This window comes from Polypterus senegalus, chromosome 2 (genome assembly GCF_016835505.1).
Source record: "Polypterus senegalus isolate Bchr_013 chromosome 2, ASM1683550v1, whole genome shotgun sequence".
Classification (NCBI taxonomy): Eukaryota; Metazoa; Chordata; class Cladistia; order Polypteriformes; family Polypteridae; genus Polypterus; species Polypterus senegalus.
The window spans coordinates 127,719,847-128,008,204 of NC_053155.1; the positions used below are offsets into that span (position 1 = coordinate 127,719,847).

The 288,358-nt window shown below is 38.6% G+C and overlaps 3 protein-coding genes across 12 annotated transcripts; 2 read left to right on the forward strand and 1 right to left on the reverse strand.

Moving 5' to 3' along the window:
• Positions 1–13,348: 13,348 nt before the first annotated feature.
• LOC120524410 (Ig-like V-type domain-containing protein FAM187A) lies at positions 13,349–14,596 on the forward strand. The gene has a single exon (XM_039746265.1). It carries the CDS (start codon positions 13,349–13,351, stop codon positions 14,594–14,596), a length of 1,248 nt encoding a protein of 415 aa, XP_039602199.1.
• Positions 14,597–31,213: 16,617 nt separating this feature from the next.
• On the forward strand, positions 31,214–152,406 carry cxadr (CXADR Ig-like cell adhesion molecule). 3 transcript variants are annotated; one of them, XR_005632593.1, is made up of 9 exons: positions 31,214–31,382; positions 73,740–73,903; positions 77,569–77,773; positions 79,208–79,363; positions 79,739–79,855; positions 84,157–84,295; positions 84,559–84,754; positions 148,137–148,734; positions 152,357–152,406. XR_005632593.1 is itself a non-coding variant. In XM_039744559.1 (8 exons), exons 1-8 carry the CDS (start codon positions 31,331–31,333, stop codon positions 148,176–148,178), a joined length of 1,071 nt encoding a protein of 356 aa, XP_039600493.1. In that variant the 5' UTR covers positions 31,214–31,330; the 3' UTR covers positions 148,179–150,565. The 3 variants fall into 3 exon arrangements, 2 of the variants coding, with proteins under 2 accessions (XP_039600493.1, XP_039600492.1); XM_039744559.1 differs by lacking the exon at positions 152,357–152,406 and having other exon boundaries at positions 148,137–150,565; XM_039744558.1 differs by lacking the exons at positions 148,137–148,734; positions 152,357–152,406 and having other exon boundaries at positions 84,559–86,602.
• A 57,206-nt stretch (positions 152,407–209,612) lies between these two features.
• On the reverse strand, positions 209,613–253,638 carry btg3 (B-cell translocation gene 3). Of its 8 annotated transcripts, none has more exons than XM_039744564.1 (6): positions 253,517–253,638; positions 250,732–250,802; positions 247,851–248,054; positions 238,822–238,959; positions 237,001–237,211; positions 209,613–210,204 (listed from the first exon to the last, which is right to left on the reverse strand). In XM_039744564.1, exons 3-6 carry the CDS (start codon positions 248,021–248,023, stop codon positions 209,998–210,000), a joined length of 729 nt encoding a protein of 242 aa, XP_039600498.1. In that variant the 5' UTR covers positions 248,024–248,054; positions 250,732–250,802; positions 253,517–253,638; the 3' UTR covers positions 209,613–209,997. The 8 variants fall into 8 exon arrangements, with proteins under 8 accessions (XP_039600498.1, XP_039600499.1, XP_039600494.1 ...); XM_039744565.1 differs by having other exon boundaries at positions 247,851–248,057; XM_039744560.1 differs by having other exon boundaries at positions 253,448–253,638.
• Between the last annotated feature and the right edge of the window lie 34,720 nt (positions 253,639–288,358).

A 288,358-nucleotide genomic window follows, 5' to 3' on the forward strand; every position in this document is an offset into this window, starting at 1 on the left:
CCATGTGACTCTCAATCACTTCCGGGTCAGGTACAAGTCCTTTTCTTCACCCCGGAAGCACGTCATTCCTCTTGTCCACGTGTGCTTCCGGGGCGTAGGGAAAATACCCGTTATTCCTCCCTGCAGCATCCCCTAGTGGCCCCCATGGCATCCAGCAGGGCTGCGTATAAAAACTACAATGTCCATGATGCCCTGCTGGTCTTCTGGGGACCTCCATACTGCAAGGAGGGCTCCACCTGGCGGCTTGGAGGAATTGGCCGGGATAAACAGCCGGCCATCCATCACAGGAGGAACAGAAAACCTGGACCTGACCAATTGGAATGTTCCGAGTCTATGGTCATCATAGGCTCTTTATTTCTGTTATTGCGATCAGAGATGCAGGGACACTTGGAACTGCCAGAGAAAAGTTCAGGAATGCAGCAACAAAGTCAATATGTATGCATAGTAATGAGAAAATAATTAAGTTTCAATTCGTATATAATTTCACTAAAGTGACACTAACATTTATTTTGCATTTGAAGTGGCAATTATGATACATGAAGATTACTAAAAGGAGTTTTTGGAGGTTTTAAAGATTTTTCAGGATGGAAAAAGAGGAATATTGCCCTATAAGACATCATTCACATTGTTGTGCTTATCTGTGTTCTTCTGTGCAATATGTAATGCATGTAATTTGTCATATACCACTTAAACAATTCTATTTATGCCTCTCATTCAAATGAGAGCAGATAAACATAGTGTATTTTTTAAAAATGTGACATACAGTGAACCCTCGTTTATCACGGTTAATCCGTTCCAGACTCTATCTATCGTGATAAATGAATTTTCGCGAAGTAGGATTCTTTATTTATAAATCGAATATTTTTGCAGTTAGAGTATAGAAAACCTGTTTACAACCTTCTAAATAAGTTTTTTTAACATTATTAGAGCCCTCTAGACATAAAATAACACACTTTAGTCACCATTACACTCGTATTACCCAATATATTAGACAAAATAAAAGAAAATAAGACATATTAGACATTACAAATATCATATTACTAGGTGCACTCGTGACCGACTTTTATCCTCAATTTTTGTGCGCTCCATGTGTACATCAGGCATGTAAGTGTAGGGAATGAGAACATCAAAGTGCCCATTCATAACATCTCCCGAAAACCTAAGTTTTTTTTTTTATCCCCTCAAGTGCCTGTCCAAAGTCGTACAATGTCAGCCCGAATCTGTACCGCTAAAGACGGAGTTTCATGCACTAAATAGGCTATAGATGAGTATAAGCAAGCACCATCTCCCCTGATATTTACTACGCGGTGAGGCATTTGTACTCCATCAACATTAATTATTTCCAGAGACATAATTTTGTCTATTTTTCCAGCGCATCGCGCACAAAAGCAAGGGAACGATGACAGCACCAGAACTCTGCTCACATCGCGTCGCTTCGTATCTCAAGCCGCAAGTAGTAAGTCTGTAATAAGCAGAATACTGCTACGCTTTGCACTCATGGGACGGAAGGACAATCCCAAATGCTTTTATATAGTAGATTATTGTACTGTACATTTAATTGCACACAACCACTAACCTATGAAGGCACGGCCTCAGTAGGAGAGTCTTCAGAGGTGGTGCAGTATCTTCAGCAGGTGCGTTGTTGTCTTCAGTGAAGAAGTACTAGGAGTAGGCAGTGGGCGTCTGGGTGCGCAGCTGAAGAACATCTTGATAGGCAGTTGCTGGCGTTGTCTTTTCATATGTGTGAGGAGGCTTTTGTAGGGTATTTAATCATATCCAAGAGTTTCACCTTCTCCTGGATAGTAAGCATCTTCCTCCGGCGCTTAGTTTTATTATCAGAAGGCTTAGAAAAAGCAGCACGTTTAGGAGCCATCGTAGGGCTTAGATAAAAGTTATCAGAAAGCGCATGCGTAGTGACGTAAGCGTGTATGAGAAAAAAATCGCTATAGAGTGAAGCCGCGAAAGTCGAAGCGTGATATAGCGAGGGATCACTGTACTGCATATTTTCCACACAAAGAAACACTAAAAAGCCCTATTCCATATTTTGTGACTGGAAATAACCTTTGATTATTTTTCTTTTCCTGATGCAAGCTAATGCAGCATAATCCATAAGAACCTCAGTATGAGTTGTCCATGTGTTAGCTTTTAATTTGCTTTTTTAATGCATAATCTTCTATTTATTATAATACTGTATATCATTTGCTTTCTCTATATGTATATTATGTTTTCGACTCCCTTATGGGTATTCATTTTTTCAAATTGAAGGTGTCAATGAAAGGCACAAATGAAAGGATTTACATAAAGATCATAACAGGAAGGTTTCAAAGCAGTAACACTTATTTCAAACAATGCTTTATTGTACCTGAGGATGGGTGAAAGAAGAAAATAATATACACTATATGGACAAAACTATGGGAACACCTGACCATTATACCAACAGGGATTTTAATGACATTGTATTCAAATACATCAACTTTAATATGGAGTTGGTCCCCTCTTTGCCACTATAACAGCTTCCATTCTTCTTGGAATGTTTCTTTAGGAATTTGTGCCCATTCATTCTGTAGAGCATTTATGAGGTCAGGCACGAGAAGGCCTGAATCACAATCTCATTTTCAATTCATCTCAAAGATTTTTGAGTTTGACGTCAGGGCTCTGTGTGGGCCAGTCAAGTTTTCCCACACCAAACTTATCCAACCATGTCTTTATTGATCTTTCTTTGTGCACTGGGGCACAGTCATGGTGGAATAGAAAAGGGCCTTCTCCAAACTGTTTCCACAAATTTGGAAGCATAGCGTTTTCCAAAATGTCTTTGTGTGCTGAAGCATTAAGATTGCCCTTCACTGGAAGAAAAGTTCCTAGCCCAAACCCTGAAAAACAGCCCCACACTTTTTCCCTCCTCCATCAAACTTCACGTTTGGAACAATGCAGTCAGGCAGGTAACATTCTCCAGACAACTGCCAAACCCAGGCTTTCCCTTCTGACTGCCAAACAGAGAAGCATGATTTGTCACTCCATAGAACATGTTTCCACCACTCCATCTGATGCTTGGCATTGGACTTGGTGATGTGAGGCTCGCATGCAGCTGCTCAGCCACGGAAACCGATTCCATTAAGCTCCCGCCACACAGTTTTTGTGCTTACATTAATGCCAGTGGTAGTCTGGAACTCTTCAGCTATGGAATCAGCAGAGCGTTGGCGACTTTTACACACTATGCACCTTAGCAGTTGTTGACCCTGCTTTGTGACTTTACATGGTTTTTCACTTCGTGGCTGAGTTACCATTGTTCCTGAATGCTTCCACTTTCCAATAACACCATTTACAGTTGACTGTGGAATATCCAGCAGAGATGCAATTTCATAAACCGTCTTATTGCAAAGGTGACATCATATCACAGTACCACACTTGAAGTCACTTAGCTCTTCAGAATAACCCATTTTGTTTCACAGATGTTTGTAAATGGAGACTTCCAGGGCAAGGTGCTTGTTTTTATATACCTGTGGCAAAGGGTCTGATTGAAACACCTGAATTCAGTAATGAAGAGGTGTGTCCCACTACCTTTATCCATCCTTGTCTTCTTTTCATAGAACCAACCTTGTAAACCTTTTGCAAATTGACTTTAATGGAAACTAAGGGGTCAGATTTTTTTTAACCTGGGAGGGTTTCAATGGCCTACTATTAACAGGTTAAAGACTCACAAGAAGAGTCTGCCAAAGACAGTGTCCATCACCATGTGCGTTATACGTCCTTGTCAATGTGAATCTTTTTATTCATATAAAAGTAGGTAGGGTCAGTCATTATGATGCAAAAAGGTCCCAGTCCATCCTGTTGGAATTACAATGCTTTGATAATGAACACAATGTACCAGCTCAGTACAACAAATAAAAACACTGTAGCTGAGGAGCATTGTTTTCAAAATTCTGAAAGAATGAGGAACCTCTTTCCAAGTTACAGCTGGTCAGTTTGATGCCTGAAGAAATTGCTGCAGCATGCGCTAAAGAAGCTGCTCACCAAAGTCAGGTTCTTTAGTTATAGCATACTAGTCAGTCTACTGCAGAGGCACAACTAGTCACTTACCAAAGGAGGCTTTGTCGATTAAAAACTCACAAAATTTACATTTATTTTATTTTCTTTATGACCACCATTTGTAATGGCCATTTTAATAGTTTTTGTTAGCAACCGCTATCATTGCTGTGTTTAGCAATCTTCATAGTTTTTCAGTTACAATAAAGTTTATAAAAATTAGCTAAACAAAACATTATAGTTTTTTTTCTTATTGTGTTAACACAATAATTCAAAAAGAGCTTACATTCTTAAGGTCGCTCTCCCTCTTACATATTGTAATAGGTGGCAAAAGGATATTAAGTAAGGGTATCCAACTGTAAAGATTTCTGCTCCACTTTGGAGGGGAGGGCTGGGGGTAACTGACCACACTAGGTGAACCTAGAAAATGGCTGTTAAACCATCAGAGAGAAAATCTTTAAATCTGCATTCTTTTTGTAAAATAACTCATTTAACCCACAAAATGTCCTAATGCTATAAAATCCATTAGTATATTTTTTAAAATTAACAATTATTCCATTAATTCCCAAAAATGTTCTGAAACATACTTGAGTATTAGTAAGTAAAATGATTATTATTTTTGTCAATATTGGTATTGGCTCTTTATTTTTTTAATGACATGATCACACATAGGTGTGAATGCTTGGGTAAGAATTTGAGCTATGAGTGGAGGAACAATACTAATTACTGTATCACAATGCTATATAAAATGTAAATGCAAATATCCATAAGTATAGTTCACAGATGATGTTTCATTCCAATATTTACTAAATATTGTAAGTTTCCAGTTATAAGAAGAGAAGAACTTTCAGAAAAAGGAACACTAAACCTCATTTGTTGTGCCTTGAGCCCACAGGTACCTTAGCAGTTGAAACTCCTACTTTCATGCCTATGTTTAGCACACAGCACAATTTAAAGTTAGTTGATTCCATCTATACATTTTTCTAAACTCATTTTGTCAAGGAAAAGGAAGAAACAATTACAGGTTCAGAGATGCCTATCCCAGATGCAGTGGACACAAAATGGGAACTAATCCATGTATGTCCAACACAGGGCATACTAATATGTTAATTGTTAGTCACTCATACTGGGAAAATTTAACATCTTCAGCTATATTAAAACGTACATCTTTGAGATGTGGGAAGAAGAACAGAACAAAAAGAAATCTTATCTGCCACCAGATAGGTACCTGAACATGCTGAAATGGGCACAGAGATGTATCACTTTCAGCATCTTCTGTAACTGCAGGTACCATAATTTGGTCATTTTTGTCTTCACCATGTGATGCAGTCGTCTTGGTGGAGGCAGGCCACCTTTTCATGGGCCACCCTGTATATTAGTTTCAAAATATCTAAAATAACACATCATGCAGTGCTACTGCTAAGATATTTTGTTGTTGTTACATTGTAAGCCATATGACAGTTGAATTTAAACAATTCAATATGCATCATCTGTTGCTTCAATGTTACTGGAATAGACTCCACCGTCTGAACTGAATTAAGCAGGTTTGAAAACAGAAAGAATGTGCTTAATTACTGAGTACTTATCTCCATCTATACTGTTGTGACAGCTCTTGGATTCATAATAAATGAAACAGAAATAAATATTAATTCAGTTATTGTGCTACATCAATTTGAATTTCTCATACGGTGCTTTCTTACAGAAAATTAATGTACAGCAAGACAGAAATAGCAATAATTGTTTTACTAATTAGCATCTCTAATGGCTGTGTCTCTTAATCTATGTAATTACTTGCAACCTTTGAGAAAAAGACAGAAATTATTAGTGAAGCTCGATAATTGCTGTAAAACGTTGCAACTACATTTTACAAAGCTGTGGTAGGAAATTAAAATCTCTGCAGGATTTACCTTATTATGAAGGCTCAAACTGAACATTGGTCAAGAAGACCTGAAAGTCTTTAAAACATGTGGCCTCTAGGGAGCAGTACTGAGCCCCCAACCCCATACACAATCGCACAGACAAGACCCAGGTTCACAATTAATGTTTTTATTTAACAAAGTACATTTACTTTTCCATTTTCACAGCACAGACAAATCCCTTCTTTTGTTCTCCTTCCACTCTTTACTCCTCCACTCTTCCCAGACAGGTGCTGCTCTCCTCTGCTGCTGACTCTGATTCACTGGGACAAGTGGATGGCTGTTTCTTTTAACTCCCAACCCTAGGAAAAACTTCCCGTGCTCAATCTGTTGCCTCTGAGAGGCACATCCAGGTTAGACAGGACCACCATGGTTGCTCAGGAGTTAATTTCTGGCATTTCCCCCAGCCGGGTGGCAACCACAGAACCCAAAAGAGCAGGCGTATGTGACCACAGCTATTCCCAAACTGCCTTGCAGACATCCATACTGGGGCCCACCAGAAGGAATACTGCCACCTATTGTTTCCCACTATCCCATATTTCTGGACTACTGACCAGGAAAACCACTGCCATTCACCTCTGTTGGGTTGCTTCTCAAGCTAGCACATCCATCCACAGCTGTTAGGATGCCAGCTCTGGAACACATTCTACCACAGTGTCCTTCCATGTCTACCTCCTGGCACAGAAGGAGAAGAGTGCAGTTCCCTTCCTAATCATCCCTACCTTTGGCTTCTAGGTTAGGTAAGGAAGCAGGGTCCATCCTGGTCGGGACAGTGGCCAGTCCATCACACATATCACAGCCTTTTGGTTCTTCTAATGAAATGCACCAGTCAGCCATAACATTAAAACCACAGACAGGTGAAGTGAATAACATTAATTTTTTTCATTGCAATGCAAACTGCCAATGAGGAAAGATATATTAGGGAGAAAGTGAAGTTTCAGTTCTTGAAGGTGATGTGTTTCAAGCAGTGAAAATGGGCAAGCATAAAGATGTGAGTGACTTGACAAGATCCAAATTGTGATGGTTAGATAACTGGGTCAGAGTATCTCTTAAATGACAGGTCTTGTGGGGTGTTCTTGGAATGCAGTGGTTAGTACCTACCAATAGTGATGCAAGGAAGGACAACTGGTGAACCACCAAGAGGGATATGGGCACTCAAGACTCACTGATGCATGTGGGATACAAAAACTAGCCTGTTTGGTCTGATCTCACAGAAAAGCTACTATAGCACAAATTGCTATAAAACTCAATGTTGGCCATGAAAGAAAGGTGTCAGAACACACAGTGCATTGCAGCTTGCTGCGTAGTGAGCTGCATAGCCACAGACTAGTCAGAGTGCCCATGCTTAATAATGCCCACTGGTGAAAACACTTACAATAGGTATATGAGTATCAGAACTGGACCGTGGAGCATTGGAAGAATGAAACCTAGTCTGATGAATCATGATCTAAAAGAAAATGTATGGATGGCCAGGTGGGTGTATATCATTTATCTGGAGAAAAGATGGCAGGAGGATGCACTATGGGAAGAAGGAAAGCAGACGGAGGGAGTGTGTAGCTTTGGGCAATAGTCTGCTAGGAAACCCTGTCATTCATATGGATGTTACTTTTACACGTACAACATACCTAAACATTGTTAAGCACCATGTTACAGCCCTTCATGACAATGGTATTCCCTGATGGCAAGAGCCTTTTTCAGTAGGATAATGCACCCTACGAACTGCAAAAAATGTTCAGGAATGGGTTGAAATACATGACAAAGGGTTCAAAGTGTTCACTTGGCCCCAAAATTCCCCAGATCTCAATCTGATAGAGCATCTGTGGGATCTTGCTAGAAAAACAAGTATAATCCATGGGGGCTCCACCTTGCAACTAACAGGACTTGTTTTGTTTGATTCCATGGGATTCCTTTAAAGGTCTTGTGGAGTCCATGCCTTGATAGGCCACAGTTATTTTGGTGGCACAAGGGGGGCCTACACAATATTAGGTAGGTGGTTTTAATATTGTAGGTGTTGAGTATATATTGTACACCAGAAAATATTTTGTTGCTTGATATTCACAAAGCCATTCTCATATTTTTAAAGAGTTCTAAGTAACAGCAGCAAGGATATCAGCACTTACATTACAAAAAATGCCTATGCAAAAACTAAAAAAAGCCTTGAAACAGCAGTCTTTTTAGCAAAAAAATCTGCCAATGCTGTATGCAAAATTTACTTGACAAGATTTTAATTATATTAAATACATTTATTTATTAAAGTCAATAATTATTTCAATAAGGAAAACAAGACTTAATTGTTTAATATAAAAACATCCTTAGATTTTATTTTTTACAGTGTATATGTAATGCATATGAGGCTGTTGGTCCAGATGACATACCTGTGGAAGCATAGAGGTGTTTATAAGAGATGGCAGTGTAGTTTTTAGCCAGATTGTTTAATGTAATCTTGGAAAGTGAGACAATGCCTGAGAAGTGGGGAAGAAGTGTACTGGTATTGATTTTTATGAATAAGGGAGATGTGAAGAACTGTAGTAACTACAGAGGGATAAAATTGATGAGCCATGGCATGAAGTTATGCGAAAGAGTAGTGGAAGCTAGGTTAAGAAGGGAGGTGATGATTTGTGAGCAGCAGTACGGTTTCATGCAGGGAAATAGCACTACAGAGGAAGTTGATAGAGAAATATAGAGAAGGCCAGAAGAAGTTGCATTATGTCTTTGTGGACATAGAGAAAGCATATGACAAGATACCTAGAGAGGAGTTGTGGTACTGTATGAGGATGTTAGGAGTGGCAGAGAAGTATGTAAGAGTGGTACAGGATATGTATGAGGGGAGTGACAGTGGTGAGGTCTGCGGAAGGAGTGACAGATTTATTCAAGCAATGGGGTGGAATTACATCAGGGATCAAAAAACCTTTGAATGGAAAAAATGGAAGAAATCTCAGGAAAGACAATTCGAAGAGAAACCCCTTTCCAGGTAGGTTGGGCATGCAGTTGGTGTCAAAAAAAGGGGTCAATACAATACACAGAACAGAACACAAGTAATCCTCAATGCAATACAATAGTACTATTACAAGTACAGAGCAAAATGCAAGAGTAGATGATATCACATAATACGATTCATTGTAGTCTGTAGCAAGAGTATGGAGCATGTCAAGGAGATCCTGGAGAGGTGGAGATATGCTCTAGAGAGGAGAGGAATGAAGGTCAGTAGGAACAAGACAGAATACATGTGTGTGAATAAGAGAGAGTTCAGTGGAATGGTGAGAATGCAGGTGGGTGAGTTTCAATACTTGGGATCAACAATATAGAGTAACAGGGAGTGTAGAAGAGAGGTGAAAAAGAGAGTGCAGACAGGGTGGAGTGGCTGGAGAAGAGTGTCAGGAGTGATTTGTGATAGACTGGTACCAGAAAGAGTGAAAGGGAAGCTGTACAATCCAGTAGTGAGACCAGCTATGTTATATGGGCTGGAGAAGGAGGCACTGACAAAATGACAGGAGACAGAGGTGGCAGAGTTAAAGATGTTAAGATTTGCATTGGGTGTGACGAGAATGGACAGGATTAGAAATGAGGACATTAGAAGGTCATCTCACGTTTGGAGACATTCTGGGTATATTGGGAGAAGGGTCTCAAGATAGAGCTACCAGGCAGGAGGAAAAGAGGAAGGTCTAAAAGAGCTTTTATGAATGTTGTGAGAGGACTTGAAGGTGGTGAGTGTAACAGAGCAAGATGTAGAGGACAGGGAGATATGGAAAAAGATGATCCGCTGTAGCAACTCTTAACGGGAGCAGCCAAAGGTAAAAGAAGAAGAAGATGCAATGCATATAAGTGGCTTTATTATGAAAAATGTACTGTTACCTAAATAGATCAATCAGATAAATTATTTAGTTTATGTGTGTGCCTTCATCCAAAAAACTGATCTATCCCATCTATACTATCCTCTGCCATGTAATTGTTTAATAAAAATAAATTTTTGGAACTATTTCTAAATATATTGGAACAATTCTTATAAAACCAACTGGTTGCGTTTTATAAATACAATTCAGACTCATATTTTTATTTTCATTGTAGTTGCTTGAGGTCATATACTGACAGAACATTCAATATTTTCAGATTAAAAAGGAATGCAGTCATTAAATTGCGATCAGGAGCAAAAGCAGGAGTAGAAAATGAATAAATTGATGATTTCAGTAAACCATATTACTCCGCTATCATTAACAGATGTTAATGTTTTTGATATACTCTATAACAATATATTACAAGCATCCAACCATCCATTTCACAAATGCATTCTTTTCATTACAGAGTTGCTGTGACTTATGTCAGCAACATCTGGCACAAGATGGGAACCATCATGAAATCGGAAGCCAGACTATCAGACACACTCACACAGTATCTATCCAATTAATAGTTACCAATCAACTGTGGTATTAGCGCTTTATTGGCACCGACCCGACACAGACTGACACCAGAGGCACATATAAAACAAACAAAAGCTTTTATTTTCTTCACCTGTGGGACACATCTTCCCCGTGAACCCCACAGGCACAACACAGTCCCAACCCAAATAAAGCACCCAAATCATCACACTCTTCTCCTCCACGCCTCTCAGGGCAGCTTCATCCACCTCCTCCCAACTCTAGCACCCTGAGTAGTGGCTGCAGGCTCCTCTTATAGCCTACCTGGAAGTGCTGCAGGTGCTCGTTGACCTACTTCTGGCTGCACCTCCGGGTGTGGCTGCATTCCTGCCCAGATGTGCTCGTTAAGCCGTGCAGCTCTATGCAGCTCCCTCTGGCAGAGGCCACGGAGCCCAACCAAGATGAGTTCTGGTGTTCCATGAAAGTGGCCCCAACGCAATCTAGGGGGGCTGCCACCAAGTGTTCTGGGGGATGTAGCGTGCATCCCATGGCTGCTCCCCCAGATCCAGTGTGGAAGGGGCATCCTGGCCGGGCATAGGCCCCGCCCGTCCGCCACACAACCTAACCTGGAGTTTCCAAAGAAAACCCAAATGATCATGGTGTAAAAACATGCAAACTCCATATATTACACTAATGTAAACAATTTTTATTTATCAATTGCAAAACAAATGGCAGAGGATAGCTTCTGAATTAATCAAACTTAAAATCTGAAATTTCATGTCACAGAGCCAACAGCCCAGAAGCCAGCAGGAAGATAAACACCATATGGTTTTCTTTTTTACATGGCCATTCTAAAAATAATGAAAGTACAGAATTTAACGTAATTACAAATAATACCAAAATGAATATTTATATGTATAGGTCTAGAGGTCTTGACTAATTTGTTTGGGCCTCATGTTGCTGCGCCAACCATGCTGCCTCTCAACTCCATAATGTACAATACTTGTTACTATGAAAAAGCCATTGTTTAAACCTAACAGCTTATGTAAATTTCAGTTCATTTAAAACTAGCCTTTTAGTTGCTCCAAAACAAGTACAGTAGTCTGGGTTTTTTTCTCTTTATACAGTACAACTATAAGGAAGCACTTTCAGGGTTGATAGTCTCTAGCCATCACAGTCTGTCAAAGCATTGAAGTTTGCAACCCTTAACTCTGATTTTTCCAATGTTGAACTCATAAATCCCTGCCCATCCTCAGTTCTTAGGATATCAGCTTCCGCTGGTACCTTGGTATTAAATGATAAGAAACATTCCCCTTCAACGGTTTACCCCTTGTGGAAACCAATAGGAATGCAGAATTCCCTGTTGAATTTATAAATGGAAGCAAGCTAAAGCTGACCTCTACAAAAGACACCATAAGGTATGATAAAATATATTCTGAAAATGAAATGATGAATGGGTCCATTTTTTGTAACTTACCACACATGGATTAAATAGCCAATAGGATGTTTAATTTAATATATGTAACACAATTAAGGAAAAAAGGGATCCGCTTAAAACAAATCATCCACTACTGAATATGCCTAATCCAATTCAGAGCCATGGGGGTTGAAGTAAAAATCACTCACACTAGAAACAAGGAATTTACCCTGGACTGGGTACCAGCTCACCACAGTACACACTCATGCATATATCCATATTCAGTCTTACATGCCAAATGTATGGTACTGCTTTCCTTTTTATATGTATTTTTCAGTTGCATTCAGAAGTAAACCAGCTGCATAATAACATCAGAATAATTTGCTTCAATGGTCATTAAAAACTGGCAACATGGTAACATGGTATTGTTGTTTGGATTACATGCCTGGTTGCTGTCTATGTGTGTTTTACATGCTCTTCTCTTTTTGTGCGGGATTTTCTCTGATCCTCCATTTTTCTCCCACAACTTAAAGATGTGTAAATTGGGTTAATTGGTGATTCTAATTCATCTCTTTGAGAATGTGGATGAAAGTGTAAATGAGATATGCTATGAACTGGTGCCATGTCAAGAGTTGTTTTCTGGTTTGCACCGAACATTGTTAGGAAAGGCTCCAGCCCTCATATTCATGAATTGGATTAATTGAGTTTGAGAATATTATTTGATAGAAGTTTTAAAAATATACAGGAAAAAGGGAAAGCTTATTCCTGTGATAAAAACAATAGAAAAGAAGGTTAGAGAAACATTTTGGCTGTATATCTTATATCAGATGTGTATTTTCTCACTGTGTTAGAAACATACATATTGTTTCCATTGTTTTGCATTTGCAGTTCCACTGTCACATAATTGTTCTGAATGAAGACCCTTTTTTTCCTTTATTGGTAGCCCAAAGATCCATCATACATATATTTAATTTTCTATAGATAAAAAAGTAAATGGACACCCAATGTCCATTTTTCTACCCATCCATTCGATTTTTGGGTCATATGTTGGGTAATATTTATTTTGACTGGGCCACTGTATATTTATTAGTTAAGTAACAAGAGTATTTAGACTGTTATTAGTCCTTTGTAGACAAAATATTTACAGCTTCCAAATGGTGAAGTCATTTTCAGTAGCGAAACGCATTTAATTTCTCTTGTTTTAACATTTGAACTGCTTATTTTTATTAGAATTGAAAACCTGCACTCAGATGAGTATACTGTATATTCAAACTGTGTTATTACTTAGGATGCTTAAATTACATTCAATGACAGGAAGAGATCTTGCATATTTTACTACAGTTAGGTCAAGTTTAACTGTTTATGTCCTGAATACATCCTTCATTTTTCATACTGCTGTAAACAGAGCAGCTGCAACCTTGACAACAGGAGAGGGGGCTGAAAGGGTTAATAATAGTTCAAGAAGCATTCTATTCAAGCTTCATTTGTTTTCTCAGTAACTGCTCATGCACGCCTGATTTTCAATCATTCAGTATGTTGAGATGGATAGGAGAAGTGGGAAAGAAGAAACATCTTTTAATAGTAAAGAAATCTTGACAGCCTACCATTAGAGGATGAATAGTATTCTAATTGATCTCATAATGTACATGTTGCTTCTGTTACTTCTCCGGCTGTATGGCTCATCCAATGCCCTTGATATAAATGAAGAAAAAGAAGATGTATTCGCCAAGACACCTTGTCCTGCTTTCCTTGTTTTTGACAGTGCAGCGTACATTGTTGGCATGACCATAGAACTTCCTTGTAAATGCAAGCCTGAGGATGCCTTATCAGTGGTTTGGTACTACCAAAAAAACCTGGGGCAAAGAAATATTAAAGTTTTGACTGATTTAAATGGAACCAAGATTGTAGACAGTGCTGCAGTGACATTTGACTCCGATCTGCAGAATCGTTTTTTGATTCGACTTTTTAGTCTGTTGCTCTTCCGTACTCTAGAGTCAGACGCTGGCCACTATATCTGTGGAACGTCTAAGGGAGATTTCTTTTATGGTTATGATGTTGACATTCAAGAAGCAAAAGGCTTGGTATTGACAGAGAAAGATTTTGACCAACCTGCGAACACAAAACAACTTCAAAAGACAAGCAAGTACTCCATCTTTACAAGCTTTTGGAGCTGGAGTGTCTGTGACCGCTGTGATATTTCAGGGGAACAAACCAGAGTTGGAATCTGCTATATTGAAAGTGAATTTCTGTACAGTCGCTACAGGCGATCCACACCCAACGTTGCATCATGTGGCTCAGCTTCTGTGCCAAATCGCTTCAAGAGGAAGCTGAAGAAACAGATGGCTGTAGTTTCTGTTCGTAGCTGTCTCACTGCCTGTCCTCCAGAACCGAAGAAGTCATTCGCAGTGAAGATGTTTTATGAGTTTGTGGGCTTGTTTTCTAAAAACAAAGAGAAAACACCCTCAGTGCCGATACAGTATCACCTGCATCATGTTGGCTATCCTCTCATACTGGCTTGCCCAGGATCTAGGCCACAGCTGGCCGTTGCATGGGATAAAGACAAGGAAAGGCTGTACCGCTCTAAATACATGATTGGCCGCAACAAAAGCATGCGTATTTTTATTGATCAAGGTAACAACTTGAATATCCGTTTTGTACAGCTAGATGACAAAGGGATATATTATTGTTGGCTGCAGGGAAAGATGATTGCCGGATTCAAGCTCTCTGTATCTATACGCACCCGTATTCAACGTAAACTTTCAGATTCCGAATCTATATATGCCATGCGCATCCTTCTCATGAGTTACATTTTTCTTACGATTGTCTTTCTTGGCTGCCAGATCATAACATGTTGCTGTGAAGTGTTCAGCTGCAGGATGAGAAACTAATTGAGTGAGGGTGGCTTCAGATTCATTCATTCATTCAATTGTAAGATTAAAACAAAAGCAGTAAGGAACTTACTCTAGTCTAAGTTCATTCATCTTAATGTGGTCAGAGTAATATAAAAAAATAATAAATCTTTACAGTATCAACAGCCAAAAAGCAAAAACACACCCAATATATGGACTCTCTTGTTCAATGTCTTACCTTATTGTGACTGACAATCACCACTTACACAATTGCAATGAAAGCTGGGCCTTCCTTAATTCTTTTCATTAGGTTACAGGAAACAGCAGTATACCTGTACATTATTATTGGACTCTGGGTACAGTTTCTGCAGCCTTGCAGTTAGGCTTTGTGTTCAATGTAAAGGAATGGAAACCATTATTGTCTTTTAGCTCTGTAAAGTCCCATGTAATTGTGTTCATTATGAAAGGCAATACATTTACTAATCAATCTGATAGAATTAAACTCCTTAGCTTTTTGTTCAAAACTCTTAACAGCAATTGTTTTATTATTATTTCACTCAGTGACAAAACAGACTACACAAATGGAAGTCAAAATCATTACATTGTCCTATGTCTTTATTGCCATTTATTTCTCTTGTATTTTTGGGATGAAAAATAAAACTTCAAGGTTAAGAAATGACACAAGAGTTACTAATTGTAGTAAAAACAATATATTACAGAATAACATATTTATTAAGAATTGCAGTAATTGTTAAAAACTGGGCTATTTGATTGATTTTTAAATAAAGGATAATTTCTTGCTGAAAGCCACATTTGCTGGTAAATATCAGACCCTTCTCACAGATGTCCTGTGTGCCCTACTGGACTGACTTGGCTCACATTTGTTTTGTGATCAGAATGTGAAGATGTTACCAATCCACTCGTTCCTTCCTACCTTCCCCTGTTTCAAATGATACTCTTAGCATTGGCTCTTTTTTTGTAGACCTCACTCAGTGATCCCAAAAGGTACACTTCAGTTCAGTTTCACAGAACTTATTCCATAAAGCCATTTCCCTTGAACTGTGAAGTGTCATTGAAAATGGCTTAGTTTAATAAAAAATTCCTGTTTATTAATATAGCAGTACTTATCCATTCATCCATCCATTATTAAACCTGTTTAATCCTGATTTTGGGCCCTATCCCAGTAACATTGGACTCAAGGCTGGAACCAAACCTGAAATGCATGCCAGTCCATTGTATAGAACATGCATGCTCATGCACCCACATTGGGCTAATTTAGAGTCACCAATTACTCAAACCCATCCCCATGGAGAGAACATGCAAAAATTACCCAAAATAGGGTTTAAAACCTGAACTTTGGAGGCAGCAAGGAAGGATGAAGGATGAACTGTAACTGGAATTTCTTGAACATATTCTTATGTTACATAGTCATTCCCTGGAGATGGCAACCTAAAGTGGTTAGGTATTTTAGGCTGCACAAATAGAAATAGCATTTTCCAACAGAAACAGTTAAGGGATGGAGAAATTGTAGTCATTAGTGCTCCATAACTTAACTAAACTGGTGTCCGATTTTCATAGCTGTTTGCATTGTCTTCCTGTATGAATCTGCTGGTCATTAATCTTGACATAAAATCAAAATTGAAGTTAGCCCAATGGCAATTCAATGCAGTTTAGATCCTTGAACCTGACACCATTTCATAAGCATTGTATTATAGTAATGATTAATGGTGGTTGTTGTAATGGAGCCTGACCTGCATGACTTGAAGCTGTATGGTCTAAGGCATTACCTCTCAGCTCATTTAAATCTTTATATCTGCCTAACTGGTTTACAGCACGAATATATGTACTATAGTAATCTGTTCATTGAATTCAATGATGTTACCTCTCCTGATCCCTTGTAATATGTACCAGGTCTTGTAACCTCATCTAAAGACAACAAATGATTCAGTCCCTGTCAAACTGTGCCTTTCTGTGTGAATGATGAGACATTTTTCGTCTGCTTTTGCTTTATTGCACCAGTTGAGATTTGCTGGTTATTATGGTTCAGCCTTGCCGTTATCATATTCTTATGAAAAGTCAGAAAGGTGGTCCTCTGCTAGAAGATACACCTGATATGAAATCCTCCATATTTGTATACCAATACCAAGCCATGTTGATATCTCAAGCTGGGTTTCATGCAAGCAGGACAACTGCTTCTGGTCCACCTATTTTCATTTTGTCAAAAAATATTTAATTAACATTTTTCCATATTTTTACTTTTTATTGCATATTCTTTGATTATACAGTAAATATAACAGAAAAGAATTACCTAAAATAAATAGGCATTTGTTGTTTTGGTTAGCTTTATATTGTGATAAATTTCATTTGCAGTGAATCCAGCATAATCCTTCTATATAAAAGCGGTCAGGATTGTCCTTCCGTCCCGTGAGTGCTACGCAGGCACGGAGTTTTACACACGCCCCGTCCATTTTGCAATGCACGATGGGATTTGTAGTTTCGTTTTTCCAGGTAAAAGATGATTTTCTACTCCAGACTGTGCGAGTAACACGGAGTTTCACACACGCCCTGTCCATTTTACAATGCACGATGGGATTTGTAGTTTCGTTTTTCCAGGTAAAAGATGATTTTCTACTCCAGACTGTGCGATATCTTCTTCTTCTTTCTTACTATATAAAAGCGGTTCGGATTGTCCTTCCGTCCCGTGAGTGGAAAGCGTAGCGGTATTCCGCTTATCACAGACTTACTACTTGCAGCTTGCGGTAGGAAGCAACATGATGTGAGCAGAGTTATGGTGCTCCCATCGTTCCCTTGCTTTTGTGCGCAATGCACTGGAAAAATAGACAAAATTATGTCTCTGGAAATAATTAATGTTGATAGAGTATAAATGCCTCACCGTGTAGAAAATATCAGGGGGGTTCAAAAGAGCGACCTCAATATAGAAAAAAGTTTAAATTTCATCACAAAAATAACAGAAACTACAAGTATTAAAGTAATACCGCTCAAATGCAATATAACCAAATTAATGAGTTTGTATAAAATATCAAATTGATCTACATATTGAATTGCCTTAAGAAGTTGTCAACTTAAAAGTCGGTTCCCTTAAAAGGCGGGTCAGCCTAGTTCTTCACATAAAAGCCTGTCTGAATTAGAGAATCCGTTCATCCATCCAGAAAACAAATTTAATTAAAGAATTATAAAGAATTTGCACTGAGAAAAAGAAAATTATGCAAGTACTTAAATGTATATTTCTTATACTATATGTCTTATGTAATAGTTTACATTATATGAGAAAGAATGGACTTTTTCACTTTGCTTGGGGACTGTAATGGGTTTTCTTGATTTTTATACTGTATATTAAGGTTGTTTATGCAGATAGTAAGCTGATATGATGATAAAATATCTTGAATATTTACTTTACGATTCTGACCTTCTGGTAACTTTTCGCAGTTTATTTATATATTGTGTGTAGAAGTAATTAATTTATTCTTTAAATTTTAAAAGGTGAATTATTTGGAGTAACAGACTTCAGATTATTTTTTGAGTAGTTGCTCTTTCTGGCAAAACCTGAAGTACATTCCTTTACTTACTGTAGTTATAATACCACTCATATCAACAGTCGATGGCAGTAAATTCTTGTAGGATTGGGTTGGTTCTTAAGCAAATAAGTAAACAAGTATTGATAAATGAAAAGCTGAAGTAAAGTATTGTAAATTAGTTCTACACAAAGAATAAATGATAAGTAACTTTAACTTTAAACTTGTTTGAAAAACATGAATATACTGATTTCTCATCAAAAATATACAAATTCTGTACATTTAATATAAATGACACAGTATGTTTACCCTGTACACTAGATTCACCCAACAGGGTTATACCATCTTGTGCCAGTAGTATGTTTATGCATTAATACACTGTACTCCTTTCAATAGTGAATGAAACTAGAGTAATTTTATTTCCAGGAACAAAACATTGACTTATTTCAATTATAACACTCCAACTGGTATTTTCTTCAAACAGAAGAATCTCTAGGGAAGACATGAGCAACTATACTGCAGAAACCAATACAGCATTTTAATTTCTGTCAGACATCATGAGATCACCTAAAGCTTTAGGGCTTAACAAAACATATGCACATAGATGTTAGACATATGTTAGACATAAAACTGAAAGTCTGAAATAGTGAAACCTGTAAAATCAAGTGGTACAAAATGTCAAAGCCTAGGTTTGCAAAGTTGGAAATATTCACTTGACCTATTCTTGTTCAGGGAAACCATCAAGTTTTGCCCATGATTGGTGAGAGGGAGACTCTGGTCAAGGTATTTTTTGCTCTCATATTGAGGAAAATAATTATCAAAGTAAAAAAAATAAAGCATTTGATGGTTGTGTTGCATTTGGAGTATATCACCTGAATATGAAGAAACTTTTCAAGGTAATCTTTAAATACTTTTATTTAAAACAAGTATCAAACCAAAGGTAACCTTACAATTTTCCCAAAACTCTGATTAGAAATGCACTCAAACAACAAATTCACAAATGGTAACTCCACAGATATCTATAGTACTTATAGAGTAACATGCCCAATAGATTCTGTGAAAAGAATTAATAAGTAATGGTGACTATGTTCAGATGGACTTTGAAGTGAAAAAAACTGAAACTGAAGACAGTTGCATTTTCCAGGGACATTTATTTCACACTAGCTGAAATACCCATAGGAGGAAAATAAAGCGTTTTTTTTAATTGTTTGAGAAAAATATAATAAAAAAAAACACAACTTTAAAAATAAAAATAAATTAACAATGAAGACTCACTAATGTGCTTGTCTTGCGGTCTTGTATGTGTCTTATCATCCACTTGACGCTTGGAATCGGCCAACTCTGTTTATAATTTCAAAAGCAACATGCGCACGGTGTAATGGTGCGCAAACATAAAGAATATTGGCGGTCACCTCCAGTTCGCCCTCTGGTGGTCGTTCTGAGTGTCAACTGGATAATAACAGGCATACAAGACCACAAGATCACCCCCCCACCCTACCCAGAAGGGGGTGGATTAGGGTTGATTTTACCCTACAGTATTTTTAGTTGACCAATGAGAAACATGTACTAAGTTACATGAAAATCGCTCCAGCCTTTTGGAAGTGATGCTGGAACAAACATACATATATACATACACACACTGACTTTTTTAAGAGAATATTTTGATGGTGAACACCACTTGTAAATTAATTAAATGAAACACAATTTTCATTTTTTTTTAAATTAGATCCTAAACCGGTAATATTGGGGAAAATCAATGTTACAGCAGTGGGAAATAAAGTTGCCATCTGGGAGTTTTAAGTAAATGAACAAAGTCCATTGGATGAAGAGATATTGGATTAACCTCAGAAAATAAGTTGATGAAACCATGATGGGTTTTGCATCAAGCTTTTGGACGTTATCAATTTAAAAATATCCATGCAAAAATTAGAAAGAGTCTGGAAGTAGTATGGTTGAAAATGATTTGGCTGTTCGTTCAATTACTGCTTCAATGATAATAATAATAGAGTTACTTTGGATTTATATTGGAATTTTTAAGACACAAACTTGAGCCTCTAATACTAACTAGCAGTGTGACACTGAGCGCAAATAAACCACCCAGTGGGCATCAATGGAACTATAAAAGTGACAGCTCACAAAGCACATTTAACTGGGATTTTTGAAATTCACATATTAAACAAACAGAGTCTTACATAGCCTTTCACTACTTCTTTTGTTTTATTCATAGGATTTACTAAAATATTTTACCATGGAAATAATAAAATGAATGATCTTTAGCAAGGGGAAACTTACAGTATTGCATTCTTTCTTAATGACAAATGTAACTGTAGCTTGTTATTTGATTGGTATTTTTAACCCAGTTTTATCCTAATCAGTCAATCAACCAATCAATCAATCAGTCTTTATTTATATAGCATGTTCGGCTGTTAATCACATCAGTCTAAAGGACACAATATGGTCCTGGGGTGCTTATCAGGGTGACTACAGGCTTAAGGCAGGAATCAACAATGAAAGGGGTGGGGGTTTGTGTTAGTGGGTTTGGGGAGTGTAGGGTGGGGTTGGGGCTGGAGGCATGGGTGAGCGTATGGGCAGTTAATCAGTCCATCACACTCACACATAAGTCTACATTAACTCATACAAGGCCAATTTAACAGTTAAAAACTAGCCTAATATTTTAGGGGGTAACATTAGGTAAACTCAACTCGGAGAGTGACTGGGCCAGGAATTGAACATCTGTAATCTGCATTTATGATCGTACACATGTCAAAAACCTTGAAGTGCACTCTTATAAGTAAAAGTGTAAAAATGGTTCTTCAGGGCAATACCATAGCTTCTCATACTTCTAAGGAAGATTTTTATTTTCCAAAAATGTATGTTTACTACACAGTTACTTATTTTCTGTTTGTGATCCCATATCCTTGAGAAGGGATCTTATTTTTAAATGTGTGACAGTTGGCATTGGCTCTAGGCCTTGAGCATTCCTTATACATTATTTTTCGGTATTTGCCACATAAATACTGAAACTTGTTTCTGTTTTTCCTGGTCTGTAGGCACCTTTGCCTGTTTTAAACTAAGGAATTTTGCCTTTCACTACAAATATTCATAAAGTTACATTGTTTGGAATCTGAATAAAGTGGTTCCAAAAACACATATGAAAAATTTGAGAACAACATCATAAATTTCCCCTTGGGGTCTAATAAAGTGCGGTCGCAACCAGCTGGGGGCCAGACCCAGCCGGGACACCTTGAATGACCAGGAGGTGGCATGTACGTTCTGCTTTTTTTTTTTTGGTGAAAATAAACGTGTGGTTTGGATAAAGATGTTGTCTCAGTCTGGTGGTGTCCGTGCATGTCTCACAGTGCAAAGTAAGCCAAGTATAAAGCAAGTAGATTTAAGCTCAAAGCAACTGTTTTATGGGTAAGAAAATATGAGAAAATTCTTACTGGAATTCTATCCAGGTCTATATCAATTCCGACAAGTCCTTTGGCATCTAAAATATCTCTAGCCTTTTTTTTAATATTTCTGTAAACCAAATACATAAATAAAAACATCATTAACCCTTGTCAAATTATGAACACATTCTTATTGGAAAATGAAACTTTCACCAATCTGGGTAAAAATATTTTTTAGTCAATTTTTGGGTTTCCATTTTCCATAATAAATACAAAAAATAAAATAAAATGCCACGTTTGGTATGTCATATAGTCTTGTACTGTGCATTCATTTTTTGCAGATCCTTAGTAGTGTGAGAAAAACATGCTCTGACATAATGAACATAAAATTTAATAATTAATCTCTCATGAGGAAGCTTTTCAAAAGTTAGATAATATTATACATGCTACTGTTATCAAATGCTTCTGTTGCTTCCTCTTTAGTCAGCATATTAGTGAAATATGCCTTTTTTGTGATGCAGTTCTAACTATCCCTCAGTCTCTCTACCTATCTTATCATTCTGGATTACATTTTGGATTTTGCATGTAATACAGTTTTATCTGACTGAACATTTAGAGCCTGGAAACCACATAGTTACACTTGAACGTAAGAAAATTCAGTGTAAACTGAATCTACAATTATGTTATAGCTTTTACAGTATCATAAGACAAAGTGTTTAAGTAAATTCCTTATTGCATGTGTACACTGAAAGTAAGATTTTGATTGACTTAAACATTTTGGTTTGAGAACATTAAAGTTTTTATCTGATGTTTGAGGTCTATACAAAATGCCACTCCTAGCCACATTCCTCAGGCAAAATAAGTTATAATCTTAAAAATAATGCAATGGTAGCACACAGTGAGGTAATGGTTGAATCTGAACTTATGACCTAGTAACATCTGTTTTTTGTTCACCAGCCTACAATGTCTGCCTGACAATTTTCTGTTACTGCTTAAAAATGTCTGACCATTCTAATCTGTATTCTGCAATGTGGGGGATACAATATAAACATTAATGTAAACTAACCATGAACTATCAAATAATAATTAGATACACCGCAATATTAATGTAGATTTGACCATCATTACCTCAATCAGTTTGTGAGCCTTTTTTTCACAATGATTTAAGAGGAAGGACACTCTTCAAACAAGCCTCAACTACTAAATAATGTTTTCAGCATGTTTCACCTAGCACCTTAACCTCCTCTATCAAAAAACCCATGTGGCAGGAAAGTATAGTAGTCATAATCCTCAATCAAGAGATTTGCTTACAAATTCCATTCACTCATATTGTCTTTCTAAGTTATATAGGTGTCTGTCTAATCTAAACACTGGTTCATTAGGTGAATACAAACAAACATCACGGTGAATTCTTTAGGGAGGAATTCTCAACTCTCCAATTGACCTTCTGTTCATCTGACAACTTTCAACTGAACAGGAGAACATGACAAAGAGGGAAAATGACTACTTAGTTCAATCTAGCATATTGGTTTTTTTTCATTCTGAAGGTCTGTTCAGAGTAATTCTGCAATTTTAAATAGTGCTCCTTGTAATTAAGCATATGCATACAAGTGTATAACCTATGACGTTAGCTGAATGCTATGTGGAATAGAAAGAACAAGGCATTGGTTTATCTCCAAGGAATTGAAATACACTTTCCTAGGATATAATGAGCAGTAGAACCGTGTTTTGAAACTGAAATGTGCTCTTGCTAAGCAAGTAATTAAACATAAACATTGTTGCCAAATACAAAACCACAAACACCTCATTTTGTATTTTGTACACAAACTCTGGTAAGAGCAACTGAAAGTTTAACTTCAAGACAGCTGCAGGTCTGACAGGTTGCACAGTTCACAATCTACCTTGAATAGATCCACTTTTAAGTGTGTTTAACAAATAATTAGCTCCCAGTTACCTCTCTCTGACCAGTTCTAATCTGACGGGACCCTGATTCAGCAAGGTACTAAAGGTGTGAGACGGAAATGCTAGCCCATGTTGACCTTGCTGTGTTCCACAGATATTAACAAATTAGCTGGTGCTGGATCTCTACTCTGAATAGTTCATTTTGTCTGGACCCGAACATATGTGACTGTGTCATAGCGATCTACTGTATGGTGTAATAATAGACAACTTCCTAAAAGATTGTTTGGACAAAAAAAAAGATCTGTTCAGGTCTAAGAACACCTCTCAAACTGAACTGAATTAATAAATCTTAATTCCCTATCATGTTCCTGGTATCATTCCTGGATTTTCATAGCATGTGGCAAGGGCCATTACTGTGCTGAAAGCCCATTTACAAATGGGCACATTGGTCAACTGCAATGCTCAGCTATCCTGTCACCTTCAAATGTTGCTCTTCTTCTACCAAAGGGACCCAATATGACCCAGAAAACACACCATAAATCTTCACACAACAAACCACCAGCTTGAATGGTTGACACCTGGCAGGTCAAATCTACTAACCTGTGTGTTTTTAACCATATCCTTGTCATCCCATAACCATGAATCAGCATGTAACCAATATTTGCTCATCCAAGTAATGATTTTCCAGACCTTTAGTGTTTGTACTCCACAGGTCAGAACAACCACATATTACTTTTTTTTTACCAGCAGGAGTAAAAGTGTTCTAGAATAACATCTTCCATAGCCCATTTGTAGTAAGGTAAGACAAGTTATGCATTCTTACATTTTTCAGTCAGCAACATTGTTATACTTACCTTTTGTCTGATTCAGAAATTAGCCCAAGTGTTACCTTGTTCAAGTAATGTCAGCTTTCTTCATCAACAATTTGTTTTAGAGCACAGGACTTTATGGTGATTTTTTTTTTACTTTTATTTTATTTGAGCATTGGCCAATTTTTTTATATACATGTGACAATGCTGTATGTGAAAAACCTTAACGGGGTTCAAAGCTATAAAATAGTTCAGTTTTTACACAACTGATCCTTTGATCCTGACCTACATGATGTAAATTGTATTATGTGCATGTACATGCCTTCCCCAACTGTGCAGTCAATTATTTAGAAAGTAAAAATATAAATAATTGTTGGGAGTTATCATAAAGTGGAGTTTTGTGTTAAGAGTATTATTTAGCAATCCTATGTAACACAGGGCTGCAGAAGACATGCCAATTTTACTTTGGTGCACAGGTTGATCTATTGTTCCATAGTCATTTGTGGACTCTCATGACTGCAAGACACCTTGATGTTGCACACTGACTTTCTGTGTTGCAGAACTATTCGCTGTGTGTAAAGCAGTCCTGATGTATAGACACTCTGCAACCATGTCACTCAACAACGTTTACTAGAAGTGTGATAGCATGTCATTTTTAAGCAACATTTGTTAGGCTCGCCTTTATCTTCTTGCACCTGCCCTCTTATGGAGACCCACGGATATGCAGTTTTACTGGCAGTAATAGTTGGATTTGTAAATAGAAAGTGAAATGTTGATTAGAAAAGCCTGTTATGTTATATTGTGTGAATGATAGGTTAACATTTTTAGTGAATATCAAATAAAAAAATCATTTTCAAGAATCCCAGTGGTGTTCAAGGCTGAACATCATAAGTCAGAATTTTGAATTATGGTGAGAAGTGCATGTACATCAAATTTTAAGTCTGTGGTTTGTAAAACAAAGTTGTGTATAAACATCTAACAAACACAGGTTGTACTTTATATATATATATATAGTGATATGTCTTTGTAAAAGAAGTTTCAGATGATTCATTTGTTTAAAATAAGCTCTCTTATAAAAGTTCTGGTCATATATACAGTACATAGAAGATGTACAGAAAAATATTGGGTTGAATGATACATACAAATAAAAGCATATAATGTGTAGATCAGTCTTTTGGCATCAGCATCCGTAGTATACTTCCTCTTAAACTCATATTTAGTCAAAATATATAAATTTATTGATGTTGAGAGCTGCTGCCAACAGGATAAAACTGAATTGCTGTTTTCCATCAATAACTTTAAATATGGGAATAAACATGACAGGTTAATTGTTGGGGGATGGAAGATTACAAGAAAGTTTTCAATTGGAGTAATGAAACTGCTTATGATCCTATTTTATATGTTGAATGTGCTCTTAACTTATTGCTGCTATTTTGTACCTCAATAAATCAAATTTCTTGTTTAGTTAACACAAGCATTTTGTCGCTTAAAATAATAAAGTCAACAAGATGTAAAAAGATGCATGTTACTGACATTATTGTATATTAGACTGACAATTTTTAGAGCATTTTGTTGAATTTAAATAATATTTAGGTAATACTTTAACAAAGCAGAAATATCAGCAAGGGAACTTAATTCATGGTAAATGGCTGAATTTTTTGTTTTGCATGAAACATGATGTACATTAAAATTAGCCAGCTCAAATTATAATAAATGAATAACAATAATGCACCTGATAGATTATTGTTGAATATTCAAGTGCAAGTTTAGCATCAGCAACACAGTGGTGATGCTAACTTATTACTCCAGGAGACTGGGTGTAAATCCCAGGCATCTCACTATCTTTGTGGCATTTGCCCACTCTCTTAATATTCATTTATTAGTATTCCAGTTTTCATATCACACTGGAACAAAATGTTAATTTGTGACTCTAAATTGGCCCTGTGTGAGTAAGGATGAATTTGTCCTGAGGTGGCATGCTGCTCATGTTTTCTTTTTCCTGTTCTGCACCTGAATTGGGTTAAGCATGTCTTATAATGGACATATGTTTTGGTATATCTCTCTATTATAAAAAAAAATCTTGGAAGGAGACGAGACCTGATTTTCTCAGAGAGACACTTTCACATCCCTTGATATATTGTCAGACACATTTCTTGTAGAGAGAAAGAAACTATATTCACTCATGGGCAGTTATACATTGTCACAATATAATTCCAAACACGGAATTAAAATTCAGTGTGATATTGATGAAAAGGCAAAAGCGAAATGAGATTGAATATATGGACATAGGTGATATGACAGAAGTGCACTGCGTGAGATGCAGATCACGTGGCACGGCAGCAGCATCAAGTCAGCAGCTGATCGAGCAAAGAAGAGGTTAAAAAAAAACTATTTATTTTCCATTGTATCACCATTTAAGAGGGGGTTTTGGAGGAGTGACTGCATTCAGTGCCTTCAGCCCCCCTCTTTATAACGCGAGTGGCAGAGACGTGAAGTGGCTGGAATGTAGCAGAGGCCGAGTTGGGGGTTGGCAAGCAAAGCGAGCAGGGAGCTAAGCCCCCTAGTCTGCCCAGCAGAAGACATGCTTAACCCAATTACTTAACACTAGAATTACCAGAGCCTCTGAAAAACTCGTAATTCCGTCCCACCTTAAACTGCTTCTTAAATCCCTTCACACCTCTCCATGGCGTCCTTTGTCTTCTAAATGTGCTGATAAAGAAGCCGGCTATTCCATCCCCACCAATTTAGAGCGTGCGAACTTCTCTCAGCTCATGCCTTGATTGAGTATCTGGGAGTGAAGTGGAGTTTTAGAGCGGAAATAATAGATCGTTGTTTGGAACACACGCATTTCATGTCTGTTCCGTTTCTACAGTAACCTGTGTCAACACATTGTTAAAACAGAAACGTTTTTTATATTCTACTAGTAGATGACAAAATGTAGGCAGAAACTATATAATGTATGAAGCCTGAAGTCCAAATAGCAAAGAAACATTTTCACAAGAATAACACAATTGCACTTTTATTCAAACATATAACTGCAGAAACAAAAAGCCGCCTTAACATGCGACATTGACACCAGTTTACTATAACTGACTCCGTGGTCAGTTATGCCAATCTTGTTTTAGAGCACAGGACTTTATGGTGATTTTTTTTACTTTTATTTTATTTGAGCATTGGCCAATTTTTTTATATACATGTGACAATGCTGTATGTGAAAAACCTTAACGGGGTTCAAAGCTATAAAATAGTTCAGTTTTTACACAACTGATCCTTTGATCCTGACCTACATGATGTAAATTGTATTATGTGCATGTACATGCCTTCCCAACTGTGCAGTCAATTATTTAGAAAGTAAAAATATAAATAATTGTTGGGAGTTATCATAAAGTGGAGTTTTGTGTTAAGAGTATTATTTAGCAATCCTATGTAACACAGGGCTGCAGAAGACATGCCAATTTTACTTTGGTGCACAGGTTGATCTATTGTTCCATAGTCATTTGTGGACTCTCATGACTGCAAGACACCTTGATGTTGCACACTGACTTTCTGTGTTGCAGAACTATTCGCTGTGTGTAAAGCAGTCCTGATGTATAGACACTCTGCAACCATGTCACTCAACAACGCTTTACTAGAAGTGTGATAGCATGTCATTTTTAAGCAACATTTGTTAGGCTCGCCTTTATCTTCTTGCACCTGCCCTCTTATGGAGACCCACGGATATGCAGTTTTACTGGCAGTAATAGTTGGATTTGTAAATAGAAAGTGAAATGTTGATTAGAAAAGCCTGTTATGTTATATTGTGTGAATGATAGGTTAACATTTTTAGTGAATATCAAATAAAAAAATCATTTTCAAGAATCCCAGTGGTGTTCAAGGCTGAACATCATAAGTCAGAATTTTGAATTATGGTGAGAAGTGCATGTACATCAAATTTTAAGTCTGTGGTTTGTAAAACAAAGTTGTGTATAAACATCTAACAAACACAGGTTGTACTTTATATATATATATATAGTGATATGTCTTTGTAAAAGAAGTTTCAGATGATTCATTTGTTTAAAATAAGCTCTCTTATAAAAGTTCTGGTCATATATACAGTACATAGAAGATGTACAGAAAAATATTGGGTTGAATGATACATACAAATAAAAGCATATAATGTGTAGATCAGTCTTTTGGCATCAGCATCCGTAGTATACTTCCTCTTAAACTCATATTTAGTCAAAATATATAAATTTATTGATGTTGAGAGCTGCTGCCAACAGGATAAAACTGAATTGCTGTTTTCCATCAATAACTTTAAATATGGGAATAAACATGACAGGTTAATTGTTGGGGGATGGAAGATTACAAGAAAGTTTTCAATTGGAGTAATGAAACTGCTTATGATCCTATTTTATATGTTGAATGTGCTCTTAACTTATTGCTGCTATTTTGTACCTCAATAAATCAAATTTCTTGTTTAGTTAACACAAGCATTTTGTCGCTTAAAATAATAAAGTCAACAAGATGTAAAAAGATGCATGTTACTGACATTATTGTATATTAGACTGACAATTTTTAGAGCATTTTGTTGAATTTAAATAATATTTAGGTAATACTTTAACAAAGCAGAAATATCAGCAAGGGAACTTAATTCATGGTAAATGGCTGAATTTTTTGTTTTGCATGAAACATGATGTACATTAAAATTAGCCAGCTCAAATTATAATAAATGAATAACAATAATGCACCTGATAGATTATTGTTGAATATTCAAGTGCAAGTTTAGCATCAGCAACACAGTGGTGATGCTAACTTATTACTCCAGGAGACTGGGTGTAAATCCCAGGCATCTCACTATCTTTGTGGCATTTGCCCACTCTCTTAATATTCATTTATTAGTATTCCAGTTTTCATATCACACTGGAACAAAATGTTAATTTGTGACTCTAAATTGGCCCTGTGTGAGTAAGGATGAATTTGTCCTGAGGTGGCATGCTGCTCATGTTTTCTTTTTCCTGTTCTGCACCTGAATTGGGTTAAGCATGTCTTATAATGGACATATGTTTTGGTATATCTCTCTATTATAAAAAAAAATCTTGGAAGGAGACGAGACCTGATTTTTAATCACATACTGCCTTACAAGGGTGGTTCTCCAGTTTCCCCTGACTCTCCTACTTTGTTTAGCAACAACCGCTCCACCAGTACTTGTAACTCTGTTCATGCTTACTTATTTACTGAATCCTTTCTATTTTAACCATATGTGAACTTTTCCTTTACTTATCTGTACCAGATTCACAAAAAGTCATAAACCAAAAGCTTTAAATGGCTGCTATTCACAAGGGCAGTGAAGAAATATGACAATCAGCTAAAAGATAAAGCCATTCTGCAGTCATGAGCCTACAATTCACCTATCCATAATCTGAACTTTCTTTTCGAGGGTAACAGTGACCCATCACCTATCACAACAGCACCAAAAATGATGTCAGAAACAAACCAAAGTCAGTAAGCAGGTAGCATTCCTGCACTTTTACATCTCCATTTAGCTCAGCATGTCTTTCTGACATTAACGTGATTGCAATGAACAAATTGCACCCTCACTTTGTCCAGTGCTATGATCTAAATCCCAGTCTTCACAGCAATGGGATAAGAGTAGAAATTGTTGCACTTCCATGTTCTCCTGAGGTGTCCTGAGGTAATCTGCATTGTTTATAAAATAACAATTTTCAAGAATATAAGCATTGTACAGAATAGAGTTATGCAGTGACATTTTGGCAATCATTCTACAGTAGTTGTCTAGTCAGTCAGCCATTATCCAACCTTTGTCTATCTAAAATAAAAATATCACCATAGCCTCAACAGTTTTATGTAATTGTAACAACTGTGGCCATTACGTCCACCATTTAACAATCTAACCAACCAAAACACTAAGCTAAAGTATTTTTATTTGCTCCAGTATCTGTTCAAGTTTTACATAAGACTAACCCATGGTGTTTGACTCTTAAGTAACCATGTGGTATTTGGTTTTCTTTTCATTCAGTTAACTTACCAGAGGCACATACAGTATGCCATCTACTGCTGGCCTTCAAATGTACTTTTAAAAAGGTTTTGGGTATGTTTCATGCATCCATGGTGAAAAATTGATTTCAAGGAAAATTATGTAATTATTTTGATCATCATTTTAAACTGTCACCATGGCAGCTCATTGTGTGGATTTTGCATGTTCTTCCTGTTTCTACATAAACTTTCCACACATATTTCAAAGAAGTGTGTTTGTTAAGTTAATTGATTACTCTAAATGTCCCCAAAAAAGTTTTTTTGTCCACTTTTGATATCTGGATTGGTCCCACCAAAAGAAAATGAATCGAATTGAACAGGAGGCAGAAATTTCGAATTATGTTATTTTAATTACAGTGGTGTGGGCTGTGTCCTGCATTGCTACTAGGATAGGCTCAGCAACTATGAAATAAATTAATCCAGTTCAAAAATTAATTGGTTGGATGATTCGACACTATAATACTGGTCAATTCAGTGGTTTAAATTTGCTCCTATTTTTAAAATGGTGTACATTGTTCAAGAAGCCTGATTAATGTATTTTTAAAGTCCACACGTTGTTATAGAGGTACATTATTTAAGTTTTTTGGCCCATCTTTTTTAATTTCATTTTTTAATCTGTGGTTTATCATGCATTGTAATAAAACGCAATATTAATTAGTTAATCAGTGGTCTCCATTTCATTCGATGGTGTTTTGGAAATATATAATACTTTTAAAACATAGCACAGTTCAACAGGATTCATTGCAGGCAATCTGCAGGTTTTTTATTTTATTTGTAATCAGCCAAAAACATAAAATGATGGGTTTAATTTGTAGTGGTAGTACCAATAATAAATCGTTTGGCGATGGAAAAAAAATAAAAGTAACAAGAAAGATACACTGTACTAACCTTGCCAATGCACAGACAGTAGATGGCCCTATTTCCATGGTAGAAATAGACCTGTACCTTTCCGGAAATGACGTAAGGAATTCCAGCGGCTCATCCACCTGCTGGCTAAGACCGGCGTGTCTGCGAGACTGAGGCTAGTGTAACGAGAAGCGACGACTGAACGACTCTAAGTACAAAGGGCGCTGAAACCGGGAGAGTGTTTAAGGCGACAATATGGGATGTACACTTTTTTATTACCTGTTGATTGCAAGTTTTTCTATCAGAGGTAAGTTTGCCTGTGATGTCTTAAATTCGGGGATATGAAAACTTTGCTGGAGTTAAAGCGATGGAAACTTTTTTTTATGGCTGCCTTGTTCGAGGGCTGGGAATTTAAGGAGGGGTGGTGAACAGAAAAAAAAACACTCGCGATCCCTGGAAATGCGTGTTCTTTTGAAAGAACGATCCGTCCGTGATGGATTTGTTTCTATGGGGAGTGAGGAGGCTTTTTTTTGTCGTTCTCCATGTAGCTAACAAGATGTTGGGTCAGCGCTTTTGTGTTAGGGCTTTGACCACACGGTCTAATGGAAAAGGTTCAATCGGCAGCCCTATCCGCGTCTTTGGTGGCTGATGTGGATCTATTTTAGATCTGAAAGTGCGTAAAACTGTTTAAATATCTGATTTTTCCCGTGTGTCTGGGAATAGTTTTGTAGTGTTTATAGCAGTTTTATAGCGTGAGCCTGCCAAGCCACACTTTTGTAAGCGCTCTCCCCGGGGACCCCCTGCTGCGCGTACTTGGTTACCGCGCTCCGGTGTCTTTGGCTCAAATAGCAACAGGCATCGAACAAGGGAATTGGCAGCTCCTATTGTATGTATTCTTTTTCAGGGTCCATTAAAAATACCTGGTTATCTTGTGTTCGTTGTGTTTTATTCCTACGTGTTTTTGCTTTCTTCTGATTTCGCTTGTGTTTTAATTTGGCTTTTACAGATTTTTTCCCCCCCAACGTTCTAACGAACAATTAATTAGCAGGCACTTTGTGGTGTTATAAAATCATTCGCTCATCCGTTAGTGTCTAGGGGAGCATTCTGAGGCGTGTGGGTGTTTTTTGTTTTGGTCTTTGGGGTCAGATTTCACTCCATATAGTTTTCACGTAACAGAACAGTTTCACAATGATTTTGCTGGTGAAGTTTTTCAAACTGTGTTTAGTGCGATAAACACCTTTATAGGTTCCCGTCCCGAGAACAACCTTGATGTGTGGTCAGCAACATCCCTGTTGGCAGCCATCTGCTTCTAGTATTTTTTTTCACTGTGGGTAATTAAGCCTTTCACAATCATAATCAAGATGGGATTAATTGTACAAATTCGTACATACAGAGACGACCTCCCACATTTGTACTTAGGGTTTTACCATCTGGTTTTTATCTTTCTGTATTAGTGTAATGTGATGTGTGTTCCTGTCGTGTTTTTAATTCATTAACTAGGTGCCATTTTATCCTTATCTATGGAGCTCTTATCACCTTGGTGTCCCTGACCCCTCCCCACCCCCCTCCCCACAGCTTGGGCATTGTCCCAGGCTTGATCCCTTTCCAGACAGATGAAAATGATTTATGTTAATAAAGGCATTGTTACTCCCTGTTTGAAAGCCTTTGTTTTGGCTGTTCTCAATAATAGCGGCCCAACTGTAAGCATTTATGTTGATCTTAGCCTGTAGGGAGTGTGTGTACATGCCCTGTGATTGTGCAGAAGTGGGGCAGTGGGTAGTTCTCAGTGTAGTCAGGCATCCCTCACACACCCTAAAGATATGCATATTCTGTTAGATGAAATGGCATATCCAAAATGTGTTGGCCCCTTAATGAAGAAGAACCATCACACCCGATATAAGTGTCATAGGTGGAGTTTACATGCATTCAGAGTTTTTGGGGAACTGAGATGCGAGTTTCACCTTCTGAGTTCGGTGTGTTCTTGTGAGTCTTTGGCTGTAGTTTTAGAGACATATGTGCCGGTTATTGATTTGTTAAAGCCGTGAAAGACAGTTTTTATTGAAAATAAGAGCAAACTAAATGTACTAAAGGTGTATTGTGCCGATTCCAGTGCAATTTGACCACAAAAATGCCATTTCTGGCTGAACTAGGTATGTTTTTCTCATTTATTCATTGTGACTGGGTACATAGGAAAGTGCTTTGAGGATGTCATTATTGAAAAAACTATCATTATACACGCCAACCAGAAGCCATGGCTGAAGTATGTGCTCTGCTGAAAGCAAGCAATGCTACCTTCAAATCGGGAGATGAAGGGGCCCTTCAGATAAGCATGGGCTGAACTTTCTAAGTCCATCAAGAAAGCTAAACGTCAGTATGCACAAGAGATAAACAACAAATTCTGTGACTCGAAAGATCCCAGATGCATGTGGCAGGGCATCCGGGCCTTAACGGATTATAAAATCTTACCACAGGCCTACAGCACTAATACTTGCCTCCCTGACATGGTCAACAACTTTTGTACACACGTTTTGAGACTCAAAACAACACATAGGCATATAAGTCCATGCCCTCCCCTGAGGAACTGGTGCTCTGTCTGGACCTTGCCAATGTAAGGCGGATGCCTTCCAGAGTCAACCCATGGAAATCTCCAGGACCAGACAACATTCCTGGGTGTGTGCTTAGAGACTGTGCTGACAAACTGGCTGATGTCCTCACAGATATCTTTAACATCTCTTTGAGCCAGGCTTTGGTGCTTCAAAAAGACCACTATCATTCCAGTGCCATAGAAGTCAATGGTGATGTGTTTTAATGACTGCTGCCCCATAGCACTGACTCCCATCGTGATGAAGTTGACTTGAGTGGTTGGTCAAAAGATACCTCAATGTCATCTTTCTCAGGATCATAGGGGTCTCTTGTCTCCTCAATCCAGGACATCTTTCAGTCACGCTGTCTGCGTAGAGCCTACAGCATTGTGAAAGACGTCTCTCGGTCATCACATACACTGTTTGACCTCCTGCTGTCAGGTAGAAGCTATCACAGCACAGCCAGGTCCTATAACAGGTCCTTTCCCCAAGCTGTCAGACTTTTGTACTCCTACATGTCACCCAGTACCATATCCCTATAATATTCCCCCAACTCTGTACTGTCACCTTGCACTCTGCACTTGTATTGTTGCTCTGTTTTTGGTAATGTTATGGTATATGTCAAATGTATGTTGTTTTGCCTGCACACTGGGGACTATAAGGAAAGAAATTTCGTCCAGTTATATGCTATGTATGTGAATGAATTCCAATTAAAATTGAGTTGAAGTAGAAGTTATTCAACTGCCTGAGGTGAAAGGTCAGCGTTACGTCACAACTCTCAGAGTTCAGGTAGCTTTGTTTTCCCCAGATTGTTTAAATTGGAACTCTGACATCCAAGGGTGATCATGTAAAATTTCCTGTAAACTTGGAGTTCTGTCTGTAAACCTGGGGATTGAATTTAAAATGTTTTGAGAATGGAAGGATGCTTGTAAGATAAGTCACACAGGCATTTTATACTTAAGTAGTTAAATGTATTATTATTGAAGTTGCAATAGAATTATCTATGTAGCATGCTTAGGTGTTAGGAAAAATATTTTGAAATTATCTAATTTATCATGTATGCCCAATTGATCATCATGCATGAAATGTTGTAATTTTTAGAAGCAGCGGTGGCAAAAGATTTTCATTTTGCATTGTTTTACTATATACTGCATCTAGTGTGTGAGACGTTTTAATCCAGTTTTAGGAACACTAAGTTATATAACCTATCTCAGGAGAATCCAGTGCAAGGAACAGAACACTCCTACACACTTGCAAATGATCCTTATGTGTACAATTCTTTTACCGAATACATTGGGAGGAACATGCAGACTCTGCACCAAGGTTATTATAGTTAACGAAAACTAAAATCAAAACTGAAACTATTATTAAAAAAAATGATCGTAAACTGAAATAAAATAACAAAACCAAAATGAAAAACTAAATGAAACTAATGGTTTACTAAAATTATTTTTATAGTTTTTGTTTTTGCATGAATATTCTTGCCGTTAGCCTTTAACCCTTATAACTTTTAACTCTAAAAATAAAAGTCATCCACAACGAGCCCCCCGCACATATTCGTCCAGTGAATGGCGGCTGGTGACGGAGGGAGGCTGTTCGCACAGCATTTACGGAGACAGAGCAAGCTGAACATGGGCGCGTAAAGCATCTGAAATAGAAAGCAAGTTACTGTGCCGTCTTTCTTTGTGCTTGTTGTATATCATGATGTACTGTAATTCAAATGCTTGAAATCAGAATGTGCTGGTCAATAAAGACTTATGTCTTATTTGGACAGAAAAATCATGAGTGAGGAGTGTTTGTTTATTTCCCAGGTGGCTGCTTTTTGTTGACAATAATTCACCTGTCACTTTACAAAGGAGAAATCCTTTTTGAAAATAAAGCAACACTGATCAAGAGACTGACGGTCATCATACAAGATCAACATGTTGTTGCTGACCAATCACTTTTCCTTTAAAAAAGTAATTTAACAACGAAGCGATACAAACCTTGTAAAATTCCTGAGTTGGGAATGTCTGTACTGAACTACAGGTAGGTAGGCGAAGAGAGTCTGCCAACTGGTGAAAAACTAAACATACTAATGTGTTTTTGTATTTATTTTAGATGTATTAATCTATCTCTCTTAGTTTTATATTTTAGTTTATATTCACAACTCAAAATACCTGATACTGTGAAAATAATCCAGTAGCAGAATTGTTCTAAAATATCTGTCCCCCTTTTTTTCAGTTTTTCTCTCTCTCAAAATAGATAGATGAAATATCATATTCTTTTTGTTCTCATACATATTGCATACCAGGGATTTTCCTGCCTTACCCCCAAACCTACTTGGGTAGGCTCCAGGTTTCCTGCGATCCTACTCTGGATAAACAGGTTTTGTGTCTGTCCACACTCTTGTTACTTACTCTTGCTCTGCTCATTAAGGGTCTACTGTTCTTATGATGGGCTATTCAAGTCTCACAAATCCCCTAATCTTGACACGACATGCTTTTATTTTTTCTTTGAGCCCCCATGATTTTCATGATCATACAAATTGGCACATTCTGGGCAAAAAAAGGAAAAAGATAAAAAGTGCCAACAGTCAGCACACACATGTTCATGACAAATGACATAGAAGATATTTTAAAAATTATAAAGTTGTTCATATTCAGTATCTGGTTTTGATTATACTTGTTTTTATCAGACAAAAGTAAAATCAGATAGTGCAGTGTAATAAGCTTACATTAACATTAAACTCCTATCATATCCAAATTGTTAAGTCTACAGTTCTGTTTGATTGTGACACAAAGCTAAACTCCATAGGAGCTTCAGGCCATAATTACTGAAACTAGTAGATATAAAAATAAAATAGAAATGTCTTTGTGAAATAAAAATGAATTAAAACTATAAATACACGATGTAAAACTAAATTGAATTTCTAGATAAGGTCAGAAAAAATCTAGAAATAAAAACTAATATAAAAAGGCAAAACTATAATAACCTTGCTCTGCACTGACAATGGATAATTGTATTGATATCTCAGCTACATATACTTGGTTTTCCATTTTATTAATCTACTGCATGCTTAAGCACTTTGTGAAATGGTCCTCTTCACAGTTTTTATTGGATGCAGTGTCGCTTTACTTCACTGAGGCATTGCTATTTTATGCCATGATTAACATTTTTATGCTATGTAAATTAACTGGTCTAATTGGAGACTATTTTCATGTGTGAATGCCACTATTTATATATTGCACACTTATTAGCTGATTTAGAAAAAGGTTTGGTTAAGGCAGACGAGTAACCATTAAAGGGAAGACTGCGTGATGTTTGTGTCCCATTGGGGACAAATAGTTAATACTTTATTGTGAGAATAGAATTTCACCTGGCTAATTTATTATTTGCTTTTTTTTAACATCGGAGTAAATTTTTGCATAATTTTAGGTTACATTTTAAAATTATCATTGGCTTTTTCAGTTTTCAGTGACAATGATTCATTAAGCCTTTCAAATGTGGAGCTCTTTGTTTTCCTCCAACAGGCCATAATGAGAGTGTATTTTTTTTTTTGCCTCTCTGAGAACCGAGTTGTATCCTTCATGTAAGTATAGCTATTGTCTGCCAGTAATTCAAAAAGTACAGCATTTTGTGAAGTTGATTCTAAATAAAGAGTATAGGCCATTTTTAGAATATGACTGTTCCATGAAGCTATGAAAATAACAACTTTGTTTCAGTGTTAAGAAGTTGGTGTACTGTGGGAAAGCCACTGAAATTGAGAACAGAATCACATCGAATGTTTTAAATGTGCCAATTAAGTTTGATTTTTAAATACAGTATGAGCATTTGTCAGTCATAGCATCCATATATACACTTGTTTAAGTTACATTATCAGAAATGGCAGATCATTGTGGGAGACTTTAAGATAGTTTTCAGTTTTTGAAGAATTTAAAAATAATGAGAATTGATTTTTGCTGTAGTGTTTTTTTTTTTTTCTAAACTTTTATTAAATAGTGGAATTTTTATTTTTTTTTTAGTCTTTGAAATTTAATTATTGTGAATATGTCCATCCGTGGGCATAGCTATGTATGTTACTTTTCAAAATCTGAAATTTTGATGAAAGTGATCTAGAGGCTTTATTTCATAATTTCTTCTATGAGCATGCGTTGCATCGCGTTAAGTATAAACCCAGCCTAAGAGTGTGTTTCACTCGCCACTGTTATTTTTTTGATGTTACATTAGACATAACCAGTAGTGTGAGATTTGGACCTTCAAACATGGACAGCAGCGGTGTGGTGCATGTTTGTCAAATGTGCAGCCAGGAATTTCATAGCATTATGCACACTTTACAGTAAGTTTGGTTTTGCTTTGATAAAAATGTAGTCTCATCAGTAAATTTCCAACATTTTTGAAAAAGACATTGTACTCCTGCATATTGTTATTAGGTACAATAGAGATATGCCCAAATGAAACCGAATGAAATATGATTTTTTAGCACTTGCCAAGTCACTTTTCAGAAAATGGTAGAAAAAGTACTGATTATGGTGTTAGTAACATTTGCTGTTTCTTGATGGTAGGTGTTTTTTTCCAAGCCCATTTTATGATGGGACATTTTACACTTTGATGCCAATACAGCATCATGATCTATCAGACCATTATTAAATTTGCAGTACAATTTGAATTTTGTTTCTTAAGTATACAGTTTTTCATATATGGCTCATCACAAAGTGGAATTCCATTAACTTGTTGTATCTTCACCTGAACCCTTAGAGGGCTGTCAGCATAATAATTACATATGTGGTCTTGAATAAATGTGATGCTGTCCAAGCAAAGTTTATCCTTATGAGTGTAAGCCCAGTTAAATCTGAGTTTCAGCCACTGTCAATGCATTTGTGTTTACCTTAATAAATTAATTCATATTGACTACCTATCTGAGAGCCAGAACAGGCAAGATTGTGTTTTTCCTTCCTTTAAAGTTGTTCATTTTCCTAATTCTTTGGTGTGCTAGTTGTCCATTAAACACTACCCTTCCCCACTCTTCTGTCTGTGCATTTCACAATTTGTTACCCAACTAGTGTGCTGGTTTCTTCTTGAATGTTCCTCTTGATAATCAGGTGTAAATTGTAGTATTATTGTTGCACTATCAATGTAAATTCTGTCATGAGGTTAATATGGTAGATCAGGCAATAATATATTTTGCACAATTACTTTATCTTTACAGCTTAGTCATACCTTTTATATATAAGGCTTTTTAACACAAGCATGAAGGAAGATCCTATTTTTTATCAATGTGCAGTAAGCTGCTCAAATTATTTTTGCTTATTTAATAAAATCATTAATGAAAAAGTACTTTGGTTGCAAAACCTACTTTACATGTAAAATGTTACACATGGAGTAAAATTATGAAAAATTAAATGCGTGGTAAGTTCTTTGCTCATATTAATAACTAATATTATTGTCATAATATTATTGGTAGTAATAGAAAATCAGTTACATTACAAATAGTTTACATATTTAAGATGTATCATAAAGAAGTATTAAATTCAGATAATTAACAATACTTGTGTCTTCTGAACCTAGTTGGCAATCATACATAAGGTACCATAGAAATCTTCACATTTGCACTGAGTGGACTAGCTAGCAAAAAGATAATTAGATAAGTACCAAAGCTTTTAAATTTCAATAATGCTATTTAAGTTAAAAAGAAAATAGTAATACAAGCAACATGTTATATAAATCTGTTAAAAATCACCCTCTGTAGCATTCTGCATTACTGTGTGTTTTTTTGAGGTTGGTTTGTTATTAGGTTGGCGGTTTTGCATTTCTTGTGTACAAGTAAAAACACTTTTAAGAGCAAACTAGCAACAGATCAGAATTTAGCTTTTCATAGTAGCATACTTAATTAATGGAATGTTACCCTTACAGTCTGGACATGCATATCTTGCATTTCATTATAAGTACTGTATATCATATTTTTATCTTTATGTCTGAGAAATGTTATTGCGTGTTATATATTGCAATTTCTGAACAGGTTGTTTTAAAGTATAAGTTCAGTATTTTTCAATTCAAACATATTTGTTCACAAACATGATATATATGCATTTGCCACATTGAATTGTGTTCTAAACTTAAAAGCATGTTTTTTTTACAAATTAAAAAAAAAAAAAAATCTTGCCTACACTGGTGCTTTACATTGTATTCTATAGGACATGTCGGAAAAGTTTAAAAGAAATAACTAAATACATTCATTTTTTTCAAGCCAAGACAGTTGTTGAGTGTTGATCCTCATTACTATATTATAAGCTGATTTGAATAAAAATAAATGAATGCTTATGCAGTAACATTGTTACTAGGTGTTAAAATCACATTTTCCACAGAGAGCTGTAGAAGAGGAGGCTGTAATCCTTTTGAATTTCATACTTTACAAGAAAAGGTGGCACTTCGGGTGTTTTTTCATGGTGCATTGGATAGCGGTGTTGTCTCACTGGCCCAGAGGCTTACATTTTAATCTCTGCATAGACACTGTCTATGTAGTGTTTGCACATCATCAGTGTATCTGGTCGTGTTTACTCAAATTACTTAAGGGTTTTGCATAGATATGAAAAGTTGAAGGGGAGAAAAATTGAGTTATAGTTGACAATCAGCCTGATCTCCAGAATGAAGTTTGTCACTACAAGAATAAAAAGCATGGTATTGAATAAATAACAATGCTGCACAAGCAAGGTTTATTCTTATGAGTGTATACTGACTTGAGGGTTTTGCATAGGTATGACGAGTGGTGGGGGGTTGAGTTACAGGTGACAATCTGCGTGATCTTTAGAAAAAAACATTTTTAATTAGACTTGACAGTTCATCTTGAGGTACATTTACATGCAAACCTGCATTTCTCTCAGGGCCAGCTTAGAATCACCAGCTAACTTAAAGCAGCTTGACTTTAGGAACATGGAAGGAAAACTAACACTGACACACAGATAACATGCATTGCTCACGTTAACAAAAATCAGCCATTGAATCCAGGAACTGCATCTTCGAGGAGTCAGTGTTACCCACTGTGCTAACCACCCTACTGAACCTATTCAATCTAGTTGCAAGGTTGCTGGAGCTAATGCTAGGAACTCTGGGCAAGAACTAAAACTGTTTGGAATATTAGCTCATAAAAAAAACTCACTCACCCACATATGTGCATGGATTCAAAGTGTGTTGACTTGCAGTCTGCATGTAACACTTGTTTTTCTGGTGTGTCAGGAGGCAAGAGTACCTAGAGAGTCCTAATTTGTTAGTTTTGCTTGAAATAATACTCTTCCCAACCCAATTTTTTTTTTAATCTATAACTTATCTAGTGTTTTGTAGTAATGGCTGCAAAGTTTTTAATCTAATGTTTTTAATGAAAACAGAACAGTGTTCCTGACATAAATTACTTTTATGGGAACTAAGACTGAACAATTAATTTCAAATTTTCTATGAAAAAGATTTCTCTCATTACTTGTGTTACATAATTTATATGTCTGGTTTCCAGTTATGTGCTCATATCACCCCAATCACATGTACTGTATTTTGTCTTTTGATTAGTATTAATGAATGAAGTAATGCTGCTTCAGCTAGTCATAGACTTAGACATATTACTATCTATAGACATTTTATGTTTAATAGTAAGGTAGTTGTACATTGTGCTTGATGTGTTAGAGTATAATTGTTTTATTTAGCACAACTTGCACTGAACATTGCTTTTGTCAATTTGCTCAAAATGAATCAAAGGTTCACTCTATTTTTTAGGTCACTGTTTCTGCTTACTAAGACCAGCTGCTACTGTGGTGCAGCTGGTCTGTAATGTTGGAATATACTACCTGCTAGGGTTGTGGTTGTATTATTCATAATTAAAAACTTATGAAAAAAATATTTTGTTGATAGTGGATTGATACTATTATTGCGTTAGATGTGGTATTGGAAGTGGTAATTTACTGTCATCTCATCCTCAATTGTTTATTAGTGTGTGTAAAACTCCAAGGAGAATCCGGTCCTGTAAATGAATTGTGTAATGCAGCATAGTAGGGAAACGTGTGTTTGTGGGCCGGGGATACAAAGGGTCTGTGATGGGGGTGAAATATGTGATTTTAGCTTTGGTACTGTTTTGGTACTAGTGTTGACGTCCAAAAGCTGGTATAGATATCAAAAACAAAATTTTTGTACCTATCCAGCAATACTACCTGTCCCCAAATTTCTTACCCTATCAGAAAAATAAATCCATGCAACCCTGCAGCGATTTAATGTCATTGTAAGCTACCCATTAAACATGTATTGTGATAAGACAGATCACACTGTGCGCAACAAGCTGTTTTCAACTTTGGCAACTATTAAGAGGTTGGGAGCTTGTGCTATAGTGTGCTGCCGCACCCACCACATGATAAACTACCTGGGTTGGGTCCCGAGTGCAGCAGGTGACACCTTAGCACCATACTAGAACATTGTGAGGTTGTTTACGGTGGCCAGAGTGACAATCCTTTCACCAACCCCCAAGTTTTCCTTGTAAGTTGAAGGATCTGCTTGTGGGACTGGATGCAAATTAATGTCATACCCAAGACAAAGCAGTTGCGGATTAAGGGCCTTGCTTAAGGGCCCAACAGAGTAGAGTCACTTCTGGTGTTTACAGGATGTGAACCAGAAACCTTCAGATTCATATTTTGGTTGAAATCTGAAACTGAGTAACTGGAAAAAAGGAATCCAAAGTTAAAAAGACACATATCACATATTAACTCTATTAGTGGTTTTCCACAGTGGCTGTATTCGTGCATTCAGGCCAAAATGCATGAATTAATCACTGTAGATTTACAAATACACTGTATGAAAGTGCTATTGGGATAGGAAGTGGTGTTGAAACAATCATCTAACAAACACTGCCATTGAAATCAAACACAAACACAACCAGTTAAATTTAAATATGCAGAACTAGAAACTGCACAGATGGAGGTGAACATGAGTTTTGATCAGATTACAAGTCTCAGACCTTTAAGTTATCTTTTACTAGCAAAATACCCGCACTTCACAGCGGAGAAGTAGTGTGTTAAAGAAGTTATGAAAATGAAAAGGAAACATTTTAAAAATAACGTAACATGATTGTCAATGTAGTTGTTTTGTAACTGTTATGAGTGTTGCTGTCATCAGGAATTTGATTATCTTTATTTCTTTCAATCAGGTTCGTATTTGGAGGACGTGTTGTGTTCAAGTTACATTCCGTGTTTTTCAACCATTGTAAAGATAATTAATAGGTTTCATGCATCGAAGTGTTCACTGCGTCTCTATGAACTTGTGGATTTGCCTGCGAGTATTTAGCGACAGCGTGTCTATTAACTTGTGGATTTTTCTGCAAGTATTTGGCGGCAGCGTCACGAAGTTGTTTCCGTCTAGCTGCATCAGAAAATGTACCACAACGTCTGACACGCCTCCTTTTTACTGTTTTCCCACAGCTTGGATTGCTGCTGTCATAATCGGTTTGAGTTTCATGGTTTGTTTCAATTACGTTGGTATTTGCAGGACTTGTGTTGAAGTGACATTCGGCATCTGTCAAGCGTTGTAACATACAACCGGCTTCATCGATAACTTCGCATCCAGCTTTTGAGAGTTGAAACATTCATAAACATCAAAGTGTCCACTACTGAAGTCATCACCTGTGAATCTAAGATGTTTAAGAGGCATTGGCGGTTCTCCAAAGGTGTAAAATATTTGGCCATTTCGGTACACTTGAAAGCAACAACTGAACAATTCAGCGGCAGCCATCAACTCACATGCAGAAGCATAGGTGAAGGGCTTAAGCATTTCACTCTTGATAGTGCTCCTGTTTAGTATAATTATCTCCTGCACCGTCATCAATCCACACCTTGAACCTGTCCCAGAAATTCAATACAGTAATCCCTTGCTATATCGCACTTCGACTTTCACGGCTTCACTCTATCGCAGATTTTATATATAAGCATATCTAAATATATAACACAGATTTTTCGCTGCTTCGCGGGTTTCTGCGAACAATGGGTCTTTTTTCTTCTGGTACATGCTTCCTCAGTTGGTTTGGCCAGTTAATTTCATCCAAGAGACGCTATTGGTGAATGGCAGAGAAGCTAACAAATCACAGCACGTAGTTAAGTTCTTGTGTGCCTATTGGCTCAGCGACAGAGTGCCAAATTCGATTCCGCGGCGTTAACCAGGAAATCTCGTCTTCCTCATTCAGCATCAACGTGTTTTGCTGTGTAAAGAGTTAACCTTTGTGCTTTTTTGTGTTTATCTTTGTGTGTAGTCAAGCCCTTCTTTATGGCTCCAAACGATCTGCTCCTGCTACTGCTTCAGGGGCCGTGCCCAAGCGTCAAGGGAAGATGCTAACGATTGCCGAAAAGGTAAAAGTTTTGGATATGTTGAAGGAAGGGAAAAGCTACACCGCTGTAGGACGCCATTACGGCATCAGTGAGTCCATGATTCTTTTTATTTAAAAAGGAGGAAAAGAATATAAGATTTATGGCCGCAGTGTCCTTTTAACCAAGGCACAAAACGAGTTGTCAGTGGACATAATAAGGCAGTAGACTGGATGGAATCTGCTTTAGGGATTTGGTTTGAAGACTGCCGGAAGAAGAACAACGGCGGTGCTACACAGTCGCCTGAAGAGGCTCTTTTACAAGAGCAGTAACGCTCTCCTTTGTTGTGCAGTAAAACTAAACTCATCGTTATTGGACTAGTCTTCGTGTCATTGTTGGTGAGTAACCATAATTACAATATATAACAATATATAATATATAATAACAATGGTGAATTGTTAACATCACTATCCGTAACCAATCCACCTACTATAGATTGTTACGCTTTCTTGAGTTGGGATGTAGATAAATTGTCCTGAGTGTTTAAAATTATTCATAGGTCAACCATGCATGTGCCATGATTGCCATTGACTAATTCATTTTCAGTTTGCTTTTCTTAGTGGGGGTCGTGGTACCATACTAAGTTGGGATGACCAAGCATCACTATCCCTAGCAACTTCCTTCATGAATACCCAGATATTCGCAGATCTGCCACTGGAATTTTTTTTGCTTTTTCATCTGGCAGATGAGCCCAAGGGTGTCATTATTAAATGGCCAGACTAACTCAACTGGCTTATCTTGATCCAGAGACGCTTTACTATAAACTCCTTATAGTATTGCAGAGATGTAAGCATGGCACCTCTCTAAAGGAACTTCATTTTGTCTGCTTATACTCCATAAAATCATTATTTTAGTCATGCTCAAAGCTCCTGACAATAAGTGAATATGTGGGTGCAGGCTTTCTGTAAAATAAACTGCTTTGTTTTTATCTATCTCTGTTCTTCCCTCTACATCCTGGTACAATGCTTACAAAATCGCTGCCACTTCACTGATTTGTTAGCTTATTTTATAGCTGCGTTGGCACTCATGAGTAAATCTCCCAAGATATTTAAATTCCTCCATTTAGGATAGCTGCTTATTTCCTTTACCTGTAAGGAACAAGACACGCTTTTTCAGTAGAGTACTATAACCTCAAACTTTGCAGTGCTAATTATCATCCCAGCTGTATCACCCTTCCAGTTTACACCAGAGAGTAGTCTAATAAAGCCAAGAGATCAACAGAATTTTTCAAGAATGGAGATTCAACCCAAAATTTCCCAAGCAGAAAATCACAAACAGAAGAGTAAGAGACTACATCTCGGCAAAGTCCATTGCACTCACTGTACTGTTTTGCCTGAATGGCAAGTATGCAAACCCAGTACTTTCTGTGTAAATGTACAAAATGAATGGCACATAGCGGCAGCCCCAGAGACCTATATTCTCCTTCTAAAACTAGTATGGCCCCACCAAGTATGTGAAGGGGAAAAGGTCAACTGTTCTGTTCCAGAGAAAGGACAGAATCCACATTGCTCCTTACTAATTCTAGGTTCAACTATCGGATGGCATAACCCTCCCTGTATCCGACCAGAGCTTGTTTCCACTTTTTTTTTTTTTTTTAGCTTCTCCTTAGCCTTCAGAAAATAAATGATTGCATAACTGTAATGGTTCCAAATTATGTATTTGCAAATGCATGCCTCTTCTGACTCGAGAGTAATGGGACTGATCACAGAGGATGATAGCCTATTTGTATTGCCTATTTTCTAAATATAAAGGAATCAAGTTTTGTGCATGGGTAGTCTAAAATAATGAAACAATAGTTAAAGTAAACCAGACATTGAGTAAAATACAATATCTTTACAGTGCTTTTGACTGCTCAAGTTAAAACAGTTTTGAAACAGTTGCTAACCAGTTCTTGAAACAGAATTACATACATAACAAATCTAACAGTTAAAAGACCTGTAGTAAAATAATTTTCATTTATCTTTAAAGGCAGTCACAGAAACACTGTAACCAAAGCATTTAAAATGTGAATTTAAGCTTTCTAGAAAGGTAATACAGTGGAACCTCGGTTCACGAACATCTCGGTACACGTACAACTCGGGTTACGAGCAAAAAGTTCGCCAAACTTTTGCCTCGGTTCACGACCACACACTTGGTATAGGAACAAGCCAGTTTCCCTTTAGGTTTGTACATGTTCAGTCTCTCCCTGTGCATTTCCTGTGCAGCGAGCAAGAGAGAGAGAGTGCGCGACACACACACACACCAGCGCACACCACTGCGTAGGAGACAGAGGCGCACACACACAGGCACACGAGACAGAGACACGCACACACAGGCACTCCAGGCTTGGGAAAGAGACACACACACGAAAGAGAGAGTGAGCAAGCGGGGAAGGCTGAACGCATAAGGTATAAAAGGCTTGTTTTTGTTTTCAGTTCTGTTTACAGCGATCGGTTCATAGCATGCATTGTGGCAATGTTACTTTTCTTGGTGGTTTATTAAATTAGATTCCTTTTTTTCCCTGTGCTTAAAACTCATTAAAAAAAAGTGTTTTTAGCGAGCGGTTCCAAGCACTATAGCGCAACTATTGCAGTGTTAGTTTTCTCTGTTGTTCAAGGTTTTTTTTTTTTTAATACAACAGGTAGTGTACGCATTTCAGTATATAGTAGAGGTATCTAACTCAGATCCTGGAGGGCTACAGTGCCTGCAGGTTTTCTGCTGTTAATTGACTTTCCTTCACTTTAATTGCCTTGTTTTTTTAGGACCCTATCTTCTGAATTGCTTCTTTATTTCCTTAAAATGGCAGCCAGACAAAAGCAACAGTCCTCCAACAGAGGACCTGCCAAGTTGAGGCCTCAGGCTCTAACCAATTTCTCTCCATGCAGTTTCTTAACTAGGAGTTGATTGTTTGTTGTTAATTAAACCTAAAGTTTAATTCCCTGACTTTCTGGTTGTCTCTTTCTGCCACACCAGATATTTCCAAACCTGTTGATTTCCTTTTTAAAGAGCACTGTCGAAATCTTTTTCTGGTCTGAGCAGATCAGCGTTACTGAGACCTTCACCTTTCTTTATTTTCAGATATTGTATGATGGACACGGGTTAGCTGGTCAGGTGTTGGCTCATTTTGTAACTGATTACTGTTTGTTTGCTAAGTAAGGAAAAAAACAGTTAAAGGGTCTGAGTCTTAAATAGCAGATTGCATATAATTAAACTTAATTTTAATCTAACTGGGAACTAATTAAGAAAATGGTTAGAATAAAAACAAAAACCTGCAGCCGCTGTAGCTCACTAGGATCAAAGTTTGTTACATGTGTATACAGTGTACACATTTCAGTGTATTGTGTATTAGACAAAATCTTACTGTATGTGTGTCAGTTTACAGTGTATGTGTTTTGCTATGTAGTGTATTCATATCAGTACAGAGTATAATCCTTTCAGTATTTTGTGTATGTACTGTGAAGAATTAATTAAGTTGCAAATGTCATCTTACAGATAAAAATAATATGGTGAAGTATATGTCTGTCTAGGCACAAGCAGTTTTGGTATGCTAGGCAAAGGTGTAAATATGTTGCCCTTCCGTGAGAGCAGGTAAATAGAAGGGGGTCAGGGTCTCCTTCGGTGTTATGTGCATGCATAGGATTTGCTTATGTTGCCTAATGGGGGTTGATTGGCACTATGTACAGTGTCCATCCCCTGACTCTTCAGAGCCACGGTAGCGTCATTGGTTGTGGCTTCTTTTCTTGGACACAAGGAGTCCAACTCCTGTGTTTGTATCTCTCTCTATCTGGCAATTGGACTTGGAAGTGTTCAGCATCACCACTTCAACTTTAGTGAATTTCCGTCTTCTACTTCAGTGGTCATGCCACACATCATCCTGTCTCTATTCCCTTGTCACAACATCTCTGCTTATTCACTCATCCATCCATGCTATTGGCAAGTGGCACTTTTGTGCTGGCATAATTCAGCTGGCAGTCACACTTGTTTGTGCTGACTGGAAAAAAAGATGGGGTGCCTTGTAATAATAGCTCCCTTGCTACAGCATCTTTATTGAAAAATATCAACAAATAAAAAACACAGGTCAGCTTATTTTCTTTTTTCTATAACCTCACCAAGTTTCAATCCATTCGCCAAAGCGGTCTTGAGATTTTGAGGTATTTAGATTTTCTATTTTGTGGCATGTCTAACCCCTAATTGTTAATATTGAAGTATCCCTTTTTACAAATCTATCAAGATGTGGATTTTTTTGTTGTAAAGCTGAAACAACACCAAACTTGTAACTTCTTTGCTATTCGAACCCCACCATGTTTAACATCCTTAATCTATGCCATATTTTAAAATGTAATTTAATATTGTTCTTGGCCAATAAAATAATGTAATACATGACAAGGCGACTTAACATTAACAAAACTATTTGGCTCTCTTTTCATCATTGACTATTATTGGTGACATTAATAAGTTGTTAAAAGACCTACTGTCCAGCATTCTTCTGGTCACAATACTTGTGTTAAAACCTATAAATGTATTAAATACACTTGGTACTCCTTATTTTGGATTATAACACGACAGATGTTGTCAACCAAAAAGTGACTCGTGAGGAGCTATTGGGTTACAGCTACTACTAACCAACAACTGCGTTTTGAGTGTAGCTAGATCTCTACCTGAGAGAATGAAGAGGTCACTCAATTATTAATACATAAAACATGCCATGATAATGTAATATATAAACAAATGCAGTATGTTAAATCATTTCCTTTATACTTTCTTCTGCTATGCTGTAAAAGCAGCCAAAAAATAGACTTGGAAGTGTTAAAATATGCCTCCAAATCTCACACCTGCAGGCTAGTTGTAGGATTTCCTTAATGTAGAATTTCCTTAATGTTTCCTAAAAATGCCTTTTATAAACATCACACAGTTAGCACTGTTGAAAATTAAGTTTAGAACAGAATATATGTCACCGGAGAGAGACTTGTCATGAGAAAATTTGTGCTGATGCTAAAGTCAATGAAGAGAAATGGAATTTACTTTCTTTGGCTACTTTTTTAATATTGTAATTGAAAGTACAAGAGTAAGCTGACAGGAGAGTTTTTAGTTTTTTTTTTTTAACTGTTCTGTTCTGTCAATCAAGGCTTTTTGTTATGGCCTACAGGATTTCAGTGCAGGTACAAGCCTTTAACTTGATGTATCTAAGTCTGCACAGAAATTAGTTACTTTAAGGAAGAATTTCAAGCCTTGACTCCCAGTTGAATAATCTGCAGCTAAATGTATGTAAATGTCAGAGGACATGTTTATTGAAATATTTGTTGTGACAGTGCAATGAATGTTCATACCTGAGTGTTCCAAAATGAATGTTACTTCTGAACTCTTTATTTCTTTGTTACTTGTTCAGAAATATTTTCTGCTGCTATCCTTAACATTTGGTTAGCCATTTCGAGCTTATCTTAAAAAATGTTGACAATCTTAAGTATATTGAAATGTAGCTTTTTTTAACTTGGTGGTGCACATTTTCAACTTTGGATCACTTCTGCATTCACCTGGCAAAAAGACAGGTAGGAACAGTTGTGCAGTTATATGTTCCTTTGGACTGTAGGTGCAGTGAACAGGTGTTTTACTACCCAATGTTAAACTACCAGTGACGCTCGGTATTGTACCAGTGGCCATTATTTGATTGGTGTGTTCTCTTCAGTAAGGCAGGTAGTTAACACTAGAATCCCTGAAGCCTACGAAAAAAGTCATAATTCCAGGCCACCTTAAAATCTTTTGCGCCTCCTCATCAGCGTCTTTGTCTTAAAAATGTGTTGATCAGCGCTGGCAGCTGGCTCACTCAACCCCCCTACCGGGCAGCTGAAGTCAACTCAGACACTCAAGTCTTTGTCTGGCAGTGAGGTGCTTGAAATTGTATAGGTTGAATTATATATTGTTATTTGGAATATATACATTTCATGTGTCTTCTGTGTTTACAACAATCTGGGTAAATGTAGGATGACAGGAAACATGAGGCAAGAAATGTTGAACGCATAACTAAAACAGAAAATTTTTCATCTTACTGTAATAATGGCTAAATGCCAATGTAAAGTGAATAATGTTTTAAGACTGAAGTCCAAATATCAAGTAAACACTTTCTCAAAAGTTATAACAAAACAAGTATGCTTTTACTCAAGAATATACCCAAAGAAAAAGAAATAATTTAATTTGCATGGTGCTGTCAATGAGTAGAAACCCAAGTCCAAATTTCAATTTACACCAAACTGACATATTTGCTCAGCCAGTGCAGAGGTAAGAACTGCTGTCCCCTAATCAAGAGGTTGCGGGTTCGAGCCTGGATTCTTCCCATTTTGAGCTGCTATTATTATTACTATTATATAATAAAAACAAACATTTGATTTCAGTCTGTAACACTTGGTTTAAATCTTTACAACTTGTAAAAGTTAGCTTTTTTTTTTTCTTCAGTTTTATTCTTTCAGTCACATTCACACATCCCCCCTAAAATCTGACACTGTTAGTTTTCAAGTAAAGACGTGGTACAATGAACTTGCCTCTCTCTCTGTTTGAGTTGATAGTGTTTTTCTCCATTCTTCCACAAGAGCAACAATCGCCACAGTTGGTGCTGTGGTTGATGCCTGGTCAGAACTATTTGTTGTACCGGCAATCAAACATACAATGCCCTGTGACCACTACACTGTGTGCACAATTATTAGGCAAGTTGTATTTTTGAGGATTGATTTTAATATGGAACAAACACAGTGCTATCAGTCAATCCAAAATGTTAATAAACCTGAAACCTGAATGTTTCACAACGGAAATGTGAGTGTGAACATCATCAGGGGAATACATATGTGCGCACAATTATTAGGCAACTATTAGTGTGCAGATTTATTATGCAACTAAAGGAAAAATGAAAATTTCCCATCTCACTTGTTTATTTTCATCTGTTATAGTGAGAATAATAAACAAACACCTCAAAATTTACAAATAAACATCTCTGACATTTCAAAAAAATAAATCAATCAATCAAGGACCAATATAGCCACCCTTCTTTCCAATAACAGTCATAAGCCTTTCCATTCATGTAGTCTGTCAGTTTCTTGATCTGTTGACGATCAGCTTTTTGTGGAGCAGTGAGTGACTACAGCCTCCCAGACACTCTTCAGAGAGGTGTATTGTTTTTCTCCCCCGTAAATCTAGCGTTTAAGAAGTGCCCACAAGTTCTCGATAGGGTTTAGGTCAGATGAGGAAGGGGGGCCATGTCATTATTCCTTCATCTTTAAGGCCTTTACTGGCTGGCCACGCAGTGGAGAACTTCGATGCAAGTGATGGAGCATTGGCCTGCATAAAAATCATGGTCTTTTTCCTGTATCACTGTTTGAAGAAAGTATCTTTGAAAAACTGGCAGTAGGTTTGGGAGTTGATTTTGAGTTCATCTTCAATGCAAAAAAGGTCCAACTAGCTCATCTTTAAAAATACCAGCTCATACCAGTACCCCACCTCCACGTTGGAGTGGAGCTCTGTGCCCATTACTGATCCACAGGTCCATCCATCTGGTCCATCAAGAGTCACTCTCATCTCATCGGTCCATAAAACCTTTGAAAAAAATCTGTCTTCAGATATTTCTTGGCCCAGTTTTGACGTTTCAACTTATGTTTCTTGTTCAGTGGTGGTTGGGTTTCAGCCCTCCTTACCTTGGCCATGTCTTTGAGCACTGAACACCTTGTACTTCTGGGCACTCCAGGTAGGTTGCAGCTCTGGAATATGAAAGCACTGGAGGATAATGGGTTCCTGGTAGCTTCACGTTTGATTCTTCTCAAATCTTTGGCAGCTAATTTGCATCTTTTGTTCTCAACACGTTTCTTGCGACCCTGTTGACTATTTGCAACAAAATGTTTGATGGTTCTGTGATCACACACCAATATCTTAGCAATTCCAAAAGTGCTGCATCCCTCTGAAAGACTTTTTACAATTTTTGACTTTTCAGAGTCAGTTAAATCTCTTTTTTGGCCCGTTTTGCCCGAGAAAAACTAGCTGCCTAATAATTCTGCACACCTTGATATAGGGTGTTGATCTCCTTAGGCCACACCCTCCCTCATTACACAAATACACATCACCTGACTTGCTTAAATCCAATAAGCATTCAAGTTAATACAGCTTGGAGTTGGAATATACGCATGAAAATGATGATATGGTCAAAATACTCACTTGCCTAATAATTGTGCACACAGTGTATCAGACTATCATGTGGCATTTGTGCTTTGACAACAAGGGCACCTGTGCAGAATGCGTGAAAAATGACACATCCATCTCGGACATCTGGCAGCGTTTTGTTGAGAACTGTGTTTTGAGTTATAACCCAGGGCAACATATTACTGTTGATGAGCAACTTTTTCCAAATATGGTCCGTTGTCCTTTCTTAAAATACATCTCAAACAAGCCTGACAAATTTTGCATCAAATTTTGGATTGCACCAGATTTGGAGACACAGTGCATATGCAGTACCACTTCTTTTTTAGGAAAAGTTCCTGGTCGTCCCACAGGAAAAAGACTTTCTGGGACTAAGCTCAGAAAGCTTATGGAGCCGTTTCTGTACAAAGGCAAAATCGTAACAACAGACGGCTTCTTCACGTTGCTTTCACTGTCTTAATAGACTGCTGCACCACAACACAACTCTGCTTGGCACCATAATAAAGTGCAACTTCCACCTGCATCTAAAGTCGCTTCATTACGCGATTCTCCATGCTAGTATTTAGATCTGGCAATGCCATGCTGACGGTGTATACACCCGAAAAGAAAAAAATCTCAGTACCATGCACCATAATGTGGAGTTTGGGCAAGATTGAGAAAAAAAAACACCATGTTCAAATGACATAAAGCTTTCAAATAATATTTTCGTGCATGGACCTGTGTGTGCATGCGCAAGAGAAGCCGAGACATATTTGATGTCATTCAAGTGGTTACTGGAATACAAAATGAACACTTTTGCAAAGGTATAATGAAACAAATGTACTTTTATTCAATAGTAAAACTGAACTGAGGTGCAAAGAAATTTAAGGTGGCCCTGGATTCTGACTTTTTTCGTAGGCTTCAAGGATTCTAGTGTTAAACTTTTGGCTCAAACAAAAAGCCATAACTCAATGATTGGCAGCCTCGATGAACAAAGCTTTGTACTAGTATTGAATCAAAAAGGATAGGCTGAAACATCTCCAAGAAACCAAGAACAAAACGTCTAACCTTTCCTTTAAAACTAGAATTTCTAAAGCCTACAAAAAAGTCGTAATCCCTGGCCACCTTAAATTCCTTCGCACCTCTCCATTAGCGTCTTTGTTTTGCAAAGCAGCCTGCTATCCCATCCCCTCCACGGATGCAGCTGAAGTTCTTCCAACTCAAGTCTGTTTCTCTGGGTTTGAGGTGCCTGGAGTCTACGATGATCTGGGTAAGTGTAGGATGACAGGAAATGTGTGGCAAGAAATGTTGAACACACAACTAAAACAGAAATTGTTTCCATATTATATATTAAAAAATTTATAAAATGTTGATGTGAAATGTATCGTGTGAAGACTGAAGTCCAAATATCAAATAAACACTCTCAAAAGGTATAACAAAATAATTGAGCTTTTATTCAAGAATATAACTGAAGAAAAATAAATTATTCAATTTACATTTTGCTGCCGATACATAAAAACCAAAGCCCAAACACCAATTGCATGGCTGGTGTTGAGGTAAGAACAACTGCTTCTGAATCGAGAGGTTATGGGTTCAAACCTAGGTCTTTCCCACAACAAAACCATACATTTGCTTTGAGTCTGTAAGAGCTAGTTACGCTAATTTAGAGGTGCAAATGAATTTAAGGTGGCCTGGGATTATGACTTTTTTCATAAATTCCAGGGATTCTATGCAGAATACATGGGGATGGGGGGTGTGGGGGAATATGAAACATGCAAGGTAATAAGCAGTGACAGCTTATTTTATTTATTTTCCTTAATATTAAAAGGAGTTGAACTGTTCTAATAGTGCACTCTTTTTGCAAGTTTTTCTGAAATTATGTGAAATCTATTCACAAAAATGTTATCTTAGTGCTGGGCAATATGGTAAATTGACACTGAGATTATTTTAGCACAATGTGATGTTTGATATTCCTTATTATGTGCTCAAAACACTTTATAGTGTCTTTATAGTGCTGATATTCAAAGTCCAAAACCAGAAATATTTTCTCACAACAATATTAGAAAAGGAAACTGTTTTTTCTTTTTTAAATGATAACATTTTCATGGACAACATTGGCTGAAAGACACAACTCAAATAAAACATTTATTCCAAACATTTTTGATTTATCTCTCCTCTCTATATACAGTATTCAAATTTCTGTTTTATGTACTGTATCCATGTCTTTCACTCAGTGAATATTGCTGTCTCTCCGACTGTTTTACAAGAGTAAAGACAAAGCTCTTGATTTATTACTGTGTAGGTACTTTTAAACCGCTGGTGCTAGGTAAGAGTCTGTAAGGAGTGCTTGAAATTCTGAGGAATGTGGTGATATCTCCTTGGGGAAAAAAGTGAAACTTTCATTTTTCAGTCCATATGGACAGTGAAGTGACATCTCCATCTGTCATTATAAAACCACACATTTTTATTTCATTAATTAATATTTTATGATACTATGACTAACGTCTGCTCAAGGTAATATAGTTGTGTATAAGACTACCTCCAATAATCTTAACAGATTCAATTTTCACCATGACAACATATTGTAGTACTGCTCGGTCTGGACTCAAGGCTGTCAGAGGTGGTGGAGATACTTGGAGAAGCTGACCATAAAACATGCTCGCATAAGCTGCTATATCGGGATGCAACAGGGTTTGTGGGTTGTGGTGTGAGGGGATCACAGACACTGCACTCAGTGTACTTATATTGCATGTCCTCACTGCTAAAGTCCATTGACCAGAATATGTGACAGCCGCCGAGCCTGGGTGACCAGAGTCAGGCCAGGCCAGGCCAGTGACGTGTGTGCGCAGGCATTGGGACAAAGCAGTTTGGGATGCACAAACCTGCAGAAAACTTGTGTAGTGTGGAGGAGTAGCAAAGGAAAGCAGTAGAGAATTCAGCTGGTAAAAAACAACTGGCTCTTTGCAAAAAGCTTGTGATAGGTGGCCACGAAAAGTGATAAATCCATTGCTCACTCTCTCTCACATCCTGGGTCGTTACAGTATTTATAAATATTCATTTTGAATTAATAAGCAATACATTCAATGATGTTTATTGTAATGGGAAAGCTAAATGAATCTGCTACACAAAAACACTACCTTAAAATGAAAAGAAAATCGGGATGCAGCTTACACTATGCCTGATACATGACATGAACACTGAGTAATTCAGGCAAAAAAAAAACTGTGAAGAGTGCTGTTTTTATTCCCACTTATAATGGAATGATGCAGACCATGTTAAAATTGATGAAAGAGGATTTACCCTGCACAGATGATCAACATCTGGTGTCATGAATTACTAGTTAGTGTACTTATCAGACTGTCATTACTGGGAAACCAAACAATAAGCGGAAAACAGCACTAACCCTCCCCTTTCTAAACTCTTCCTTTTCTGATTTACCCCCCCTCACACTCAACACTATCTGGCGCTTTGGGAGGAGTCAAAGTAATCCTACTTGAAAAAAGCTGGATATTTTGTGGATTTTATTTAAAATCCAGAAGAACTGGAAAATCAAAAAGGCTAAACGTTGCAATTTTGCTTTTATTATCCTTTTCTTAAGTATTGAATCTAAAATTTCATATATTGTCCAACCCTATTGTATCCTAAGTCAGTCAAATGTAATGCAAAAATTAAAATTCAGCATTATCACCTGTTGAAAAGTTTTTACAGGTGGCGCAGACAGGACCTATGCTATATGGTCAGTGTTTAAATACTGGACACAAAGTTTGGTGTGGCATATTGCACCTCAACATAATAATTAGCAGTATTATGCATAGTTGACTGCAGATTTCTTAATCATTGTTGCAAAATTTTCTCATTGTTCTACTATACAGTAATCCCTCCTCGATCGCGGGGGTTGCGTTCCAGAACCCCCCGTGATAGGTGAAAATCCGTGAAGTAGAAATCATATGTTTGTATGGTTATTTTTATATATTTTAAGCCCTTATAAACTCTCCCACACTGTTTATAAATATTCCCCACACAGTTATACAGCATAAATCCTTTCTTTTAGATATTAGGTAAGATTCATTGAAATTATGTATGAAAACACACTGTCTATATACAGTAAAACCTAAATATTATTTTAAAGATATTGAGCGTGTCTGATATCACAATAAATATGTACAATGCAAGAAAAATTGTATACAGTAAATGTGTGTACAGTGACACTAAACGTACGTACATGTACCAAGTACTGTAAGTAGAAAATTAATTATGGTTACTCACCAACAATGACACGACGACTTGTCCGATAACGATGAGTTTAGTTTTACTGCACAACAAAGGAGAGCGTTACAGTTCTTCTAAAGGAGCCTCTTCAGGCGACTGTGTAGCACCGCCGTTGTTCTTCTTCTGGCAGTCTTCAATCCAAATCCCAAAAGCAGATTCCATCCAGACTACTGCCTTATTACATCCACTTACAACTCGTTTTGCCCCCTGGCTAAAAGGACACTGCGGCCGTAGATCTTATATTCTTTTCCTTCTTTTTAAATAAAAAGAATCGTAGCCTCATTGATGCCGTAATGGCGTCCTACAGTGGTGTAGCTTTGCCCTTCCTTCAGCATATCCAAAACTTTTACCTTTTCGGCAATCGTTAACATCTTCCGTTGACGCTTGGACACTGCCCCTGAAGCAGTAGCAAGAGCAGATCATTTTGGAGCCATAATGAAGGGTTTGACTATGCATAAAAGAGCACAAAAGTTAACTCTTTACACAGCGAAACATGTTGATGCTGAATCAGCGAGACAAGACTTCCTGGTTAATGCTGCAGAATCGAATTTGGTGCTCCATCGCTGAGCCAATCGGCACACAAGAACTTAACTACGTGCTGTGATTGGTTAGCTTCTCTGCCATTTGCCAATAGCGTCTCTTGGATGAAATCAACTGGGCAAACCAACTGAGGAAGCATGTACAGGAAGTAAAAAGACCCATTGTCCGCAGAACCCGCAAAGCAGTGAAAAATCTGTGTTATATATTTAGATATGCTTACATATAAAATCCGCGATAGAGTGAAGCTGTGAAAGTCGAAGCGCAATATAGCGAGGGATTACTGTTTAAAATTTACCTAAATTCAAAACCTCTTATCCTGGGCAAGGTCACGGGTATTCTGCAGCCTGTCCTAGCAAGCATAGGGCAAAAGACAGGAACATACCCAAGACAAGGTATCAGTCCATTGCAGGTTGAGGTACACATAAACACACTAGACTAGATAATAGGACCTCCCATATACTATGCACGAATATATAGGCAAACATTTACCATAACTAAGAAAATATTTCTATTAACTTAAAATAATCTAAATAACTAGCAAATGGCTCTTACATACATAGAAATTAGTGGCAGACTCTGTGGATGGTGTAAAAGATTAAATATTTTCGTTGATTGTGTTGTAGCACATGTCCCCTACTATGCTGCAATGAAAAAAGCAAATTCTGAAAATAGAGACTTATTTTACATTAGGTTTTAAAACTAATTTGTACAATTTGAAGGGCTCTCCATTCTAAATATTCTTCAAGACAATTCACTAGGTGATTTAACCTTTTTTAAACCTTCTGGTACTGCTTAAGCCTACAAAAACAGATGGAATGTAAAAGCTATTCCTCTGTGTAAGAGTGCTTTATCTCTGTGTATAAAAAAACATGTTTTTGCTTTTAAACTATTACCAAGGCTGCTTTTTGTAAACCAAATATTAAAAATTCTTGTTTTTCAAATATTTAGTTTCTCTATGATATCTTAAGTTGCCACCTGCTGTCACAGCTCCCGGGATTTCCAAATTCAGGTATTTCCTGTAGTTTACAAGGAAATGCTTACTATTTATATGACTTCCATGATTCAGAAAGTAAGTACCTCAGAGAAAAGGGCATGGGAAGTATTCTCTGGGGCACTTCCACTATGGCAAGCGGAACTAACATTTAGAAATACTATACAATGCATTCTAAGATATCTTATGTATATTTCCAGATGTATTAAAATAAATATCAAATAATTAAAATACATATAGTATATGCCAAGATATTTTAAATGGCATTCTAAGATGACTGAAATAGATTTCAAGATATCTTGAAATGATGCTCTGTTCAGTTTGAGATATTTTGAAATAATTCTCTAGTGGGTATGAGGCAATACGCTTGGCTCATGGTACAGTGCGTTTTGAGATTCAGTCTTCATGATATAGTATTCACACAATATATTTCCTTAAAAGAAACGTACTGTATGTACTGATTTAGTAGAAATTCATAAATCATAGCACCAAAAAATAAGCTCACACCAGTGCACAAATATGCAAAATTGTATTACTTTTTATAAGGTTTTGTTATTAAAATAAAATTTTTAATATTACTACAAAATATGTGCACTACAGTGAAAAGCTATTCAAATTAAAATTATCCATTTATTTTCCAAGTTAACATCAAACATTGCTCCAGTGATGGCTGTCTTGTAACTTGAATGCTTTGCTGAACAACATGTCCTGGCTGCATCTATGAAGAACGTATATTCCAACAGCTTCCTATGTGAAGTAGAGACCTTTCTGCTGTGACATCATCCCCTACAGTTGCTCACTGGGACAAACATAGTATGGAGAACTGTGTGATTTGACAAGAAAAGCAAGGTCTAGGAAGTCTGACTGTATGCTCTCGCTCTCTCTCTCTCTCTCTCTCTCTCTGCTTGAGGACTAGTGTTGAGAGCATGGCATGATCCACTTCTGTATAATTCCACCTTATTATGATCTACCCCTGTTTCTAATCAGTATAAGTGAAATGTATATCAATGTCTGAAGCACTTGTTATAATATCTGGACCTTCTAAGAGGTGCAATAACTAGCGTGACATAATATAATGAAAACGTTTCCAGCACTTTCAGTTTGTACTTCAACAGTCTCAATAGAGTTCTGTTTGAAAGCAAGTTTGTGCAAGCAATGATGCATCTATGAAAAAAGTTGCAATTTACTCTTCTTGTCTAAGAATGTGACTTGTCTAAATTAAGTGTATGAGCAAAACATGTAACCTGTGGTCTTAGCCCACATTCAGGTACAGTGGAACCTCGGTTCACGACCATAATTCGTTCCAGAACTTTGGTCGTAAACCGAGTTGGTCGTGAACCGAAGCAGTTTCCCCCATAGGATTGTATGTAAATACAATTAATCCGTTCCAGACAGTACAAACTGTATCTATACTAATAAAAGGCAAAGCCCTCACTCACTCACTCACTCACTCACTCACTCACTCACTCATCACTAATTCTCCAACTTCCCGTGTGGGTGGAAGGCTGAAATTTGGCAGGTTGATTCCTTACAGCTTCCTTACAAAAGTTGGACAGGTTTTATATCGAAATTCTACGCGTAATGGTCATAACTGGAAGCAGTTTTTCTCCATTTACTGTAATGGAGATGAGCTTCAACGCCGTGGGGGCGGAGTTTCGTGTGACATCATCACGCCTCCCACGTAATCACGCAGTACATAGAAAACCAGGAAGACCTCAAAAAAGCGCTCAAGAAAACATGCATTATATAATTGAGAAGGCAGCGAAACAATAAGAAGCGAGTTCTGCTACTTCGGAAACAAAGCACGATGCAAACCTACACTTTAAATTAAGTTCATAGACAGGCTGCCGCTGGCGTTTGTAATTTAGTGCCTGCCCATATAAGGCCATCCGTCAGCGGCAATCCAATAGCAAACTGCCACGGGTAAATATTCACGGGTGAAGGACTGTGCTTATGGAGAGGAAGATGAGATGGTCAGGGTGGTGTTTGACACAAACTCAGCGAAACTGCCAGAGAAAGTTTTAAGTGCCAGGACTAAGGTAACATTAAATAAAGCTATGGACATAGCACGAGATGGCACCAGCACAGCTGGGAACCTTCGATGCAAGTACACCGAGTGGCTCACGTGAACTGATGCAGTGCACAGATAAAAGCAACAGTTCCAAAGAGCTGAACAAAACCGAATTACACAATTGAAAAGGCAGCAAAAATATGAAGCGCCTGATAAGCATATTCATAAATGCAGCTACTGTGGAAACAAAGCACACGGTGGAAAAAGTCAATGTCCCGCTAAAGGAAGACAGCGTAAAAAAAAAACCCGTGCATGCAGTTTGTCACATCACAGATAAAAAGGAAGACGAGCTGTTTATTGATGCAGTAAGGAACTAATCGATGAATGAAACCTCTTATCTTTACAACGATTGACAAACACGGAATGTAACTTGAACACATCGTACAAATACGAGCCTGATTGAAAGAAATAATGATAATCAAATCCTTGATGACAGCAACATTCAATAACACTCACAAAACAATTACTGTATATTGACAATCATGTTACGTTATTTTTAAAATGTTCCCTTTTCTTTTCATAACTTCTACTTCTCCACTGCGATACGGGTATATATATAAATGTATATCTATAGCCCGATCTACAATACATACTTTAGCATAGACAAGCGGTGGCGCAATTGTAGAGTCTTCGCCTCTAACGCCGACATTCGAGGTTCGATTCCCGAGAGGGATGTACTGAGTATGTACGCTACCGATTCATTTTACCTTCCCATCTCCTTGGTTTGGGACGTATGAAAAATATTAGGTTAACGCAGAATCATGTTACGTTATTTTTAAAATTTTCCCTTTCTTAGCACAAGCACAGTTGAGAAGCTTCGATGCATGTACTCCATAACGCGTTAAAAAATAACGCATTTAATCACACTTTCAATTCCAAGCAAACGGGAACTTTTGTCAATGCATGATTTCCTGGTACATCCATTACACTGATGCACACATCACAGCTACAAAAATGTTAGAGTCGGAATAAAGCGCTCCTACGACTGATCATTTCGACTACCCGAGCGAAGCCTTGATAAAAGCATGGTTTTGTGCACACTGAAAAGCAAGCAAAATTAGATGCATTACAGAAAGCGGACTTTGTGGCTCTTACTGGGGATCATTGGACTTCCGTGACCGTTAGTAATTCTAAATACATCTAATTACAAAATGTTCAATGATCACACTGTTTTAGCCTAATGTACAAAATAATTTTGGCTAATGTTACTCAGAGTTTAAAGAGTAAGCTGGTCAAATTACCTTTTATGTTTCTGACTTATTTTTTAAGAAGAAAACTGCACTTTATGGTGAAATTTTGGTTATTATTATTTAAAGACAATACTATTCTGAAAATGTACTTAAAGTACTTAAACTACCACTTTATTTTTAAGTCTGCCCAATTTTAACCAGGGATGATATTTTTGTTTCTGTTTTGAATTCAAATGCAGTTTAAAGCTTTTTTCAGAAATTAAAACAGCTTCAGTTTACAATATTCATGTCCATGTCTATTATTTGATTCTGTAAGCCCACTAAAACCGTTTTAAATAAAAAAAAATTTGCGATTTGGGGCAAATTTACGTGTGCGATTACATACGATTAATCAAGATTAATTCTTACACAGCCTCTAATTAATTGGATTAATTTTTTAATCGAGTCCCACCTAATATATATATGTAGATATATATATGTAGATTTGTATATATATGTGTATATACAGTATATATGTAGATATGTATATGTTGTATATACAGTATGTATATATGTGTGTGTGTATATGTATATATATATATAACTGTATATATATATGTGTATATATGTATATATATGTTTATATATGTGTCTGTGTGTGTGTGTATATATATATATATATATATGCCAGCAACACTCATGACAATTACAAAACAATTACATTGTCAATCATGTTACGTTATTATTAAAATGTTTCCTTTTCTTTTTACTTCTCCGCTGCCAATCGCAGCTATTTTGCTATATATATATATATATAGATATATACATACAACATATATATATCAATGACAAAACAATTACATTAACAATCATCTTACGTTATTTTTAAAATGTTTGCTTTTCTTTTTCATAACTTCTTTAACACACTACTTCTCCGCTGCGAAGCGCGGGTATTCTGCTAGTGTAAATATATGTAAAGATTAAGCACAAATATAGTTAATTACACCATAGAATGCACAGTGTAATAGTAAACTAATGTAAAAACATTGAATAACACTGACACAAAACACCCAGGCTCCCTGCTCAGCTATAGGAGCTGGCTGCCAAGGCCCTCCCTCCCTCCCTCCCTCCCTCCCTCCCTCCCCCTCAGCTACAGGAGCAGGCTGGCTGACGCTCTCTCTGTAGCGCGCACGCACACACACCCTATCCTCCTAAACCCCCATCCCTTCCCTGTCAGCTGCCCCCTCTCTCTCTGCGCTTGCTCGCTCACGCTCTCTAATCTCTCTGTAGCACATGCTCGCGCAGCATTTTTTTTAAAATGAGTTTTAAGCACAGCAGAAAAAAAACGAACATTAAAACAAATCCGAAGTGCAGTGCATGCAAACACCAACTCGCAAGCAACCAAAAAAGAAAGATTGCAGGAGATCATGCTATTAAACTTAAAGCCTGATCGCTGTAAACACTGTTTTTTTAAAATGAGTTTTAAGCACAGCAGAAAAAAGGAACATTTGAAAAAAGATAAAAGTAACATTGCAACAAATCGCGTATGAACTGAAAAATTAACTTTTGAAAAATCCGTAATACAAAACCACCAAGAAAACTAACCTTGCATGAGTCGAGTTCTGGCATGAAGTGTTTTCCTTCAGGTGTTTTCTCTTGTGATTTCTTGGGTTTCTGGTGCTTTTAGCTGGTAGGAGTGAAAGCCTCATGCAGCCATTCCAAAAACAAACTCCTTGTGACCCAATCCTTCTTGTTTGCGCCCTACATTACTGGCAGTCTGGCTTTGTTTACATTGTGCTGCTTGAAAGCACGAGGGTTCTCAGATTGGTAAATGAGTAAACTGGTAAACATTTTTTCCATCTTTTGTAATTTCTTTCTTTACTTCGATTTCAATTTTCTTCAAAACTTTCTTCTGACCACTCTCCACTTGCTTAGAAGCCATAGTTAACTGCAAAAGCACACAAAATACTGTAGAGCACAAAGAGAGTGCACGTCTTATTGAAAACAATGAACAAGGAGCGGCTTTGCTTAAATGAAAAAGCATGGCCGCTCTCTTTCTCAGGCTGCCTGTGGGGGGAGGGGGATGGTTTCGCTTGCACTACAGCCTACAGATAGGCAGGCAAACACGCAGCAATCTCCTCCTCCCCTTCCCAGCAGGCACGTGCTCGCTCGCTCTTGCTCTCTCTCTCTCTCTCTCTCTCAACTGAGGACGCAAGGGAAACTGGCTTGTTCAGCAAACACGTGCAGCAATCTCCTCCTCCCCCTTCCCAGCAGGCACGTGCTCGCCGCTCTTTCTCTCTCTTTCAGCTCAGCTTGCAGGCAGGCAAGGGAACCTGGCTTGTTCGTATACCGAGTGTGTGGTTGTGAACCGAGGCAAAAGTTTGGCGATCTTTTTGGTCGTGAACCAAGTTGTACATGAACCGGGACGTTCGTGAACCGAGGTTCCACTGTACAGTGATATTGTAATTTTTCACTTTGAGGATAGCATAGTATTTATATAGAATATAGACTTGATAAGAGCTCTAAAAACAATATGGGAACCATTTCTGTGCAACTTAATTACCCTCCCAACCCCATAAGTTCAATTTTTGTTAGCTTAAATCTTCCTTAATACTGATCCTAGAAACATGCACTGGTGGTAGTTCCTTGGATTACTCATATGACCAAATCATCTTGCCAAGTTGCATTAAAATCTGTGACAATGTTCAAAAGTGTGATGATTTGAAATGGAATTATGCAGTTGGGTAATCTCATTCACTGCATAATGAGTCTAGGGTTAACATGGAGCTTTAAATACAATAAAAAGGTAAAAATTAATACGCACGTATAGTAGGTACAAGTGTGATACAATTTGCATTTAAAAAAAACTGGCACCATATCTAGTCAATCAGAGCAAGCCTAGCAAGTGATTCATGCTTACATTTCTTGTGTGTGACTGCACAGCAGTTTCAGGAAACTAAATTCATTTGTGAGACATACTATAAAACCCTCTAATCTTACGCTACGAACGTAATGCATGCAAGTGGGGTGTCCCCTCAATGCAATCTAGTGAAGGGCATTTCAGTTCACTTTACAGATTTGATTTATTTGAATTACCTGATTTAAGTGAATTGATTCATTTGATTTATCAACAATAAAAAAACTGTCTTTTTTGAGTTCCTCATTGAATGAATTGTGAATTTTTAATATCATTTATATCAAATTAAATATTGTCCATACTTGTAATTCATATTGTTTTATAACCTTTTTGAAATCATGAAGCATGATGAGATAATGGAAAATGCCTGAATAAAACAAGAGTGCCAAGTTCAAGAATCATAAGTGAACATGATCTATGTGATTCATTCTCGGGTAATTATTTAGTGATTCAGTTTGTGAAGCAAATGAATGAGAGTTGTGGAGGCATTCTCTGGTAATCCTTCAGTTTGAGCTCAAAAGAATTAGTGAATATATATACTTGGCACATTCAATGAATCATAAGAAGTGTATGCTAAAGGTTGAAAGCAAAATAATTGTTAAAAATTAGAATAGCATTTTTTAAGGTTCAGTTTTCTGTGATTAAGTTGTTGAATGTACAAATGGACATAAAATATTCCAATAATGAATTGTACAGAAGCAAAACATTGTAATATAAATGTTTTACTGTATTGTACTTGTATAATAAACCATTGAATGATCAATGACAAAGTTTTTGTTCGCCAATTATATTGTAACTACAAAGAAATCATAAATGAGATGAACAAGGGTAATGAATAAGACAGGGAATACTTTCATGTGCTCTTTAAACATTTGAATGAAAGAGGCTGATGGTATCACACATGCACTTTAGCACTCCTTTTAAGCTCCACTGAATCAATTTGCTTGCACTCACACATTGATTCCCATGAGTCAGTAAAAAGATGACATGTTACCCTTATAAAAGGGATAATAAAAGCCTTAAGACTCTTTCAGAAAAAATTAATCCTTCGCAAATTGCCCATCACTGTTGAGATGACTTTTCAGGTGTGAAGGATATAAGGAGGCACAATAACTTTGAAATGTGTAGTAAATATTCATCAAACATTCCAAAATGATAGTTATTAACAAATATTTACAAGATCTATGAGAGTAGACATGTTATGCATGATAAAGTTTAATATGTTTAGTGAAAGTTTGCTGTATGAAACAAAACCAAACTAAATGGAAATTGAAAAAAAGGTATGAATCCTCTCCTAATTCAAAACAAAGCAAGCAGACTAAGACTGTGAATACGCCTTTAAAATGCATGCAATGTCATTCTGAGATATATCAGAATATATAGTGAGATAGTTGAAATGCACAGGCAGTCGTTATAGTTTAAAAATGTATTTTAGATATCTCAAAATGTAGTGCAGGTGTCTCCATGTAAAGGAACATACTTTAAGGTATCTGGAAACACGTTTCAGATGCCTGAAAAAACGGGAACTGCATTTTAAGATATCTGAAATTCAATTTGAGGTATGTCCATACTTATGCACATATAAACATTATTTTGGAAGGGTTGTGTCGGAGTGTTTTTTCCCCCCCTCTTTCTTTAATATATAAATATCATAGTCTGACTTAGTGCTGATTTTGATTTTGTACTATTACTACCACTCCTTCAGCCTCCCACCTCTAGCCTGTGTCATGCTTATGTTGGCCTTGCATCCATGTAAAGTACTGCTCTGGTTTTGTCAGACAAATGTATTGTAAATCCAGTCAAAATAATTAAGGCTTCTAGCTGCATCCCTTTTTTAACAATGGCTAGGGAAGAACTCAAATTAAAGAAGGACTGTTGTGAACAGATGTGTCCATTTTGGAATTTGTACATACATTTTACTTCCCTGTTTATTCAATGGGAAACTACACAATTTATAAGAAGTAATACAACTGAAAATGAATTGTCAAAAGACACTTAACAGACTGCCATTATCATTTTGTCATAGGAACATAGTGGAAATTTAAAACAACTTGTATAAATAATATATATACAATATGCAATGTTTTTCTTACAAAACAACCTCTAACCTTGTCATTAATAGTATGGGTCTAGTGTAGTTCATACATGCATTCACTAGTATTTTGTATTTCATTTGCAGCTTCAGAATTAAGAATTAAGCAAAGTTAACATTAATTCTTAAATTCATCTGTCCATTGTGTGTTGGACTGAGTTAAAATGTTACACTGTATGCTATTACATTTGACCATTTAACAGACATGTTTAATATGTACAAATAAGTGGACTAGAATGCTGTTGACATAAAAATTAAATTGTTTACCTTTCTAATTTGAATTTTTGAAGAATCTGAATTTTAAAACGACTTGTGACCTTCTAGAGTGTGCTTAACCTTTGTAAATGCTCATGTAATACAGCTATTCATATAGACATTCTACATGAAAGGTCTGTGATCCTTGCAGCATATTTTGAAATAACTGGTTCTTGTTTAATTTGTGCTTTGTCTGTGTATATGCGTGTGTGTTTTTATGGTTGTGTGTATTTTTAAAAGGCTTTATGAATATACTTATTTTTCCTTTTAAAATAAAGGCTTTTGGCAGAAGGTACACAGTTACATACATTCTATTATAGGTTTTATATTTTGTACATTTTCTGTTAACATAGAGTGAACCTTCAGTTAGATTTTAGCTACATACTTGCAGACTAAATTGCAGCTAATCCTGGTATTTTAAGTTGTTCCTCTGCAGTGTTATCAGCAAGTTGGCTGCATATGTCATAAGAATAATATGACAGACGTTTTCCAGATGTTGGTACTAAGTTCACTATTACAGACTGGTTAATATTGTTTGAAGCCTTTAGATCAGCAAAAAAATGTAATAAAGTTATGTTTGTATTCGATATTTTATGTATATTTATAACTCAAAAACAAAGCAAGGGAAACAAGTGAAACATGAAACTCTGTGTGTGTGTGTGTGTGTGTATATATATGTATATATATATATGTGTGTGTATATATGTATATGTATATGTATATGTATATATGCCAAAGGTGCATCGACAAAGTATTGAGCAAAGGCTGTGAATACTTATGTACAAGTGATTTATGTCTTTTTTGGGTAGTCCTGAGAGGAGTGCGTTACAGTAATCTAGTCTGCTGAAAACAAAAGCGTGAATTAATTTCTCAGCATCTTTCAATGATATAAGAGGTCTAACTTTTGCTGTTTCTTAAGTGAAAAAATGCTGTCCTAGTGGTCTGATGAATATGCGATTTAAAAATTCAGATTACAGTCAACAATTACCCCTAAGTTTTTTACTTCCGTCTTAACTTTTATTCCTAATGCATCAAGTTTATTTCTGATAACCTCATTGAATCCATTATTGCCAATTACACAAATTTCAGTTTTCTCTTTATTTAGTTTGAGAAAATTACTATTCATCCATTCAGAAATACCAGTAAGACATTGTGTTAGTGAATCGAGAGAGTCGGAGTCATCAGGTGCTATTGATAAGTACAGCTGTGTGTCATCAGCATAGCTGTGGTAACTCACGTTGTAACCTGAGATAATCTGACCTAACGGAAGCATGTAGATTGAGAACAGCAGCGGACCCAGGATAGAGCCTTGTGGAACACCATATCGGATATCATGTGTCTTTGAGATGTGATTACCACATCTCACAAAGAATCTTCTACCTGCCAGGTAGGATTCAAACCAATTTAAGACACTGCCAGAGAGGCCCACCCATTGACTAAGGCGATTTCTAAGAATATTGTGATCAATGGTGTCAAATGCGGCGATCAGATCTAAGAGGATGAGAACAGATAAATGGCCTCTGTCTGCATTTACCCGCAAGTCATTTACTACTTTAACAAGTGTAGTTTCTGTGCTGTGATTTGTTCTGAAACCTGACTGAAATTTATCAAGAATAGCATGTTTATTGAGGTGGTCATTTAACTGCATAATGACTGCCTTCTCTAGAATTTTACTTAAGAAAGGCAGGTTAGAGATGGGTCTAAAATTTTCAAAAGCAGAGGGGTCAAGATTATTTTTCTTGAGCAAGGGTTTAACTACAGCAGTCTTAAGACAGTCTAGGAAGACCCCCGTATCTAATGACGAATTAACTATGTCAAGAATATTGTCAATTAGCACACCTGATACTTCTTTGAAAAACCTTGTTGGTATTGGGTCAAGGATGCAGGTGGAGGGTTTCAGTTGAGAGATTATACTATGTAATTCAGGTAAATCTATCCTGGTGAAAGCATTTAATTTGTTTATAATGGAGTACCGGGGCTTTGGAGGTTCTGCAGTGTTGGGGAGATATACTATGTTATCTCTAATATCATTAATTTTTTGATTGAAAAATACAGCAATGTTCTCACAGGTTTCACTGTGTTACCTGGGTTTAACAGACGATCAATTGTAGAAAAAATTCAATTGTACAATAAATTCTGAGACATCTAATCAAGTTCCACTAATATATGTGCATGCCTTCTATATGCTGAGGACAAGACCCCAAATCAAGCGGCTGCTTGGGTATTATCCAAAGCCAGCTGGTGGTTTACACAATTACACTTGACCATTGTCTGTCAGTTCCGCCTTTGAGCAGCTTTGAAACTCCCTTTACTTTCCCATTCATAACAGTTGCTCTATCAGGTCCTAGGTGAGCCAGATTAGAAGTTATTAAACCTGCACTGTCAAGGGACCCAGTTAGTGTATTAATTATAGTTTTTGCTTTGCCATCAGTCATGGTGTTGGTGGTGTTTCTCTATTTTTTTTTTAAGTAATAATTGGATGTGAATGACATTTCAGCTGGTACTTAAATTTTGGCAGTACAAAGCACCAGAAGGTGGGGTGCCAAGCCGGGGAGAGAGTTGCTTCTAAACTTGTGCGGGATGGTGACTGTGTAGCTGCTTGGTACCTGAAAAAAGTGCACTGCCACACAGCTTAGCCAGAATATAAATTGAAGGTTGCTACACAACTAACCCTAACCTCACAACCTGTTTAGCTGACTAGTATATGTAACCTACACAGCCAGCTGTTTTAAAAGTGAAATATCTATAGTTTCAAATTGTATTCAGAATTTACATTTTTCAGTACTGTAGATCTTATTTCTAATGCTAAAATATCAAGCAATTTTTATATAATTCATTCTGAGGTATGAAGTGCATTTTTTCCAAAAGGTAAGATTAGGGATGCATCAATACCATTTTTCTCAGACCAAGTATAGGGTACAATGCATAGAAAAAATTACACCATTTTTAAAATGGCTCAGATTTCACAGTAAAATATAAAAAATCATGTACAATTAATGTATGTAAACCAAACCAACATTGTTTCAAGTCATTCAACATGGGAAGTAAAAGTACAATACAGTGTTCACAGGAATTTGGCTAAACGTAACAAGAACCCTTCTCTTACTTGTATCCCATTGTTTTATGATAGCTAGCCTAGTGACATATAGGTATACAGGTCAAAGGTAATTAGGGAACATTTGATACTGAAAAACATTTTATGTACTGTAAGTAATGGAAGTGATTATTCCAGAATGCTACTTATTTTAAGAAATTTTGGCAACTAAGGATTTTTTTTAGATAGCCATCCTTGAGAAGTAATTCATAATAAATTCTTCATATTTTACATGTGTGTTTGTATGTATGTGTCTATATTCAAAGTAACATAGTTAGATGTCTTCTGATCTACATTGCTTTCCTTAAGTTTGAATACATTTTGAGTTTAATCTGTGACTGTGCAGGAGAGGGCAAAAACAAATCTAACATAATTAAGTAGTGGTCAGAAAACTTCATTTAATGGAGTAATGTTTAAATTTTGAATATTGCATCTGTAAGTAGTAATTAGATATAATGTATGATTATGAAAATGATTTGGGCAATTGACAAACTGGCAAAACGCTTTTGTGCTTAACATGTAAGTAAACATTTGCTAAAAGTGTCAGTTACCACATCTGTTTGAATATTAAAATCTCATTATCACTACATGATTATACTTTAGTGTCAAATTAAATAAAACACTGACAAATTAACAATGAATATGACCCTGGTGATCTGACAACAAATATAACAATTGTGCTGGAATCTGAGTGCCTCAAAGGATATGAGTACACCTAAAGTTTTAAAACAATGTTCAATTCATCACTCAGAATTATTCCAAGGCCGCCTCCTCAACCAGTACCTCTTAACTTGTGAAGGAATGTAAAACCATTTGGTGCACCTTCAGACAAAGCAATAGTTTGTTTTATCAAGCCAGGTCTCAGTAAGAAGACACATTGCAGATTTTGCACTTAATATCTTTTATAATGTCTATATTCTACAAATTGACTGTGGATGTTTTTAAAAAATAACATTTTCAATTCAGCATTTTTCTTGTGCTCAGTTTTGGTATATTGTGGCTACTTTTATTGTGATTATGTCATTCTTTACAGAATTTGCATTTTAGTAGAGTGTACATTAAATCCCATTTCTTCAGATGAATGTCCTTTTCAGTACTATAACAAGCTCAGTATTTGAATGTTGCCTAGCTACAGATTTTTTTTCTTTGTGCAGAGAGGTTTATAATATACTTGGGGGAGAACTGAGTGACACAAGATTGTTATCTGAAGAGAAATCTGTCTGACTAGGCCATTTTGTTTGTTGTAGTATTTTTGTTTACAGGGTCATCTGGTTACCTCATAGACAGCTTGTAAATTTTGTACTGTGTAACATATTTTATGTTGTGTCACTTTGTGCTTAGTGATTCTATCCATCTTATGTGTGACCTTAGACCTTTCACAGAAAAACCTTCATGATTTTGTGATAATACTGTTCCATGGTGCTAAAAAGTAAAGATGGAGTCGGCATGGGAGCACACTTTCACAAATATAAAATTGGAAGGAAAAATTGCATTAAATCTGTGTCTGCTCATAAACTGATAAAATGACTTCTGAAATTGAATGTAGCTCATGGTGTTGGAAATTGATAAAGCCGACAGTGCGATATTGTTCTCTGAACTGCTATCATTACATCATTGGGGCAAGGTGAACCTGTATTTCTTTCTGCAAAATTATGTAGCCATGCCCCTGCAAGTTCGTGGAAGGCAATGCATTTCCCTCCCAATTTAGAGTTGTCTAATTCTTGTATGAATAACGTGTGTTAGTTAACAGTATGTTTGCAAAAACAATACAGGACCATTGGCGTTCACACCAGTAGATTAGGGGACAGTTTCACAAAATGTAAGGTTGTTGAACAGTCATATATTATAAGAACAAATACTGTAACATAGCTGTGTGTGTATGTGTCAGCATGCAATGCACATGCATATAGTCAATGTATAAGTTCTTTGCACTATGTACACATGACGATAAACTTTATATCAGCCAGAAGGTGATAGTTTGATGCCCGTTTTAAAATTCAAATCTTGTTTAGGATATTGCCTGGACTATATGCAACTGAGCAGAAGTTTTTCAAAACTGATTTTTACGTGAGTGGGGCTGTTTTAGGAATCACGTTTTTGAATAACTTTATTATGTTGGTTTATATTTGTTGTGGTACTTGTATAAATTTAAGAATGTTACTCTTTTCTGTTGTTTTGATCTTAGTTGATTATTCATTGCTATTAAGCAATAATTCAACTCAACTGCAATACTAAAATAGCAGGTTTCAAATGGCAGCAGTGAGGTCTTTGTGAGAGATTGAAGTATTGCATTTGTACACCTAAACACAGATAAATTAAGGAGAGATGTTTGTAGGATCCTGCACTTTTATTATCCTTACAATCATTGTATGCATGTATTAGCCACCTAAAAATCTGTTCTAAAGTGAAGCTTTTATTATTATTATTTTTTTTTTAAACTTAAAAAAAAATATGTTGCCTGTTTTTGCTGCTTATAATGGAGTAAAAGGTACCAGAGTTCATAGGTCAATGGTAAGTTTTAGGGCTTTTTCAAATATGTCCTCTTTGAAGTAGTGAAAGTTTTGATGTAAGATAATATCCCTTCCATGTTTAAAAATACTAACTAAAAAATATTTTATCATGGATTCTTGCAACTATTTTTCTTGAGGCAAGAATACATTTCCTGTTTGTTTTGTCTGCAAACAGCCTTGGGTGAAGTTATGACAACACTAACAAGCCCCCAGTGCCAAACTGTAGTCATCATATAATCCTTCTTTTGCTTCTGCAATTGTATTTTTTCAGCAGGTATGTTTTTGCAATGGCTTGTAATAACAGAGAGATGCATGCCCACATCGTATGGTTTTTGTTCTACTAATGGGTACTTACTTTTTCCCCATTATGTTCAGTGTTGCAAGTTTAGCCTACATGAGCGAGATTCATACCAACTGGCAGCATATTGAAAGGAGCACACAAGAATTAAATCATACTTTCTATAAATAACAGTTATCAGAGGTGAACTTACAATAATTTTCAATAACAATATGTGAAATAAGCCAGGCCACCTGCACAGTGTGCTCATGGTGTGTTCAGAGCTTGAACGCACTGTTCACAGTGCCTCTTTTTAAGTTTATGACGTTTTAAGGACCATGATGAGCTCTTTCAGTGCACATGGCTGACCTGCTCCTGCGGAGACTCCTCTGCCTGGATATTCTTTCACAGGTCAAGTTTCTAAACAAAGTTATCAAAAAATATGAAAAATGCAAAGCTGTGAATGTTGTCTTATGTGATTTTGGCTGGTCCCAGTCTATTAATGACCACTTTGAAAAACCAGGAGGTTTACTTATATGTGTTATTATTATGTCTCGTGCTGTACATTATTTTTGTCCTCTCCCAATAATTATTGAGTTGCCTTCATATTAACTTGCATCCCCAGTGCATTACCCATTCATATTTGAGAAAAATAATGCAGACAAATACCCATTATTGACAAGGTTGTTTAAAATTTGAGTTCAGGCTACCGAGTACATAACTATATTGTATTGTGGTACTGCTCATCTCACCTAAGACCTGGCAATGAACAGCCTTAGTGCATAAGCGAGCAACAGCTGAAGAAGCCAGAAAGTCCTTTTAGAGTGCCACGTCAACAGCAGTCGCCCTAAAGTGGCTAATTTCACTCCTGCTTCTCTCATTACGCTATTCATTCTCAGTGAAGCACATGAGTGCATTATTAATCCGGTGGCAACAGGGAATATCATTGCAAAATAATGATGTATGCTTCTGTATAGACAGCAGTTCACATTTGGGCATCAACATTCAATGTCAATACCGTGCTTGGTGATGGCTTTCCAAAATAACATGTTTTGCTTTGTGTGTGTGTTTTTTTTTTTCCTTCCTAAAATGACATGGATATGCTGTTTTACAATATGTGTATAATCTCGACACAAATCAATATGAAAAATGGATGTACTCGGTAAGTTCACCCCTATTATAAAATGCAAGAGAGTTTTTTAAAAACTTATAAAATATGCTTCTCTTGAGAATGCAATTTTATGTGGCGAACTAATCCTTTTAAGCTACGCTTATCTAGCCTCGTGTTTAGCAGTGCACCTCCTTTCCTGGATGATTTTCACCCAACTCACACACTCCCCCAAACAACTATCGTAGCTGGCTATATCACACAATTAACAGTAATTTTGTTTTTTTTTCCTCAGTTTATGGACTGACAATGGAATCAACAGATACAATTTCTCTTGAGAAAGTCAGTGGTGAAACTGCTCTAATGGATTGCAAATTTAAAACTACATCAGACGACATAGGACAATTAGGCATAGAGTGGGTACTTCTGCCACCTGATGTTCAAAGTAAAGATACAATGGTAAGTCACCCTTCCATCCATCCAGCGACTTTCATAGTGCTTTCTTATGGACAAAACAATGCTGATACTCAACTCTCATTGCCATGTGGCCCTTTATATGATGTGTATTTTGGTTGACTTCAGCTATTCCTGTAGGAAGCTAAATTGTGGTGGTTTTTGGATATGATGTTAAACACAGTAAGCATTAATAATGTAACCTCCAAACTTACCCTATTGATAACAGGATAGCAATATGGCAAAATTATTTACTCTCTTAAAATTGCACAAATATTTCAGAACAACCTGTGGTGAGCTCTTTTGACAGTAATGGATTTGTTGACCTCCCGTAACAGAAGTGATGTATAAATAAAATTATTACTTTAAATTTTCTACAGTTTCTGTAGCTTGACATTTGCTGTATAAAAGTGAGCATGATCTTTTCCCTTACTTAATGTCGAACAAATTTTTTGTTTCCTTGACATTTAATTCCAGATCATTAAGGCTTCAATGTCTGATCAATTCTTTAACCTCATTTTGTTATGCCAGCTTTTACAGAATCTACATGTGAAATGCAGTCATTTTTGTGCATTGAACAAAAACAAATAGAGGAGCCAGGATTGGTTGGGGATGAGATTTGTAGAGTATTAATGCAGATAAGTAGTTTGACATTTTTTAGAAAGTCAAGACAGTATCTGTCCCAGGATGTGAGTAGAATAATACATGAGGAGTGCCATTTGGTCAAAAATCGCAGAGCAATTGGGTTGTATATGCTGGAGACAGTTTTGCCCAAATGCTTATTAAGTCCACCACCACGTTTTTCCTTTGGCACACTAAACTGTTGCTGTAATCCATTTTGATTTTCAACATGAAGATTGACTGAGTTTGCATAAACATTGATTTAAAACTAGTCTGGATATTTACAGCCCCCAACCCATTAAAGCACAATTCTGTAAAAAAAATTTTTTTTTTGTCACATGAGTGAAAAACTGAAATTGTGCTATAATGTGAACATAATCTTAGACAAACTTTAGTAAATAAAGAGGGTGTGGATATACAAGCTCACAAAAGTAACATTTTCTTATCTTTAACTTTGTAGGCTGCTGTAAAATGAAATTATGTCTCCCACGTGACCCCAAATATGCCAACATTTTATGTGTTCATTGTTCCTGACAGAGTCCTAAAGTTAGATTTTTACAGTAATAAGTCTTTTCGGTCTTCATTTCATTTCATGTCATTAAATTGTAAAAGTATTAAATTAAATTAAAACTAAACTGTTTACATTTTTACAAACTATAAATGTACTGAAATTCATAGAAATAAGGATAGGCATTTTGTCTATACTTGACAAAGACTTTGTTCAGTAGTTTCCTGACCAGGGACGAGTGACTGGTGTGCTGTAACGCAAAGGGAGGCTCTCCAGTAATTGGCTTAATCCATGTTATCCAACTATTTTTGAATAAGGTTCATGTGTTTTTGAAAGAGGTTCATAAATTGAAAGTCCACATTAAATAATTTTCACCTTCTCATTGTGTGATTCAGACATAGTGATAGATTACATTTTATTAAATAATTTTCACCTTCTCTTAGTGTGATTCAGACATAGTGATAGATTACATTTTTTATATTGAAAAATAAACATGCTTGCTGCACTAAACCAAATAATACAATTTATTTGTAACATAACTATAATAGAAGATTGACATACAAAGTGAGGATAGACAGAGGGCAGTAACAAAAAACGTTGAACATAAATTTGCTCTAACTTATTTTGATTTTCTATCCCTGAGAAAAAGGCACATAACTTATGAATTCTGATGTTTCAATAAATGTGGTGAAGATGGATAACTTTTTTAGCTAGTTATATAATTTCAGGTGTCTGCACCATGATGTTGACATTGATGTGCTCACGCCTAGTCTGCACCGGTGTGGCTTAAGCACTCAACACAGGGAATGAGATGCTGCTCTGAATTTTCCTTCTGAATTATGAAATTATTACAGTGATAGCAATAAACAAAATGCATTAGCTGGCTTTATTCCAAGAACTAAGTTAAACTCAATAGTTCTTGGAATCAAAGTAGGTGTACTTATGATTTGGATATTGTTGAATCCAGGGTTATGGTGATACTTTGTTCTTTCTTCTGGGTCGGCTTTCTCAAGCACAGGAAGGATTTTAAGTGCACTTTTCTTTGTTCTTTTTTACTTTGGTTGCACCTTTTAATTGTGAGTGATACTATAGTTTTCTCTCATTTGTCAGCATAGAATTCATGTCTGCTCGGGTAGTCTGTGATCAGTTGACTGTCATCTTCAGTAAGACAAATGGATGACTTCTGTCTCTTTTGCTCATGCATATTGCTTTACATTAACAAAATTTGGACTTGTGGCATCCTTATCTAACTTTGTCACAGACTGTCTTCCACTCTTACAGTCCAGCACCATGTTGTCCTTTGGAGTAAAAGGGATTGCTCCTGCCTTTGTTGGGACCACACCCTGAGGTGGCCAGGTAGAGGGCACTAAGCATATTGTAGAGTGCCCTGATGTAGTGCTTGTAATGAGATATAAAGTAAGGTGTGGACATTCTGCCATTGGTTTCTTGGGCACACATAAGTCTAACCTTTTGGTTGAGAATTGGTGCAATGTTTTGTTCGTCAAAGTCATCAGTCATTGAGTTATGGCTCTTTGTTCACTGACCAAATGTTTAAGTGGTGTGTTATGTAGACATCCCTCAATGTCATTTGTGCCTGTGATTGATCAGTTTTGTCAGATCACACCCAGAATCTACATTCCAAAGAGGCCCTGTAGGGAGAGCATTGACACTTTAACTGAAGTTAAGAGGATCTGGCAGCTGTCTCTTAAGCAAAAGACTAGAGTGCTAAAAGTAATTGGGTAATGCCAGTCTGTCCTACACAAGTATTAAAGAAAGTTATTGCATTCTAATGTAAAAGTAGCTTATTAAATTGTGATGCTTAGTTTTTAAGTGCGGTATAGAACAGAACTGTTTACTTGCTTACTTTGCTTGTATAGCTGCTTTGGTCATATCTTTTTGATAGCTACCGGAGCCAGTCAATGCTGCCAAACCCTACAGTCCACTTCAAGAAAATGCAGTAAACTTGATTCTGATATGTTGGCAAGTCTGTAGTTGGGTTGTGCAGTATACCGAAAACACCATATTTTATCATGGTACGAGACTAGCATTTCAGGATTTTTGATACTGGAAATAAATGTCAGTTTTTCTCTCAAAAAACAGTATATACTATATATTGACACTGTACTTTTTATTATTTAGTAAATATGTGAAAATGCTGTGAAATCATTTAGATTCCACATATTGCCTAACGGGACTTTGACATGCTATAATAATGTGTAATATGTTCTGATATTTGGTGTATTTAGACATCTGATACCTACCAGGTCCTCAAGATTCTGGATATTGCAGCTTTTTAGTGTGTTACAGTAGGTATTATGTTTAAGCATACATTGGAAATCACATTTTTGTAACTAAGGCCATAGATTTTACTTTATGTTTATCTATCACTTCCTTAAAGTTTAACCATTGTACTGTACTACATCAAGCCATGTAACTGGTTTTCATAACCTGTTTACATATTCTTACATATAAACATTCTTTACCTTTTAATGCATTGATTTAAATGTCTTTTTTTAATATAACATATTTTTCTATTTTGTAGCTGCTTATGTACTCTGCGGGCATGGTTTATGACCAGTACTATGGCCCAGTAATAGGTCGCATTCACTTGAGCTCCCAAGATCCAGCAAGTGGCGATGCTTCAGTAGAATTAACCAATTTGAAACCTACAGACTCTGGGACTTATCAATGCAGAGTAAAGAAGATTCCAGGAAATGGAAACAGAAAAATTACCTTGAATGTGATAGGTAACTAAAGCTGGATGACTAAATAATATTGATATCATGACTGCAAGAAGAAATGAAGAAATTGCATACATATTACTTTTAATTAAAATGAGTTTGTAGACTCAGATAGATGGGCAGTTGTTGAATTTAAATAATTTTTACCTTTCCATGAATTCAACTTTCATTTTGCAGAAGACAGTGGAGTGCCATTTGTAGAGTTTAATTATATGTGCAAGAAACTTTCAGATAAACAGAACAATTTTGAGAAATAGCAGGAAGTATATTAAGGGTTTTACAGTGTAGCATTTAAACACGCTAAAATGGGAGAGGATCTTAGTGGAAGTGTTAATGTCTTAAAACCATTGATGTGGAGAGTTTTCATTATCTTTTAAATGACCTTTCTGTTTCTGTATAACATGGGCATTCAGATCTTTGTTTATTTGTTCTTTTAATGTTATTTATTGTTCCTAAAACCTGAGGAACAACTTCCTTATTGGTAGTAATCGAGGGTGGTGACCTTCTTTCAGAATCTAATTTCATAGCTTTTCTTAAGGCCAACATGGCAAATAATGAAACCTAAAATTTCTCTACTGACTTCTGCTGGAGCTGGCCACTTTTATTAAAATGAGCACTTCTTGCATGAGACCTATATATTATTTAGCTTATTTGTCAAAGTAATTCTGTAGCAAAAATAAATTTGGCTGAAATCACCCCAGTTCTCGCCCTGGGAAGTAGACAGTTTAATATTCCTGTAAAATAGACTTTGTCATCCACACATGACCATGATGTGGTCATTTTTCGTTAAATACCTGCTGTGGACTTCATTTGTGAAATGGGCTAATATATAAAGTTTGACATAAGTGTTGCAGCCCAATTCCTTCCTTTGTGTTTTTAGAAAGAGGCAGTGGTCCTTCTTGGAAGCGAGTGAAATTTAGGTTAGCATTAAGCTCAACTTAACCCTGCTGCACTGTACACTCAATTTTATGAGGCATTTGGGTCCAAGATATTGGATCATGTCTTAATAAGTCTGTGCTATTCTGAGCCAATCCATTCTATGTAAAAAAAAAACAAGTACACATGGGAGAAATTCAAATACTTTTAAAATTTATTATCAAAAAAGCTTTCTCTCCAGTGATACAAGCAAAGGTTTCTGTTCAAACAGTGAGTCCCATTATGGTTTGCCTCTTTCCTTTCAAAAGGAGGATATGGACAATGTTTTTATAACTCACCAAATGCTACCTGACATGAAATTTTTAAGGCACAACATATAAGCAATTCAGTGTTTTTTAAGCTCTTCTGTGTGCTTAGATTTTTAACTATTAAAAATTGTGTTTAAAATGTTTTTTTTTCTTTTCATTGTACTTTAAATGATGCAATTAATTTTTTTCTGTCACTTTTGTTCTATTGAAATTCACCTTTATAATGTATTATTTGTTTACTTTTATAATCTATTAGTAAAGCCATCGACCCCAAGATGCTACATTGAGGGAACACCAGAGAACACTCGGGATATTACTCTTAAATGCTTATCAAGTGAAGGTACAACACCAATGTCATATTTGTGGTCAAAAATTACTGACACAAAAACTCTGCCTCAGAATGCTGTTTTGGGTAAGTTCTGACATTAGTAATCATTACACTGTACATGTTATCTATTAATTGTCATTCTTTATTAAGATATAAATAGATACAGTAGAATATGTAACAGATTTTTATTATAGAAATCAGATATTGTGTCGTATGTATAGTATGTATGTTTCATTTTCTTCAGCAATACCTGGTGCGAGCCAAGGCTACCAGAATTGGCACTAGCTTTCCTTTACCCTAAATTTGAATAAGCAAATTGATATAGTAGATAGATTGATATTAGTTTAAATTTTATTTTTAGTTTATGATTTGATGAAGTATTGAAATGTAGTAGTAATGCAGTAGTGTAAAATATTAAAATAATCAACTGTGCTATCTTTTTTTTTTCTTCATGCAAAGAAAATGGAGCTTTAATTGTGAAAAATTTAACAGATGGTAATTCTGGAACTTACCAGTGTGTGGTAACAAATAGAGCGGGCACAGACCAGTGTATTGTGAACTTATCTGTAGTTCCACGTAAGTATGCAAATACTCTTTTTACATCAAATGAATCTTTTTACTCCACTTGGTTATCTCTAGTTTTGTGTAATTCCTCCTGTGTTTTTTTTTTCTATTTTTATATACAAAAATGGTCAGATTTATTTATACCCCTTCATAGCTTTTATCTTAAGTAATGTCCTTGTGTCCAAGAAATTTGCTTTTAAATATTTAGATATGGGACAGCATGTTGGCAAAATAATTGTTGCTTGACTGGATTTAGATTCACTTAGATTTGGCACTTTTTTCTCATGGTACTTCGATATTCTGCCTATATAGAAGAAATTCAAGTTGTGTTGATTTGACAGCTCCAAATTTAACTGGGTATATACAACTTTGGGTGAGCATTCTCTACCAGGGCTTTACATTCTGTGCTTCTCTTCAAATTAACAGTTTCACCTGTACAGTGTGTGCAGTGCACTATCCCCATTTGCATCTTGGCAATCATTAATTTCCTTTAGTTTTTCTCTGTTAGACTGCCATCAGTATCAAAGCAAATTAGGCTATTAATGACTAGAGTCTTTTGAGGTAAGTAATCCGTATAAACTAGACCCTTGACATCATCAAATATCATACATATAATAGCAATGGCATTGGTTTGAAAGTTCAAGTCATTTTGACTTTGAGCAATTACCTTGTTTTCATTATATTCATTGTTTGGATTCTGGGTCATAGTGATGTATCCAAGTTTATCCCCAGTTATGAGACAGTAATTAAATTTCTCTCATTAACTTGAGAGAACCCTTTGCATGCAGAGATTGTTCATTTCAGGTATTTTGGCACACACTTAAACCCTGCTCATGTTCAATTGTTCATGAAGAATAATTTGATTTTACAAATAATGAATACCTACAGCATTTGTTATACTCTTTGATATATATATATATTTTTTGTTAATATTCACCACATTTTTCCTGTTTGATCTTTCTGTTACAACAGAATTATGTAGCCCAAATTTTCTCTGTAGCATATGCAGGGGACTTGTCCTTGTACATATTGATTAGATGAAATTCATTCTTTGTACATGTCTAGTTCTTAAGTGAAATTCAGAATTTAGCAAATCATTAATGGCACAACACTTGATTGTGTGTGTGTGGTTTTTTTTTGGTTTACTTGGTTTTGACACATATGCTTAATGTTTATATGTATGTAACTTATATACACTACTGAACAAAAAATAGGCCACCCAAGAAAAAAAATAGCTATATGGGCAGTAAATACTCATTTGTTGGTTGAAATACTGAAATAAACACAAAAACCAATGGAAAAAAACTAACAAACAAACAAGAATGTCTTGCTTTTGCCACCAAACTTTAGGCTTGAAATATATAAATACAAAAAATACTTCTTAATTCTTAAGACGCAGCTAAACTTTGTTTTTGATTTATGTGACAAAACTGGTGATTTGAGATTCATCAAATTTTTTGTTGTTTCATAATGGTCCAAGAGTGATACTTAATTTCATCTGCTTGTAAGCATTATTTAAAAAGACAATGGAAATCTGTCTTATACCATGTACATTTCTTAGTAAAGGCAAAGTTTGATAGGGGAGCCTTATGGATAGCGAAATTAGCTAATGCACCAGTATCCTTTTGCTACTTTATCTGACTAATTACAAGCTTACAGTGTGGTATCTGGCATAACCAGGAAAAGAATTAAGTTTTAAAAGCACAAATTAATTTAGCTTACAAGTTATCTTAAATGACTTTTTATATGATATCAAGCTGGAGAATATTGCATCAGTGTACGTGTGCAACATATTTGGCCAGGTTCTTATGCCGTTCATAGTTTTTTTCCTTGTTATGTATTGTGGTTAAGATGATAATATTAAAATGAGGTTTGGTGTTTCTTGTATGTATGATGTTAAATGTTTGCTGTCAATTATCTTCAAACTTCATAAATCTTTATTTTTTTTTTATTTCAAAATGTCAAAAAGTTAAGTCATTTATATTTTAAGTAGTGAGGTTTTAACATTGAAAATGCAACATCTGAAATGCAAGACAAATATCTACAACAAGCCGGCTGGTTTTAAACATCAGTAAGACTATTTTCTTAGTGTAAATTTTTTTTTATAAGAACTGAAATTTAATTGCTATAAAAGCTCAATTGATTTAAATGTTCATTTATTAAGTGGGTAAAAGCTCCTTTTTCCTGGTTTAAAATATATAACTGATTTGGTATTTGTGGCCTCTACAGCTTCACACTCAATAAACATTACTTGTAATTTTTGCAAGACACTAAAACAAACCCTTTTCCGGTAATTTAATGGTTGTTAATGAACTGGGCATTGTTGTTTACATAGCAGTTAATTTAAAGTTGTTATTGATTTACCTAGACAGAGTTCAAACAGATCAAGGGTCACTGCCTTCAGCGTCTAGCTGTAGTGTTTGGCTTTGAAACAAAGATTCTGTGCTTTTTCTAGAATTTTCTTTTTTTATAGAGTACATTACAACTGAATATCCCTTCCAGAAAAATCTTTCTACAAACAAGGAGAGAAAGTGGAAATGGATTGCTGCCATTTTAGTATACCCCTTTCCCAAAGACTGTAGAAAATGCATTAAACCCTTCCTGACTAAGCAGAGCACCCTCAGCCTTACATTTTATTTTGCATACTTGTGTCAACAACATGTACTTGGTTAATGGGATAGCATTACTTTTGGTGACCTGCAGACTAATTTCTGAGCTGTGGTTGACTTATCAAACATACAATACGTTAAAATGATATGAACAAGATCTTAAGAATCGTTAGCTGCTTCTTCCTTTCCTTGTACTGTTATACATATGCATCCGGAAAGTATTCACAGCCTTTTGTTATGTTACAGCCTTATTCCAAAATGGATTAAATTCATTTTTTTCCTCAGAATTCTACACACAACACCCCATAATGACAACGTGAAAAAAGGTTTACTTTAGGTTTTTGCAAATTTATTAAAAATAAAAAAACTGAGAAAGCACATGTACATAAGTATTCACAGCCTTTGCTCAATACTTTGTCAGTGCACCTTTGGCAGCAATTACAGCCTCAAGTCTTTTTGAATATGTTGCCACAAGCTTGGCACACCTATCCTTGGCCAGTTTTGCCCATTCCTCTTTGCAGCACCTCTCAAGCTCCATCAGGTTGGATGAGAAGCGTCAGTGCACAGCCATTTTAAGATCTCTCCAGAGATGTTCAATCGGATTCAAGTCTGGGCTCTGGCTGGGTCACTCAAGGACATTCATAGAGTTGTCCTGAAGCCACTCCTTTGATATCTTGGCTTGTGTGCTTAGGGTCGTTGTCCTGCTGAAAGATAATCCGTCGCCGCAGTCTGAGGTCAAGAGCACTCTGGAGCAGGTTTTCATCCAGGATCTCTGTACATTGCTGCAGTCATCTTTCCCTTTATCCTGACTAGTCTCCCAGTTCCTGCTGCTGAAAAACATCCTCACAGCATGATGCTGCCACCACCATGCTTCACTGTAGGGATGGTATTTGGCTGGGTGATGAGCGGTGCCTGGTTTCCTCCAAACGTGACGCCTGGCATTCACACCAAAGAGTTCAATCTTTGTCTCATCAGACCAGAGAATTTTATTTCTCATGGTCTGAGAGTCCTTCAGGTGCCTTTTGGCAAACTCCAGGTGGGCTGCCATGTGCCTTTTACTAAGGAGTGGCTTCCGTCTGGCCACTCAACGTTTTTCATGTTGTCATTAATGGGGGGGTGTTGGTAGAATTCTGAGGAAAAAAATTAATTTAATCCATTTTGGAATAAGGCTGTAAGATAACAAAATCTGGAAAAAGTGATGTGCTGTATATATGCGTTTCGTGTGTAATGAATTTAAGACACTCTATGTTCTAGTTTGGCTCTGCTTTGCAACCCCAACACAAACAAGATAATTTAACTTAAATATAGGTGTTATTATGCACTTTAATATCAAATCAGCATAAACATTTTTTACAACGCAAATCTATTTTCTTCTCCTTCTTTTATACCATTTCAGCCTGTAAAAGGTCAATTACTAGTTTAACAGAGCAGTTATATTATCAAAGTAGTGTATTATATAAACACACTGATGTTTTATAGGAAAAATGAATGTTATTTAATTAGGTGTTCTTTAGTTTATCCCTGCCAGTACTAGTCTTGTCTTGGTTTATTATGCATTAATTTGTACTTCACTTCGAGTTTGCTGATAAGTCATGATTAACCATATGTCTCTTGTTCACAGATGGCAAGGTTTTCAATATATCTAAAGTCTATACTATGCAGATTTAATAATGTCTTACGCAATGCTTGTTCTTTTCATTTCAGCAAAAAACACCTCTGGTGTAATAGCTGGTGCAATTATTGGGACTCTTCTGGCTTTACTTGCCCTTGCAATAATCCTCATTTGCTGGTACAGAACACGTAACAAAAAAAAATATGAGAAGGAAATTTCTCATGAAATCAAGTAAGCAATTTTTCCCTCCGTTTTTTCTAAAATAAAACATACTTAATATACTGTGTATGTATATAGATAGATATGTATGTATGTGTATATATAGACAGATATATAGATGTGTGTGTATGTATGTATGTATATAGATGGATAGATAGATATAATTTTTTTTTTTTTAAAGATAATGCTGTAATTGTAAGTGACCCTTATAGAAATCTTGGTTTAGTTATAGTGATTTATTCAAATTAACCAAGTTTTTTTTTTTCTGTTTATAGAGAAGATGTTCCACCTCCAAAGAGCCGTGCATCAACTGCCCGGAGCTTTGCTAGTGTTGGCAGTAATCGCTCATCCTTGGGTTCCATGTCACCATCCAACCTACATGAATATTCTCTCAAGCCTCACTATGACAAAATTCCTTCTGAAGAATATGAGCGCCCTCCAAGTCAAGCTCCAAATCTTCCATCGGCCAAGGTAGCAGGTCCCAACCTTAGCAGAATGGGTGCAGTTCCAGTGATGATTCCAGCACAAAGCAGGGATGGGTCCATAGTTTAGAACATTTTGAAAAATGGTATGACTGAGTTTGAAAAATTCAGTGTTGAAGAAAAAAAAAATGAAGTGTTATTAAGTGGGTTTGCACTTTTTCAGACTATTGTTATTCAATCAACATGTAATTTGCGCAAGTGTGATTTGAATTTTTTTTATTTAAAACAAAGCAATCGTTTAAACAAATACCTCCACTTAAGCCTGTGTGAGCTGATTAGAAAGGTGAAAAAGTATAAAGTGTAAAAATGTAATATTTAGTGAATGGAATATTTGCTGTGTAGTGTTGCCTGAACTGTTTTTTATTAAATTGCAAGTAGACAGCATGCTTTTTTTAGTAATTGTCATATTTACTTTTTGTTTGTTTTCTTTTTTTTAAATATGAAAAGAGTTGATCTCTTCTGAAGATGTATATCTTTTGTACCCTGAATTTTTGTAATTAGACCATTTTGATGTTTGACACAGCAACTTAATACCAGTTTTTTTTCTTGGGTGTGATCAAAGTTGAGTTTAAATTTTGACACTCTGAAATTACACTAGAAAGCTAAGCTTCTAGTACAGATTACTTTAAATTTATACATTTAAACTTTCTGAAGTGTAGTATTCAATTAGTAGAAATCTGGTACATATTGACTACCAGCAGTGACATTAGTCTGACTTATTTGCAAATTCATGTTATTGATTTGCATTCTATTTTATTCCGTGCTGTCATTTTGTGATGCAGTGCGTAAAGGAAATGTGTGCCTTCACACATTCTTGACACTTAACTGTTGAGAACTCTGATAAGTTTGTGAGGTGTGCCTATATTGTCTGCTTTCCAAGAAGGCCAGGAAGAAGAAATTAGATCTAAATTATCAATCTCAAAGCATTTGCCATTGCTGAAATTGCTGCTTTTTTTCCTTTGGGTGTTCTGCTACCTTGGGAACCTTTTTGCTTTCTCTTTTTTAATTTGATGTTAGAGCTTGACAGTGCATGAACTCCAATTTTGAAAAAATTTTAAAAGGTCTACAGCTAACACTTGCATTGTTGGTAAAAGTGAATCGGTTTAGGTATTTTAAATCGGACTTAGTATTTAAAACATGTATCCTTACATAAAGCTGTCAAACTCTGATCTTGCAGTGATTAACAGCTTTTCTTATTTTACTGAAAGATTAAAATACATTTTTATTTGTTTGCCTTTGCTGAGAATCTTTTAGTGACAGAGCAATCTGTCCATGATGATTTTCATGCAAGTGTAGATAAATAGGAGATGTACATTAGAATGGGTACATGACCAGTTAGCAATAATAATTTTATATTTATGTTCTCTCTCTTTTGAAACAGCACTGTACAGTACTGATATCAATAAGATTTTTTTAAATCTTCAGCAAAATGTGCATTTAGCACAATTTGTAGTTATATGAATAGATCATTGGTCAAAGCTTTGTTTTATGGGGCTTTGATTTATATGGCATTGATTATATTTGACTTTTTAATATACTATATATTTATAAGTATCATTACTGTGCAATTCTGTTCCTGTTCCCAGTTTTCTGAAATGTGCCGAAGTGGAATGCACAATTCTTTTTGATTGTGAATGACGTATAGTAGAGATTGAAATGCTAAATTTGTAAAATTCAGTTGGTTCAGTTACATAGTGTCATTTTATTGACCGTGATATAGATGTAGCATTTTCTGTGAACTGTTTTGATAATTGTAAGAACATTAGTGCCCGCGTACACCAGTAGTTTTGTTTGCCTTTTTCTTGTACCCTTAAATAAACATTTCCAGAAAACTTGATTTGTGTTTGCTTTTTTGATTTATTTTACCCCTTTTTGTCCCTCTGTTTTGTGTTTCTCTTCTATTTTTCAAAAACTAATTACCCTTTCAGAGTTAGTTTTCTACTAAAATTAAATCTTTATGCTGAACTCTAATTGCTTTTCAGCAGTGTCATTATTTGCCTAAATTGTTTACTTGTTTCTAACACTGGCTAAAATCATTTTTTCCCAGAATGTAGCTAGGGTTTATATATATTATTTTTATTAATAGTTTATTACATAGAGAATTCACAGAAATTCACTTCTTTTTGTTGCTTTTTTGTGGCTGCACCTGTCCTGCATTCCAAAATGGTGGGGAGATGGTTGTCAGTCAAACAGCGGGTGCGATGTGTTCACCTTTTCATAATTGCATAATTAGATCTGGACCACCCTGTATATATAACTGAATTTTTAAGCCTTAATTTAATATGACTTTACCCTCGGGAGACCCATCCCAACCGAAACCAGGGAATGATTGGCTGTTTACAATGTGGTTTGTTTGGAAACCATAACTCTCTTCCCACCCAATTGTTTATATCATATCTTTCTATTAAGACACATTTAATTCAGGAAAAGAGTGCATGATATTCAAGAATGATGTGCACATTTTAGGCTTCTACTAGAAGGCAGCAATGTAAGTAGAGACATCAGAACTGAGCAAGGTGTAAAGAAAACATTTTATACTTTTTTCCAAATGTGGCCATGTGCTTGTTAATACATTTGTACTAGTTTTGTTCCTTCACACACAAGTTTTATCTTGAGGTATTTTGGTTAAGGTACAATATCAATTTTGTTCTGTTATTTTTAAAGAAGAGGTGATTGTACTTGTTGTAGTTACACTTGTCATATTTTTTATGTATCATTGTTTTACCATTGTGAACAGAATATACGATATAATATATAAATAATGACAACATTTCAGTAGAGCGCTCCTATAGAATTCCATACCAAGATGATTTTGCAAGTGTCTCATGGAGGAGTAGGACAAAGGTCTGTTTGAATGACTGTCTGTACAGGAAATATATTCTAGAGTAAATTCTAAGCTAAAAAAAATAAAGTTGCAATTATTTTTGTCTGTTGAGCTATAATTGTACCGGATGTGAATATATAAATGAGGTATGAGTTGAGGGGCAGGTAGTGAAGACGGTTCTAATCAAAATGAGAGATATAGTAGGCTAGGTCAAATCAAAAATATCAATTTCAATAGTAGATGTTGTAGATAAGAGTAGTAAGATATTCAGTATCTAGATATTTGAGAGATTTTAACTTCTGATTTTTTTTTGTCCTTGAGTTGGTGTTGTTGAATCCTTGTTACAGTAGTAGTAGTAGTAGTAGTAGTATTGTGGGTATGATCAAGTAGTGAAGTGTGCCCTAAAGAGCTAAGAGAGGAACAGAGACATTGTAACCCCATTCCAATTGCCCTTCTCTTTGTTTATGTTGCCTATATAACCACACTTATCTGGTCACTTACAGTACTATAAAAACTTTAGGCCAGCTAAGAAAATATGTGCAATTTTTTTCTTGGCAGTGAGTGTTTGTTTTTGGGCAAACAGTATTTTAGAGTGGACAGTAATGACTAGTTGGTAAATAATTAATCTATCAATTTTTTTATGTCTAATTTGTCCAAATTATTCAAACAGGCATTTGGATGTGTACTGTATTTGAATATCTATTGAATAATTAGATATGAAGAATTTGAAAAAAGCAGGATATGTAAAACCACAACTGAAATAAGTCCCAAAAGACCATCATGATTATGTTATTGCCATAATCACATTTAAACTTTTCTTAATTTATATAAATGGTGACGAGCATGGCTGAAAACACGTACATAAAACCATTCATTAATTTTAAATTCTTAATCTTCCGAGTTTTAGGCATAGCAAAGGTGCCGTGCTATATGAATGAAATGCAGTAGTAGTAATATGTTTATCAGGGTTTTTTCATTTTTTCAAAAGCAACCAGTTAGACACTTTAATTAGTAGGCTGCCACATAATTCTGTGCGCATTAGTGATATATCAAAAATCCTGTGAAAATGATTCTATGGAACACACAAATGAATTGGAACATTTGCTAAGAAAATAAGTAAATAAAAAATAATTCTGAACTAGGATGCAAAGAGAACAAAAAGTGGGGGTTTTGCGGAGGCTCACATTTGCAATTCACTTCACAAGTGTCATTTAGGATAACTCTCATGTTGCACTTTCAGGGCCTCCCTCTTTGGCAACGTGAGGGAAGCTAGGTGCTCATCGGGCCATTCGCACCAACTTGAGAATGTGAATACATCCCAGAAACATTCTACGTTGTAGTTAGGACATGCCTATAGATAGTTTTTTAATGTTAAAACCAGGATTTTGTTGAGCTGTATTGTATGCACATTTACAGTAGAATTTATTTAAAAAAAAAAAGCCAACTTCCCAGCAGCAGCTCCCTTGGGGGCCGGTGAACAGCCATGTGTTGCAATGCCACAAATTCTGTTTTAAGTTTGGATCAACCGTATCCACTTCACTGGATTAAATACAATGTGTATCAAATTAGGAGCATTGTTTGTGGAATGGCTAGGTGCCTCTGAGAGATTTAGGAGCAAACCTGTGCTGATGCGCGCATATATCACAACATAAACAACATGTTTTGGAAAAACAATAGAAATGTAATGTTAACTTATCAATGTGTATTTATTCTAATGACATTTAATGTTTTAATGAGCAGATAAACACTTTCTCAGGTAACTAGTTTTAAAAAAAGTTTCTTGGATGGCCCAGGATTTTTTCACAGTACTGTCACAAGGATTTCAAGAAAGTAATAGATGTCAAAATCACTTGTAATATTTGTTGTTCGTATTAATGTTGCATATTTATTTTTTTGCTGTCTAATGTTGTGTATGGGAAGCTTAGTGTAATTCTGGTGTCATTTGTGCCTCTGAAATCTGCTGATAAGGTATGTATTTGTTATATCCTCCAAAATATCATTGTTTTAATTAAAACTTTGAGTGTTTAAAATGTATACTGTTAAAAGAATAAAATCTAAAATGCAAACCCACTTCAATTAGTTTAGGCAGATTGCAGCACTCTGACACTGGTCTTGAGAGATGGTCCCACAGAGCAACTGTTACAAGGACTAATAAGTGTTCGTTTTGAGAGTAAACTGTTGTCAGGAAATCTGGCCATTGTCTATTAGGCAAAGTAGATATGGTTTTATACCCTTGCGCTCAGCAAAGAATGTTATCAGAAATGAAAAAAATTGAATTAAATAAGGTTTCCTTCTACAGAAGGTTGAAAACTTCGTATCTGAAACAAAGCCAATTTTAAAACGAAAGAAGTTGGTGAAGGGCTGTGTCAGCATGTATTTGCAAGGGGAAAAAAAAGTAAAGGTTATTCCCACGTTGAAAAGAAAAGAAGTTGACAAACATAGCATGAGGTTATGTAACTGAAGTATTGTGTCTCTTACCTTTTCTTTTTAGTGGGAAAATTAAAAATGACAAGCCCTAATAAGGGCGAAACATGTGTCATGTACTATTTGTATGATTTGGAAGATACTGTATCACATACCTATGATCAGCTTCTCGCAACCGAGAGGACGTGGCAGATGTTTGCCAACTGGCCGACCAACCTCAAGCGTTACCTGGTTGGTGACCAAATAATAATCAGATTGAGATTCAGACTTAAAAAAGAATGTAATACTCCAGTCTTCTCCCTGCCAAATAAGAGAACCAACCACCGTGGGGCAGTATCAGAGGCTTTGTCTCGGGTCCTAAAGTCCAAATGCAAAAAGTGTGTGCCCATTATGAGCCCCAATAAGGGTGATCTACAGGGTGGGCCATTTATATGGATACACCTTAATAAAATGGGAATGGTTGGTGATATTAACTTCCTGTTTGTGGCACATTAGTATATGTGAGGGGGGAAACTTTTCAAGATGGGTGGTGACCATGGTGGCCATTTGGAAGTCGGCCATTTTGGATCCAACTTTGTTTTTTCAATAGGAAGAGGGTCATGTGACACATCAAACTTATTGGGAATTTCACAAGAAAAACAATGGTGTTTGGTTTTAACGTAACTTTATTCTTTCATGAGTTATTTACAAATTTCTGACCACTTATAAAATGTGTTCAATGTGCTACCCATTGTGTTGGATTGTCAATGCAACCCTCTTCTCCCACTCTTCACACACTGGGGGCCATTCAACTGGCCCACGACGACCAATCCACTTTCCAGGAAACTGTTCATCTAGGAATGCTTGGACCTGACACCCATAATGTGGTGGTGCACCATCTTGCTGGAAAAACTCGGGGAACGTGCCAGATTCAGTGCATAAAGAGGGAAACACATCGTCATGTAGCAATTTCGCATATCCAGTGGCCTTGAGGTTTCCATTGATGAAGAATGGCCCCACTATCTTTGTACCCCATATACCACACCATACCATCAATTTTTTTGTTCCAACAGTCTTGGAGGGATCTATCCAAATGTGGGTTAGTGTCAGACCAATAGCGGTGGTTTTGTTTGTTAACTTCACCATTCACATAAAAGTTTGCCTCATCACTGAACAAAATCTTCTGCGTAAACTGAGGGTCCTGTTCCAATTTTTGTTTTTCCCATTCTGCAAATTCAGTGCACCGATCTGGGTAATCCTCGTTGAGATGCTGCAGTAGCTGGAGTTTGTAAGGGTGCCATTTGTGAGTAGCTAATATCTGCCGAAGGGATGTTCGACTAATGCCACTCTCCAGTGACATGCGGCGAGTGCTACACTATGGGCTCTTGCTGAATGAAGCTAGGACAGCCACTGATGTTTTTTCATTAGTGACAGTTTTCATGCGTCCACATTTTGGCAAATCCAACACTGAACCAGTTTCACGAAACTTAGCAAGCAGTTTGCTAACTGTAGCATGGAGGATGGGTGGTCTCGTAGGGTGTCTTGCATTGAAATCTGCTGCAATGACCCGGTTACTGCGTTCACCAGACATCAACACAATTTCTATCCGCTCCTCACTGTAAACAAAGAGAAACTTGTAAATAACTCATGAAAGAATAAAGGTACATTAAAACCAAGCACACCATTGTTTTTCTTGTGAAATTCCCAATAAGTTTGATGTGTCACATGACCCTCTTCCTATTGAAAAAACAAAGTTGGATCCAAAATGGCCGACTTCCAAATGGCCAACATGGTCACCACCCATCTTGAAAAGTTTCCCCCCTCACATATACTAATGTGCCACAAACAGGAAGTTAATATCACCAACCATTCCCATTTTATTAAGGTGTATTCATATAAATGGCCCACCCTGTATATCTATATACAGTGATCCCTTGGTATATCGCCCTTCGACTTTCATGGCTTCACTCCATCGCAGATTTTATATGTAAGCATATCTAAATATATATCACGGATTTTTTGCTGGTTCGCGGATTTTTGCGGACAATGGGTCTTTTAATTTATGGTACATGCTTCCTCAGTTGGTTTGCCCAGTTGATTTCATACAAGGGACGCTATTGGCAGATGGCTGAGAAGCTACCCAATCAGAGCACGTATTATGTATTAAATAAAACTCCTCAATGATATACGATATGCTTCCTGCGCATACTTAAAAGCTCTAACAGCACCTATTGATTTTTCATTGTTTGCTTTTCTCTCTCTGTCACTCTGTCTCTCTCTCTCTCTGACATTCTCTGCTCCTGACGGGTTGGGGGTGAGCAGAGGGGCTGTTTGCACACTGGCCTAGAGGATACAGACGCTCCTTTAAAAAATGCTGAAAGACTACCTTCACATTGCTCCCTTTATTGCGGCTGCTTTGTCAGGCGGTGCTTCGCATACTTAAAAGCCCAAACAGCCCTTTTGATTTTGACTGTTTTTTCTCTCTCTGTCTGTCTCTCTCTCTCTCTCTCTCTGACATTCTCTGCTCCTGAGGTGCACTCCTTTAAACAGGAAGATATGTTTGCATTCTTTTAATTGTGAGACAGAACTGTCATCTCTGACTTGTCATGGAGCACAGTATAAACTTTTGAAAAGGAAACAAATGTTTGCAGTGTTTTAAAGTCACTGTCTCTACAACCTCCTGTGTTTCTCTGCAAATCTGTGACCCAAACGTGACAATATAAAACTAACAATATAAGTGTAATAATAATATATGTTACCAACACTTTAATGATCATTCACTCCGACTTTGCACTTATGTGGTGAATACAACCATTTGACTTTGGATGGAACTATGACAAATTCCAATCATTTCTATAATTTCTAAACTACTGGCACTGTTATGTGACCACAACCCAATTCATCTTATTTCCAACTACAACCCTGTTATTAGACGACATCTTGTTACCACTAATATAGTAAGAAAGTGAAGCCGCCAGGCTGAAATGGCTCTGAATGACTGTTTGCAAATGACAAAAAAGATAAACTAGAAGAAAAACACATTCAGAATAACATAAAGGATAGCTGGAATGGACTGGACATTATTACTGGACTCGAGCAATCCAGGGCTCAGGTGGTTAAATGGGATGTGGACAAAGCTAATTCCCTCCCACTGACACCTTCTTCCAATGTCCAGTCTCCCCATACCTACTCTAGTACATCAACAACTCCTGCTGTGTCAACTGGAATGGCCGGGGTCAAGTCCACCCCTGACTTTCAGTGTGGGTTGCCCATAATTGAAGACCAAGTAAGGAGAGAACTGAGGAAACTAAACACCGCAAAAGCTGTAGAACCAGATGGAGTCGGTCCTTGAGTCCTTAAGGCCTGTGCTGACCAACGTTGTAGTGTCCTGTGTAACTTGTTTAGTATTTCCCTAAAGTTTCAGAAAGTGTAGTTGCTTTAAAAAACATGCTGCATTGTTCCTGTTCCAAAGAAGTCAGGTGCCTCTTCACCTAATGACTACAGACCAGTGGCACTTATGTCTTACATCATGAAGACCTTTGGGAGACTGGTTCTGTACTATATAAGTTGTCTTTTATTAGACCACCTGGATCTACTGCAGTTTGCCTATCTGATATGGATGTGAGCAGCACTGGAGTACCACATGGAATAGTCCTGTCTCCTTTTCACTTCACTCTGAACATCTCCGACTATAAATATACAGTAGCGCCATGTCATGCCATTTGCAGGAATTCTTAGACGATTTTGTACTTCTGGGGTGTATTGATAAAATGGACGAGACAGAGTAAAGGAGTCAAGTAGAGAACTTTGTTTCTTGATACAAAGAGAGTTGTCTGCATCCTGGTTATTTACTTTTGCCGCACAAAGGACCATTATCTAGGGGTTCACATCAATGACATATTGGACTAGTCTCATGACACAGAGGAACTATATAAGTAAAGGCAGAGCAGGCTTTTTCCTTAGGTGACTGTGTTCATTTCATGTGATGGCCAGTGCAATTTTCTATGCTGTGGTATGCTGGGCTGGTAACATCACTTCAGAAGAGGCCCACCTAATCAACAAGCTAATTAAAAGGGCTGGATTAGTTACAGCACTTACTCTGGACCACCTGGAGGTAGTAGGAAAGGAGAAAATTAAAACAAAAACAAGTTCCATTATGAACAGTACTGCACATCCTCTCTCTGACACACTAATGTTAAGTACTTTCAGTCAACGAATCATTCAGCAGAAGTGAGAAACGCTTCTAGTGCTCCTTTAAACCAACAGTATGATGCCTCACAGTAGATGTGACAGCCGAAGTCAGAAGTTTACTTTCCTTTTAATTTTCTTATATTTTAGTCATTCTGGTGTGTGTTCAGACCATAATGTGGATATATACAGTGTGTGTGTGTTTATTTATATATTATATTTATATATATATATATATATATATATATATATATATATATATATATATATATATATATATATATATACTGCTCAAAAGAATTGAAGGAACGCTTTTTAATCAGAGTATAGCATAAAGTCAATGAAACTTATGGGATATTAATCTGGTCAGTTAAGTAGCAGAGGGGTTGTTAATCAGTTTCAGCTGCTGTGGTGTTAATGAAATTAACAACAGATGCACTAGAGGGGCAACAATGAGATGACCCCCAAAACAGGAATGGTTTAACAGGTGGAGGCCACTGACATTTTTCCCTCCTCATCTTTTCTGACTTGTTTCTTCACTAGTCTTGCATTTGGCTACAGTCAGTGTTACTACTGGTAGCATGAGGCGATACCTGGACCCTACAGAGGTTGCACAGGTAGTCCAACTTCTCCAGGATGGCACATCAATACGTGTCATTGCCAGAAGGTTTGCTGTGTCTCCCTGCACAGTCTCAAGGGCATGGAGGAGATTCTAGGAGACAAGCAGTTACTCTAGGAGAGCTGGAGAGGGCCATAGAAGGTCCATAACCCATCAGCAGGACCAGTATCTGCTCCTTTGGGAAAGGAGGAACAGGATGAGCACTGCCAGAGCCCTACAAAATGACCTCCAGCAGGCCACTGGTGTGAATGTCTCTGACCAAACAACCAGAAAGACTTGATGAGGGTGACCCAAGGGCCCCATGTCCTCTAATGGGCCCTGAGCTCACTGCCCAGCAGCATGCAGCTCGATTGGCATTCGCCATAGAATACCAGAATTGGCAGATGCACCACTGGTGCCCTGTGCTTTTACAGATGAGAGCAGGTTCACCCTGAGCATGTGACAGAAGTGAAAGGGTCTGGAGAAGCCATGGAGAACATTATGCTGCCTGTAACATCATTCAGCATGAGCAGTTTGGTGGTGGGTTAATGATTGTCTGGGGAGGCATATCCATGGAGGGTCACACAAACCGCTACAGGCTTGACAAAGGCACCTTGGCTGCCATTAGGTATCAGGATGAAATCCTTGGACCCATTGTCAGACCCTATGCTGGTACAGTGGCTCCTGGTGCACGACAATTCCTGGCCTCATGTGGTGAGAGTATGCAGGCAGTTCCTGGAGGATGAAGGAATTGATACCATTGACTGGCCACCACACTTTCCTGACCTAAATCCAATAGAACACCTCTGGGGCATTATGTTTTGGTCCATCCAATGCCACCAGGTTGCACCTCAGACTGTCCAGGAGCTCAGTGATGCCCTGGTCCAGATCTGGGAGGAGATCCCCCACAACACCATCTGTCATCTCATTAGAAGCATGCACCGATGTTGTCAGGCATGTATACAAGAACACAGGGGCCATACAAAATTTCCATCAAACGATGTGGCATCCTTTCGTTCCTAACACATTACCCAGTCTATATCAGTATAGATATCCAGGAGGATTTCTTTTTCCCCATTGAGATCTGATGTGTTTTCAAAGTGTTCCTTTAATTTTTTGAGCAGTTATATATATATATATATATATATATATATATATATATATATATATATATATATATATATATATATATATATATATATATATATACACACACACACACACTCATTTATCTACTTATTTATGGGTTTATTTATTTAAAAAACTTCTGTTAAAAAAGCCCCAACATTTTTATTTATTTATCTATGTATCTACAGGGTGGTCCAGATCTAATTATGCAATTTTCATTACGCTATAACTTATTAAGTTTATTACATAGAAAATCACCTGAAAAATTCTGGACCATCGAGAAGTGTGTGAACTGATGACACGAAGAATCGTCTTTGCGCTAAACTTGAATTGTCTTTGTGCCGAACTTGAATCGTCCCCGCATAAATCAAAGTCATCCAGACGATGTGGATCTGCATAATTAGATCTGGACCACCCTGTATAAATGTCAGTGTGAGTATTTGTGTGTGCTTCCACTTGCTAGAGTTGGGATGAGAAATTTAAAAGTGGCAAAATTAAGATAAAAATATTAAATAAGAGTGTAAAAATAAGAAAATTGGTCTTATTGGCCTATTCTGTTGTCTGGCATTATATGGGCCGACAAGAGCCGCATGTTAGCGACTTTTCTGCACCCACTCAAGCCATGTGAACAAGGTTTAAAGTTGTAATGCTAATGACTGATAACTTCATGTGGTGGGCAAAGGATAACCGAAAATAATGATAAATCATCTAGCATGTTGGGAAACCAAAGTCCCCATATAACTAGGCTAGTCTTTAAACTAAGCCAATGCGATAACAACCAGCCCTGTATTTTTCCAAGCAACATACTTTTTCATATGATATGAAATCTATTTAAAACATTTAATATGAAAGGCAGTGATGATTATGGGTCAGATATATTGTCAACAAGGTCAACGGCATAAAGAAATGCTTTCTGTTTTTGCCCTCCCCTTAATTTTTTGCTTTATTGCCATGTCTTTGTATTTTCTACACCTTAAAAAATGAATCCTTCTCAAAGGTCAAGATCTTTGAAATGCTGATTGTGGATTATTAGGCACATAGATAAATGCATATAGTGACAAGCATGCTCAAGTAAATTGCAGGAACTTAGTGGGTTTTTTGTTCAGGCTTAGAAAGTCAATTTGGAGAAGAGCACAGCAATTTAATCTGTTGGACACTTACTACAAGAGTTTTCTGCCATGGAATGACATATCTGCTGGCTTTGAAAAGCTTCTGGATTCTTTACCTCCAGAGCTAGAGTTGTCCAGATCAAGATATAACCAAATTAATCGCCACCTGCAGCAGGTAATACCTCCATATGGGTTGCTACAATCTTTAAGACAGATTTCACATAATTGCATAACACATGCTATGCAATTTCACTATAGATTGTATAATGCAAGTATTTTTATGCATGGTTTTGTGTTTTCTCTACACTTGTATATATAGTTTTACTTCATTATTTGTAGTTAAAACTACTGTCTCATAGGTCTAGGTTCCTGGATTTGAATTCTGAGACTGGGCACTATCCATACAACGTTTGCACTGTCTGTTTGTGTAGGTTTCACTATCCACATCCCAAAGCTTTTTGAGGAGGGAACAAACACAAATTTGTCAACTGTTACTTTATGGGAAACGTTCTATTTATTTTTTCACCACAGCAAAATGAATATAGACCACAGATTTTGATTGGTTTATTGAGTCATGGAACATATGTGCACTATAGCATGCTTTCTAACACAATCTATAATTCATGATTGTGTAAAACAAAATAACTAATACATTTTACTGCATTTATCACTGACAACGTATATTATTGTCTGTGTACCTTCATGGGAAACATTAAGTCTTTGATGAGCTTCAACTAGTGCACTGTAATTCCAGATGCTCCTATTTGCTGTGCAGTTGGCAGGTGCTCATCACTGATGTGTACCTGGATTTGTTGAATTTCATTACTGAGAATGTCTGTTCACATATGTATTTTGATCTAAAGAGAACAAGCATTCTCTAAGTTAGTCTTTTCAAGAGTGAGAAATTCTTTCTGTGAGAATTATAGAATTATTACCTCACAGGGGGTACTGACCACATCACATATAAAAGGAGAGGAGATGGCGGGCATTTCAGTTTGCATTGCACTGAAGTCTTTAAATCGCCTAGAAAATTCACCAAACAGTGCCCGGAACATGGCTGCATATCTGTTAGGCTGATCAGGAGATCGATTCAGTGTGGGAAGGTGTGTCAATGTGTTCCTCTCTACTTGTGGAAAGAGAAGATGTAGCATCCTCATGAAGGTCTTGACTAGGCTGTGCAGATCATGAGCAAAAAGACGTTTACCTTGCAATTTTGTATTAAGTTAATTCATATGTGCAGTCATATCAACAGCAAATGCTAAATCTGATAGCCACTCAGCGCTGCTTAGTTCAGGGATGGGTTTTCCTTTCATTTGGCAAAACTCCTGAATCTCTTAATTTCAGATCCCAGGCCTGTTTGAATACTTTGTCCAAGCTGAGCCACTTGACAGTTGTGTGGTAGCCCAGATCAGTGCGATCAGTCTCATGCTCCTCCAACATTGTAACAAACTGTCTGCCCTAGCCCTGATGAAATTTAAAGTATTTATTACAGCATCAACCACATGATTAGTTTTCAGCACTGATTTACATAGCACTTCTTGGGTAATAATACAATGTAAAAATATGAGAGTTTTGGTTGGGTTAATCTCAGCCACTTTTTCCAGTATCCTTTTCAAAAGTCCCAATATTTTTACCTGTCAAATTAGGAGAACCATCAGTTGTCACACCAACTAAATTTTTCCCGTGCAGTCCTAACTATTGCATGCATGATTCAGTGAATCAATCCTTACCGGTTGTTGTCCTTTTCACTGACTAGTTAGAAGCTAGTTTCTCTGTCATTTCAAAGTCTTTCGTTATATCATTCACAAAATCAGCAGCTGCACTGTGTCATGAACATCACAGCTCTCATCAAAGGCCAAGGAGAAGAAGTTAACATTTTCCTTTGTAAGTTTCAGTTGTAGTATCAGATTTTCCGCAATTTCCTCAATCCGTTTGCGATGAGAGGGACAGATTTTCAAACACATCCTACTTCTTTGGGGAGAAGATTGAAGTGTCTGTATTTTCCAGCGTTATTGGTCTCGAAGCCTCTGTGAAAAAATACTTAGAAGTCCAGAATTTGTTGAACGATCTGTTTTCTGCATTACCTTTTTATTTTTTACCACTTATTATTGTTGTGTCTTTGCACAAAATGCAGACGGGACACAGATTAACAACAGGTGTCGTCTTATTTAATTCAATATAACATGAGCAATCAGTGTATCACCCCTTTCTCTGGTACAATCTCCCACAGTTTCCCTCTGTTATATCCCGCCCTTTCTGATGGAATCTCCTGCAATTTCCCATACATATCAATTTTGATCTGCGTCTGCACGGTCACATCTAGCAAACAGACACACCCAGGCGAATACTTGCAGTCTGCACTTTCCATGAGCCAGAGGGAACAAGACTACAGGCTGTACAATGCTCAAGTCTGCTAGAGAGTGAGTTTTTGTGTGTGTTCGCACTCTGCAATGAGATGGCACCCCCTTCTGGGCTGGTTCCTGTTTTGTGCCCAGTGGAGTTGGGATAAGACACTGATTACATGTCACTCTGAACTGAATCTATGTGTTAGAAAATGGATGGATAGATTTCAGGTAGTCATAATCTGTACCACAAGCAACGTACATAAGCTATTTTAGACAGGATCCCAATCTAGAGTAGATTAGTGTCAGGCATGCTCTCTTACTAGTATGATCTTTATATTTACACAGGCAGATTTCTGAAATGATATGTACAAATAAATAAAAACTTAAATAATCTGACATGTTTACACCAAAACATGTATAAACTGAGAAAGGCAATAACATTTTTATTGCTTTTTAATTTGTTTTTGGCAAAATAGATTTGACTGCTTATATATACTGTATTTGTAGTGATGCCAGGAGTTACAAAGGAAATCCTGCTTCAAATATCCATAAATGAATATAGAAACATGTTAATGCAGTATACTGAGGACTGAAAATGTATGTGATTTGAGATCCTCATGTAAATATAAATGTCACTTCTGGTTCAGGGTGGAAAAGTGTTTAATTCAGTTCTACTCCCTCCCAGCTTCAGAGGCCTGATTTTTAGTCCCATCCTCATTACAGTGTCTGAGCAATTTTCAAATCCTCCTCGTGTCTGTGTGTGTTTCTCTTGATCGTTTAGTTTTCTTGCAGTGCTTATTTAACCAGTTAGTATTTGTGGATGTGTCACTGTGCTCTTTCATGGATAGGTGACCTATCCAGGTTTGGTTACATTCTTGCCTACTGTAGTGCAAGAATAGGCACCAGTCACCTTCTTGATATGTTTTCAGTTGTTTGGATGGACAGGGGGATAGAATTCTAATGTAAAGACCAGACTCTGTGTGTCTTTTTGCAGTTTGTTTCAGAGATAACCATGCAAACTCTATCAAATGCACCAATGAAATGTATGTTGAGTTGAATGGAATGTGCATTGTAATCATAATCTATGCTGAGAATAGTAGTACTAGTCAATTTATACATATTAGAAAGTATTACTTAGGGAGAGATTTATGAACTACGAGTTTTAGATTCAAACATATTTCTAAAAGCAACCACTTAAAAATAATCAACCATATTTTTACTGTAAAGTAATTGACTTTTTTAGGAAATCTTGTAACAGTGAAATAGTATCTGCATGTTTTGTTTTTCTCTAATACTATACCGCATTTTCAAATTTATGTACAGTAACTGTTTTTCTTAATGGAGCCAAATTCGAACATTAGAAAAATCTGGACAAGAACAGGTCATTCAGTCTAAATAAGCTTGCCAGTCCTAGTCAACTTTTAAATTTCCCTAAAGTCCTACTGTGTTGTGACAGTTGCTAACGTTTTGTTTTTGGGAGCCTCTTGAACCCAACACTATCAGTACCGTAACTGAGATGAGTGTGGTAGATGAGGACAAAACACACCAAGTAAGGGGATGGTGAAAAGTGAAAGTGCTTTTATTAAAACAAATCAAAATCCAAGTGTTTCAGAAAGTGCAGTGCTCAAAACTGTCAATAAGTAACATACAAAAAAGTTCATGTGGAGGTTAAAATCAATAAATAGAAAAATCAGTTAAAAACGAGGCTAAAACAATGCAATGCAGGAAACTCATTCCTTCTTTAAAACTGACGGCTGTCTGTCCTATCCTATTCAGACCTCGCAGCCCAAAGAGATGTCAACCAGCATTTGCAGACTCCCATCTCTTCTGTCCCCATGTCCCCACCGCCAATCCCATGGTGTTCGTAGGCAACCACCAATTCCTGCTTGGCCCAAACCATTGCAAATCCAGGCTCCACCCAGCACGGATGCTCTGTAATCTCACCGCTGTCGTCTCAAAGGCTTCTCCTGGCAAGAGGACGTCCAGAGCGTAATGGTCACTCCTGTTCCCAAAGACACTCAACTGGACCGACCCACAGCCCCCTCCTGAGCGATGGCCACTTGCCCCTCCTTGGGGACTCCCGTCCACCTGCTTCCACTTGGTTCACCAGCTTGTTTCATCTCTCTTTCTTCTGCCTGACTTTTCTCCCATCTTTTAACCTCTGCTCTTTTCTTGACTCTATTTCTTTTTTTCACCTGTCCTTTGATCTTGCACTCCTGTTTATAGGCTGTGGAGCTGTTGCAGGCGAGATCGCTTGGTTGCCACCCCGGGCTGATAAGACAATTCGGACTGCCTGCACATGCCAGCAAGGCAACACATGGAAGGCTGACGGCCTAGCACCAACCCAGAGATGGGATGTCTTCGGCAGACCACTCACACTTGCTTCCACTCCCCAGTGCGAGCACGTTCATTATTTATTTATTAAAATGACCACTCTTTTTGAGCTGTGCACCTGCTATACCATATGTGTACCACACTACTTGGCAACTTATTGCATATTTCTGGGGTTCTCTGTGTGAAGAAAAACCTCCTAATGTTTGTGCCAAATTTACCATTAACAAGTTTCAAACTGTTTCCCTGTGTTCTTAATGAACTCATTTTAAAGTAACCGTCTCGATCCACTGTACTAATTCCCTACATAATTTTGAACACTTGAGTCATGTCTCCTCTTAATTTTGTTTTATTTAAACTAAAAAGGCTCTGCTTTTTAAATCTTTTTTCATAATTCATAACCTCTAGCCCTGGAATCGGCTTAGTCGTTCTTCTCTGCACTTTTTCTATCACTTCTATGTCTTATTTGTACCCTGGAGACCAGAACTGTACACATTACTCCAGATTAGGTCTAACCAGTGTGTTATGTGAATAAAATGTACAATTCAATGGTTTACTTGCAAGGAGCTATGGCAAAATTATAATTCACTGAGACTGCATTTAAGTTCAGTAATTTAAATTTCATTTATTTTATAATGTTAATACAAACAAAATGAATAATCTGCGCAAATATTTGAGAAGGAGGATTGAAACCTAATGTAATTGGGAAGATCCTAGAATACTTGAATACAAGAAAACTTCATTGATCTTGTAAGATTACTTTTTTCTTTTTCATTTTTCAAAGATATCACACTGCTAGTTTCAATTTCTTAATAAACTGTCACATCCATCAAAGGATTCAGTTGCACACATATGTTTCCCCCTTGTCATCTTGTAGAAATTTCTTGAGGTGATGATTTTGCCTCAATGTAGATCCTTCTTGAAGAACCATCTCCAGACAAATGCTGCTCTTTATAGAGAAGTTTAATGCACATCAAATAAACTCACACCTTTGCGCTTTTCTTCAAATATCCAAATGATGTTTTGAGTTTGCTTTCACCAAAAACAAGATCATAATGAGCTGAGACCAATTCAGGAAGTATAGTGGTTTAAAAACAAGCATGTTGTTTCTTAAAGTACTGTAAATGACATATAGGCTGCATTCATTTCCTTGTGTGTGGCAATTGGGAATTAATATGTTGTGTAGCTGACAGAGCTCTCTTAGATAAAATGACAGGCAACAGATGTTGTGTTTACAGAGAGGCTAATGTTGAGCAACACCAGCGGAATGCACACCACTACAAAAACGAGCCTTTTTGGTGTCATTAGTAGACACATGTATGTATAAGAATGATAATTGTATAAACACAAGTACAAACAAAGTAATACAGTAGGCCAGTATTACAAAATATTTCTTGAATTGGTGTGTTTTATGCACGATATGTTTACCTTGCATGTTCAGCAGGGAACAGCAATGAAAAAAAGAGAAGCTACATATCCGGAACTCGTATTTAAAGCTCTCCTCATATAAGTTTCATGTTTGCTTATTAGCATTGCAGTAATTAATGCATTGCATGGTGCTATTTTGTTCACATAAGGAAAAGTACTTGAATTGAATAGCAGTACTGCTTGCTGCTTTATGTTGAAAATACTTGTCATCGGGCGGCACGGTGGCGCAGTGGAGTTTGCATGTTCTCCCCATGTCTGCTTCCTACGGCTTCCTCCCACAGTCCAAACATATGCAGGGTAAGTGCATTAAATTGTCCCTAGTGTGTGCTTGGTGTGTGGGTGTGTGTGCCCTGTGGGGGGCAGGCATCCTGCCGGGGTTTCTTCCTGCCTTGCGCCCTTTGTTGGCTGGGATTGGGTCCAGCAGACCCTCATGACCCTGTGCTAGGATATAGCAGGTTGGAAAATGACCGACTGACTAGAATGTTAGCACATTATGTTTCTGTCAGCAGTTATTTACTAACATTCTAGATTATACAATAATAATAATTAAAAAGCAGCTACAGAGTTAATAGGGTTATGCACCTTCAGTACTGCTAATCAAGTATACTTAATTTAGGATTTTTTTTTTTTGTTGTTACAGTTCTCTTCTTCTCTCATTCTGTAGATCATGTTTTGTCATATTGCCATTTATTGTTAATATTTGGTGGCACACTGCATTCTGAATGTAAAGAGAGAGGGTCAGGAATTAAATATTTTGTAGTCACATGTTTGCTTATACATCAGTAAGCACATTTTCCCAAATCCTTGTACTTTCAGACCCATTTGTCAAACATATATTGCCAAATACCAAGCTGAATAAGGCCACAGAATAATCCAGGTATTTTGTTAGATGGCGTAGAGTTTGCACATCTGTGTCCTTGATTTAAGGCTCTTCTCCTTGTTTTGCTATCTGAGAAATTCTTGGAATGTTCAGACTGACTGAGGTCATTTTTTTTTTTCATTAGTGCAAATAAATTGATGTCAGAATATTCATGAAGTATACCTTCTGTTACACTGCGTATATTTTGTCAGTGGATTTATGAGTGATTAATTTTGTGAAAAGGCCTCCATTGTAAAATCGATACAGTTTAGGTTCTGTTTTCTTTATATAGTTCAAATTTGGCCCATATATGACCACATTAGCAGCATATTTTTAGTTGTGACCAATGTCTTTAGTGGCTAACTCTCTCATTTTTGCTAAGATACCATTTTAATGTGAATTTTTTCCCTGTTTCTTTAAATATTAAATATTGACGTAGTAAAACTGATAAAACAGTATGTTAATACTTCCAAAAATCGATGTTTTTACTCTGTTGATTTCATTAGTTGTGCAAGTGTTTCTAAATCACAGGCAGTTTTAAACTTGTCACTCACAGATGAGACTTTTAATAAATATGTGACCCCTTATTTTAGGACCCGAACTGTAACTCGGTGACATACATGCAGGCAGGAGTAGATATTTTGTAGAATGTGCTTGCTACCTGTGACTGTAGTTATGTAACTTGTATGGTTTGTTTTTCTGAAAGCTGACTTAACAGGTGTTCCTCCAATGTTCGATTACTTTCAGGTCAGCAGGATAGAATAATAATGATGTTGTACACTTTTTCCAGATTGTCCCTGTGTAGGAAAATCCAGTCTTAAAAGAACAACTGAATGCACCCTGTGGTTAACTAGCTGCAGGGCTGTATTCACATGTTATTTACCTGAAGGGTATTGAATGGTTTTGATGACTGACATCAATTATGCTTTTGTGAAGCATCCAACAGCCTTCTAATATGTATGTATGCTTATGCAGTACTAGATATGTTTTAAAAATCCAGACAGCAATATGTTTATATATACGTATATATTGTATATATGGCATTCGTAGTCTGAATCACAATCTGATTGTATGGGTGGTTACCGCCACGGTGCCCTCTTCAGTTGCGAGAAGCAGATCATAGAATGTTGCATAGTTTACTGTCAAATCATTTATTTGACAGTAAACTATGCAAAATATATATATATATATATATATATATATATATATATAATTTTGCCCATTGTTTACATGATGTAATAGGTAATCAGAAGCCAAAATATTTTATTGTTTTATTGTTACCAGTTCACAGCACCTCAACCCTAGTTTGGCCCTTTATGTACTTTAAACTGAGATGCAAGGAAGTAAAAATCAGGCCTTTCAACCATTTTTCAGCAGTTTTGCCCTGACAAGGATCTTAACACTGTGCTGTCTTGTCACCCATGGCTCTTCTGCATTACTTGTGGCCACATCAGTTTATTTGAATTTAAATTGTTTATGCAAAGAGAACATCATAGAGAACAAACTAAGTTCCCATCCCGAGATGCTAGGTAAATTATAATATCACAAAATGTGAGCTACTTTTTCATAATCCTCAACCTGAATTTATAAGATGGGGTTGCAGGGTCTCATGAATTGCAGAGGTTGGTAAAATGGTGAAAACGTGCACCCTACTGTTCCTTCAGTTGACTGTGTTGTGTACCTAGAATTTTGTGAACATCCACTGATATGTAAGGTTCTATTTTGCAGTCTGTGATGAAATAAAGTAATTTACAGTATGTATTTGGTTAAACGGTCAGGTATTGCTGCATAACGTTGAAATTACAGTGTTTGACTTCCTTATCTGTAGCCTAGAGCAGACATTTTAGAATTTCAGAACTGGTATAAATAACAATTAAATTTTTGACCTTTCTTAACTGTGATATATGGAAGTTAGCAGTGGACCTGAACTATGTTTTGTTGGGGTCAGTGGTTTGCTTAGATCCAGTAATTGTTTGTTGCTAGAAAGAATAAAAAAAAAACAGGTTTAGGAGAAAAAAAGAAATCTAAAGCTTCTAAGCTTCTAGTCAATGATTGCTCTCGCAGCCTTGTTTAAAAATAAAAACGAAAAGTCTCTGCTTTATCCCTTAGCTGCCTGAGGAAGATAAGTGGTGGCATCAGTGCCTCTGGATATTAAAGTGGTACCAATTAGCGTGTTGCTTTTAGTGTCAGTGGGTGCAAATGCTCTGCACTCAGTGTTCACAGTAAATCCCCGCAGGGAATACGATTATGTGTTTTCTGTAAGGGGCGATGTTTTTCTGGGTGATTTCACTGGCAACAAAAGTAAATAAATGATTTGTTTGATTGTGGCATTTGCAGACACAGCTGCCATTTAGTACAAAGAGATGAAACAGCAACACAATAAGCTAAAATAAGGTTGTTGCATGCTATTCTGTGTTATTAAAAGATTTTGTAGCAGACAAGTGTGGCCATGCATATAATGCATCTTCCTTCTTTTTGTCAATTAATTCACACTTAGTTTAGCCTCACGGCAGAATTAGAGTTTAGAGTTTGCAAGAGCTTTAAATGAACACATTAATTGTGAGATGTTTTCTATGTCATTTGCTGTATACATTGAAAATTGTTTTGGTGTTTTAAACTTTTCAGAGCATGACAATGGTTTGGTGAACAATAGCCAGCTTTCATTATATTATGGTCTCATTGTAAGCACCTGATTTGTTTTTTACACATTTTTGTAACCAAAGATGATTATTTCATTGAATTCCATCCCTGGTGTCAAGTTGAGAGCATATTTCTTTTTAGCGCTGTCACCATTTTGTATCATATGATGCCACACCCAGCTACTGCACCACCTGCAGTTCAAGTTTCACATTTCTGCTTCTTTTCTGCTTGCACTAAAGTGTCACTTTCTAGGGAGTAAGCCACTAAGGGATTTGTGAGATTCTGAAACTTACCTTCGCAATCCAGAGCCGCCAGGCACATTTATGTCACAACAGAAGCTGCTTGTTAATATGTCCCAAATAACACACTCACGAAATAGGCCTTCTGCCTATCCAAAAACCTTATTTACTGCGATTCCAGTAGAAGGTTTCTGATAACCTAGAAAAACAGAGAGATGATTTGAAGATGGTTTTGGGGGCATTACGTTATTAAGATCAAGCCTGTTTTAGAATATTTCACATGCCTTGATCGTTCCCTTGCTGATCTTGATTTGTTTATTTTTTATAAGAAAACGAGAAAGAAGCTTAGCCAGTTCATTCTCACACTCTTCATCTTACTTCTTTCCTCATTATAGGAGAAAGTAGGGTGAAATGACACCTTTTACTGGCTAACTAAAGATGAAAGGACCTTAGCTGCCTCAAAAGCTTGCATTTGTAATCTATTTTGTTAGCAATACAATACAATACAATTTATTTTTTGCATAGCCTAAAATCACACAAGAGGTGCCGCAATGGGCTTTAACAGGCCCTGCCTCTTGACAGCCCCCCAGCCTTGACTCTCTAAGAAGACAAGGAAAAACTCCCAAAAAAAACCCTTGTAGGGAAAAAATGGAAGAAACCTTGGGAAAGGAAATTCAAAGAGAAAGAGAGCGTGCAGTGGGTGTCAAAAAGAAGGGGGTCAATACAATACAGTACAATACACAGAACAAATCCTCAATACAGTATAAAAATAAAAATTTTAGAAGTACGGAGTAGAATTTAACAGTAGATGATATCACATAGTATGATTTGGATTTGTTTAGAGAGAGACACCAATAAAAGGTGTCATTTCACCCTACTTTTCCTGTATCAGTCTATGGCTAACATGGTACAACACTCTACTTCTTTCCTCAATGGCTGACTGACCCTTTAATCTGCACCTTTATCTTTTCTTTCACACCTACTCTGATCTGCCATCCCATTCATCTTTTCCAGCTTTGTTACCCCATTCGCCACCTATATATAATTCCTTCAACATAGTTTAAATGTTTTATGGCATATCAAGTAAATGAATTGGGAAACCTGTACATTTTATATACTAATTTTCCCCATTTTAAGGTCATTGGTACCACCAACCAACTTCGACCAGATTGCCAATTCATCACAAGGCACACACATCCCCACATTTTCCTACAAAGGGCCTGTAAATTGATGCTAGATGACAATAATAATAATTCTTTCTATTTATATAGCTCTTTTCTCACTACTCAAAAGCGCTCAGCAATTGCTTAAGGGCCCAACAGAGCAGAGTCCCTATTGGCATTTACGGGATTCGAACCGGCAACCCTCTGATTGCCAGTACAGATCTCTAGCCTCAGAGCCACCACTCTGATCCCAACATTTATTTTTTGGGAATGTTCAAAAAAACTACAGTGGACCCTTGACTTACAAACTCAATTTGTTCGCGAAGGCTGGTTGTAATTCAAGTTGGTTGTAAGTCAATACTATTTTTCCCATAGAGAATAATGGAAATACCCATAATGCGTTCCGAACCTCCCACAGCAACACTTAACCTTTTCATAATAAAAAAGGGTTGTATAATATGCATAATTTACCAAAAACACCAATCATTTTCTATTGTACTAACCAAAAAGTTATAAAAAGTGCCTAGCCTACCAGAAACAACAATTTCATACTATACTCACCATTTAAGTTGACATCTTTGGCTTGCTGGAAGGTGGTTATTGTTTGGAAGGAACTTCCTTATACATATCTTTTCTTTGTAAAATTGTTGAGATGGTGGATTTCGACATGCTGTACATATTAGCGAGATCGGTCACACGAACGCCACTCTCATATTTCCACACAATTTCCTTCTTCGCTTCGATTGTGATCGCTTTCTTTATCTTCGTTACCTTCTCTTCCTTCTTTAGCTTCTTTTCTAGCTCTTTTGGGGCCATTTTGATAGCAATTATCAAAATAAATTATATAAATGACTGCACTGACCGAAATTCCGTCCACAAACACATGTACAGTAATCCCTCGCTATATCGCGCTTCGATCGCGGATTTTAAATGTAAGCACATCTAAATATATATCACGGATTTTTCGCTGGTTCGCCGCTTTCTGCGGACAATGGGTCTTTTAATTTAGGTTACATGCTTCCTCAGTTTGATTGCCCAGTTGATTTCATACAAGGGACGCTATTGGCGGATGGCTTAGAAGCTACCCAATCAGAGCATGTATTACATATTAACTAAAACTCCTCAATGCTATAAGATATGCTTCCCGCGTGGCGCTTGTTTTGTTTGCTTCTCTCTGTCTCTCTCACTCTCTCTGCCTGACGGAGGGGTTGTGAGCAGAGGGGCTGTTTGCACAGAGGCTGTTTGCCTAGAAGATACGGACGCTCCTCTACAAAATGCCGCTTTATCGGGTGCTTCTGCATACTTAAAAGCACGTATTGATTTTTTGATTGTTTGCTTTTCTTAGCGGAGCGCTCTCTCTGACATTATCTGCTCTTCACGGTGCTCCTTTGAAGATAAGATATGTTTGCATTCTTTTAATTGTGAGAAAGAACTGCCATCTCTGTCTTGTAATGAAGCACATTTTAAACGTTTGACTAAAGGGTGTTATTTCATGTCTAGAGGGCGCTAATAATGTTAACAGTGTGGGAGAGTTTATAAGGGCTTAAAATATATAAAAATAACCATACAAACATATGGTTTCTACTTCGCGGAAATTCATTTATCGTGGCAGAGTCTGGAACGGATTAACCGCGATAAACGAGGGTTGGCTGTATCTGGGTTCCGACTGACGCTTACGAACGCTCTCTGCTGTTTGTTTACAATCGTACAAGCGGATACACTTGACTGCATTCGGGTCGTAACTCAAGATGTTTGTCGTAATTTAAAACAAAAATTTTGGTCATAAAAACCAAGTTGTTCACACGTCAGGCCGGTCGTATATCAAGGGTTGACTGTACTTGGAAACAGGTAGAATATACAGACTCCATGTAGGCAGTGATCAGGTTAGAAACATGAGTAAGTAAAAAGTGTGTGTCATCCTGACAAGGAAGTTTTGTATGCAGATTTCAGGGTTTGCATTTTAACAAAGGTCGAGGTTTGTGTCAATGCTAGGAGTGCTCTTTTTTTTTTTCTTTAACACAACAAAATGCCCCAAAGCAGGCATTTTCTATAGAGATTCTGCCTCCATAAACGTGCCACTTGCTACTTAGATGTCTAGTAGGTGGGTGCCAATGACTATAAATATTCTAAAGTCTATTCTTCTCACAAGCCACATTCCCTTCCCTCACATGCAAAGATTAGCCTTTTTTTCTTGTTTGTTTCTAAAGCTGGGAGCATTCACTTTATGCATGTAATGGTTTAAAATGATCAATAAAAGAAAGATTTGTTTGCTACTTTTTTCACGTAAACTTCCACTTGTATTGCTTGCCTGAATTTCCTTTATTTGAACCAGATGAGATACATTTTCAAATCACTACCCTGCTCAAGGGTAAGATTTGCCTCACACCTCACATGGTAGCTTGCCATTCTGACCACTATATTGTATTTTTTGAGATTTTGTCACTCTTGTCATTTTTCGCACTAGAGCTCAATTTTCACACTTTATAATCAAGCAATCATATAATCAGTGAAATGCACTTCAAGACTTTGTGTTTTTGCTTAGCTTTTTAAAAAAATGATGGATTTAAAGTGACAACAGTTTATCAGGCAGTATGGCCTATTTGCTAAAGCATCGGACTATAAAGCGTAAGGATACCATTTCACTATGCCGCTTTGAGCAAGTCCCTTAAATTGCCTGTGCTTCATTTTTTGAAATGTGGAGATCACTCTGCTCCAACCTTGGAGAGTCTTGGAATGAATTTCACTGTAGAAAAATATTTTGTTAAGTGCGGTCGTTTAAAACGATTCATTTGTTCCTTTCTTGAAGTCGAGCCATACATTTCTCATCTTCTGAAAACATGAAATGTTAAGAGGTAACAAAGGTCACTTTTAGTGCAGCATGAACAAAGTGAAAGTAATATGATCCAGGATACGCCTTTGTTTAGTTTCTACAAAGGTTATATAGTGCGTTATGAAAGGCCGACTGCAAGCACCAAAGAAACTGAAGCAAAAGTCGTGAGCACAAGCAGGGATGTGGTCTTTGATTTACATAGCACAACGGCCCTTTGAGGCTGGTCTAGTGCAGCAAGGCCACACTTTTGTTTATTCCATCTTGCCTTTCATTGCCTTGGAAACTCTTCCTTTAAATAAGCATTAAAAGAAAAATCCCTGCCATGTCAAGGTTCTACTGTTTTACACAAGCATCTTTCTGCTTATAAATCTTCTTTACAATATTTATCCTGTTCCCATGTCTTATCACATCAGACCTTTTACTGTCCCATTCTGATAGCAGACGAGGTGACCTTTCAGAGATGTGATCTTCAGCTACTGTCCTTTGAGCAAAATGTGGCAAAAAACAAAGACTCTATTGTGTTTCTAATTTTCTATGCAGCCTTAGCCGCCTGACTATCTGCTTGTATGTTTCTTTGAGCGTGTGTTTGAATAAGTACCTATTTAAATACAATATTTATGTAATTATGCCTGTGCACTATTTATAAAGTACAATATATCAAATAAAAAAGCTTTTTAACAGTTTTATCATTTTACTGTATTTTAGCCCTCATTTCCTTCACTTATTATTCCTCAGTTCCCTTCTCTTGATTTTCCAGTTTCTTGCTTTCCATTTCTCTCCCATCCAGAAGTTTTTGTTCGTAATCTTTTTAAATTTAATGGTCAGTGGTGTGGTGCAGTGTTTCAGTATTTAGTACTGCTGGTTCACAGTTCCTGATTTTAAATGACTTCAGTTTTTCTCCATGTGGAGTTCCTCCCCTTGTCTTTGTGGGCTTTCGTCCCATATAATAAAAGATGGTGTTTAGTTGACAATTCTAAACTGGTTGGTGTGTGTGTGTGTTTGCAGTGAACCAGTGCCCTGTCCAGGTTTGCTTCCCACTCGTACTGCCAAGATAGGCCTGGGCCCTCCCATGACCGTAGTCTGGATTATGCGGCTTTAAGAATGTACCTATATTATTTTCAATGCTATAATAACACCTTACCTCCATAAATATGTATGTAGTGTATAATTTTAGAGAATTGCCAGTTTAGTAGAGTACATATCATATGAATATGTTGTGGGATTTTTACACTTTGTTTACTGAATGTCCAGTAGAAACCTGATCGCATTTGAACAATGGAGGGAAGTAAGCAGGTATTTATTCATAGGTATAGTGTTTCCAATTTATTCTATACTGGAATATTGCTGAACCGAAAATGATACCACCTTTTTATCTGATTTGAAAGAGCAGTCAACAAATAAAGTAGTCATTTAAAAATTCCTGTCAGTTTCTCCAATTTGTTAGCCCTGAGTAAATGATTTACTGTGAATGGGTAAGAGAAGAACTTTTTTTAAGGGTGTGTTAAGTACAGAAGCTAGCAGTGGGGACTTCTGAAATAGTGGAGCTAGTAAGAGGTTATCAAGTAATTTGTACCTGACTATCCTGCTTTTCAGGTTTGTCTGCATACATTCCTGATGATTACTTAACAATATATCCTCAGAAAGGGAAATAAAACATGTAAAAAGAGGAGGTGAGGTAGCTGTTAATGAGATACTAGTCCAACATAGAACATCAACTTACTTAAACAAGGGCAATTTAGGGATACTGGTTGAAATTTCTTCATATATTTACTTTCTGGGAGGCAACTGAAGCCGTAGAAATTAAATCTGCGTAAAAGAACACTAACTAAATGAGCAGACTCCATGCTGAAGGCAACACAAGCCCAGCATCTTATGTGGAACCCGGATGTGTTCTGGGAGTTAAACAACCAATTTTGACCTTGCTATTTTTTAATCTGTTATTTCCACTTACTAGGTAAATAGATGGGCCATTGGCATTGGGTGCACGTTGGAAACCAACTCTAAACAGGCCACAAGCCCATCGTGGAGCATATTAGCTTACCTGGGCCTATTTCCAGTTTCTAGTTAAGTTTGTACTAACATGTTCAGTTTATTGGAGGAATGTTGTATAAATGTTAAATAAATAGAGAGAATTGGAGTCCAGATCCCTAAAGACTGTTGACCAATAGGGGAGTTACAGCACAATTTTTGACACAAATGCCTTACAGAAGGATTAGAATGTGACATAAACACAAATATTCTTCTCCTTCTCTCTTTTCCCTCTCCTTGGAGCTTAGTCCATCCTCCACAACCTTGACCCTGACTCACCTGGATGAGGCAGAGTGGCTCCTCTTATTTGAGACCCCAGAGTACTTCCAGTGCCAGGATATGGCCCAGAAGAAGAACTTCTGGGTCACATGGAAACCTAACAAAGTAGGGATTGCGGTTCCCTGCAGTGTCCCCTGGCGGCATCCATCGAACCCAACAAGGCTGCCTCATGGGGCTACAGTTCCCAGCAAGCCTTGTGGGCTCCCATACTGGTAGCACTGCAAAGAAATACTGGCACCTGGAGCACGTAGCCCTGTCAGGTTGTCTCTCCCTGTCCTTCCACCACACTGTTTTCCTCTGTCCAACCCTGCCAAGACACCAGCATACCCACATTTGCACTGGAATCTTCTGCCAACCTCCTGACTAAGGCAAGGAACACACTGCCACTCTTTCTGTCCACTTGCCATGTGGGACTTCTGGCCAGGTAAAGCAACGGAGTCCATCCTGGTAGGGAATGCCATCCATTTACAAGATGCAAGGGTGACATGGTAAGAAACGTAGGTTGGATGCCACCAGACTACAGGATACCAGCTAATCTAATATATATGGCTTTGGGATGTTACCTGGGAAACTTTAATGCTGCTTGTATATACATATAAAATGCATTGGTGGGTGTTGGTTAGCATCTGTATACTTAAGTAAAAAAGCCATACTTCCTCAGAGGACAAATAAAGTGTTACCTATTTATCAATATTTTGAAAACATGTCTAATCAGTCCAACATCGGCCTAATAGTTGCTTCTGATGAACTGTAAAGAAACTGTATACCTGTGCTCTCTTTCCAGGATTTTAGTGCCCTCTGCTGGAAAAAGCAGTTTAATTATCTAGTATTCTGTAAATACAGTGCCACAGGTTTGCTGTGGTTACAAAATATAGTGGAGATCAGTAAGAAAGTTCAATGTGTTTATGTAATTAACTTCTAGATGGTCTTATACCATCCATCCATCCATTATCCAACCTGCTATATCCTAACTACTGTACAGGGTCACGGGGGTCTGCTGGAGCCAATCCCACCCAACACAGGGCGCAAGGCAGGAAGCATACCCCGGGCAGGGTGCCAGCCCACCGCAGTGGTCTTATACCATACAGTCTTAAAAGATGTTAGCATATGCTCTTTAGCTGTTTTATCAGACAGTCCTTTGTTGGAAGTTTATGTTTTTGTCTTGTAAGACAGTTGTAAAATATTTCTGATTCTTCAGTGATAGTTGGTCTGTAACTCCTGTGATGCAGTGGATTCAAAGGCGATACTGTAATCCTACCACATATCCTGCCACATTTAAAGAGTGATTTAGCAGTTTGGCATTCCACAGAACTGAGGTGGTGTTTAGATACATCTTCTTCTACTTTGGGCCTGGTCTTCTCCTGATGTTCTTGTGAATTTCCTCACTATTGTCTCAATGACTCCAATTTTGCTTCTGCTTTTGAGTGTAGCATATGAGAAAATGTCAGCCTGTTCTGACATCATTGCTTTTATTACCTACTGTTATCAAGGCAGATATCTGCCTGTGTGTCGTGACTAGCAGAAAACAAGTTTAAAAATAGCAGACAGACTTTAAAGTAAATTTTGAGTGCTTTAAAATTAGTCCAGGAGACAAGTAAATCAAACCTTAACTCAAAAGCATTTTAATGAGTTCACTCGTGCATTAGTAAATAATTGCAGATTCTGCTGTGGTGGTTGCCCTCAGACGTTTGTGGCGCTTCTTGCCTGAAGTGTGGTCCTTGCACATCCCAAATGTCTTGAAAGTTTTTACCTGGAAGGCTTGCTCTGTCACATCTGTGAAGCTTTTGTTTTCTAACCTTGTCATTGCTTTCATTTGCATTTTCTTACCATGACATTTTTATCCACATGCTTTTTTTTTACCTTGGTGTGTAGTCTTCACTGGCTGCAGAAGGACCTGTTCATAGGTCAGGTTTTTTCTGGTTTTTTTTTTCTCTGTTTCTGCTTCCTTAATGTGACTCTTCGGTCTGCTTGTGTCCTGTTAGATAATAATAATTCTTTGCATTTATATACAGTGGTCCTTCAAAGTTTGTGAACCATTTAGAATTTTCTATATTTCTGCATAAATATGACCTAAAACATCATGAGATTTTCACTCAAGTCCTAAAAGTAGATAAAGAGAAAATATTATACTTTACCATTTATTTGTTAAGGAAAATGATCAAATATTACAAATTTGTGAATGGCAAAAGTATGTGAACCTTTCCTTTCAGTGTCTGGTGTGACCCCCACTTTGCAGCAATAACTGCAACGTTTATTTCCGGTAACTTTTGATCATTCCTGCACACCGGTTTGGAGGAATTTTAGGCCATTCCTCCGTACAGAACAGTTTCAACTCTGGGATGTTGGTGGGTTTCTTCACATTAATTGCTCACTTTAGGTCCTTCCACAAATTTCGATTGGATTAAGGTCAGGACTTTGACTTGGCCATTCGAGAACATTAACTTTATTCTTCTTTAACCATTCTTTGGTAGAACGACTTGTGTGCTTAGGGTCATTGTCTTGCTGCATGACCCACCTTCTCTTGAGATTCAGCTCATGGACAGATGTCCTGACATTTTCCTTTAGAATTCTCTGACATAATTCAGAATGCATTGTTCCATCAATGAAGGCAAGCTGTCCTGGCCCAGATGCAGCAAAACAGGCTCAAACCATGATACTACCACCACCATGTTTCACAGATGGGATAAGGTTCTTATGCTGGAATGCAGTGTTTTCCTTTCTCCAAACATAACGCTTTTCATTTAAAACAAAAAGTTCTATTTTGGTCTCATCCGTCCACAAAACATTCTTCCAATAGCCTTCTGGTTTGTCCACATGATCTTTAGCAAAGTGCAGACGAGTAGCAATTTTTTTTTTTGGGGGAGCAGTGGCTTTCTCCTTGCAATCCTGCCATGCACACCATTGTTGTTCAGTGTTCTCCTTATGGTGGACTCATAAACTTGAACATTAGCCAATGTGAGAGAGGCCTTCAGTTGCTTGAAGTTTGAAGTTACCCTGGGGTCCTTTGTGACCTCGCCGACTATTACACGCTGTGCTCTTGGAGTGATCTTTGTTGGTCGACCACTCCTGGGGAGGGTAACAATGGTCTTGAATTTCCTCCATTTGTACACAATCTGTCTGACTGTGGATTGGTGGAGTCCAAACTCTTTAGAGATGGTTTTGTAACATTTTCCAGCCTGATGAGCATCAACAACTCTTTTTCTGAGGTCCTCAGAAATCTCCTTTGTTCGTGCCATGATTCACTACCACAAACGTGTTGTGAAGAGCAGACTTTGATAGATCTCTGTTCTTTAATTAACACAGGGTGTCCACTCACACCTGATTGTCATCCCATTGACTGAAAACACCTGACTCTAATTTCACCTTCAAACTAACTGCTAATCCTAGAGGTTCACATACTTTTGCCACTCACAATATGTAATATTCAATCATTTTCCTTAATAAATAAATGACCAAGTATAATATTTTTGTCTCATTTGTTTAACTGGCTTCTCTTTATCTACTTTTAGGAGTTGAGTGAAAATCTGATGATGTTTTAGGTCATATTTATGCAGAAATATAGAAAATTCTAAAGGTCTCACAAACTTTCAAGCACAACTGTAGCGCTTTTCTCACTACTCAAAGTGCTCAGCAATTGCAGGTTAAGGGCCTTTCTCAAGACCCCAACAGACAGAGTCCCTTTTGGCATTTAAACCGGCAACCTTCCGATTGCCAGTGCAGATCCCTAGCCTCAGGGCCACCATTCTCCGATTTCTCCATTCTCATTTTTTTTCTGGAAATGATTATAGAAACTTCTCTATTATTATTTTTTAAAAGTACTTTAGAGAAAATAGATCAATTTTGAAATAGGTTTGCAATATTGAGTATATTTATGTCTAGGTATCGTGTTTTTTTTCCAGTTAAGGTCTGGGAACTGACACTTTCAATGCCTTAGGAACCGTGCCAGCAATGTTCTGTTAATGGTGTCGAGAATTGGGAGTGCTGGAACAGAGAGTGAGCTTTCCAGTGTTGGGTATGGGTGTACAGGATAGGTAGTGGGCTCGGTTTAGATGTTCAAATGACGATTTCCTGCTCTATTATAATATTAAAATTACTAAAATTATCTCTTTATCCATATATACATGAAGCATTGGGTAGTCATCACGAAAACTTGATGTCAATGTGTACGTATGCCATCCTTTCTCAAATCTACTGTTTGATTGTCATGGCCAGGAGAGATGGCTCCTAAACCACTGGCACTGAGTGTGGGGCAGAAAACTCACCCTGAATGGGTTGTTATTCCTTTACAAAGAGCACTGACTCATTCTGTACCAATTAGTGTAGCCTACCTGTCTTTTAAGATGTGGAGTATCTGGACAAAACCCTTACAGGTAAAGGGAGGAAGGGCAAACTCCATGACTTTACTGACATGGCTACAGTTGTTTCTCACTTTGGAATTTTAGGGTGGCATATGCCTGACAGGTTACTGTGTCACAGACGAGGAAATGGGTTTATGCAAATCAATAACAGTGTGAAAAGATAGGTAAATGCTGTGATTATTCTTTCTCCACAGTGTACATTTCTGTTGGCTAAGTGCATTAGTCATTGAAGTTCAGGATATGGCCGCCATCATTAGCAGACTTTGACATAATGGAGTCAAACCAATTCAGGCTTATTGAGTATACTAGCAGACATTGCTTTTGTGAAAACCTATTGTGTTCAGGACTGAAAGATGAAGTACTTTTTAGTATGCTTCATGTCTATAACAGGGTAGATAAAGCAAACGTTGTATGTGCTGCCCTGTAACTGCCCCAGACTACCCAACAAAAGAAATTTGGTTTCTTTAGGCAACGACAGATAACAAAAATAGTTTTACTATAAGCATAAAGTGAAAACACTCAATAGGATCTCAAACAACATTTTGAACATTGTATACTCTTTTTTTGAAACTCACATGCTGGGTTGTTGGATACTTTCACACAAGGTCTTCCACGTGTCTTTGTTCTGTTTTTCCAGCAGTGCTGTTCTCAACAAATTCAACCGGATAAGTAATAGATGGCAAGATGTGAATTTTATCTTAGAAAAAAAAATTCACAAATGTTTGGTAATGTAGAATGTATTGTCTGCCTTTGACCATAGCCAAGTCTTTTTGTTAGACTGTCTTATGTGCTTTAGAATGATTTATTACATGGCAGGGAGCGTTATCTGTGTAGCCCACAATGAGCATTGACATTGTGAAACGTGGAGAAAATTATTTTAAGATATCAGAAAATGTATTTGAGATATCTCGAAATGCACAGGAAGGTATTTTAAGGTGTCACACACTGTATTTGAGATATCATAAAATGCATTGAAAGAGATGCATTTTAGATATCTTCAGTTCAATTTGAGATATCTAAAATGCATTTCCAGATATCTTAAAATGTATTTTGAGATATCTCTAAATGTTCATTTGGCTTGCCATATTTATCTACTGTGTTGAACAGAGCTCATGCTTATTTGTTATCTTTGATCAACCTTTACTGTCTACCCTGTAATGTAAATAAACAGAGTGGAACCATTGGGCAACAATTTGTTTATGGCCATAGCCGAAATAAGGCAAGGCACTAATTATCAGCAGGAAGGCAGTCCTGGGCTGGTTAGTGAGTGGTGAGTAACTCAGGACATTTCCTCCTCAATTATTCCTGTTGTCTGCAGTTCCTGTATGTGCTGTAAGTGTTAATGGCTGTAGGGTGGGACCAGCTACAAAACCAATCTATAGATTGAGTTGCAAACTAAGAAGGATTTAATGGCACCCTTTCACTTTGACAGTTTTTATTTTCAATGTACAGTTACTTAAGTAGCAATGTATCCTGTTTCAATTTTTTACAGTTTCTTCAATAGACACTTTTACTTCAATGGCACGGATTTATTGTCTTTGTTTATTGCCTTGCTTTTGTATTAAGTAAGGCCTTATATCCCATGTCAATGAACTGTGTACTAGCATGCATCAGTGAATGTTTATTTCACTTACTGTAGTTCACTGCAGTACTGGGCTCATTGACCAGGCCTAAATGGCATTTCCATCCCTTATTTGTTATCTCCCAGTACCAAACACCCCAAAACAATTGCACCACTTGTCTCTCCAACCTTTGTCTATGTTGATTCCTCAAAAAGTACTTATAGAAAAGTAGTCGCAGGATGTTTCTCAATGGCATATCACTTAGTAAACAATGGGTTACAAGCAGTTCATAACACCACTGAAGACTTTACACTGTACTGTCAGCATAGACGCTGTGCTACATGTCTTCATTTGTTAAGCTAATGGAGTGGTTTTCCGTGCTGTCATCTTCAGCCTGACATTTTCACTGTAGGTATTTGAGAGCCTTTATGTTTGATTTGCCCGCTGTATGACTACCAAAGAGGTCATTCACATCAGGGACACGTGCTATCCTGAGCACAAACCCTTTGTCTGTTTCTGAGTCTCCTCTTTAACATTCATACTGTAGTTTTTCAGAAGCATATGCGTTCCCAGGTTGTATGTGTGGTGTTTGGATGTTTCCTCTTTTTATGTCCATTTACTTGCAGGAACTCAGCTTACAGAAAGTACCTTGATTATAAATGGCTGATCTGTTGTAAATTGGGTGGCTCAGTAGTGCAGTTGGTAGCCCATCTTCTTCCCAGCTTTACAATTGTAGGCCTGGTAACTGTCTGGATGGAGCATGAATGTTATCCTTGTGTCCACACATTTTTGACATGCAATTTAGGGTAATTAATGTCTGTAATTCCCTCATGTATGTGCATAGTTTGGACTAGTATGCTATCTAGGCCTGACTTTTGCCTTTCAGGGCTATGATAGGTTTCCGTTATGTGGATTGAGCAAATTTAAACTTGTCAGAGTCAAGGTAGGATTCAGCCCTGAACAGAGCACCCACATCACATGACCCATGCATGCAAACTCCTACCCACTTGGAGATAATTTAAAATTACTAGTTATCTTAACCAGTAGGTATTTTTGGATGTGGGAGAGAAAATGGAGTACAATGAGAAAAACCTCATACATATGCAAGTGAAAACTCCACACAAACAGTGCATGTGTGGCTTTAGTACCACTGCCTCTCTGAGTTCAAATCTACTGCTACTGTGAGGCCGTTACTCATAGGTTCATACATTCCATATTGTCATTTGTACAGTGCAGAGCTCAGTGAAATATTTGAATGGGCTTATCAACATGCAACAGGTCGCCACTCTCCAGCACCATGATCAGTGAGTATTACTACTTTACCTCAAAAGCTACCTTCTCTATATGAAGTACCTGCCTTACCTTGAAGGTAAAACACAATGCAACACAAAATTAAAATGAGAATATTCACCCCTGTTAGATTGTATCCACTCTTATGGGAGTTATCTCATCTCATCTTCCCATCCACTTTTCCTGGTGTGGGTTGCAGTGTCAGCAGGCCAAGTAGGTCAGTCCAAATCTCCCTATCCCCAGCTATGGATAACAGTTCTTCCTGAGGAATTCCCAAGTATTCCCAAGCCAGCCAAAATATATAATTCCCCTAGCATGTCCTGGGTCTGCTGCAGGGTCTTCTAGGATGGGGTATTCTTATGACATGCCCATAACATCTGAACTGACTTTTCACAAACCAGAAGAGCAATGACTGTACTGTGAGGCTATCCTGAATCAATGAGCTTCTCACCCTACAGGTATGTTAGCCACCCTGCAAAGAAACCTCATTTCTCCCGCTAGCACTTGCAGTCTCGTTCTTTCATTGTTTCGTTCATTACCCATAGCTCATGACCGTAAGTAAGGACTTGGGTGTTGATTGACTGGTAAACCAAGGGCTTTGTCGTTAGACTTAACTCCCGCTTCACCACTACAGACCGGTATTGCACCTTCAAAACAGCTGGTCCTGCTTCAATCCACTTGTTGTTCTCACATTTACTCTTTTCTGTCACTCGTGAACAAGATCCAAAGATACTTGAATTCCTCCGCTAAAGGCAGTTCCACCCTCACCTGGAGAGAGCAATCCACTCTTTTGCAAGAGAGAACCAAGACCTCAGACTTGATGCTGATTCTCATCTCAGCCACTTCACTCAAGTGCGTGCCAAAGGTCACAGTCAGATGAGGCAAAGCGGACAACATCATCTGCATATAGCAGCAGTGCTACCCCCTAACCTCCCCAACTGGACACCTTTACATGCTCAGCTGCATATAAAAGCCACAAACAGGAACAGTGATGAGGCATAGCCTTGACCGAGTCCAACACCCATAGTGAATGAATGAACATAGTTCTAATTACATTCATATAGGGAATGAATGACTCTCAAGAGTGGCCATGTTACCTCATATTCTTGCAGCACCTCCCACAACAATCCCATGGGACACCATTGTATGCTTTTTCCAAATCTACAAAACACATGTATACTGGGTTATCATACTGCTATGCACCCTCCAGCAACTGTGACGAGGGAGAAGAGCTTGTCTATTCTTCTGTGACCAGGATGGAATCCACATTGTTTGTCCTGCATCATTGGCTACACTATCAGAGGAATAACTCCACTCCCTGCACCCTTACATATGCCTTACCTGGTGAGGCTGAGGTATGGGATCCCTCTGTAGTTGGAACAAAACCTCTGCTCCCCTTTTTTAAATATGGGGACCACCACACCAGTCTGCCATTCCAAGGGTCCTTTACCCACCTTCCATGCAACATTAAATATATGTATTTGCCACACTATCCCAACAATGTCTAGCACTTTCCACATCTCCAGTCGGACTTCATCCATCCCAGCAGCCTTACCACTACAGAGTTCTCGGACAACCATCATGACTTCGACGACAATGATTGGACCCCCTAACCGGACATGTCCAATTCAACCTCCTGGTAGGAAGGCATGTCCACCACATTGAGTAGTTTCTCAAAGTGTTCCTTCCACTGCTTGGCACCTCCTCACCTCCCAATCCCTGCTTAACATAGTGTGGGCACGGTCATGCCTTCCTCTCCTGAGGCATTTAACAGTTTGTTAGAACAAGCTAGATGCCATGTAATCTCCTAACCCCTCTCATGCTTGAGCCTTTGCTTCCACAACTACTTTCGCAGCAGTCCTTTTAGCCTGTCAGTACCTCTTAATTGAGTCAGGAGATCCCACAAAGACCTTTTCCCTGAAGGATACCTTCAATCTGACAGCTTTCCTTTCCTATGGTGTCCACCATCAGGTTTTAGCATTGGCACCATAAAATGCCCTGACTGCTTTAAGACCACAGCTTTTATCAGCCACTTTCACAACTGAGCCTAGACCTCACTCTGCACATGGTAAAAGTTCTTTCGGAGATTGGAGCTGAATTCATCACAAACAGAAGCCTCAGCCAGACATTGCTTGTTTAGGTTTCCCTATTCTTATCTAACCTATGTCCCTTACTTCAAATCCAGCTCATTAACAGGTGGTGATCAGTTTACATCTATGCCCCTCTCTTCACCCAAGTATCTGAAACATTTAGCCTCACGACAGATGACACAACCACAAAGTCTATCTTGAACCATCAGTCTAAAGTGCTGTGGTACCAGGTACACTTATGAGCATTCTTGCATATCAAACATAGTGTTTGTTGTGGATAGTCCATAGTTAGCACAGAAATGCAATAACAACTTACCATGCTGGTTCAGATCTGGCAGGCCGTTCCCCCCTAGTCACGCCCCTCCAGGTATCTGCATCATTCTAAACGTGAGTATTAAAGTCATCCAGGAGGACTACCAAGTTAGTGGACGGCACCCTTTCAAGTACCTCTCCTATCTCTTCTAAGAAGGCTGAATACTCCAAACAGCTGTTTGGAGCATATGCACAATCAACAAGCAGAGTTTTCCTCTCTGACTCATAACCGCATTGAAGCAACTTTCTTCTCCACTGGAGAGAGCTCCAGTTGCACAGCCTGCAGCTAGGGGCTTTTGAGTATCTCCATACCTGCCCGAGGGCTTTCACACAGGGGAACTACATTGTTAGAGAGACCACTCTGATCGATAATTATTTCCAGAACCCATGCTATGTATGGAGGTGATACCAACTACAGTATATCTAGCTGGTACTTTTACAACTCCTGCACCAGCTCACACTCCTTCCATGCCAGAGAAATAATATTCCAGGTTCCTAAAGTCAGTCTCCACTGCTAGTCCATATTGGTTTAAACGCATCACACCCTACCCTCAGCTTTCATTTTGCAGGTGGTGAGCCCACAAGACGTCTGCTGGAGTTAATTTCATTTAAGAAGTATATTTAATATTTTCTGAGTTTAAGTTTGAGTAGTTTTGTGCAAGATCAAATATTGGTACTGTAGCTGACTATGCTATCCATATTGGTTCCTGACATTGTCCAGGTTTACATAACCTTTACATGTTCTTCACATGCATGGGTTTTCTCTGGTGTTTGGCCACATCTCAAACATGTGTATCATATTGAATGGATGTGCTAAATCAACCCAGTATTAGTGACTGTGTCTCTGGAAGGTCTGACATGACCACCCATATCTAGTACATTGTGCTGCTAAAGTAGCCTCTTCTTCCCCACAACCGTCTAATGGAAAAATCAGATCTGATAAATCAATTAAAGGATGTTTTTGTGCAGAAAGTGTTAAACAAAATGTCAATATGAATTGTAAGTTAAAATATACCCAACAAACTTTAAATTCTATAGCAGCTTTTCTGCTGAAAGCCTGTGCCAGTATGTGTTATAGTAAATATCACAATCAGGTTAAGTAGCTTGCTACAGATATGCTAGGGAGTCACCATGGTAGTTAAGTCTGCAAGATGGGAATTCAAGTTTAGCCTCTTTATCTTTAGGCCCCACTGCAGTCAAATGAACATGGACACAGAATTCACTCCCTCTGCCCAAAGAAATCTCACTATGGCACATTGTTCAACAATGGTGCAATCCCGCAGCACACAGTCCATGTTCATTTTACCTTGGTTTCAACTGGTTACAACAGACTTTCTGTGTGAGTTCAAACTACCCATAAGCCATGGAGAAGTGTTGTATTGCATCAGCTTCTATCTGTTATGGTTACTGCAGAATTTTCAACTTGCCTTTACGTTTCAATACACCCTCGTACATAAATGTATTCATTGACTTTAAACTATTCAAAATGTTCTAAAGCCTGGAGTTTTCACTCACCCTAACATGGCAGGGCCCAAGAATAATTCACCAGAACCCATTAGGAAAGTCTCCCTGTGATGAGTATATCCAATCAGTGTGCTTCCTTGCAGTCAAAAGGACACCTGGAGTCTGAAACTCATTTCACTATATTCTTCATGGAAGAATGCTAGAAGCACCCTGTGGCTTATATTTTAAAGCAAACATTTAGTGAAAATCTATATATATTTTTACTTTATTCCTTGAGTTGAAAACAATACATCTCAAAAATGGAGGAATTGAACTTGATATGTAAAACCATTATTTTCTAAAACTGTTTATTGCAATATAAGATCACAAGAGGCTGGAACCTCTCTTGATTATCTCACTATACTGAAAATATTTCCGTATTTTAGAAAATGGTCATTAAAACATAGTTTGCAATATATCTGTCTTGGCATAATGTAGAATTGACCCTGTGTGTCTGATATGAAATTGCAATGAATAAATGACCTGAGAGTATCATTACCTGGCAAGGATTTCAGTTTATTTTCATACAAGAAGTTAAAAACCTCCTTCAGGTCTGTCCTATAAAAATAAATCTTTGAAATTCTATACTGCATTCCATGAAGTCTGGTAAATATTTCTCCTAATGTTAAAGATTCAGAACTGTTATTTATTCAGCTGCTTCTCACATCCTAGGAGACACAAATTGAAGGATGTGTGAGTCCAGTGCTTGGCTTTCAAATGCCACCTTATAATGTAAGGACTTTCCAGCAGGTTTATAGGCTCATTATTGTCATGTGTACATAATAAAGTGAATTCTGAATTGCATGTGCTAATCAACCTGCAAGATGTCGCCATTCCTTGGCATCAGGATTAGTAAACATAACAAACTTACCTCGAAACATTTGCTTTCCCTACTTAGAAAATCTCAGAACACATATGATGTGCTGTAAAATAAAAAAAAAGTCATTGATTTAAAAACCTTAATTTAATAAAGTAGGCATTTTTTTATCCAAATGCCACAAATGCTCATACTTTGTTTTTCTTTATATTTAGGAAGCCATATCCTTCTTTTATATCCCGATCCCTTCTGATGCAATCTCCCATACACAAATCACCAGTGTACTGAACTGCAATTCAATGTAATGTGAGTGCCTTGTCTGCAGTTCAGTACGCAAACTGAGTCTTTCTGTGAACTACTTCAGCAGTTTGTTCCTTGGCTCAGTAAGGAAACTAATTATTTTGGTGAAATAGTTCTGTGTACTGTACTGCAAGTCTCTTGTCTGCAGTTTGTGAAGGAACTTGCAATGGTTCTCCATAGCAGTAGGGGACATACTGGTTCATTCAATCAGTCAGTGCACTGAGACGGTCATTGTCACTCAGTCAGAGTGAACCGATCAATTGGTGTGATCTAACAAGTTGTAACGGCCGACCCCTTACCTGGCCGGCACCCATATTACCAGGCCCCATGGCCTGGATAAGTTACTGAGGTAAACCTAAATCTACCAAGCCGTACCTCTGACAAATAATATTTTCCCCGAATCGACAGTTAAACACAAGCAAACAATATCCAATCCAAGTAAATCAAGTGCAGTAATATGTTAGATGAAATAAAATGAAAAATACAATAATAAAAAACCCCCGGCATAATATATACAGTATATAGACCAGACCACCAAAGTGAAAGGCAATATATATACAATAATAAATCCTTTGTCCCTGCACACGAATAACAAACACACAATACAAATAATGACAATGAATAATTACTGATAAGATAATGAATGTGAAAATAAGTCCGCGTAAATAACTGTCCAAATTACTGATAGCTATCCCAAAATGTTTGTGTTTGATTCTCCTGAATGAAATACCGGAACAATCACACCGTGATTCCTCGGCGATGGTGGAAAATAATTAGGGGTTTCTGATGATGAATGAATTGTAGTAATCCGGCTGAGTGAGAAGCAAACTGGAAAAATGTTGCGATGTGAATGAGGGCAGAAACTGATGATCAGCTGCGGTTAGGTGAATCTCCTCTCTTCTCTTCTTCTTTCCCTCCTTCCCATTTAAATAATAATGAGCCGGATGTAATGGGAAAACCTTCGGCTCTGACGTTTCCAGGAGGTCGCTGCCTCCCCACAACAGCCTTCCCTGTTTCTTCTTACGAGGACGACATTTAAACAAACACATACTAGTTTAAACGGGGTGATGTAATGAGGCGCGACAGAGTGCAAACACAATAAACAACATTTATGTGGCCCCGCTACAAAGTTGGTCATTGTCTTCATGAACGTTTTGGTGAAAGTTTACGGATAGACTATTCCCAACGACACCAGCCATTTACGAGAAGTTAAAATTATAGCATCGGACTATTTAAATGTAACACGCACTGCACATGCCTCAAAAAGATTTGTTCTTTAATGTCATTGAACCAGTGCGTTTGTTCAGAGACCAAGAAAAGTACAAAAGAACTAGTTTGTTTGTTCATTGCACATCACTACTATTTAAGTCTTTATTATGTTATGCATTTCCAATTCAGATGTTGTTCAGTTGTTGTGTGTCACATTGGTGTTTTTATAGGCACATTCATTCTGTAGAGCACAACCAATGCAGTCTTTTTACAAGTACATGTAACTACAGGCCAATCCTAAAAGCAGAAATATGTGATTGTGTCACAAAACAAATCTGGCTACAGACAAATGTGGATTTAGAACATTGGTATGAGTTCAGAGAGCCAACAATTATTTATCCAAAAGTTACTTTTTATGGGAAAACATGACCAACACTGCACTGCCATGGCATGTTTCAAACCACCCTGTGATCAATAAAGAGTATTGCAATGTCTTAGTAATTACATAAAGGAAAGACATTTTATCTGGCAGAGTTAGCAACGTAATGTAAGGTAGAATTAAAATAGCTACTTACATTCTATCCTCCAACATATATAATGACACAGTAAATAAACTGCAAAATAATGAAGAAAGATAGCAGATATGTTACCTACACTGTAAATTAATATGGTAACAGAGGCGTTAGCAGTGCCTCTAACTCCTAGGGCAACCCGTTTGTGTGAAGTTTGTATATTCCCTTTGTGCATTTTGAGTTAATTGCAAATTTTCCCAGTATGAATAAGTGTGTACGTGTACATGAACATACCCCGCAATGAAGTGATATCTCATCAACATCTATCAAGAGTAGGCTATTGCTCCCAGTGCTTAAAGCAAGGGATGAACAAATTATTACCTGACTTGGAGAAACTTCCAAAAAAAGAGCAAATTATATTGTAGAAAATATTTCTATTACTAAAAAATATGTAAAAGTGTCATGCAAATGTTTCTGCTTTCATGACTGACTATGTTTACTTATTAAATGCCAGCTGAATTCATAATCAATAGGTAAGAAGAAAACCGAGATACCATGCTGGGCAAAGGAAGTGCAACTGTGTGGTTAGCACATTATCACCATGTTTCCATCAGTGTAGCTGTGTGTATGAATGAGCCCTGCGATGGACTGGTGGTACATCCAGGACTGGTTTCCATCTGTACTCATTGTTGCTGCTGGGGCCTAGATTAGTGATGGATGAATGGAAAACAGATATTGTTAAACACCTTGTCATACATTTGGGATTTGTTATCATGTTAATTACCTGTGCGCGTATTGTTAACTTCCCTATATATCCTCCAACAACATGGAAAGTAATCAGAGTTCTTCTTCTTCTTTCGGCTGCTCCCGTTAGGGGTTGCCACAGCGGATCATCTGTCCACATATGGATTTGGCAGAATTTTACACCGGATGCCCTTCCTGATGTAACCCTCCCCATTTATCCGGGCTTGGGACCAGCACAAAGAAACACACTGGTTAGTGCATCTCCTGTGGCTGGGTTAGAGTTGTTTGTAACTGATCGGCTGATTATGTCATTGCTGTTTCAGCCAGCTTGTGCCTGCTCATTTATTTTTTGACAAAAGTACACAGCAACAAGAAGAACAGTCTTAGCTGCAGTGCTTCAAAAATGATTTCCCTCAAAAGTGAATGTTACATAGTTCTGAAGCCCAGTAATAAATCTCCAGTTTACTGCAGTTTAGTGACACTGCTAACCGTATGTTTTTGGGAAGTTGTTCTCCTTTGAACTCTATTTATCAGGATAACTGTAGAACCACTGGAAAAAAAACCTATAATAAATGTTGTACATGCGATTATTAAAGCTGGCTCGATCATGATCAACAAGCCAGAAAATATGAAAGCTTCAAACCAAGTCAAGGCTGTGTTATCTTATCTTTTGAGCTCTTTACAAGAGGAGGAGCAGCACTGGCTGAGCTATTTAGAGCCACGACTCTCCTCCCCACCACTCCAGCCATGGTGGTGTCTCTGAGATGAAAGAGCAGTCATTTGTAAATGCACTGGCGTCCTCGGGGAGTCCCACGTCTGCAAGTTTTTATTCCAAGTACTGTAGTTTCACAATCAGTGCCTTATTCTTTAATTTTAAGTGATCTGCTTGTTTAGGGTTCTGTCCTTTTTTTATTCTCCTACTCTAAAAAATTCTGAAATACCACATTTAAAGCTATTGTCATGTCATTTGCTAACTCACCGTACCACCCCAAGGCTGTTTGTGAACAGTACAAAAATATATGAATTTGTTGGCCCGATAATTAAGCAAGGAGGTCAAATAAATGTAAGAATGATGCATTGATTGTGAAATTGGTTAAAATTAAAACCACTACACTTGGGTATCAGAAGAATATCATCACCTACCTACCTATTAAAGCATTCTCAGATGGGCAGGCTTTAGTAACTTTAGCATTTGCTTGATGTCTCACAATTTTCTCAATTCCACTCCCATCCCTCTCTGTTTATTTCTCCCTTCTTCCCCGTCTTTGTTTCTCTTAATTTCATTCATCTGGCCAATCTTCCTTCTTGGCACACGGCTGTCATTTGTCTTCTACCAACTTCAAGTCCATCCCATTTATACTAAGTCCAGAGAGTACTTACAAGTCATCCCGGACAATATCCAGGCTAAAGGATCACCATTAGGCCCAGTAGATGGCATTTGCTTCAGCTGCCCATGGACATTTTATGCTGTCTACAGCTATCTACAGTATTCTTTCCATTTGATAGCAGATTATCCATTTTTCTTTTTCAGTGCTCTACTGACAGTTAGAACGGTAGGCAATATTATAATATGTTGTGACGAGTGGCTGGGGGTCGTACCCAGCTGGGACGCCCAGGAGGACCGCCTCCTCCAGACCATCAGGAGGCGACTGGTGACTTTGGGGACCATGGGATCAGAGCTTAGAAGCTCAACCCTATAGGGGCCTGTGATCACCGCCAGGGGGCGCCCCAATGCCTGTGGAGCCTTGGCCCTCAGCACTTCCACCACACCCAGAAGTGCTGGGGGGAAGAAGACCAGGGACACCCAGAATGCTTCCAGGTGCACAGCCGGTACTTCCGCCACACTTGGGAGTGCTGGCAGAAGCTAATCAGGAGGACCTGGAGCACGTCCGGATGGGGATAAAAAGGGCTGCCTCCCTCCATTCGATGGCTTGAGTCGGGAGGAAGCAAGACGGAGCTCGGGATGAGAGGAGAGGAGTGGAGGCGGACCAGAGAAATGGAGGCATTGTGAGGCCTGGACTTTGGGGGAGTTTTGGGGTTGTGTGTGTTTCACTTGTGTGTAAATATTGTAAATAAAGCATATGTGGTGACTTGAAACGATGTCTACCTGTCTGTGTCTGGGCTGTACTCCATAATGTAAACACCTGTATTGCTTCAGACGGGGTATGTTGACCATCTAGGGGGGCCACACCTTTGTGTAGATTATCCCATGACATGTCTTACACAAGCAGTATATTGTAATTCTTTGAGGTTAGCTTCACAAGATTTTACTTTTTGTACTGTTGCACAGAATGCAAGCATGATAAAGGAATTAGCTCATAACATCTAACAAACAAAGCCGAAGTCATTAAGCCATGTACATTTCTTGAATGCTCCTGTTTTGTTCAAGTGCTTAAATGCATTATTCCATCAATTTGTTCTTCTGCCAAGCTCATATAAATATATTTACTATGTAAATATGTATATAAATATGCATATCAAGCTCCACGTCACTTATTTACTCACTGACTGACGAGAAATTCTTGGCTGTTTGCAGGCAACGTAAACAGAAACGGTTTCAGTAATAAATTAGTCTCATGGCTGTGAGCTTCAGAAAAATCCATCCTAACTAAAAGTGATTTTAATCATGACAAATTGGAGAAAACTGATGTTTTGCATTTATTCTATGCAGAAAATTGGGTGTTGCCAATTTTTGGAATACATGCACAGACCTTCATGTAGAGCTTTCCCAGTCAAGGGTAGACAGACCAGGTTGCAATGAGCAACACTCGTTTTATTAGTTTGTGCTATCGTGGGTTGTTTTTCACAACTGAATGCCATGCAGTTCAAAATTTAGACAGTTCATTGCCAGTGTATTCTGTAGGTCAGCAGGTGGCTGCGCAGCATGCAGTTTCTGCAATATTTGAAACTGCACTGATGTACTTTTCCAGGTGACTATATTGGATATTATCTTTGATCAAATGTGAAATGTGTCAGACCAGGCACTCCAACAGGTGTGTTAACACAGGGATTGAGTGTGAATTGTTCAGTCTTTCACAGTATAGCTACTCTGGTGCATTGTGCACCAATAACAAAGAGATTCATTGTGGCGGCACAGGTGCACAAATCTAAAGAACAAAGCCTGCTTAAGACTTCCAGTCCGTATTATGGCAGTTCAAGTCCTGCTTGTATCATGGAGTGTCCAGAAAAATAAACCCACACAGATGTAATGAGAATATGCAAAGTCCACACAGAAAGGGAGTCAAATCGTAATTCATATAAGCTAAGAAGATGTGAAATAGATTTTTATGGAGAATTTTATTTAGTATGCTTGTGACTTTTTATTAAGCAAGACTTTTATTATGTACAGTATGACTGGGAAATAATTTTATTAATTTCTTTTAGTTTAGCTTTTATTAAGTACTAGCAAAATACCTATAGAAGTAGTGTGTTAAAGAAGTAATGAAAAAGAAAAGGAAAGATTTTGAAAATAACGTAACATGATTGTCAATGTAATTGTTTTGTCACTGTTGTGAGTGATGAGTGTTGCTGTCATATATATATATATATATATATACATATATACATATACACATATACTTTTTATATACACACACACACATATATATATACATATATACACATACATCCACATATATATACATATATATATATACATATCTACATATACACACATACATATACACACACACACACACACACACACATATATATATATATATATATACTGTTTGGGGTGCGAGCAACTGTTGCTGGGGGTGCCAGAATCCATCAAGGAAGAAAAATGAAAAACATTACAAAATCTTCATTTATTTATCCATTTCTAAATAATTAAATGGGCAGGCTATTTCGTATCAGTGCAATACGCTGTTTGTTAAAACGGATGACTCCCGCTCTTACGTGCAAGTCTGCGTGAATATTATGAACTATCGTATCTGTTCAAGTTCTATTTAAATTTTAAATAGAAGGAATTTTGATTTAGTCGACAGAAATGTCTTTGGTAGGAATGTAAGTTAAATGTAGGCATCATTGCATACATTTTTCTTCACCATAGAAATGTAAAGAGTAAATTCGCCTTACATTCCAACCAAAGATATTTGTGTCGACTAAATAAAATTTGAAAAGATATATTTTTTCACATGTGATTGCACAATTCAGATCGAGTTGACGCACACTACAGTACATCGAGTCCGTGTGTTATTGTGGTTTCGCCTGCGTGCCTCAATAAGTCACCCTCCCCTTGCTCTTACTTTTTTACCATTCATCTAATGATTAAACTGAGTATGGCTTTACCAAAACAATTAATTGATTGTGAATAAAGTATCCATTATTCATAAAGCTTCAATTGGTGATCTGTCTTTCTGCGTTAACCGCATATTTTTTCATACGTCTCAAACCAAGGGGTGCGAGGGTAAAATGAATCGGGAAGCGCTGATATATATGTATGTGTGTGTATATATATGTATGTATATATATATTGAAATAGTTTTACTGTGAAATAATGTAAAGAGTATGCGACACGTGTTTTGCCTTAATTTTGGGGTCATCAGGCATACATACTCAGACGTCGGTGCTAGAGGAGAAGCCTCTTCCATTGCGCCACGGCGTGTGGTTTGTCTATTTGAGAGTATGTAGATCGGGGTATATATATATAGGGTTAGGCGTTAGGGTTAGGAGAAGCGGAGAAGTAGTGTGTTAAAGAAGTTATGAAAAAGAAAAGGGAACATTTTAAAAATAACGTAACATGATTTTCAATATACAGTAATTGTTTTGTGAGTGTTATGAGTTTTGCTGTCATCAAGGATTTGATTATCATTATTTCTTTCAATCGGGTTTGTATTTCTAGGATGTGTTGTGTTCAAGTTACATTCCGTGTTTGTCAATCGTTGTAAAGATAACAGGTTTCATTCATCGATTTGTTTGTTACTGCATCAATAAACAGCTCGTCTTCCTTTTTATCTGAGACGTGACACACTGCATGCACGGGTTTTTTTTACACTGTCTTCCTTTAGCGGGACATTGACTTTTTCCACCGTGTGCTTTGTTTCCGCAGTAGCTGCACTTATGAATACGCTTGTATGTATCAGACGCTTCATATTTTTTTGCTGCCTTCTCAATTGTGTAATTCGGTTTTTGTTCAGCACTCTTTGGAACTGTTGCTTTTTGTCTGTGCACTGCGTCATTTCACGTGAGCCGCTCGGTGTACATGCATCGAAGGTTCCCAGCTGTGCTGGTGCCATCTCGTGCGATGTCCACGGCTGTATTTAATGTTAGCTAAGACCCGGCACTTAAAAGTTTCTCTCGCAGTTTTGCTGAGTTTGTGCCAAACACCACCCTGACCGTCTCATCTTCGTCTGCATAAGCACAGTCCTTCACCCGTGAATATTTAGCGGCAGTGTTTCTATTGGATTGCCGCTGACGGATGGCCTTATATGGGCAGGCACTAAATTACGTGGACGGCCATCGAGCAGAAGTCTATTATAGTATATGGACGAAAAAATAGGTTCCAGTTATGACCATTATGCGTAGAATTTCAAAATGAAACCTGCCCAACTTTTGTAAGTAAGCTGTAAGGAATGAGCCTGCCAAATTTCAGCCTTCTACCTACATGGGAAGTTGGAGATTTAGTGATGAGTCAGTGAGTCAGTCAGTGAGTCAGTGAGGGCTTTGCCTTTTATTAGTATAGATCAGGGCTACTCAAATATAAATTTGAAAGGTCCACTTACTAAATTTCCATTCAGTCTGAGGTCCGGAAAAGTGACGGTCAAATTCCAAATAGAGAACTCCAAAAAAAGGCAATCCCCAAACTTTAGAACTATACACAAAAAATGACATGGTAGTCCTTTTAGTGTGAAAGGTGACACCTTCTTTGTGCCACCAGTTGTTTGAACTTGGACATAAAAGGTGTGAGGGCAAGGTGGAGGCACTGATGTAAATGTTCATTGGTGAGGGTGTGGCGGTATGTGTTTTTCACCATGTTCATAGTGGAAAAGGCACATTCACAGCAGTACGTTGAGGGAAACACTGTAAGAATTTGAAGGGCCATCTTCTGCAGGAGAGGAACACCTGCCGCAGTAACCATCTTTGTCCAGAAGGTGACAAGGTCACAGTGAGATTCCTGCAGTGCTAGGTTTTCTTGTAGCTCAATTAACTCTGTTTGCAGAGAAGCAGCACTGGCCCATTGGAAGACTTTTGTGGCTTCATTTGAGAATTCTGCAATATTTTTGACAAGAAATGGATTTTCGATGCACAGCAAGACTTGTTTTCCCAAAGGGAAATCTTCAAAGCGAGTTTGGAAATTTTTAATCAGCTTGTCCAGGAATTCAGCATAATTGTGATGGTGATGTTTTCCTGCAGTCTGATCCAAAAGTCTTGGGAAGTGAAGCAGGTCCTGCTGTAAGTCACATTTGAACACCTCCAGCTTCCTCTGGAAAGCACGGACAGCTAACATGAGGTCACACACTGTGCTGTTTTTGCCTTGGAGCTTCATATTAAGGTCATTAAGATGGGAAGTAATGTCCGTTAGAAAAGCAACAATTTCCATTTTCTCGTCATTCTTCATGAAATCCACAAACGGTTTGGCTTTTGCACTCTTCTGATCCAACAGAAATGTCTCCAGCTCTTTCCGCAGTGCCCAAAAACGCTTCAGTACCTTGCCTTTACTAAGCCACCTGACATTGTTGTGAAGGAGCAAATCATCAAATGTTGCATTCACCTCTATTAGAAATAAGCGCAATAAACGATGTTGCAAAGCAGAGGATGCTCTCAGATAATTGACTAGTTTCATGACTGTTTTAATGACTTCTGAGTACCTTTCTCCAAGGCTGGCACACAAAACCATCTGGTGAATTATGCAGTGGTATGCCATGAGGTCAGGGTGGTGAGTTCTCAAGCGTGACACTAATCCCTCTCTTTCCCAATCATACATGGTGCGCCATCAGTAGCAATGGAAACAACATGCTTCAGGTCTATCGCTCTGTCTCTAAGCATCTGTGTCACTGCTTCATAGATATCATCCCCCCTTGTGTGTCCATGGAGGTTTGTGAGACCCAAAACATCTTCATGAAATTCTCCCTTTTCTTCATCAAAAAATCTGACAAAGACCATGAGTTGTGCATTGTCCGTGATGTCTGTGGATTCATCCACAGCCAATGAAATGAATTTGGCTTTTTTTATAGCAGAACTAAGTTGTTCAAGCAAATCATCAGCGAGTATTTCAGTTCGTCTTGCAGCAGTGGAATCAGAACAGGGTATTTGGTTTATTTTCTGGATTATTTCATCCTTTTGAGTCCCTTCAAACAGAGCAGTCACCACTTCACTCATACACTCTTTGACTACTTCAGCATCAGAGAAGGGTTTCTTGTTTTTTCCCAGGACCCATGCTACTCTTAGTGAGGCTTCTGTTGCCCGCTCCTGTTGTGTGGCTGATCTAACTATTACACTGCTTGTAGCTTCATATGATGATTTCAGCTGGTTTATTTTTATGGTCCTTACCTCTGAGTTCTGAGGGTAATTTTGTTCGAAATGTGCATGCTTGGTTTCATAATGGCGTTTCACATTACCACTTTTGATTATTGCTACCGTCGTTGCAGATTAAACACATTGGTTTTCTGCTTCCCACGGGGAGCACGAACGCATATTTTTCTGTCCACTCACTCTTAAATTCACGGTTTTCAAAATCAACTTTTCTTTTCTTATCAATGTACTGTCTTGAGCCAGCCATCTTCACTTTCAGTCAGCGAAAAAAAATTCAGTTATCGAAATTTGCACTGCCCGCGAGTGATGAGACTGCCTGTTCACCGGCCTGATCCAGAGCACGTGACCGGTACATAAATCTGGCTGCCGTGAATGAGCGGCGAGCGAGTAGGAGGGATTACTGTATATGTTTTGTGGTCAGCAACAGATTTGTACCTCTCAGTTCTTTCCTTGTCTATCAGTTATTTCAATGCATTGTATTAACACAGGTACTTCATGATGCGTGTGTACAGGTTTAAATTGAAGCACGTTAGCTGGAGAGCTGGTGGTTCTTTTCTCATTCGCACCTCACTATTAACTGACAACTGGTTAAGAAAACACACACATATATATATTTACAGACACACACTGTATATCTCTTCAAACTAAAAACAGATTCTACAACTCAAAGGAAGACATTTTTAGTGTTGCATTACGTAGAACTTTTCAGAGAAGTCTGGCGTTGTTGGAACACACTGTGCTGTAAAACTAGCACAGGATCCTCTTTGTGTTAAGGGCACAGGAACCTACTTGGCCTATGTATTCTTAAAATTAATTACATAAAAAAAGTTTTGAGGCTACAGAAGACTTTACTTATATAAAGATACAATTGATATATTGGGATTCAATAATTGTTTTATAAAACTTTTAAACGGCAGCCTTCTTGTAATATGTGCTCGTTTATTGAACACAAGGATTTAAGTGCCATCTTTAGATTTAGATTTATTTCTGTACGCCTTTTTCAACATTGTAGATTTTGTATGTTCTTTTTCTTCATTTATAAATATGATCTTTGGTGCTCTACAGTAGTAAAAGCATATGAAAATATGTCTAATTGTATGTCCTAGATAGATTAAGAAGGAGCAAACACCAGCCACACTGAATCAGCATGAACCTCACTGTGAGCTCCACAAACCCCACACGTAGGTGTTGATGGCAGACAGCAAGCCTGCAGGGCTTTTTCAAATATTGTTTCTAATCCAGTTCTTTGAAATATGTTCAACAGCACATACTTCTTTAATCAAAGCTTTCTGCAACTGTGGGAGATCTTGTTTTATGTTTTATTTTTTTTAACTGAATCCACATTCGAATTTACAACTTTTGTCTCTTTAAATGTGATCCTGGCACATGGCATAAGAGCAAAGGAAATTTTTAGTTTTTTTTTGTGAAGAAGGTAAACTGTTGTTATAATCAGACCCGTGTTAATGCTCACAAGTGATGCCTAAAATTAAAGCCATGTAAGTACAAGCAAGAACTGAAAATAATGCAGATGCTTTCCTCTTGTTGCTGTTTGTAAAACAATTAAAATTACCTGTGCAAATCTACACTGATCAGCCCTAACATTAACACCACCTGCCTAATACTGTGTGTGTCCCCCTAATGCCACGAAAACAGCTCTGATCCATCAAGGCACAGACTCCACAAGACCTCTGAAGGTTTCCTGCAGTATCAGGTACCAAGACATTAGCAGCTGATCCTTTAAGTACTTAAAGTTATGAGGTGGGGCCTCCACGGATCGGATTTGTTTTTCCAGCACATCCCACGAATTGAAATCTGTGGAATTTGTTCACCAAGTCAACATCTTGAACTAATTTTCATGTTCTGCAAACCATTCCTGAAAAATGTTTGCAGTGTGGCATGGCACATTATCCTACTGAAAGAGTCGATTGCCATCATAGAATACCATTGCTATGAAGGGGTGTACATGTTCTGCAGTGATCTTTAGGTTGGGTGGTATGTAATAATAATAATAATAATAATAGGTTACATTTATTGAGTGCCTTTCACAAACCCAAGGTCACTTTTGATGTATGTGTCAAAGTAACACCAACATGAATGTCAGGACCAATAGTTTCCCAGCAGAACACTGCCCAGGGTATAACACTGCCTCCACTGGCTTATCTATCCCATTGTGCAACCTGCTTCTGTCTCTTCCCCAGGTAAATGACGCACACGCACCCGGCCGTATATATGACCTAAAAGAAGACATGACTTATCAGACCAGGCCACTTTCTTCCATTGTTCCGCAATCCATTTCTGATACTCACATGCACACTTGTAGGTGCATTTGGTGGTGGTCATGGGTTTGCATGGGCACTCTGACCAGTAGTCTTCAGCAACGTAGCCCCATACACAGCAAGCTGCAATGCACTGTGTGTTCTGACACCTTTCTCTCATGGCCAGCATTACTATTATCAGAAATTTATGCCACAGTAGCTATTTTGTGGCTGGTCGATGTATAATTAAAATCCTTGCATTTAGTTAGGGGACATGAAACAAGATGCTAATGGACAGAGGGCAGCATGGGCACTCTGACTGGTCTGAGGCAGTGCTTCTCAAGTACAGTCTTGGGGACCCAGCTTTCATCTCAACCAACTTTTGCTTTAAATTGAACTCCTACTTTAATTAAACAAGGTGGTCTTTCCGTTTGTGTCTTTAGGTGTTAATCCAGAGATACAATTGGGCTCGCTAAATTTACAAGCATTGCAATGTACAGTATGTTGCAAGCATTTACAGCTAGGTCCATTAAGTATTTGGATAGTGACAATTTTCAAAAATTTGGCTTTCTATGATGCCACAATAGATTTGAAATGAAGAAATCATTACGTGATTGAAGTGTACACTTTCAGCTTTAATTCAAAGAGTTTAAAAGAAATATTGTATGAGCCGTTTAGGAATGACAGCCACTTTTATACATGACTCAAACCCCATCCCACCATTTTCAAGGCCTCAAAAGTATTTGGACGTTTGACTGACAAGCTGATCCATATTCTCATTATTTCATTAACTATTAAGCAAGTAAAGGTCTTTATTTGATTCCAAATGTGAAATTTGCATTAGAAAGCTGTCACTGTGAACTCTCAATATTAGATCCAAATAGCTGTGCATTCAAGTAAATTCAGTCCATCATTAGGCTGACAAAACATAACAAACCCATCAGAGAGATCACAAAAACACCATCTGGTACATTCTTAAAGAGAAGGAATACACTGGTGAGCTCAGAAACACCACAAGACCTGGACATCCATGGAAGACAACTGTGCTAGATGATTACAGAATTCTTTCCTTAGTGATGAAAAAACAATTCATGACATTTAGCCAAACCAATAACACTCCATAAGGTACACCTATCATTGCTAAAGTCTACAATCAAGAGAAGATTGCACGAAAGTAAAGCAAACCACTGGTAGACCTCAAGCACAGGACAGATTAGACTTTTCCAGAAAGTATTAAAAAAGCAATCTAGTTTGGGAACAATTTTCTTTGGACAAATGAAATTAAGATCAATATATACCAGAAGGCGGCACGGTGGCACAGTGGGTAGCGCTGCTGCCTCAAAGATAGGAGACCCAGGTTCGCTTCCCGGGTCCTCTCTGTGTGGAGTTTGTATGTTCTCCCCGTGTCTGCGTGGGTTTCCTCCCACAGTCCAAACACATGCAGGTTAGGTGCATTGGTGTTTCCTGCGTTGGCTGGGATTGGCTCCAGCAGACCCCCGTGACCCTGTAGTTAGGATATAGCGGGTTGGATGATGGATGGATGGATATATACCAGAATGAAGGGTGAAGAAGAGGACGGAGAAAAGAAGAAATGGCTCATAATCTGTAGCATACCACATCTTCAGTGAAACACGGAAGTCGGTCACTAGTGTTTATTGATGATATGACTACTGACAGAAGTAGCAGGATGAATTTAGAAGTGTAGAGAGAATCTGCTCAGATTCAGCCAAATGCTGCAAACCTGATAGGACGACGCTTCACAGTACATATGGACAATGAGCTAAAACATACTGCAAAAGCAAATCACGTACTTTCAATACAAAGTAGTTTTATATTCTTCAATGGCCAAGTCAATCAACTGACCTCAACTGAATTGCAAATGCATTTCACTTGCTGAAGACAAAACTGATGACAGAAAGTCCAACAAAGCAGCCTCTGAAGAGAGCTTCAGTAAACACCTGGCAACACATCAGTAGAGTGGAAACCCAGCACTTGGAGATGACCTTAGGTTCCAGACTTCAATATTGAAAATGTTTATTATATTTATGATGTTAGTTTGTCCAGATACTTTTGTGCCCCTGCAAATGGGTGGGGATAGGGCATGCATTAAAATGGCTGTCTTTTCTAAATGACTCATACAATGTATTTGTTAATTCCCTGGAGTCAAAACTGCAAGTCTATACTTTAAATCACATCTTGATTGCTTCATTTTAAATCCATTGCGTTGTTGCACAGAGCCAAAATTTATGAAAATTGTATCCTGTCCAAATACTTATGGACTGTACTATACATATACTGTGTGTTACTTCGGGCAGATTTAATGTTTTTTAATTATATTTTTTATAGTTTTTGTCAGTCACTGTGACAATGTGGGTCTGCTCCTTGATCCCTTTTCCATAATAGGAACATCTTGAACCCGACACCGTCAATACTGTAACTGAGATGAGGTTGGCAGATGAGGACAAAACACACCAAGCAAGGGGATGGTGAAAAGTGCAACTGCTTTTATTAAAATAAATCCACGAAACAAGTGCAGTACTCCAAACTGTCAGTAAATAATAAAAAATAATAAAAAAGTGCTCATGAGATTAAAAAGCAATACATAGTGAAATCTGTTAAAAACAAGAATAAAACAATGCATTGCAGGAAAATCTGCAAGCCCGGGTGCCTTCCTTTAAAACTGACGCTTCTCTGGCTTATCCTATCCACACCTCACAGTCCGGAGAGACGTCGACCAGCAGGTGGAGACACCCATCTCCTCCACCCCGTGTCCCCGCTGCCAATCCCACAGTGTCTGCGGACAACCACCGAGCCCTACTTGGCCCAAACTGCTGCCAATTCAGGCTCCACCAGTGCAGGCACTGTAGACTTCCAATGATGCCAATGGCTCCACCCTGCGAAAGTACACCTGAGCGTGATGGTCACTCTTGCTCCCAAAACGCTCAACAGGAGTGACCCACAGCCCCCTCCTGAGCAATGGCCACTCGCTCCTCCTTGGGGATCTACTCTCATCCACCCGTTTCCACTCTGTTTACCAGCTTGTTTTCTCTCTCTTTCTCCTGTGTGCTTCTTCTACCATCTTTTAACCTCTGCTCTTTTCTTGATTCTTCTTCTCTTTCTCTTTTTGATCCTGTTTATAGGCTGGGTAGCTGTTGCTGGTGTATTCGCTTGATTGCTGCCCCAGGCTGATAATTAGGCAGTCAGACTGCCTGGACATACCGGCAAGGCAATGCATGGATGGCTGACTGCTTCGTACCAACCCAGAGATGCGGCGTCTTCCTGGCAAACTACTCTTATCTGCTTCCACTCCCCAGCATGAGCGCATTCATTATTTATTTATTAAAATGGGCAATCTTTTTGAGCCGCAGACCCACTATACCACAGTCACCTTTGGAACATTTCTCAAATCATCCTTAACATTTGCAAAGGAGTAAGTGCATTTCTTGAAACAACAGCACCACAAAAGCACGTAACATGCTGAAAATCTTTAGTTTAAAATAAGTATTTATGCCAATAAACATGCCAGTGCCATCAGAATGACAGGTCCTTGTGACACTGTTTTTTAACAGGATAGTCAAAATTCTAACCATGTTGTCAATATAACAGTGGACTCTATAAGTAATTCTGATGTGAACTATGGCTGAGGGTTTGATAACAAGGCTGCACTTTTTTTGTATATGTATGGCCTTTATCAATTTCAACAGTACAAAGTTACACATGACTGTGTGGGAGATTGAGTGCAAGAGATTGGACAGGATTCACATTTACGCTTTTACTGTTTGTACTGTAATTTGTTGACAGACCATATTGTTCTGATACAGAAAAGAAAAACATAAGACTGTTTTACAGCACAAAACTAAAAAAATACAAAATTGGCAAAGTAAACACAGGTATGGAGAATTGCAGTGCAGTCTTTCTACACCTCCTGACATTCTTGTTTTTTGGGCCACAGATTCTCTTCCATGTCACAGTGGATATCTTCTTTTGCAATGCAGCACGGAAAAATTCTTTTAGAATGTCTAATCCAGCGTCTGCAGGCGTCTGCTGTGATGTCCTCACATGCTGCATTCAGGGCATCCAGCAGGGTCATCTGAGTTTTGTGGCTGCCGATCGTAAACCTCCCACCTACATGCAGAGTAGAACTCATCAGTTAGGTTAAAGAATGGGGAATAGGGTGGGAGGAATTTCATCAGCATTCTGTGGTGGGTTGCGAAGCATTGCCAGATGGTGCTTGAGTGATGGAAACTGACATTATCTCAAATTACCACAAACTTGATGAAATCCTTGTAGAGAATGTCTGAAAAGGTGAGGAGATGCTGTGTGTTGTATGGCCCTATAATGGGAATACGATTTAGCACACCATGCACTGAAATAGCAGTACACATAGTGATGATATGACCATGGTGCAAATAGCCTCCTCTTATTGAAGTTTGAAAAGGGGTCCTGTGCCACCACTGTGAGGTAGTCTTGCAGTCCTATGTGGGAAAAATACAGTAGTGCAAAACAAAAGATTGATTGAGATTTCAAAAAATATGTCACTGTGCAGATACACTGTATATATATATATATATATATATATATATAGAGAGAGAGAGAGAGAGAGAGAGAGAGAGAGAGTAGGGCGCTTTGCCCACTACTCGCTTTGCTCGCCAACCCCCTGCCCAGCGCTATGCCCTAGCGTCTTTGTGGTTCTGCCGCTCATGTATGGGGACGTGGATGTACAATTTAAACAGATTTTAATTTTCATGTGAAGTATTACATTTGCAACCACGAGACGTGTAACTGCCCATGATTGCATTTCGTTTCTTTCTCTCTATTAAATAAAATTACTTTTTAGAATGTTTGGCTCTGAGATTTGGTAATTGTCTTTGCAAAAGCTATTCCAACGGGAAACTGGTAACGTTTTAATACGAACGGCAAATCAAGATCTCCTTTGTTGTCTAATGTTATCTGCGGAAGATATACTACATTACCTTTCTTGAATACATCCTTTTTTCTACAGTAATTCGTGCTTTGGTAGACTGGACGGTGTTAACCATTTTGCCGTGTTACTGATCAACATTTTTGCCGTAAATTCATTTGACTTCCTCGTTTCTCTGTGCTAGGATTGCCCGTGTACTCATTTTTTCTGTTGATAACCCTTCGTGATGAAATTCCTGAATAAGATTTGGACATAATACTCGAGGAAAACGTTCAAATTTATAAGAGTTAAGAGCTCAGGAAATGTGTCTGACAAAAGCATTCACAAGACTGAGAGGTGAGAGTACCGTGCTCTTGTTTGAAAATGGTTGATAGGAGGGTGTGACTTTTAAAAATATCATGACAATATTCTCATCTCGCGGGACTTGAAAAAATCTTTTCCAAAAAGTCTCATCTCGTCTCCTAAAAAGTCTCTACATTTTTTTCTATAATAGAGATATGTACACACACACACACAGTATATATCTATGCATGTGTGCATTTGTGTGTTACAGTATATGAAGCATATTAACACCATACTGTAAAATGCAAGTGGAATACTGTAATATGAAGCATTACAGTAAGTATACATTATTACAGTACACTGCACGTTGTTAAATTTAATACCTGTTGTCTCTATGAAACATTTGAATGATTGAGGATACGGCTGTTCTTCCAACATTTGACTGCACCCTTCAACCAGCCTTGCCCATTGTAAGGGCATGACTGACAACATGGCTCACAATTGTGGCCCTTATTTCTTAGGAAATGTGTCTGTGTCTTTGATGTCATCTACCTCTTCCTCTGTTTAGCTTCTGGACCCTTCCACCATGCAGCCTTACTCTTCTTCTTCTTCTTCTTCTTCCTGGCTGATGACCATGTTCATTTCGATGTTCTTCCATTGTCAGAAATTGAAACTCTTGTCAGTATATGCTTGTCAAGTGAAAGTTTATGAGATGCACCTCTGAGCTGTTTAGAAGACTGGCTGATCATCGGTTGCTTTAACACTCCTCTTCATTGGTGAAATTCCAGATTTACCTGTGTGTAATACACCAATTCAGAGCATATTTACTGAACAACTCTAGTAGAAAAGTACAGATATACTGTATGCTTGGCTGATTATGAGAATTGCATTACATTTTGGATGTAATGACTTATGCAATGGACTAATGTCTCAGTGTTTTTGGGAGTAAGGCTATTCAACAGAGAGCCAGTATAATCCATTTTAATCAACAGTGACATAAGCAGTTGTTAATGTAGGAAGCAGCAGACACTTGTACATAATAACTGGCATGAATGTGCCAAAGCATTTGCAATTTGTTCAAAACAATGAGACATTGTTTTATGATGTGCACAAGTGACTATATGATGTGGTGGTTGGACATGCAGTTTTGAGAATTTCAGTTATGATCTGAGAAATGTACCAAAGTGACTGAGAAAAACTAAGAGTTTCGACCACAATTAGGATTTTCGTTCTTCTTTTCCAAGAGTTTTGATTATTTAATCCAGTATTTACTAATGAGCACATTAGTGTGTCTGACACTGAAGTAGTTACAGCTTTTCAGCATTCAGTGTTGTTTGCCAGTGTGTCTGTTGTGCTTGTTGTTAATTGTTATTATTAGAATACAATTAAGGGACAAAAGTACAAAGAGAAAATGCAAATTAATAGAAAAACAAGAAAAGAGAGTTAAGTATCTAACGCTGTGCCAACAAATCCATAATTTCATTTAAGTGTAAACATCACACCGCTGTGCTTTTCCAAATTTGGAAGAAGAGAAGGTAGAAAAGACAAGTTAATTAAATCAGATCAGTTAGAAATAAAATGACTATGAAACAATCTAAAACAACGGCCTCCATCCACAGTGGGCTCCGGGGACTGAACTTGAGGACCACTACTCTAAGGCTTTTTATTCCTACACCTTTCTTTGCTCCATCAACTTTAAGGTCTAAAATTTGGCAGAAAAATAAAACATGTTAGATAGCTGATTGTATTAGAGATTTCAAATCTTTCCTCATTTAACATTTTTTTCTTCTTGGAGGCAGCTGTTAATTCCTCATATGGCCACTTGATTATTGATGCACCTCACTTGCATTTATTGCAAGGATTTTCCTAGTAAGTGACATATTTATTTCTTGTCTTGCTGTTCTTTTGGATATAAAAAAAGGTTCTGTGTAATGCCTCAAGAAGACCGCAGATTTCCATGTCATGTCTACGGTTTGTTTGCATGTGCTCACCTTACAGGTCAGTTTGAGTTCACCATCAGTTTCCTCCAGTCGGTTTTAGCACCAGACACTCGAGCAGAGCTGTGAGTAAAGAGCATATAATAACAAGTGTGAGATGTCACATGGGTTCGACAGATGATAAGAAGCATGAGGTTTTCATGGAAAGTTTTGTCCAAATATTTTATAGGTCTTTAGATGCCTTTTTCTAATGAGTTGGCTTCCCTTTATTCAGATGCTGGCTAGAATTCCACTTTACGATTATACTGCCATCAAAAAAAGACTAAAAATGATTTACAGATAGTTAGAATTAACAGAATTAAGTATCTATTTGTTGTCTGGGATGTAAGATCACAGATCCTCAAACCCACTTGCAGTTCTTCTTGACTCAGCATGTATTGGAAAATGGAGGCCAGTTCTGTCCAGCGGTCCTATGCATAGTAATGTGAGTGAGAGTGATGCATTATATCATTTGTTAGAACACCTTTTTCTACAAAGTCATTTTATTAAATTATGGGAATTACATTCAGTTATTTATGTCAATTTTCTTTTTTTTGTACATCAGAGTGTCAACACATGTAAATGTTTACTAACATTAATGTATGGTTCAAGTGATCTTAAGCTGTTTTATCATTGTTCTTCAATCTTGCTTGAAAGATTTTAATAAATTAGTTTATGTCTGCCTTTCTGACTTAACACGTAAAATACCATTAGTCCTGTTTGACATGATTTAACATGAAGAAACATTGAAATTGTGTCAACCTACAGCCCTTGATTAATGTTGCTTTCTTTTCTGGGATATACAGTATCCTTACAATTTCATTTAGCTAAGGAACACAAAGTCTGGCTACTGTAGGATTAAAACAAACACCACCTGGTCTAATGAATTCATATTTCCTGCTGATATACAGATAATAGTGGGCCAAGATACAGTTAAAAACACCACAAGGTCATGGGAAGTTGAAACTGTTAGCTGAGGTTCCAATTTGTGTAGCACACATTGATGACACAATTAAAGAAAACAACTATTTAATGAATGGCATAACTGAACATTGCTGTCAATCCTGTGCCTCCCTCTCACAATGGCAGTGTACACATCGATGAGGGAAACATGTCTTAATTCACTGGCCTCCCCAGTTAGCCACTCCTAATCTTGTCAAGCCTCCATTAAAAGGAATGGAGCATTCCATTATAAAGTAGAGTTAGAGCCGCCTCGTAGAAATAATGTTATTATACTTCTGAACTGCATGTGTGGGCAGAGCTGCCAGTGCATGCCTTTTAATAGTGAAGAACACCTCTGAGGACGGGATATCCAGTTTGTACATCCAATTTCTGTCTCTAATTTGAAGAAATCACGCCATTCTCGAATATGCCAAAGGTGAAGAGCAATCAGAGGAAGAATCTCAGCATATCTAAACAGATCAGCAACACTTTTGGTCATTAAAGAAACTGGAGTTGTCAATGGAAGTGAAGGACAGCAGTTGTCACCAGCAGCAATATTCTCTGCAATTGTGCGTCATGCTGGTTTTATCCAGCAGATCCCACGGGAACTTGTTAAGTTGCTACAATCAAACTCCCCTTCATTCACTGGCTGGCTCATACAAATAAGACTGTTGGAAATGTGGACTATTGTGTGAACGTCAGGAGAGGCTTTGGTGTGTTTACTGTCCATGTGATTATTCACACCGTGGGAGTCGGTTTGTGTTGTGGTTATTTGGGGGTTGTATTTTTGAATTGTATAATATATAATATTAAAAATGAGCTTTTTTCACTGTTTGTGATTTGTCTTGTGATATGGGCCTTCCCTTATATCCGTTGCCTTTCACATTAGGAAGGCGAGAGGTAATAATCGACCTGCTTTCATCAGTCGGGCATGATTTGTTACAGCACACCAGCTCATTTTCAGTGTCCACAGGAAACGCTGAAGGTGAAATAAGTTATTGGTTCAATGCTGTCACAAATATATTGTAGCAAATGAAGGGCTTACACTTTATCAGATGTGTGCACCTAAAAAATGGCCACTCACTACATATTGTCAGACTTTTCCTCGGCTAGAATTACTGGCCAGATGCAATTTGATTCATTGCAGTATAGCTGATATCGTGGAGTTAACTAAAACCCTAAAAATTACCTTGAACAGAGTGCACATTTGGGCCTGACTCTGAACATATGTGTCTCGTTTTACACATACAAAATAATGAAGGATTGTGTAAATTTATGGCAGGGGATAAGCAGCAAGAAAGCATATGTTATAAATGGACTCTCCATTTGTTAAAGCATACAGAAGTCATCGAAAAATGGGGCGCTGGGGTATCAGGTACTGTTAAGCAAGGTTATGTTTAGATGTCCTGTACACATGTGAGCTCACATCGAGAATACTAAGCAGTTATGTTCTCCATATTAGAAAAGAGACATAGCAGAGCTAGAAAGAGGCCGGGCATATATTGCAGGGCATGAGTTCACGTAAAAGATCGAAGGGGCTGAATCTTTTTAACTTAAGCAGAAAAAGTCTAAGAGGAAATGTAATAGAAAAGATTAAGAATTAAAACAAAGGAAATAATGTAGATGTCAGCTAGCTATTACATTTCTTCAACAATGAAATAGAGGCAGAAATGCAAACTGGTTATGAGGAAATTTCTCATAAATGTTACAACATATTTTTTTGATTAAGAAATCTGTAAAATTCATGGAGCAATTGACCAGTGTCGTACAACTTTGGGCACCTGCAAATTTTCCCTCAGCAGTACTCCATATAGGTCATTGGGCCAAATGATCCGTTTTTCTCATAAAATGGATGGAGATTCACGTATTGGTGCGGCAAGGTTGGAGCTGTGGGTAGCGCTGCTGCTTCGCAGTTAGGAGACCCGGGTTCGCTTCCCAGGTCCTGCCAGCGTCGAGTTTGTATGTTCTACCTGTGTCTGCCTGGGTTTCCTCCCGCAGTCCAAAGACATGCAGGTTAGGTGCATTGACGATTCTAAATTGTCCTGTGTGTGTGTGTGTGTGTGTGTGCCGTGTGGTGGGCTGGCACCCTGCCTGGGGTTTATTTCCTGCCTTGTGCCCTGTGTTGGCTGGGATTGGCTCCGGCAGACCCCCATGACCCTTTAGTTAGGATATAGCGGGTTGGATAATGGATGGATGGATGGATTCACGTATTTCCTGTTGTTTCAGCCACATCTCTAGATACTGCACGTTTTTGGTTGTGTCGAGATCACCTATATTTAATTTTGAGATCACTACATTCATGATAATGCTGGCTTGTCATTGGAAACCTTCACACGCAAAACACAACTGATGTATATTTTAATTTCCAGAAAAGACATTTTGCTGAATGATTTAAAAAACAATTTGTGTTTTTGTTTTCTTCTTTTTCAGTATACTCCTTTACCTGCCAATGGAAGCCTGACAGTTGTCTGATATCTGCACCAAACCAGGCCATCATGAAAAAAGAAGAACAATGGACGTTTAGAAGTGTGTCTTGTAGAAATGTATCTTTTTATGAAAAATGTGAGAATTTTTTTCTATCTACTAAACAATTAATGGTCCTCCAGATTTGCACATATTGTACTGGGAGTTGAATTTTTCTTCTGATTTAATGTTTTTTTGTTTTCTTTTTTAATGTGACAGCTTTTATGTAGACTCATTACAGCACTGTAAAGTTGTTTGTTGAAGGATTAAAAATTGGCAGCTACTGTCCCTTGACAGATGTTGCACTTTCACGTCACATCAGGAAATCAAAAATGGTTTTTGGTGTTAATATAAGTTCATTGACAACATTGTGTAAGAGTTAAAATGGAGGACTTAAGTAACATAATTACACTCTTGTTGCATATACCCATTGTCTTTTCTTTTCTGCACCCATTTTTCAGTTGTCAGGTTGCAGGAGCTTGAGTCTAACCGAGCAGCGCCACATGTAATGCAGGAGCCAAACCTGGAAGCCAATCCATTACAGGATCCACACTCCTTCAGAGAGGTCCGGTTTACAAACGGATGTCACACAGACGGTAGTCTTGCTGAAGCCAGACATATAACATACATACTGTACATGGAGACAACCATTGCAGAATTTTGCTTAAAACTGGATGGGAACAATTAGATGGCTCACTGAGTGTCACATTCCTAATCCAATCCAATGTCTCATGAAGGTGGTGCTCAAAATAGGGGTGATGATTTTGAACTGCAAAGGTCAGAGGTGCTCTTGCTAACCTGGTCTGACAGACAGCAAGCTTCTGTTTGCAATAGTCAAAAAGCCTAAAAAAATTACTAAACATATAAATGTGTGTTGCATATGCAGAGAGCACATTGCACATTACAAAAATAAACATAACCTGATGCTTTTCTGTAACATCAGATTAATGGCCGAATGGTAAATGTGAACAATACTCGCTGGTGATGTGAACTGCAATATATGAACTTCAAAATAAGCATTTGAAGTAAACGGTGTGTCACGCTCTGCAAAAGGACTGTCGTTAAGAGATCTGATAACGAAGCACCGCAGGAGATGCAGATTTCAGTGCTCAAAACAACCGAATCAACAAATCTGCCTAACGACACCAGTAAAGCACAGACAAGACTGCACAGCACCCACCTTCTGACTGCACATCCAAACGATTAACTAAAGAAATAAAACATCACTATCTAATTAGAAAATCAAACATACCATGACAAAATATGAACAGCGTTTTAATAGGTTGTATACCCATAGAAACTCAATTTGCTGTTGTTACGTCACATAGTGTGATAGCAGACAAATGTGTGGAGCCCAGTAGCTGCAGTGGTCTATGTGTGTGTCTATCTGTCTGCACTGTCGCCACACTCATTATAGCATATAAATTAGTTGTTAAGTTTCAGTTACCTTATGCTACTGAGCTCCTCAATGAATAGCAGCAATTTTAGCCTTTCACCTTCTCTGTGACAAGTTTCTTTTGATTAGAATCTTTTGCTCTCTCCTTGAAACCCCAACAGCAGTTTAAAACTCACAGACTGGAGAAATTGGTGGGTGGTGTTTTAGGAAGAACTCCTGTGTGTGCGGCCTTTGAAGCGTTAAGATTTCACTGCTATTCACTACACACTTTTTGCTCCTCCATGCGTGTATTCTTATTCAGAGAGTCACGTCTGGCTCAGCAAGACTACAGACAGTGACAGGGCTGGGAATGAAAGATACAGAGTTGAACGGCCTTTTAGTACACAAACAGCAAACTGTTGTGTCATTTGACATTTATTATTGGTTTAGTTGTATGTTTTTAAAGCCGTGTTTGTATTTGAAGATCCTGAGGGATGTATAGGGCTCCACTTAATGTAGTCAAGAGCTACACTTTTGAAATAAATTACTGCTCTTTATATTGCATAACCAAAGTGTGAAACATTTAACTGGAATTCACACTCACGTATGAGAAGTCCATGCACATATTAAATGCAAGTCTGACCTCGAGCATTTGAGCACCACCCTGTCTGGCAGCGAGGCATCATTCACCTCTTTAAAATATTTTAGAGTGCAATACGGATGCAGCAACCATGGGTCACCCATTCACATTGGGCTTTCATATACATTACCCACAGTTTGTATTTATCGGTATGTCGTCTTCAAAAAATTAAAAAATCATCATATGATCAGTGATCTACATTCAGAATTCATTGTTGATGAACTGACAAAAAATGTGCACAGCACATGGTGAGGTTGAATCTTCCGTGTCTAACTCTGGCTGTTGGGCAGGGCGTCTCCTGGCCTCATTAATAATAACAATAATTCTTTGTATTTATACAGCGCTTTTCTCACTACTCAAAGTGCTCAGCAATTGCAGGTTAAGGGCCTTGCTCAAGGGCCCAACAGAGCAGAGTCCCTTTTGACATTTACGGAATTCGAACCGGCAACCTTCTGATTGCCAGTGCAGATCCCTAGCCTCAGAGCCACCACTCCGCCTAATTACTCCTGTTCATGTTCCAGGTAGTTTGCACGTGGACCAAGAGCCTGGAGAGCATTTTGACTTGTCCAACTTGTAGATTTCACTTGAAATAGACGGCTCAAAATGTCTTTGTAGGGTTCAGACTCAACCCACGGGGCTACACTACCTTCTTTAAATGGATTACCTGCACATGTTCAACAATGAATTTTATATCATTCACCGTAAAACCATTTTGAAATGTGAAAGGTTTGCACAAGAATGGCTCTTGGATTCTACGTGTTACAGACACTTATCCACATTGTAAGCCATCTTCAAAAGCAGACACCTTTCACATAAAGGTAGTTAATTTAGTCGATAAATACAAACCATTACATTAAAAACACCATAGGATGATACAAGTTTAAAAAGTGTGCGTCCCACTTGTGTTTGCTCTGTGTCCGTTCTTGGCTGGGTTTGGCTACACCAGAAATGAGGAACAGGCTCCATGATGGATTTGTCAGCCCCCTCTCATCTGGTTACGATCCAAACGTTCTCAGTCACTCAGCTGGGAGTCAAATTTAACAACCTGATTTGAGGATCCAGGGACAAAAAATAAATAAAGGATGTGATGATGAAGAAAAGGCAGTTATTAAAATTCATGCAGCAGTAGTCCAGATTGGGTCATTCTGCTTGAAATTTACAAAACACAATCTGCGTTTCCACCTTTCCAGGGTTGCTACCATACACCCTAAAATCTTGGAGTGTCATGCCACCTTCATGCCAATATTATGGAATGTTGGAAATGCTTTACATATTATAAGTCTGCCACTTTGTTGTAAAGTGGGATGTTCAGCACATTCTGTCTAATGTGAATATTTAAGTGTGCGTAGCAATAACATTTTTATTTTTTTATTATTTTTTTCTTTTTCTGTTGGGGTGAATGCATTAGCTTCTGTAGTAATAACTCTTCTCTCAGTGGAAGACTACTGTTGTGAATTCTTAGTTTAGATTTATTATTATTATTTGATTCTGTTTTCATTAGCTTTGCTGTACATTTTGAACTAAATTGATGTATTTGTTTACATATGTGACACAGTAACTGATAAATGACACCATTAAAAATCTCCTTTTAACACTCGTCTGCTTTTTTACATTGCCCCTCTCTTATCTTTCCTTTTATTTCACTTTTTAACCACGATGTCTGGTTGGTTTTTGACTGTAAATTCAGAATAGAAAATTGCCAAATGAAGCTGACTGTGTTATTAGCTTCAAAGGGCAAAAAAGAACTCATTGTTTTTGATACTCAAACTAAATGGGAATTAAACAAAAAAAAATGTAATGGAAGGGATTAGTTCTGCATCATATCTCCTGGAACCAGAACATATGAGTGAAGCACTTGGCAAGGTACCCAGAGATCAATTGGAATCACCAATCAGGAAACACAGAAATGGCAAAACGTGCTCGAGCTCACAAGCGTTAGTGTTACAATATGGCAAACTCCTAGGCACTAGGTGTGTGACTAGCATCACTGAGAATATGAAAATGGAGGATTTAAGTAACATAATTAAACCCTTGTTGCATATACCCATTGTCTTTTCTTTTTCGGCACCCACTTTTTCAGTTGTCAGGTTGCAGGAGGAGCTTGAGTCTAACCGAGCAGCCTCACATGCAATGGAAGCCAATCCATTACAGGATCCACACTCCTTCAAACAGGTCCGGTTTACAAACGGATGTCACACAGACGGTAGTCTTGCTGAAGCCAGACATATAACATACATACTGTACATGAAGACAACCATGAGAGAATTTTGCTTAAAACTGGATGGGAACAATTAGATGGCTCACTGAGTGTCACATTCCTAATCCAATCCAATGTCTCATGAAGGTGGTGCTCAAAATAGGGGTGATGATTTTGAACTGCAAAGGTCAGAGGTGCTCTTGCTAACCTGGTCTGACAGATAGCAAGCTTCTGTTTGCAATAGTCAAAAAGCCTAAAAAAATTACTAAACACATTGCACATTACAAAAATAAACATAACCTGATGCTTTTCTGTAACATCAGATTAATGGCCGAATGGTAAATGTGAACAATACTTTGTCACTGGTGATGTGAACTGCAATATATGAACTTCAAAATAAGCATTTGAAGTAAACGGTGTGTCACGCTCTGTAAAAGGGCTCTCGTTAAGAGATCTGATAACGAAGCACCGCAGGAGATGCAGATTTCAGTGCTCAAAACAACTGAATCAACAAATCTGCCTAACGACACCAGTAAAGCACAGACAAGACTGCACAGCACCCACCTTCTGACTGCACATCCAAACGATTAACTAAAGAGATAAAACATCACTATCTAATTAGAAAATCAAACATACCACGACAAAATATGAACAGCGTTTTAATAGGTTGTATACCCATAGAAACTCAATTTGCTATTGTTACGTCACATAGTGTGATAGCAGACGAATGTGTGGAGCCCAGTAGCTGCAGTGGTCTATGTGTGTGTCTATCTGTCTGCACTGTCGCCACACTCATTATAGCATATAAATTAGTTGTTAAGCTTCAGTTACCTTATGCTACTGAGCTCCTCAATGAATAACAGCAATTTTAGCCTTTCACCCTTTCTGTGACAAGTTTCTTTTGATTAGAATCTTTTGCTCTCTCCTTGAAACCCCAACAGCAGTTTAAAACTCACAGACTGGAGAAATTGGTGGTTGGTGTTTTAGGAAGAACTCCTGTGTGTTGGCCTTTGAAGCGTTAAGATTTCACTGCTATTCACTACACACTTTTTGCTCCTCCATGCGTGTATTCTTATTCAGAGAGTCACGTCTGGCTCAGCAAGACTACAGACAGTGACAGGGATGGGAATGAAAGATACAGAGTTGAACGGCCTTTTAGTACACAAACAGCAAACTGCTGTGTCATTTGACATTTATTATTGGTTTAGTTGTATGTTTTTAAAGCCGTGTTTGTATTTGAAAATCATGAGGGATGTATAGGGCTCCACTTAATGCAGTCAAGAGCTACACTTTTGAAATAAATCACTGCTCTTTATATTGCATAACCAAAGTGTGAAGCGTTTAACTGGAATTCACACTCACGTATGAGAAGTCCATGCACATATTAAATGCAAGTCTGACCTCGAGCATTTGAGCACCACCGTGTCTTGCAGCGAGGCATCATTCACCTCTTTAAAATATTTTAGAGTGCAATATAGATACAGCGACCATAGGTCACCCATTCACATTGGGCTTTCATATACATTACCCACAGTTCATATGTCCTAGGCACTAGGTGTGTGACTAGCATCACTGAGAATATAACAAGCTGAGTTACCTGGTGTTCACTGAATGAGAAATTGGAAAGGTAAAAATCAATTACAAATTATGTACTGCTCAAAAAAGAACGGTCTAACACTAAGTCAGTTAAGCTTCAGGGATATCAGTCTGTCCTTTTTGGAAGTCTAAGCGGTTGTGAATCAACTTCCCCTGCTTTGGTGCAAATAAAAGTGACAATGGGTGTACTGGAGAGGCAACAGCAAGACATCTCCCAAAAGGGGAATGGATTTGCAAGTGGTGGCCACAAAGAATTGCTCTATCCTTATCGTTCTTGACTGATTCTTCTGCAGTCTCTGTGTTTTGCTAGTGTCCTTGTCACTACTGGTAGCATGAGGCAGTACTTGCAGCCAAATCAGGTTGCACAGGTAGTCCAGATCCTCTGGGATTGCACATCGATACGTTCCGTCACAAGAAGCTTAATTGACTTGGTGTTAGACTGTTATGATTAAGTGTTCCCTTCATTTTTTTGAGCACTGTATATTGTCAAACTTTATTACCCTCAAGAGTGTTACATGCTTGTAAAGTTAAGTATGTCCACAGCCTCCACAGACTAATAGATGGTTGGGGGCCCAATTACAAAAACAGAGAGGTAAATGTTTGATTATTGATAATGTGAACTGTAATGTCTGCTAATCGAGCTTGGATTTGTTGAAAGACAAACAGACTAACCAAACAACTACCCAGTGCGTTTTTTATTCTTCTTGAGGCCTTAGGTTAAATAAAGCTTGGAGACTCCTTCGAGTAATCAGCTTGATAGAAGAGCAGGCTATGCTCTACTTTGGAGTGCTGAACATGATTGAATAGCGCATTTGTCTCCCCTTTGAGTAATCAGTGCGATTGTAGAGTGATGGGGGTGGGAGTACTGCTCCCTCTTGGAGTTTTGAATGCAATCGAATAGCACATTTGTCTCCCTTTGAGTAATCATCGCATTTGAACAGCAGGGAGGGTGGATGCTAAATCAGTATGTTGGTAGCCCACCCACACGCTTACTGACTCCACTGGTTATTTGTCATCTGTAAACTTTGCATTTGCCATCTTTTCATCGCTTATGCCTTGGTGCGGTCTGGCTGCTGACAGACATTGCAGTATTTCATGCCACTTGATATTTTAAAACTGCAATTTTGTTTTCCAACTTTGGCCATTTTATATCCAAAGGTTGCTGTAAATCTGAAGTATGAAAAAGTGATTCTGTTTAAACTAGGCCTGGGATAGTTAACACGTTATTTTAGAAATTAATGTGGCCTGTTTAACAGCAACAAGGTGAGTGCATCAGGCAGTGCTTTGGTCAGGGTGACATTTTCATGTATTTTTTTATGAAAATAATAATATAAAAAAGGTAAGTGTGAACCTAAAGAGTTACATATACATCCAGTACAATATTTATGTGCTACGTTTAAAAAATTCTGAGAAATAAAATTTTATTTAAAAGTTTCAAATTACATGTTTCACAACATTTTGTCACACGTCAGTACGTGGTACTGGTATTCACTTTCTTCGTTTATACATTTCGACATAGGTGCACAGGAGTGGGAGGAAGGGAGGTTTATGGTAGCCTTGGAGCAATACTAAAGATAAGTAGCGAAGGTAAAAATTATGCTTTGTGTTTTCTTTTTTCATGTCATATTTCTGTAAGAAGATTGAATCAGTGTCATATCACACACATGCAAAATTTCTCTTTGAGTGGCACGAAAACCAAAAGAAATCTCTAGTGTCTCTGTATTTAACTTGCCAGTCTGCCAGGTAGCTTACAGTGCTGCCTGCTCTGATATAAAGACAAAATAATACAAAACAGAAGTGTAATGATTATCCCTACTAGGGAATCCATTCCCGGGAATTCAGGAATCCCGCATGTCATTCCCGGGAATTCCGGGCTCCCAGGGATGACACAGTGCACGGGTATCTCACATGTGAACGGTTTTAGAACGACCGACACTTAAAGTAATATTTTTTAAAATATTTGTAATTTAATAAACCTACTGCAATATGTTGACACCAATAAAAGCCTAACCTTATCTACAAACAGTTCATGCTGTCATATAAGATATGTATCTAGTTAGCTGCGGTAATAAGAGCGTAGAAAGCACAACGTGTCCAGTGTGCGGTCGTCCAGGTGAGAGCGCACCTTCGTGCAGAGTATGCCAGCTGCTGAGAAAGCACGCTGTGCCTCCACTGAAGTAGGCGGCACAGTCATCAGATACTGATACACTTGTTCTAAACAACTCCTGCGCTTGCTGTTGCTCTGAAACACCGCCTTGTCAGCTTTTACTGATGTATCCAGTTTCTTGTTATCATTCTGTGATAGCAAGTTTCTTGGCACAGATAATGCGGATGCAACAGACTGACGCATTGCAATTTCAAGTTGCTGTTCAAAGCTGGTGTCTGACAGACGTCAATGAAGTCTGCCCCGTCCCGGCATTCGTGAGCTGCAGAGTGCAGACTCCTCCCAGTCCACTGTGCTCAGTCTTAGTGGGAACTGGGAGACTGACAACTACTGCTGGTCTGTTGTTGACTGAATTAATCGGCAACACACTACACCGTGGGCCAAAAAAACGTGCCACTTAATTATTTTCAACTACAACTCTGTTATTTCTTGATTGATTTTTACATGCTATATATGCGAACTTGGCCGTTCCCGGTTTCCCGGGAATTACAGCAGTTTCAAGTTTTAACGTATGCCCATTTAAGAGATGCTTATTTCAATTAAGTCAGTCTTTAGCAGTGCATTTAGAGTCTACAGTCGTTTTGATTGTTTCATTTTTACTTTGACATGTCTGTGTCTCATATGCCATACCAATTTGAGAATTATTGGCCTCGTTTTCTTATCAACTTCTTTTCAACTTGCCTTTTAGGAAGACATTTAAATTCCGGTTCACTGGCTCAAGTAGTATTTTGTTAAAAGGTCAGGTTTTGGGTCGTTGTTCAACTATTCCATTAAAATTCCTTGGTGTTGATTCTACATTAATTTTGTGATTCAACATGTATTTACTTCAAGATGTTTTAACATTAGATGTGATTATTCGTGATTAATTCCATACATTAACTGATTTTTTTTTTTAATCGATTCCCAACCCTAGATTAAACTAATTACAACTGATAATCCCAGTTCGTCCTGAAATTTAAGTCAGCAATGGGGTTACAAACACTCACTGTGACCCTACATCATCTATGTCAAAAACCTGACTTAGGCCCGATGTGAGACTTACTGACCACAGTTGCTGATCTTGTCACCGGACCATGCCAGTTTAAATGACTAAGTATGGCTGGCCATGTGATATTTACTGTAGTGACTGAGTGCTGACCTTCTAGTGCAATCATGCTTGTCCTTTATTGTGACGCCTAATATGATACTGCCTAACGGAGCCAGTGTTGTATGAAAGGTTAACAGGTACAGTGTGTTCAGCATCAAATCGCGGCTCTTTTTTCTTTTTCAGTCAGCCAGGTATGTAAAACACAAGACATCAGACAGATAAGCTCCCGTTTGTGAGGTCCAAAGCCCTCTTGTTTCTCATTCCTCATTGCTGCATTATATGAACTCCTATACTTTTGGATGAGCATCAATGATTATCAGCAGTCCTGCACGTAAAGTTGTCCCTACAACTAAAAACAAAACCAAACCTGTTGGCAGACTAGTTGGAGTGAGTCGCTGGGTAGACCACATTATACAAACAGCTTCACCGGAGCCTCAGACTTGCTAAGAATATGTAAATAAAGACCACGACTGAAAATTGTTGGAAAAGTTGCCTAATGTGACATAGCTCTTATGGTTAGAAGTACCTAAGTGCAAAATTTCAATTACAGTGTTGTACCATATTAGCCTTTGTGGATGTAATAAGAAGTCAAGCAAAATGACACCTAACTAAAACGATTACAATGTGTAAGCTTTTGAAGCAACTCAGTCCCCTTCTTCACGCAAAATGCAATCAGTTTGTGGCTTAAAAAACATCAAACTGACACAAATCATTGATTAGGGATTCCAATCCTGACTACGGTCAAATAAAAAGAGAAAAGCAAGTTGCAATATGTTACAGAAATTAATTCCAATATTTTTAAACGAAAAGATATTATCTTGTCATGACCCAGCTATGGGGGTCATGTCCTACTGTGTGGTGCTCGACAGCTAATCTTCAGTGGTGGCCTTCACAGAACAGGCCAGGGATTTGTGGATTGCAGTTAGCTTTCTAGAGCCAGTCTCTCTGAATCACCGAAATAATAGGAATTCATCTGAGGCCTTGACACTCTGAGTAATCAGAAAGAAAGGCAGCGGTAGCTTTTGGAAATATTTACACATGCCTTCCTTTGTGACTCTTGCAGACTGGTCATGGCTGAGTAATCTTCTAAGAGTTTCTGTTCACTTCTTCTAGGCAGTAATAATTTGCACTCAAGCTGTTTATTTACATCATCTTGTATGGTGTGTACTTTAACAGCACAAAACATTATATTTTTCTCTAATTGACACCTCCTTTCACTTGTAGGTAATTACCCCAAGTGGGCTACTAGTATCAAATGCCGCATTCCCCCCCCTCCACCCCACCTCCCCACTCAACCTCGTGTTACATTTTAACTAGAGCCGTGGATGACTAACAGACTTTCAGTAAGCAGCTACAAATTGTGCAATATTCACAAAATAAAACAAATTAATGAGAAGATAAAGAACGGGTTTTGTAATGAGCCAAGGCCTTGAATGGCAGGCAACTGCTGCCGAATGGGAGGATACGTGCCTGACTCTTGATGGAGGAGAGACTGAAAAGGAAAGCCTTGTAGGTATAAGTGGGAGTCTGTGACGGCTAAGGGGGGGCTGCAGCTTTCCTTACAGGTTCTTGTCATATGTCTTTCCACTGAGCTGCTTCTTGTCTTTTTGAGGCCTGATCAGCGATATTCTCCCTGGGGACCCTGAAACTACTATACAACACAACTCAACACACTTGGCTCATGAAGATATATAGCACTCAAATCTGTATAAATGACAAGGTAATACTTTTTTTTTTATTCATTTTATTACAATCCATACAAAGCAATCGAGTTTTTACAAAGAGAAAAATTAAGTTAAGAACAGATCGATCCCCACCCCTGAGAGAGAGAGCAAGCTAAACGGCGTTAAATTTAAGGCTTGTAAACATACCTAAATTAATAAATTCTCTGTGCTTTATGAACTTATTTTAAAATATTACTGATTAGATCTTGCCATGTTTTGAATTCCAAATAAATGAGGTTATTGTCGAATCTAATTGCCTAAAAAACGATTTATTAATGTATATTGGAATGTTTTGAAATAAAAAAAGGAGTTTAGAAAGAATATTCACCATGACAAGGTTATACTTAAAAAGAACTAGGATAATTAAAAAAAAAGAATTAATCAGAAAGAACAATAAGACTAGAAAGTTAAACATTATAAATATATAATACAATAAATATGTAATATATACAAATATGGAGAAAGGTTCAACTAAAGAGAAGGGGATGAAACAGATAAGCTCAGCTGACAGACACAAAGGTGCATTCACACGTATTTAGTGAAGGCATTCACCGCTTCTTTTTTGATTCTCTCATTACAGTCATCAGTGTGTTTTTCACTTACATACACATTATTAATGGTGACCAAATGTCTGGCATGAATAAATTTTGAAATTTCCAGAAAGGTTAAAAGCTTCTGATAATGGTTATGAAAGCCAAAATTGCACATATACTGTTGAGATTGCCAGGGACTTGATGACCATAGCAATCTTCTTCTTCTTTGGCTGCTCTCGTTAGGGGTTACCACAGTGGATCACCTTCTTCCATATCTTCCTGTTCTCTGCATTTTGCTCTGTTACACCCATCACCTGCATGTCCTTTCTCACCACATTCATAAACCTTCTCTTAGGCCTTCTGTGTGTAAATAATTAAAATATCGAGAAAATCATAACGTGACGTTTACAAATTTTGAAACACATTTTTACTGCTTTAAACTTAAAGTTAAGTCACCACCACTTGATCAAAACACTGAGTAGGGCTGCTATACACCACAGATAGTGGTTTTGATGTCATCTTTGTTTTTGAAGTGGCAGAAAATGGTCTCTGCTGTAATGTCAAGTAATAAATCACCATCTGTAACAGGCTTCTTGTGTGTACACAAAAGGTGACTTATTTGAAATGATGCTTCAATAGCAAATTTATTCTGAGGAAGAGGTTTTGTGAAAAGTGTCTGCTTGGCCTTTTACTCTAATTTCAGCTTGTTAACTTTCTGAGTATGGATGATGCTCTTTGGTGGGTACTTGTCTTTGAATTTCCAGATTTCCCCTTTTAGATGGTGCTTGTCTCTGGTGGCATAACATATATACACACTTGTCTCTCAAGATGGTAAAAAGAAATTCCCCTTCCCATTCTGGATGGAAATCATGTTGTCGCTTTCTTTAGTGGAACCTCACCATGCTATCTAGCAAGCGGCGTCATTATCTGACGTTAACATTCCCGACTATCTAATTGGATACTGTAATTGAGCACCTGCTGAATGACTACAACTAGATCGACAGAGAGAGAGAGAGAGAGAGAGGGAGGCTTGCAAAACTGAACATTAATCAGACAATGCAGTTGTGTATTTTTCTGTTTCGGTTGGAAACTACGGGGAATGTCTCAAAGATCTACCAGTCGATTGCAATCGATGTGTTGGTGATCACTGGTCCTAGAAGAAAAAATAGTTTAGCCAAATCAGTATATGTGAAATTGGAAATCTGAACAAATGGTATTACAATTTATATTTAGTTGAAGTTGTTACATTTTTACTGACTCCGAATACAGTAGCCCAATATTTGCTTCTGACTGTGTGACTCGGACTCCACAGCTCTGCTTGGGACCCTTGCAGATTTCATTTTTATTTTTTTTTCATTTTTTCTGTCGTCCCCTGTCATCTGGCGTTATCATTAGACTCATCTGTAGAGGCTTAAACATTTTTACTACTGTATACTGTATATAAGACTCTACCTTTGTACTAATTATATATCTATTTTATTTAAGTTTGATCTTATGTATGGTATTTATTCCTGGGGCATCGGTGGCGCAGTGGTAGCGCTGCTACCTCGCAGTTAGAGACCCGGGTTCACTTCCCAGGTCCTCCCTGTGTGGAGTTTGCATGTTCTCCCCGTGTCTGTGTGGGTTTCCTCCGAGTGCTCCGGTTTCCTTCCACAGTCCAAAGACATGCAGGTTAGGTGCATTGGCGATCCTAAATTGGCCCTAGTGTGTGCTTGGTGTTTGTGTGTGTCCTGCAGTGGGTTGGCACCCTGCCCAGGATTGGATCCTGCCTTGTGCCCTGTGTTGGCTGGGATTGGCTCCCCCGCAGACCCCCGTGACCCTGTGTTTGGATTCAGCGGGTTGGAAAATGGATGGTATTTATTCCTTATTATTCTTATCTAATTTTAATGTTTTTTTCTTTTCTTGTAAAGCACTTTGAGACACATTCTGTGTATGAAAATGTGCAATAGAAATAAACATTGCTGTTGTTAACACCCTTACTGTCCAGCTTTGTCCCGATGCTCTCTTTGTGGGGTCCTTCATACTTCTGGGCAGGTTTTCCTCCCACATCCCAAGATATGTATGTTGAGTTCATTAGCAAACAGAAACTGGCCCCATGTCAGTGTGGCTATTAGTGCTTGAAAAGACCATGCCTTGGACTAGCACCCCGGTCACACTTGGGTTGAGTGAAATGATTCATGAAAAATTGAATTTGTAGCAAAAAAATGTGTGCAATAAAGAGTGATTTGCTTACAGCAATATGTGTGCCATTCACACAAGAAGAAAGGCAATTTAGTGATTCCACATATGTCCGACTGTACTGTAATTTAGTATTTAAATAAAGATCTCTAGTGAAAGGAAAAAAAATTAGAGGACGGGTGCACATCTTCAATGGTGGTTTGCAAAGTAGCAGAAGTAGCAACTTCCTGCATATGAAATATTGCTTTGCATAGGATTTCTTAAACTTTTTCCCACGACCCAATCATGCCGTTCTTAGTGTGTTTGAGACCCACGACACCCTTGGAGAATCACACCTGATGATCAGAGATGGTGTGGTTGTCCACTTCAGGAATCACTAACAATCAGCAGAGCAGAGCAATGTTGAAGGTTTAAACACCCTGCATCGACCCACGGAGACACACATTGCAAACCATACGTGACCCATTCCTATTAATACAATGGTGACTCGTGACATTACACAGCCCAAAAGGTGGCAACTCACAAACCATAGCTTAAGAAACACTGCTTTGGAGAAAACACAGGAATGTGCACAAAGGTGTGTTTCAGTGTGCCTTTGCCACATTTTAAAGTGATGTGCAGCATTTTCTTAGACGTGATATAAATAAAAGGCATAAACAGAATTGGTTTTACCGTTTTGGTACGGTTTGCCTGTTTTACGCAGCTACGGAAAAACACAGACAAGTGTGAACAAGGCTTTAGGGGGCAGCATTCCTTCTATTTCACCCAAAAAACAATTTCAACAGCAAAAAACTTCTTAGTGTCACATTTTGCAATTATTTAATTGCGTCTGAAATGAACTTTACTGTGAATTCAATTTCATGCAAATTGTGTCGCTCATCACAACCTGGTAGCAATGAGCCTCTATCTATTCCTACTTTGTGACACCCCGTGTAGTGGAAATTAGGATCACCAGCCTACACTCTAGGTGTCTAGTATGCGAGACCGAGCGTGACCAGGATGATGGTGTAAGACACGGACACAAAAACGGATGGGTTTTTTGAAAAATAAACTGATATTTTATTTACAGGTGCACTTAAAGAAAACAAAAATAATGTCCTGCGGAATCTATATATCGAAACACAGTCCAATACCACAAAGGACACACAAAAACAGTAATGAAATGGAGCCCAAAAAAATTACAGTGCTGCTTGAAAGTCCCAAATGGAAAAGTAAAATACACACAAACTAGTGAAAACCATATACTGTATACACAAAACAAAACGAAGCTGACTTCCTCCACAGTGCTCCAAGTCAGGGAGCTGCTCCTTCAAACAGTGCATAAAGGATTCACCAAAATAAAAATATTCAAAATACAGAAAAAGTATATATACAAAAATAAACAGTGCACCAATAACCACAACCCAATATATAGAAGAAGAAAAGTATTTACAAATAGCACGGCATAAGCTGTGATGCTTGGTAAATTCAAAACACTGTTCTACCAAGTACCTTTCTCTAAGACGATCTAGTCAGAAGACCCCCTCTAGAGGCCGTAATTCCTTTTTGTGTTCGGCGCAGGGCCAATTAAACTGTTCAACGTCATCCCTCCGCGGGCACGCGGTGACGAGAACGCAACTGCGAGAAGTGGTGACTCCTGCCCTGCAAAAATACTATAAAAGTTCAAGCCGCCAGCATGTGCACATAGCTATGCCGGCTTTTGAGACGCTAACTGTGGTTCTCCCAAAAGTGAAAGTAAGCATTTTTTTAATTTATCCCTCCTTCCCTGAGCTACAGCTCAGACAACTACGAACACGGGATCCCTTTTCTAAACCACGGTAAACAAATACTACAACACTTCACACTTTCTTTTACTCCTTTAGTGTTATGAGGTTGCGGGAGACATGTGCAGGAGTGGAGGGCCGACAATGCCATCCCGGCCGGTCAATGGCAAGGCTGTCTCTCCAGTCTACATGAGACCCACCGCGACACTCTCCAAAATGCGCTAATATGGTCGCGAAGATGCCTGTCTGCATTATAGAAAAAGAAAAAGGCAAGTTTCCTTTCTTTATACTTTTTTGACCTTTTTTTCTCTCAAATAAATGCCTCTCTCAACACTGCAGAGGACACTTAACTAATTTTATTTAATTGCTGGTAATGCCAGTAAGGCACATTACCACATACTTGCTTTTGTGTTACTCCTTTTGTTTCCAGCAGACTTCCTGAAGCTTATCAACTATAAAAACTTGTAAATGGAAGGTCTGATATGAGGAAGACTCATGGGCCACTCACCCCTTCCTTCTCACACCCATTAGCCGGAATTCAAACGGAATGAAGCCACAGGTGAAGGTTTAAAAAGATGAAAAACTGAATCTTCCTCATTTCTTTGGTTAATTACCGGGCTGCACAGTCACACAGAGTATGTCCTCCATGATACTTTGCAAAATGTTTATTCATCTTCGATCTTTATTACATTACTAGGCTGACCCGCCTTTTAAGGGAACCGACTTTTAAGTTGACCACTTCTTAAGGCAAGTCAATATGTAGATCAATTTGATATTTCATACAAACTCATTAATTTGGTTATATTGCATTTGAGTGGTATTACTTTAATACTCGTAGTTTCTGTTATTTTTGTGATGAAATGTAAACTTTTTTTCTATATTGAGGTCGCCCTTTGAACCCCTGATATTTACTACGCGTGAGGCATTTGTACTCCATCAACATTAATTATTTCCAGAGACATAATTTTGTCTATTTTTCCAGCGCATCGCGCACAAAAGCAAGGGAACGATGGGAGCACCAGAACTCTGCTCACATCATGTCGCTTCGTACTGCAAGCTGCAAGTAGTAAGTCTGTGATAAGCGGAATACCGCTACGCTTTCCACTCACGGACGGAAGGACAATCCCGACCGCTTTTATATAGTAAGAAAGAAGAAGAAGATATCGCACAGTCTGGAGTAGAAAATCATCTTTTACCTGGAAAAACTACAAATCCCATCGTGCATTGCAAAATGGACGGGGCGTGTGTGAAACTCTGCTCCTGCGTAGCACTCACAGGACGGAAGGACCCCTTTTATATAGAAGGGTATTATTATATATATATATATATATATATATACAGTATATATATTATTTCACAAAGTAATAATAAATGGAAGATCTTATTTGCATATTTCTTCCTCAGACATGGGATGCCAGTTCATTGTTACTCAGACATACTCCCTACTACGGGTTGAATTTAGTCTCCCATGGCCTTAATACACACATCTTTGACATGCAAACCAGTGTCCCTAAGCACATACTCACACACAGACTGTGAGTTTTATCTTGAAATTGAAATGCTGTAGCAGTACATATAAGGTAACGTGCTTGTGCTTTCTAGTATTGAAAAGCCACCATAATGAAATGACCCCAAAAGAGGGAGATTTTAAAAGACCTCCCCACTCAACCTCGTGTTACATTTTAACTAGAGCCGTGGATGACTAACAGACTTTCAGTAAGCAGCTACAAATTGTGCAATATTCACAAAATAAAACAAATTAATGAGAAGATAAAGAACGGGTTTTGTAATGAGCCAAGGCCTTGAATGGCAGGCAACTGCTGCCGAATGGGAGGATACGTGCCTGACTCTTGATGGAGGAGAGACTGAAAAGGAAAGCCTTGTAGGTATAAGTGGGAGTCTGTGACGGCTAAGGGGGGGCTGCAGCTTTCCTTACAGGTTCTTGTCATATGTCTTTCCACTGAGCTGCTTCTTGTCTTTTTGAGGCCTGATCAGCGATATTCTCCCTGGGGACCCTGAAACTACTATACAACACAACTCAACACACTTGGCTCATGAAGATATATAGCACTCAAATCTGTATAAATGACAAGGTAATACTTTTTTTTTTATTCATTTTATTACAATCCATACAAAGCAATCGAGTTTTTACAAAGAGAAAAATTAAGTTAAGAACAGATCGATCCCCACCCCTGAGAGAGAGAGCAAGCCAAACGGCGTTAAATTTAAGGCTTGTAAACATACCTAAATTAATAAATTCTCTGTGCTTTATGAACTTATTTTAAAATATTACTGATTAGATCTTGCCATGTTTTGAATTCCAAATAAATGAGGTTATTGTCGAATCTAATTGCCTAAAAAACGATTTATTAATGTATATTGGAATGTTTTGAAATAAAAAAAGGAGTTTAGAAAGAATATTCACCATGACAAGGTTATACTTAAAAAGAACTAGGATAATTAAAAAAAAAGAATTAATCAGAAAGAACAATAAGACTAGAAAGTTAAACATTATAAATATATAATACAATAAATATGTAATATATACAAATATGGAGAAAGGTTCAACTAAAGAGAAGGGGATGAAACAGATAAGCTCAGCTGACAGACACAAAAGGTGCATTCACACGTATTTAGTGAAGGCATTCACCGCTTCTTTTTTGATTCTCTCATTACAGTCATCAGTGTGTTTTTCACTTACATACACATTATTAATGGTGACCAAATGTCTGGCATGAATAAATTTTGAAATTTCCAGAAAGGTTAAAAGCTTCTGATAATGGTTATGAAAGCCAAAATTGCACATATACTGTTGAGATTGCCAGGGACTTGATGACCATAGCAATCTTCTTCTTCTTTTGGCTGCTCTCGTTAGGGGTTACCACAGTGGATCACCTTCTTCCATATCTTCCTGTTCTCTGCATTTTGCTCTGTTACACCCATCACCTGCATGTCCTTTCTCACCACATTCATAAACCTTCTCTTAGGCCTTCTGTGTGTAAATAATTAAAATATCGAGAAAATCATAACGTGACGTTTACAAATTTTGAAACACATTTTTACTGCTTTAAACTTAAAGTTAAGTCACCACCACTTGATCAAAACACTGAGTAGGGCCAAGCTATACACCACAGATAGTGGTTTTGATGTCATCTTTGTTTTTGAAGTGGCAGAAAATGGTCTCTGCTGTAATGTCAAGTAATAAATCACCATCTGTAACAGGCTTCTTGTGTGTACACAAAAGGTGACTTATTTGAAATGATGCTTCAATAGCAAATTTATTCTGAGGAAGAGGTTTTGTGAAAAGTGTCTGCTTGGCCTTTTACTCTAATTTCAGCTTGTTAACTTTCTGAGTATGGATGATGCTCTTTGGTGGGTACTTGTCTTTGAATTTCCAGATTTCCCCTTTTAGATGGTGCTTGTCTCTGGTGGCATAACATATATACACACTTGTCTCTCAAGATGGTAAAAAGAAATTCCCCTTCCCATTCTGGATGGAAATCATGTTGTCGCTTTCTTTAGTGGAACCTCACCATGCTATCTAGCAAGCGAGCGTCATTATCTGACGTTAACATTCCCGACTATCTAATTGGATACTGTAATTGAGCACCTGCTGAATGACTACAACTAGATCGACAGAGAGAGAGAGAGAGAGAGGGAGGCTTGCAAAACTGAACATTAATCAGACAATGCAGTTGTGTATTTTTCTGTTTCGGTTGGAAACTACGGGGAATGTCTCAAAGATCTACCAGTCGATTGCAATCGATGTGTTGGTGATCACTGGTCCTAGAAGAAAAAATAGTTTAGCCAAATCAGTATATGTGAAATTGGAAATCTGAACAAATGGTATTACAATTTATATTTAGTTGAAGTTGTTACATTTTTACTGACTCCGAATACAGTAGCCCAATATTTGCTTCTGACTGTGTGACTCGGACTCCACAGCTCTGCTTGGGACCCTTGCAGATTTCATTTTTATTTTTTTTTCATTTTTCTGTCGTCCCCTGTCATCTGGCGTTATCATTAGACTCATCTGTAGAGGCTTAAACATTTTTACTACTGTATACTGTATATAAGACTCTACCTTTGTACTAATTATATATCTATTTTATTTAAGTTTGATCTTATGTATGGTATTTATTCCTGGGGCGGCACGGTGGCGCAGTGGTAGCGCTGCTACCTCGCAGTTAGGAGACCCGGGTTCACTTCCCAGGTCCTCCCTGTGTGGAGTTTGCATGTTCTCCCCGTGTCTGTGTGGGTTTCCTCCGAGTGCTCCGGTTTCCTTCCACAGTCCAAAGACATGCAGGTTAGGTGCATTGGCGATCCTAAATTGGCCCTAGTGTGTGCTTGGTGTTTGTGTGTGTCCTGCAGTGGGTTGGCACCCTGCCCAGGATTGGATCCTGCCTTGTGCCCTGTGTTGGCTGGGATTGGCTCCCCCGCAGACCCCCGTGACCCTGTGTTCAGATTCAGCGGGTTGGAAAATGGATGGTATTTATTCCTTATTATTCTTATCTAATTTTAATGTTTTTTTCTTTTCTTGTAAAGCACTTTGAGACACATTCTGTGTATGAAAATGTGCAATAGAAATAAACATTGCTGTTGTTAACACCCTTACTGTCCAGCTTTGTCCCGATGCTCTCTTTGTGGGGTCCTTCATACTTCTGGGCAGGTTTTCCTCCCACATCCCAAGATATGTATGTTGAGTTCATTAGCAAACAGAAACTGGCCCCATGTCAGTGTGGCTATTAGTGCTTGAAAAGACCATGCCTTGGACTAGCACCCGGTCACACTTGGGTTGAGTGAAATGATTCATGAAAAATTGAATTTGTAGCAAAAAAATGTGTGCAATAAAGAGTGATTTGCTTACAGCAATATGTGTGCCATTCACACAAGAAGAAAGGCAATTTAGTGATTCCACATATGTCCGACTGTACTGTAATTTAGTATTTAAATAAAGATCTCTAGTGAAAGGAAAAAAAATTAGAGGACGGGTGCACATCTTCAATGGTGGTTTGCAAAGTAGCAGAAGTAGCAACTTCCTGCATATGAAATATTGCTTTGCATAGGATTTCTTAAACTTTTTCCCACGACCCAATCATGCCGTTCTTAGTGTGTTTGAGACCCACGACACCCTTGGAGAATCACACCTGATGATCAGAGATGGTGTGGTTGTCCACTTCAGGAATCACTAACAATCAGCAGAGCAGAGCAATGTTGAAGGTTTAAACACCCTGCATCGACCCACGGAGACACACATTGCAAACCATACGTGACCCATTCCTATTAATACAATGGTGACTCGTGACATTACACAGCCCAAAAGGTGGCAACTCACAAACCATAGCTTAAGAAACACTGCTTTGGAGAAAACACAGGAATGTGCACAAAGGTGTGTTTCAGTGTGCCTTTGCCACATTTTAAAGTGATGTGCAGCATTTTCTTAGACATGATATAAATAAAAGGCATAAACAGAATTGGTTTTACCGTTTTGGTACGGTTTGCCTGTGTCACACACGTGTGCATGGGAAGCAGCTGAAGGGCTTAGACAATACTGTTTATACATCTGCCCAGGGGCGGGGTACGCTGACGCTCTTTCTGAGTTCTCTGCAGGTCTTACCCGGGAAACCCCACCAGGAGCCGCCATTTCCAGGAAGGACACACCACCTCGGTTCCGGCCCCAAGAATGAGGTCACTTCCGGTTCCGGCCCCAAGGGTGATGTCACTTCCAGTTCCGCCCAGAGGACGACATCATTTCCGCCCTCTGAGCTATAAAGCTCACTGCCTTTGCTTAGGCAGGCAGTTCTGTCTTGGACTCTGTTGTGTAAACAACTGTTTTGAAAATGCCTCAATTTCTATTGCAGCCGGGAAACCGCATTAAACGGGTGGCTGCCCCAAACCTTTCCACGCCTCTGGTCTCCAGTTATTACAGTGGCGTAGTCGGCAGGATGGTGTCCCCGAAGAACCCGGGACACGGACCTTCAAGGAACCAGGTGGGTGAGTACCGGGGCCGAGTTTCGGGGCAGGGAGTGCGCCGGAGGGTCAGGAAGGACGCGGTGCAGGCTCTGCTCCACGAGCATAACCCGGGGCTACCAACCCATCTCGTGGAGAAGGTAGAGGGGACCCACAGGCGTGGGCTGGCTTCTGGGGAAAACACACGAGTGGCTCAGTATGCTCTTCTGGGTAGGAAAGCCGAGCCGCCCATCGGGACCAAGGTCCCTGTTAACGATGGGCTGTCCCCAGGCCGGCAGGTAAAGAATATAATAGACTGGGAGTTTAACCCAACAAAGGGCTGTCAGAGCAGGCTATGGCTCTCTGGCAACAGGTGGGTGAGTGGCTACGGCCATTTGATTTGACCCCTTTGCAAATAGTGCAGCAAGTGGCCTGTTTTTGCTGCTACAGCAATACCCCAGGAATTTGCCCAGCCGCCTGGGGAGAATTCCATTCCTGGACGAGCTGCTACAGCTCTTGCAACCCAGAGGCCGGCTGTGAAACCGGGAGGGCAGACCAGCCGCTCTGTGGACTACCCGGGAGTTATGTCCTACAAAGCAGTCCCTTCCACGCAATCCAGAGCCTGTTCGAAGTCGCCGGGCCGCCTGGCTTGCGACCTGTCGGGAACAAGGCGGACCGTAGGGGACAATGGCGGGTTGTTTGTGTGCCCTTAGCAATCCCTGGCGGATAAACATACGGGAGAGCTTATTATTAATGGACATATGGTAACAGCGCTGTTTGATTCCGCAGTAACGTGTCTGTCGTTGCTCGCCGCTTTGTTCTACCGCAACAATGGATTAAGAAAAGACCAGTCTAAAATGTATACACGGAGATATCCGCCGTATAATACCGCCCGGTGTTACGTATGTCTCGGAGGAACCCTTCGGCTTACGTGGCGGTACACCCGGATCCTCCGCTTCCGTAATCCTCGGGCGGACTGGTCTGACAGTAACGCGTAGTTTAGAAAGCATTTCCCGAAAAGGTTTTGGCCTCGTTATAGATGATAAAGACTCATCTCAAGCTGCTTCCACACCGTGTAATCAGCCGACAGGGAGTGGGGTGGTAGGCCAAGAGAGTGACGAAGATACTCCCGGACCGTCGCGGGCTACTACGCCATCCACTAGCGCCCGCAGCGAGGGAGGATTCTCCGCCCCTTGAGGTCAGACCGACCCGCTCTCTGAGTTGCACTTTCAGTTTAGAGCGACTCCGGCTTCTTTCAAGAGAGAACAGTGGAATGACGACTCTCTGAAGCACATAAAGAATGCAGTGGTTCTCGTTAACGGCCAACGCGCATTTGCCCATGCCACAGGGACCTCACTTTGTCATGGATAATGAATTATTGTATCGGGTCGCTGAACATGAGGGGAAGGTCCGAAGTTGTTGCTAGTCCAGCGGACCTACCGGCGGCAGGTTTGCGAAGTTAGCCCACTCTCACCTTCTTGGAGGCCATCTCGGCCCGATAAAACATTAGAGCGCATTAAGCTCCGTTTTTTGGCCGGGATTAATGAGGAGGTTCGCGCTTTTGCATTTCCTGCCGGAGTGTCAACTGCGGCAAATTCCTAGGAAGGACCGTGCTCCTCTGATTCCCCTTCCCCTTATTGACGTTCCTTTGACAGGATTGGGGTGGATATAGTAGGACCCCTGGAGCCCTCAGCCCGAGGATATAAATATATACTCGTCCTCGTGGATTATGCAACCCGATTCCCTGAAGCCGTTCCATTGCGCGGCTACCACTAAAAATATTGCACGGAACTAGTAGGAGTCTTTTCACGGTGGGCATTCCTAGAGAAGTCCTGACGGACCAAGGAACGCCTTTCACCTCGGAAACGCTCAAGGAGACTGCCAAGTTACTGAAAATAAAGCATTTAAAACCTCGTGTATCATCCTCAAACCGATGGGCTAGTGGAGAGATTCAATCAAACTCTCAAGCAAATGCTACGTAAGGTAGTCAGCAAGGATGGGAGGAATTGGGACCAACTCCTCCCCTTGTCCTCTTTGCCTACCGGAAGTCCTCAAGCCTCTACGGGTTCTCTCCCTTTGAATTACTATACGGAAGACAGCCCCGGGGCTTATTAGATATTTTAAAAGAGGGCTGGGAAGGGGAGGCACAGCCCTCCACTAACATTTTGGAGTATATCGCCCAATTGCGCGATAGATTTGATGTAATAAGACCTATACTAAAAGTCATATCGAGGAGGCACAATCAGCACAGGCCCGCCTGTATGACCGTGTACGACTCTCGGGAGTTCCAACCGGGGATGCGTCATGGTATTGGTTCCTACTTCACACTCTAAACTGCTCGCACATTGGCTAGGCCCCTACGAAATTAAGGAGAGGAAGGGATTGGTCGACTATTTGGTGAAACAGCCCAATCGCCACCAGCTGAGCGTAATATATCATGTAAACCTGCTGAAACCGTGGAAGGAGAGGGATCCCGATCCCTCCTCCGACAGCCCTGCTCTCTTCGCGAAGTAAGTGCCCTTAATTTCGCGAACAGCTATCTCCCAGACAGAGACAGGAGCTCGAAGCAGCTATCCGCCGGTCCCAGAGGTGGTAAGTGAACAGCCAGGTCGGACCTCTCTGATTGCGCACGACATATTGACTGACCGGGGTGATCGTCCGTGGCGACCCTACAGACTCCGGAGGCAAAGAAAGTAGAAGTGGAACTGGAAATCAAGCGAATGCTGGCACTAGGAGTGATCGAGGAAAGTAGTAGTCCCTGGTCCAGCCCCATCGTCTTGATTGCTAAGCCTGACGGCAGTTGGAGGTTTTGCAATGACTTCCGTCGGCTCAACCAAGTTTCCCGATTTGATGCTTATCCCATGCCTCGCGTGGGCGACCTCCTCGAGACTGGGACCAGCCAAATTCTTGACTACACTTGACATGACAAAGGGGTACTGGCAGGTTCCTTTAACGGAGTCCGCGAAGGAAAAAACCGCGTTTAGCACTCCTAGCGGACACTGGCAGTATCGTGTCCTTCCCTTCGGTTACACGGGCCTGCGACTTTTCAGCGTCTGGTGGACAAAGTGCTCCGCCCCATAACTCGCTCTGTGCTGCCTATCTGGATGGCGTTGTCATCTATTCCAGCACCTGGAAGGAGCACATACAGCAGGTCACAGCAGTATTACGGACATTGGGAGGGGCCGGGCTCCGCATCAACCCCAAGAAATGTTACTTGGGTTGAGAGAAGCCAAATATTTGGGCTACCTAGTGGGCGGGGTACTGTGAGGCCACAGTGTTCCAAGTTGCAAGCCATAATGGCCTGGCCCGTCCAAAACCAAGCGGCAAGTCCAATCCTTTCTCGGTTTGGCGGGTACTACCGCCGGTTTGTGCCTCGTTTCTCCGAGAGGCGCCTTGACCGACTTGACAAAGAAAAGAGCTCCTAATACGGTGGTATGGTCTGATAAAGCGGGGGCTGCATTCAGTGACTTAAAAAGGGCTCTGACTTCAGCACCTATCTTAATCTCCCCTAACTTCTCTCTCCTTTTGTCCTCCAGACGGACGCTTCGGACACAGGCTTGGGAGCCGTGTTGAGCCAAAGCGTCGACGGTGTTGAACACCCCGTTATGTACCTGAGCCGGAAACTGTTGGACCGCGAGACCAGGTACGCGGCGGTGGAGAAGGAGGCTCTGGCGATCAAATGGGCGGTGACGCAGCTGCGGTACTACCTCTTGGGTCGCGTGTTCACTCTGGTGACGGATCATGCGCCTTTAAAGTGGATGGCCCTTCACAGGGAGTCAATCCGCGGGTCACGAGGTGGTTTCTTGACCTGCAGCAGTACAAATATACGCTTCGCTCATCGACAGGGGTCCCTTCATGCCAACGCCGATGCCCTCTCCCGGCCCACGACCTCTCGGTGCGTCGCCCGACCCGGCGGGTCTGGGCTGAGGGGAGTCTTGTCACACACGTGTGCATGGGAAGCAGCTGAAGGGCTTAGACAATACTGTTTATACATCTGCCCAGGGCGGGGTACGCTGACGCTCTTTCTGAGTTCTCTGCAGGTCTTACCCGGGAAATCCCACCAGGAGCCGCCATTTCCAGGAAGGACACACCACCTCCGGTTCCGGCCCCAAGAATGAGGTCACTTCCGGTTCCGCCCCAAGGGTGATGTCACTTCCAGTTCCGGCCCAGAGGACGACATCATTTCCGCCCTCTGAGCTATAAAGCTCACTGCCTTTGCTTAGGCAGGCAGTTCTGTCTTGGACTCTGTTGTGTAAACAACTGTTTTGAAAATGCCTCAATTTCTATTGCAGCCGGGAAACCGCATTAAACGGGTGGCTGCCCCAAACCTTTCCACGCCTCTGGTCTCCAGTTATTACACCTGTTTTACGCAGCTACGGAAAAACACAGACAAGTGTGAACAAGGCTTTAGGGGGCAGCATTCCTTCTATTTCACCCAAAAAACACTTTCAACAGCAAAAAACTTCTTAGTGTCACATTTTGCAATTATTTAATTGCGTCTGAAATGAACTTTACTGTGAATTCAATTTCATGCAAATTGTGTCGCTCATCACAACCTGGTAGCAATGAGCCTCTATCTATTCCTACTTTGTGACACCCCGTGTAGTGGAAATTAGGATCACCAGCCTACACTCTAGGTGTCTAGTATGCGAGACCGAGCGTGACCAGGATGATGGTGTAAGACACGGACACAAAAACGGATGGGTTTTTTGAAAAATAAACTGATATTTTATTTACAGGTGCACTTAAAGAAAACAAAAATAATGTCCTGCGGAATCTATATATCGAAACACAGTCCAATACCACAAAGGACACACAAAAACAGTAATGAAATGGAGCCCAAAAAAATTACAGTGCTGCTTGAAAGTCCCAAATGGAAAAGTAAAATACACACAAACTAGTGAAAACCATATACTGTATACACAAAACAAAACGAAGCTGACTTCCTCCACAGTGCTCCAAGTCAGGGAGCTGCTCCTTCAAACAGTGCATAAAGGATTCACCAAAATAAAAATATTCAAAATACAGAAAAAGTATATATACAAAAATAAACAGTGCACCAATAACCACAACCCAATATATAGAAGAAGAAAAGTATTTACAAATAGCACGGCATAAGCTGTGATGCTTGGTAAATTCAAAACACTGTTCTACCAAGTACCTTTCTCTAAGACGATCTAGTCAGAAGACCCCCTCTAGAGGCCGTAATTCCTTTTTGTGTTCGGCGCAGGGCCAATTAAACTGTTCAACGTCATCCCTCCGCGGGCACGCGGTGACGAGAACGCAACTGCGAGAAGTGGTGACTCCTGCCCTGCAAAAATACTATAAAAGTTCAAGCCGCCAGCATGTGCACATAGCTATGCCGGCTTTTGAGACGCTAACTGTGGTTCTCCCAAAAGTGAAAGTAAGCATTTTTTTAATTTATCCCTCCTTCCCTGAGCTACAGCTCAGACAACTACGAACACGGGATCCCTTTTCTAAACCACGGTAAACAAATACTACAACACTTCACACTTTCTTTTACTCCTTTAGTGTTATGAGGTTGCGGGAGACATGTGCAGGAGTGGAGGGCCGACAATGCCATCCCGGCCGGTCAATGGCAAGGCTGTCTCTCCAGTCTACATGAGACCCACCGCGACACTCTCCAAAATGCGCTAATATGGTCGCGAAGATGCCTGTCTGCATTATAGAAAAAGAAAAAGGCAAGTTTCCTTTCTTTATACTTTTTTGACCTTTTTTTCTCTCAAATAAATGCCTCTCTCAACACTGCAGAGGACACTTAACTAATTTTATTTAATTGCTGGTAATGCCAGTAAGGCACATTACCACATACTTGCTTTTGTGTTACTCCTTTTGTTTCCAGCAGACTTCCTGAAGCTTATCAACTATAAAAACTTGTAAATGGAAGGTCTGATGTGAGGAAGACTCATGGGCCACTCACCCCTTCCTTCTCACACCCATTAGCCGGAATTCAAACGGAATGAAGCCACAGGTGAAGGTTTAAAAAGATGAAAAACTGAATCTTCCTCATTTCTTTGGTTAATTACCGGGCTGCACAGTCACACAGAGTATGTCCTCCATGATACTTTGCAAAATGTTTATTCATCTTCGATCTTTATTACATTACTAGGCTGACCCGCCTTTTAAGGGAACCGACTTTTAAGTTGACCACTTCTTAAGGCAAGTCAATATGTAGATCAATTTGATATTTCATACAAACTCATTAATTTGGTTATATTGCATTTGAGTGGTATTACTTTAATACTCGTAGTTTCTGTTATTTTTGTGATGAAATGTAAACTTTTTTTCTATATTGAGGTCGCCCTTTTGAACCCCCCTGATATTTACTACGCGGTGAGGCATTTGTACTCCATCAACATTAATTATTTCCAGAGACATAATTTTGTCTATTTTTCCAGCGCATCGCGCACAAAAGCAAGGGAACGATGGGAGCACCAGAACTCTGCTCACATCATGTCCTGTACTGCAAGCTGCAAGTAGTAAGTCTGTGATAAGCGGAATACCGCTACGCTTTCCACTCACGGGACGGAAGGACAATCCCGACCGCTTTTATATAGTAAGAAAGAAGAAGAAGATATCGCACAGTCTGGAGTAGAAAATCATCTTTTACCTGGAAAAACTACAAATCCCATCGTGCATTGCAAAATGGACGGGGCGTGTGTGAAACTCCGCTCCTGCGTAGCACTCACAGGACGGAAGGACCCCTTTTATATAGAAGGGTATTATTATATATATATATATATATATATATACAGTATATATATTATTTCACAAAGTAATAATAAATGGAAGATCTTATTTGCATATTTCTTCCTCAGACATGGGATGCCAGTTCATTGTTACTCAGACATACTCCCTACTACGGGTTGAATTTAGTCTCCCATGGCCTTAATACACACATCTTTGACATGCAAACCAGTGTCCCTAAGCACATACTCACACACAGACTGTGAGTTTTATCTTGAAATTGAAATGCTGTAGCAGTACATATAAGGTAACGTGCTTGTGCTTTCTAGTATTGAAAAGCCACCATAATGAAATGACCCCAAAAGAGGGAGATTTTAAAAGAAAACTGAGAAAAGGGGGAACTTGAATGAAACTCGAATGAAAAGGAGACAGCCTGAAAAATGGAAAAGACGACTATACATTTTAAATGAATGAAAGCAAGTCATGTAGAAAAGAGAATGTGAATATGTAAATCAGAAACTAAAATCTGACTGATTTTGATTGGACGAGTTTTCATGATGAGGCAAAACAAGAACTGCAGTCAAGAGGGAGGTTTAAGTGGGTGTCAGAAATTGCATACCAAAGGAAAGCATACAGTGGTGTGAAAAACTATTTGCCCCCTTCCTGATTTCTTATTCTTTTGCATGTTTGTCACACAAAATGTTTCTGAGCATCAAACACATTTAACCATTAGTCAAATATAACACAAGTAAACACAAAATGCAGTGTTTAAATGATGGTTTTTATTATTTAGGGAGAAAAAAATCCAAACCTACATGGCCCTGTGTGAAAAGTAATTGCCCCTTGTTAAAAATAACCTAACTGTGGTGTATCACACCTGAGTTCAATTTCTGTAGCCACCCCAGGCCTGATTACTGCCACACCTGTTTCAATCAAGAAATCACTTAAATAGGAGCTGCCTGACACAGAGAAGTAGACCAAAAGCACCTCAAAAGCTAGACATCATGCCAAGATCCAAAGAAATTCAGGAACAAATGAGAACAGAAGTAATTGAGATCTATCAGTCTGGTAAAGGTTATAAAGCCATTTCTAAAGCTTTGGGACTCCAGCGAACCACAGTGAGAGCCATTATCCACAAATGGCAAAAACATGGAACAGTGGTGAACCTTCCCAGGAGTGGCCGGCCGATTAAAATTACCCCAAGAGCGCAGAGACGACTCGTCCGAGAGGTCACAAAAGACCCCAGGACAACGTCTAAAGAACTGCAGGCCTCACTTGCCTCAATTAAGGTCAGTGTTCACGACTCCACCATAAGAAAGAGACTGGGCAAAACGGCCTGCATGGCAGATTTCCAAGACGCAAACCACCGTTAAGCAAAAAGAACATCAGGGCTCGTCTCAATTTTGCTAAGAAACATCTCAATGATTGCCAAGACTTTTGGGAAAATACCTTGTGGACTGATGAGACAAAAATTGAACTTTTTGGAAGGCAAATGTCCCGTTACATCTGGCGTAAAAGGAACACAGCATTTCAGAAAAAGAACATCATACCAACAGTAAAATATGGTGGTGGTAGTGTGATGGTCTGGGGTTGTTTTGCTGCTTCAGGACCTGGAAGGCTTGCTGTGATTGATGGAACCATGAATTCTACTGTCTACCAAAAAATCCTGAAGGAGAATATCCGGCCATCTGTTCGTCAACTCAAGCTGAAGCGATCTTGGGTACTGCAACAGGACAATGACCCAAAACACACCAGCAAATCCACCTCTGAATGGCTGAAGAAAAACAAAATGAAGACTTTGGAGTGGCCTAGTCAAAGTCCTGACCTGAATCCAATTGAGATGCTATGGCATGACCTTAAAAAGGCGGTTCATGCTAGAAAACCCTCAAATAAAGCTGAATTACAACAATTCTGCAAAGATGAGTGGGCCAAAATTCCTCCAGAGCGCTGGAAAAGACTCATTGCAAGTTATCGCAAACGCTTGATTGCAGTTATTGCTGCTAAGGGTGGCCCAACCAGTTATTAGGTTCAGGGGGCAATTACTTTTTCACAGGGCCACGTAGGTTTGGATTTTTTCTCCCTAAATAATAAAACCATCATTTAAAAACTGCATTTTGTGTTTACTTGTGTTATATTTGACTAATGGTTAAATGTGTTTGATGATCAGAAACATTTTGTGTGACAAACATGCAACAGAATAAGAAATCAGGAAGGGGGCAAATAGTTTTTCACACCACTGTATATTTAGATAGTCACAGTAACTTCTTGTTCTTAAATAATGTGATCTCTAGTGCATCAAGAAATTGACAAATGCACTCCAAAAGCTTCGCTCCGGAGCGACTTCCAAACCAACCAGCGTGACAACAGCATTGCCACCATAAATGATGCAGCAAAAGAGTAAAAAATAAATAAAATAAATGTAAAAGTTAAACATTAACAATTAAAAATATAACCACTGCAAAAATAACTGAAGATCATCACAATCACCAGCCAAAAAGAAAAAAAATGAATGACTATAATTCCAGAATAATGTGATGATGTCCACTGCCAAAGCTGGCTTTGGACTTCCTAGTGAGATGAGTTTTGAAAACAAAACCTTTGCTTATGAGCCTGTGTTCTTCTCCTGGACCTTGACGGACCATAACATCAAAATCAGCACAGAAGCATTGAAGGGAGTGATGTATGTTTCCAGTGAAATGTAAGTTGTGCAAAGTTAGTTTGTGTGTTTAAAAGTGAAAAAAAAAAGAATTCTGTGGTGCTTAAGGCATATGGCAATATTTTCTTTTTGAAAAGTCTTCTGTTTTCTTAATATTTTTTGTTTTTGCCCTGAAACATGAATTACTGTAACTTATTATTTGTTTCAGTAAAACCATTGGGGTAAGTGGCTTCCATAAATAGATAGCAGTAGTAATAGTATTGTCATTTATACAGAGAACAAAAAATTCTTCCTTGGTGACTTTTTTTGTATCAAGTTTCATCACATTATTTTATTTATATATGTTTGGGTCATCTGAAAATTCTAAAACTTCACCATTATATTTTTCATATATTTGTGTATCCATTTAGTGTATTGTTTCCCGTATTTGAACTGCAACTTTGAGTTGATAACACTCTTTTTGTTGTTGGTCGGGGCTCCTGTCGCTACATAGTGAAGACCAAAATTGATGATGTGTTAAATCATCATTCTACCAGTAAAAAGACGGCAGTGCACTAGTTTAAGGATAACATCTATTTGGTAGTCTGTAAGCTTACTTGTATTTTTTGACAATGTTTCCGATTAATGCATTGGGCTCTGGAGTTTTCGTTTCTTTAGCTATTTTGGTTTCAACACTGGTCTGTTTCTAGTCATTAATTACCCAGTCATCTCCTGGGGCCTCATGTATAAACGGTGCGTATGCACAAAAATGTTGCGTACGAACGTTTCCATGTTCAAATCGCGATGTATAAAACCTGAACTTGGCGCTAAGCCACGCACATTTCCACGGAAGCTCATACCCTGGCATATGCAAGTACTGTGCTCGGTTTTGCAGACTGTAGCACACAGCGTCAAAGCAGTGCTACTGTTCCTGTGTGGTTACCCTTTCTTTTTTAGATCCAAATCCCTGACATGGCTTTATAAATACGCTGAAATAAACGGCATATTGTTTATCATTTTAATGCATCTGATTGTAAGTAACCTGTAACAATATAATGATCAATCTATTCTAAATACAATAGCTTCTTTAGCGTTGTTGCTCTCGCTGCACCTTCTTCTTCTTTCAGCTGTTCCCGTTAGGGGTTGCCACATTATACATTATACAGTTATAATATTGCACAACCTAAGCCACTTTATAAAGCGCGTATTTACATATGATGACAACATCATTTTTAAGATGAAACGCAGCAAAATATGTTTATATATTACACAGATAAAACTTTAACTTAATTAAAATAATCTATATTGTTAATAAATAATCATGAGAGGGCATGGTATCTCAGCGCTAGCAAGGAGCTGGCGCTCCGTTCATGGATTGTTTCTGCCTTGCATTGTATTCTAACTGGGACTGGCGTTACAGTGGAAGGATAGAATAATTAAACATGAACTACGAAGATATTTCAATGTTCTTTAAAAGTTTTAAAGAATCAGCATTTTAAGTTTACAGATGGCTTAATGTCTATTACAGAGCTGATTGTGTGGCGATTGGGTATTTGGAGAAAGAAAAGTAAGGACTGGAATTGGAGGTTAGTACGTTTGAAAGAGACAGTATTGCTGTATTTCATCGAAGGTCGTGCACAGCAAGCATCTTGTGTGAGGCATGAACAATCACTGTGCCACCATGTTCTCATGTTTAATAACATGCTTTAACTCCTATCATCATGAAAATATCATGTATACATCTCAGTATTTTAATTATTCAGAGAGCTGTAATATCACAAATGTAATGGACTCTGTGTCCTGTCGGGAGGACTGGAAAGCCCGTTTAAGAAGCAAGTAGTGATTCACACACACAGAGCACATAGAAGATCAAATACAAAACAAAGCATTTAACGTGCTACTTTAGTTACGATGGATTTGAGAAACTAGTAAATTAAACGATTTTAAGATGAAGTTTATGATGTTCTACTTTAATGACAAAAAAAAACTACGTTATTACAGTGGAAATCTCGAGATTAAAGTTGAAATCTCGTACTTTTTTCCCCACTGTGTGCCTATTTTTTTGTCTGTACCCTACTAAGCCTATGACACTCAGACGGTGGGCCATGTCTCGCCTTTTCACGGTGACTTTGATATCTGACAACTTCTTTTTTATTTCGGGCACTGTAAGACTTTGTGAACTTGAGCTTTCGAGTTTCTCCGACACTCTTGTCACTCGATCAACTTCTTTTTGGTTGTTTATACCACTGTTTAAACCAACAAATAGTATGTTTTTCCTTACCTCCACTTGGTATTCGCTGAAATTCTTCTATTTACCACCGTGCTTTTCCCATTGCCTTTTCACAGAACGCTGAGCTTAAGGGCTATTTATATTGATTTGCATATTCAAAGAGTCATAATTCTGGGAGGAGTTTGGGAGTGGCAGCAGGCGTGTGCACGTGCATTACTTTTCACGCTGACTGGGATTTATGTAGTGGAAGAACGTGGAAGTTGGCGAACACACATATTTATGCATCTGATGCAAATTTTTTTGTGTTGTGGACGCTAGAGGTGCTGTTGCCCCGTGGAACCCACCAGACGGACGTCCAGGACACACGTTTAAAAGCACCAAGAATAATTTTAATATTTTTCTTAAAGTGCACAAAGCACCGCACACTTCACAATTCAATAATCACAATCCTCCTCTCCACCCAGCAGCTCCACCACTCTATCACCCAACACCAGCTCTCCTTGCTGGGTTTCCCATAGTCCTTTTCATAGTCCATGACCCGGAAGTACTCCTTCTTCTCTTCCAGGTCAATGCCACATCCTCAATTCTCAAATAGCCCGGAAGTACTACGGGCTTCCATCCATGTGCCTCCGAAGTACTTCCGGGTCATAGTAACAGTAGGAGTCCCCATATTCTTTGTGAGCTCCCCCTGGCGGCACCCAACAGGGCTGAAGAAACGGACTCCATGTCCCAGGATGCCCGCAGGAGGCAGTGTCCCAAAAAGGCTGCTCTTCTCCCTTCTTCCCGTTCTGGGACGTCCCAGCCGGACTGAACTTCTGGCCGTCCATCACAGTGTGTACGAACATTTCCGCTTTTGTCCGTACACCATGTTATAGTGTGAATTCTTTGCACAGCGTTATGCATGAGGCCCCTGGTCTTTTTCTGTGCCAATTTTGACCTGCCATAATTTCACTCCTTTTAATGGCACTTGCACCAAATAATATATAAATAATTTATAAATAATAAATTAAATGGCAGTGCAACTCTATGAAAAATACAATTATCAAGCTTTAAAAAATGTTTGAATCACCCAAAATAAGAAAGCAAAATAATAGGAAGAACTCTGGACACTGCGGTGGGCTGGCACCCTGCCCGGGGTTTGTTTCCTGCCTTGTGCCCTGTGTTGGCTTGGACTGGCTCCAGCAGACCCGTGACCCTGTAGTTAGTATATAGCGGGTTGGATAATGGATGGATGGAACTATGGATATCATATATGCATCTGACCTGCTCCCAACTTTGGCAAGTTTACAGAATGAATTAAATTTTGTCCACAGATCCAGAATATGGCCACTTCCCAAGTTTCTAAAAAGGAGATATACAATGCAATATGGTTTTACCATTACAAATGGCCTAATAGTTATGACAATCTCCCTTTAGCTGTGCTTTTGCCCCTCTGGGCAGTTGGTTTCTAGGGTCATTATTGTCACTTGTACACAGTGCACTGTACTGCTATTAGTTCTCAATGACCATTGTCTGATAAGGAGCTTTTTTATAGTACCTACTACCCCATGGCTGTTTATCGGATCAAGTCTTCTTTTATAATTATATCACTTGGGGTCGCACAGTAAGTGTAGCCTCAAAATTAGAACCCCCCTTGGCCAAAATGCAACACACATTGCCACTGTCCAACACCATTATCTTCATAAATGCGGTAAAATGCAGAATTTCATTTTGTTGTAAAAAACTTCATTTTTTGAAATAAAAATATAATATCCATTGGGATAGGAATGCCATAAACCACATACTGTAGAAAGTGTTATTGTGACCATCTTTATATGTCCATCATGGAAAGCTCTGGAAGATACTCCTAAGTAAAAATAACAGAAAAAAGATGTGATGAGATTGCTTTGTCAGTAACATAAAAATATAGATTTCAAAATTTTAAAAAATGAACCATCTTAATGGAAAATAAACACATTTCACTTATTTACAGTAGGTAAGCATGTCTCTTTTACACTGTAATAAAGTCAGTTTTGAGCATGGAACAGGAAATCGTATAATCTAAAGAAACAATATTAACATTATCAATTAATTGATTGAGAAATTATTCATGTTTTACATACAGCAAGAAAGTTCTTAGAGTGGCATAATGGTTAAGCCAATGGACTTTAGACCTTGAGGTTGTGGGGGCAAAACCTGTCACTGACACTGTGACCATAAGCAGGTCAGTTTACCTGCTTGTGTGTGAGCCAATTGGAAAACCAAAGGAAATGTAACTAATTATATTTAAAATATTGTAGTTGACCCTGTAAAAGTAGTAATGATATTAAAAAAAAAAACAAAAACTTTTGTCATTGGGCTAATGGTAACTTTGACAAATAACACTAATGCAGAGCAGCACCTGTTTGGTAACAGTTAGGATGGAGTGTGGCCATTTGTGAGAGTGCGCTCTGTAGCTGACTAGTTCCTACAGTTCCAAGATATTCATTTCTGAAATGTTTAGGTTTCAAGGTCTTTTCCATGTCTTTTGTGTCAGACTGTATCTCTTTTTTGCCAGTTTTTGGTCCGTTGTCGGGGATCATCTTAAGGCTAACCATCAAATTAAGAGAAAAAATTGGGAGTTAGAGAAATATTATATAACAGTGGGGATGGCTGGAAAGAACTTGTAGGTTTTTCAGAATATTGGTTACCTTCTTTTTAAAACTATGTCTTGCTATAGGCCACTAATGTCCCCAAAATTGAATTACAGTGGCCAATAATCTCATCAAAATATTTGAATTAATTTGGTGTAGAATACATATTAACCTTAATAAAACTGGTACTCTCCAGTGTTGATAGACACTATGCATTCAATTCTGCCTAGACAAGCTTTGGCCTCCAAAGACATTTAACTGAACAGATCCTATGATAGATGGGTGTAAATATTTAAAAATTAACAGATTACTGAATGTGTTACTAAATTAGAGTCCCAAAGTCAAGACCTTAAACCCTGGCCTGGTTACTACTTGTGAGGAGTTTTCATGATCTTCCCCCAGGTATGTATGCTATCTCGCTCATGCCAACGTTGTGCATGTTGGGTTAACTGGCAAATCTAAATGAATGTGTCCTGTGTTGGGCACCTGTCCAGTGATGGTTCCTGCCTTGTGTTCCATGATGGCCTCTGTCTCCCAATGATAGAGTACTGGATCAACAGGATCAAAAAGGAATGTATTTTTAACACCTTACACATTATTATCCCTTTGTTTTCATCTTCAGTGTAGATCATATATGGTTCCAGTGGTAAAGGTCATGGGATGGTAATTCCAGCTTCTAAGGTAAATTATTGACTTCTAAAAAGTGAAATTGTGGCCCAACACAGAGATCACATCTGATTGCTGCAGCTCTAAATATGTGCGTGTGAGACACCCAGCAGATGTTGACGCCAGTGTGATCATCTTGCCGTTCTTTTATGACATATAAGCTGTCTGTTCCAATTAGCTGGCTTCGGACTTCAGTCACATGATTCCACATTCTGATGGCAATGTCAAACTTTAAGTGGCTCAAAGGCGTTTTTGACATCCTTTAGTTCTTGAGATCCAGCTAAAGGCCATACTCGCCACTTCAGTTTGCATCACAATTCTCATTAGATGAAATGTGAGCCCTTCAAAGAAATTCGGCCTAATTATTTGAGGAGGAGGACAAGTCTGAGCTGGATAAACACATTCTGCAAAATGGAGGCACGAATCACGTCTCGGGTCACAATCACAACTAAAATCACACACAAGCACCTAATTATTATTTTAATTAAAGAGTCTGTCTAAAATGTGAGCCACTGCCCGAGAACCAAAAAGACATTAGAATCAACGAGACACATCTAGAATTGGAAAGCCAGATTTACATGATGTAAATGTGTACCCATCATTTAGCAAGTATTAAATCTTCAGCTATGAACTCTGTTACAGTTGATGCTAAATCTTAAATTGCACCTTTCATGGTAGTCGCTCTCAAGTGAAATAAGACTGAAGAGTGTCAATGGTAGGGGCTGTAAACTAAAACTTATAAGAGGTCTTTACATTTGGAAGATTTTATTTTTTCTCCAGCCGTCTGGAGTTTTTTTGTTTTTTCTGTCCCCCCTGGCCATTGAACCTTACTCTTATTCGATGTTAATTAATGTTGATTTATTTTGTTTACTTATTGTGTCTTTTATTTTTCTATTCTTTATTATGTAAATGACTTTGAGCTACTGTTTGTATGAAAATGTGCTATATAAATAAATGTTGTTGTTGTTGGAAGGTACTCAGGCCATGTGGCCTTGTGGGTATGACACTGCACATTTTAAACCACAATTTCCGCCTCTGACTCCCATTTAGTGAGCAACCCCAAGTGAGATATAACTGTAACAGGGGTAGTGTGCACTAAAAAAAGGTTCCTTATCAAACAATGATCAGTGAAAATGGTAGTACAGTTCACTGTGTACAAGTGACAATGATGACCCTGGAAACCAACACCACAGAGGGGCAAAAGCACAGCTAAAGGGAGATGGTCATACCTATTAGGCCATTTTTGATGGTAAAACCATATTGCATTTTATATCTCTTTATTAGAAACTTGGGAAATGGCCATATTCTGGATTTGGGGACAAAATTTCATTCATTGTGTAAGCTTGCCAAAGTTGGGAGCAGGTCAGATTCATATATGATGAACACAGCCGCCTCTTTACCCTCTTCCTACAACCTCACACTTAGAAGAGTAACAAGTGAGAAATTATAAGAAGTATGTCCTACCCACTATCTTTGAAGTTCTTCTCCAAGGTGAGAAAAGCTCACAGGGAGCTGTAGACGTTGGCTTCAGGATGTTATGAGCCATTATCAATTATAATAACTGGAGGGCCCAGTGATTACTACTGGTGCCACAATGAACCACCATCCTGGGTCCAAATCCTGCATTCTTCCCACTCTGAGATGTGGTGTTAACTGCCAGCTCTAAATTGGCCCTGTAATTGACTCCATTGTGTCCAGTGCTGCAGGAAAAGGCTCTGGCTGCCCTCACCATGAATTAGATCATGGGTGTTTTACAATATTGAGCTGTAATAATTTGTTTTTTTGTTTATGATGTTCCATCATGGCGGCATGGTGGCGCAGTGGGTAGCACTGCTGCCTCACAGTTAGGAGACCTGGGTTCGCTTCCCAGGTCCTCCCTGCGTGGAGTTTGCATGTTCTCCCCGTGTCTGCGTGGGTTTCCTCACACAGTCCAAAGACATGCAGGTTGGGTGCATTGGCGATCCCAAATTGTCCCTAGTGTGTGTGCCCTGCGGTGGGCTGGCGCCCTGCCCAGGGTTTGTCTTCTGCCTTGTGCCCTGTGTGGGCTGGGATTGGCTCCAGCAGACCCCCATGACCCTGTAGTTAGGATATAGCGGGTTGGATAATGAATGGATGGATGTTCCATCATATAACTTTTAGTAATTTTCCATTTTCATTTCCTTTTTTCCTCCACTTAAGAATCTCAACTGAATGAACTCTTTTCCCAGCGCTCTGAAGTGCCTTTCTCATGTTTTTGACAGCTACACAGGCCCCATGCTGCTCCTCTCATGTCTCTGAAGGAAGGAACTCTGGTTTTGTACCCAAGATGTCTCACAGTTCCCATTTCTGACAGGGCTCGACTCTGTCCTCTTCAATAACATTAATTAAACCCTCTCATGGGTGCTAAAAATGAATTTTATTGTGAGCACTGAAGAAACAAAAGGCAAACAGTTAGGCTCGACTGACTGGAAAACTGATGATAAGCTCAAAGCCTGACACTCTCTCACTCTGATCTAAACTCTTGAGGCCCCACTTTAGTTAATAGCCCTGGGAATGCAAGATGGGTTTTAAAAATAGAACTGTTTTAGCTAAAAAGCATCCTGGTGGGGTGCACTTCACCAAATTATTAAAAATGATCCTGGTGAAGTGTAAGCACCAAGATTAGCTCACTCACTCATTACTCAAAATTCATTAGTCTGATTTTAAGGGACTAGCTTGGCAGTGATAGGCACAAGGCTAGGGGTGCCAGTCCGTCATGCTCATGGACGCACACAAGCTAATTGCCAAAGGGCCAGCTAACATAACTGGGATGTCATTGGGATGTAGGAGGGAAACTGAAATACCACAGCGCCATGGAGAGAAAATGCAAACTCTACTGCGACAGTGGCTAGCCTGAGATTCAGACTCAATGTACTGGAGTTGTAAAGCAGAACCACTAACCAGCATTCCACATAAACCATATTCTTAGAGTGAACATCATCATCATAGGAGAACATCCAAACTATAATGTTCTCTTTTTCAATATATTCAATATGCAGCCAGAGAGCAGTGATGTGCTTCATGTTGTTCAAACACACAATAAGATTTTCATTTCTTTCTATTATAATAAAAAAAATCCAGGGATGAGACAAGACTTTTTAGCCCTAGACGAGACGTGACTTTTTCAGAGAGATACTTTCACGTCCCGCGAGACGACACTTTGTACCAAGAGATTTAACCATGCCCGGGGCCGGAAATAAAAGATAAAGTAGAACATCGTAAACAATTCAAAAACATTGGTGCAATACACACCAATAGAGATAATGAAAGTACTAAAATACGAAAGTCTCAAAAAAATGATAGTAAAGATCACATTAGACCAAACAAATGGAAATTATTACTCGGTGAAATAACGTAACAGCGAAAAGAGATCAAATATATTGTTCGGATTTAAACTTTAAATTGGAGACTTGTACATCGTCTAAGTCGTGTTGCCATCAGGGAAAAGTAGAGTTTCTTTCCAATGAAGAGATGTATCCACGAGAATTAAAAGATTTGTTGTTTGGTGAAAGAGAAATCTGCATATGCGAGCGGCAGAGACGCGAAGTGGCTGGCATGTAGCGCAAGCCAGGGGGGTTGGCGAGCAAAGCCCCCTAGTTACTACTAACGAAATAAAAAACTAAACACAAAGACCACAACTTGAAGACAACAAGAGGCAACCCCACTGTGGCAGGGCTGGAGCCTGTTGCCTTTGAGTGATGTCTACCCACTCCAGTGCATGGAACATTACGGTGACTTCACCACTGCTGTTACAATGAAGCCCAATGCTCAGTCTCTGAATGGCTCCAACCTTATGTAGTGATCACTGTGACCCTCCATTGGATTCATGAGTTCATTGGATTTTATGAGGCATCCTACTTCTTATATATTTATATAACCACAGCACTGACACAGCCAGCCAGTCACAAATTCCTAACAGTGCAATCCGGTCCGTAAAAACGTGAAGCCTGCACAGTTCAAAGTTTAAAGCGGTGGCCATTTCAAGTAAAATAGAACTCAGAAACATGGTGAGACAACCCTGCAATATGTCGTAGACAAATCTCAAATTATTGGGGCTGTGAAAAAGTATTTGCCCCCTTCACATTTTCTGGATTATTCTGTATTTTACTGCTCACATTGGTTCACATGGATGTTCACAATGGCTGCCAACCAGTTAATGTTAGCTGGAATGCTATCTTATTAAAAAAAATAGTTATTTTGTAGTTTCAACCTTTATTGAGTCAATCCAGCACAACAATTTTACTTTACCTCTTAAAGAATTTAACAAATTTGACTATGCTATACTGAGCTTTTAAGATTTGATAGTTTTATTTCTTTTTTGAAATCTTCTTAGTTCTCTTTTTGTATAGAGCCTGAATTCTAAATTCTCTCCAAATAATGCCAACTAAAAAGACAGAGCATGGACACTGATGCTAAAGAGAAGCAGCTACTTCAATTACATGTTCACCTTTGAAATTATCAGCAAATAACTTAAATATCAATGGCATTTCAAAATAAATAACACAGGATCTTAAAAATGGAATCACATTAAATAAATATAAATATTACTGTGGCATTCTATAATGACAGAATGAAGGTCTAATGCAGTAAATAAGAGTTCAATTAATTAAGACAGGAGTTCCTATTAAAGGCAGCCACTGTAGACTTCCATGGCCTGAGGGACAAACTGAACCTCATTAAACTTTCAAACTCAGGCCACAGTTTATGAAAGGGACACTAAGCCTCATTCATTTTAAAATGTTATTCAATGTTCAGCAAAATCCAAGTTAAAAATTTCCCCCTTGGACTTAGTAACTGTTTTTTCCATCTTTAGATGGTATCCCCAAACTTGACACACATAGCACCCCTTGTCCAGTAACAAGCTGAGGAGTGCCATAAATATAATAAATTATTGATAAATATGGATGCAATTACATCAATGTCCATATTTATCAGGAGTCTCAGAATTACTGCTTTGAATTGCACCCAAAATCAGTTTCAGGGTAGGTGTTTATGAAGCATTCTACATGCAGTCTTAGCAAGGAGTAGGACTGCACCTTTGAAAATGAATGGCAGCATTATTTTACAGCACCCTGACCTGCAAAATGGCACTCATGAAGACATTTTGTAGTTTCCTTGGAAATCATGAAGGTATTTTGTAGTTTTCTAATACAAACGCTAAGGCTTCACTGCAAAGATAATAACAATAACAACATCCAAAGTAGAAGGAGAAGAAAAACACATGGTAGGATTTTACACTTGGCTGCACACCATTGTTGTGACCCGACATTTGCGCGATAGACATATGCGCGCCGATAAAATTGCGAAAGTTTCATTAAATATGAATTACTAGTTTAAAGCATATATAATGATGTTTATTTTCGAAGTCAATTTTATGAGACGCGGCATGCCATCAGCACGGCACGCAGATAGTCCTTAAGATCACGCCCTGCATATGTAGGAAGAATTGCAGCAAGGGCGTCCCACTCTCTTGGCCTCTCTCGCGATTTTGTCGGCGCGTTTGTCGAAAACCAGTTAGCAGGTTTGTCGGCACTCATTTGTCCGTCGCGGTTTTGTCGGGGCTCATATGTCTATCGCGCTTTTGTCGGTGAACCCACAATTGTTGCCACTTCACAATAACATCAAGAATAATATTGTGATGAGCACCGAGATGGAACGACTGAGACACACACGTCAAATGAGAGCTTAAGTCCAGTAACAGGCCTGTTTATTTAACTGTGAATAATCCACAGCCATATTTAAAAAAAAAATCACCTTCCTGCTGTTATAACCACGGGACACCTCTTGTAAAGTAACAGCTATGCTGTAGATGGACATGGCTCTGTTACTGAAGTTTCATTTAATCTTCCAATGCTAGTCATCGTCTTTTATTGTCATGTCTCCGTCCATGACCCTGCAATACTCTACTACCCAATGCCCTGGGAATTTCTGCCTGCCTTTATGGGCTTGTAAAGTGTAATGTGAATGTTGTAGGGGTTCATGGAAAACGGAGTTCGGTGTACCTGTGTGTCAATCACCCATCCTCCCTGCTTATCTTTGGGGTAATGTGCTGGCTACAACAATCCATGGCCACCCGTGTGTTGATATTGAAATATTGCTTGGGACTCCAATATGCATGGTCATCCAGATTTATGTGCATGTAGATTTGCATGACTGCAGGTTGCTTTAACCTCATGTGAAGCCATGCAAAAATGTATAAATCTGTGCGTTACCTCACATGTTATAAGGGTGTTCAAAACTTGAGAAATGGTTGGTTGTGACCTATCCAGATCTCTGGTATTGCAAAGTTGCATTAACCCTGTGCCCCCAAAAAAAAACAAGTAACATTACTAACACTTTCATTCCGACTTTCTTAGGGAGTGCCTGCCGATCATTACCTGAATGCCATTTTCTAGCAGCTGCTAGTGAGTAAGGACAGCTCCCGAGTTCTTTCAAATCCTGGTGAAATTAGGAGCAGCTTCCTGTATTAGGAAAACCAATAAACAACTTCTAAATGTAGAACCAGCTTTGCAACACTGAGATTTTTTTCAGCCAGTTAGAAACATACTTATTCCACAAATACAGTGGCATAACCAATGGTATCAAAAATCTCTTTCTAGTGAGATATAATTATGCACACATATATGCAAATAAAAATACAGAAATCATGTTTGTAAAGTGATTCTGAATTATAAAACCTAAGCTCTTATTTCTTATTTACTTTATCACAAACTCTTAAACAAGTGAATATTAGTACTGTGCTCTGCCTCCATTTTTCCTGTGCAAGGGTGGCAGTAGATAATGAGGATGCCTCTCCACTCAGGGGAATTGAGATGAAACGCACAAGAGCCTCCATCTCCAAAGAGAAATTCAATTAAAATGTTAATTCCCCACCATCCTCTCCAACCCCCAAACAAGTCCCAGGCATCTGAAGTTAAAAATAGCAAATGATTAATACTTAGCAGAGTGTGAAGAAAACACATTTTGGTCATAATTGGTAGTTTTGGATTCACATTCTTAGCCTCAGGAGACAGAGTCGCACAAGGCCTTGTCAGAAACAGTTTTGGTCACAATTTACAGGCCCGTTTTGCAACCCTGCGTCATGTCATACAGTCCATTGGTCTACTTGCTGTGAGACAACAAGGGCTCTGAAGTGACTTGTCAGTCCTTGGCCTGGAGCGTGTGCATTAGCACTGTCAGCTGCTGCAAGGCCTTTATACTCGAGACCATCTCTCACTGCAGAGCTTTGTGGTGCTGGATGATAATATTGCCACTTGTCGAGTGTTTCAGAAGACACTCTCTACACACAGAGGAACCAAAGAACAAATCCCAGTGAGGTTTGGGGAATAAATACTATGAGATTATTAATGTGATGAAACCTTTTAATGTTCCTTTGTAGTGCCTTATTTAAAATCTTTAAAATGTTCAAATATTACACTTTTTTGAAGTCCAATAAAACAAATTACTCAAGTATTATTATTGCCTTTCCATCCCGAGGTTCTTCAGACTTCCATTCTGGGAGGACTATATACTGCAAAATGTGTATGGCAAGGTCACGTAGTGGATCAATGATGGGCTATGGGGCCTACAGTCCTAAATTTATCCACTCAACCACATTTTCACAACATCTGTCCCCACTTTAACATTTATCATTCATTCTTAAGGAGACAGCAATCTATTTTCTGACTGCATTTTATCCTTTACAGCAGGAGCCCTCAGGTGCTATCCTGGAGGGTCATAGTAGCTGTAGTTTTTCTTCCAACACCATTTCTAAATTTAAAGACAGTTATCTCTGCTAATAAAATAAAACATTCCTCCTGCCACATTTATGTTACCTCACTTGTAAGGGTCCCAACCATAATTGCCTCTTTTAGTCATAAACAGGTAAATTCCCCAGTTGGCTTAATGAGCTGCCAGTTTCTAATGAAATGCGATTGACAAAAGAACCAGCAGCTCTGCCTCTAACCTGGCTACACTTACACCAGTGTGTGTTCATCATGAAGTACAGTATCTCCTTCAATAAAATATCTGGGAAGAAATGAAAGGATGGAGAATGATGAAGCGGTTCCACTCAACAAATCACTTGGATGACATTCCCAGAAAAGAAAAACAAAATCAAATCACAATAAAAGAACAACAGCATGAACAAGCCATACAATGAAGTAAGTTTTGTTATCATAACAAGGAACAGCTTCTAACTAAGAAACTAGACAGCCAGTGTGGCCCTACAGGACTGAATTTGAGGACCTTGATATAATTAATGTAAATAAAGTAAGAAAACAGATGCCATCCAAACCCCTGTGATTCTCTCTGATGTTTGCTTATGATATGGCCAAAAGGTGAAACAGCAGATATGATATGAAATGTTAAGTGGTTTGTACATACAACCAATATAGAATTTTAGCAATAAAGTACTTCTTAAAGCATACTGGTATTACTATATGAATAGACTAGGGGGCTCTGTCCCCTGCTCGCGTCGTTCGCCAATCCCCAGGTGGGCGCTACATGCCAGCCACACAGATTGTCATTTTCATGGGAATTGTTACATATGCATAAAAGACCTATTTTACATTAAAGCAAGTAATTAACCATAGTAAAAAATAATAAAACGTAATAATTCGAAAGAAAACTTTGTCTCATGTTGCATTAGAGGTATTCATTGCTTTTTACATTTTGGTTCTGTTTGGCTTTGAAATTAACATGTAACAAATACTTGTTAAACTTACACTTTTACTGTAAAACTTCAGTATTTGGAATTAACATTTCGTCAATATCACATTGAATTTTGATTCCATGTTTGGAGTTAAACTGCCTGTGTGTTTCTTTCTGTCTAATAAATAGACCGACTTTTTCGAATGTTGTCCCTGTGATTTGTTAATTGTCATAGCAAAAGCTATTTAACGGGAAACTGTCAACGTTTTAATACGACTGGCATATCAAGATCTCCTTTGGTGTCTAATGTTATCCATGGACGATGTACTACATTACCTTTCTTGTCGCCTGTTAAAATTTTACGTCAGGATTGTTCAACCAATTTTTATTACAACTAATCTTGTCCTATTGGATAGCTCATCACTCATACATAAATTACGCAATGACATTATGATACATCCTTCTTTCAACAGTAATTCGGCTGGTGGAAGACTGGACGGTGTTAACGGTTGTATATTCTACGGGATATTATAAGTTGTTTTCATCTTCTGCACCATCACCACCAACTGTTTCAGCACAGTTTATTGATATGCATATAACCAATCTGCTGTGTAACCAATTGACAATTTTCGCATTAATTCGTTTGACTTCGTTTCTTGGTGCTAGAATTGCCGGTGTACTCTTCTGTTGATAACCCTTTGGGATGAAATTCTTCAATAAGATTTGGACATAAGTCTTTTATTGGGAACTTAAAGAAAATGTAAAAATTTATAAGAGCTGAGAGCACAGGAACTGTGTCAGACAAAAGCATTCACACAAATGAGAGATGAGAGGACCGTGGACTGTTAACCGTAAATGGTTGAGAGGAGGGCGGGACTTGAAAAAAATCTCTTGGCAATAGTCTTGTCTCAAGATTTTCTTTTATAATAGATATATTCTTCACAAGTGACATGGAGGCACAGTGACTAGTGTGGCTATTCAGTTATAAGCCTTGGTTTTACATCTTGGCCCTGGTACTGCCTTTGTGGAGTTGGCATGTTCAGTCTGTGTCACCATGGGGTCTCATTTGGGTTTTCCAGTTTTTCTTCCATATCACAAAGTTGACTAGAGATTCCAAACTGGCCCAGCATGAGTGAATGTGTGCATGTGACTCTGCCCTACGGTCAACTCTGTACTGTGCAGGCTTTGTTCAGGCAGTTCTGCAAGTTCTTCAGTCCTTGTGACCCTGAACTCGATTAGCAGGTTAGAAGATTGATAGATGGTTTATGAAAAGGCTGTTTGCCTCTTGTGTTATTCAAATGGCTGCAAGTTACTGTATAATTTTATTCCAAAATGTACTAGATTTTGACTTGATACTGATGACATCATAGCTTCATAATAATCAAAAATTTTAGGTAATATTTGACAAGGCTGGCTACTATATTTTACAGTAATTGAAAGTATTTTATAACCATCTTTTTGAGCCCTGTGTACATATCTGGACATCAGAGAGACTTTTTGAAGTCAGTAAGTAAGTAATTTTCATGCCAGTTATACCTGTACATCCTGTGGATGCTACAGTGTTGCCCAGTTGAACCCACCAGACAGACGTCCCAGACACACTTGTAAAAGTACAAGAATTCTTCTTTAATTATTTTTTTCTAATAAAGTGCCCAAAGCACCACACCTTCCACAATTCTCAATAATCAATACAATAATCAATAATAAACACAATCCTCCACTCCCAGCAGCTCCGTCCTGTACCACCCAACTCCGGCTCAATCTGCTGGGGTTTCCCATAGTCCTTTTAAAGTCTCTGACCCGGAAGTATTTCTTCTCCAGGTCAACACCACATCGTCCTTCATCAAGTGTCCTCGAAGTACTTCTGGGTTGGCGTAACCGTAATAGTCCCCGGGTTCTTGGTGAGCTCCCCCTGGCGGCACCCAATAGGGCTGAAGAGACGGACTCCATGTCCCATGCTGCCCTATGGAAATCCGAGGAATCATTTCCATCCAGGGGAGCTGCCATCTAGCGTCCTGGGGGATGTAATGCCCAGAAAAGGCTGCTTTCTTCTGTAGAGGAACATCCCGGCCAGACTGAAACGCCAGCTGTCCATCACAATCCATACTGCCCAAGACAACTATACTAACTGAATATACCATTCAGATCAGCCCACATAATGTCACTTGTAATTCTGATAAGCATTCTGCATATCTCAACATCTACAGGAGTTTTGTCCCAAATTGCTACAATGGTGATGGATGCCCACAGAGCAGTGGTTTACAAGTTCTATCCAGGAAGGCCATGATGGCTGTTAAGTTTTTGTTTTAGCCAGATCTGTTAAGCAGAAGCTAATTATGGTTGCTGAAGCAGTTATAACTCATACTACATCGTTGTGCTTCATTTTAGAGAACTTGTTTGTTAAGAACCCCCCAACCCTTACTTACCTCTTTTTTTTTTTTTTTTTTAAACTGCTGCCCGTTTTCTTAATACATTGCCAGTTTAACAATGAGATTCAAAAAGCAAACCAGCACCTCACCATCTGAATTGGTCCAAGGCTTCCAATACAATAAAGTAGTTAAATCTATCCACGGGGCTGCAATCCTGAAAAACGGCAGATACTGAAGCATTAATCGTATAGGAAGAATGGGATTTGGTTCTGGTGGGGCACCAGCTTGGGGGGATGACTGGCAAAAGGAGATGTGGTCAAGTGGACGAACAGTGCCTCGACTATCAAACCTCAAGGCTCAGAAATGATCCTTCCAAATGTTCACCTACAGAAACCTTATTATGTCTTTTAGATAATCTTTTGTCAGGTTTAATCATCTTCTAGGCATTCTGCAATAGGCCATGAGCAACAACAGCATGGGCGACCCAAGGTCCTCACTAAATCACCCAACTGGTAGTAGCAATGAATGGTGTGTACAAAGGGCTGGGACTTAATCTGTGCAAGTTTATGACTAACATTTACACGGAATCCCTCGTTTAAGGGGAACAACGTCAAACGCCGGCCACCATCACAAATGGTTTTCAACAGTCTTCCGACACCTCTGTGCTGGGTAGACACAAACTGATGCATTCAGAGTACCACATGTGTAGCCCCAGACAGCTAAAGGCATCGCAGACCTGTTATTGCTCAATCTTATGTGTCACTGCTCTGGGATAGGCCTCTTGGGATTCTTTTTCTGCTGCCCATGGCTGCAAATAGGCATGAGCAAGCTGTCGGTGTTTTGCGAAATGAGCTACATTTTTATGCCAGCAGATAAGCAAATCTATGGATAGACAGGATTTGGAAAATGGAAAACACATGAAGGACTGAAAATTACTAATCTACTCAGACCCACAAATCATTTGGATGATATCATCAAAATGGACAAATCAGCAACACAAGAATAACATAACAGGCGTCGATTTAAAACTGCAGCCCTTCAGGACCTAACCTGAAGACTCTTACTTTATAGGGTCACCTGGGGCTGTAGCCCAACCTGGCAACAAAGGGCTCAAGTAAAGAATGGTGCTCACCATCTGCTCACTGCTAGTACGCAGGCCTGGATTTGAACCTAGGATTGCGGAGCTGTGAGGTAGCAGATAAATACAGTAACATTAGCCTCATTCCCACTGCAGTTATGTGCAAAATAGAAGTGAAAAGTTGACAAAACACAAATGAGAAATGTATGTGCTTCCATTTACTGATTTAAGGCAAATAAAGTTTGTTTTATCACCTGGAATTAAAAACAGTGACTGATATAATTGGTGTTGGGTCTGTTATTTCATTTGTGTCTACAATAGCCGTGTTTGTTTTTAATCGAAGGCGATGAGAGTGAATGAATAAAATAAAGGCAAGGGGAGCTCTCTATACTTGGCAGAGGCCACGTATTAGGAATTTCTTTGAAATCATCCGCAGTGATTTTACTGAGGAGCTGTGGGTACAAAATATTAAGACAAGCTTATGTCCCTGCTGTTGCATACACGAGGAAGCCAGTAACGACGGAGAAGCATATAGTCACCGTGCTTTATAAACTGCCTACCTGGAAGAAGTACATGGTTGCTGCCGAGACCCATGTGACCTAAATGCTAAAAAAGTATATTCATTGCAGTTCTGCACATTATTGCTTTGTCAAATCAACAGAAAAAAACCATCAAGCAAGTTTAAAAAAATTCTGAGATTTTCAAGAGTTTTTTCAAAATTCACATATTTCCATTACTGTTTTTTTTTATTCAGAATTTTAAAATGCACATTAAAGGAGGTTAATGGAAACATGGCTACTGTGTAACCCTATTCACATAATGCAGTGTTGAAAAATATTTAGATAAATATGAATAATATTCAACACTACAGTCAATAAAACTAATTTGTCAAGTCTCATGACTTTAAATGGCTGACCACAGATTGTTAATAGGTGTTCAAGACAGGAAGTCCAAAAAATTCATCACCAGGATGAGGGTAGAGCGTCTCTGCCAGATCTTGAGCTTTACCATTGATCTTATACGCCAAGTTCTGTCTGGCAGTGGATGACTTCCCCATAGGCCCTCCCTCACAGGGAAACACAGGTTCTCTTCCCACTCTCCATTTTCCTTTTATCCTCAGATCCTTTAATCACATACATGGTAGAAATATAGCGTATGTGGAGAAGCTTCTTGGTCCTTGTCCAGCATGTTGTGCTTTTACCAGTTTTCCCAAAATCAATCCCATATACGCACTGAAGGAAATTCCATTAGTTTTCATTCCTGGGTATCCATGTACTAGACAAGATATTTGATGACTTTGACCATTGAACATTCTAGTCACTACTTCCCTAGTTACCTCTTCATCTTACTTTTTTCTTTAGATCTATTTTAAAGCAGTTGGAGTTTATCTACTCTCTTTCTTCCAACCCTCTGTATAACTTCTCACTTCTGCTATTCAATAGACAGAAACCAGTGTCGACTTTATAGACAATTATATGGGAGTCAGCTTATCGCTCATTACTGATTAAGATGTTGTAATGTTTTTTTTTGTGTCTAAAATCCAAATTATAAACCAACCTAATTCAAGATTGTTCAGTGTTTTATATGTGTTACACAGATCAGATGAATAATTGTATAGAAACACCACAACAAGAGTCATCAAGGGCATAGACTTCAGGCATGGGGCTACAGACTGCGCTCTCTTTTTATCAATAACTGACCTGCAAGTGCAGAAAGTCATTAACCTCATCCGAGCGTACCTGAATTATGATTAAAAATCCAGAAAGCCTATCTAAAGCACTTGGTTGTTGAAAAGCTTGTCCATAGAGATCTGTTTAAGAGCCTCTAGAACTGGGGTACTGAACGGCGGTCCTGGGGGCCAACTGTGGTTTCAGGCTTTTGTTCCAACCAGATTCATAATCAGTGACAACACTGATCTCAATTAATTAGGTGGCATTTTTTTCTTCTCTTATTCTACATTAAGAAATCACCGCAGCATGTTTTACATTTATATTTAAGAATATTTTTCCATTTTTGCTATAGATTTAAATGCTTAATTTCCTTTTGTTGATTTAATTATATTTTGCCCTCCCTCTGTGCAGTTTGACCCCTTTATTGTATCTTAATAATGACGACCAGCAGAGCAGACAGCCAGGCAAACAACACTGAATCATGAACGGCTGCAACTACTTCAGCATTAGACCCACTAATTAGAAAACAATGAATTAAACAATTAGAACACTGGCAAATAGAATAAAAATTAAGATGAAAATATTGTTAATAAGAAAAAAAAAAATACATTATTCCCATACAACTGCTTGGTACATTTTTATATATTTTTTTTTTACCAAAACTTAGTTTTCTAATTTCTACATTTTTCCCACAACACAGAATCTGGCAAATAACAGTTCACTTAGTTAGCCCTGGAGTTCAGTTAAAAATTGATGCTGGTTGGAGCAAATACCTGCAGTCACAGTGGGCCCCCAGGACCGACGCTGAGAACCCCTGCTCTAGAACATTCATTCAAATGTCATTAGGGAAGAAGAACTACTTTATGAACTGAACCCGGTTTTTACCTTTGTGTTCTGAAATTCAGAGAGTGCTTAATGCTTCTCCAACATAAAAGATGTGGATACAAAAGCAAGGAGGCATCTCACAAAAACTGCAAATAAAATCAGAAATTAAGACTATAAAAATCTTCCAGAAACAAAAATCAAAGCAGAAACCCATTAATAAAAACAACTTGTGCATGTCTATTGGTGCCTCAGACATACCTGAAGCAAGGGAAGACTTTGGTGTTCAGCAGCTGTTAAGAAGACGGCTGGAACTTCATTATGTAAATTTTGATGTTGAATTTCAGGTTAACGTAAGCTAAACTTGAGAGAAAGATAAAGGTTTAATCTTAAAATAAGCGGAGGGTTTACAATTACAAACATGAGCACAGGAAAAATGGCAGCCAAGAGGTGCCTGACTTCTCCTAGGAACCGTGGTTATCAACTTTAGTAAAAGACAACTCTGGCCTTCAAATATTCCATTCACTCAACTCCTTTTTCATCTTCTTTAATTTAGTTTACTACAATTCCAATCACAGTAGCTTGTGTTTCCGTCCCTATTTACAAACCCTCACTAGCTTTTTAAAGCACGCTAAGAGGAAAAACTTAGTACTCGTCACTAATTTAGGACCTATTTAAACAGACATTAACATCCATTAAAGGTCTGGAACCCTCTTCTACAAATCATCATCTAGTCCCTGGAAACCCAAATGGCTGGATGTGAGAAATCAACCTTACAAAATGATGAGCCATCTCCTAGAAGAGACTCTGCACTGCCAAAAAACTTTGTGCTACAAGATGAACTTTCCAAAAGAGAAAAATACATTCAGAGGTACCTTATATTGTGTACTTGAAATTCTGTCACAGAATTTCAAAATGAAAAAGCATCATGTTGATTTATAAAGCCTTAGATCAATATCAACTTGTAGCAATCCAACATTAACAAGCAACTTATTCTGCACTGAAGCCCCTCAACTTTGCATGTAAAAATCAACTGACTCCAAGATTTGTGATTCAGATGGTCAACAAATTTAAAACTCAAGCTTCAAATTTCATTAACCTTGAACCAAAGTACCTGGGGCCTCATGTATAAACGGTGCGTACGCATAGAAATGTTGCGTAAGAACTTTTCCACATTCAAATCGCGATGTATAAAACCTACACTTGGCGTAAAGCCACGCACTTTTCCACGGTACCTCATAGCTTGTTCTCCGCTCTGTTTTGTAGACTGGCGGCACCCAGCGTCAAAGCAGTGCTACTGCTCTTGTGTGGTTACTCCTTATTTTCCTGACGCAGCTTTATAAATACCCTGAAACTAACTGCATATTGTTTATTAGTGTAATGCATCTGATTGTAATTAACTTGTAACAATACACTCACCTAAAGGATTATTAGGAACACCTGTTCAATTTCTCATTAATGCAATTATCTAATCAACCAATCACATGGCAGTTGCTTCAATGCATTTAGGGGTGTGATCCTGGTCAAGACAATCTCCTGAACTCCAAACTGAATGTCAGAATGGGAAAGAAAGGTGATTTAAGCAATTTTGAGTGGCATGGTTGTTGGTGCCAGACGGGCCGGTCTGAGTATTTCACAATCTGCTCAGTTACTGGGATTTTCATGCACAACCATTTCTAGGGTTTACAAAGAATGGTGTGAAAAGGGAAAAACATCCAATATGCGGCAGTCCTGTGGGCGAAAATGCCTTGTTGATGCTAGAGGTCAGAGGAGAATGGGCCGACTGATTCAAGCTGATAAAAGAGCAACTTTGACTGAAATAACCACTCGTTACAACCGAGGTATGCAGCAAAGCATTTGTGAAGCCACAACGCGCACAACCTTGAGGCGGATGGGCTACAACAGCAGAAGACCCCACCGGGTACCACTCATCTCCACTGCAAATAGGAAAAAAGAGGCTACAATTTGCACAAGCTCACCAAAATTGGACAGTTGAAGACTGGAAAAATGTTGCCTGGTCTGATGAGTCTCGATTTCTGTTGAGACATTCAAATGGTAGAGTCAGAATTTGGCGTAAACAGAATGAGAACATGGATCCATCATGCCTTGTTACCACTTTGCAGGCTGGTGGTGGTGGTGTAATAGTGTGGAGGATGTTTTCTTGGCACACTTTAGGCCCCTTAGTGCCCATTGGGCATTGTTTAAATGCCACGGGCTACCTGAGCATTGTTTCTGACCATGTCCATCCCTTCATGACCACCATGTACCCATCCTCTGATGGCTACTTCCAGCAGGATAATGCACCATGTCACAAAGCTCGAATCATTTCAAATTGGTTTCTTGAACATGACAATGAGTTCACTGTACTAAAATGGCCCCACAGTCACCAGATCTCAACCCAGTAGAGCATCTTTGGGATGTGGTGGAACGGGAGCTTCGTGCCCTGGATGTGCATCCCACAAATCTTCATCAACTGCAAGATGCTATCCTATCAATATGGGCCAACATTTCTAAAGAATGCTTTCAGCACCTTGTTGAATCAATGCCACGTAGAATTAAGGCAGTTCTGAAGGTGAAAGGGGGTCAAACACCGTATTAGTATGGTGTTCCTAATAATCCTTTAGGTGAGTGTATAATGGTCCAGGGAATAGCCATAGTATTCCAAATACCATAACTGCTTTAGCGTTGTTACTCTCACTGCACCTTCTTCTTATTATTCTTCTTTGAGCTGCTCCCGTTAGGAGTTGCCACAGCGGATCATCTTTTTCCATATTACTCTCACTGCACCACTCGGAGTATTTATATCACCGTATCTGAGTGTGAATCACAGCAGCAGCTGATCGGAAAGAGAATTATCGGTATACAGTATCAAGCACACGCTACCTCAACCACGGCAAAACGTTTCAAAACCTTTCCTGTACGGACCACGCGGTTTAGAAACAGTTTCATCCCAAGAACTGTAAACACACTTAATCAATTGCTCCTTGTAGAACTGTTTGTACTTATAAGTACAATCACCCCACTGTAAACTTGCACTACAGTTATAATATCGCACAACCTGAGCCACTTTATAAAGCGCGTATTTACATATGATGACGATATCATTTTTAAGGTGAAATGCAGCAAAATATGTTTATTATATTATACAGATAAAACTTTAACTTCATTTAAATAATCTATATTCTTCACTGGGACTGGCGTGAAAGATAGAATAAGTAAACATGTACTACGAAGATATTTCAATGTTCTTTAAACGTTTTGAAGAATCGGCACTCTAAGCTTACAGATGGCTTAACATCTATTACAGAGCTGATTGGCGATCGGTTACTTGGAGAAAGAAAAGCAAGGACTGCAGGCGTGGCCACGCCAATATATATTGACTATAAAAAAGAAAGAGAAAATAACACAGCTAAAAACGCAGTGGCAAATTTCGGCAAAAGTTAAATGCTTGTGTCATGAGCACGAGGTGGCTATGCAGTGTCCGCAACGGACGTGGCCATCCGCCATGCATAAGATACCATATTGACATTGGCAGGCGAAGGGGCCACCGATTCTTTCTCTGCCCAGGGCTGCCATAAGCCTAGAGCCACCCATGAGTATTGCTGCAATAAATAATTTAATCGAAGGTCGCACACAATCAATCCGCCGTGAAACCCATGTTTAACTCCTATCATCATGAAAATGATATCACGTATACATCTCAGTATTTTAGTTATTCAGAGAGCTGTAATATCACGAATGTAATGGATTCTGTGTCTAGTCGGAGAAAGAGAGCCAGTTTAAGAAGCAAGTAGTGATTCACACACACAGAGCACATAGATCATCACATATAAAACAAAAGCATTTAACGTGATACTTTAATTACAATGTGATTTGAGAAACTGGTTAACTAAACGATTAAACGGGCTCTCTTCCTCCAACTGGACACTGAATCCATTACATTCGTGATATTACAGCTCTCAGAATTACTAAAATACTGAGATGTATACGTGATATCATTTTTATGATAGGAGTTAAAGCACGTTATTAAAAATGAGTTTCACAGCGTAGTGATTGTGTGCGACCTTCGATTAAATAATTTATTGCAGCAATAGATTATTTTAATGAAGTTAAAGTTTTAGCTGTATAATATAATAAACATATTTTGCTGCATTTCATCTTATAAATGATATCATCATCATATGTAAATACACGCTTTATAAAGTGGCTCAGGTTGTGCAATAATATAACTGTAGTGCAAGTTTACAGTGGGGTGATTGTACTTTTAAGTACAAACAGTTCTACAAGGAGCAATGATTGAGTGCGTTTAAAGTTCTTGGGATGAAACTGTTTCTGAACCGCGAGGTCCACAGGAAAGGCTTTGAAATGATTTTTTTTCCCCGTGGCTGAGGTAGCGTGTTCTTGAAGCTGTATACCGATAATTCTCTTTCCAATCATCTGCTGCTGTGATTCACACTCAGATACAGTGATATAAATACTCTGAGTGCTGCAGTGAGAGAAATATGGAAAAAGATGATCCGCTGTGGCAACTCCTAACGGGAGCAGCTGAAAGAAGAAGAAGAAGAAGAAGAAGGTGCAGTGAGAGTAACAACGCTAAAGCAGTTATGGTATTTGGAATACTATGGCTATTCCCTGGACCATTATATTGTTAAAAGTTAGTTACAATCAGATGCTTTACACTAATAAACAATATGCGGTTAGTTTCAGTGTATTTATAAAGCCACATCAGGAAAATAAGGTGTAACCACACAGGAACAGTAACATTACCTTGATGCTGGGTGCCGTCAGTCTGCAAAACCGAGCGGAGAACTTGCGTACGACAAGGTATGAGGTACCGTGGAAAAGTGCGTGGCTTTACGCCAAGTGTAGGTTTTATACATCGCGATTTGAACGTGGAAAAGTTCTTACGCAACATTTCTGTGCGCACACACCGTTTATACATGAGGCCCCTGGTGTTTGCCCGAGCATATTTGTGTTTTTTTTTGTTAACATTCTTGTCATCGCTAACTGAAATGCTAGTGTCCTATTCCTCAACACCAATGTTTCCCAAACACCAGCCTGTAAAATATTTTTGCCAGTTTAAAAACCTGAATTTCCTGGTCATTTTTTTTATTTGGGGGGTCAATGTGAATACTTTTCAGATCAGAAATTCCAAGGTGACCACCAACCAAATCCCCATACCCCACCCCAATCAAATCATAATACAGTGCATCTGGAAAGTATTCACAGCACATCACTTTTTCCACATTTTGTTATGTTACAGCCTTATTCCAAAATGGATTAAATTCATTTTTTTCCTCAGAATTCCACAGACAACACTCCATAATGACAAATGTGAAAAAAGTTTACTTGAGGTTTTTGCAAATTTATTAAAAATAAAAAAAACTGACAAAGCACATGTACATAAGTATTCACAGCCTTTGCCATGAAGCTCAAAATTGAGCTCAGGTGCATCCTGTTTCCCCTGATCACCCTTGAGATGTTTCTGCAGATTAATTGGAGTCCACCTGTGGTAAATTCAGTTGATTGGACATGATTTGGAAAGGCACACACCTGTCTATATAAGGTCCTACAGTTGACAGTTCATGTCAGAGCACAAACCAAGCATGAAGTCAAAGGAATTGTCTGTAGACCTCCGAGACAGGATTATCTTGAGGCATAAATCTGGGGAAGGTTACAGAAAAATGTCTGCTGCTTTGAAGGTCCCAGTGAGCACAGTGGCCTCCATCATCCGTAAGTGGAAGAAGCTCGAAACCACCAGGACTCTTCCTAGAGCTGGCCGGCCATCTAAATTGACCGATCAGGGGAGAGTCAGGGAGGTGACCAAGAACCTGGTGGTCACTCTTTCAGAGCTTCAGAGGTCCTCTGTGGAGAGAGGAGAACCTTCCAGAAGGACAACCATCTCTGCAGCAATCCACCAATCAGGCATGTATGGTAGAGTGGCCAGACAGAAGCCACTCCTTAGTAAAAGGCACATGGCAGCCTGCCTGGAGTTTGCCAAAAGGCACCGGAAGGACTCTCAGACCATGAGAAACAAAATTCTCTGGTCTGATGAGACAAAGATTGAACTCTTTGGTGTGAATGCCAGGCATCACGTTTGGAGGAAACCAGGCACCGCTCATCACCCAGCCAATACCATCCCTACAGTGAAGCATGGTGGTGGCAGCATCAAGCTGTGGGGATGTTTTTCAGCAGCAGGAACTGGGAGACTAGTCAGGATAAAGGGAAAGATGACTGCAGCAATGTACAGAGACATCCTGGATGAAAACCTGCTCCAGTGTGCTCTTGACCTCAGACTAAGGCGACGGTTCATCTTTCAGCAGGACAACGACCCTAAGCACACAGCCAAGATATCAAAGGAGTGGCTTCAGGAAAACTCTGTGAATGTCCTTGAGTGGCCGAGCCATTGCCCAGACTTGAATCCGATTGAACATCTCTGGAGAGATCTTAAAATGGCTGTGCATCAACGCTTCCCATCCAACCTGATGGAGCTTGAGAGGTGCTGCAAAGAGGAATGGGTGAAAGTGGCCAAGGATAGGTGTGCCAAGCTTGTGGCATCATATTCAAAAAGACTTGATGCTGTAATTGCTGCCAAAGGTGCATCGACAAAGTATTGAGCAAAGGCTGTGAATACTTCTGTACATGTGATTTCTCAGTTTTTATTTTTAATAAATTTGCAAAAATCTCAAGTAAACTTTTTTCATGTTGTCATTATGAGGTGTTGCGTGTAGAATTCTGAGTAAAAAAAAAATGAATTTAATCCATTTTGGAATAAGGCTATAACATAAAATGTGGAAAAAGTGATGCGCTGTGAATACTTTCCGGATGCACTGTACATCTGGATGCTCACAACTGTGAGGGGGACCCCTCCTATCTAATGTTAGTAAATGTTGATGCCCAAAATTCCAAAGGGTACCAACTCCCATTCCCTACCCAGCTATCAACTGTAATGTTAGTAAATCTGGATGTTCAAAACTCAAAAGAGGACCCACACCTCAGATCTAATGTGACTCAATCTTGACACTCAAAATTCCAAGGGAAAAAGCTCTCCAATGTAATATCAGTAAATTTAGATGCTCCAAACTGAAATGAGGTCTTTAGTGTGTAAAATGGATAAATAACTTAAAACAAAGCTGAAAAATTCAAAATATAGACAAGAGGGTATTACAATTTTGTTTATTAAAGATTCACAATCTGACATTTGGTTGCCTCCCGACAGTGCTATATCATTAGGATACTCAACACTTTGAAAAAATTTGAAAGAGCACCTCCTGCTGGTAAGTAGTGGACAATGATGTTTCAGGCCTGACCCAAGAACCTTTGAGAAATACATTGCACTGTTAAGACCAGTTAGGAACTCATTCAAAAGAGGGAATGCAATTTCAAATGAATTTGCAAGAAACACTGAAAGTGCAAATAAGACTTTTTTTTAAAAATGTAGACTACGTTTTCTGACAGTTCTGCGCTTATCCTTTCCTTGCACAAATACACAAGTCTCAGAGAGCACTTTAGGTAATGATACACTGCAATATACTCGACATCTAATGCTTGACTGAATCATGTGACATCACATTAATGGCAATTTCAGCATGACTTGTTAGAAACTAGTCACATCTTATGATATCTCAACAACTTTGATTTCTTGCATGTCATCTTGCCCATGCACAAGTGCAAATATTTATGAAACATCAATTAAACATACTGTATGAAGTTACTGTATGAAGTAGTGGTTATTGCACGGTCTCACAGAAAACAATACCCATGTCTGTTCAAGTTTTTGTTCTTTTACTTGCTATGCTAAAATAACTCCATTACAGTATACACATTTAATTATTTCTTTCTCATATCAATACATACTTGCCATGTAGCCACAGAGTGGATTATTTGAAAATATTCCAATACTTCCAACTGGTTACATTTAACTTAGTAGGCTGACCAACAGAAGAGAAATTCTTTAACTTTTAAAGTTTATGTATTTTGATTTTATTCTAGGTTGTACAGAACAAAAAAAAAAAAGGTCATACCCCAACAATGGCCCCATTTAATGTCTGGATTAAAAGTAGGGGTTTCAACGAAAATATGTCAGTGTTGATATGGTGCAGCTCTTCTGTAGCCGAAGTAGCAGCTTCGGACTTCCACTCCGTTATGGGCTAGGTCATTATGGGACTCCAACTAGGAGCATTCTGTGGCCAAAGTAGTGGAGGAAACGCAAGAGGTTCTTCAGTTGGTTAGCAAGGAAGTGACATCATAGTCCTCCAAAAAGTTTTCCTCCACTCTAAGGCAAACAGAAGTTTGGTTTACTGGCAGTTTCACATATACTTCTCCATATTTAAAGAAACATAAAACAACTGGGAAGACACTTCCGAGATGCGTGTGCCTAACACTTGGTATCCTGAGGTATTGTGTTGTGCAAGGTGAAGTTCCGTTTGCTGTTGCTTATGCATGCTGTGGCACATTTGTTGTATTCAAAATTAATATGGGCTTTATTTTTAGTGAATAAACCAGTGCACCCTGATAAATCTGCCCTGGCAATGACCTTTTCTTCATAGTTGAATAACAACATATTGTAATTTTCACAGTCATTGGCATTACATATAATAAATGTCAAATTCCATTTTGCAGCCTATTTTGACTTTCTGAAATATTATAGCAATTCAAATTCTGGTACCTTTCTGATTAAAGGGTTTTCAAATAACTTTCTATTTTCAACTCGGAGAGCAGATAAGCAAACCTAGTGTGGAAATTATGCCACTTAGTGTACTGGATTATATTACATTTAATTTCATTATATTAGGTTATAGGCAGTTTCAAAAGGACAGTGCTAATCCCTGGATTTAAGAAAACAAAAGTGGATAGACTGTTTGAATGACTACCAGTAGCACTCCAGTCATAGTTAAGTGCTTTGAGAGGTTGGTGCTGGGACACATTAAACACGATAATCCAGGTAGTTCTGCTCACTTCCAGTTTGTGTAACTCTACAGTCAGTCCTCAAGGACGACTTGCACTTCATATCATCCTGGCACATTGGGATAATAATAATGGTTATGCTAGACATCTGCTTATAGACTACAGCTCAGCATTTAAAACTTGTGTCAAAGGATTTAGAACATCAGTCTGTAAGTGGATTTTGGACTTCCTAAACAGACCTCAGCATGTGTGGACTGGCAGCATAACATCTTCCAAGCTGATCCTCAAGAAAGAAGAGTGCTGAACCTATTTCTGTACTCCTTATCCTCCTGTGTAGTTAGAAGCAGCTTAAAAGGCATCTTTAATATCAGCAAAACAAAGGAGATGCTCAAACTAAAGAAATAAGGAAGATCACATTGACATCTAAATTAGAGAGGATAATGCCGAGTGGACGAGCAGCCTTAAATTTCTTAAGAGTGACTATCACTGATGAGTGGGCACTGGCACCTCTATCTACTTCCTTAGATGTCCGAGGGCAGCTCACATTTCTCCATCTATTTTCACAGATTTCTACAGGTGCACAGTGGAGTCCATCCTTACTTGGTACACAACATCCTAGTACTATAACAGCTCAGTTCAAGATTATTAAGGGTGACGAAGATGGCACAGAACGTTCCTGGAACTGAGTTGCCTCCTCTTCAGGACAAAACACAAGGCTCTGGGTCTTAGAAAAGCAAATAGGATACTTAAAGCCTATGGGGCATCATGCACAGATACTTTCCTCACTTCCAACTGCTAGCAAGGGGTTCTGGGCAATTGGCACTCACACTAGTAGATGGGAGGACACAGTTTCAATCCACAGGTCATAAAGTTACTATTACAAATGTTCAAGAAATATTAAAACTATGCATGTATTATAAACATCCATCCATCCATTTTCCATACTTGCAAATATCTTGTATATAATTGTGTATATACCCAGCATGCATTATTGTCAACTAGTCCGAGAAGATCAGGAATTAATAACATACTTTTACGGAGTACACATGAAAGACTTAAGAACCTGAAATTTTACAGGAGTCCCCACTATAACATTCCCCCCTATATTATTTTGTATATAGTACAATGCTGATTATTTCCAACAGTGCTCCATTATGCAAACATATGACCACGAGTGATGCTAAAAACGGAAACATTACTACAGGGCAAAAAAATGTATATATATTTTACATTTGTAAATGTAAAATACAAATATGTATAATGGTTTAAGACGACAGTAAAACACAGGTCATTCAATGCCGTGTGTGTGTGTGTGGCTGTATGCACACCAATTCTGTGCTGCTCTAATTTGAAGCTTTTTATGAGGTGGAAATGAAAATTCTCAGTCCTCCTTGCTACTCTTCCTCCACTAAGCCAATTCAAATAAATCCCAAAGCATCCAGCCACGACAAGAAACAAGTCTTCTCAAAGTGCCAGAGGTTGCTTTATTACTTTTAATAATGTACTCCATTAAGTTGTAATATAGAGAATCTGATCACCTTAAAGTTTTGTCAAGTTTTGTATTTCTTACAGGAAAAATATTCAAATTTCTCATCATATAATATAATGCGTAGACTCCCTGTATATTTTTCTTTCTGTACTCTTAGCTGCATGTTGCTTCATTTACTTAGCTGTTTATTCTTTTCGGAAGTATTCTTCATCAATTCTATATATGCTTTGAAGTCCCACTATTTTAACATTTTATTCTCCTCGCACACTAATCACTTCTATCCTCTTATCTGAATTCAGACAACAAGCAAGATAATGCCATTCACATTTAATAAGATTTTTAAAAGCCACACAAAATGTGGTTATTACACTCTGGCAGTAAAAGAAAAGGCAACACAGAAACTGCATGAAATGACTCTAAGCAAATTTTATTTAAATGCAACATGAATTTAAACTGTCATAATTTAAAGTCACAAACCCTAAAAATATCACAACAGAGTATATAAATATTTAATGTCTTCTGATCATGTATATTACAATTCTATAAATATCAAGCTATTGCATAAATAGAAATTCTAATTTTAAAAATACAAAGTCCCTTTTTTTTTTTAACTATAGTTTACTTCTAATAGCTATTTAATATACATAACAATTTACAGTTTAAAGTGCAAGGAGTTTAGTATAAAATCACCTGTAAAAAATTATAAAAATGTTTAATGAAATAATTGGTCCAGGAAAAATTTCACTTCAACTTCATGTCTACAAGCAGCTAATCTGGCAACCTTCACTTATGTGTGGCATATACTCTGAGCGCATATCCACTGCCCCATTCCTGCTGCTGGGATCCATTGCATCTGCTGAACAAGCTTCATATTCCTACCGTGTGGCTGGGAAGTATAATCAAACAGAGGAACACTGAAATTTTTGTATGCAGAGGACTTCTTCTGGGGATACTGCTGGCCAATTTGTATGGGTCGATAAGAGACAGTGGGTATCTATATATAAAAAAAAAAAAATGTATTCATTACTTTTTAACATTAAAATGATCCAAACAGATAATGTAGAATTCCAGACAGCAAAAGCTTTAAGCAGGCAACCCCAGCAAATTGATTTAACATGTGTTAATCGATGAAGTGAAAGTCAAAAGGTACCATAAGATATACAAACTATCAAGTGAATTATTTGCTTCAGACCCAGTGTGCACAAATTGCTTTAAAAAATGTAGCTATTTAAAAAAATAAATAAAATCCGTGTTTTTTCCCCCCTCTTACAAAATGACTAAGCAAAAATGGGGTGAGGACAGACAGAGAGAGATTGTAAAAAGATTAAGTGTTAGTGCAACCAAACATGAATATAAGCAGCATATAAACATGTTAATTTCTGCCACCTTCATACGTTTGCCTGTTCTCTCAGTAGAGTTTGAGAAGCAAAGCGAAAACAAATCTGTTACTTGCAACAAAATTCTATCTGAACCAACGCTGAACAAACAGCAAACAATATAAAAACATGAAAAAATTCTGTACTTGTGTCGGATAATCCACATGTCAGCTATCCAGTTATATACTCATAAGTCGAAACACCTACATTTTTGCTAAAATATTGTTAAATAAACCACTTCTGGCAAATCCTTTTGTGAATTGTTGGGGAGCTCGCTCTAATAGGAGTAACCTTTTGAACTGAAGACGCTGCCTCCCCTTCAATCATTGGTCATGAAGCCATTTCTGGGTGTTTCATCAGCAGATTGTGAAAGTGAACCACTAAATACACCTTTCTGTCCGTTGAAGCACCTTGGATATGCACAGATACAATGTAAACATTTCCACTGGTTTTCATTCACTCATTGTTCATAATTGCTCACTTCTCTCAGACCACAATCTTTAGTACCGACATGACATGAAACTCCATGTAGCCAATTATTACTGGACAGGAATCCGGCCCAATAAATAAAGGAGCCATATTCTGGGGGACTGGGATGGAAAAATGTAACAGGAAGTACATTTAAGGTGGAAGCCAGGAAGCACCACTGAGCTGTGGGATTTTTAACTAGATTTGGAGTCATGTAATTCACATGGAGCCTTTGACATCTCTTAAAAAGGTATCTGAACGACACAGGGCCAATATATTACATCGACTGAAAGGTCTTCTCTCTTTTACGGTTTATATTCCTGTGGATTTTCAGACAATAAGTAGACGTATTATGCAAAATTCTATGTACAGGACAAGGTCAAGCAAATACCCCAGAGGTTGAGTTTTCACTATCCATAGCTAGGAAAAGGAATTGCCCAAGGCAACCAGGATTGTTCCTGGTGTTTTCAGTGAGCCTGTACTGGTTTTAGAAAATTAAAGGATGAATATGAATGTTAAGCACTGCATCTAATTAACAGTAATCACAACAACCTAAGCATCTTGTATGGTATATCAATGTGCTTGCAAATACCTCACACAGTGACCATACATTAGAATTATTGTCAATGATGCAATAAGTCAAGTAAAATGACACCTTTTATTGGCTAACTGAGTAGAATACAATATACAAGCTTTCAAGGTAGCTCAAGTCCCGTCTTCAGGCAAGCTGTAGTTTAGAAACTAAACTTCTGTGTTTACATATACACTAGGAAAGAAACAAAAACTATTAAGTGGGTCATCTTGATTGTCAAAAAATTATCATTTAGCAGGAGATGAGAATAATCTACCTTTAAGTAAATCAATGGCATATACAGTGGTGTGAAAAACTCTTATTCTTTTGCATGTTTGTCACACAAAATGTTTCTGATCATCAAACACATTTAACCATTAGTCAAATATAACACAAGTAAACACAAAATGCAGTTTTTAACTGATGGTTTTTATTATTTAGGGAGAAAAAAAAATCCAAACCTACATGGCCCTGTGTGAAAAGTAATTGCCCCTTGTTAAAAATAACCTAACTGTGGTGTATCACACCTGAGTTCAATTTCCGTAGTCACCCCCAGGCCTGATTACTGCCACACCTGTTTCAATCAAGAAATCACTTAAATAGGAGCTGCCTGACACAGAGAAGTAGACCAAAAGCACCTCAAAAGCTAGACATCATGCCAAGATCCAAAGAAATTCAGGAACAAATGAGAACAGAAGTAATTGAGATCTATCAGTCTGGTAAAGGTTATAAAGCCATTTCTAAAGCTTTGGGACTCCAGCGAACCACAGTGAGAGCCATTATCCACAAATGGCAAAAACATGGAACAGTGGTGAACCTTCCCAGGAGTGGCCAGCCGACCAAAATTACCCCAAGAGCGCAGAGACGACTCATCCGAGAGGTCACAAAGACCCCAGGACAACATCTAAAGAACTGCAGGCCTCACTTGCCTCAATTAAGGTCAGTGTTCACGACTCCACCATAAGAAAGAGACTGGGCAAAAACGGCCTGCATGGCAGATTTCCAAGACGCAAACCACTGTTAAGCAAAAAGAACATTAGGGCTTGTCTCAATTTTGCTAAGAAACATCTCAATGATTGCCAAGACTTTTGGGAAAATACATTGTGGACTGATGAGACAAAAGTTGAACTTTTTGGAAGGCAAACCCCCGTTACATCTGGCGTAAAAGGAACACAGCATTTCAGAAAAAGAACATCATACCAACAGTAAAGTATGGTGGTGGTAGAGTGATGGTCTGGGATTGTTTTGCTGCTTCAGGACCTGGAAGGCTTGCTGTGATAGATGGAACCTTGAATTCTACTGTCTACCAAAAAATCCTGAAGGAGAATGTCCGGTCATCTGTTCGTCAACTCAAGCTGAAGCGATCTTGGGTGCTGCAACAGGACAATGACCCAAAACACACCAGCAAATCCACCTCTGAATGGCTGAAGAAAAACAAAATGAAGACTTTGGAGTGGACTAGTCAAAGTCCTGACCTGAATCCAATTGAGATGCTATGGCAGGACCTTAAAAAGGCGGTTCATGCTAGAAAACCCTCAAATAAAGCTGAATTACAACAAATCTGCAAAGATGAGTGGGCCAGAATTCCTCCAGAGCTGTAAAAGACTCATTGCAAGTTATCACAAACGCTTGATTGCAGTTATTGCTGCTAAGGGTGGCCCAACCAGTTATTAGGTTCAGGGGGCAATTACTTTTTCACACAGGGCCATATAGGTTTGGATTTTTTCTCCCTAAATAATAAAAACCATCATTTAAAAACTGCATTTTGTGTTTACTTGTGTTATATTTGACTAATGGTTAAATGTGTTTGATGATCAGAAACATTTTGTGTGACAAACATGCAAAAGAATAAGAAATCAGGAAGGGAGCAAATAGTTTTTCACACCACTGTAAACATCCTGCTGCTCTACTTCTCTTTGGTACTAACTCTATTAGTACCTCCATTGTAATAAATGTCACTTCCTCAAATGACTCAACACTCCCTGATTTCAACTCCTCTTTTCCCATTTATCATAAAACAATGTTAAATTAATGTAGCTATACCAAATTTGGCTGGACTGCTCGAAATCCTGCTCTTCAACATTCATGTCAGCAGACAGGGGTCATGCCCGGATGACCTGCAATGCATTTACAACAATATGAAGAGACAAGTATAACTGAATGAAATGTATGATAATATTCATACAGATCACCATCATCAGACTGGACCTGGTTTCTTTCACAGAAATGAGTTTATAAATAATTCCCTTAGAATTGGAAGGAGGATAAGACAGTAAATATGACCACAGCAACCTGCAATTGATTATAATTACAATAAGCAGCATTCAATTAAAACAAAAAGGGGTTGGGATCAATTACTGGTGAAGAGACACTACATGCTATTCATTTATTTATTTTCCTTAATATATTTACCGTTTAGTTAGTAAGGGAATGTGAACTCCACAATTTCATTTCCAAGTCAAAGTGTGACACACAGTGGACACCTTAAGTAAAGCAACTATATTAAAAACATCCTGGAGGGTTTCACAGTCTACTTTTTTGTATGCATGCAGTACAGGGCTTCCAAAAATTAGTAGTGCCACTCAGAACAGCAATAATATAAGAAGTTGGATCCTGAAATTACTATATAGAAGTACTAATTTTTAGAATTTTTTTTATTATTGATGCAAAGTTTTCAGGACTCAGATTGTTCTATTTTTAATTTTGCAGTGAAAGGTCACTTGTCACAAGCCAACTCCATTATGTGCATCTCATTTTGTGGAAATAGCTCAGTGTTGCAGATTATGGCCATTATGATCAGATGAGCCGAGAGGACTGGAGACAATAAAAAGGTGACCAAGTGAACTGGATAAATCAACACTGCATTATAAACAGCTACTAGTTAACCACATGTTTATGCCAGCAAAAAGTAACTGGCTACTGCCAGTGCAGTAGTCTCTATATAACTATCAGCTAGCTCTTGTGGAACTCACTGCTCTATTAAACTTTTTCAAATAATGGAATACTGAACAAAAGCATACTTTGTTTGGTCTTCATGAAGTGTTTATATAAGAGCACTTCGCTGGTGATCAGAATTGAATTTAAAAATTGCTGAGTGAGTGAATATTATCTTGACTGAATGAAGAAAAGGCAAGTAGTAGTCAACACAAATGACTTGCGCTTAAGAGTAAAAATCTTACACAAGTTTTTTGGAAACCATTATTTTGGTTTTGGCAAATAAGTGAGAATTAGAAGAATGACAAAGCAGTCTGACAAATTTAAAAATACTCAGATGAAGTACATCAGCTTTAACAGTAGCTTCCCTGAACAAGACAGTCAACTGTTTGCTACAACTTAAAGGCTTTAAAAGCTTGAGACAGAACAAGCCCAGTTAGTGTCTTGCATGTGTGCTAGTGCACAGACTCAAGGAAATAGGGGGTTAATAAAAATAAACCAAAACTTTCTTGCATTGGGACAGAACACAATCACTGAAATGTTACGAGAACAGCAGATGAAGTCACACCGAGAAGTTCCAGTGTTTATGGGTAATCCCAAGTCCTATAAATGTATTTGACCATGCCCTGCAATGCTGTTCATACAAGTTCTATTATTTGGACCAATATACCAGTGGAACTCCAAAACAAACGGCAAGTAGCTGTGAACAAATGGCTCCAGAGACATGCTGCAAAAAAATTAAGATGCTTCTTTAGGAGCATTGGGTGAAATGTTGCAGGCAGCCAATGCATGTTGGGATTAGCACTGAAGTGACCACAAATCAAGTGAGACCAAGGTTATTATAGTTAACGAAAACTACAATCAAAGCTATTTAAAAAAATAAATAAATAAATCAAACAAAACCAAAATGAAAAACTAAAACTAAATGAAACTATTAAAGTAGCCAGAAAGACTAACTGAAATAAAATAATTTGCTAAAAATATTTTGGTTTTCTTTTTTGAATGAATACTTCATTAGTCTTAAACCCTTGTTACTTTTAACTCAAAAACAGAAATTAATCCACCAAGAGCCACCAAAATATATTCATCCAGTGAATGGTGGCTGGTGACAGAGGGTGGGTGTTCACGCAGCATTTGCTGTGACAGAGCAGGCTGAATATCGGCGCGTAAAGTGTGTCAAATAGAAAGATTTACTGTGCCACCTTTCTTTGCGCTTGTTGTATATCAAGATGTAATTCAAATACCTGCAATCAGAATGTGCTGGTCAACAAAACCTTTACCGTATGGAGAGAAAAATCGTGAGCGAGTAACATTTCAGTTTATTTCTCAAGTGCCTACTTTTAATTGACAATTTATCTGCCTCTTTGCACAGGAGAACCCCGTTTTGAAAATAAAATGACCCTGATTGAGAGACAGACTAGGTCATCATGAAGGATCATCATATTGTTGCTGACCAATCACTTTTGCTTTAAAAAAGTCATTTAACAATGAAGAGACAGAAACCTTGAAAATTTCCTGAGTTGGCATTGTCTCTACTGAACTACAGGTAGGTAGGTAGGCGAAGAGAATCTGCCAACTAGCGAAAAACTAAACCTAATGTTTTTTTGTATTTATTCTATATATAATTTATCTTTTGTAGTTTATCCACAGCTCAAAATACCTGATATTGTGAAAAAAATCCAGCAGCATAATTATGCTTTAAGATATTTGTCCCCCTTATTTCAAATTTTTCTCTCTTTCTAAAAATAGATAGTTGAAATATTTATTTTTTTCTTAACATCAGCCATATACATATTGCACACCAGAGATTTTTCCCGCTTTGCATCCAAAACTGCTGGGGTAGGCTCCAGGCAACACTGAAAGCGATCTGGCAACGCTGCGCTGTTGTCCTTGATAGAGCACATGTATCAGTACCCTCCCATAGCTCAGTGCGAGTTTCAACTCCTTCAGTTAACTAAGTGATTTTTGTGACTGCTATTAGCGAAGTTGTGTTTTTGGTTGTGCGTCACGCAAAATGGAACAGCGGAATTTGGAGCAACGTTGTGCCATTAAACAGCAAGTGTGACGTTTGAAAAGTTAAAACAGGCCTATTCCTATGGGGAACATTCTTTATCCCAAGCTCAAGTTTTTCGCTGGCACAAATCATTTTTGGAAGGCAGAAAACACGTTGAAGATGAACACCGTTCAGGGAGGACTTCAACTTCGAAAACCAATGAAAACATCGAACGTGTGAACACTCTTGTGAGATCAGACAGTCGTTTAACATTAAGAATATTGAGTGAACAATTAAATTTGAACAGATTTACCGTTCATAAAATTTTGACTGGACATTTGCACATGCGAAAGGTCTGTGCCAAAATGGTGCCAAAAAACTGCCATCTCCATAACAGAATTTTTGACCTCAAAAGGCATTCCTGTGGTTCCCCAGCCCCCTTATTTACCTGACCTCAGTCCGTGTGTATATATATATATATATATATATACATACACACACACACACACACACACACATACATACACTCCTGGATATCTATACTGATATAGACTGGGTAATGTGTTAGGAACGAAAGGATGCCACATCGTTTGATGGAAATGAAAATGATCAACCTACAGAGCCCTGAATTCAAAGATGCCCCAAAAATCAGAGTGAAAAAATTCTGTGGCAGGCTAGTCCTTTTGCCAAAATTTAATTGCAACTCAAAATTGTACGCAGCACTTTGTATGGCCCCTGTGTTCTTGTATACATGCCTGACAACATCGGTGCATGCTTCTAATGAGATGACAGATGGTGTTGTGGGGGATCTCCTCCCAGATCTGGACCAGGGCATCACTGAGCTCCTGGACAGTCTGAGGTGCAACCTGGTGGCATTTGATGGACCAAAACAATGTCCCAGAGGTGTTCTATTGGATTTAGGTCAGGAAAGTGTGGTGGCCAGTCAATGGTATGAATTCCTTCATCCTCCAGGAACTGCCTGCATACTCTCACCACATGAGGCCAGGAATTGTCGTGCACCAGGAGCCACTGTACCAGCATAGGATCTGACAATGGGTCCAAGGATTTCATCCTGATACCTAATGGCAGCCAAGGTGCCTTTGTCAAGCCTGTAGCGGTCTGTGTGACCCTCCATGGATATGCCTCCCCAGACAATCATTAACCCACCACCAAACTGCTCATGCTGAATGATGTTACAGGCAGCATAATGTTTTCCATGGCTTCTCCAGACCCTTTCACTTCTGTCACGTGCTCAGGGTGAACCTGCTCTCATCTGTAAAAGGCACAGGGCACCAGTGGTGCATCTGCCAATTCTGGTATTCTATGGCGAATGCCAATCGAGCTGCATGCTGCTGGGCAGTGAGCTCAGGGCCCATTAGAGGACATGGGGCCCTTGGGTCACCCTCATGAAGTCTTTCTGGTTGTTTGGTCAGAGACATTCACACCAGTGGCCTGCTGGAGGTCATTTTGTAGGGCTCTGGCAGTGCTCATCCTGTTCCTCCTTGCCCAAAGGAGCAGATACTGGTCCTGCTGATGGGTTATGGACCTTCTATGGCCCTCTCCAGCTCTCCTAGAGTAACTGCTTGTCTCCTAGAATCTCCTCCATGCCCTTGAGACTGTGCAGGGAGACACAGCAAACCTTCTGGCAATGACACGTATTGATGTGCCATCCTGGAGAAGTTGGACTACCTGTGCAACCTCTGTAGGGTCCAGGTATCGCCTCATGCTACCAGTAGTGACACTGACTGTAGCCAAATGCAAAACTAGTGAAGAAACAGTCAGAAAAGATGAGGAGGGAAAATGTCAGTGGCCTCCACCTGTTAAACCATTCCTGTTTTGGGGGTCATCTCATTGTTGCCCCTCTAGTGCATCTGTTGTTAATTTCATTAACACCACAGCAGCTGAAACTGATTAACAACCCCCTCTGCTACTTAACTGACCAGATTAATATCCCATAAGTTTCATTGACTTTATGCTATACTCCGATTAAAAAGTGTTCCTTTAATTCTTTTGAGCAGTATATATACATACATTATATATATATACACACACACACACACACACACACATACTGTATATGCATATACTAATAAAAGGCAAAGCCCTCACTGACTGACTGACTCATCACTAATTCTCCAACTTCCCGTGTAGGTAGAAGGCGGAAATTTGGCAGGCTCATTCCTTACAGCTTACTTACAAAAGTTGGGCAGGTTTCATTTCGAAATTCTAGGCATAATGGTCATAACTGGAAGGTATTTTTCTCCATTTACTGTAATGGAGTTGAGCTTGAAAGCTGTGGGGGGCGGAGTTTCGTGGGACATCATCACGCCTCCCACGTAATCACGTGAACTGACTGTCAACGCAGTGCATAGAAAACCAGGAAGACCTTGAAAAAGCGCTGAAGAAAACATGCATTATATAATTGAGAAGGCAGCGAAACAATAAGAAGCGAGCGAGTGACATATACTACCATATTCATGAGTGCTGCTACTTCGGAAAGAAAGCAAGGTTTAAACCTAAACTTTAAATTAAGTTCAGACAGGCTGCCGCTGGCGTTTCTATGCCCACGGGTAATGCGGGATACAAGTTTAATGAGAGGACGCAGGATATAAAAGGAGAGTTTTGATCACTTTGTAACTAAGTTAAAATTGCAGGTGAAGGGGTGTGCTTATTCAAATTCCGAGAGACTGTGTTTGTGGGGATTGACAGTTAAGGCGGTGGGGAGTCACGCCAATCATCTCCTCCCATTTACCTCATTTCGCTCTGAGCTGAGCTCATGCTAACGCCGTCTTCAAGCAACTTCGTCACACTGCCACCAAATACTCACAGAAAAATCCACAAGTTAATACACACGCTGTCTCTAGAGTTTCTCCACACTGAATCCTTTTGTAAGTAGTGCCTGGAGGTTACATTAACAATCGTGTTACGTTATTTTTAAAATCTTTCCTTTTCTTAGCACAAGCACAGTGGAGAAGCTTCGATGCATGTGCTCCATAACGCGTTAAAAAATAATGCATTTAAATCACACTTTGCATTACAAGCAAAGGGGAACTTTTGTCAATGCATGACTTCCTGGTACACCGATTACATTGATCAGCGCATTTTACCCTCGCACCCCCTTGGTTAGAGAAGAAGTATGAAAAAATATGAGGTTAAACACAGAAAAACAGATCACCAATTCAAGCTTTATGAATAATCGATTCGCCATCAATAATTGTTTTGGTAAAGCCATACTCAGTGTAATCCTCCTTCCATTTTATCATTTTTCCGCCACTAGCCATGATTAAATGAATGGTAAAAAAGTAAGAGCGAAGCGAGGGTGACTTACTCAGGCAGGCATATATATGACAGCAACACTCATGACAATGTCAATCATGTTATATTATTTTTAAAATGTTTCCTTTTCTTTTTCATAACTTCTTTAACACACTACTTCTCCGCTGCCAAGCGCGGGTAATTCTGCTAGTAGAGATATATATATATATACATACACACACAGTAATCCCTCCTCGATCGCGGGGGTTGCGTTCCAGACCCCCCCGCGATAGGTGAAAATCCGCGAAGTAGAAACCATATGTTTGTGTGGTTATTTTTATATATTTTAAGCCCTCTAGACTTATAAACTCTCCCACCACTGTGCTCCATGACAAGACAGAGATGACAGTTCTTTCTCACAATTAAAAGAAAGCAAACATATTGTAGCGTCTTCCCAGACGTAATGACGATCCGAGACGGTCACTTGGTTAGTCCTCTCTTTAATAAATAAAAAAACGGTTGCTGTTGGCCGCAACCACGCCGAACAGACAGAACTTAAAAAAAACAATCTCACAGCGAGAGCGACATGACCGAACTTCTCTCCTGTCTCCACCCTCCTTGTTACAACCCCAGCGCTCCCGCCCTCCTCCTCGGCTCCACCCCCCATCCCTCCGAACCTCCTTTACCTTCCACTCTATTACATGAGAAATAACAGGGACAACAGAATAAATAACTGAGGGATGCAAATCACAGAACACAAACTGCAAAACAGAACTCTACAATAAAGAACAGAACGCTACACTGCTCCCTCCCCACTAAGACCCTCGTCCCGAGGGTCCCACAAAAAGTCCCTGAGGTGCCCGGGGGGTCTTCTCAGTCTCCGAGGCCTGCGGGTGTGAACGCAGGTGGCTGTGCCTGTGGTCCCGCAGCAGGAGGGTGCAGCGCAGGGGGGGAAGTCAAAGGGTCAGCAGATGGAATAGCAGCTGGGAAGGGGGTGGTGGCCACCCGGTCCCTTTGAGAGGGCATGGGCCGCCTAGGGCTCTGTTGAGGCTGACCAGTGCCCCTGTAGGGTGCCAACCTGTCCCTGTGGAGGGCCACCCGCCTTCCCCTAGGAGGGAGCTGAACTCTATAAACCACCTCTCCCAGTCTTTCAAGCACTCTACAAGGGCCCACCCAGTGGCAGTCCAACTTAGGACAGAGACCCTTCTTTTTTCGGGCTATAGACCCAGACCAGATCCCCGGCCTGGAAGTCATGACCTTTAGCCCGCATGTCATAACACCTCTTCTGTCTTATGCCTGCTTTTTGTAGCTGGTCACGGGCAAAGGCATGAGCTGAATCCATTCTGTGCTGGAGCTTGCTAGCATATTCCGGCCCTGGCGGAACAGCGGCACGCCAGGGGTCTCCCAAAGGTCATCTCCGTGGTGTGCGCAGTTCTCGTCCCAACATGAGCAGGGCTGGTGTGCATAGGGTGGAGTCCTGTACCGCAGACCTGTAGGCCAATAAGAGAGGGAAGGTGAGTGTCCCAGTCCCGCTGGTGCTCTGCCGTGAGGATGGCTAACTGTTTCACCAGGGTTCGATTGAAGCGTTCAACCAAGCCGCCGCTCTGGGGTGCAATGGTGTGGTCCGGGTCTTCCGCATGCCCAGGCGTGCGCACATGGCTGAAAACACAGCCGACTCAAAGTTCCTTCCCTGGTCACTGTGGATGGTCTCTGCGGCTCCAAACCTTGCAAACATGCCCTCCACCAGGGCATCAGCCACGGTCTCTGCCTCCTGGTCTGGAATGGCATACGCCTCTGGCCACTTGGTAAAGTAGTCCATTGCAACAAGGATATAACGGTTCCCCTTATCTGTACGGGGAACGGGCCCACTATGTCCACCGCGACTCTCTCCATCGGGGCTCCCACTGCCATCTGCTGAAGTTCGGCATGGGACTGATGAGGGGGACCCTTGTGCGCTGTGCAGAGGTCACAGCGACGGCAGAAGTCTTCCACGTCCCTCCTGACCTGACCCCAGTAAAACCCTTGCCTGATGCGACGGAGAGTCTTTGCCACCCCAAAGTGACCAGTCCCTGTGGCACCATGGCATGCCTGGAGGATATAGTCCCTCAGGGACCGGGGAACCACCACCTGCCACCTCTCCTCTCCAGTGGCCGGCTCCTTCCAGGCCCTCTGCAGTACCCGTTCTCTACCCTAAGGGCATCAAATTTCTCAAATAGTCCTTTGGAGGCAGGAGAACACCCTGCCACCTCCTCCCACTGTGGTTTGCGGCCTGCCTCCACCCAGCGTAGCACCGGCTGTAGATCAGCGTCTAGCCCTTGTTGAGCTCTCCACTCTGTTTGGTCCAACATTTGAGTCAATCTGCAAACCGGTCCACCCCCCTCACATGTAGCATCTTGCTCCTCCTCCCCCTTGATCTCGGCCTCCCTGGCCTCTCTCTTCTCACAGTACTTGCAGCCCGCATGCACACAAGGGCGTCGGGACATGGCGTCAGCATTAGTGTGCCGGGTTCCGCCCTGTGCTCCACTGTGAAGGAATACGATGCCAGCTCCTCAAGCCAGCGGGCTATCTGGCCCTCTGGTTCTTTAAAGGACATCAGCCACTGTAGGGCAGAGTGGTCGGAACGGACGGTGAAAGGGAGGCCGCACAGGTAGTACCTGAAATGTCCTATGGCCTTAACAACTGCAAGGAGCTCCCTGCGGGTCACGCAATAGCGCCGCTCAGCTTTGTTGAAAGTCCTGCTAAAATAGGCCACTACTTTTTCCCCTTCTTCCCCTACTTGGCTCAGCACCGCCCCCATCCCAACACCACTGGCATCCGTGTCAAGGATGAGCGGCCGACTGGGGTCGGGGGTGAGGATCGGCGTTGTCAGTGCCATCTTCAAGGAGCTGAAGGCCTGCTCGCACTCTGGTGTCCACACAAAGTCACAGCCCTTTCCTGCAGGCGGAACAGGGGTGCAGCTATACAGGAGAACCCCTGACGAACCGCCTGTAATAGGAGGCCAGCCCAAGGAAGCTCTTCAAGTCCTTGATGCTGGTAGGCGTCGACCAGTCCCTTACCGATCGGACCTTGTCCTCCAAAGTGCTGATCCCTCACCCCGATCCTGTGTCCCAAAATTCCAGTTCCTTCCTCATGAAGCAGCACTTTTCTGGGTGCAGCTTCAGTCCTGCTGCTGCTATCCTCTGTAGGACTCTCCTCAGCGAACTCAGTGCCGCCTCGAAGGAGCCCCCATGCACAAGAATATCGTCCAAATAAACCAAGCATTCTTGGCGGGAATGGCATCCAGGACCCTTTCCATTGGCCGCTCAAATGTGGCTGGGGCGTTACAAAGGCCAAAGCTGAGGACCTTGAACTGCCACAACCCCCGCCCGGTGCAGAAAGCGGTCTTCGGACGGGCCTCTGGGCTGAGTGGGACCTGCCAATAACCGCTGTAGGTCTAATGAGGAGAACCACGATGACCCCGACACCAGATCCAAGGACTCATCTATGCGGGTAGCGGTACGAGTCTTTTTAGTCACACTGTTCAGACAGTCGTTTAACATTAAGAATATTGAGTGAACAATTAAATTTGAACAGATTTACCGTTCATAAAATTTTGACTGGACATTTGCACATGCGAAAGGTCTGTGCCAAAATGGTGCCAAAAACTGCCATCTCCATAACAGAATTTTGACCTCAAAGGCATTCCTGTGGTTCCCCAGCCCCTTATTTACCTGACTCAGTCCGTGTGTGTATATATATATATACATACACACACACACACACACACACACACACACACACACATACATACATACACTCCTGGATATCTATACTGATATAGACTGGGTAATGTGTTAGGAACGAAAGGATGCCACATCGCTTGATGGAAATGAAAATGATCAACCTACAGAGCCCTGAATTCAAAGACGCCCAAAAATCAGAGTGAAAAAATTATGTGGCAGGCTAGTCCATTTTGCCAAAATTTAATTGCAACTCAAAATTGTACGCAGCACTTTGTATGGCCCCTGTGTTCTTGTATACATGCCTGACAACATCGGTGCATGCTTCTAATGAGATGACAGATGGTGTTGTGGGGGATCTCCTCCCAGATCTGGACCAGGGCATCACTGAGCTCCTGGACAGTCTGAGGTGCAACCTGGTGGCATTGGATGGACCAAAACATAATGTCCCAGAGGTGTTCTATTGGATTTAGGTCAGGAAAGTGTGGTGGCCAGTCAATGGTATCAATTCCTTCATCCTCCAGGAACTGCCTGCATACTCTCACCACATGAGGCCAGGAATTGTCGTGCACCAGGAGCCACTGTACCAGCATAGGGTCTGACAATGGGTCCAAGGATTTCATCCTGATACCTAATGGCAGCCAAGGTGCCTTTGTCAAGCCTGTAGCGGTCTGTGTGACCCTCCATGGATATGCCTCCCCAGACAATCATTAACCCACCACCAAACTGCTCATGCTGAATGATGTTACAGGCAGCATAATGTTCTCCATGGCTTCTCCAGACCCTTTCACTTCTGTCACGTGCTCAGGGTGAACCTGCTCTCATCTGTAAAAAGCACAGGGCACCAGTGGTGCATCTGCCAATTCTGGTATTCTATGGCGAATGCCAATCGAGCTGCATGCTGCTGGGCAGTGAGCTCAGGGCCCATTAGAGGACATGGGGCCCTTGGGTCACCCTCATGAAGTCTTTCTGGTTGTTTGGTCAGAGACATTCACACCAGTGGCCTGCTGGAGGTCATTTTGTAGGGCTCTGGCAGTGCTCATCCTGTTCCTCCTTGCCCAAAGGAGCAGATACTGGTCCTGCTGATGGGTTATGGACCTTCTATGGCCCTCTCCAGCTCTCCTAGAGTAACTGCTTGTCTCCTAGAATCTCCTCCATGCCCTTGAGACTGTGCAGGGAGACACAGCAAACCTTCTGGCAATGACACATATTGATGTGCCATCCTGGAGAAGTTGGACTACCTGTGCAACCTCTGTAGGGTCCAGGTATCGCCTCATGCTACCAGTAGTGACACTGACTGTAGCCAAATGCAAAACTAGTGAAGAAACAGTCAGAAAAGATGAGGAGGGAAAATGTCAGTGGCCTCCACCTGTTAAACCATTCCTGTTTTGGGGGTCATCTCATTGTTGCCCCTCTAGTGCATCTGTTGTTAATTTCATTAACACCACAGCAGCTGAAACTGATTAACAACCCCTCTGCTACTTAACTGACCAGATTAATATCCCATAAGTTTCATTGACTTTATGCTATACTCCGATTAAAAAGTGTTCCTTTAATTCTTTTGAGCAGTATATATACATACATTATATATATATACACACACACACACACACACACACATACTGTATATGCATATACTAATAAAAGGCAAAGCCCTCACTGACTGACTGACTCATCACTAATTCTCCAACTTCCCGTGTAGGTAGAAGGCGGAAATTTGGCAGGCTCATTCCTTACAGCTTACTTACAAAAGTTGGGCAGGTTTCATTTCGAAATTCTAGGCATAATGGTCATAACTGGAAGGTATTTTTCTCCATTTACTGTAATGGAGTTGAGCTTGAAAGCTGTGGGGGGCGGAGTTTCGTGGGACATCATCACGCCTCCCACGTAATCACGTGAACTGACTGTCAACGCAGTGCATAGAAAACCAGGAAGACCTTGAAAAAGCGCTGAAGAAAACATGCATTATATAATTGAGAAGGCAGCGAAACAATAAGAAGCGAGCGAGTGACATATACTACCATATTCATGAGTGCTGCTACTTCGGAAAGAAAGCAAGGTTTAAACCTAAACTTTAAATTAAGTTCATAGACAGGCTGCCGCTGGCGTTTCTATGCCCACGGGTAATGCGGGATACAAGTTTAATGAGAGGACGCAGGATATAAAAGGAGAGTTTTGATCACTTTGTAACTAAGTTAAAATTGCAGGTGAAGGGGTGTGCTTATTCAAATTCCGAGAGACTGTGTTTGTGGGGGATTGACAGTTAAGGCGGTGGGGGAGTCACGTCAATCATCTCCCCTCCCATTTACCTCATTTCGCTCTGAGCTGAGCTCATAACGCCGCCTTCCAAGCAACTTCACACTGCCACCAAATACTCACAGAAAAATCCACAAGTTAATACACACGCCGTCTCTAGAGTTTCTCCACACTGAATCCTTTTGTAAGTAGTGCCTGGAGGTTACATTAACAATCGTGTTACGTTATTTTTAAAATCTTTCCTTTTCTTAGCACAAGCACAGTGGAGAAGCTTGATGCATGTGCTCCATAACGCTAAAAAATAATGCATTTAAATCACACTTTGCATTACAAGCAAAGGGGAACTTTTGTCAATGCATGACTTCCTGGTACACCGATTACATTGATCAGCGCATTTTACCCTCGCACCCCCTTGGTTAGAGAAGAAGTATGAAAAAATATGAGGTTAAACACAGAAAAACAGATCACCAATTCAAGCTTTATGAATAATCGATTCGCCATCAATAATTGTTTTGGTAAAGCCATACTCAGTGTAATCCTCCTTCCATTTTATCATTTTTCCGCCACTAGCCATGATTAAATGAATGGTAAAAAAGTAAGAGCGAAGCGAGGGTGACTTACTCAGGCAGGCATATATATGACAGCAACACTCATGACAATGTCAATCATGTTATATTTTTAAAATGTTTCCTTTTCTTTTCATAACTTCTTTAACACACTACTATATCTTATCTTCAAAGGAGCGCCATCATAAAGGAGCGCCAGGAGCAGAGAATGTCAGAGAGAGCGCCGCAAAGAAAAGCAAACAATCAAAAATCAATACATGCTTTTAAGTATACAGAAGCACCGCGATAAAGCGGCATTTTGTAGAGGAGCGTCCGTGTCCTCTGTGCAAACAGCCCTCTGCTCACACCCTCCGTCAGGCAGAGAGAGCGAGAAAGATAGAGAGAAGCAAACAAGCACAGCGCGGGAAGCATATCTTATAGCATTGAGGAGTTTTAGTTAATATGCAATACATGCTCTGATTGGGTAGCTTCTAAGCCATCCGCCAATAGCGTCCCTTGTATGAAATCAACTGGGCATTCAAACTGAGGAAGCATGTAACCTAAATTAAAAGACCCATTGTCCGCAGAAAGCGAACCAGTGAAAAATCTGTGATATATGTTTAGATGTGCTTACATTTAAAATCCATGATAGAGTGAAACCGCGAAAGTCAAAGCGATATAGCGAGGGATTACTGTATATATGTATATAATATATATATATATATATACACACATATATATACATATACACACACACACACACACACACACACACATATATACATACACACACATATATACTCTCACAAAAGTGAGTACACCCCTCACATTTTTTTAAATATCTATCTATATATATATAATTCACTAATGCAAGATACCCATGGAAAGCACGCCGGAAGGGGCGTGGATTCACTAAGACACCGACAAGTAAGACACCTATGGCACACACAGGGAGGAGCCACGCCCACCAACTCCAAGACCATTGGATATGTTAACTCGCAGAGCCACACCCACCAACTCGGATGCGATGACACAGAAAGAACGGCGTCATTTATATTCATCTGTTGTAGAGGCCTCATGTACATCCGAGCCACCTTGACGGTTCATACAGGCATGTTTCTCGCAGAGGTGAGTCGCCATATGCAGCGTGTAAAACTGTTTGCAAGGGGTATCCCATGGGATCCTTAAAACAATCCTTTACAACTGAGGTTAAAACACAATGAAGTAAGCAGTCTTTAAAAACTGAGTTTTCGGTTACAACGCACGACCGCGTGCACCATAGCAAACTGTTTTACACGCTACATACAGCAATTCGCATCCGTGACAAACGTGTCTTCTTCACGCACGAACAATTATATGTTGCTCTCTCCAGAGTTCCATCTTTTCATTCACTTTCTGTCGTATTCTCACACCAACCCGTTTTAGACAACCGTGTCTTTCCAGAAGTGTTTAGCGTTCAATAAGTAATTATGCATGAGATTGAGCGTGTGTCTACCCGGCGTAGAGAGGTGTGGGTAAACCGTTGAACCCCATTTGGGTTGCAAACCGTGGAATTCCCACTAAGTACGACTCATACGCTCCCACTGGTTGCGTCCCTTCCCTTTGTGCACATCCCCCTCCCACCTCGCCAGTTTTCAGTCACGGAGGATTGTGTGTTGGTTCGTTCCGTGCATTGTAACAATGTTGCTTTTCTTGCTGATTTATTACATTACCGATTTTTCAAATGTTACTTTTCACCCTGTGCTTAAAAATCATTAAAAAAACCGGCCTGATTATGCGCCGTATGGTACGCCGCATTTTGGCTAGTTTTATTATATCTTTTCATGGGACAACACTGAAGATATGACACTTTGATACAATGTAAAGTAATCAGTGTACAGCTTGTATAACAGTGTAAATTTGCTGTCCCCTCAAAATAACTCCGCCCACAGCCATTAATGTCTAAACCGCTGGGAATAAAATTGAGTACACTCCTAAGTAAAAAATGTCCAAATTGTGCCCAAAGTGTCAATATTTTGTGTGGCCACCATTATTTTCTAGCACTGCCTTAACTCTCTTCGGCATGGAGTTCACTAGAGATTCACAGGTTGCCACTGGAATCCTCTTCCATTCCTCCATGACGACATCACGGAACTGGTGGATGTTAGACACCGTGCGCTCCTCCACCTTCCGTTTCAGGATGCCCCACAGATGCTCAATAGGGTTTAGGTCTGGAGACATGCTTGTAAGAAACCACCAAATATCAGATTGTGATCAGACCTATTCATGTAATACTCCGATCTACACCCGGTCATGTAAGTAAACCAGCTGCTGTGGTGTGAAATCTTAGGCTGAACCTAAATATTACATTGATATAAAGTATTTAGACCTTCTGCTCTGACATGAATGTGCTGGAGCCAGATTTTACAATTCCATTGATTATTGTTGAGATGCGTGGTCATATTATTTGGAATCCACCTATGGTCAAGTCAACTGAATAGACTGGATTAGGAAAGGCACAATTTGTCCATACGGCTGAGTGCCAAAGGAAAACAATAGGGTAATGATGTTCCAAAAATTTACAAAACCAGTCATAGTGAAAAAAATCTTTCATTATGATTAATATTTCACAGGTTTTCTGAAATTCAGAGGTCCATTTAAGGTTGGTTTTCATATCACTCAACACTGCTAGTCGCATAGGTGACCACTCGTTCATCAACAATAGCAACCCGCAACTCATTCAGAAACCAATGATAGCAACCTGCGGTAAACTGTTAATGCAACCCAGCTGTTGAAACACTACTTTATACAGACCTGGGGCCTCATGTATAAATGGTGCGTACGCACAGAAATGTTGCGTAAGAACTTTTCCACGTTCAAATCGCGATGTATAAAACCTACACTTGGCGTAAAGCCACGCACTTTTCCACGGTACCTCATTCCTTGTTTTACGCAAGTTCTCCGCTCGGTTTTCCAGACTGGCGGCACCCAGCATCAAAGCAGTGCTACTGTTCCTGTGTGGTTACTCTTATTCCCCGACACGGCTTTATTGTTTATTAGTGTACTGCATCTGATTGCAATTAACTTGTAACAATACAGTAATCCCTCGCTATATCGCGCTTTGACTTTCACGGATTCACTCGATTTTAAATGTAAGCATATCTAAATATATAATCACGGATTTTTCGCTGTTTTGCGGATTTCTGCGGACAATGTGTCTTTTAATTTATGGACATGCTTCCTCAGCTTGTTTGCCCAGTTGATTTCATACAAGGGACGCTATTGGCGCATGGCTTAGAAGCTACCCAATCAGAGCATATTACATATTAACTAAAACTCCTCAATGATGTACGATATGCTTCCCGCGCGGTGCTTGATTGTTTGCTTTTCTCCATCTCTCACTCTCTCTGCCTGACGGAGGGGGTGTGAGCAGAGGGGCTGTTTGCCTAGAGGATACGGACACTCCTCTAAAAAATGGCGCTTTATCGCGGTGCTTCGGCATACTTAAAAGCACGTATTGTTTTTTTGATTGTTTGCTTTTCTTAGCAAGCGCGCTCTCTCTCTCTCTGAAATTCTCTGCTCCTGATGCGCGCACTCCTTTGAAGAGAAGATATATTTGCATTCTTTTAATTGTGAGAAAGAACTGTCATCTTTGTCTTGTCATGGAGCACAGTTTAAACTTTTGACTAAAGGGTGTTATTTCATGTCTAGAGGGCTCTAATAATGTTAACAGTGTGGGAGAGTTTAGAAGGGCTTAAAATATATAAAAATAACCATACAAACATATGGTTTCTACTTCACGGATTTTCATCTATCGCGGGTGGTTCTGGAATGCAACCCCCGCGATCGAGGAGGGATTACTTTATAATGGTCCAGGGAATAGCCATAGTATTCGAAATACCATAACTGCTTTAGCATTGTTACTCTCACTGCACCGTCTTTCAGCTGCTCCCGTTAGGAGTTGCCATAGCAGATCATCTTTTTTCCATATTACTCTCACTGCACCACTCGGAGTATTTATATCACTGTATCTGAGTGGGGAATCACAGCAGCAGCTGATCAGAAAGAAAATTATCGGTATACAGTATCAAGCACATACTGTCTCAGCCACGGGAAAATGTTTCAAAGCCTTTCCTATACAGACATCGTGGTTCAGAAACAATTTCATCCCAAGAACTTTAAACGCACTTAATCAATTGCTCCTTGTAGAACTGTTTGTACTTATAAGTACAATCACCCCACTGTAAACTTGCATCACAGTTATATTATCACACAACCTGAGCCACTTTATAAAGCGCGTATTTACATATGATGAAGATATCATTTTTAAGATGAAATGCAGCAAAATAGGATTATATTATACAGATAAAACTTTAACTTCATTTAAATAATCTATATTCTTCACTGGGACTGGCGCGAAGAATAGAATAATTGAACACAATCGCTCAAAATCATTGCACCGTGAAACCCATGTTTAATAATGTGCTTTAACTCCTATCATCATGAAAATGAGATCACGTATACATCTCAGTATTTTAGTTATTCAGGGAGCTGTAATATCACGAATGTAATGGATTCTGTGTCCAGTCGGAGGAAGAGAACCGGTTTAAGAAGCAAGTAGTGATTCACACACACAGAGCACATAGAAGATCACATACAAAACAAAGCATTTAACGTGCTACTTTAATTACGATGCGATTTAAGAAACTGGTTAATTAAACGATTTTAAGATGAAGTTTATGATGTTCTACTTTAATGACAAAATAAGCTACATGATTAAAGTGGAAATTGAGATTAAAGTTGTCATTTCGAGCTTTTTTCCCCCCCACTGTGTGCCTTTTTTTTTTTTTCTGTACCCTAATAAGCTTTCATAAGACACTCAGACAGTGGGCTACGACTTGCCTTTTCACGGCGACTTTGATAACTGACAACTTTTTTTTATTTCTGGCACTGTGAGACTTTTCTCCAACACACTATGTCACTCGATCAACTTCCTTTTGTTGATTATACCACGGTTTAAATAAACTAATAGTATGGTTTTTCCTTTGCCTCCACTTGGTATTTGCTGAAATTCTTATATTCTCCCCCATGGTTTTCCCATTGTCTTTTCACAGAAGGCTGAGCTTAAGGGCAATTTATATTGATTTGCATATTCAAAGATGCATAATTCTGGGAGGAGTTGGGGCGGGACAGAAGATGCGCACACGAGCGTTACTTTTCACGCTGACCGGGATTTATGTAGCGGAAGAACGCAGAAGTTCCCTACTCAAGCCACTGAATGGGGAGGCGGCCCCTTTTATAAATCATCCGGATGTGCTCCAGGTGCCTCACGATAATCTTCTGCCAGCACTCCCCAGTGTGGCGGAAGTACCAGCTGCACACCCAGAAGCACTCCAGGTATCCCTGGTCTTCGTAAGTGTGGAGGGTCAGGGCTCCTCAGGCATTGAGGCGCTACTCTGGCGGGGATCATGGGCCCCTATAGTGTTGAGCTTCCAAGCTCCGTTCCCGTGGTCCCCAAAGCCACCAGGGCAGTAACCCCCTCATGGGCTGGAGGAGGCGCAAGCCCTCCTCTCGTCCTCTTGGGCGTCGTCCCAGCTGGGTACCACACCCAGCCACAAAAGTTTATATCTCTCGATTATAAAATTAAATCCTGGAAAGCAAAACCAAGGCGACGATACATCATCTTCTGGGAAGTTCTCGAAAGACATTTAAAAGACCTGCGAGACAAAAGACTTGCCATGGAGGGTCTTGCGGGGACCATAAACATGAGACTTGGTGCCAAGAGACTGTCCCAGGAGCATCTCGCGGGGACGTGGAACATGAGATTCTTGCAAGACACGCCCTACTTACAACAGATATAAGAGCACATCCATCAAAAAACAGTCAGTCATGTAAAAGCATGTAGTTCACACAGATCACGTGCTCTCAACACATATAAAGCGTAGAAGGACAATACAGAGAATAGACACCCAAAGGCGTTTAAGAGAAAAAAAGGCAGATAAGAGATTAAGAAACCAGTAAAAAATCAAAAGTATTGCAGCGCCTCAGCCAGGCTGCGGCCTTTTTGGTTTTAAGTGACTATTCGGTCCGATTGAGGGTGGGCAGAGTACAGCATGCAAAACTGATAGCAGGGTACTGATAGATGCGGGAAAGGGGCGAGACGTGGGGGATGAGGGATTGGAGAGGGTGCTAGAAAGTTGTGTTTGGGATTACGAAGTCCGCGATCGTTCAAGTAAAACTTTTGTGACACTTTATCATGTCAGTCGCTACAGTATCAAAGAAAAGATAGAAAAGATTGCATTACCGCAAAACAAAAAGGTGATTAATCATCAGAACCAAGTGTAATTGGAAAAGGAGCAAGACAAATCGAGGTCAGAAATAAGACAAAGAGTAGACAACAAAGTCTTTTCGCATTCGCATCATTCTTATGCACAAAACGTGGATTTACACAATAATAGACCATACGCTAGGAGAATCTGAGGTCCAGTTAAAGCAACGACAAGTTGAATTTCAAAGAATACACAATTCGGTCAGGTGTATATTTATGATCATGGAGAAGCGATGCAAATTTTAACAGGCAAAAAGAAAGGTAATGTATATACTCCGCGAATAACTTTACACACCAAAGGAGATGATATGCCATTCGTATTAAAATGTTTAGAGTTTACTGTGAGCACAGCTTTTGCTATGACAATCAAATCACAGGGACAAACATTAGACAAAGTCGGATTATTTTATTAAAGAAACAGAAACAATATTCACTCATGGGCAATTATACGTTGCATTATCACAATGTGTCTCCAAAAAATATTGTTTTTAATGAAGCTTTAAAGTAAAAGTGCAAATAATGAAATTGAAACACTTTCAATGGAAAAAAAAAAATTAAAATTGTATATCCGATTAACCAAAACACAGGGGTTGGCAAGTGAAGCGAAGTGAAGTGTGGTTAATTTTTAGGACGAAGTTAAAAACACAGCCATTATACCCTTTACTATCTGATTTTATGGCTCACACAGTATAATGGAAGCCTTCCAGTTATGTACATTAAAGTTTTTTCATTAATATCCACACTGCCTTCTTACACACATTGTAAGAATGTTAAAGGCGGCTCACAGTCCCCATCTACTGGCAAAATGATGTTCTGCAAGGAGTAGTTTAGGACACCTTCTGCTGCTTCAGAATTAGCCACAGTGCAGTAACATTTTTACAGAAGCTTTTCCTTCTTGTCAAACACACAGTACCTAACCTTTCCTCATCTGAAATTCTAATTTAAAGATCTTTCCAAATACAGAAATATTTAAATACTGTCCAGAGTCCATTTTTCTTGCCACCTGTTAATACCAGAAACACAGACACCTACAAATTCGCTCTAGTAATAGACTGGTCCTTCCCATATTCATTCATTGTATCCAAAGTGGTGTCACATGTATAGCTAAAAATATTCAAATTAAGTAGCCAGGTACTTATTTATAGCCTATGTCCACTACCTGCTAATTTTCAATAAACATAAGAAAAACTGGAATCAACAGGGGGAAAAAAAAAGCATTTCTGGTATCTCAAGCTGTTGGCATTTTTCCAAGAGTAACTCAAGTTGTTCTACTGGCAAATGTACAAATTACAATGTAGTCAATAACTAAACCAGACTGTTAATTGTCTGCTAGTTAACAAACATGTTAGGTACTGTACTTCAGGCACAGCTGTACTTTTTTGTTAGCAAAAACCACAACCAGTATTCAAGACCAAGATTAACTACAGCTTTTCATAAAAGCAGGGTTCATTAAAACATCTGGTATACCTGGGTCAGTCAAGCCAGCATGACCAGCATGGTGGCTCTTATAGCATTTTATTGAATTTATTAAAAGTAAATAACATTCCATACAAGCAAGTCAAATTTTACAGAACAAAGTTCAAGTCAAATCAACCCCCACCCATGAGAAAGAGCTAGGACAATAGATAGATAGAAAATGGAAGAGAATCTGCTTTCTCAATTTAAATGCTTATTCTAAAATGTTGTTAATTAGATCCTGCCAGGTTTTAAAAAAGGTTTTGCATAGATCCTCTAAGTGAGAATTATTTTTTCCGATTTCAAATAATGTATACCATCAGTTACCCATTGACGTAAAAGAGGCAAGTTAGGATTCTTCAAATTGAGCTAGAGTAGTCCATTTGCCAATAGTGAAGTAAAGGCAATTACACTTTGTCCTCCTCCACTTTAAGCCCATCTGGAAGTACACGAAACACAGCTGTTGATGGATTAGGAGGGATCTTGATACTGAGGCTGTATGTGGTAGACATTTAGAGATTTTGGTCCAAAATTAATTTGGTGCAGGCCCAAAACATATGGTCCAATGAGGCTGGAACTTGATTGCAACATTCACAGATTTCTCCGAGTCCAACCTGACCACATCAGTTACCAAGCAATAAGGAACTCACTAGGCACCATTCAAGGCCTATAAATAAGAGCGAGTTCTATTCTGGGCAAGGTCCCAATTAGAGATGACACAAGAATCAATATTACTTCACTACCAAGTCCGTACCAAAATATTGAAAACAGAGGCACTAGCCTTTTCACAGTATCAGTAGTAGGGAGTAAAAGGTGGTACTGTACACAAGAATGAATGCCAAGTACAAAAATGACTTATGAAAAAGGATCTCTGTGGTGATGACAGTACATTATCAACACACAAAGGAAAACAGCAGAAGTCATGTCTGGAAATGCTTTGGTTTCAAGGAAGGATCATTTCAGTGGGCAATTACAAGAATTGTACTATTATTTAAAAAAAAAAAAAAAAAAAAACAAAACCTTTATCCCATTATGGAGTTGGTTCAGAAACGGATTTGTGTATGATTTGAAAGCACACTGATGAGATTGATCAGACAAGTTATAAAACTAACTTGTAGTGTGATACACTTCTAAGAGGAGATGAAATGATAATCACTTAACTAGTCTTCTACACATTCCCTAAAAAGACAGACAGGTATCACATTCATTCTCCGATTGCATCTTTTCAGTTCAGGATGTAAGGGGAAAACCTTGTATGCATCCACTGTTATTCATAGGACTATGGGGAGTGGGAGGAAACTGCATCCTGGCATACTAACAGCTGTAGCAAGTAAAAATCAAGGCAAATATTCAGACTTTGTGGCTATTTGTCAACAATGGCAATAAAATCAGCTTCTCCATTTGTTAATACCAAAATAAAAGTTACAAGGCACGGAGATAATGTCAGCTACCAAGACAGGCAAAACAGCATAGGCCATTGCTAAATACAAATATGCAAAAGCTAAATTTGTGCCATGTTTCATTTTTGAAGGCAAACTAATGAGCATACTAATGTGTTGAACACAGTCAAACAACAGATAACTTGCTTGAAAGGTGTGTTTATCACTTACACTCTGGGTATGTCAGCATAGTCAATATTCTAATTCTGAATTCCAATTCTGGCTAAGCAACAGCAAAGTCTAATCAGTAATATAAGATACTTTGAAAATGAACAACAAAGGGTGTTTTTCAAGAGTTCTAAAACAAGTTTTTACAAATGTTTTCATAAAAAAAAAAGACAGATTTGGAAAATTAAAACACACCAGGATTTTGTGATATTTGGAAACAATCAATTGACTCATTCACTAATTACTCTTCAGTAAGTTTTCTAACCAGCTAATGATACAAAATTTTATTCATACAGCAGCATCATTTACTATTCTAGCATACTTAAAATAAAAAAATTAAAAAAAAAAACAAGATTTAAAAAAAAAATTACAAAAATGGCTTTCAAGATTTAGTTTCAATCAAACTAGCCTGAATTATCTTGGAATTCAATTCAACAGTACATATATAATAATAAATTGAATCGTTATTTCTGTAATTACTTACTAGTATTTTTCAGTTAACAGAGAAAATGTCAGAAATAATTTGAAATGTACAAATGGTAAGATAAATCAGGTAGTCCATGATGATAAAATCATTTAAACCCATATGTTGAAATTCCAAGAAAAAAATGTGGAGAATTTTATAAACTGGGGGAATCATCCCCATCACACATTAAAGTTCAAGCCCTATACTCTATTTTGATATTTATGAATCCCAATACTAGTTTACACTTGATGGATATACTGCTATATGAAAGCTGCTGTTACTGTTAGTATATACTGTACATTTTATTTTGCAGAAAAAGGCGCAACTTTATTCACTTGAATAATGGAGGTACTGTACATTTAATAAAATGCTGTTGAAAAGGATTAGTTTTTGCTGTATCATGGTTTAAATATTGTGAAAGTTTACTGGTTTTGGTGTCAAATACAACAATTCTGGTATTGTGACATTCCAGATTTGTTTAGGACCCGTCTATAGAAGTCCCATTTTTATGTATGTCATTGTGTGGACCTGCCAAAAGAGCTCTCAGGATTACTAAGGCACACAAGGCCTGTTAAATGATTGAGAAGTCCAGGGAAGGAACCGAAGATAGGGATAGTATAGCTAGTCGGTCCATTTTGGCATCAGCATGCTATTACCAGGAAAACTGGAGTGAAAAGCAAGATGAATAAATAAAACATTCTACCATACACTATGCATCTGTTCATTCATTAATCTTTTCCCTAAGCACAGAGTTAGATTTTTACATAACCGAATACTGAAATACATGATTCAGATACATTTAACCTCCATCGTTATGGAGAAGGTGTAAAAAAAATACCTGGTAATACTGAGGACTGACATAGGTGCATTGAGACAGGAGCCTGGAGTCATTATTAGAGTTCTCTTCATCAGATGAAGAACATGAATGGTAATCAGATGTAATTTTATTTACACTTGAAGCACTCTTTGGGCTATTCACTTGGCTGTCTTCACGGTCATCAACATTTGAGAAAGTCGCAAGAGTAAATGCATGGTTCTTTTCTCCATACCTACAAAAAGAAAATTAATACTCATATACAGGCATATAACTGTTCATTATCACGATGGACTAAAGAGCAAGATGGTGACATATTTACAGACTCATTAATTGCACAGTAATGACAGCAATGGAAAATGAAAAAATGGTTGCAGCCAGCCTCAAGTCTGTTCTTATCTTTATTATTTGATACCAGCAGCACAGGTGACAAGCCTAGTTTCCCCCTCATATATGTCACAGGAAGGGGAAAAAAAAAAAAGTTATCGAATGTTTTGAAATTGTTTGTTTTGTCAGCTTAAGGTCAGTATATTTATGCTGATTAATTTGTGAATACAGATAGGGGTGGCTCCTTTGTTTGTAACCAAGTGCCTGATAAACCACAGGCCTTTTTCTCTTGCCCATTTGCATTAGTGTGAGACACAAAAATTGCAGATTGTCTAATCATTTTTCAATCCAAAGCATGCTAGAATTAGTAAAAAACAGCAAGAGTACACTGAATTGTTCCTCACACTGCTGTGGTTAAAAGGGAATGAGAGTACTGCGACTGACACAAGCAGACTGTAGGAGGCACCTCTTGAACACTTTAATAAGAGGGGAAAAAAAACACATCATACTGCTCCTTGCCAATTTAAATTTTTGCTTTTATATTTTATGATACATTACCAGTTAACATACAGTTGAATTAGAGAATTTATAATCTGTCTATTGTGCTCTGTAACCTCTTGAAAGTCTTTCTAGACAGTCAAATTATGATTTTTTTCCCAGCAATTTTCTGTCAGAGACTTAATTTACAAAATCTTAGCAAGTTCAGGGCAACAGCGGTGTGCTCCTATGACCTCCAGTCATTTGGTCTGACACCCCCATTGAAAAGCATTCGTACAACGCTAGCTCTTTCCAGCAGCATGTTATTGACGGTCAGAAAAATGGGGCAAGCTTGTGATATTTTACAACTATAACACTGGGTTGAACGGCTGCCACGAGTCACCTAATTAGTCATACCCTGCAATTTCTAGTCGTGTAACCTGACTTTCCCAGGAGGGGACATCAACTGAAGTCCTCCAGATTGACACCCAATCTGACTAGAAACCAACGTGATGATGGCTTTAGTTAAGTGTCTGTAAAAGCAGATTTCCACAAATGAAGACAACTGAATACACCTTCCTCTAGAATTTCACATGGGCAATAGATATTCTTGATTACTGATCAATAGACACAAAACAAACAGCATAAATTGAGAATAGTAAAGGATGTCTACCTTGAAAACATTTGCCTAAACCACCTTACTTTAATTTCATAATATTTCACCTGTAAGGCACAAAATTTAAATCATTTATTGAACTTTGAAGCAAACAATACAGCATTAACTTTATGCATTTTCCAAACAAACTAGATTGAAAAGTACAACCATAAAAATAAAAGTCAACACAGGAAACACGGAGTTTGTTTACCAAAATGACAAGAAAAATTGCAACTGACCCTGCAACTTGCATTCTACAAGAACCATACAAAGATTTGGGCTCTTTACTTACTGGAATAAAAGAGAATAATATTTCCAATAATTTCATTTTCTCATTTTGATAAAATATTCCACATTTTTAAAACAAGTTTAAAAACAAAACCTACCTACAACACACTTCACATGGATCAATCCATAAAGTCAGCTCCTTTGGCAATCCAAGATCACTGTATAAAATCTTACTGTCCTCACATGCCCTCTGTAGCACTGGGTCGACTCCCTGAGTCTTGTTCACTCTGATGCACCTGTATGAGAAAAAGAAACCAGATGGTATTTTTATTGTTTCTAAAAAGAATACTTACATAAAAAAAGCACAGATTCAACATTCACTTCAAGATAATAAAAATATTAATTTCAAAATTAAAAAAACAGAATAATATACAGTCATGACTGATACTGTCTGAATCCATGCAAGCACAAAACTAATTTTATATGAGCAAGTTTTAGGTATGTACATTTTTAAGATGGGTGCCTACAGGCATGGGCTTGATGACCGATATCTGCCGTATTAGCAGGAAGTGAAAATTAAGGATGACTGTTGGAAATACATTAGTATTCATAATTCTAATGTACTGTAAATCATTTGTTCATAAATCTTAACTATTTTAAAAGAGAGAAGGAAAACTAAATAGATGGCGGATATGACTACCATTCTCATGCTTACAAGTGCCCGGAGACCATTTCTACATAGAAAGCATTTAACCAAAGTAATGAAATAAGGACTCGTATGCAATTTAACTTATACAGACATTATTCAATTGCCTAGCCAGTACTGATTCAGTGCATCACACACATAAGCTAGTAGAGAATGCTACAATCACATTTTTTTAAGCCTGATACTAGTCACCAATTTCATGTTATCAGAATTTTCCAATTCAAATTTTTCTTCTTCTTTATCAATTTTCACTTACTTTGATTTGGCTGATGCTTTTTGCAAAGCAACTTACAATATCTAAAAGGTATAATTTGTTATATTTTGTTTTTCCAATTGGAGCACAGGTAGATGAAGTGACTTTCTCATGGTCACAAAGTGACAGTAGCGGGACTTGAACCCACAAGCTCAGGGTTTGAAGACAAAAGCCTTAACCTATGTGTCACACTAACTGACTGTCAGACACCATCCCTTTAAATAAAATTTGTTTTGCACTAAGCTCCTGTATAACCTGTATATTAAAGTATTAGTGTGATTTTAAATATTGGCCTTTATATTAAAGAAAGTGGAATATTGAAGTGAGAAAAGAAAATCTGAGGAGTTGTCCTGTGCATGGAGAGGAACAAGAGACATTTTCATTTTATCCTTTAATTAAAAACAGATACTCATTTTCTAAGTGTAGAGTGAGTGAACCTGTGCTTAGTACAGAAGCTCATATTTTTAATTTGAAAAAGAAAAAGAAGAATTTGCCCTCACTGCTTAACAGGCTCGTTAGCTTAAAAGCCAAATTTGTGCATTTTACACGTAAACTTAAGCTTTGTATCCTCTTGATAAATGTCTTTTGTATTATTTTATTAGAATTGTGGCTTGTAACTAAGACAATAAATTGTATTTCCTTTTATGCCATATGTATTAAATCAATAATACTTTTGTGTGCATGTTTGACATGTACAATATACTTCAATGGTTTGATTTATTTTAGTATTTGTTTATGGACACTAAACAATAGGTATCCATCCATCCATCCAACCCGCTATATCCTAACTACAGTGTCACAGGGGTCTGCTGGAGCCAATCCCAGCCAACACCGGGCACAAGGCAGGAAACAAACCTCGGGCATGCAGAATTTTATTTTATTAATTAAAAAAATAAAATAAATCAGGCAACACTTGTGATCTGCAGCAAAAATACCATTTTAGTTTAAAACATAAGGCTTCTATATGGCTGGTTATAAAGGAACTTAGAGCAAAAGTAAAAAAAAAAAAAGAAATATATAGAATAAGCAGTTTTTGATTGATTTTAATTAGAAACAGATAAACATTCTATACAGTCACATCAAATTTAACAAATAAAATTTGACCCCCACCCAAGAGAAAGAGGAGCCAGCAACCAAAGCTACTCTATAAAAGGAGAGAAAAAAAAAAGAAGGGTATCCTTTTCCCTGAAATTGAAGCTTACTCTAAAATGTTATTGATTAGATCCTGCCATATTTTTAAAAAGTTTAATAGATCCTCTAAGTGAGAATTTCATTTTTTCCTCATTTCAAGTAGTATAAATCATCAGTTGCCCACTAACTTAAGAGTGGTGGAGTGGGATTCTTCCAGTTGAGCGAGACAAGTCTATGTGCTAGTAGTGCAGTAAAGAAAATTAATTTTTTTGTCCTCCAAGACCTGGGAGTATACCAAACACAGCTGTTAATGGGTTAGGAGTGGTTGTGACACCAAGGATGTCTGATAGGCATGCAAAGATTTTGGTCCAGAATTATGTTCATTTAGTACACACCCAAAACATGTGGCCCAGTGAGGCTGGATCTCTATTACAACATTCATAGGTTGCATCTTGCCCTGGAAACGTTTTGGACAATTTTAAATGAGGTAAGTGCTCTCAATAAAAGATTTTAAGAAGAATGACTGGATGCTTTCCACATATGGAGCCTGAGTGTATTCTGTGCATGGATGCCTTCCACTCCTTTTCTGAAATGCTGAGTGACAGATGAAACTGGTGATTATTGGCACAAAAAAAAAAAAAAAAAAGAAAAAAATTAAAATCTGCCCTAGTTACATTATACTGTAAAAGTCTTTTTGTCTTGAACATAAAAAGGAATTTTTAAAGTTTTAATACCTTAAACCAGGGGTGCCCAACTCCAGTCCTGGTGGGCCGCAGTGGCTGCAGGTTTTCATTCTAGCCCTTTTCTTAATTAGTGCTGCTAATAAACTTCTTTTAACTTACTTGTTTAAGATTTATTTCCCTGAATTTCTTCATGATTCCTCTAAATTGCTTCATTTCTTTCCTTAAATGGCACCAAAACAGAAGTGAAATGTAAAGTGAGGGAGCCAACAGAAGACCAAGTAAGTCAGGGCCTCAAACTCCAACCAGGTGATTAATTAGGCGCAGTGTCCTGTCGTTAATTAAAGCCGCTCTTTAATTCCATGGCTTGTTGCTGCTCTCATTGTGCAATAGCAATCATTTCTGAAATTTTGGATTTTCTCTTTTCTAAGAGCAGATCAGCATTCCTGAGACCTTCATCTTTGTTTATTTTCAGATATTATATGAAGGACACCAGTTGTTTAGGCTCATTTTGGATCTCATTATTGTTTGGCTGCTAATTAAGGAAAAAGAAACAATTGAGAGGTCTGAGTCTCCAAGAGTAAGTCAAATAAAATGAATTCAAAAGAAGTTAATTAGCAGCAAAAACAGGTCACGGATTAAGAAAAGGGTTAGAATGAAAACTTACAGCCACTGCGGCCCTCCAGGACTGGAGTTGGGCACCCCTGCCTTAAACAATGCAGGACACTAAACAGAGGGAATACCGTCACCAAAATTCAAGTTTTGCACCAATGTTTATATAAGCCTTACTTTTATTAAAGCACCACTAATCTAATCTTTCTTGTGATTAACAGCTTGTTCTTCCATTTTATACAAAAAACACTCAACCAACCATTAACTTCAAATTTAAAACCCAAAATAATTTTTAAGACTTAAATTAGCGATACCTATGTCTTCTATTGCTTTTTGTGATGCAGCTAGGTTTAGTGGTACTGCAGGCCCATTTTTCCATCTTATAAGGAAAGTATTTACTATGATTTGTAGAAAGAAATATTGCTTTTTTTCTAGTCTATTTGCCATACCACTTTACATTGATTGTGTGCCCTTGTTTTGAAAACATTGAACTTTCATATTTATCCAGGCACCTATTGTGAAATACATGGTTCCATCCCTCTGTTGTACATGTTAATGTGAATTTTGCATCCAGTACAGGCAGGTGTAGTTATACATACATAATCATTGCACTTCCCCAAGAAACACCGATAAGGCATATGTTACCTGGTAAGAACTGAACTTTACTTTCTTGTAATATTACTTTATACCAGAGTTAACATTTGGGCCCCATGAAAGGTTATTTTATATACAGTATATACTTACTAGGACTGTCAAACTGTGCAAAAAAATAGATTTGAATATTCAAATGAATATTCAAATATACTCAAACCTATGTTAACAATACTAGATGATACATGTTTGTACATGCTTACTTTATATATTATGATGGTAACAGCAGCAACATCAAGATCAAAAGTTACCAGGAAAATGACAGCAATATTTAAGCAATTGTTACTTAAATGCAACAGCCTTCAAAATACTGCTCAGGTGTGCTCTATAAACAACAATCATCTGCAACAGCCACCTTGTCTTCAGTCTACAGTAGAACTGACGGCTGAATGAGCATTAACAACTTGTTAGGACAGTAACCCATAAAATCAGCCATGAAAAGGAGCTTAGATCCTTACGAGCCATGCAAACTAAAATTACTAATTTATATTTTTCCTTTTTTTAAAATGGCAGTACATCTGCAAAGCATGATGCACCTATGATAAAGTTGCATCCTTCAAACGTAAGGGGTGTCTGAAAACACTTTTTGCAGTAATAACTAAGTGACATGGTCACAAAGAAATATGTGCATTACTGCCTAGAATATTTCACCCCCCCCCCCGTTACAGTTCTTTCACAAAAGTACCTGAATATGATATTTAAATGTATAGTTCTCAAATATATTTAGCAGATATTAAAAAAAAAAAAAAACACTTAAATTCTGTACAACCAAAGACACTATAAATTAAAAACTATACAGAGAAAGCAGTGTAGGATGTGGTTAGCTTTTAAAAAAAAAAAAAAAAAATCCAGCTAGCACAATGTAGACAGATTATGCTATTCTACGCAGGCGGAGTACTGCAAATGGAGCCACCAGTCAATGAAGAACAGACCGGATTAAACCAGCATACTTTTCACCCTTTACAGATGCAACAAAATTGTAATCATTTTAAGTATGCCTCATTGTTTTAGGCATTGTGTCAACCCAGCAGCCATGTAATATGAAAATGAATTGTGACATTGTGTACTGCTTGAAGTAGCTAAAATATCTATTACTGCCTTTCTAATGTATGCAAAAAGCCTTGTAGACAGTGGGGAACTTTGCTGAGAAGGGGTGGGACTCATTTTTACTGATGAAGAGAAGAAACTGATCATTCAAGATTACAAAAAGGCAGATTGTAAAAAAATGTGTGCTAAACCAGATCTGCAAAATACTGCTGCTTTGCATAGCCAGTCTGAAATAACAATGTAAAACAAACATTAGATGTTGTGACTTCAATTCCTTTTTTAAATAAATTCAAATAGTATTTAAACAGTGACATTTGATGTGACAGCCCCAATACTTACTATCCAATATAAATGAATGATGAAAGGGTTGCCGCATCTCTGTTTGAGATCAGAGCACAACAAACTTTGGGAAAAGCAGTCACTTTTTACTCAAAGTAATAAATCTGGTTCCTCAGGAATTACTTAATAAGCATACACCTGCACTGTTTCATCAGACTGGCTTCCAATTTTTTTTTTTTTTTACTAGCAAGTTTTAGAACAAGTTTCTGTGGGTCAGGCTGAATTATTCTGGCTAAAAGAGAAGGGGAAGATACAATGCCGTTTGTGTGTGGATTGTTGCTTTTGGAAAAAATTTCTATTAGTTTCTAAATCATAAGTATACGCATTTTCTTTTAAATGTTTTTTCAATAACTTACCAATTGAAAAACTGGTAAAATTATGCTACTATTGTCGAGGGCTGACAATCTAAACTCACTTCTCCCTTTTATAAATCAGTTGAGGTAATCCGAGCAATATTTAATCTCAACTTTCACATCAATTTCATATGACTTACTACAGCAGGAGTATACACCAATTTGTCATATGTACATGAAGATTTAACTGTTTTCTTTGGAATGACAAACTTATGGGTCCCTGATTCATTTGAAATCTGTACCCCTGTAGCTTAAGGTTAAGTCACATTTTACTGAAGTAATTTTGTTTAAAAAAAAAAAAAAAAGCTGACTGAACAAACATCAAAAAAGTACTGCATAAATAGATTAGATCAAAGGCATAATAAAAGTAACTTACCTCCCCCTCTACATATACAAATATCAGTTTCGCTTACCACAAGTTTGTTGCTGGCAGCACTATGATCCTAATTTGGAAATTCAATCTACTACTGACAGGTGTTGCTATCTCAACACATTCAACAACTTGACAAGAAGTTTGCATGTAATATACCATACTAATCAATCTTACAAACTGTTTTTTTTTTTGCAATTACTAACTCGGTGTTGATCTATGTGGTATTATACACCAATCAGACACAATATTAAAACTATTGACAGGTGAACTGAATAACATTGATCATCATGTTACAAGGGGACCGTGCAGTAGGGGTGGATTATAGTTGCCAGCAAGTCAACAGTCTGTTCCTGAAGGTGATATGCTGAAAGGAGGACCAATAAGCAAGGGCCAAATTGTTATGGCTAGACAGCTGGCTCAGCACATTTTCAAAACGGTAGGTCTTGTGGGATGTTCCTGGTATACAATAGTTAGCGCCTAACAAAAGTGGTCCAAGGAATGACAACCGGTGAACTGGTGAAAGCATGATGGATGATCAAGGCACACTGATCCACATGGGGAGCGAAGGTTAGCCCATCTGGTTTGATCCCACAGAAGAGCTAAACTAGCAAAAAAATATCTCTGGAAAAACTTAATGCTGGCCATGAGGAAAAGGTGTCAGAAAACACAGTGATTAGCAGCTTGCTGTAAATGCAGCCATGCAGATGCAAACCATGCGGACGCCTGTCCACTGCTAATACAGCCTAAAAAAGAGCATGCGAGTGTCAGAACTGGACCATGGAACAATGGAAGAAGGTGGCCTGGTCTGAGGAATGACATTTTCTTTAAGAACATGTAGACTAAAAAGGTGCATGTGTGTCATTTACCTGAGAAGGTGATGGGAAGAAGGAAAGCTGACAGAGAGGCAGTGTGATGTTCTGGGTAATGTTTTGCTGGGAAACCTTGGGTCCAGGCGTTCATGTGGATGTTACTTTGACATTTACCACCTGCCTAAAGATTGCTGTGGACCACATACACTCCTTCAGGACAACAGTATTCCCTGATGGCAGTGGCCTCTTTCAGGAGGGTAATGCATCCTGCCACACTTTTATAAAAATTTTCAGCAATGGTTTCAGGAAAATGACAGAGTTCAATGTGTTGACTTGGCCTTCAAATTCTGACTAGGCATCTGGGGAATGAGTTGTAAAAATAGGTACGATCCATGAAGGACCCACCTAACAACTTAAAGGACTTGAAAGATCTGCTCCTAACATCTTGGTGCCAAATATCACCTTCACATGATTCAACAATTTACAGCTGTTTTTGGCAGCATGAGGGGGACCAACATATTAGGCGGGTGGTGTTAATGTGAGGCCGATTGGTGTATACTCAGATTTTGAAAGATAAACTAATGCATATGTTTCAGGTCAAAAGTGTCAATCAATCATTCTGCTCTAAAAATGGCTTCTACCTTATCTTTAAATTTCTATTATTAAATCTAGGTTATGAACACACTGATTTAAAGATTTGAGGCCTATTATTGCCCTCATATGTACCTTAACTTGGATTAAAATGTTTAAATTATATGCACTGCGTCATCCATATTTAAGCAGGTATTGTGATACATACTGAAATGATTCCTACATTTGATCTGCAGGTATGGCTTATTATTAATAGGAACTTTTAAATAGCAATTGTGGCCACAAACCCACCTTCCTCCTTATCTTGGCCTCACTGGTACGAGTGTAGATGCCACTTCTATAGTGGTTGAGGTCACCGAAACATTGAGAAGACTGCATATCACTCAAACATGAAGAGATGACTGACCCAAGGTGAAATGAGGTGGCATGATGACATGCCAAACAAGGGGGATGGAATGCATTTCAATTTCACCCATGAAAAAATGTGTTTAATTTTGTGCTTTCTAGGTCCTGCCCAGTCTTAAAGTGCCACCTCTTCAAATGGAGACAATTTCATGTCAGGCCAGCAGGGCTGCTTAGCTGCCTTCTTTGGTCCAGAACATAGAACCCCGATGTTGCAGATAGGTCAGTGTCAGCAGAGTCATATGAAGGACAGAGATCCACAGACTCCAAGTCAGTTGGAGATCTGCAAGATGAACAAGGCATTTCCTTACGGCAGTTGATCAGAGACATAGTGAAGGACAGAATACGGGAAGTTTTTATACAGCAGTAGGATGAAAAACTACACCAAACAAGAGCATAAGGTTGAGTTTGACAGCTGTCTGAAGAAAGAATGATGAAAGGTTCAGTCGACGTTGGCAAGGTATTTTAAAGTCAACAAATGATAAAGCAATTCAGTCCTAATATTTTTGTAATTATGTATACGTGTTAGGTCTGCTGTGTACTGCACATGTAATAAAATGGGTTAATGTATTGGTTACATTATTAAGTAACACAGTCAGAAGACGCTATATTTCTCAGTCATCAGCATCTTACCTGTGGTCTACCTACAAAAAGTAAAACATATTTTGCAGTGTAAGACTCCAAATCCGGAGACTAGGCAAATCAAAGTTTTTCCAAACTACTAACAATTCATAAATGCATTAAAATACATCATTCTCCTCTACTTTTAAATCTAAAGAAATAATAATGATAGCACAAAAATGAAAAAAAAATTCAGTGGGGCTATTTTCAAAGATTATCCGGTGCATCTGAAAGTTAAAATGTGCCATTACACACACTATGTACAGTAAAGGGAAGTGTCCTGTGATGGAAGCAAAGACTAATCTAACTTATTTTTATACTGTGTTCCCTTTTCCTGTGAGCTTTTAGTCAATTGTAAACCATTGTGCCTCGGATAAAACTCACATGAAAAGCATCTACAAAAATACATCCAGCCGAGACAATAAGAAATCTAAAAATAGCCAACAGCTTTCAAAATGCGTTCAACTTAAAATGCTTCTATGGTACAAGTACTGTGAAAAAAATAGAAACATAATGACAACTGAACAGACCAAACTAAATATTTACAAAATGTTTCCCTGCACAGAAGACAACCAAGGTTAGAATTCTATTTTTCAAAATGTCAACATCAAGATCTTACCTGTATGCTTGTCCTTTACTTGGGTTTTCAGGATACCAATGCCCTTTGTACTTCTCTTGAAGGAACTTTGAAAGATTTTCAGTAAACATTTCCAGCTCTTCATTATTTAATCTGTCATTTTTTCTTATAATCCTTGCAAGGAAGAAAATCACAGCTGCAATTTCTTTCCTCATCTTCTATTGCAAACAACCAGGGCTCAAATAGCTGCTTTTAAGAAAAGGAGGGTGATGAGTTAGATTGTGGTAAGAAAAAAACATATATACAGGTATACAAGTAAAATGCTGGACATTATTAACTCAAACATTCAATTCATACTGCTTTATAATTTAGTCCCCATGCGAGTATGGATGAGTGCAGAAGGGAGACCTGAAATGGACCAGTGGCCCATCCAGGTTTAGTTCCTGCTTTGATTCTGAAGCAGTACAACTGCCCTCTAGTTTCTGGGCCAAATCAACCCCACTAACCCTAAACTGGATTAAACAGATTTGAGACAGTCATGTTATTCAATCTGCCACCAAAATGTTTAATTTCTCTACTGGGCAAAACGAATTTTCAGCACAATCAAGAGAGTCCGTTTTTAACATGTGCATTTAATGCAAAATAACCCATATCATGGTCTAGTATAAATTAGCCCAAGATCAGCTCAGCCTGTTTGATGACCTAACTAGTTTCAACTGAGTTACAGATGACTGACTGGCTTGGAGGTAAGCAGGAAACACTTTCATATGCATTAGCTATTATCCTGCCATCACTAATTACTTGTTTGTATTTTGCCGTTGAATTATGCTAAAAACTGGTAAAGGGAGCCATGTCCTCAAACCCTATAAGATTAAGCTTTAGGAACCAATAGTGAATGGGTAGCCAGTCTACTGCAGAACACCCCTGTTCACTCATATTAGGCCTACACACAGCTGGAGTCTCCAGAAGAGAACAACTTCAGAAAGACAGCAAACAGCCTCAAGCTGTGTGTGAGTAGTAACAATCACTGCACCTTGAAACCACACCATTGATAAAGTCTGGGTGAAACTTCCTGAAGGCTATATTACCCAAAATGTTACTAATGAAAAGTTCAGATTAGCAGTATTTAAAAAGAAAACAAAAATCACATTACTTCATAAGATATGTGCAAAAGATTAATGTGGGAAGATTAATTTAGGCAACATCTTCCTTTCCTTTTTAATGTTCGTTTCTACCCGAGATGAACGCAATCTTTAGTTTTGTATGTATGTAAAAATTTGATACATTTTTAAGACAATTAACTGATATGCATCAGCCAATCAAGACTGGGAGTGAAAATAAATCAATATATAGCTAACTTCATCCTCTACAACTCACCACAAATATTGAAGCCATGTATTTTTAGCATAGTATTAAATCATATGCCACCACATCCTTAGGCTTTTTTTTTTTTTAAAATGGACTAAGCATTGATTTATTGAATTGCAGAGTTGCAATTAATAGTTTATGCAACAATTTTAACTGGTTTACCCAAGTCCAAATCAATTTTATGTTCACTTACTCAAGATTGTTCAGCCAAATATACCTTAACCTATTTTGAAAATATGTAACATTCTCAACCCTGCTTAATCCAGTTCAGAGGTACAATAGGCCAGAGCCTATCCTGGCAGCACTGGCCATAATGTAGGAACCTGCAGTGGACAGGGGACCAGACCAATGCAAGGTACACTCACCATACCCCTATACAAGGACAGTAAACTTGTCAGTAAACCTAGCAAGCACATCTTAGGACAGGTCAACACAACAATAACTTGCAGCACAAAACGTGACATTCCACTTCCTGCATAAGAAAAAGTTATTGTCTACGAGTTAAATGTTAAAACAATATCCTATACTACAACTTTTGAATAACATCCTATAATGCCGACTCCTCCAGCACACAATGGAATTTCATGCTATCGTTTGTGAACTGGAATGAGCATCCTGTTATGCAAGTTGTAGGAGCAAACCTATTCTAGGCAACAATGATGCTGAAAATCCTATTATACTTAAAATTGTTGCCAGCTAAAACTTTTTAAAAAAACAAAAAAACAAAAAAAAAAAACACAAAATGGTAAAGCGAGCTTCTTTGGCCATGTCAATAGACAGTGCGAAATACCATGAATAAGAATTGTACCATTCAACTAAAGCTAAGAAAACTGTCTAAAAATACTTCGACAATAAATAAATACACAAAGAGCTGGGATGTGGACTCCTCAACAGAGTGGCAGTTCCAAGTGTACTTTTGCCATACTTGCTCAGGGCCAAAGCACAAAGTGGTTAAGTCATAAGTGCAGTGTCTATGTATCTTTATACTTGGCATGACCAAAACTCAGCAAAATCGCTTTGCATGTAATATTGTTCTTCATAATCGTGTAACCTGGCAGTGAAACCAACAGCCTTGTATTAAACATGCTAAAGTGCGAGTAAAACCACAGGTAATTTCTACAGCATTTAATCAATAAAATAGAAAGCCAGAGAAAGGAATGAAGTAAGACTGCCATAAAGACATAATACTCAAAAAAGGAGCAAGACAACCAGACCTTGAGCAAGGAGGTACACAGCAGAGGATGTGCTCAGTAGGTGCCCAAAATTATTCAAAAACCCCAATGAAAAACTAAAATTAGAACTTGGAAACACACCAAACACTAATTAGTGTAATATTTTCATTTTGGTTGAACTGAAGTCATTAAATGGTTTAAATAACTACAGAGAATGTGTTTAATGAACTTTTATATGCATTTTTATGAATGGAGAAGACTGGCTTAAAATATTTCCTAATCACTAATTACACTCCCAAAGATTAAGTTAAGTTACATGGCAACATACTAAGTGATTGTAAGTGTGGGATTGATTTTAGCACATCCATGGCATGGACTCCTACCTTGTGCCTGTTACTACTTCAGCTTCCCATGGCTCTATAAGTGGATTATATAGTCTCAGTCAACAGATGATCTTTAGAAAAGACAAAAAAACAGTCATCCTAACAATTAGCACATACTTTAAATGGTTATGATGCCTATTGCTGAAATATACAAATGCATTAGCTATTTAAACATTAAAATAAAATGCAGGGAAAATATTGGGTTATTGTTACGTGACTAAACCTGACTGATCCACCACAAGTACATCCAAAAATATGCAACTTTCCAATTATGCTGCTAAACTGCAGCGTGAAATTCAGTGAGTCATATGGGCCTGACAGCTCTGGAGGGGATATACTAATGTGATCCAACTTTCGTGAATCAAAGCAAAAGCAATGTTCAGCACGTATAAAACTTTTTTGTACTCGAGTATCTTACAACCTGTTAAATTTAAAAGGATATCATGACCTCCCTTAACTATTCAAAAGATGGTGTGATGAGGCAGGGAAGTTGATAAACAATGCTGACGAACCATGAAACCGTTCAGCAGTACAAGTAGACCACTTAACCCACAGATTAAAAGTTATTGAATTCAACTCGTATGTATTATTTTTCACTGTTTTTTGCTACTGTGTGCTGCATCAAAAAGAGATTAGTTCAAGAATTTTCAATCCAATGACCACTGAAGCAAAGTAATCACAATGCCACAAATACTCTGAATGACATACTCACTGCCGTTGATTGAAATGTTGGGGCATGACATGACCTATACACCAGTGGCCACGCTAGAAAGTATGAAATATAGATTCATGTTTTGGAAGATATGATGAATAAATATATCACCTGTCTTGCTGGCTACGTCCATTATAAATCTGCAGTGATTCGCAGTTAGTCAACCAATAACTTGAGGCTTATTCTGTAATTTATACAGTTTGTGAACCATCTATCCATACATCCATTTTCTTAACCCATTTGTGCAGAGCAAGAGGTCACAGGGCAGATGAAGTTTATTCAAGCTAGCCTTTGGAGTCAGGCAGGAAAAATCCCTAGATACAGTAGGATGCCAGCCCACTACGTGCACACACACACTCGACCCACACACTCAGTCACTCTCTTACTAGGGCAGGGGTTCTCAAACTCAGTCCTGGGGACCCTCTGTGGCCACAGGCATTTGTTCCAACAATACTCACTCAATAATCAGTGGTGAGAATTGATCTCATTTAAATAGCTGGTCTGTTTTTCTCTTCTCTTAGACTACATTCAGAAAAGCACAATAATTTTATGTTTATAAAATATTTACATGTGCTTCTATTTTTAAATGCTTAACTCATTTTTATTCTATATATATTGACCTTTTCCTGTGTATTTTGCTTCAATTAAAAAGAAACCAGAGCAGACACTTGGGAAAGCAACACTGAATAGTGAAAGGCTGCAACTACTTTGGCGTCACAGCTGCCAATTAGTAAATATTGGATTAAATAACAAGAAAACCTGGAAAAAGGACAATGAAAGTCAGGATGAAAACATTGTTAAAAAGTAAAAAAAAAAATTCCCATGTAGCTGATTAGTACAATTTATTTAAATTTTACCAAACTTGGCTTTGTAAATTTTTACATTGACTCCCTAACACAGAGCCTGGGTAATAACTGATCACTTCATTAGGCTTGTAGGCCAATCAAAAACAAATGTTAGTCGGAACAAAAACCTGCAGCCACTGAGGGTCCCCAGGACTGAGATTGAGAGCCCCTGATCTTAGGGACAATATAACAACGGTTATTAACTTAACCTGCAGGTCTTATGAGCCTGCAATCAAATTATTTTCAACGTCTATCCAGCCTTTATTAAACCCGCATGTGAACCTCTGTGCGATGTCAGGTGGCCAAAAACCACAACGGGGAGAATCTCAGATGGGGACTTTATTTCGAAATTAGGATTTGCGAGGAAGTAGTGCCCTGAAGCAAAATTTTGCCAAAGTGCCATTACTATAATTAAGTTGCGTTTCCACTTAATACAAATTAGTATATGATTACTTTTATAGATAGACAGGAAACAAAACTTTACATGGCTACTACGACCTTCTTTCAATCATCGGTTAATTCCACAATGAGATGTGGAGATCTGAGTCACCACGGAAGAGAAAGTAACTAAATAATTACGTATGGAAACGCGGTTTTGGTAACATCAGTGAAACCTGAAATTACGTATAAAAAATAATCCCATTTGGTGTATTTTAGAATGTAAAAAAATGACAGATACGCGTCCCTTAAAAATCGTGTTAAGTACGAGGACCTGGACCTTAAAACACTTGTACATGTTAGCAATCGAGAAAAGCTTTAATTTTCATGTTGGCTCACATAACTGGCAAGCTAATCCAATTAGTACGCTTTTACTAGCTTTTTGAAGCGATTTTTTTTTTTAACATGAATTATACGAATAAAATCTCTGTAAAAAGCCGAACATCTTCCCCACGGGACTAATTAAGTTCCATATATCGCACGTTACAGTTTTGTTAAGCTGTGTTAAATAAACGTAGTTAGTGTTTATTTTTTTAAACACTCTTTCCAGACAAAGGTCTTTCTTACCCCGAAAATTAAGACTCCAGCACTGCCCGTCGGTTCATGTATTAACAACAAAACATTTGAAAAATGTTATGTTCTCCGCCATATGACAAAACCGTTATTAACGACTATTTTTTTAGTTTTTATTTCTTACTTTCCCAGCGAGCCGAACACTCACCCTTTGCTCCCATCACTACTACCCCCGACTTGTGTTTCCCTTTTTTCCACGAGTCCGTACTCCGCGTACCTAACATTAGTGCGCTCCACACTCGGTTTAAATCAGCACTGCCGCGTAAACCTAACAGCTCAGAGCGCTCAGGGCCAAGTCGACGCATGAAACCCCGTGACGTAGCCGCGGCACCTTAGAGGAGGACCGGGATGCGCTTATAAAAAAAGGGGCACACACAAGAAATAAGCAATTACCTCTTATACACAAATTTAACGGATCATTTTTTAAACCTACGAATCCAATGCGTGGTCGCGTCGGATTGGGGCCAGCTCTGGCAGCGCCCGGCTCAAGGCAGGAACCGATTCTGGATGGAATGCCAATCGAACGCAGAGACTGTTCAGGGTGAATTTAGAATCATTAATCAATTGCGAAAAACACAACTGCTGAAATAGCCAAAAGTTAACTCATGGATTTTTGGCATGTAATGTTTTACAACATCCATCCCCTAGTTCAACGACTTTCAACCTTTTTGGCATTGGAACCCAATTGAAGTATTTTTGTTCAGTGATTGCCCTTTGTATGCAATGTGCTTTTATTTCAATATAGCCAACAATCTCCCCAGAAATTGCACAAATTAAATACAAATTCAACATACAGTGTTATGGGCGACGTGTTTCGGGGGTGCTGGGGAGTCATGATTACCCAAGGCCCACTAGGAGATGCGGGTTTGGGATGAGGGCTCGAAGCCTGGAATGACTAGGACGTGTGACAGATATGGATCAGAGGATGGGGCTCACTAAGACTTATGTATGATGACCCAGAGTTCTGTGCTACACCTCGGAATAGAGTAATACTGAGAAGTAATAGTAATGATAAAAAATAACTCGTCCTACGGTTGTTAAATACCGAATCAAATTTAATGTCCATTTATCTTTTTAATAGATCATCAGGGCATGTCTGATTTTCACAATTTTGCTTAAGGTAAGTGAAGAAAGTGCAGGGGATGTCATACCTTGCTGGCGACTGACTTGTCTCGGATTAAGGGGCAAGCGTCTGTTGTACAAGGCAAGGGAAGACGTTGTTGAATTGTGTTCGCTTTTTTTAAATTTGGCAATTCGGTCTGCAACGAGACGATGTCTGCTGACTTGATGCACAAACACGGTGTGGATGTTTTTTGTGAAGCCTTAAGATCTTCATTTCTCACTTAACAAAGTCCAGCGATTCACTCCTGCATGTAGCATGCATTGATTTCAAATTTCTTGATAGTCAGAAAGGTTTCATGCTTTCGTTTGGCAGTACCACACCGCAGATAGCGCCTAACGGTCGTTGCTCGCCACGCTTCACGATAAAAAAAGTGGTAAAAAATGTGGATTTAACTTTGCAGTATGATTCAGTTTTTTGGTTTCTTTATTGGGGGAGTCTTGTAAGGCTGATAACAGAATCGGAAGAGGTCGGAGTAGGTTCTAAGGGGTATTTGAAGAACATGCCCATGTTCGCTGGAGTTCTTGATGAAGCTTGAGGTGTGGAACAGGTCGTCAGCTGCTTGTAAATGGACCGTCAGACGTTTCAGTTCCTCAGTATGCAGGAATAAATTTTCCTTTGTCTGTGTACATAAGTTAAATCTTGTATTCAGTAGCCCTCTAAAATAATAAATAGATGGCTTTATTTACTTATTTGACAACCCATCTTTGGCGTTCAGTGACCCATATTTGGGTCGCCATTCACGGCCAGGGGCATCGCTAGCTCTAGCATTTATTAGGGTCTAAGCTCCCCCTAATTTATAATTCCGTTACTTCAACATATGAATCACACTGAAAAGCGGGAGGTGGGTATGGGTTTGTTCTAACAAAGAGGAGAAAGAAGGGTTGGGCTCCCGAAGATTAAGGGCTGAAAGTCCCGGAAGCCACAAAACGCCACTGACCACGGCTTGAGGAACTATGTATGTATTATTATTAGATAAGTAGTGAACATACAAACAATCAGAATGGCAGACATATAGCCTGGCCTGGTAACTGGGTTGTGAGGAACTGGCTTATGTCCCAACAGTACTAGACACACCATAGCAAATACTAACAACAACCTAGTACGCCGGATCAACTCTTGAGTGTATAAAGCACACACAAAAAATACTTGTACAGTTACTCAATTAATAACTGTTACTGCACAAACAGACATTTTATTTCCATGTCCCTGGCTGATTTCTGTGTAAAATACCTGAAAACCTCCTAGGCCAATCAAAATTTTCTTATCTGGGGTTTCTGCAGATAATTTATGTTCTTGCCATAGCAAAAGACACAAAGGTAACAAGAAAATATGTTAATAATCAGTGTGTTATCCATAATGCCCTTTCAATAATTAGTCAGCCATCTGTAATGACCTTTGTAATGAGCAGCAACACAATGTAGTTAATAAAATTACAAAGAAAGGTTAAGAGAGAAAAAAAAAAATCACTCAATCAAATCAATCAATTTATCAATCTATCTACCTGGCTTCTGTATAAATTCTCTTTACAGTTTCTAAAGTAAGATCAATGCTATGTAACTAAAGGTTCACAATGACAGAATTTCAACCCTGAGAAGGTTATTCTCTAAATCTCGGATACCAGTTCCAGGAGAGGTCAGGATATTAAGCCCAGTTTATAAAGTCTTTATAACCCAATAAAAGAGCAGCATCTTGAACAACCTACAGATTCTGTTTTTGCCAGGAAACATTTGTCATTTTCTGGTATTTTAGGGGAAAATAGTTCTTATATATTATAAGAAAGAAACAGACCAAAACAACTGGTGTTAAATTGATTATAGAATATGGAAACACAATATCCTCAGGAAAGCATTAGCAGTGTAAATGTCAATTTACCACTAAAATTTCACATTGTACATTTTAAATAAATGCAAAAAATAGACATCTGAGTGGTGTGTGTAAGTTCATTATATTAGAAAGATCAAGAATATCTGTACTTCAATCAAAGCAACACAATTCCCTTAAGACTGTGTGATGAGCGCACTTTCCTTACGCTACCAGGTGAACTGCCTACTTACAACCATTACAGGTATCAGTGGTTTTTATTACATACACTAACATGGCAATTTACACAACATGTAATTTATTAAATGCATACTGTAACTTACAGTTGTATTCACTCACTACAGCTAACACACAAAAAGCCACACCATTAAAGTATTTTAGAAATAGTAAGCTTCTCTACATGAACAGTGCTTAAGTGTTATTTTTTCACAGTTACATTTTAGAAGCACAAGTTTAATGATAATGCAGTAATAATAAAACATAATATCTAATTAAACTAAAGTTATCCACATCCCTTACCTCATTGCTCTCACACATTACGAGTGGGATGTGCTCACATTTACCAGACCTTTTTCTAGAGTTTCATGGACTGTCCCATTTTATATAATTAAGATCAAACAGGTTCAAGAATCACAAGAGAAAATCTGCCAGCATTTAGTCCACCTAATAGCACAATCATCTTCATGCTGTCATGCATTGGTTTCATCTTGTGGGGTCTATAGGTACTCATTATTTAAAAATTACTGACCAGTTTCTTCAAATATGACTTGCGCTCTGCTGTGGAATAGTCCAGACACTAAGTATGGCAAGGCAGCATTTTCAGGCCATCCAACATTTCACAAATTTGCCGTCTAATAATAACACTTGGCTCCATGAAGATAGTTCATATTTTGTTTAGACTTAATTTGCAGCATAATGTACATTTATATGTGTGAGTAAGGGCATGTTGTCAAAATATTAATGAAAAGCAAGAGCATGGGAATATTATGAGTTTTGAGTGAGTGTAGTAGATGTCTGATGATTACATCATGTGATTACTAAAGATTCACTGTTTCTTGCAAAACCCTAACTTTGCCATGAGTTTCTTCCAGATTTCTAAAACAACAGTTGTCCATTTATTGGCTTAGAACTGTACAGATTTACATTTGTTTTAATTTCAATTCCAATTACTGTTCTAGTGGAGTTTCCTCCAGGTACTCCATTTTTTCTTAACATATCCCATTCATCCTTCCTTCTATTATTAAATCTGTTTCATCCAGTTCCAGATAAAAGGGTCCACAGCATATCCCTACAGCAAGCCACAGACCAACTCTGGTCGAGATGCCAGTTGTTTTATTATTATCCATTCAGTTGCATGTTCAATTCCAAATGAAAATAGCACTGAAAAGCAATAATACGATATTACCCACTTTTTTAAATTTTTAAACATGGATTCATTTATTCATTGTTGTCTCTTTTTTATAATCTAAAGTGTTCCAGCCAGTTTTGCTGTTTTTTAACATCCATTTTCCAACCTACCTAATCCAGTTCAGTTTTGGGGAAACTGGAATCTGTTCATTACAAAACATTAAACAAAATGGGAGTGCTATTTCGTTTTCAGCAAACTCTGTAATCCATTCATCCATCCATAATTTTTTTAAACTGCTCATACCAGTTTAGTGTTGTGCAAGCCAGAGACATGGGACCCGGATGTGCAGCGCACAGCTCTAAAATACCCATTTCTTAGTTAGCCTGACAGCAGTAGGATTATCAGGGGTTAACCATAAATGTATGGGAATGCTGTTGGCAGAAATCAGTCCAGATGAATTTTTTAAAACTTTAGTACTGCTGCCTCACAATTGTTGGAGTCCAAGGTGTGATTCTTGGCTTGTTCAGTATTCACAACCCTTAAGAGTTTCCTCTCACTATTTCAGCTTAGTCTCATTCCTAGTACGCAATTCTAAACAGTGTAACTTCCTTATAGACAATCCAGCTGAGCCAGTGCTTTGTAATGGAATGAGTGAGTTAAGAAAATGGATTTATGGATGAAGGATAAATAAAAAAGACATAAAAGAGCTCATTGAAATGAGAAGAAATTGCAGTAGAGCCAGAAGGATTGTTGGCTCAATGTACTGTGACTTCAGTTCAACTTCCAGGGAAAGTGCCTTGGTTGTAGCAACTGTGCACTTTTCCATGTGTCCAAGCAGCGTTTCTTCCAGAACTGAAGTTTCTTTTCAAATCCTAAATATATAAACGGTAAGGTGATTGGCATAGCCAGTCTCACTGTAGGGCTGTGCATAACTTTGCTTTGTGATTGAATATATTCCCATCCTGAGTAGCTCCATGTCTCGTACTGTAATGTAAAAGCAGGCTCAGGAGATGGATGCTTAGATTGTAGCTTTTGAAACTGATTCCCAATTAACTTAAACATGTATCCATTGTCAATATATCCTCTTAATTCAGTTATAGTGTCATAAGTGGCTGGAGTGCAATTCGGTAACATTGAGTAAAAGACAGAAACTAACCCTAATTGGGGGAACAGGTAACCATAGGGGACATTCACCTTTATACGGTATGGTTTAGAGACTCCAATTAACCCAACATGCATATTTTTTGGAATGACAGTAGAAAAATCAGAAGAATTCATGCAGAGTATACAAAGTTCTCTGTCCATCCATTCACTTTCCTGCTTATGCACCTCAGGATCACATGGGCCAAGCATAACCTTTCAGCACTGGGCACAAGGAAGGAACAAATTCTGTGGTATCAGTTTACCACAATGTACACAAGATACTAGCATACAGTATATATTAGAACAATCGAAAGTCCCTGAATTGCCTAATACATGCTCTTAGACAGTGGGAGTAAACTGGAGAGCGGAGACAACAATGATTATGAATATATAAACTCTACAGGGACAGTGACTGGGCCAGATATGAACCTAAGATTCTTAACATACAGTAAGTACAATGCCTAATAAATTACAAGAATTATTCAGCTATGTTATGACATTAAAACTTCCAGAGTTTATTATGATATCTTGTGCCTTTTTGAAATGGAGACTTTAAAATTATTGTTATTGTACATTGATTTGATGAATAGGTCTTGTGGAACTGGACCCGGACACAGACAGGCAGACATCGTTTGTTCACCCAACGCACTCATTTATTTATATACACTATGTACAGTTATTTCCATGCAAACCCAGTGCCTCCTCAAAGTCCAGGCCTCACAGTCACTGATGCCTTTCTTCTGGCCGCCTCCATTCCTCTCTCCGACCTCCGTCCTCTTCCACCCGACTCTTGCTAATGAACGGAGGGAGGCGGCCCCTTTTATCCCAACCCGGATGGGCTTCAGCTGCTTCCCAGCAATCCCCCGCAGACACACCCCCATGTGGTGGAAGTCCCGGCTGCACACCTGGAAGCCCTCCAGGTATCCCCAGTCTTCTTCCCCCCAGCACTTCCAGGTGTGGTGGAAGTGCTGAGGTCCAGGGTTCTTCAGGCACCGGGGCGCCACCTGGCGGTGGCCACAGGCCCCTACTGGGTTGGGCTTCCATGCCCTCTACCCATGGCCCCAAACACAACCAGTGTGGTTGCCCCCTCGTGGTCTGGCGGAGGAATAAGCCCTCCTCCGGTCCGCCTGGGCATCCTGGCTGGGCTCCACCCCCAGCCGCATGCCACAGTCTCACTGATATCTTACCAACTCCCCATGACTCTGAATCAAAGAAGAGATTTAGCAAATGGATGGAAAGTTTATTTAATTCTCTTTAGACATTTAACCTGAGGTGGCAGGCCTTTTGTGGATGTTCACATTGCCAGATCTCATGGTCTCTCCGGCAACTTGTTGCCAGACGTAGGGGGTTCAGAAGATGGGTGCATGGATGGATAAATATGGAAGAGAAAAAAAACCAGTGTGCACACATATGATGAAATAACAGGCAAGAAATGACTGTTATCCTTATTGCTTGTGTTCTTGTTATATTGTACTGTTTAACCTTTCTAGAATGCTGGGTCAGGTGAGAGATGAGTCAAATCAGCTGGATGTCTCAGGTAGTTAATGTTATTATAACATAACATAATGTAACATAACATTCACGACATGCCTAATATAATTCAGGGTCATGGGGGCCAGACTGTAGTACTGAAGACATGTTCCGAAGACAAGGTAGGAAACAACCTTGGACTCTGTGAATGGGAATACTGTATATGGAGATGGTATTCCTTTAATAGACTCGTGCTCTTCCTATGATTGCTCCCTCTCTTGTGCCCTCATGGTTCCAGGGCAGGCTTCAGCTCCCCCTTCCATTCCAAACTGAATCATCCAGATTTGAAAATGGATGAATGATTAGATAATAGGTCTTATTCATGCATTATTGGTACTGCCATCCCATCCTGTACTGATTATAGCTCTGTGTTTGATGTTGCAAAGATACGCTAAACTGCGCCTCCACCCTGAACCGGACTTAATGCATTTAATAATGGATTGAAGGATGGACAGATGGATGGAAGGGATCAATGACACAATGGACGTGCATAATAGTAGTCACCAGCAGTAAAATCCACAAGTCACTGTGAGCCCAGGAGAAAACAAAGTGACATCCTCAATACAGTGTCCAACTTTAGACTGCATATGAATGCTGCAAAGACATTCAAAGTGTCCTTCTTATTAACGTGCCAGATGTTGCACATTGACAAGAATTTCACTGCACCCTGTACACATGACAATAATGACCCTCTTAACCTACAAAATGATTCTTGGGAATCAAGAAGTAGAAGGAAACACAGCTAGATTAGCACACAAGGAGTCCTGTATAAATGACGTATTCTGCAATATCTGACTCCTCATTGACTGCCATCACAGATGAGCACCAAAGAATTCTGTAGTTTCACGTGAAGTGTCTGAGATACATGTCAAGGCCTTCATGATTGTGTCACAGAATACAGAAAATGGTTCACTACAGGTTCAGGGGCCGGGATTTGGGGGTTTGTGGGCAACTGTTTAAAATTGTCATTAGTTGAGGAGGTGAATGCGGTTCTGCATATATTACATGAATTTGTTGCAGTGAAGTGCAAGGTGATCAATGGTCAAGGTTCACAAACTACAGCTTTCATTTTTAGTTATCAGCTAAGGCATATAATAAAAAAAAAACAGCAAATTAAATGGGATGACCTAGGGGGTGAGGACAGCCTCTAAAAGACTGTGAATTTCCCATGAAAAGATAGCACCTTTTATTAATGTAAGGAGTTCCTGGTCTGTTACATATTATGTGCATAAATAAAGGTGGGGATATTTTTGTATAGGTCAGCTGTGTGGTTAGGGGTAAGTTAAATGTTAACGTGATAGTCCTTTTATTTGAAATTTTACACTAAAAGAAAGAACTCAGCTCTCTCTAGAAAATCTCTAAGAAGTGTGAACAGCAACAACTATCAAGCATGGCCAACAAACTGTCCTTTTCAAGGTTACAATCTTCATGGCATATTGCTTAGCCCTACTTCCTCACAGCTCCAGAATCCTGCATCCCTATGTGGAAAATTGGGTATTTTAGTGTCCCATCCTTATCCCAACATCTACTAAGCAAGAGTGACATAACTGAATCCTGTAATAAACTGGTATCTTAAACAGGGTCGCTCCTGCTTTGCGCCTAATGCTCTGAGATAAACTCCAGTTCCTGGCAATCTTTTAATGAAAAAAAAAGAAAATGAATAAAAGGTCCTCTCCTCACAGAATTAAGCCTATAGGTTCCCATTTAATGTTTTGGTCAGCTTTTTTAGGAATATGCCCAAGCTTCAACTGGCTCTCTGAGATGACAAAAACGAACCAACAGCAGCCTCACCAACCATGGTGTTGTAATTGTGCATTTTGGAATTTGCATTTAGCAGAATTTTTGATCTATTTAAACATCGATACAAGAGGGATTTGTGTTGAGCAAAAAAGCATTAGGGCAGTCATGATGTCTCACTGGAAGTCTTGGTTTGATATCAGTGAAGTAGTAATAAAGAGCCTAAGGGCTAATGTATAAATAAATAATGTAACACTGCAGTATGGTACAAGACATGGGGTGAGGTGGGAGAAGTAGTTGAGTAGTTAGATTTGTTATTTCTTATATTTCTTGCTGTTACATATTCATCTTTGTGTAACTCACAAATAACGTTAAAAGTTACAGTATGTGTATAAATATATACAGTATATATATATATATATATATATATATATATATATATATATATATATATATATATATATATATATATTATATTAAAAAAATCCTGGGATGAGATAAAAATTTTTCAGAGAGATAATTTTAAGTCCTGCGAGAGACTTTGTGCCAAGAGATTTAACCACGCCTGGGGCCAGAAATAAAAGACAAAGAGTAGATGACATGTAAGTAGAATGTCGTAAAGAGGTTCAAAAACGTTGGCGCGATACACATGCAAAGTAGGTTAGAGATAATGAAACTACTAAAATTCAAAAGTCTCAAAAAAATGATAGTAAAGGTCTCATTAGTGAAAACAAACAGAAATTATTACTCGTGAAATAACGGAACAGCGAAAAGAAATCAAATATATTGTTCGGATTTAAACTTTAATTTGGAGACTTCCATCCATCCTTTATCCAACCCGCTATATCCTAACTACAGGGTCAAGGGGGTCTGCTGGAGCCAATCCCAGCCAACACAGGGCACAAGGCAAGAAACAAACTCCAGGCAGGGCACCAGCCCACCGCAGAAATCTAGACTTGTAGATCATTTAATTCATGCTGCCATCAGAGAAAAGTAGTGTTTCTTCACAATGAAGAGGCATATCTGCTATAATTAAAAAGATTTGTGGTTTGGTGAAAGTGAAATCCACATACGCGAGTGGCAGAGATGTGAAGTGGCTGGGGGGTTGGCGAGCAAAGTGAGCAGGGGACGAGGCCCCCTAGTTATATTAAAAGGAAATTATTCCTTTTGTTTGCATAAATTTTATAACCATAGAGTCACTGAGAGTGGGAACCTTTCCTAGCAGCATGTGCATAAGGCCCACACTCACTTATCCACACTAGACAAGATTATAGTCACCAGCCTACCTAACATACACCTCCTTAATGGGACAATAGATGCAAGGAACAAGTTAGCAAGCATAATTGTTTTTATGGAAATAAAAAAAGAAATTGATTAACTATTTTGGACTGAATGACCTGTTGTCTTTCCAACTTTTCTTATTAGTTCATATGGCAAACAGAGTCATCTCTTCAATGACTTCCCTGTATTTCCAGCAATAAGATTAAAACTCCATACAGAGCTTGACTGAGCCTGGAATTAAATGTATATCTATTGTCCTGAGAAGCAGCAGTGTCCAATGTGTTGTCCTACTTCGAAAACTGAATAAAATCCAGAACCAGCATAACAAAACTGAAGCTATGAAGAAGGTAAACCCTGTCTGTTAGTCAGTTAAGGATCACCCAAGTCAATTTAACAGAAACAAAGCAGGATATCTTTCTATATCAATGCACACAAAATCACTCAAGCAATTTGGGATAATGTAATATAGCAATCTCAAATCCCTTTGATCCAGTTCAAGTGGGTGGGATACTGGAGCTTGTCCTGGCAGCACTGCTCACAAGTCAGGAGACAGGACAGTCCAATTTAAGGCCCACTTATGCACACACTCATACCAGGCCCGTTTGTAGCTGCCAGTTGACCTAGTTTTAGATTGAATTATTTTAAATACAGGATGAATTCAACAAAGCCTCATACTTGTCTCTGTGGTATTAGCTGTGGATACATCTTTGAAGAGTCTCATTAAAAGCTTTATATTAATCTATTTTGCTTCCAAAAATAGATTTTGCCTGAAGAAGGGGCCTGAGTTGCCTCAAAAGCTTGCATATTGTAATCTTTAAGTTAGCCAATAAAAAGTGTCATTTTGCTTGACGTCTCAGTACATTCACAATGGCTAACATGGTACAACACCCTAGTACTACCGTTTAACTTCAGTTAAAATATTACATTGTATTACAGCATTTGTGATCATCTGAGTGGCATTTAAATATTTATAGTGCATCTCCTATGTCAACATTACATTTATTTGTCTAACAAAATCATGAGCATCCAGCATCCAAAAGTAAAGCATCCAGTCTTCTTCTTCTTTCGGCTGCTCTTGTTAGGGGTTGCCACAGCGGACCATCTTCTTCCATATCTTTCTGTCATCTACATCTTGCTCTGTTACACCCATCACCTATATGTCCTCTCTCACCATATCCATAAACCTTCTCTTAGGCCTTCCTCTTTTCTTCTTTCCTGGCAGCTCTATCCTTAGCATCCTTTTCCCAATATACCCATATATTCCTTTATCTCCCAACCGTCCAACTTGAGCTGACCCTCTAATGTACTTATTTCTAATCCTATACATCCTCGTCATGCCCAGTGCAAATCTTAGACTCTTTAACTCTGCTACCTCCAGCTCTGTCTCCTGTTTTCTGGTCAGTGCCACCGTCTCCAGCCCATATAACATAGCTGGTCTCACTACTGTCCTGTAAACCTTAAATTAAGCACTGGCAGATTCAGGGACTTGCTCAGGGGGACACAGTGTGAGACCGTGCAAAGTTTTAGGGAACTACAACAACAACAACAACAACATTTATTTATATAGCACATTTTCATACAAAAAAATGTAGCTCAAAGTGCTTTACATAATGAAGAATAGAAAAATAAGAGACACAGTAAGAAAATAAAATAAGTCAACATTAATTAACATAGAATAAGAGTAAGGTCCAATGGCCAGGGGGGACAGAAAAAACAAAAAAACTCCAGACGGCCGGAAAAAAAAATAAAATCTGCAGGGATTCCAGGCCATGAGACCGCCCAGTCCCCTCTGGGCAATCTACATAACATAAATGAAACAGTCCTCTTTGTATTTATGGTTTTCACGGAAGGATTTGATGATGATGATGATGATGATCACGTGGACTTCTGGCTTTTAGTCCATCAATGCTGGGGCATCATGGTGCTTTGAGTAGGTTGGTGGTGGCGCAGGCCGCCACCACAGAGAAACCGGAAAAGAAACAGAAGAGAGAGTAGGGGTCAGTACGGATTTTAGACGCACCATGAATAGTTATTATGATGAATTGAACATATAGAGTATAGGATTAAGATAAAGTGAAGTTATAAAAAGGCCATGTTAAAGTAATGTGTTTTCAGCAGTGTTTTAAAGTGCTCTACTGTATTAGCCTGGCGAATTCCTATTGGCAGGCTATTCCAGATTTTAGGTGCATAGCAGCAGAAGGCCGCCTCACCACTTCTTTTAAGTTTAGCTTTTGGAATTCTAAGGAGACACTCATTTGATGATCTAAGATTACGATTTGGAATATAAGGTGTCAGACATTCCGATATATAAGATGGAGCGAGATTATTTAAGGCTTTGTAAACTATAAGCAGAATTTTAAAGTCAATTCTGAAAGACACAGGTAACCAGTGTAGTGACGTCAAAACTGGAGAAATGTGTTCGGATTTTCTTTTCCCAGTTAGGATTCTAGCAGCTGCATTCTGCACTCGTTGCAAGTGATTTATGTCTTTTTTGGGTAGTCCTGAGAGCAGTGCGTTACAGTAATCTAATCGACTAAAAACAAAAGCGTGAATTAATTTCTCCGCATCTTTCAATGATATAAGAGGTCTAACTTTTGCTATATTTCTTAAGTGAAAAAATGCTTCCCTAGTGGTCTGATGAATATGTGATTTAAAATTCAGGTTACAGTCAACGGTTACCCCCAAGTTTTTTACTTCCGTCTTAACTTTTAATCCTAGTGCATCAAGTTTATTTCTGATAACCTCACTGAATCCGTTTTTGCCAATCAATACAATTTCAGTTTTCTCTTTATTTAACTTGAGAAAATTACTATTCATCCATTCAGAAATACCAGTAAGACATTGATATTGTTATTGATTCGAGAGAGTCTAACAGAATTCCAGATTGTATACAAAAGGCCTTTACATTTCAGCCACTCATGGACCCAGAAACTACCTGAAGAGCACACATATTTTAAGAAAATCTATTGATTAAGTTCTGATTTAGTTTTAAAATTTATTTGATTAGTTTTGTGAGTTTTGATTAATGTTACATTTATTTCTGTTTTCATTTTGATTCTAAGGCGTTGGTAAATGATTAATGTTATTTACTGCATTATCATTTTTGTAGCCATCATTTTGTTTATATTTTCATTTTACTGCTGTTTTGTGGACTTTATTGGTGTTATCTCATCATCACCTGAAGTGGTAAAAGTGACGTCAATGGTGTGCTGGTATGACAGCAAAGCACTACTGTTGTAATTCAAGTTTGTGGGTAAAAAAATCAAACCTTTTTATGTGCATTACTGTTCCTCAACAATTTAGGTTCTAGATTTCCTTCAAGGCTTTTGACTTCAATTTAGGTTTATATTCAATTATAGCGCGCAATTCTTGTTCTTCCAGTTTTAACCCTCACCTGCTTACAGTTTCATTTTTATTTTAATTTTCCAGTCCCTTGCCTGCCATTATCTCACCACTGGCAGAACAAACATCGACAGTTATTAACATAGCAGTGCTAGAAAAAGCCCAGAGAAGAACGACTAGGATGGCTAAGAGGTACGAGCTATGAAGAGAGATTGAAACAGTTGATTAAGAGGTGACTTTATCAAAGTGTTTAACATTATAAAAGCAATTTTTACAGTGAATCCCAAACATTACTTTGAAAGAAATTCTGCAACAAGAACACAGGGACACAAGTGGAAACTTGTTAAGGGCAGATTTTCACAGAAATATTAGTTTTTCATCATACAAAGGACCATAGACACGTGAAATAAATTACCAAGTAATGTGTTGGAGAGTAGGACTTTAGATGATATTTTGGATGATGTACTGTAAGTGAATAGGGTGAATGAGCTTGTTGGGTTGAATGGTCAGTCCATATCACAACTGGTCTAATGTTCTAGTACAGTATTGCTCTGCATCTGGTCTGACCCTGGCTATGTCTTCTATTGTATACTTACCATTTTTATGTTTAGCATGATTCAGGTATCCCAATTAGCCTCTGAATTTGTAATAACAGAGCTCACATTCATTCAGGTTTACATAACTTGACATATAGTGAGTGTGGCTCCTTCATTCTGTTAGAGGACAACGACCTTTTGTTATTTTTTAGTCTTAGGTACAAATAAATACTTATGCTTTGTAAATGACTTATGAAAAATATTTGTAAAAAGAACAAGAGAAAAAATAGAGCTCATAAAAGTAGTTTTTGTAACAAAATAGATTCCTCCATGGCTTCATTACTAGCCCATCAATCTGTCTATTTACTGAGCCCACTTATTTCAGTTGCAAGGTCACATAAGATAGAGGCTATGCCATCAGCACTGAAAGGGACACCAGCTCATTGCATGACACAATAAAGCATAACCAATTTAAAGACACCACCCCACCTAAGCCACATGTGTGAGGAAAATCAGAGTACCAAGATGGAAACCTTGGAGGGCAGAAAATGAATGTCCACATATACAGTGACCTGGCTAGGGATTCAAACCTTAGTCTCTTGAATCTGAAGCAAAAGTCATAGCCACTGTCCCCACTTCTTTACTAATACGAATAAAAATAATAGTGCTTTGGTTTTGCATCCACTGTTGATGATACTACTGATTGAGGTGATCTTGTATGTCTACCTTTTCAGACTCATCAGCTTCCAACGTTTAACAAGATATTAAAGACACAATGTCAGTGACACTGGTTTGGACATTTATGTCTATTGCTAATGCTCCATACTGTATGTTACTGTAGGAAGAGTATACTGTGGCTCAGACATTGCATCCTCTTCTGAGAAATCACACTACATTAAATGAATCCCACAATGTGGTTTCTGTCTGTTTGGGTTTCTCACTCAGTTAAAGTGGAGTTGTGCATTACTGTGTGTGCACTGCAGGGATGGCACCTGTATTGCGCCCAGTGCTACCACATATGCATTGGCTCCCTGCAACCCCAAACTGTATGAGGTTTATTAAATTGAAGGCTGCCTGCTTCACCTGATCTTCACCTGACCTCACCTTCTACTGATCTTGCCTTCTGCTTTGAAAGTTACTTATTACAATTTATTACTATTGCTCAGCATCATAAAGGTGGGAAGAATTACAATGATAGTTCCACCATTTTTAATTTTACAGTCTGCTTGTTTAATCAGTCGCTTCCTTCCTCACGGTGTAGCCAGATGCAAGGGCAGAAGAGGAGGACGTGGATGGTGGTTAAGTGTTGCAATAATAGTCTCGTTTGGGTCTGTGTGGGTTAGCTGGTGGTGGTGGCTTTCAGGGTGAAGTTTGTTATTTTCAATGATTATTGAAACAGCCTTATTATAATTACCCAGTTTCCTCTTCTTACTGAGACTTACTGTGTCATCTAAACTTAAGACTGTTTAATGACTGTTCCACATTCCCTTATTCATAATGCTGATTATTAATACAAATGTGATCAGAAAAGTTATGACAGTAATATTCATTTGGTAATTTGTTACACTTTTGACTTTTCTGTATACATATATGAGGTCGCTTGCTGAAGGCCAAAGATCACCTCAAACAGGTGGTGCTGCATGTGCATGTGTGTGTTTGTGTGTGTGTGTGTAAAAAGGCATCAAGTTATAATAGTTCAGTGGGTACAAATTGAGGATTCTTTCTCTCTAGTTGGGTTGCAACCCTCTAATATTCAGTCCATGTATTTCACACTATATTTTGTAATCAGTAGGTCATTAAGTTCAATAAGTAGGTCCAGGAAAACAAAACCTGGACAGGTTGACAATTTTGACCAAACAATAAGGACACAGGCACAGAGCTCAGTGGTTTGTGCTTCATTAATGTGATGTACAATTTTGTGACGGTGCAGGTTGTCTCTTATGGAGGAATATTTCAAAATAAAATTAAATAAATAAATAAATGTGCAAATAAATAAAAGTACTGTGAAATGTGAGCATAAATAAATAAATGTGTCATGAAATGAGTGCCTAAATAAATAACTATGTCATGAAATGAGAGCATAAATAAATAAATGTGTCACGAAATATGTTTTTTATTTCTTATTTATTAATTTATTTAATTTTGTCCGTAACATTGCTCCAAACCATCATGAAATACGACTTGAAATAAAACTGTCACTTTCACTCGTCAAAGTTGAGAGGGTGGGCTCTAACACACCCTACCCTCTAGTTATTGATTGGTGAATCAATAGCACAAGAATTAATTAGAAAAATGCTTACTACTGCCGATGAAATGGATTCTGCCGAAGATATCACGTATTTCAGAGAGAGAATTGAACATTTATCGGAAGAAATTGCAATGTTGTTACAATGTTTGCCACTGATCAGAGTTGTAAAGTTGTCTGAAAAAGTAGCTGCGAATATGCACCTGACTTTATACTTCGTAAAACAAGGGTCAAATACTCAGTTCAAAATATTAGTTGGCGCTGCTTTGGGCATTCCTTGTCAAAGTACCTAAACTAATACAGCCATTTATCAAACTGGCTCATTCGCCTTGTGATTGTCTTCTCCGATACACCATATAGATCTGTAATCTGTTGTACTTTTAAACCGCATAACAGAAGGTGTTCTATTGACTCAGCTGGAATGTCAAAGGATGGACGTGCAGAGCAGGGAACTGCGTCACCTGAACTGGAGTGTAGTAGAGTCCCTTCCACCAGTTCTTCGATATTTTCAAAAATAGTTTAATCTACATCGGAGTTTAAAAGGGCCGCCAACATTGTAATTTCTTCCGATAAATCTTCAGTTCTCTCTCTGAAATACACAATATCTTTGGCAGAATCCATTTCATAAGCAGTAGTAAGCATTTTTCTAATTAATTATTGTGCTACCGATTCACCAATCAATAACTAGAGGGTGTGTTAGAGCCCACCCTCTCAACTTTGATGAGTGAAAGTGGCAGTTTTATTTCAAGTCGTATTTCATGATGGTTTGGAGGAATGTTACGGACAAAATGAAATAAATAAATAAGCAACGAAAACCTATTTCGTGTCACATTTATTTATTTATGCTCTCATTTCATGACATATTTATTTATTTAGGCTCTCATTTCATGACACATTTACTTATTTATGCTCACATTTCACAGTACCTTTATTTATTTGCACATTTATTTATTTATTTTATTTTGTCCGAAATATTCCTCCATAGTCTCTGTGCTCCTGCTGCCATTTTATAAGCATCTTGAAACCGACACTGTTGATAGTCATGATTGGGATGAGCTGAGTAGATGAGGGCAAAACACACCTGAAACAAGGGGAAAATGTAATACAGTAAGTCAGTGCTTATTAAAACAAGTCCAAACAAACAAGTGTTCAAAAAGTGCAGTGCTTAGTTAAATAAATAATCCATAAAATGAAAATGTCCAGTGGAGGTTAAAATCAGAATAAATAAATCCATTAAAACAAGGTTAAAACTAACTGCCAGAAAAGTGTCCTTTCTAAAAGCCCGGTACATTGTTTTTTTTAATTAGCCTCAACAATAGGTTCAGATGACTTTCCCCAGGTTCCCTTTCTGGACTTAGGCTTAGGTTCCATGGCACTCACATTGGGGCTCTCTTCCCAAGCCACCTTGATCCCTGCTGCCATCACGGTTTTCTGCGGTGAGCCGTTCACTCACCTGTTCACTCCCATTCCTCAACCTATGATATCCATCTTAAACAAAAACATAAGTGAATGTAGCTTCGACAGACCCACACAAAAAGACCAGACTAATACTGATTTTCATCTGGGCCAAGGAACAGGACTCACCTCAGGAAGCCTGACCCCAAACTCAACAGGCAGGCTTTGGCCCTAAATGGTGCATGGGCTTTTAAATACTATTAAGAAAGGCATGAGGAACACTGTCAAACCTTGGCTTAAAATAACAGAACAAAGCTCCTGTCGTGGACTAGGAGTCCCACAGCACAAAAGAGTTCCTAAAAGTTCCAAAAGCACTTCCAACAGTGTCCACTAGAGGGGGATATCAGCATCAAATCCAGATCAGTAATAAGGGCACATGCAGGATTTTTATAAAATGCAAGATTTATTCTTAGCCTAGTGATTTAAGGGGTTCTTAAATTATACTCTGTGTCTTGCTTGCTCATTATTCCCTGCATGAGTTATTATAATGCATGCCTCATTTTTATACTATACTTTGGCTGGGTTTCTCTTTCTCATGCTCTGAAGAACTAGCACTCCTGCCAGTTGAGCCTGGCACCTCTTAACTCATTTGCTTCACAATTATATCATCTGACATCTCAAATACAGCTCCGCTCTTAGATTACAAGCAGCTTGCCTGTGGCTTCTGATTTTTGTTTTAATTATTCAGACAGTCTGTCTTGCTAAGTCATCAAGCTGAGCAGCAAAAGATACACCAGTCTGCTGAACCTGCAGCACTTGTAACCACCGGAGAGTACATGCATTGGGCTAAATTTAAACATTCTGTTTATTACTTGGCCTCATATGATTTTCGCTCAAAACTGTGTTGCATTCTATTTTTCCTGAGGCAAATTTCATTTAAATGCATGGCTTATAACATATACTGGATTTATTCTGTCTGAAATTCAGTTACACTAGTGGTATTGAACATGCTGCAAGACAAGATGAGCAAGATGAACAGTTACATTTTATATTCTGTACATAGCATCTGCAAAATATAAAAAACAAATTTGAACCATATCCCCTGGGTTTCCCAAGCTCTGAACACCATATCCTAACTTTTTTGAAAAAGATAAAGGTAAGCCTACAAAACAGGCCCAGGCACCTAAGATAATGAATTCTGGCATATGTCAGGGGTTGTTTTTGTCTTAACAATTTAATTCAGAGCTTTTAAATCTAACTGGTACCCCCTCCAGTGTTGGATCCTGCCTTTTATCTAGTGCTGCTCTAATAGCTTCCAGCTCAAGGGACAAGGTTCAGTGCTGAGTGGACAGATGGATGGTGCCAGATCTCACTCCTTGTGTGTTAAATGTCCTGAAGGTTTTTCTAGACCCTAACTCAAATGTGTTGACTGCGTAGCTTTATGAAACGGATTTGTGATGGATTTGCTTGTTTTGCTATTTCTGTTCCACTAGAGGGTCCTGTATCATTAAATGCAAACACAGTCAACAAAAGAAACCGAAAGGAGATCTGTTTCTGAAAGGTAAATGCAATGAAACAGAAGCCCCTGGTTTAAATAAAACATGCAGTATGGCATTTGTGTATGTTATAACACCATGAATTACTTAAGAAGTACTCATTTTAACTGGGCCTGAGAACATGGGTGGCTGAATTTCAGATGCTGACAGAGATCCATCTCTCTCAGCCATTCTCAGCCAACTTTCTTCTTTAAAAACCTGTTACAAAGTGGACCAAAACTGACTGGGATGCCAGTGCAATTCAGGCACACTCAATGCACACAATGCAAATGCAGTGTCACTGGTTCAATTAAGAAGATGACTTTGGACTAAGACAGTGGTCCAGTGGTTAGTGCTGTTACTTCCAGCATTCTTATTTCAAATTTTGCTCCTGGTCTTTGTCTATGTGAAGTACTCTGCACATTCTCTTCATATAGGTTTTTGAGTTTTCTCTCCACATCCCAAAGATATTGTAGGTAATTAGTGATTCTAAATTGACCAAACATAATTCTCACAGCATTCTGCAAAGAACTAGCAATCCTATCCAGGGTAGGTTTAGGGAGTCAAGGCTTGCAGGGCAGGATTAAGACAAAATTGGGCCTGATGCTGCAGTGCAAAAAAGGCCTATTTTTTCTCGGCATTGGTGCATGTGCATTTGACACTCACCATACATACGCACTCAGACTGACCAAGGAGCCATAACTGCTTGCGACACAACCAGCCAGCCTTTATTGAATATGAATAATAATAACGACGTAGTATCGTAACAACTTGAGATTAACATCAAACTATGTAACATCAACATTCAATAGCAATTGTCTGAAAAGTGCACTTAATGCAGAAAACCTAACAATAAAATGCACAAAATTTCGCAATTCTCTTATGAAACAGAGTAAAAAAAAAATTAATTTGCAGAGACACTGGGTCAAAGTGACCCAGTTCAGGCTCTTGAGGGTAACAATTTGTCCACAATTTAAATTTCATAATAGACCAGAATCCTGTCGAGGATTTAAAAAATTCTAAACTTTCATGCCAGGCCCGTGGGCCGGCTTTTAGTTTTACCTTTACAGATAACCATTTAAATAGCCATCGAGTTTTACTGTACAACTAATTTTCAAGGTGAAAAATGTACTATGTGGCACTTACCAAACAATAATAAAGTGGCAAGAATCCCCAAGATATTGCAAAAAATGCAGCTAAATTATTAAGTAAAATGTTTAACATAAAATTGATAGCATTAACTTGAAATCTTCGGAAAACAATAAACACGACGACGTTATAGTTATGTCACAGCGCAAACAACAATAGTAACTGTGCTATAATAAGTAACATTGTGTCTAGGCGTCTGAAAGTCGGACTCCAAATTTCGTTTAAGAATTTTTTTGAGGTTAATATAACAAAGGAAAACTGTTCAGCTTCCGGAAAATTCTCGTCTGTTTTCATCTGGGCCTATTTCAGGAATGGGCCTAATGCTGCAGCATCAATAGCACCCACTTTAATCCGGCTCTGAAGGCTTAGGGACTGTCTAAAAACACGGCCTCATTGAGGCATTTTGTGTGTGATTTTGGGCTATACAAGAAATAAATTGTTGTTCCTGCCTTGAGTCCAATGCTGCTTGCATAGGCTAATGCCCCCGATCCTACATTAGATTAAACGGGCTTGAGAATGGACAGTAATGTGTTTCTTCGGTCTATAGAAGAAGCATGAAGGTCATAGAGAAGACTCATATGAACACAGGGAGCACTTTCAAACTTCACCCAGAAGACTTTGAAGCAGGGACTAAACGTTTCAAGCTAACAGCACTGGCCACTGTGGCATCATCTCGAAAAGCAATACCTCATTTGGTCTTACTAACCGGAATACTGTGTATGAAATTGTTATAAGGTGGCAGAGATTGAACTTAAATGTAATACTAATTTTTAGCCTAGGAAAAAATAAGAAAATAACCCAAAGGAGTAACCCTCATTCTAGAGTCAAAATAAATCAGCATTATTATTTGTTTAACATTTTTTTTTCCTTCACTATTTTCCTATTTCCCTAAATATTCACCTGTCCTAGGCTACATTCAAAGATGAAACAATTAAATCCCAAACAACTGACACTTATAAAATGGCAATTGTGTTGTTACACACCAATACACCATAATGCTGCAGCTGTGCACAATAATAATAATAATAATAATAATAATAATAATAATAATAATAATAATAATAATAATAATAATAATAATAATAATAATAGAGGCGTACGGTGGCGCAGTGGTAGCGCTGCTGCCTCGCAGTTAGGAGACCGGGTTCTTCGGGTCCTCCCTCGATGGAGTTGCATGTTCTCCCGTGTCTGCGTGGGTTTCCTCCGGGCACTCTGGTTTCCTCCCACAATCCAAAGACATGCAGGTTAGGTGGATTGGCGATTCTAAATTGGCCCTAGTGTGTGCTGGGTGTGTTTGTGTGTGTCCTGCGGTGGGTTGGCACCCTGCCCAGGATTGGTTCCTGCCTTGTGCCCTGTGTTGGCTGGGATTGGCTCCAGCAGACCCCGTGACCCTGTATTGGATTCAGCGGGTTAGAAAATGGATGGATGGATGGATAATAATAATAATAATAATAATAATAATAATCGGCATTTTATTTATATAGCGCTTTCCCATGCTCAAGATTACATCTTGAGTCATGGAAATTACTACAAACATGTGATGATCATGACACAAAACATAAATATAACAAAATAATGATCAAACACAATCTAAATAATCTCAGTGTGTGAAAAATATCATTTATATCAATAATTTACATTCCAAAGTCCACTTCATTCAAATCAAGGTCTTGAGGAGGCAGAGTCTTTCCCGACAGCACTGGGCATAATGCAGGACACAGCCTTGGACAGAGAACCAGTCCATCATGGGGCCAACTGTCTCTCTCTCACACACATACATGCTCATAGTGATCAAATTTGAAATAAACTAAGTAGCATAATATGGCAGAAAAACTAGAGTTACTGGAGGAAAACCTGCACAGACATGGGAAGAATGTACAAGCTCCTTATGGAGAACTATGGTGAAGCATGCAAGGGGTCTGTGGCTGTGTGAGATTTTTGAATAATAATAATAATAATAATAATAATAATAATAATAATAATAATAATATATAATAATAATAATAATAATAATAATAATAATAATAATAATAATAATAGGGGTGACACGGTGGCGCAGTGGTAGCGCTGCTGCCTCGCAGTTAGGAGACCGGGTTCGCTTCCGGGTCCTCCCTCGTGGAGTTTGCATGTTCTCCCGTGTCTGCGTGGGTTTCCTCCGGGCACTCCGGTTTCCTCCACAATCCAAAGACATGCAGGTTAGGTGGATTGGCGATTCTAAATTGGCCCTAGTGTGTGCTGGGTGTGTTTGTGTGTGTCCTCGATGGGTTGGCACCCTGCCCAGGATTGGTTCCTGCCTTGTGCCCTGTGTTGGCTGGGATTGGCTCCAGCAGACCCCGTGACCCTGTATTCGGATTCAGCGGGTTAGAAAATGGATGGATGGATGGATAATAATAATAATAATAATAATAATAATGAGGCATTTTATTTATATAGCGCCTTTCCCATGCTCAAGATTACATCTTGAGTCATGGGAAACTACTGCAAACATGTGATGATCATGACACAAAACATAAATATAACAAAATAATGATCAAACACAATCTAAATAATCTCAGTGTGTGAAAAATATCATTTATATCAATAATTTACATTCCAAAGTCCACTTCATTCAAATCAAGGTCTTGAGGAGGCAGAGTCTTTCCCGACAGCACTGGGCATAATGCAGGACACAGCCTTGGACAGAGAACCAGTCCATCATGGGGCCAACTGTCTCTCTCTCACACACATACATGCTCATAGTGATCAAATTTGAAATAAACTAAGTAGCATAATATGGCAGAAAAACTAGAGTTACTGGAGGAAAACCTGCACAGACATGGGAAGAATGTACAAGCTCCTTATGGAGAACTATGGTGAAGCATGCAAGGGGTCTGTGGCTGTGTGAGATTTTTGAATAAAAATAGTGTGGCTCAGACTTGAAGGATGAATGCTGCTGCAAAGCTCTGCAGCTAAGGGATTTGCGTTGGGAAATTGGCTGATTGCCTGCTCATGTGCAAAAAGAATCAACTCACGAGGTTTCCTCATTGACACTCCATGGGACATTAAGCAAAGCACCTCCACCAGCAAAGTATATAAGATATCTGAACAGGATAGTCAAGATAACAGAAAGAAAGAAAGAAAGAAAGAAAGAAAGAAAGAAAGAAAGAAAGAAAGAAAGAAAGAAAGAAAAGAGAAAGAAAGAAAGAAAGAAAGAAAGATGGTTTGGGAAAGAACAAGGAGTAGACTGGGAATGTCACTTTGTATAATAGATAGGAAGCAAGGTGAAAGGAAAGCCCTTGTGGTGAATGAGAGGGACCATGCTCCAGAAGAAGGTTGTTCTTGTTCAGCATTTAGAGAAGCAGAGGTGACCGATGGCTTTGTGGATCATCCTATGAATGCCAAGAGATTGTAGTGGGGTGATTGAGCCAGCCCTTGGATGCCCTGGCAGTGATTGGCTGAGGTGGATGGAACGAAAGCCATTTTAATGGACAACTGTACTTGCTAGCATCTTAACCCCACTGTGGAGACCCGATAGGTGAGTGGGGGGAGACAGGAGAGTTAGAGAGAGGTGGACTGTGGCTTGCATGAGAATAGATGGAAAAACAACCCTATTTTAAATCTTGATTTTAACTTTTGGTTGGATCTATTTATTTATTTATGGATTGGCTTTAAACTCCCACAAAATAATATTTTTTAAGGATTGTTTATTTATTGAGGAATTTATTCACTGAATTGCACCACACAATTTATTGGAAGCTGATGTGGAATAAAATGCGCAATGCACTAGTCCATCTCGATTTCATGACTATCAACGTCCCGGAAAACAAGTAATGCCAAGGCCAAGGCATCACAAGATTAACCAAGTATGGTATCTGAACCCAGAATGTTCAAACTGCGAAATGGCTACACTAACTACACCACTGTACCTTCCTGTTTTGGTTATATTTATTTCTATTTTGTAAATGCTGATACATGTACAGTATATTCCATAAGGATTCCATAAAAGATTACCTTTTTCTTCCAAGTGTTACATTTTCACACCCTGATAATCCATGTTTGTTTACTGCAGGCCAGTGCCATGGCCCAGCAGGCTGCATGGTGTACTTTAAACCCCAAAAATGCCCATTCATTCCTGCCTACTACTCACCCCAAGCAAGTCATTTAACCTGCCTTTGCTACAAGTCTAATAAAATGCATGTACATTTTTTCTTCAAGTTCTGCATTACTGCATATGGTAAACACACTCAAGTTGGTGACTCCATTTTAAAGGGTGTAAGTGGCATCACTACCTCAAAGTCAAATGCCATGGATTACAAAAGCTCTTTTTTAACTTGGTTCCTTAAAATGCCTGATTTTCACATCACGAAATCTCAAATTAAAATAATACTAAAACAAATAATTGCATTTCTTGACAAAAAAATAAAGATTCTTTCCACCCCATTTTATGAGAAACATTCAAATAAAGAAGTGACAATGTAAAGCTTCTCATGCAGATTATCAAAGCAGGAAATTAAAACACTGTTCAAAGTTTATGAATAAAAGTCTTAAATATTCTGCAGAGTCTCTCAGTTGATCAAAGCATTTTTGCCAGCACAGGATTAGGTTTCTTAAGCCCTCGATATGATATATTCCATTCAAATTTCAAAGTTGATCGTTCATTACTTCTTTCACCTCATCGCCACTTGTGTGGATTCAAGTGCTTCCTCTACAGCCGGAGATGTTACATTTGTGTGTGATTATGCCATTAGGTTTTCCCTTCATTTGTTGAGGCACCCATTTCATCCTACTGAATGAGGCTTTGAATGTAAAATGTGAGGAGAGGTGATGTGAGGTGATGTGAGAAGATAGAAAAATGAGTGGCTTTGTTTAGAGAAAGAGTCACTGAAGAAAGACGGACACAAACAAAAACAGACATTAGCAGAGCTATCCAATAGGAAGCAGGGATTATCAAAGAATGTAGTATGAACAAAGAGGTGTGAAAACAAAGGTCATGTAACTTATAACTAACAATATAAAAGAAACTCCCACGTAAACTTTCTTAATAGTGTTTTTGAATAGCTTCAATGCACCTGGAGTCTGCAGTTTATCTTGAAGTAAAGTACAGCACAATTACACCATTCTTTCACAAAAAAAAATGTAATGTACCTGTCTGTTGGTAGAGAACACAGAAAAGCAGTAGCAGTAGTACTAGAGTATGGTAAGCAAAGCAATAGTAGTACTAGAGTACAGTGAAATTTTTATTTGCATGGTCAACCAACATGCAGTACGTCACCACTCTCAGCACCATGATAAACAAAATGTGCTAAAATAGAGAACTTCATTTTATTTAACTGAGAAAAAAAACAGCTTTACCTGATGTCCTCCTTATTCTTCTTAGGTGTGCTTGCATATATTGTGCCCTATTGCAAAAGCATGTCCGTCTGTCTGTCCTCATGAAACAATTCAGACCCCCATGGACCAATTTTGTTGACATGTGGTACAATTATTCTTTAAAGAAATTTGTGGAGACCATTCCATTTTTGTTCCGATCTTTCGAACAAATCATGCAGTACAAAGTTTTAAAATTTCAAAAATTTCCATTGAAAAGCACTGGCGAATTTGCGAACTTGTCCATCTCAAAATGGAGAAAGATTACTGTGAAACTTCAACTAGGAATTAGTTTACTGTTTCAATTGTACCTTGAGAGCAGTTGCATGAATGTGTATATTCTGTACATTTTCCTCTTGTACTCATCTGGCAGTCTTTTGGATGCCCAATGAAAGTGAGTCTAACGTCAGACACGGTGTGAATGCACAAACAGCTCACACAGCAGCTCCCTTCTGCTGCTGCATTAGGTACGTTAACTAATAGAGGACAAAAAAGTCACTTCTCTGAAAGTAAATTGAAGGGGAAAAGAATCATGTAAGCATTTAAAACACTGAATTTATTCAACAATATCATGTATATACTATTGTAAATAACCAAGTTATCAACCTGTAGCTACATGGTGTTTGAACTAATTAATACCAACTAGTTAAGTGCAGCTGCCCTGATTGACATAAACATAGGATGGGTTTAAAAGTGGACAGTGGCACTGGGAAGTGGGAGGCTGCAGTGGCTTAAACTTGTGATTTTTGGCGCTCAGCCCTGATCTTCCATAGAAGGGCCTGACACTAATGGTCTGCAGCCAGAACCTTTTGGATCTTCTTGTCCATTATGTGCCATTTTCATTCCCGTTATACAATAAATCAATTCCTTTACAAGTTTTTACTTATTTAAATAATTTTAACAAATCACTGTGTTTTAACTAATATTAATAGCTAAATGGGGAGCTTGTTCAGGTTCGTTTCTCCTTTCATAGAGTAATATTGATACTGATTTTTTTTTGCTAGTATTGGTCATCTAATTACTAGATACTACTATATTGGGTACATTTTCAAAAAATGATATGTTTAAGAAAATTGAACAACAATTAGTCTCCACCACTAATACACATCAATTGATGCCATTTTCACATCACTTGAATTGCAGTCTGCTGTGTATGAAATCTATCTTTTGTTCTTTATTTCGCGTATTAGGAATTAGCTAGTTTTTGCATGGCTCTTGACGTTAGAATGCATGGATAGCCATTGTACAACACCCTTGGAGCAATTGCAGGTTACGCGCCTTGCTCAAAGGCCCAGCAGAGTAGGATCTCTTCTGACAGTAATTTGGATTCAAACCTAGTGTATACCTGCACAGATCCTTAGCCTCACAGCCACCACCACAAGCTTCTTTGTTCTCCATTTTTACAAAGTACATATTTTATACAGTCTACTAACACATGTAATTGCAATTTGTTATTGTTATTACTTTTGAATATGTCTCATTGTTACAAAACAATTTAATAAACAAATATGTAATGAGGCACAGATCTGGGGAAGGTTACAAAAAGTATGCTGTGATCTCATTTCTTATATTAGAAGCTATGTGTCATCCCTCCATTTTAAAAAGCTGTATAGCATCTTCCTAAATGCCAATGATGGTGCTTTCTTTTATACCATGGCTTGATTCTTTGTTAGATGTGGTAATTATACTTCAAAGAAACATGATATTCTACAGTATATTAGAACAGCTGATGTACTACCAAGCTTCCAGGCCTGTACCATGGAAAATGGCTGCTGTGACATCTCACGTCAACTTACACAGTTTTAACTCAAAGACATCTCTATGTTGCAGAGAGAACATGGAAGATTGCAAGGAAACAAAAATAAGTAAACAATTAATAAAAAAAAAACAACAACACAAAACAGCATGAAAACTCGCTTAACCGGCAGCAGAACCTGATGACAGTAAACTCAAATGACGAACCTGAATGGCTGTCAGTTGGACTCTGTTCAACTTATTATGCAACTTCAGGCAACAATTCATATATAATTATCTGTTATGAAAGGTAGAAAAATACTTGTGAAATCAGACCCTTTATGTTTTCAGTGACAATTCCTTGATGGTGAAATGTTTTTGAGTTTTTTGCTAAATATAGTAACACTCCATATAAACAGTAGAAGAAGACAGAATGATTGAAGGACAAAAAGTTTTTATAGCATTCATATTTAAATAATATACAACAATACAAATTAAAGGCAACACAGAAACAAAAAGGTAATTCCAGAAAAAGAAATTTCCTAAGATTATATGTTTACTCTAATATAAATACAAAAATGTCAGTTCGAGTTGGACTGGCACCCCATTCAGGATTGGTAGCTGCCAGTGTGACCTTTGGCGTCCAAAGAATCTTAAATTTCTGGTTTATAGAACAGGTGGTTTGAGATAAGAGACTAACCTTTTGACCTATAAGGTTGCTTTTTAAAATCAAAACAAATCATTATATACTGGACTAAAGCTATCTGATACTGTATGTATGAAAAAGCAACTATAATGTATATATTAATATATTTTATGTTATGTTAAATATAATGATTATGGAAATGTATCATTTACTGTCTGGCTGTTTTTAAATACAGTATATAGCATGTGGAGGTCTGTGTGACCCACCAAGGATATGCCTCCCCAGACTGTCACTGACCCACCAACAAACTGGTCATGCTGGATGATAATGCAGGCTGCACAACGTTCACCACAGTGTGTCACGTGTGTTCAGTGTGAACCTGCTCTCATCTGTGAAGAGATCGGGGCACCAATGGTAGAGCTGCCACTTGTGGTATTCTACGGCCAGTGCCAATTGAGCTGTATGGTGATGTGCTATGATCACAGATCCCACTAGTTGATGTCACGGCCTCATGTCACCCTCATACAGTCTGTTTCTAACAGTTTGGTTATAAACATGTATACCAGCAGCCAGCTGTCTATCCTCCTGTTTCTCCTTGCGCAAAGGAGCAGATACCAGTCCTGCTGCTGGGTTGATGCCTTTGTACAGCCATGTCCTGCTCTCCTCATGTAATGGTCCATTCTCCTGGTATCTCCTCCATGCTCTTGAGACTGTGCTGGGAGACAGAGCAAACTTTCTTGCGATGGCACATATTATGTGCCATCCTGGAGGAGCTGGACTACCTGTGCAACCTGAATCATCTACAGGTAACACCTCATGCTACCAGTTGTGACAAGGACACTAGCAAAATGCAAAACTAGAGAAGAATCAGTCAGGAAGGATAAGGAGAGAGCAATTGTCTGTGGCCACCACCTGCAAATGCATTCTCTTTTGGGGGTTGTCTTGCTGTTGCCTCTCCAGTGCACCTGTTGTCACTTTCATTTACACCAAAGCAGATGAAGTTGATTCACAATCGTTTATGTTTCCTAACTTGACAAATCAATATCCCTGAACCTTGATTGATTTGGTGTTAGACTTTGATGATTAAGTGTTCCCTTATTTTTTTCAGCAGTGTTGTATATATAAATATATGTAAAGAAAGGTTCAGCTTAAGTGACCTAAGTTATTGAAAGGTCAAAAACAAATGCAGACTTAGTTGGGAGTAATAAAGAAAAGGAACTACACCGACAGCCAGGACAAGCTGTGGTGTGTCAATTAGCATGTGTTTCTTTTTGTTTGTGGAAGTTACAATTATTGTACCTTACCGTCAGATGACACCTCTTGTTAATTTGTGGCCTATGGGCATTTGTGCAAAGACACCATAATATCCATAACAGTTGGTCATTTAACTTACTCCCGTTTTGCTATAACTGCAATTAACTATATACTTATTAAGGCTCTGAAAAGTGCTAACAATCATGGCATTAACAGCCAGTAGGCAGCATAACTGGAAAAAGGAATGTATGGTGGGTTCCATATTCAGTTATAACAGACAGGGTCCTTCCTGAGCGTTCTACAAAAAAATTAGTGCTGGGCCATTGTATTTTAGTGAGATAAGTAAGACGCACCAAGTTTGTTATGGACTGGCCTACTCTTGTACTCTAAACTTTATACGCACAGATTATGAGTGATGTCTGTTTTGTTTGGTGAATCATCAGTACATCACACTTAAACCGCATTTACATCAGGCACTTAAAATGAATTTGGAGTTTATAGAATTAAAGAAGCCATGTCGCACAGTAATCCTGAGCAATGTTTTTTTGCACTTGTAACCGACGTGCTCAGTCACAATTTTGAGCTTACACACGAGCCATAGAATTCCCCAGTCAAGCAAAGTACGTACATCTATTTGGCGGAGAACTCACCATAAAAAGCACAGCACCCATGAAAGCCTGCCCTCTCAATTTTGACAAGTGAAAAGTGAGTTTTAAATTCAAGCCATATTTCATGTTGCGCTTGGAGAAACATTATGGACAAAATGAAATAAATAAGTAACAAAAAACATATTCTGCGATATGCTTATTTACACTCACTCTTTTTCTTTATTTATCATCACATTTCACAGTACAGGGTTTCTTTGGGTTACAATGTTTCGACATACAACGTTTCGAGTTTACAACGCTCACTCCCATAAAAATGTAAAAAAAAAATTGAGACACGGAAAGAAATAAAGTTAAGGATTTTTTTTACACTCATTTTTTCTGTTACTATAGTACAGTACAGTATATTTATATCCTTTTCCTGTGGCTTAGTTGTGTTTTTATGTTATACTGTAGAGTATGATTTTGCAAATATGTTAGGATAGGTAAGTGACTTAGGCTAGGATGTATTTCGACTTACACCAAAATTCGGGTTACATCACTGTTGTAGGAATGGAACTGTGTCGTAACCTGAGGTCCCCCTGTACTTTTAATTCCGTATTTATTTATTCATGTATTTAACTTTGTCTGAAATATTTCTCTAAAGGTCAACTACTTTATCAAAATGTTTATTTGAGGAGTGGAGTGTTCAATCAGTAGAATGGCTGAATTTAACAAATGTTTTTGAGCTATAGTGGAGAGTACAGTAAATAGTCTTGGACTCTTTTGCTGTAAGTGTGCTGCACAAGCATTCGTAAGAAGCATTTGGTAACAGGAACAGGTTGTCTGGTGTATTTTTATGTCGTCACTACTACAAGTAACAGACACAGATTTTGTTTCTGTATATGCTTGTGATGCAACGTTCATCAGATGCTCATGGCTGAAAAATGGAGAAACAGCTGGGTTTTTTATGCGCTATTGTCTTTCTCTCTTCCTGTTTTGTTTTTCATTATCTGGTGCATATTCACATTTCATGTTACACTTTTTATTAAATACGTTAAGAACTTTTCTGAACACTATTCAAAGAGCTTGTCACAGTGAGTAGGGAGCCACTTCATCACCACCAATGTACAGCATCAACTTAGATGATGCAGCAGCAGCCATTTTGTGCTACTATGCTTACCACACATTAGCTGTTTGGAGGCAAAAGGGAGAGGTATAGTTAGCCAATTAGAAACAGGGAAAAATTAGAGGCCAGAATGACTAGGTCATGGTGGGCGACTTAACCAGGACATTGGTATGCACCCTACTCTTTATAAAGGATGCCCAGAGATCTTTTATGACCACACAGAGTCATCTAAATGACTATACCATTTTTACAGCACAGTGTCCCTATCACTTCACTGGGACATTGGGATATACATTCCGACCACAGGGTAAGTGCCCCCTACTGGCCTCACCAACACATCTAACAGCAGCAACCTAAGCTTTTCGTGGTTGGTCTCCCATCCAGGTACTGACCGGACCCAAAAATCGTAGCTTCATATGGGATACCTGATCGAAAATATATGTGGTATGCACTTCTGTCTATTCTGCTGCTTATAGTATTCAATGTTTAGATTACGAGGTGCGATCCAAAAGTTCCCGGAATGCATTTATTTAAAAGCATACACACCAAATAACAATTAATGGTGAGCAGTTCCTTCAAAATTGTCACCCGCTGAGTTGATACACCAATCCCAGCGAGATTTCAACCTTTCAAAGCACCTCTGGAAGTCGTTTTTTGTCAGTGTGTTCAAGACATCAGTTGTTACTGTTTGGATCTCCTCCATCGTCTCAAATCTGCATCCCTTGAGCCTCATCTTCATCTTAGGAAATAACAAAAAATCAGATGGCGCTAAATCAGGGGAGTATGGAGGGTGGGGAATGGCAGTAAACTTTGTAGAAGCCAAAAATTCGCGCACAATCAGAGATGTGTGAGCTGGTGCATTGTCGTGATGCAAAAGAAATGACATGTCAGCCCACATCTGAGGACGTGTTCAGCGAATTCGATTTCGCAAACGCCTTAGAACATCCCTCTAGAATGCTCCATTCACCGTCTGTCGTTGTGGCACAAATTCCTTCTGGATGACACCCTTCACATCAAAGAAGCAAATGAGCATTGGCTTGGTGTTGCTGTGAACTTGTCAAGCTTTTTTGGGTCTTTCAAATCACTCATTTTCACGAACCACCCTTCACAGACACAAACGAAGTTTAAACGAGAACTGCGACTTGAAAAACAACTGCGCTGACGTTATAACGCGTGATAACAGCTCTCAAGGCCAAATTGAACTGCTATCTATTGGCGATTGATATAACCAAACCATTCTGGCGGCAGAATAAATGTATTCCGGGAACTTTTGGATCGCACCTCATATATTAAATAAGAGAATGGTTTGCCAATGTTGCTAATTCTGTCGTTTCTCACCAGGAAAATGTATTAATTCCACATCAGCAGTGGTGAGAAGGGATGTCCTCAATAGAGTCTTTGCATAGTTCAGTCGAGTGAAACAGGTAGACTTTACTGGTTGAGGCACAGAACGGCCTAATGGATATGCTATGAATGACAGTTCTCAGGTCTGGCAAGCAGAAACGCAACCACACAAGTGAAGGTACTATTTAATACTATAGTTTGGAGTACATGTTCCTGTATTTCAAAGACCCCAAGGATTAGAGTAAGAGTGGAAGGCAAAGTATTTCAAGTGATATTACAACCACACATATGTATTTCTTCAAGCATGAAGAAATAAAGTTACAGTATTAGTCTGGCAAAAGCAGAATTAAAACATTTTAGAAGGACATATGGAGAGACAGGTGGCAGTAAAGAGCCATGCTGGCACCTGTAGGTAAAGGCAAGCAAATACAAGTACTGTACATTCAAGTAGCAGCTGGACACAAAAGAAAAGAGGAAACAGAGGAATACTGTGGTTGAGGTGATGAACACAATCGAAAAGTTGAGCAGCACCATACAGGATGAGTTAGAAAAGTTAAGGTAACAGTTGCTGGGAGTCCTCTCCGTAAAGAATTTGAGGAAACCCACAACACATAGTAGTCTAGAGCAGGGGTCCTCAATCACGGTCCTGGAGAGCCGCAGTGGCTGCAGGTTTTTGCTCCAACCCAGTTGCTTAATAAAAAGCACTTATTGCTAAAGTAACACTTCTGCTTCACTTTAGTGATTTTGAGCCCTTATTGCTTAATTTTGTCTTAAACAGCTATTTTAATTGCTCCTTATTATCAATAACATGCAAATGACAAGAGAGAGCAGCATTTCTCCATTTAGCTTATTTACATTTACACCTGTGTGTATTTATCTGCACTATTGGGTTTAATTAAATACTTGGAAGAAAAATGAAGAGAAAAAAGTGAAGGACTGAGAATTACTCGTCCATTTTAGCCTTCAAATCATTTGCATGATAGAAAGGGAAAGAAAATCTAGGATATGAGAATGACCTGACATAGCAGAGTTAATTTAATTTCATAGCTCGTTAGTGCTTTATTGGCAAGAATTGCTTTCTAATTAAGCAACCAGGTCAGAACAAAACCTGCAGCCACTGCGGCTCTCCAGGACTGGGATTGAGGACCCCTGGTCTAGAGCAGAATATGCAAAAAAAGCTCTCCAGGACAGAGGTAAATTGTGGCCATTAAAGGAAGCAAAAGGGTAAGCTTGACTGGAGCTGATCCACCTTAAAGACTACAAATACTTCCAAAAATACCCAACAGAGGGGGAAATCACTCTCAAACCCCCAGCTATTAAAAGAGCAAACACAGAGTCTTTATAAATAAAAAGGTTTATTCTTCATAAAGCTGCTTATAACAAGAATGAAGCTCCACAGGAACACGAAAAACAAAAAAAAAGAAGTTTCCTTTAACACCGAATGAGCAATTCAAAGCAAACAAGTTGCAATACAGATATTCAAAGAATTGTCAAAATACAGAGCAGAGGGTGAAACATCTAGGAATCCAAAAAATTAAATCAACACAGGTAACCTCACCACTCCCAGAAACATTCAAAATGAACCATCAGGAAGAGTGGGAGACCCTCTGGATGTATAGGCCAGAAGGCAGTTCATAGTGGTCCTGTCTCTTGGGGTTGCACCCACAAAACGCATGGAACTTAAAACAGACAGGTTAAATACATAAACACAATCAAAAACAAAGAATAATGCGCATAATCAACAAAAGTAACCTAAATCAAAGAATCAAAAATGAACAAACAAGGCATAAAACATGAATTTGAAACCCAGCAACGGGAGGAACCTTGGCTTAGACATGTCAATTACAAACCAGTGAGCTGACTCAGATTGCTCAAATGGTAACAAACTGCAGGTGTCCTCACATTTCTTAAAACCTGGGAGACGGTGACTGAAGAAACAGAGTACCCAGCACAGCTGGCATCTGCCAAACTTAATAGTACAATATGGAGCATCCTTACTTTGTCACAATGTTAAAAAAAAACAATGCATGGGGGCTTTTAAAGCTATAGACTGAAAAAAGGAGAAAGGCCAATAAAAGAAAATCATTTAAAGACAGGAACTGATTAGAGATTAAGAAACTGAAAAAAATACAAAAAGGAATCATCATCCGCAAGGGTGAACCAGAGATTTGGAAAGAAGAGATTTTACAGAAGAGGGAAATCGTACTTCCTTTTTATTAAACTATACGTATATGCTTCTTCAGTAAGCTCTATTTTTTAACCTCTACATGTACACTTCATTTTAAAAAAAATAAATAAAAACAGGGGCCAGAGAGAAAGAGGAAGTGCCCTGAGGGTGATTCAGTATTGCTGTAACAATGCCAGTTGTCTAAATCTCAGGATCTTCTGTAATAAGCGTGCCATATTGGCCTTATGGCTTTAAAGAAATACTGTGCCCTCCATAATGTTTGTGACTAAGATACATTTTCCCTTGATTTACCCCTCGGCTCCAATGTTTCAAATTACAAATCAAACAATTTAGATTTCATTAAAGTGCAAATTGCAGACTTCAATTTAAGGGTATTTGCATACATTTCGGTCACACCATGTAGAAATGACAACACTTTTAATACATGGTCCCCCCATTTCAGGGCTCCATAATGTTTGGGACATAGCAATGGTAGGCATATTAAAGCAGTCAAATTTAGTACTTTGTTGCGCATCCCTTGCATGCAATGACTCCTGGAATCTGCAATTCATAGACATTACCAGGTGCTGAGCATCTTCAAGCAACTAATGCAGCCATCTTTAGCTCCTACTTGTTTAGGAGTCTTGTCCCCAGGTTTTCTCTTCAGCAT

What these genes read in the sequence shown, in the direction of transcription:
- cxadr (XM_039744558.1), top strand. Translation starts at nt 31,331, where the DNA reads ATGGGATGTACACTTTTTTATTACCTGTTGATTGCAAGTTTTTCTATC. An exon ending in GCCTCAGAATGCTGTTTTGG is followed by an intron (nt 79,364 to 79,738) that starts GTAAGTTCTGAC and finishes CTTCATGCAAAG; the next exon opens with AAAATGGAGCTTTAATTGTG. An exon ending in GAAATTTCTCATGAAATCAA is followed by an intron (nt 84,296 to 84,558) that starts GTAAGCAATTTT and finishes TTCTGTTTATAG; the next exon opens with AGAAGATGTTCCACCTCCAA.
- btg3 (XM_039744567.1), bottom strand. Translation starts at nt 248,023, where the DNA reads ATGAGGAAAGAAATTGCAGCTGTGATTTTCTTCCTTGCAAGGATTATA. An exon ending in AGTAAAGGACAAGCATACAG is followed by an intron (nt 238,960 to 247,850) that starts GTAAGATCTTGA and finishes TTTCTCATACAG; the next exon opens with GTGCATCAGAGTGAACAAGA. An exon ending in TCAGTCCTCAGTATTACCAG is followed by an intron (nt 210,205 to 237,000) that starts GTATTTTTTTTA and finishes TTTTATATATAG; the next exon opens with ATACCCACTGTCTCTTATCG.
- LOC120524410 (XM_039746265.1), top strand. Translation starts at nt 13,349, where the DNA reads ATGTACATGTTGCTTCTGTTACTTCTCCGGCTGTATGGCTCATCCAAT.